At 42.7% G+C, this 288,358-nt stretch overlaps 1 protein-coding gene across 1 annotated transcript; it reads right to left on the bottom strand.

Moving 5' to 3' along the window:
- Positions 1-97,598: 97,598 nt before the first annotated feature.
- On the bottom strand, positions 97,599-245,634 carry LOC139413964 (ATPase phospholipid transporting 10A). The gene is made up of 21 exons (XM_071161883.1): positions 244,988-245,634; positions 222,594-222,798; positions 212,074-212,159; positions 205,453-205,559; positions 204,713-204,844; positions 202,519-202,649; positions 195,369-195,621; positions 194,582-194,805; positions 187,136-187,330; positions 175,236-175,800; positions 163,448-163,551; positions 157,714-157,840; positions 140,624-140,808; positions 134,108-134,459; positions 128,192-128,268; positions 124,177-124,302; positions 118,988-119,188; positions 116,601-116,681; positions 111,963-112,067; positions 110,885-111,072; positions 97,599-99,653 (listed from the first exon to the last, which is right to left on the bottom strand). The coding sequence occupies exons 1-21, from the start codon at positions 245,404-245,406 to the stop codon at positions 98,507-98,509; spliced, it is 5,010 nt and encodes a 1,669-aa protein (XP_071017984.1). The 5' UTR covers positions 245,407-245,634; the 3' UTR covers positions 97,599-98,506.
- Between the last annotated feature and the right edge of the window lie 42,724 nt (positions 245,635-288,358).

Below are 288,358 nucleotides of genomic sequence, written 5' to 3'. Positions count from 1 at the left end.
GAGACAGTAGATCTACCTGCTCTGTCATATTATAATAGAGATAGTAGATCTAGCTGGTCTGTCATATTATAATAGAGACAGTAGATCTAGCTGGTCTGTCATAATATAGTAGAGACAGTAGATCTACCTGGTCTGTCATATTATAATAGAGACAGTATATCTAGCTGGCCTGTCGTATTATAATAGATACAGTAGGTCTAGCTGGTATGTCATAGTACAATAGAGACAGTATATCAAGCTGGTCTGTCATAATACAATAGAGACAGTAGATCTAGCTGGTCTGTCATATAATAGAAACAGTAGATCGAGCTTGTCTGTCATATTATAATACAGACAGTAGATCTACCTGGTCTGTCATATTATAATAGAGACATATATACAGTAGATCTAGCTGGTCTGTCATAATATAATAGAGACAGTAGATATAGCTGGTCTGTCATTGTACAATAGAGACAGTTGATCACTCCAGTTAGGGGGAGTGATGAGCTCTACAGCAGAGTCTCACAACTCAATCGCTGGTTGAAAACTGTTTTCTGCCCCTCCCAAAAGATAGAATTTGTAGATAATTGGCCCTCTTTCTGGGACTCACCCACAAACAGGACCAAGCCTGACCTGCTGAGGAGTGACGGACTCCATCCTAGCTGGAGGGGTGCTCTCATTTTATCTACCAACATAGACAGGGCTCTAACTCCTCTAGCTCCACAATGAAATAGGGTGCAGGCCAGGCAGCAGGCTGTTAGCCAGCCTGCCAGCATAGTGGAGTCTGCCACTAGCACAGTCAGTGTAGTCAGCTCAGCTATCACCATTGAGACCGTGTCTGTGCCTCGACCTGGGTTGGGCAAAACTAAACATGGCGGTGTTCGCCTTAGCAATCTCACTAGGATAAAGACCACCTCCATTCCTGTCATTATTGAAAGAGATCATGATACCTCACATCTCAAAATAGGGCTACTTAATGTTAGATCCCTTACTTCAAAGGCAATTATAGTCAATGAACTAATCACTGATCATAATCTTGATGTGATTGGCCTGACTGAAACATGGCTTAAGCCTGATGAATTTACTGTGTTAAATGAGGCCTCACCTCCTGGCTACACTAGTGACCATATCCCCCGTGCATCCCGCAAAGGCGGAGGTGTTGCTAACATTTACGATAGCAAATTTCAATTTACAAAAAAAAAAATGACGTTTTCGTCTTTTGAGCTTCTAGTCATGAAATCTATGCAGCCTACTCAATCACTTTTTATAGCTACTGTTTACAGGCCTCCTGGGCCATATACAGTGTTCCTCATTGAGTTCCCTGAATTCCTATCGGACCTTGTAGTCATAGCGGATAATATTCTAATCTTTGGTGACTTTAATATTCACATGGAAAAGTCCACAGACCCACTCCAAAAGGCTTTCGGAGCCATCATCGACTCAGTGGGTTTTGTCCAACATGTCTCTGGACCCACTCACTGTCACAGTCATACGCTGGACCTAGTTTTGTCCCATGGAATAAATGTTGTGGATCTTAATGTTTTTCCTCATAATCCTGGACTATCGGACCACCATTTTATTACGTTTGCAATTGCAACAAATAATCTGCTCAGACCCCAACCAAGGATCATCAAAAGTCGTGCTATAAATTCACAGACAACACAAAGATTCCTTGATGTCCTTCCAGATTCCCTCTGTCTACCCAAGGACGCCAGAGGACAAAAATCAGTTAACCACCTAACTGAGGAACTCAACTTAACCTTGCGCAATACCCTTGATGCAGTTGCACCCCTAAAAACTAAAAACATTTCTCATAAGAAACTAGCTCCCTGGTACACAGAAAATACCCGAGCTCTGAAGCAAGCTTCCAGAAAATTGGAACGGAAATGGCGCCACACCAAACTGGAAGTCTTCCGACTAGCTTGGAAAGACAGTACTGTGCAGTACCGAAGAGCCCTTACTGCTGCTCGATCATCCTATTTTTCTAACTTAATTGAGGAAAATAAGAACAATCCGAAATTCCTTTTTGATACTGTCGCAAAGCTAACTAAAAAGCAGCAGTCCCCAAGAGAGGATGACTTTCACTTTAGCAGTGATAAATTCATGAACTTCTTTGAGGAAAAGATTTTGATTATTAGAAAGCAAATTACGGACTCCTCCTTAAATCTGTGTATTCCTTCAAAGCTCAGTTGTCCTGAGTCTGCACAACTCTGCCAGGACCTAGGATCAAGAGAGACGCTCAAGTGTTTTAGTACTATATCTCTTGACACAATGATGAAAATAATCATGGCCTCTAAACCTTCAAGCTGCATACTGGACCCTATTCCAACTAAACTACTGAAAGAGCTGCTTCCTGTGCTTGGCCCTCCTATGTTGAACATAATAAACGGCTCTCTATCCACCGGATGTGTACCAAACTCACTAAAAGTGGCAGTAATAAAGCCTCTCTTGAAAAAGCCAAACCTTGACCCAGAAAATATAAAAAACTATCGGCCTATATCGAATCTTCCATTCCTCTCAAAAATTTTAGAAAAGGCTGTTGCGCAACAACTCACTGCCTTCCTGAAGACAAACAATGTATACGAAATGCTTCAGTCTGGTTTTAGACCCCATCATAGCACTGAGACGGCACTTGTGAAGGTGGTAAATGACATTTTAATGGCATCGGACCGAGGCTCTGCATCTGTCCTCGTGCTCCTAGACCTTAGTGCTGCTTTTGATACCATCGATCACCACATTCTTTTGGAGAGATTGGAAACCCAAATTGGTCTACACGGACAAGTTCTGGCCTGGTTTAGATCTTATCTGTCGGAAAGATATCAGTTTGTCTCTGTGAATGGTTTGTCCTCTGACAAATCAACTGTAAATTTCGGTGTTCCTCAAGGTTCTGTTTTAGGACCACTATTGTTTTCACTATATATTTTACCTCTTGGGGATGTCATTCGAAAACATAATGTTAACTTTCACTGCTATGCGGATGACACACAGCTGTACATTTCAATTAAACATGGTGAAGCCCCAAAATTGCCCTTGCTAGAAGAATGTGTTTCAGACATAAGGAAGTGGATGGCTGCAAACTTTCTACTTTTAAACTCGGACAAAACAGAGATGCTTGTTCTAGGTCCCAAGAAACAAAGAGATCTTCTGTTGAATCTGACAATTAATCTTAATGGTTGTACAGTCGTCTCAAATAAAACTGTGAAGGACCTCGGTGTTACTCTGGACCCTGATCTCTCTTTTGAAGAACATATCAAGACCATTTCAAGGACAGCTTTTTTCCATCTACGTAACATTGCAAAAATCTGAAACTTTCTGTCCAAAAATGATGCAGAAAAATTAATCCATGCTTTTGTCACTTCCAGGTTAGACTACTGCAATGCTCTACTTTCCGGCTACCCGGATAAAGCACTAAATAAACTTCAGTTAGTGCTAAATACGGCTGCTAGAATCCTGACTAGAACCCAAAAATTTGATCATATTACTCCAGTGCTAGCCTCTCTACACTGGCTTCCTGTCAAAGCAAGGGCTGATTTCAAGGTTTTACTGCTAACCTACAAAGCATTACATGGGCTTGCTCCTACCTATCTCTCTGATTTGGTCCTGCCGTACATACCTACACGTACGCTACGGTCACAAGACGCAGGCCTCCTAATTGTCCCTAGAATTTTTAAGCAAACAGCTGGAGGCAGGGCTTTCTCCTATAGAGCTCCATTTTTATGGAACGGTCTGCCTACCCATGTCAGAGACGCAAACTCGGTCTCAACCTTTAAGTCTCTACTGAAGACTCATCTCTTCAGTGGGTCATATGATTGAGTGTAGTCTGGCCCAGGAGTGGGAGGGTGAACGGAAAGGCTCTGGAGCAACGAACCGCCCTTGCTGTCTCTGCCTGGCCGGTTCCCCTCTTTCCACTGGGATTCTCTGCCTCTAACCCTATTACAGGGGCTGAGTCACTGGCTTTACTGGGGCTCTCTCATGCCGTCCCTGGAGGGGGTGCGTCACCTGAGTGGGTTGAGTCACTGATGTGGTCATCCTGTCTGGGTTGGCGCCCCCCCCCCCCCTTGGGTTGTGCCGTGGCGGAGGTCTTTGTGGGCTATACTCAGCCTTGTCTCAGGATGGTAAGTTGGTGGTTGAAGATATCCCTCTAGTGTTGTGGGGGCTGTGCTTTGGCAAAGTGGGTGGGGTTATATCCTTCCTGTTTGGCCCTGTCCGGGGGTGTCCTCGGATGGGGCCACAGTGTCTCCTGACCCCTCCTGTCTCAGCCTCCAGTATTTATGCTGCAGTAGTTTATGTGTCGGGGGGCTAGGGTCAGTTTGTTCTATCTGGAGTACTTCTCCTGTCCTATTCGGTGTCCTGTGTGAATCTAAGTGTGCGTTCTCTAATTCTCTCCTTCTCTCTTTCTCTCTCTCGGAGGACCTGAGCCCTAGGACCATGCCCCAGGACTACCTGACATGATGACTCCTTGCTGTCCCCAGTCCACCTGGCTGTGCTGCTGCTCCAGTTTCAACTGACCTGAGCCATAGGACCATGCCCCAGGAATACCTGACATGATGACTCCTTGCTGTCCCCAGTCCACCTGACTGTGCTGCTGCTCCAGTTTCAACTATTCTGCCTTATTATAATTTGACCACGCTGGTCATTTATGGACATTTGAACATCTTGACCATGTTTTGTTATAATCTCCACCCGGCACAGCCAGAAGAGGACTGGCCACCCCACATAGCCTGGTTCCTCTCTAGGTTTCTTCCTAGGTTTTGGCCTTTCTAGGGAGTTTTTCCTAGCCACCGTGCTTCTACACCTGCATTGCTTGCTGTTTGGGGTTTTAGGCTGGGTTTCTGTACAGCACTTTGAGATATCAGCTGATGTACGAAGGGCTATATAAATAAATTTGAATTGATTTGATTTGATTTTGATTTGATCTAGCTGGTCTGTCATAATACAATAGAGACAGTAGATCTACCTGGTCTGTCATATTATAATAGAGACAGTAGATCTAGCTGGTCTCTCATAATATAGTAGACACATAGAGACAGTAGATCTAGCTGGTGTCATATTATAATAGAGACAGTAGATCTAGCTGGTCTGTCATAATATAATAGAGACAGTAGATCTAGCTGGTCTGTCATATAATAATAGAGAGAGTAGATCTAGCTGGTGTCATATTATAATAGAGACAGTAGATCTAGCTGGTCTGTCATAATATAGTAGAGACAGTAGATCTACCTGGTCTGTCATATTATAATAGAGACAGTATATCTAGCTGGCCTGTCGTATTATAATAGATACAGTAGGTCTAGCTGGTATGTCATAGTACAATAGAGACAGTATATCAAGCTGGTCTGTCATAATACAATAGAGACAGTAGATCTAGCTGGTCTGTCATATAATAGAAACAGTAGATCGAGCTTGTCTGTCATATTATAATAGAGACAGTAGATCTAGCTGGTCTGTCATAATATAATAGAGACAGTAGATCTACCTAGTCTGTCATATTTTAATAGAGACAGTAGATCTACCTGGTCTGCCATAGTATAATAGAGACAGTATATCTAGCTGGCCTGTCGTATTATAATAGAGACAGTAGATCTAGCTGGTCTGTCATATTATAATACAGACAGTAGATCTACCTGGTCTGTCACATTATAATAGAGACAGTAGATCTAGCTGGTGTGTCATAATATAATAGAGACATAGAGACAGTAGATCTAGCTGGTCTGTCATAATATAATAGAGACAATAGATATAGCTGGTCTGTCATAGTACAATAGCGACAGTTGATCTAGCTGGTCTGTCATAATACAATAGAGACAGTAGATCTAGCTGGTCTGTCATATTATAATAGAGACAGAAGATCTACGTGGTCTGTCATATTATAATAGAGACAGTAGATCTAGCTGGTCTCTCATAATATAGTAGACACATAGAAACTGTAGATCTAGCTGGTCTGTCATAATACAATAGAGACATAGAGACAATAGATCTAGCTGGTCTGTCATAATATAATATCAAATAAAATAAAATAAAATGTATTTATATAGCCCTTCGTACATCAGCTGATATCTCAAAGTGCTGTACAGAAACCCAGCCTAAAACCCCAAACAGCAAGCATAGAAAGTAGATTTAGCTGGTCTGTCAAATTATAATAGAGACGGTAGATCTAGCTGGTCTGTCATAGCATAATAGAGACAGTATATCTAGCTGGTCTGTCAAATTATAATAGAGACAGTATATCTAGCTGGTCTGTCAAATTATAATAGAGACAGATCTAGCTGGTCTGTCATAGCATAATAGAGACAGTATATCTAGCTGGCCTGTCATATTATAATTGAGAAAGTAGATCTAGCTGCTCTATCATAATATAATAGAGACAGTTGATCTAGCTGGTCTGTCATATTATAATAGAGACAGCAGATCTAGCTGGTTTTTCGTAATATAATAGAGACAGTAAATCTAGCTGGTCTTTCAAAATATAGTTGAGACAGTAGATCTAGCTGGCCTGTCATATTATAACAGAGACAGCAGATCTAGCTGGTCTGTCAAATTATAATAGAGACAGTATATCTAGCTGGTATGTCATAGTACAATAGAGACAGTAGATCTAGCTGGTCTGTCATAATATAATAGAGACAATAGATATAGCTGGTCTGTCATAGTACAATAGCGACAGTTGATCTAGCTGGTCTGTCATAATACAATAGAGACAGTTGATCTAGCTGGTCTGTCATATTATAATAGAGACAGTAGATCTACCTGGTCTGTCATATTATAATAGAGACAGTAGATCTAGCTGGTCTCTCATAATATAGTAGACACATAGAGACTGTAGATCTAGCTGGTCTGTCATAATATAATGGAGACATAGAGACAGTAGATCTAGCTGGTCTGTCATAATATAATAAAGACAGTAGATCTAGCTGGTCTGTCATAATATAATTGCGACAGTAGATCTAGCTGGTCTGTCATATTATAATAGAGACAGTAGATCTAGCTTGTGTCATATTATAATAGAGACAGTAGATCTAGCTGGTATGTCATATTATAATAGCGACAGTAGATCTAGCTGGTCTGTCATATTATAATAGAGACAGTAGATCTAGCTGGTGTCATATTATAATAGAGACAGTAGATCTTGCTGGTCTGTAAAATTATAATAGAGACAGTAGATCTACCTGCTCTGTCATATTATAATAGAGACAGTAGATCTAGCTGGTCTGTCTTATAATAATAGAGACAGTAGATCTAGCTGGTCTGTCATAATATAATAGAGACAGTAGATCTACCTGGTCTGTCATATTATAATAGAGACAGTAGATCTAGCTGGTCTGTCATAGTATAATAGAGACAGTATATCTAACTGGTCTGTCATATTATAATAGAGACAGTAGATCTAGCTGGTCTCTCATAATATAGTAGACACAGAGACAGTAGATCTAGCTGGTGTCATATTATAATAGAGACAGTAGATATAGCTGGTCTGTCATAATATAATAGAGACAGTAGATCTAGCTGGTCTGTCATATAATAATAGAGACAGTAGATCTACGTGGTCTGTCATATTATAATAGAGACAGTAGATCTAGCTGGTCTCTCATAATATAGTAGACACATAGAAACTGTAGATCTAGCTGGTCTGTCATAATACAATAGAGACATAGAGACAATAGATCTAGCTGGTCTGTCATAATATAATATCAAATAAAATAAAATAAAATGTATTTATATAGCCCTTCGTACATCAGCTGATATCTCAAAGTGCTGTACAGAAACCCAGCCTAAAACCCCAAACAGCAAGCATAGAAAGTAGATTTAGCTGGTCTGTCAAATTATAATAGAGACGGTAGATCTAGCTGGTCTGTCATAGCATAATAGAGACAGTATATCTAGCTGGTCTGTCAAATTATAATAGAGACAGTATATCTAGCTGGTCTGTCAAATTATAATAGAGACAGATCTAGCTGGTCTGTCATAGCATAATAGAGACAGTATATCTAGCTGGCCTGTCATATTATAATTGAGAAAGTAGATCTAGCTGCTCTATCATAATATAATAGAGACAGTTGATCTAGCTGGTCTGTCATATTATAATAGAGACAGCAGATCTAGCTGGTTTTTCGTAATATAATAGAGACAGTAAATCTAGCTGGTCTTTCAAAATATAGTTGAGACAGTAGATCTAGCTGGCCTGTCATATTATAACAGAGACAGCAGATCTAGCTGGTCTGTCAAATTATAATAGAGACAGTATATCTAGCTGGTATGTCATAGTACAATAGAGACAGTAGATCTAGCTGGTCTGTCATAATATAATAGAGACAATAGATATAGCTGGTCTGTCATAGTACAATAGCGACAGTTGATCTAGCTGGTCTGTCATAATACAATAGAGACAGTTGATCTAGCTGGTCTGTCATATTATAATAGAGACAGTAGATCTACCTGGTCTGTCATATTATAATAGAGACAGTAGATCTAGCTGGTCTCTCATAATATAGTAGACACATAGAGACTGTAGATCTAGCTGGTCTGTCATAATATAATGGAGACATAGAGACAGTAGATCTAGCTGGTCTGTCATAATATAATAAAGACAGTAGATCTAGCTGGTCTGTCATAATATAATTGCGACAGTAGATCTAGCTGGTCTGTCATATTATAATAGAGACAGTAGATCTAGCTTGTGTCATATTATAATAGAGACAGTAGATCTAGCTGGTATGTCATATTATAATAGCGACAGTAGATCTAGCTGGTCTGTCATATTATAATAGAGACAGTAGATCTAGCTGGTGTCATATTATAATAGAGACAGTAGATCTTGCTGGTCTGTAAAATTATAATAGAGACAGTAGATCTACCTGCTCTGTCATATTATAATAGAGACAGTAGATCTAGCTGGTCTGTCTTATAATAATAGAGACAGTAGATCTAGCTGGTCTGTCATAATATAATAGAGACAGTAGATCTACCTGGTCTGTCATATTATAATAGAGACAGTAGATCTAGCTGGTCTGTCATAGTATAATAGAGACAGTATATCTAACTGGTCTGTCATATTATAATAGAGACAGTAGATCTAGCTGGTCTCTCATAATATAGTAGACACAGAGACAGTAGATCTAGCTGGTGTCATATTATAATAGAGACAGTAGATATAGCTGGTCTGTCATAATATAATAGAGACAGTAGATCTAGCTGGTCTGTCATATAATAATAGAGACAGTAGATCTAGCTGGTGCCATATTATAATAGAGATAGTAGATCTAGCTGGTCTGTCATAGCATAATAGAGACAGTATATCTAGCTGGTCTGTCAAATTAAAATAGAGACAGTAGATCTAGCTGGTCTGTCACAGCATAATAGAGACAGTATATCGACCTGGCCTGTCATATTATAATAGAGACAGTAGATCTAGCTGCTCTGTCATAATATAATAGAGACAGTAAATCTATCTGGTCTGTCATATTATAATAGAGACAGTAGATCTAGCTGGTCTGTCATAATAGAAAACAGGGAGTAGATCTAGCTGTCCTGTCGTATTATAGTAGAGACAGCAGATCTAGCTGGTGTGTCATAATATAATAGAGACATGGAGACAGTAGATCTAGCTGGTCTGTCATAAGATAATAGAGACAATAGATATAGCTGGTCTGTCATAGTACAATAGCGACAGTTGATCTAGCTGGTCTGTCATAATACAATAGAGACAGTTGATCTAGCTGGTCTGTCATATTATAATAGAGACAGTAGATCTACCTGGTCTGTCATATTATAATAGAGACAGTAGATCTAGCTGGTCTCTCATAATATAGTAGACACATAGAGACTGTAGATCTAGCTGGTCTGTCATAATATAATAGAGACATAGAGACAGTAGATCTAGCTGGTCTCTCATAATATAATAAAGACAGTAGATCTAGCTGGTCTGTCATAATATAATAGCGACAGTAGATCTAGCTGGTATGTCATATTATAATAGAGACAGTAGATCTAGCTGGTGTCATACTATAATAGAGACAGTAGATCTAGCTGGTATGTCATATTATAATAGAGACAGTAGATCTAGCTGGTCTGTCATAATATAGAGACAGTAGATCTAGCTAATCTGTCATAATATAATAGAGACAGTAGATCTAGCTGATCTGTCATATTATAATAGAGACAGTAGATCTAGCTGGTGTCATATTATAATAGAGAAAGTAGATCTAGCTGGTCTGTAAAATTATAATAGAGACCGTGGATCTACATGCTCTGTCATATTATAATAGAGACAGTAGATCTAGCTGGTCTGTCATATTATAATAGAGACAGTAGATCTACCTGGTCTGTCATATTATAATAGAGACAGTAGATCTAGCTGGTCTCTCATAATATAGTAGACACATAGAGACTGTAGATCTAGCTGGTCTGTCATAATATAATAGAGACATAGAGACAGTAGATCTAGCTGGTCTCTCATAATATAATAAAGACAGTAGATCTAGCTGGTCTGTCATAATATAATAGCGACAGTAGATCTAGCTGGTATGTCATATTATAATAGAGACAGTAGATCTAGCTGGTGTCATACTATAATAGAGACAGTAGATCTAGCTGGTATGTCATATTATAATAGAGACAGTAGATCTAGCTGGTCTGTCATAATATAGAGACAGTAGATCTAGCTAATCTGTCATAATATAATAGAGACAGTAGATCTAGCTGATCTGTCATATTATAATAGAGACAGTAGATCTAGCTGGTGTCATATTATAATAGAGAAAGTAGATCTAGCTGGTCTGTAAAATTATAATAGAGACCGTGGATCTACATGCTCTGTCATATTATAATAGAGACAGTAGATCTAGCTGGTCTGTCATATTATAATAGAGACAATAGATCTAGCTGGTCTGTCAGAATATAATAGAGACAGTAGATCTACCTGGTCTGTCATATTATAATAGAGACAGTAGATCTAGCTGGTCTGTCATAGTATAATAAAGACAGTAGATCTAGCTGGCCTGTCGTATTATAATAGAGACAGTAGATCTAGCTGGTACGTAATAGTACAATAGAGACAGTATATCAAGCTGGTCTCTCATAATACAATAGAGACAGTAGATCTAGCTGCTCTGTCATAATATAATAGAGACATTAGATCTAGCTGGTCTGTCATATTATAATATAGACAGTAGATCTAGCTGGTCTGCCATCATAGAAAACAGGGAGTAGATCTAGCTGAATTGTCATATTATAACAGAGACAGTAGATCTAGCTTGTCTGTCAAATTATAATAGAGACAGTAGATCTAGCTGGTCTGTCATAATATAATAGAGACAGCAGATCTAGCTGGTCTGTCATATTATAACAGAGACATTAGATCTACCTGGTATGTCAAATTATAATAGAGACAGTATAATCTAAATGGTCTGTCATAATATAATAGAGACAGTAGATCAAGCTGGTCTGTCATAATACAATAGAGACAGTAGATCTAGCTGCTCTGTCATAATATAATAGAGACATTAGATCTAGCTGGTCTGTCATATTATAATATAGACAGTAGATCTAGCTGGTCTGCCATCATAGAAAACAGGGAGTAGATCTAGCTGAATTGTCATATTATAACAGAGACAGTAGATCTAGCTTGTCTGTCAAATTATAATAGAGACAGTAGATCTAGCTGGTCTGTCATAATATAATAGAGACAGCAGATCTAGCTGGTCTGTCATATTATAACAGAGACATTAGATCTACCTGGTATGTCAAATTATAATAGAGACAGTATAATCTAAATGGTCTGTCATAATATAATAGAGACAGTAGATCTAGCTGGGATGTCATAGTACAATAGAGACAGTAGATCTAGCTGGTCTGTAAAATTATAATAGAGACAGTAGATCTAGCTGGTCTGTCATATTATAATTTAGACAGTAGATCTAGCTGGTCTGTCATATTATAATAGAGACAGTAGATCTAGCTGGTCTGTCATAATATAATAGAGACAGTAGATCTAGCTGGTCTGTCATAGTATAATAGAGACAGTATATCTAGCTGGCCTGTCATATTATAATAGAGACAGTAGATCTAGCTGGTATGTCATAGTACAATAGAGACAGTATATCAAGCTGGTCTGTCATAATACAATAGAGACAGTAGATCTAGCTGGTCTGTCATATTATAATAGAGACAGTAGATATAGCTGGTCTGTCATAGTACAATAGAGACAGTTGATCTAGCTGGTCTGTCATAATACAATAGAGACAGTAGATCTAGCAGGTCTGTCATATTATAATAGAGACAGTAGATCTACCTGGTCTGTCATATTATAATAGAGACAGTAGATCAAGCTGGTCTCTCATAATATAGTAGACACATAGAGACAGTAGATCTAGCTGGTGTCATATTATAATAGAGACAGTAGATCTAGCTGGTCTGTCATAATATAATAGAGACAGTAGATCTAGCTGGTCTGTCATAAAATAATAGAGACAGTAGATCTAGCTGGTGTCATATTATAATAGAGACAGTAGATCTATCTGGTCTGTCATAATACAATAGAGACAGTAGATCTAGCTGGTCTGTCATATTATAATAGAGACAGTAGATCTACCTGGTCTGTCATATTATAATAGAGACAGTAGATCTAGCTGGTCGCTCATAATATAGTAGACACATAGAGACAGTAGATCTAGCTTGTGTCATATTATAATAGAGACAGTAGATATAGCTGGTCTGTCATAATATAATAGAGACAGTAGATCTAGCTGGTCTGTCATATGATAATAGAGAGAGTAGATCTAGCTGGTGTCATATTATAATAGAGACAGTAGATCTAGCTGGTCTGTCATAGCATAATAGAGACAGTATATCTAGCTGGTCTGTCAAATTATAATAGAGACAGTAGATCTAGCTGGTCTGTCACAGCATAATAGAGACAGTATATCGACCTGGCCTGTCATATTATAATACAGACAGTAGATCTAGCTGCTCTGTCATAATATAATAGAGACAGTAGATCTAGCTGGTCTGTCATATTATAATAGAGACAGTAGATCTAGCTGGACTGTCATAATAGAAAACAAGGAGTAGATCTAGCTGGCCTGTCATATTATAACAGAGACAGTAGATCTAGCTGGTCTGTCATATTATAATAGAGCAGGATATCTAGCTGTTATGTCATAGTACAATAGAGACAGTAGATCTAGCTGGTCTGTCATAATATAATAGAGACAGCAGATCTAGCTGGTCTGTCATATTATAACAGAGACATTAGATCTACCTGGTATGTCAAATTATAATAGAGACAGTATAATCTAAATGGTCTGTCATAATATAATAGAGACAGTAGATCTACCTGGTCTGTCATATTATAATAGAGACAGTAAATCTAGCTGGTCTGTCATAGTATAATAGAGACAGTATATCTAGCTGGTCTGTCATATTATAATAGAGACAGTTGATCTAGCTGTTCTGTCATATTATAATAGAGACAGTAGATCTAGCTGGTTTGTCATAATATAATAGAGACATAGCGACAGTAGATCTAGCTGGTCTGTCATAATATAATAGAGACAGTAGATCTAGCTGGTCTGTCATAATACAATAGAGACAGTTGATCTAGCTGTTCTGTCATATTATAATAGAGACAGTAGATCTAGCTGGTCTGTCATAGTACAATAGCGACAGTTGATCTAGCTGGTCTGTCATAATACAATAGAGACAGTTGATCTAGCTGTTCTGTCATATTATAATAGAGACAGTAGATCTACCTGGTCTGTCATATTATAATAGAGACAGTATATCTTGCTGGTCTCTCATAATATAGTAGACACATAGAGACTGTAGATCTAGCTGGTCTGTCATAATATAATAGAGACATAGAGACAGTAGATCTAGCTGGTCTGTCATAATATAATAAAGACAGTAGATCTAGCTGGTCTGTCATAATATAATAGCGACAGTAGATCTAGCTGGTCTGTCATATTATAATAGAGACAGTAGATCTAGCTGGTGTCATATTATTATAGAGACAGTAGATCTAGCTGGTATGTCATATTATAATAGAGACAGTAGATCTAGCTGGTCTGTCATAATATAGAGACAGTTGATCTAGCTAATTTGTCATAATATAATAGAGACAGTAGATCTAGCTGGTCTGTCATATTATAATAGAGACAGTAGATCTAGCTGGTGTCATATTATAATAGAGACAGTAGATCTAGCTGGTCTGTAAAATTATAATAGAGACAGTGGATCTACATGCTCTGTCATATTATAATAGAGACAGCAGATCTAGCTGGTCTGTCATATTATAATAGAGACAGTAGATCTAGCTGGTATGTCATAGTACAATAGAGACAGTATATCAAGCTGGTCTGTCATAATACAATAGAGACAGTAGATCTAGCTGCTCTGTCATAATATAATAGAGACAGTAGATCTAGCTGGTCTGTCATATTATAATAGAGACAGTAGATCTAGCTTGTCTGCCATAATAGAAAACAGGGAGTAGATCTAGCTGAACTGTCATATTATAACAGAGACAGTAGATCTAGCTGGTCTGTCAAATTATAATAGAGACAGTATATCTAGCTGGTCTGTCATAATATAATAGAGACAGCAGATCTAGCTGGTCTGTCATATTATAACAGAGACATTAGATCTACCTGGTATGTCAAATTATAATAGAGATAGTATAATCTAAATGGTCTGTCATAATATAATAGAGACAGTAGATCTAGCTGGGATGTCATAGTACAATAGAGACAGTAGATCTAGCTGGTCTGTCATAATATAATAGAGCCAGTAGATCTACCTGGTCTGTCATATTATAATAGAGACAGTAGATCTAGCTGGTCTGTCATAATATAATAGAGACAGTATATCTAGCTGGTCTGTCATATAATAGAAACAGTAGATCTAGCTGGTCTGTCGAATTATAATACAGACAGTAGATCTACCTGGTCTGTCATATTATAATAGAGACAGTAGATTTAGCTGGTGTGTCATAATATAATTGAGACATAGAGACAGTAGATCTAGCTGGTCTGTCATAATATAATAGAGACATAGAGACAGTAGATCTAGCTGGTCTGTCATAATATAATAGAGACAGTAGATATAGCTGGTCTGTCATAGTACAATAGAGACAGTTGATCTAGCTGGTCTGTCATAATACAATAGAGACAGTTGATCTAGCTGGTCTGTCATAATAGAAAACAGGGAGTAGATCTAGCTGGCCTGTCATATTATAACAGAGACAGTAGATCTAGCTGGTCTGTCAAATTATAATAGAGACCGTATATCTAGCTGGTATGTCATAATAGAAAACAGGGAGTAGATCTAGCTGGCCTGTCATATTATAATAGAGACAGTAGATATAGCTGGTCTGTCATAGTACAATAGAGACAGTTGATCTAGCTGGTCTGTCATAATACAATAGAGACAGTAGATCTAGCTGGTGTCATATTATAATAGAGACAGTAGATCTAGCTGGTCTGTCATAATATAATAGAGACAGTAGATCTAGCTGGTCTGTCATATTATAATAGAGACAGTAGATCTACCTGGTCTGTCATATTATAATAGAGACAGTAGATCTAGCTGGTCTCTCATAATATAGTAGACACTATAGAGACAGTAGATCTAGCTTGTGTCATATTATAATAGAGACAGTAGATATAGCTGGTCTGTCATAATATAATAGAGACAGTAGATCTAGCTGGTCTGTCATATAATAATAGAGACAGTAGATCTAGCTGGTGTCATATTATAATAGAGACAGTAGATCTAGCTGGTCTGTCATAGCATAATAGAGACAGTATATCTAGCTGGTCTGTCAAATTATAATAGAGACAGTAGATCTAGCTGGTCTGTCACAGCACAATAGAGACAGTATATCGACCTGGCCTGTCATATTATAATATAATAATCGATTTAGCTGGTTTGTCATAATATAATAGAGACATAGAGACAGTATATCTAGCTGGTCTGTCATAATATAATAGAGACAGTAGATCTAGCTGGTCTGTCATAATATAACAGAGCCAGTAGATCTACCTGGTCTGTCATATTATAATAGAGACAGCAGATCTAGCTGGTCTGTCATAGTACAATAGCGACAGTTGATCTAGCTGGTCTGTCATAATACAATAGAGACAGTTGATCTAGCTGGTCTGTCATATTATAATAGAGACAGTAGATCTACCTGGTCTGTCATATTATAATAGAGACAGCAGATCTAGCTGGTCTGTCATATTATAACAGAGACATTAGATCTACCTGGTATGTCAAATTATAATAGAGACAGTATAATCTAAATGGTCTGTCATAATATAATAGAGACAGTAGATCTACCTGGTCTGTCATATTATAATAGAGACAGTAAATCTAGCTGGTCTGTCATAGTATAATAGAGACAGTATATCTAGCTGATCTGTCATATTATAATAGAGACAGTAGATTTAGCTGGTTTGTCATAATATAATAGAGACATAGAGACAGTAGATCTAGCTGGTCTGTCATAATATAATAGAGACAGTAGATCTAGCTGGTCTGTCATATTATAATAGAGACAGTAGATCTAGCTGGTCTGTCATAGTACAATAGCGACAGTTGATCTAGCTGGTCTGTCATAATATAATAGAGACAGTAGATCTAGCTGGTCTGTCATAATACAATAGAGACAGTTGATCTAGCTGTTCTGTCATATTATAATAGAGACAGTAGATCTAGCTGGTCTGTCATAGTACAATAGCGACAGTTGATCTAGCTGGTCTGTCATAATACAATAGAGACAGTTGATCTAGCTGTTCTGTCATATTATAATAGAGACAGTAGATCTACCTGGTCTGTCATATTATAATAGAGACAGTATATCTAGCTGGTCTCTCATAATATAGTAGACACATAGAGACTGTAGATCTAGCTGGTCTGTCATAATATAATAGAGACATAGAGACAGTAGATCTAGCTGGTCTGTCATAATATAATAAAGACAGTAGATCTAGCTGGTCTGTCATAGTATAATAGAGACAGTATATCTAGCTGGCCTGTCATATTATAATAGAGACAGTAGATCTAGCTGGTATGTCATAGTACAATAGAGACAGTATATCAAGCTGGTCTGTCATAATACAATAGAGACAGTAGATCTAGCTGGTCTGTCATATTATAATAGAGACAGTAGATATAGCTGGTCTGTCATAGTACAATAGAGACAGTTGATCTAGCTGGTCTGTCATAATACAATAGAGACAGTAGATCTAGCAGGTCTGTCATATTATAATAGAGACAGTAGATCTACCTGGTCTGTCATATTATAATAGAGACAGTAGATCAAGCTGGTCTCTCATAATATAGTAGACACATAGAGACAGTAGATCTAGCTGGTGTCATATTATAATAGAGACAGTAGATCTAGCTGGTCTGTCATAATATAATAGAGACAGTAGATCTAGCTGGTCTGTCATAAAATAATAGAGACAGTAGATCTAGCTGGTGTCATATTATAATAGAGACAGTAGATCTATCTGGTCTGTCATAATACAATAGAGACAGTAGATCTAGCTGGTCTGTCATATTATAATAGAGACAGTAGATCTACCTGGTCTGTCATATTATAATAGAGACAGTAGATCTAGCTGGTCGCTCATAATATAGTAGACACATAGAGACAGTAGATCTAGCTTGTGTCATATTATAATAGAGACAGTAGATATAGCTGGTCTGTCATAATATAATAGAGACAGTAGATCTAGCTGGTCTGTCATATGATAATAGAGAGAGTAGATCTAGCTGGTGTCATATTATAATAGAGACAGTAGATCTAGCTGGTCTGTCATAGCATAATAGAGACAGTATATCTAGCTGGTCTGTCAAATTATAATAGAGACAGTAGATCTAGCTGGTCTGTCACAGCATAATAGAGACAGTATATCGACCTGGCCTGTCATATTATAATACAGACAGTAGATCTAGCTGCTCTGTCATAATATAATAGAGACAGTAGATCTAGCTGGTCTGTCATATTATAATAGAGACAGTAGATCTAGCTGGACTGTCATAATAGAAAACAAGGAGTAGATCTAGCTGGCCTGTCATATTATAACAGAGACAGTAGATCTAGCTGGTCTGTCATATTATAATAGAGCAGGATATCTAGCTGTTATGTCATAGTACAATAGAGACAGTAGATCTAGCTGGTCTGTCATAATATAATAGAGACAGCAGATCTAGCTGGTCTGTCATATTATAACAGAGACATTAGATCTACCTGGTATGTCAAATTATAATAGAGACAGTATAATCTAAATGGTCTGTCATAATATAATAGAGACAGTAGATCTACCTGGTCTGTCATATTATAATAGAGACAGTAAATCTAGCTGGTCTGTCATAGTATAATAGAGACAGTATATCTAGCTGGTCTGTCATATTATAATAGAGACAGTTGATCTAGCTGTTCTGTCATATTATAATAGAGACAGTAGATCTAGCTGGTTTGTCATAATATAATAGAGACATAGCGACAGTAGATCTAGCTGGTCTGTCATAATATAATAGAGACAGTAGATCTAGCTGGTCTGTCATAATACAATAGAGACAGTTGATCTAGCTGTTCTGTCATATTATAATAGAGACAGTAGATCTAGCTGGTCTGTCATAGTACAATAGCGACAGTTGATCTAGCTGGTCTGTCATAATACAATAGAGACAGTTGATCTAGCTGTTCTGTCATATTATAATAGAGACAGTAGATCTACCTGGTCTGTCATATTATAATAGAGACAGTATATCTTGCTGGTCTCTCATAATATAGTAGACACATAGAGACTGTAGATCTAGCTGGTCTGTCATAATATAATAGAGACATAGAGACAGTAGATCTAGCTGGTCTGTCATAATATAATAAAGACAGTAGATCTAGCTGGTCTGTCATAATATAATAGCGACAGTAGATCTAGCTGGTCTGTCATATTATAATAGAGACAGTAGATCTAGCTGGTGTCATATTATTATAGAGACAGTAGATCTAGCTGGTATGTCATATTATAATAGAGACAGTAGATCTAGCTGGTCTGTCATAATATAGAGACAGTTGATCTAGCTAATTTGTCATAATATAATAGAGACAGTAGATCTAGCTGGTCTGTCATATTATAATAGAGACAGTAGATCTAGCTGGTGTCATATTATAATAGAGACAGTAGATCTAGCTGGTCTGTAAAATTATAATAGAGACAGTGGATCTACATGCTCTGTCATATTATAATAGAGACAGCAGATCTAGCTGGTCTGTCATATTATAATAGAGACAGTAGATCTAGCTGGTATGTCATAGTACAATAGAGACAGTATATCAAGCTGGTCTGTCATAATACAATAGAGACAGTAGATCTAGCTGCTCTGTCATAATATAATAGAGACAGTAGATCTAGCTGGTCTGTCATATTATAATAGAGACAGTAGATCTAGCTTGTCTGCCATAATAGAAAACAGGGAGTAGATCTAGCTGAACTGTCATATTATAACAGAGACAGTAGATCTAGCTGGTCTGTCAAATTATAATAGAGACAGTATATCTAGCTGGTCTGTCATAATATAATAGAGACAGCAGATCTAGCTGGTCTGTCATATTATAACAGAGACATTAGATCTACCTGGTATGTCAAATTATAATAGAGATAGTATAATCTAAATGGTCTGTCATAATATAATAGAGACAGTAGATCTAGCTGGGATGTCATAGTACAATAGAGACAGTAGATCTAGCTGGTCTGTCATAATATAATAGAGCCAGTAGATCTACCTGGTCTGTCATATTATAATAGAGACAGTAGATCTAGCTGGTCTGTCATAATATAATAGAGACAGTATATCTAGCTGGTCTGTCATATAATAGAAACAGTAGATCTAGCTGGTCTGTCGAATTATAATACAGACAGTAGATCTACCTGGTCTGTCATATTATAATAGAGACAGTAGATTTAGCTGGTGTGTCATAATATAATTGAGACATAGAGACAGTAGATCTAGCTGGTCTGTCATAATATAATAGAGACATAGAGACAGTAGATCTAGCTGGTCTGTCATAATATAATAGAGACAGTAGATATAGCTGGTCTGTCATAGTACAATAGAGACAGTTGATCTAGCTGGTCTGTCATAATACAATAGAGACAGTTGATCTAGCTGGTCTGTCATAATAGAAAACAGGGAGTAGATCTAGCTGGCCTGTCATATTATAACAGAGACAGTAGATCTAGCTGGTCTGTCAAATTATAATAGAGACCGTATATCTAGCTGGTATGTCATAATAGAAAACAGGGAGTAGATCTAGCTGGCCTGTCATATTATAATAGAGACAGTAGATATAGCTGGTCTGTCATAGTACAATAGAGACAGTTGATCTAGCTGGTCTGTCATAATACAATAGAGACAGTAGATCTAGCTGGTGTCATATTATAATAGAGACAGTAGATCTAGCTGGTCTGTCATAATATAATAGAGACAGTAGATCTAGCTGGTCTGTCATATTATAATAGAGACAGTAGATCTACCTGGTCTGTCATATTATAATAGAGACAGTAGATCTAGCTGGTCTCTCATAATATAGTAGACACTATAGAGACAGTAGATCTAGCTTGTGTCATATTATAATAGAGACAGTAGATATAGCTGGTCTGTCATAATATAATAGAGACAGTAGATCTAGCTGGTCTGTCATATAATAATAGAGACAGTAGATCTAGCTGGTGTCATATTATAATAGAGACAGTAGATCTAGCTGGTCTGTCATAGCATAATAGAGACAGTATATCTAGCTGGTCTGTCAAATTATAATAGAGACAGTAGATCTAGCTGGTCTGTCACAGCACAATAGAGACAGTATATCGACCTGGCCTGTCATATTATAATATAATAATCGATTTAGCTGGTTTGTCATAATATAATAGAGACATAGAGACAGTATATCTAGCTGGTCTGTCATAATATAATAGAGACAGTAGATCTAGCTGGTCTGTCATAATATAACAGAGCCAGTAGATCTACCTGGTCTGTCATATTATAATAGAGACAGCAGATCTAGCTGGTCTGTCATAGTACAATAGCGACAGTTGATCTAGCTGGTCTGTCATAATACAATAGAGACAGTTGATCTAGCTGGTCTGTCATATTATAATAGAGACAGTAGATCTACCTGGTCTGTCATATTATAATAGAGACAGCAGATCTAGCTGGTCTGTCATATTATAACAGAGACATTAGATCTACCTGGTATGTCAAATTATAATAGAGACAGTATAATCTAAATGGTCTGTCATAATATAATAGAGACAGTAGATCTACCTGGTCTGTCATATTATAATAGAGACAGTAAATCTAGCTGGTCTGTCATAGTATAATAGAGACAGTATATCTAGCTGGTCTGTCATATTATAATAGAGACAGTAGATTTAGCTGGTTTGTCATAATATAATAGAGACATAGAGACAGTAGATCTAGCTGGTCTGTCATAATATAATAGAGACAGTAGATCTAGCTGGTCTGTCATATTATAATAGAGACAGTAGATCTAGCTGGTCTGTCATAGTACAATAGCGACAGTTGATCTAGCTGGTCTGTCATAATATAATAGAGACAGTAGATCTAGCTGGTCTGTCATAATACAATAGAGACAGTTGATCTAGCTGTTCTGTCATATTATAATAGAGACAGTAGATCTAGCTGGTCTGTCATAGTACAATAGCGACAGTTGATCTAGCTGGTCTGTCATAATACAATAGAGACAGTTGATCTAGCTGTTCTGTCATATTATAATAGAGACAGTAGATCTACCTGGTCTGTCATATTATAATAGAGACAGTATATCTAGCTGGTCTCTCATAATATAGTAGACACATAGAGACTGTAGATCTAGCTGGTCTGTCATAATATAATAGAGACATAGAGACAGTAGATCTAGCTGGTCTGTCATAATATAATAAAGACAGTAGATCTAGCTGGTCTGTCATAATATAATAGCGACAGTAGATCTAGCTGGTCTGTCATATTATAATAGAGACAGTAGATCTAGCTGGTGTCATATTATTATAGAGACAGTAGATCTAGCTGGTATGTCATATTATAATAGAGACAGTAGATCTAGCTGGTCTGTCATAATATAGAGACAGTTGATCTAGCTAATTTGTCATAATATAATAGAGACAGTAGATCTAGCTGGTCTGTCATATTATAATAGAGACAGTAGATCTAGCTGGTGTCATATTATAATAGAGACAGTAGATCTAGCTGGTCTGTAAAATTATAATAGAGACAGTGGATCTACATGCTCTGTCATATTATAATAGAGACAGCAGATCTAGCTGGTCTGTCATATTATAATAGAGACAGTAGATCTAGCTGGTATGTCATAGTACAATAGAGACAGTATATCAAGCTGGTCTGTCATAATACAATAGAGACAGTAGATCTAGCTGCTCTGTCATAATATAATAGAGACAGTAGATCTAGCTGGTCTGTCATATTATAATAGAGACAGTAGATCTAGCTTGTCTGCCATAATAGAAAACAGGGAGTAGATCTAGCTGAACTGTCATATTATAACAGAGACAGTAGATCTAGCTGGTCTGTCAAATTATAATAGAGACAGTATATCTAGCTGGTCTGTCATAATATAATAGAGACAGCAGATCTAGCTGGTCTGTCATATTATAACAGAGACATTAGATCTACCTGGTATGTCAAATTATAATAGAGATAGTATAATCTAAATGGTCTGTCATAATATAATAGAGACAGTAGATCTAGCTGGGATGTCATAGTACAATAGAGACAGTAGATCTAGCTGGTCTGTCATAATATAATAGAGCCAGTAGATCTACCTGGTCTGTCATATTATAATAGAGACAGTAGATCTAGCTGGTCTGTCATAATATAATAGAGACAGTATATCTAGCTGGTCTGTCATATAATAGAAACAGTAGATCTAGCTGGTCTGTCGAATTATAATACAGACAGTAGATCTACCTGGTCTGTCATATTATAATAGAGACAGTAGATTTAGCTGGTGTGTCATAATATAATTGAGACATAGAGACAGTAGATCTAGCTGGTCTGTCATAATATAATAGAGACATAGAGACAGTAGATCTAGCTGGTCTGTCATAATATAATAGAGACAGTAGATATAGCTGGTCTGTCATAGTACAATAGAGACAGTTGATCTAGCTGGTCTGTCATAATACAATAGAGACAGTTGATCTAGCTGGTCTGTCATAATAGAAAACAGGGAGTAGATCTAGCTGGCCTGTCATATTATAACAGAGACAGTAGATCTAGCTGGTCTGTCAAATTATAATAGAGACCGTATATCTAGCTGGTATGTCATAATAGAAAACAGGGAGTAGATCTAGCTGGCCTGTCATATTATAATAGAGACAGTAGATCTAGCTGCTCTGTCATAATATAATAGAGACAGTAGATCTAGCTGGTCTGTCATATTATAATAGAGACAGTAGATCTAGCTTGTCTGCCATAATAGAAAACAGGGAGTAGATCTAGCTGAACTGTCATATTATAACAGAGACAGTAGATCTAGCTGGTCTGTCAAATTATAATAGAGACAGTATATCTAGCTGGTCTGTCATAATATAATAGAGACAGCAGATCTAGCTGGTCTGTCATATTATAACAGAGACATTAGATCTACCTGGTATGTCAAATTATAATAGAGATAGTATAATCTAAATGGTCTGTCATAATATAATAGAGACAGTAGATCTAGCTGGGATGTCATAGTACAATAGAGACAGTAGATCTAGCTGGTCTGTCATAATATAATAGAGCCAGTAGATCTACCTGGTCTGTCATATTATAATAGAGACAGTAGATCTAGCTGGTCTGTCATAATATAATAGAGACAGTATATCTAGCTGGTCTGTCATATAATAGAAACAGTAGATCTAGCTGGTCTGTCGAATTATAATACAGACAGTAGATCTACCTGGTCTGTCATATTATAATAGAGACAGTAGATTTAGCTGGTGTGTCATAATATAATTGAGACATAGAGACAGTAGATCTAGCTGGTCTGTCATAATATAATAGAGACATAGAGACAGTAGATCTAGCTGGTCTGTCATAATATAATAGAGACAGTAGATATAGCTGGTCTGTCATAGTACAATAGAGACAGTTGATCTAGCTGGTCTGTCATAATACAATAGAGACAGTTGATCTAGCTGGTCTGTCATAATAGAAAACAGGGAGTAGATCTAGCTGGCCTGTCATATTATAACAGAGACAGTAGATCTAGCTGGTCTGTCAAATTATAATAGAGACCGTATATCTAGCTGGTATGTCATAATAGAAAACAGGGAGTAGATCTAGCTGGCCTGTCATATTATAATAGAGACAGTAGATATAGCTGGTATGTCATAGTACAATAGAGACAGTATATCAAGCTGGTCTGTCATAATACAATAGAGACAGTAGATCTAGCTGCTCTGTCATAATATAATAGAGACAGTAGATCTAGCTGGTCTGTCATATTATAATAGAGACAGTAGATCTAGCTTGTCTGCCATAATAGAAAACAGGGAGTAGATCTAGCTGAACTGTCATTTTATAACAGAGACAGTAGATCTAGCTGGTCTGTCAAATTATAATAGAGACAGTATATCTAGCTGGTCTGTCATAATATAATAGAGACAGCAGATCTAGCTGGTCTGTCATATTATAACAGAGACATTAGATCTACCTGGTATGTCAAATTATAATAGAGATAGTATAATCTAAATGGTCTGTCATAATATAATAGAGACAGTAGATCTAGCTGGGATGTCATAGTACAATAGAGACAGTAGATCTAGCTGGTCTGTCATAATATAATAGAGCCAGTAGATCTACCTGGTCTGTCATATTATAATAGAGACAGTAGATCTAGCTGGTCTGTCATAATATAATAGAGACAGTATATCTAGCTGGTCTGTCATATAATAGAAACAGTAGATCTAGCTGGTCTGTCGAATTATAATACAGACAGTAGATCTACCTGGTCTGTCATATTATAATAGAGACAGTAGATTTAGCTGGTGTGTCATAATATAATTGAGACATAGAGACAGTAGATCTAGCTGGTCTGTCATAATATAATAGAGACATAGAGACAGTAGATCTAGCTGGTCTGTCATAATATAATAGAGACAGTAGATATAGCTGGTCTGTCATAGTACAATAGAGACAGTTGATCTAGCTGGTCTGTCATAATACAATAGAGACAGTTGATCTAGCTGGTCTGTCATAATAGAAAACAGGGAGTAGATCTAGCTGGCCTGTCATATTATAACAGAGACAGTAGATCTAGCTGGTCTGTCAAATTATAATAGAGACCGTATATCTAGCTGGTATGTCATAATAGAAAACAGGGAGTAGATCTAGCTGGCCTGTCATATTATAATAGAGACAGTAGATATAGCTGGTCTGTCATAGTACAATAGAGACAGTTGATCTAGCTGGTCTGTCATAATACAATAGAGACAGTAGATCTAGCTGGTGTCATATTATAATAGAGACAGTAGATCTAGCTGGTCTGTCATAATATAATAGAGACAGTAGATCTAGCTGGTCTGTCATATTATAATAGAGACAGTAGATCTACCTGGTCTGTCATATTATAATAGAGACAGTAGATCTAGCTGGTCTCTCATAATATAGTAGACACTATAGAGACAGTAGATCTAGCTTGTGTCATATTATAATAGAGACAGTAGATATAGCTGGTCTGTCATAATATAATAGAGACAGTAGATCTAGCTGGTCTGTCATATAATAATAGAGACAGTAGATCTAGCTGGTGTCATATTATAATAGAGACAGTAGATCTAGCTGGTCTGTCATAGCATAATAGAGACAGTATATCTAGCTGGTCTGTCAAATTATAATAGAGACAGTAGATCTAGCTGGTCTGTCACAGCACAATAGAGACAGTATATCGACCTGGCCTGTCATATTATAATATAATAATCGATTTAGCTGGTTTGTCATAATATAATAGAGACATAGAGACAGTATATCTAGCTGGTCTGTCATAATATAATAGAGACAGTAGATCTAGCTGGTCTGTCATAATATAACAGAGCCAGTAGATCTACCTGGTCTGTCATATTATAATAGAGACAGCAGATCTAGCTGGTCTGTCATAGTACAATAGCGACAGTTGATCTAGCTGGTCTGTCATAATACAATAGAGACAGTTGATCTAGCTGGTCTGTCATATTATAATAGAGACAGTAGATCTACCTGGTCTGTCATATTATAATAGAGACAGCAGATCTAGCTGGTCTGTCATATTATAACAGAGACATTAGATCTACCTGGTATGTCAAATTATAATAGAGACAGTATAATCTAAATGGTCTGTCATAATATAATAGAGACAGTAGATCTACCTGGTCTGTCATATTATAATAGAGACAGTAAATCTAGCTGGTCTGTCATAGTATAATAGAGACAGTATATCTAGCTGGTCTGTCATATTATAATAGAGACAGTAGATTTAGCTGGTTTGTCATAATATAATAGAGACATAGAGACAGTAGATCTAGCTGGTCTGTCATAATATAATAGAGACAGTAGATCTAGCTGGTCTGTCATATTATAATAGAGACAGTAGATCTAGCTGGTCTGTCATAGTACAATAGCGACAGTTGATCTAGCTGGTCTGTCATAATATAATAGAGACAGTAGATCTAGCTGGTCTGTCATAATACAATAGAGACAGTTGATCTAGCTGTTCTGTCATATTATAATAGAGACAGTAGATCTAGCTGGTCTGTCATAGTACAATAGCGACAGTTGATCTAGCTGGTCTGTCATAATACAATAGAGACAGTTGATCTAGCTGTTCTGTCATATTATAATAGAGACAGTAGATCTACCTGGTCTGTCATATTATAATAGAGACAGTATATCTAGCTGGTCTCTCATAATATAGTAGACACATAGAGACTGTAGATCTAGCTGGTCTGTCATAATATAATAGAGACATAGAGACAGTAGATCTAGCTGGTCTGTCATAATATAATAAAGACAGTAGATCTAGCTGGTCTGTCATAATATAATAGCGACAGTAGATCTAGCTGGTCTGTCATATTATAATAGAGACAGTAGATCTAGCTGGTGTCATATTATTATAGAGACAGTAGATCTAGCTGGTATGTCATATTATAATAGAGACAGTAGATCTAGCTGGTCTGTCATAATATAGAGACAGTTGATCTAGCTAATTTGTCATAATATAATAGAGACAGTAGATCTAGCTGGTCTGTCATATTATAATAGAGACAGTAGATCTAGCTGGTGTCATATTATAATAGAGACAGTAGATCTAGCTGGTCTGTAAAATTATAATAGAGACAGTGGATCTACATGCTCTGTCATATTATAATAGAGACAGCAGATCTAGCTGGTCTGTCATATTATAATAGAGACAGTAGATCTAGCTGGTATGTCATAGTACAATAGAGACAGTATATCAAGCTGGTCTGTCATAATACAATAGAGACAGTAGATCTAGCTGCTCTGTCATAATATAATAGAGACAGTAGATCTAGCTGGTCTGTCATATTATAATAGAGACAGTAGATCTAGCTTGTCTGCCATAATAGAAAACAGGGAGTAGATCTAGCTGAACTGTCATATTATAACAGAGACAGTAGATCTAGCTGGTCTGTCAAATTATAATAGAGACAGTATATCTAGCTGGTCTGTCATAATATAATAGAGACAGCAGATCTAGCTGGTCTGTCATATTATAACAGAGACATTAGATCTACCTGGTATGTCAAATTATAATAGAGATAGTATAATCTAAATGGTCTGTCATAATATAATAGAGACAGTAGATCTAGCTGGGATGTCATAGTACAATAGAGACAGTAGATCTAGCTGGTCTGTCATAATATAATAGAGCCAGTAGATCTACCTGGTCTGTCATATTATAATAGAGACAGTAGATCTAGCTGGTCTGTCATAATATAATAGAGACAGTATATCTAGCTGGTCTGTCATATAATAGAAACAGTAGATCTAGCTGGTCTGTCGAATTATAATACAGACAGTAGATCTACCTGGTCTGTCATATTATAATAGAGACAGTAGATTTAGCTGGTGTGTCATAATATAATTGAGACACAGAGACAGTAGATCTAGCTGGTCTGTCATAATATAATAGAGACATAGAGACAGTAGATCTAGCTGGTCTGTCATAATATAATAGAGACAGTAGATATAGCTGGTCTGTCATAGTACAATAGAGACAGTTGATCTAGCTGGTCTGTCATAATACAATAGAGACAGTTGATCTAGCTGGTCTGTCATAATAGAAAACAGGGAGTAGATCTAGCTGGCCTGTCATATTATAACAGAGACAGTAGATCTAGCTGGTCTGTCAAATTATAATAGAGACCGTATATCTAGCTGGTATGTCATAATAGAAAACAGGGAGTAGATCTAGCTGGCCTGTCATATTATAATAGAGACAGTAGATATAGCTGGTCTGTCATAGTACAATAGAGACAGTTGATCTAGCTGGTCTGTCATAATACAATAGAGACAGTAGATCTAGCTGGTGTCATATTATAATAGAGACAGTAGATCTAGCTGGTCTGTCATAATATAATAGAGACAGTAGATCTAGCTGGTCTGTCATATTATAATAGAGACAGTAGATCTACCTGGTCTGTCATATTATAATAGAGACAGTAGATCTAGCTGGTCTCTCATAATATAGTAGACACTATAGAGACAGTAGATCTAGCTTGTGTCATATTATAATAGAGACAGTAGATATAGCTGGTCTGTCATAATATAATAGAGACAGTAGATCTAGCTGGTCTGTCATATAATAATAGAGACAGTAGATCTAGCTGGTGTCATATTATAATAGAGACAGTAGATCTAGCTGGTCTGTCATAGCATAATAGAGACAGTATATCTAGCTGGTCTGTCAAATTATAATAGAGACAGTAGATCTAGCTGGTCTGTCACAGCACAATAGAGACAGTATATCGACCTGGCCTGTCATATTATAATATAATAATCGATTTAGCTGGTTTGTCATAATATAATAGAGACATAGAGACAGTATATCTAGCTGGTCTGTCATAATATAATAGAGACAGTAGATCTAGCTGGTCTGTCATAATATAACAGAGCCAGTAGATCTACCTGGTCTGTCATATTATAATAGAGACAGCAGATCTAGCTGGTCTGTCATAGTACAATAGCGACAGTTGATCTAGCTGGTCTGTCATAATACAATAGAGACAGTTGATCTAGCTGGTCTGTCATATTATAATAGAGACAGTAGATCTACCTGGTCTGTCATATTATAATAGAGACAGCAGATCTAGCTGGTCTGTCATATTATAACAGAGACATTAGATCTACCTGGTATGTCAAATTATAATAGAGACAGTATAATCTAAATGGTCTGTCATAATATAATAGAGACAGTAGATCTACCTGGTCTGTCATATTATAATAGAGACAGTAAATCTAGCTGGTCTGTCATAGTATAATAGAGACAGTATATCTAGCTGGTCTGTCATATTATAATAGAGACAGTAGATTTAGCTGGTTTGTCATAATATAATAGAGACATAGAGACAGTAGATCTAGCTGGTCTGTCATAATATAATAGAGACAGTAGATCTAGCTGGTCTGTCATATTATAATAGAGACAGTAGATCTAGCTGGTCTGTCATAGTACAATAGCGACAGTTGATCTAGCTGGTCTGTCATAATACAATAGAGACAGTTGATCTAGCTGGTCTGTCATATTATAATAGAGACAGTAGATCTAGCTGGTCTGTCATATTATAATAGAGACAGTAGATCTAGCTGGTGTCATATTATAATAGAGACAGTAGATCTAGCTGGTCTGTAAAATTATAATAGAGACAGTGGATCTAGCTGGTATGTCATAGTACAATAGAGACAGTATATCAAGCTGTTCTGTCATAATACAATAGAGACAGTAGATCTAGCTGCTCTGTCATAATATAATAGAGACAGTAGATCTAGCTGGTCTGTCATATTATAATAGAGACAGTATATCTAGCTGGTCTGTCATATAATAGAAACAGTAGATCTAGCTGGTCTGTCGAATTATAATAGAGACAGTAGATATAGCTGGTCTGTCATAGTACAATAGAGACAGTAGATCTAGCTGGTCTGCCATAATAGAAAACAGGGAGTAGATCTAGCTGAACTGTCATATTATAACAGAGACAGTAGATCTAGCTGGTCTGTCAAATTATAATAGAGACAGTAGATCTAGCTGGTCTGTCATAATATAATAGAGACAGCAGATCTAGCTGGTCTGTCATATTATAACAGAGACATTAGATCTACCTGGTATGTCAAATTATAATAGAGATAGTATAATCTAAATGGTCTGTCATAATATAATAGAGACAGTAGATCTAGCTGGGATGTCATAGTACAATAGAGACAGTAGATCTAGCTGGTCTGTCATAATATAATAGAGCCAGTAGATCTACCTGGTCTGTCATATTATAATAGAGACAGTAGATCTAGCTGGTCTGTCATAGTTTAATAGAGACAGTATATCTAGCTGGTCTGTCATATAATAGAAACAGTAGATCTAGCTGGTCTGTCGAATTATAATACAGACAGTAGATCTACCTGGTCTGTCATATTATAATAGAGACAGTAGATTTAGCTGGTGTGTCATAATATAATTGAGACATAGACAGTAGATCTAGCTGGTTTGTCATAATATAATAGAGACATAGAGACAGTAGATCTAGCTGGTCTGTCATAATATAATAGAGACAGTAGATATAGCTGGTCTGTCATAGTACAATAGAGACAGTTGATCTAGCTGGTCTGTCATAATACAATAGAGACAGTTGATCTAGCTGGTCTGTCATAATAGAAAACAGGGAGTAGATCTAGCTGGCCTGTCATATTATAACAGAGACAGTAGATCTAGCTGGTCTGTCAAATTATAATAGAGACCGTATATCTAGCTGGTATGTCATAATAGAAAACAGGGAGTAGATCTAGCTGGTCTGTCATATTATAATAGAGACAGTAGATATAGCTGGTCTGTCATAGTACAATAGAGACAGTTGATCTAGCTGGTCTGTCATATTATAATAGAGACAGTAGATCTAGCTGGTCTGTCGTAGTACAATAGCGACAGTTGATCTAGCTAGTCTGTCATAATACAATAGAGACAGTTGATCTAGCTGGTCTGTCATATTATAATAGAGACAGTAGATCTACCTGGTCTGTCATATTATAATAGAGACAGTAGATCTAGCTGGTCTGTCATATTATAATAGAGACAGTAGATCTAGCTGGTGTCATATTATAATAGAGACAGTAGATCTAGCTGGTCTGTAAAATTATAATAGAGACAGTGGATCTAGCTGGTATGTCATAGTACAATAGAGACAGTATATCAAGCTGTTCTGTCATAATACAATAGAGACAGTAGATCTAGCTGCTCTGTCATAATATAATAGAGACAGTAGATCTAGCTGGTCTGTCATATTATAATAGAGACAGTAGATCTAGCTGGTCTGCCATAATAGAAAACAGGGAGTAGATCTAGCTGAACTGTCATATTATAACAGAGACAGTAGATCTAGCTGGTCTGTCAAATTATAATAGAGACAGTAGATCTAGCTGGTCTGTCATAATATAATAGAGACAGCAGATCTAGCTGGTCTGTCATATTATAACAGAGACATTAGATCTACCTGGTATGTCAAATTATAATAGAGATAGTATAATCTAAATGGTCTGTCATAATATAATAGAGACAGTAGATCTAGCTGGGATGTCATAGTACAATAGAGACAGTAGATCTAGCTGGTCTGTCATAATATAATAGAGCCAGTAGATCTACCTGGTCTGTCATATTATAATAGAGACAGTAGATCTAGCTGGTCTGTCATAGTATAATAGAGACAGTATATCTAGCTGGTCTGTCATATAATAGAAACAGTAGATCTAGCTGGTCTGTCGAATTATAATACAGACAGTAGATCTACCTGGTCTGTCATATTATAATAGAGACAGTAGATTTAGCTGGTGTGTCATAATATAATTGAGACATAGAGACAGTAGATCTAGCTGGTTTGTCATAATATAATAGAGACATAGAGACAGTAGATCTAGCTGGTCTGTCATAATACAATAGAGACAGTTGATCTAGCTGGTCTGTCATATTATAATAGAGACAGTAGATCTACCTGGTCTGTCATATTATAATAGAGACAGTAGATCTAGCTGGTCTGTCATATTATAATAGAGACAGTAGATCTAGCTGGTGTCATATTATAATAGAGACAGTAGATCTAGCTGGTCTGTAAAATTATAATAGAGACAGTGGATCTAGCTGGTATGTCATAGTACAATAGAGACAGTATATCAAGCTGTTCTGTCATAATACAATAGAGACAGTAGATCTAGCTGCTCTGTCATAATATAATAGAGACAGTAGATCTAGCTGGTCTGTCATATTATAATAGAGACAGTAGATCTAGCTGGTCTGCCATAATAGAAAACAGGGAGTAGATCTAGCTGAACTGTCATATTATAACAGAGACAGTAGATCTAGCTGGTCTGTCAAATTATAATAGAGACAGTAGATCTAGCTGGTCTGTCATAATATAATAGAGACAGCAGATCTAGCTGGTCTGTCATATTATAACAGAGACATTAGATCTACCTGGTATGTCAAATTATAATAGAGATAGTATAATCTAAATGGTCTGTCATAATATAATAGAGACAGTAGATCTAGCTGGGATGTCATAGTACAATAGAGACAGTAGATCTAGCTGGTCTGTCATAATATAATAGAGCCAGTAGATCTACCTGGTCTGTCATATTATAATAGAGACAGTAGATCTAGCTGGTCTGTCATAGTATAATAGAGACAGTATATCTAGCTGGTCTGTCATATAATAGAAACAGTAGATCTAGCTGGTCTGTCGAATTATAATACAGACAGTAGATCTACCTGGTCTGTCATATTATAATAGAGACAGTAGATTTAGCTGGTGTGTCATAATATAATTGAGACATAGAGACAGTAGATCTAGCTGGTTTGTCATAATATAATAGAGACATAGAGACAGTAGATCTAGCTGGTCTGTCATAATATAATAGAGACAGTAGATATAGCTGGTCTGTCATAGTACAATAGAGACAGTTGATCTAGCTGGTCTGTCATAATACAATAGAGACAGTTGATCTAGCTGGTCTGTCATAATAGAAAACAGGGAGTAGATCTAGCTGGCCTGTCATATTATAACAGAGACAGTAGATCTAGCTGGTCTGTCAAATTATAATAGAGACCGTATATCTAGCTGGTATGTCATAATAGAAAACAGGGAGTAGATCTAGCTGGCCTGTCATATTATAATAGAGACAGTAGATATAGCTGGTCTGTCATAGTACAATAGAGACAGTTGATCTAGCTTGTCTGTCATATTATAATAGAGACAGTAGATCTAGCTGGTCTGTCGTAGTACAATAGCGACAGTTGATCTAGCTAGTCTGTCATAATACAATAGAGACAGTTGATCTAGCTGGTCTGTCATATTATAATAGAGACAGTAGATCTACCTGGTCTGTCATATTATAATAGAGACAGTAGATCTAGCTGGTCTGTCATATTATAATAGAGACAGTAGATCTAGCTGGTGTCATATTATAATAGAGACAGTAGATCTAGCTGGTCTGTAAAATTATAATAGAGACAGTGGATCTAGCTGGTATGTCATAATAGAAAACAGGGAGTAGATCTAGCTGGCCTGTCATATTATAATAGAGACAGTAGATATAGCTGGTCTGTCATAGTACAATAGAGACAGTTGATCTAGCTGGTCTGTCATATTATAATAGAGACAGTAGCTCTAGCTGGTCTGTCATAATATAATAGAGACAGTAGATCTAGCTGGTCTGTCATATAATAATAGAGACAGTAGATCTAGCTGGTGTCATATTATAATAGAGACAGTAGATCTAGCTGGTCTGTCATAATACAATAGAGACAGTAGATCTAGCTGGTCTGTCATATTATAATAGAGACAGTAGATCTACCTGGTCTGTCATATTATAATAGAGACAGTAGATCTAGCTGGTCTCTCATAATATAGTAGACACATAGAGACAGTAGATCTAGCTTGTGTCATATTATAATAGAGACAGTAGATCTAGCTGGTCTGTCATAATATAATAGAGACAGTAGATCTAGCTGGTCTGTCATATAATAATAGAGACAGTAGATCTAGCTGGTGTCATATTATAATAGAGACAGTAGATCTAGCTGGTCTGTCATAGCATAATAGAGACAGTATATCTAGCTGGTCTGTCAAATTATAATAGAGACAGTATATCGACCTGGCCTGTCATATTATAATAGAGACAGTAGATCTAGCTGCTCTGTCATAATATAATAGAGACAGTAGATCTAGCTGGTCTGTCATAGTATAATAGAGACAGTATATCTAGATGGTCTGTCATATTATAATAGAGACAGTAGATTTAGCTGGTTTGTCATAATATAATAGAGACATAGAGACAGTAGATCTAGCTGGTCTGTCATAATATAATAGAGACAGTAGATCTAGCTGGTCTGTCATAATATAACAGAGCGAGTAGAGCTACCTGGTCTATCATAGTATAATAGACACAGCAGATCTAGCTGGTCTGTCATAGTACAATAGCGACAGTTGATCTAGCTGGTCTGTCATATTATAATAGAGACAGTAGATCTACCTGATCTGTCATATTATAATAGAGACAGTAGATCTAGCTGGTCTCTCATAATATAGTAAACACATAGAGACTGTAGATCTAGCTGGTCTGTCATAATATAATAGAGACATAGAGACAGTAGATCTAGCTGGTCTGTCATAATATAATAAAGACAGTAGATCTAGCTGGTCTGTCATAATATAATAGCGACAGTAGATCTAGCTGGTCTGTCATATTATAATAGAGACAGTAGATCTAGCTGGTGTCATATTATAATAGATACAGTAGATCTAGCTGGTATGTCATTTTATAATAGAGACATTAGATCTAGCTGGTCTGTCATAATATAGAGACAGTAGATCTAGCTAATCTGTCATAATATAATAGAGACAGTAGATCTAGCTGGTCTGTCATATTATAATAGAGACAGTAGATCTAGCTGGTGTCATATTATAATAGAGACAGTAGATCTAGCTGGTCTGTAAAATTATAATAGAGACAGTGGATCTACATGCTCTGTCATATTATAATAGAGACAGTAGATCTACCTGGTCTGTCATATTATAATAGAGACAGTAGATCTAGCTGGTCTGTCATAGTATAATAGAGACAGTATATCTAGCTGGCCTGTCGTATTATATTAGAGACAGTAGATCTAGCTGGTATGTCATAGTACAATAGAGACAGTATATCAAGCTGGTCTGTCATAATACAATAGAGACAGTAGATCTAGCTGCTCTGTCATAATATAATAGAGACAGTAGATCTAGCTGGTCTGTCATATTATAATAGAGACAGTAGATCTAGCTGGTCTGCCATAATAGAAAACAGGGAGTAGATCTAGCTGAACTGTCATATTAAAACAGAGACAGTAGATCTAGCTGGTCTGTCAAATTATAATAGAGACAGTAGATCTAGCTGGTCTGTCATAATATGATAGAGACAGCAGATCTAGCTGGTCTGTCATATTATAACAGAGACATTAGATCTACCTGGTATGTCAAATTATAATAGAGACAGTATAATCTAAATGGTCTGTCATAATATAATAGAGACAGTAGATCTAGCTGGGATGTCATAGTACAATAGAGACAGTAGATCTAGCTGGTCTGTCATAATTTAATAGAGCCAGTAGATCTACCTGGTATGTCATATTATAATAGAGACAGTAGATCTAGCTGGTCTGTCATAGTATAATAGAGACAGTATATCTAGCTGGTCTGTCATATAATAGAAACAGTAGATCTAGCTGGTCTGTCGAATTATAATACAGACAGTAGATCTACCTGGTCTGTCATATTTTAATAGAGACAGTAGATTTAGCTGGTGTGTCATAATATAATAGAGACATAGAGACAGTAGATCTAGCTGGTCTGTCATAATATAATAGAGACAGTAGATATAGCTGGTCTGTCATAGTACAATAGAGACACTTGATCTAGCTGGTCTGTCATAATACAATAGAGACAGTTGATCTAGCTGGTCTGTCATAATAGAAAACAGGGAGTAGATCTAGCTGGCCTGTCATATTATAACAGAGACAGTAGATCTAGCTGGTCTGTCATAATATAATAGAGACAGTAGATCTAGCTAATCTGTCATAACATAATAGAGACAGTAGATCTAGCTGGTCTGTCATATTATAATAGAGACAGTAGATCTAGCTGGTGTCATATTATAATAGAGACAGTAGATCTAGCTGGTCTGTAAAATTATAATAGAGACAGTAGATCTAGCTGGTCTGTCATATTATAATAGAGACAGTAGATCTAGCTGGTCTGTCATATTATAATAGAGACAGTAGATCTAGCTGGTCTGTCATAATATAATAGAGACAGTAGATCTAGCTGGTCTGTCATAGTATAATAGAGACAGTATATCTAGCTGGCCTGTCATATTATAATAGAGACAGTAGATCTAGCTGGTATGTCATAGTACAATAGAGACAGTATATCAAGCTGGTCTGTCATAATACAATAGAGACAGTAGATCTAGCTGGTCTGTCATATTATAATAGATACATAGATACAGTAGATCTAGCTGGTCTGTCATATTATAATAGAGACAGTAGATATAGCTGGTCTGTCATAGTACAATAGAGACAGTTGATCTAGCTGGTCTGTCATAATACAATAGAGACAGTAGATCTAGCTGGTCTGTCATATTATAATAGAGACAGTAGATCTACCTGGTCTGTCATATTATAATAGAGACAGTAGATCTAGCTGGTCTCTCATAATATAGTAGACACATAGAGACAGTAGATCTAGCTGGTGTCATATTATAATAGAGACAGTAGATCTAGCTGGTCTGTCATAATATAATAGAGACAGTAGATCTAGCTGGTCTGTCATATAATAATAGAGACAGTAGATGTAGCTGGTGTCATATTATAATAGAGACAGTAGATCTAGCTGGTCTGTCATAATACAATAGAGACAGTAGATCTACCTGGTCTGTCATATTATAATAGAGACAGTAGATTTAGCTGGTCTGCCATAATAGAAAACAGGGAGTAGATCTAGCTGAACTGTCATATTATAACAGAGACAGTAGATCTAGCTGGTCTGTCAAATTATAATAGAGACAGTAGATCTAGCTGGTCTGTCATAATATAATAGAGACAGCAGATCTAGCTGGTCTGTCATATTATAACAGAGACATTAGATCTACCTGGTATGTCAAATTATAATAGAGATAGTATAATCTAAATGGTCTGTCATAATATAATAGAGACAGTAGATCTAGCTGGTCTGTCATAATATAATAGAGCCAGTAGATCTACCTGGTCTGTCATATTATAATAGAGACAGTAGATCTAGCTGGTCTGTCATAGTATAATAGAGACAGTATATCTAGCTGGTCTGTATTTATAATAGAAACAGTAGATCTAGCTGGTCTGTCGAATTATAATACAGACAGTAGATCTACCTGGTCTGTCATATTATAATAGAGACAGTAGATTTAGCTGGTGTGTCATAATATAATTGAGACATAGAGACAGTAGATCTAGCTGGTTTGTCATAATATAATAGAGACATAGAGACAGTAGATCTAGCTGGTCTGTCATAATATAATAGAGACAGTAGATATAGCTGGTCTGTCATAGTACAATAGAGACAGTTGATCTAGCTGGTCTGTCATAATACAATAGAGACAGTTGATCTAGCTGGTCTGTCATAATAGAAAACAGGGAGTAGATCTAGCTGGCCTGTCATATTATAACAGAGACAGTAGATCTAGCTGGTCTGTCAAATTATAATAGAGACCGTATATCTAGCTGGTATGTCATAATAGAAAACAGGGAGTAGATCTAGCTGGCCTGTCATATTATAATAGAGACAGTAGATATAGCTGGTCTGTCATAGTACAATAGAGACAGTTGATCTAGCTGGTCTGTCATATTATAATAGAGACAGTAGCTCTAGCTGGTCTGTCATAATATAATAGAGACAGTAGATCTAGCTGGTCTGTCATATAATAATAGAGACAGTAGATCTAGCTGGTGTCATATTATAATAGAGACAGTAGATCTAGCTGGTCTGTCATAATACAATAGAGACAGTAGATCTAGCTGGTCTGTCATATTATAATAGAGACAGTAGATCTACCTGGTCTGTCATATTATAATAGAGACAGTAGATCTAGCTGGTCTCTCATAATATAGTAGACACATAGAGACAGTAGATCTAGCTTGTGTCATATTATAATAGAGACAGTAGATCTAGCTGGTCTGTCATAATATAATAGAGACAGTAGATCTAGCTGGTCTGTCATATAATAATAGAGACAGTAGATCTAGCTGGTGTCATATTATAATAGAGACAGTAGATCTAGCTGGTCTGTCATAGCATAATAGAGGCAGTATATCTAGCTGGTCTGTCAAATTATAATAGAGACAGTATATCGACCTGGCCTGTCATATTATAATAGAGACAGTAGATCTAGCTGCTCTGTCATAATATAATAGAGACAGTAGATCTAGCTGGTCTGTCATAGTATAATAGAGACAGTATATCTAGATGGTCTGTCATATTATAATAGAGACAGTAGATTTAGCTGGTTTGTCATAATATAATAGAGACATAGAGACAGTAGATCTAGCTGGTCTGTCATAATATAATAGAGACAGTAGATCTAGCTGGTCTGTCATAATATAACAGAGCGAGTAGAGCTACCTGGTCTATCATAGTATAATAGAGACAGCAGATCTAGCTGGTCTGTCATAGTACAATAGCGACAGTTGATCTAGCTGGTCTGTCATATTATAATAGAGACAGTAGATCTACCTGATCTGTCATATTATAATAGAGACAGTAGATCTAGCTGGTCTCTCATAATATAGTAAACACATAGAGACTGTAGATCTAGCTGGTCTGTCATAATATAATAGAGACATAGAGACAGTAGATCTAGCTGGTCTGTCATAATATAATAAAGACAGTAGATCTAGCTGGTCTGTCATAATATAATAGCGACAGTAGATCTAGCTGGTCTGTCATATTATAATAGAGACAGTAGATCTAGCTGGTGTCATATTATAATAGATACAGTAGATCTAGCTGGTATGTCATATTATAATAGAGACATTAGATCTAGCTGGTCTGTCATAATATAGAGACAGTAGATCTAGCTAATCTGTCATAATATAATAGAGACAGTAGATCTAGCTGGTCTGTCATATTATAATAGAGACAGTAGATCTAGCTGGTGTCATATTATAATAGAGACAGTAGATCTAGCTGGTCTGTAAAATTATAATAGAGACAGTGGATCTACATGCTCTGTCATATTATAATAGAGACAGTAGATCTACCTGGTCTGTCATATTATAATAGAGACAGTAGATCTAGCTGGTCTGTCATAGTATAATAGAGACAGTATATCTAGCTGGCCTGTCGTATTATATTAGAGACAGTAGATCTAGCTGGTATGTCATAGTACAATAGAGACAGTATATCAAGCTGGTCTGTCATAATACAATAGAGACAGTAGATCTAGCTGCTCTGTCATAATATAATAGAGACAGTAGATCTAGCTGGTCTGTCAAATTATAATAGAGACAGTAGATCTAGCTGGTCTGTCATAATATAATAGAGACAGCAGATCTAGCTGGTCTGTCATATTATAACAGAGGCATTAGATCTACCTGGTATGTCAAATTATAATAGAGACAGTATAATCTAAATGGTCTGTCATAATATAATAGAGACAGTAGATCTAGCTGGGATGTCATAGTACAATAGAGACAGTAGATCTAGCTGGTCTGTCATAATTTAATAGAGCCAGTAGATCTACCTGGTATGTCATATTATAATAGAGACAGTAGATCTAGCTGGTCTGTCATAGTATAATATAGACAGTATATCTAGCTGGTCTGTCATATAATAGAAACAGTAGATCTAGCTGGTCTGTCGAATTATAATACAGACAGTAGATCTACCTGGTCTGTCATATTTTAATAGAGACAGTAGATTTAGCTGGTGTGTCATAATATAATAGAGACATAGAGACAGTAGATCTAGCTGGTCTGTCATAATATAATAGAGACAGTAGATATAGCTGGTCTGTCATAGTACAATAGAGACACTTGATCTAGCTGGTCTGTCATAATACAATAGAGACAGTTGATCTAGCTGGTCTGTCATAATAGAAAACAGGGAGTAGATCTAGCTGGCCTGTCATATTATAACAGAGACAGTAGATCTAGCTGGTCTGTCATAATATAATAGAGACAGTAGATCTAGCTAATCTGTCATAACATAATAGAGACAGTAGATCTAGCTGGTCTGTCATATTATAATAGAGACAGTAGATCTAGCTGGTGTCATATTATAATAGAGACAGTAGATCTAGCTGGTCTGTAAAATTATAATAGAGACAGTAGATCTAGCTGGTCTGTCATATTATAATAGAGACAGTAGATCTAGCTGGTCTGTCATATTATAATAGAGACAGTAGATCTAGCTGGTCTGTCATAATATAATAGAGACAGTAGATCTAGCTGGTCTGTCATAGTATAATAGAGACAGTATATCTAGCTGGCCTGTCATATTATAATAGAGACAGTAGATCTAGCTGGTATGTCATAGTACAATAGAGACAGTATATCAAGCTGGTCTGTCATAATACAATAGAGACAGTAGATCTAGCTGGTCTGTCATATTATAATAGATACATAGATACAGTAGATCTAGCTGGTCTGTCATATTATAATAGAGACAGTAGATATAGCTGGTCTGTCATAGTACAATAGAGACAGTTGATCTAGCTGGTCTGTCATAATACAATAGAGACAGTAGATCTAGCTGGTCTGTCATATTATAATAGAGACAGTAGATCTAGCTGGTCTGTCATAGTATAATAGAGACAGTATATCTAGCTGGCCTGTCGTATTATATTAGAGACAGTAGATCTAGCTGGTATGTCATAGTACAATAGAGACAGTATATCAAGCTGGTCTGTCATAATACAATAGAGACAGTAGATCTAGCTGCTCTGTCATAATATAATAGAGACAGTAGATCTAGCTGGTCTGTCAAATTATAATAGAGACAGTAGATCTAGCTGGTCTGTCATAATATAATAGAGACAGCAGATCTAGCTGGTCTGTCATATTATAACAGAGGCATTAGATCTACCTGGTATGTCAAATTATAATAGAGACAGTATAATCTAAATGGTCTGTCATAATATAATAGAGACAGTAGATCTAGCTGGGATGTCATAGTACAATAGAGACAGTAGATCTAGCTGGTCTGTCATAATTTAATAGAGCCAGTAGATCTACCTGGTATGTCATATTATAATAGAGACAGTAGATCTAGCTGGTCTGTCATAGTATAATATAGACAGTATATCTAGCTGGTCTGTCATATAATAGAAACAGTAGATCTAGCTGGTCTGTCGAATTATAATACAGACAGTAGATCTACCTGGTCTGTCATATTTTAATAGAGACAGTAGATTTAGCTGGTGTGTCATAATATAATAGAGACATAGAGACAGTAGATCTAGCTGGTCTGTCATAATATAATAGAGACAGTAGATATAGCTGGTCTGTCATAGTACAATAGAGACACTTGATCTAGCTGGTCTGTCATAATACAATAGAGACAGTTGATCTAGCTGGTCTGTCATAATAGAAAACAGGGAGTAGATCTAGCTGGCCTGTCATATTATAACAGAGACAGTAGATCTAGCTGGTCTGTCATAATATAATAGAGACAGTAGATCTAGCTAATCTGTCATAACATAATAGAGACAGTAGATCTAGCTGGTCTGTCATATTATAATAGAGACAGTAGATCTAGCTGGTGCCATATTATAATAGAGACAGTAGATCTAGCTGGTCTGTAAAATTATAATAGAGACAGTAGATCTAGCTGGTCTGTCATATTATAATAGAGACAGTAGATCTAGCTGGTCTGTCATATTATAATAGAGACAGTAGATCTAGCTGGTCTGTCATAATATAATAGACAGTAGATCTAGCTGGTCTGTCATAGTATAATAGAGACAGTATATCTAGCTGGCCTGTCATATTATAATAGAGACAGTAGATCTAGCTGGTATGTCATAGTACAATAGAGACAGTATATCAAGCTGGTCTGTCATAATACAATAGAGACAGTAGATCTAGCTGGTCTGTCATATTATAATAGATACATAGATACAGTAGATCTAGCTGGTCTGTCATATTATAATAGAGACAGTAGATATAGCTGGTCTGTCATAGTACAATAGAGACAGTTGATCTAGCTGGTCTGTCATAATACAATAGAGACAGTAGATCTAGCTGGTCTGTCATATTATAATAGAGACAGTAGATCTACCTGGTCTGTCATATTATAATAGAGACAGTAGATCTAGCTGGTCTCTCATAATATAGTAGACACATAGAGACAGTAGATCTAGCTGGTGTCATATAATAGAGACAGTAGATCTAGCTGGTCTGTCATAATATAATAGAGACAGTAGATCTAGCTGGTCTGTCATATAATAATAGAGACAGTAGATGTAGCTGGTGTCATATTATAATAGAGACAGTAGATCTAGCTGGTCTGTCATAATACAATAGAGACAGTAGATCTAGCTGGTCTGTCATATTATAATAGAGACAGTAGATATAGCTGGTCTGTCATAGTACAATAGAGACAGTTGATCTAGCTGGTCTGTCATATTATAATAGAGACAGTAGATCTAGCTGGTCTCTCATAATATAGTAGACAGATAGAGACAGTAGATCTAGCTTGTGTCATATTATAATAGAGACAGTAGATATAGCTGGTCTGTCATAATATAATAGAGACAGTAGATCTAGCTGGTCTGTCATATAATAATAGAGACAGTAGATCTAGCTGGTGTCATATTATAATAGAGACAGTAGATCTAGTTGGTCTGTCATAGCATAATAGAGACAGTATATCTAGCTGGTCTGTCAAATTATAATAGAGACAGTAGATCTAGCTGGTCTGTCACAGCATAATAGAGACAGTATATCGACCTGGCCTGTCATATTATAATAGATACAGTAGATCTAGCTGGTATGTCATATTATAATAGAGACATTAGATCTAGCTGCTCTGTCATAATATAATAGAGACAGTAGATCTAGCTGGTCTGTCATATTATAATAGAGACAATAGGTCTAGCTGGACTGTAAAAATAGAAAACAGGGAGTAGATCTAGCTGGCCTGTCATATTATAACAGAGACAGTAGATCTAGCTGGTCTGTCAAATTATAATAGAGCAGGATATCTAGCTGTTATGTCATAGTACAATAGAGACAGTAGATCTAGCTGGTCTGTCATAATATAATAGAGACAGCAGATCTAGCTGGTCTGTCATATTATAACAGAGACATTAGATCTACCTGGTATGTCAAATTATAAGAGAGACAGTATATCTAGCTGGTCTGTCATATTATAATAGAGACAGTAGATTTAGCTGGTTTGTCATAATATAACAGAGCCAGTAGATCTACCTGGTCTGTCATATTATAATAGAGACAGTAGATCTAGCTGGTCTGTCATATTATAATAGAGACAGTATATCTAGCTGGTCTGTCATATAATAGAAACAGTAGATCTAGCTGGTCTGTCATATTATAACAGAGACATTAGATCTACCTGGTATGTCAAATTATAAGAGAGACAGTATATCTAGCTGGTCTGTCATATTATAATAGAGACAGTAGATTTAGCTGGTTTGTCATAATATAATAGAGACATAGAGACAGTAGATCTAGCTGGTCTGTCATAATATAATAGAGACAGTAGATCTAGCTGGTCTGTCATAATATAACAGAGCCAGTAGATCTACCTGGTCTGTCATATTATAATAGAGACAGTAGATCTAGCTGGTCTGTCATATTATAATAGAGACAGTATATCTAGCTGGTCTGTCATATAATAGAAACAGTAGATCTAGCTGGTCTGTCGAATTATAATACAGACAGTAAATCTACCTGGTCTGTCATATTGTAATAGAGACAGTAGATCTAGCTGGTGTGTCATAATATAATAGAGACATAGAGACAGTAGATCTAGCTGGTCTGTCATAATATAATAGAGACAGTAGATCTAGCTGGTCTGTCATAATTTAATAGAGACAGTAGATCTAGCTGGTCTGTCATGATACAATAGAGACAGTTGATCTAGCTGGTCTGTCATAATAGAAAACAGGGAGTAGATCTAGCTGGCCTGTCATATTATAACAGAGACATTAGATCTACCTGGTATGTCAAATTATAATAGAGACAGTATAATCTAAATGGTATGTCATAATATAATAGAGACAGTAGATCTAGCTGGGATGTCATAGTACAATAGAGACAGTAGATCTAGCTGGTCTGTCATAATATAATAGAGCCAGTATATCTAGCTGGTCTGTCATATAACAAAAACAGTAGATCTAGCTGGTCTGTCGAATTATAATACAGACAGTAGATCTACCTGGTCTGTCATATTATAATAGAGACAGTAGATTTAGCTGGTTTTTCATAATATAATAGAGACAAAGAGACAGTAGATCTAGCTGGTCTGTCATAACATAATAGAGGCATAGAGACAGTAGATCTAGCTGTTATGTCATAATATAATAGAGACAGTAGATCTAGCTGGTCTGTGATAATATAATAGAGACAGCAGATCTAGCTGGTCTGTCATATTATAACTGAGACATTAGATCTACCTGGTATGTCAAATTATAAGAGAGACAGTATAATCTAAATGGTCTCTCATATTATAATAGAGACAGTAGATCTACCTGGTCTGTCATATTATAATAGAGACAGTAGATCTAGCTGGTCTGTCATAATAGAAAACAGGGAGTAGATCTAGCTGGCCTGTCATATTATAACAGAGACAGTAGATGTAGCTGGTCTGTCATATTATAATAGAGACAGTAGATCTACCTGGTATGTCATAGTACAATAGAGACAGTAGATCTAGCTGGTCTGTCATAATATAATAGAGACAGCAGATCTAGCTGGTCTGTCATATTATAACAGAGACATTAGATCTACCTGGTATGTCAAATTATAATAGAGACAGTATAATCTAAATGGTCTGTCATAATATAATAGAGACAGTAGATCTAGCTGGGATGTCATAGTACAATAGAGACAGTAGATCTAGCTGGTCTGTCATAATATAATAGAGCCAGTAGATCTACCTGGTCTGTCATATTATAATAGAGACAGTAGATCTAGCTGGTCTGTTATAGTCTAATAGAGACAGTATATCTAGCTGGTCTGTCATACAATAGAAACAGTAGATCTAGCTGGTCTGTCGAATTATGATACAGACAGTAGATCTAGCTGGTCTGTCATAATACAATAGAGACAGTAGATCTAGCAGGTCTGTCATATTATAATAGAGACAGTAGATCTACCTGGTCTGTCATATTATAATAGAGACAGTAGATCTAGCTGGTCTCTCATAATATAGTAGACACATAGAGACAGTAGATCTAGCTTGTGTCATATTATAATAGAGACAGTAGATATAGCTGGTCTGTCATAATATAATAGAGACAGTAGATCTAGCTGGTCTGTCATATAATAATAGAGACAGTAGATCCAGCTGGTGTCATATTATAATAGAGACAGTAGATCCAGCTGGTCTGTCATAGCATAATAGAGACAGTATATCTAGCTGGTCTGTCACAGCATAATAGAGACAGTATATCGACCTGGCCTGTCATATTATAATAGAGACAGTAGATCTAGCTGCTCTGTCATAATATAATAGAGACAGTAGATCAAGCTGGTCTGTCATATTACAATAGAGACAATAGATCTAGCTGGACTGTCATAATAGAAAACAGGGAGTAGATCTAGCTGGCCTATCATATTATAACAGAGACAGTAGTTCTAGCTGGTCTGTCAAATTATAATAGAGCAGGATATCTAGCTGTTATGTCATAGTACAATAGAGACAGTAGATCTAGCTGGTCTGTCATAATATAATAGAGACAGCAGATCTAGCTGGTCTGTCATATTATAACAGAGACATTAGATCTACCTGGTATGTCAAATTATAAGAGAGACAGTATAATCTAAATGGTCTGTCATAATATAATAGAGACAGTATATCTAGCTGGTCTGTCATATTATAATAGAGACAGTAGATTTAGCTGGTTTGTCATAATATAATAGAGACATAGAGACAGTAGATCTAGCTGGTCTGTCATAATATAATAGAGACAGTAGATCTAGCTGGTCTGTCATAATACAACAGAGCCAGTAGATCTACCTGGTCTGTCATATTATAATAGAGACAGTAGATCTAGCTGGTCTGTCATAGTATAATAGAGACAGTATATCTAGCTGGTCTGTCATATAATAGAAACAGTAGATCTAGCTGGTCTGTCGAATTATAATACAGACAGTAGATCTACCTGGTCTGTCATATTATAATAGAGACAGTAGATTTAGCTGGTGTGTCATAATATAATAGAGACATAGAGACAGTAGATCTAGCTGGTCTGTCATAATATAATAGAGACATAGAGACAGTAGATCTAGCTGGTCTGTCATAATTTAATAGAGACAGTAGATCTAGCTGGTCTGTCATAATAGAAAACAGGGAGTAGATCTAGCTGGCCTGTCATATGATAACAGAGTCATTAGATCTACCTGGTATGTCAAATTATAATAGAGACAGTATAATCTAAATGGTCTGTCATAATATAATAGAGACAGTAGATCTAGCTGGGATGTCATAGTACAATAGAGACAGTAGATCTAGCTGGTCTGTCATAATATAATAGAGCCAGTAGATCTACCTGGTCTGTCACATTATAATAGAGACAGTAGATCTAGCTGGTCTGTCATAGTATAATAGAGACAGTAGATCTAGCTGGTCTGTCATATTATAATATAGACAATAGATCTGGCTGGTCTGTCATAATATAATATAGACAGTAGATCTAGCTGGTCTGTCATTATATAATAGCGACAGTAGATCTAGCTGGTCTGTCATATTATAATAGAGACAGTAGATCTAGCTGGTCTGTCATACTATAATAGAGACAGTATATCTAGCTGGTCTGTCATAATATAACAGATACAATAGATCTAGCTGGTCTGTCATATTATAATAGAGACAGTAGATCTAGCTGGTCTGTCATAATATCATAGATACAGTAGATCTAGCTGGTCTGTCATATTATAATAGAGACAGTAGATCTAGCTGGTCTGTCATAATATAACAGAGACAGTAGATCTAACTGGTCTGTCATTTTATAATAGAGACAGTAGATCTAGCTGCTCTGTCATATTATAATAGACAGTAGATCTAGCTTGTCTTTCATTTTATAATAGAGACAGTTGATCTAGCTGGTTTGTCATAATATAATAGCGACAGTAGATGTAGCTGGTCTGTCATATTATAATAGAGACAGTAGATCTAGCTGGTCTGTCATATTATAATAGAGACAGTTGATCTAGCTGATCTGTCATAATATAATAGAGACAGTAGATGTAGCTGATCTGTCATAATATCATAGAGACAGTAGATCTAGCTGGTCCGTCATAATATCATAGAGACAGTAGATCTAGCTGGTCTGTCATAATATAATAAAGACACTAGATCTAGCTGGTCTGTCATATTGTAATAGGAACAGTTGATCTAGCTGGTCTGTCAAAATATAATAGAGGCAGTAGATCTAGCTGGTCTGTCATAATATCATAGAGACTGTTGATCTAGCTGGTCTGTCAAAATATAACAAAGACAGTAGATATAGATGGTCTGTCATAATATCATAGAGACATTCGATCTAGCTGATCTGTCATAATATCATAGAGACAGTAGATCTAGCTGGTCTGTCATAATATCATAGAGACAGTAGATCTAGCTGGTCTGTCATAATATAATAGAGACAGTAGTTCTAGCTGATCTGTCATAATATAATAGAGACAGTAGATCTAGCTGGTCTGTCATATTATAATAGAGACAGTTGATATAGCTGGTCTGTCATATTATAATAGAGACAGTAGATCTAGCTGGTCTGTCATATTATAATAGAGACAGTAGATCTAGCTGGTCTGTCATAATATAACAGAGACAGTAGATCTAGCTGGTCTGTCATATTATAATAGAGCCAGTAGATCTAGCTGGTCTGTCATATTATAATAGGAACAGTTGATCTAGCTGATCTGTCATATTATAATAGAGACAGTAGATCTAGCTGCTCTGTCATATTATAATAAAGACAGTAGATCTAGCTTGTCTGTCATTTTATAATTGAGACAGTTGATCTAGCTGGTCTGTCATATTATAATAGAGACAATAGATCTAGCTGGTATGTCATAATATAATCGAGACAATAGATCTAGCTGGTATGTCATAATATAATAGAGACAGTAGATCTAGCTCGTCTGTCATAATATAATAGCGACAGTAGATCTAGCTGGTCTGTCATATTATAATAGAGACAGTAGATCTAGCTGGTCTGTCATATTATAATAGGAAGAGTTGATCTAGATGATCTGTCATAATATAATAGAGACAGTAGATGTAGCTGGTCTGTCATAATATCATAGAGACAGTAGATCTAGCTGGTCTGTCATATTATAATAGAGACAGTAGATCTAGCTGGTCTGTCATATGATAATAGAGACAGTAGATCTAGCTGCTCTGACATATTATAATAAAGACAGTAGATCTAGCTTGTCTGTCATTTTATAATAGAGACAGTTGATCTAGCTGGTCTGTCATCTTATAATAGAGACAATAGATCTAGCTGGTATGTCATAATATAATAGAGACAGTAGATCTAGCTGGTCTGTCATAATATAATAGCGACAGTAGATCTAGCTGGTCTGTCATATTATAATAGAGACAGTAGATCTAGCTGGTCTGTCATAATACAACAGAGCCAGTAGATCTACCTGGTCTGTCATATTATAATAGAGACAGTAGATCTAGCTGGTCTGTCATAGTATAATAGAGACAGTATATCTAGCTGGTCTGTCATATAATAGAAACAGTAGATCTAGCTGGTCTGTCGAATTATAATACAGACAGTAGATCTACCTGGTCTGTCATATTATAATAGAGACAGTAGATTTAGCTGGTGTGTCATAATATAATAGAGACATAGAGACAGTAGATCTAGCTGGTCTGTCATAATATAATAGAGACATAGAGACAGTAGATCTAGCTGGTCTGTCATAATTTAATAGAGACAGTAGATCTAGCTGGTCTGTCATAATAGAAAACAGGGAGTAGATCTAGCTGGCCTGTCATATGATAACAGAGTCATTAGATCTACCTGGTATGTCAAATTATAATAGAGACAGTATAATCTAAATGGTCTGTCATAATATAATAGAGACAGTAGATCTAGCTGGGATGTCATAGTACAATAGAGACAGTAGATCTAGCTGGTCTGTCATAATATAATAGAGCCAGTAGATCTACCTGGTCTGTCACATTATAATAGAGACAGTAGATCTAGCTGGTCTGTCATAGTATAATAGAGACAGTAGATCTAGCTGGTCTGTCATATTATAATATAGACAATAGATCTGGCTGGTCTGTCATAATATAATATAGACAGTAGATCTAGCTGGTCTGTCATTATATAATAGCGACAGTAGATCTAGCTGGTCTGTCATATTATAATAGAGACAGTAGATCTAGCTGGTCTGTCATACTATAATAGAGACAGTATATCTAGCTGGTCTGTCATAATATAACAGATACAATAGATCTAGCTGGTCTGTCATATTATAATAGAGACAGTAGATCTAGCTGGTCTGTCATAATATCATAGATACAGTAGATCTAGCTGGTCTGTCATATTATAATAGAGACAGTAGATCTAGCTGGTCTGTCATAATATAACAGAGACAGTAGATCTAACTGGTCTGTCATTTTATAATAGAGACAGTAGATCTAGCTGCTCTGTCATATTATAATAGACAGTAGATCTAGCTTGTCTTTCATTTTATAATAGAGACAGTTGATCTAGCTGGTTTGTCATAATATAATAGCGACAGTAGATGTAGCTGGTCTGTCATATTATAATAGAGACAGTAGATCTAGCTGGTCTGTCATATTATAATAGAGACAGTTGATCTAGCTGATCTGTCATAATATAATAGAGACAGTAGATGTAGCTGATCTGTCATAATATCATAGAGACAGTAGATCTAGCTGGTCCGTCATAATATCATAGAGACAGTAGATCTAGCTGGTCTGTCATAATATAATAAAGACACTAGATCTAGCTGGTCTGTCATATTGTAATAGGAACAGTTGATCTAGCTGGTCTGTCAAAATATAATAGAGGCAGTAGATCTAGCTGGTCTGTCATAATATCATAGAGACTGTTGATCTAGCTGGTCTGTCAAAATATAACAAAGACAGTAGATATAGATGGTCTGTCATAATATCATAGAGACATTCGATCTAGCTGATCTGTCATAATATCATAGAGACAGTAGATCTAGCTGGTCTGTCATAATATCATAGAGACAGTAGATCTAGCTGGTCTGTCATAATATAATAGAGACAGTAGTTCTAGCTGATCTGTCATAATATAATAGAGACAGTAGATCTAGCTGGTCTGTCATATTATAATAGAGACAGTTGATATAGCTGGTCTGTCATATTATAATAGAGACAGTAGATCTAGCTGGTCTGTCATATTATAATAGAGACAGTAGATCTAGCTGGTCTGTCATAATATAACAGAGACAGTAGATCTAGCTGGTCTGTCATATTATAATAGAGCCAGTAGATCTAGCTGGTCTGTCATATTATAATAGGAACAGTTGATCTAGCTGATCTGTCATATTATAATAGAGACAGTAGATCTAGCTGCTCTGTCATATTATAATAAAGACAGTAGATCTAGCTTGTCTGTCATTTTATAATTGAGACAGTTGATCTAGCTGGTCTGTCATATTATAATAGAGACAATAGATCTAGCTGGTATGTCATAATATAATCGAGACAATAGATCTAGCTGGTATGTCATAATATAATAGAGACAGTAGATCTAGCTCGTCTGTCATAATATAATAGCGACAGTAGATCTAGCTGGTCTGTCATATTATAATAGAGACAGTAGATCTAGCTGGTCTGTCATATTATAATAGGAAGAGTTGATCTAGATGATCTGTCATAATATAATAGAGACAGTAGATGTAGCTGGTCTGTCATAATATCATAGAGACAGTAGATCTAGCTGGTCTGTCATATTATAATAGAGACAGTAGATCTAGCTGGTCTGTCATATGATAATAGAGACAGTAGATCTAGCTGCTCTGACATATTATAATAAAGACAGTAGATCTAGCTTGTCTGTCATTTTATAATAGAGACAGTTGATCTAGCTGGTCTGTCATCTTATAATAGAGACAATAGATCTAGCTGGTATGTCATAATATAATAGAGACAGTAGATCTAGCTGGTCTGTCATAATATAATAGCGACAGTAGATCTAGCTGGTCTGTCATATTATAATAGAGACAGTAGATCTAGCTGGTCTGTCATATTATAATAGGAACAGTTGATCTAGCTGATCTGTCATAATATAATAAAGACAGTAGATCTAGCTGGTCTGTCATAATATAATAGCGACAGTAGATCTAGCTGGTCTGTCATATTGTAATAGGAACAGTTGATCTAGCTGGTCTGTCAAAATATAATAGAGACAGTAGATCTAGCTGGTCTGTCATAATATCATAGAGAGTGTTGATCTAGATGGTCTGTCAAAATATAACAGAGACAGTAGATATAGCTGGTCTGTCATAATATCATAGAGACAGTTGATCTAGCTGATCTGTCATAATATCATAGAGACAGTAGATCTAGCTGGTCTGTCATAATATCATAGAGACAGTAGATCTAGCTGGTCTGTCATAATATAATAGAGACAGTAGATCTAGCTGGTCTGTCATAATATAATAGAGACAGTAGATCTAGCTGGTCTGTCATAATATCATAGAGACAGTAGATCTAGCTGGTCTGTCATAATATAATAGAGACAGTAGATCTAGCTGGTCTGTCATATTATAATAGGAACAGTTGATCTAGCTGATCTGTCATAATATAATAGAGACAGTAGATGTAGCTGATCTTTCATAACATCATAGAGACAGTAGATCTAGCTGGTCCGTCAAACTATAATAGAGACAGTAGATCTAGCTGGTCTGTCATATTATAATAGAGACAGTAGATCTAGCTGGTCTGTCATAATATAACAGAGACAGTAGATCTAGCTGGTCTGTCATAATATAATAGAGACAGGAGATCTAGCTGGTCTGTCATATTATAATAAAGACACTAGATCTAGCTGGTCTGTCATATTATAATAGAGACAGTAGATCTAGCTGGTCTGTCATATTATATTAGAACAGTAGATCTAGCTGGTCTGTCATAATATAACAGAGACAGTAGATCTAGCTGGTCTGTCATATTATAATATAGACAATAGATCTGGCTGGTCTGTCATAATATAATATAGACAGTAGATCTAGCTGGTCTGTCATAATATAATAGCGACAGTAGATCTAGCTGGTCTGTCATATTATAATAGAGACAGTAGATCTAGCTGGTCTGTCATACTATAATAGAGACAGTATATCTAGCTGGTCTGTCATAATATAACAGATACAGTAGATCTAGCTGGTCTGTCATATTATAATAGAGACAGTAGATCTAGCTGGTCTGTCATATTATAATAGGAACAGTTGATCTAGCTGATCTGTCATAATATAATAGAGACAGTAGATGTAGCTGGTCTGTCATAATATCATAGATACAGTAGATCTAGCTGGTCTGTCATATTATAATAGAGACAGTAGATCTAGCTGGTCTGTCATAATATAACAGAGACAGTAGATCTAACTGGTCTGTCATATTATAATAGAGACAGTAGATCTAGCTGCTCTGTCATATTATAATAGACAGTAGATCTAGCTTGTCTTTCATTTTATAATAGAGACAGTTGATCTAGATGGTCTGTCATATTATAATAGAGACAATAGATCTAGCTGGTATGTCATAATATAATAGAGACAATAGATCTAGCTGGTATGTCATAATATAATAGAGACAGTAGATCTAGCTGGTTTGTCATAATATAATAGCAACAGTAGATGTAGCTGGTCTGTCATATTATAATAAAGACAGTAGATCTAGCTGGTCTGTCATATTATAATAGGAACAGTTGATCTAGCTGATCTGTCATAATATAATAGAGACAGTAGATGTAGCTGATCTGTCATAATATCATAGAGACAGTAGATCTAGCTGGTCCGTCATATTATAATAGAGACAGTAGATCTAGCTGGTATGTCATAATATAATAGAGACAGTAGGTCTAGCTGGTCTGTCATAATATAATAGCGACAGTAGATCTAGCTGATCTGTCATAAAAGAATAAAGACAGTAGATCTAGCTGGTCTGTCATAATAGAATAAAGACAGTAGATCTAGCTGGTCTGTCATATTGTAATAGGAACAGTTGATCTAGCTGGTCTGTCAAAATATAATAGAGGCAGTAGATCTAGCTGGTCTGTCATAATATCATAGAGACTGTTGATCTAGCTGGTCTGTCAAAATATAACAGAGACAGTAGATATAGATGGTCTGTCATAATATCATAGAGACAGTTGATCTAGCTGATCTGTCATAATATCATAGAGACAGAAGATCTAGCTGGTCTGTCATAATATCATAGAGACAGTAGATCTAGCTGGTCTGTCATAATATAATAGAGACAGTAGTTCTAGCTGATCTGTCATAATATAATAGAGACAGTAGATCTAGCTGGTCTGTCATATTATAATAGAGACAGTTGATATAGCTGGTCTGTCATATTATAATAGAGACAGTAGATCTAGCTGGTCTGTCATAATATAACAGAGACAGTAGATCTAGCTGGTCTGTCATATTATAATAGAGACAGTAGATCTAGCTGGTCTGTCATATTATATTAGGAACAGTTGATCTAGCTGATCTGTCATATTATAATAGAGACAGTAGATCTAGCTGCTCTGTCATATTATAATAAAGACAGTAGATCTAGCTTGTCTGTCATTTTATAATTGAGACAGTTGATCTAGCTGGTCTGTCATATTATAATAGAGACAATAGATCTAGCTGGTATGTCATAATATAATCGAGACAATAGATCTAGCTGGTATGTCATAATACAATAGTGACAGTAGATCTAGCTGGTCTGTCATAATATAATAGCGACAGTAGATCTAGCTGGTCTGTCATATTATAATAGAGACAGTAGATCTAGCTGGTCTGTCATATTATAATAGGAACAGTTGATCTAGATGATCTGTCATAATATAATAGAGACAGTAGATGTAGCTGGTCTGTCATAATATCATAGAGACAGTAGATCTAGCTGGTCTGTCATATTATAATAGAGACAGTAGATCTAGCTGGTCTGTCATATGATAATAGAGACAGTAGATCTAGCTGCTCTGACATATTATAATAAAGACAGTAGATCTAGCTTGTCTGTCATTTTATAATAGAGACAGTTGATCTAGCTGGTCTGTCATATTATAATAGAGACAATAGATCTAGCTGGTATGTCATAATATAATAGAGACAGTAGATCTAGCTGGTCTGTCATAATATAATAGCGACAGTAGATCTAGCTGGTCTGTCATATTATAATAGAGACAGTAGATCTAGCTGGTCTGTCATATTATAATAGGAACAGTTGATCTAGCTGATCTGTCATAATATAATAAAGACAGTAGATCTAGCTGGTCTGTCATAATATAATAGCGACAGTAGATCTAGCTGGTCTGTCATATTGTAATAGGAACAGTTGATCTAGCTGGTCTGTCAAAATATAATAGAGACAGTAGATCTAGCTGGTCTGTCATAATATCATAGAGACTGTTGATCTAGATGGTCTGTCAAAATATAACAGAGACAGTAGATATAGCTGGTCTGTCATAATATCATAGAGACAGTTGATCTAGCTGATCTGTCATAATATCATAGAGACAGTAGATCTAGCTGGTCTGTCATAATATCATAGAGACAGTAGATCTAGCTGGTCTGTCATAATATAATAGAGACAGTAGATCTAGCTGGTCTGTCATAATATAATAGAGACAGTAGATCTAGCTGGTCTGTCATAATATCATAGAGACAGTAGATCTAGCTGGTCTGTCATAATATAATAGAGACAGTAGATCTAGCTGGTCTGTCATATTATAATAGGAACAGTTGATCTAGCTGATCTGTCATAATATAATAGAGACAGTAGATGTAGCTGATCTGTCATATTGTAATAGGAACAGTTGATCTAGCTGGTCTGTCAAAATATAATAGAGACAGTAGATCTAGCTGGTCTGTCATAATATCATAGAGACTGTTGATCTAGATGGTCTGTCAAAATATAAAAGAGACAGTAGATATAGCTGGTCTGTCATAATATCATAGAGACAGTTGATCTAGCTGATCTGTCATAATATCATAGAGACAGTAGATCTAGCTGGTCTGTCATAATATAATAGAGACAGTAGATCTAGCTGGTCTGTCATAATATAATAGAGACAGTAGATCTAGCTGGTCTGTCATAATATCATAGAGACAGTAGATCTAGCTGGTCTGTCATAATATAATAGAGACAGTAGATCTAGCTGGTCTGTCATATTATAATAGGAACATTTGATCTAGCTGATCTGTCATAATATAATAGAGACAGTAGATGCAGCTGATCTGTCATAACATCATAGAGACAGTAGATCTAGCTGGTCCGTCAAACTATAATAGAGACAGTAGATCTAGCTGGTCTGTCATATTATAATAGAGACAGTAGATCTAGCTGGTCTGTCATAATATAACAGAGACAGTAGATCTAGCTGGTCTGTCATAATATAATAGAGACAGTAGATCTAGCTGGTCTGTCATATTATAATAAAGACACTAGATCTAGCTGGTCTGTCATATTATAATAGAGACAGTAGATCTAGCTGGTCTGTCATATTATATTAGAACAGTAGATCTAGCTGGTCTGTCATAATATAACAGAGACAGTAGATCTAGCTGCTCTGACATATTATAATAAAGACACTAGATCTAGCTGGTCTGTCATATTGTAATAGGAACAGTTGATCTAGCTGGTCTGTCAAAATATAATAGAGACAGTAGATCTAGCTGGTCTGTCATAATATCATAGAGACAGTTGATCTAGCTGATCTGTCATAATATCATAGAGACAGTAGATCTAGCTGGTCTGTCATAATATCATAGAGACAGTAGATCTAGCTGGTCTGTCATAATATAATAGAGACAGTAGATCTAGCTGGTCTGTCATAATATAATAGAGACAGTAGATCTAGCTGGTCTGTCATAATATCATAGAGACAGTAGATCTAGCTGGTCTGTCATAATATAATAGAGACAGTAGATCTAGCTGGTCTGTCATATTATAATAGGAACAGTTGATCTAGCTGATCTGTCATAATATAATAGAGACAGTAGATGTAGCTGATCTGTCATAACATCATAGAGACAGTAGATCTAGCTGGTCCGTCAAACTATAATAGAGACAGTAGATCTAGCTGGTCTGTCATATTATAATAGAGACAGTAGATCTAGCTGGTCTGTCATAATATAACAGAGACAGTAGATCTAGCTGGTCTGTCATAATATAATAGAGACAGTAGATCTAGCTGGTCTGTCATATTATAATAAAGACACTAGATCTAGCTGGTCTGTCATATTATAATAGAGACAGTAGATCTAGCTGGTCTGTCATATTATATTAGAACAGTAGATCTAGCTGGTCTGTCATAATATAACAGAGACAGTAGATCTAGCTGGTCTGTCATATTATAATAGAGACAGTAGATCTAGCTGCTCTGACATATTATAATAAAGACACTAGATCTAGCTGGTCTGTCATATTGTAATAGGAACAGTTGATCTAGCTGGTCTGTCAAAATATAATAGAGACAGTAGATCTAGCTGGTCTGTAATGATATCATAGAGACTGTTGATCTAGATGGTCTGTCAAAATATAACAGAGACAGTAGATATAGCTGGTCTGTCATAATATCATAGAGACAGTTGATCTAGCTGATCTGTCATAATATAATAGAGACAGTAGATGTAGCTGGGCTGTCATAATATCATAGAGACAGTAGATCTAGCTGGTCTGTCATATTATAATAGAGACAGTAGATCTAGCTGGTCTGTCATATTATAATAGAACAGTAGATCTAGCTGGTCTGTCATATTATAATAGAGACAGTAGATCTAGCTGGTCTGTCATATTATAACAGAGACAGTAGATCTAGCTGGTCTGTCATATTATAATAGAGACAGTAGATCTAGCTGCTCTGACATATTATAATAGAGACAGTAGATCTAGCTGATCTGTCATAATATAATAGAGACAGTAGATGTAGCTGGGCTGTCATAATATCATAGAGACAGTAGATCTAGCTGGTCTGTCATATTATAATAGAGACAGTAGATCTAGCTGGTCTGTCATATTATAATAGAACAGTAGATCTAGCTGGTCTGTCATAATATAATAGAGACAGTAGATCTAGCTGGTCTGTCATATTATAACAGAGACAGTAGATCTAGCTGGTCTGTCATATTATAATAGAGACAGTAGATCTAGCTGGTCTGTCATATTATAATAGAGACAGTTGATATAGCTGGTCTGTCATATTATAATAGAGACAGTAGATCTAGCTGGTCTGTCATATTATAATAGAGACAGTAGATCTAGCTGGTCTGTCATATTATAATAGAGACAGTAGATCTAGCTGGTCTGTCATATTATAATAGGAACAGTTGATCTAGCTGATCTGTCATATTATAATAAAGACAGTAGATCTAGCTTGTCTGTCATTTTACAATAGAGACAGTTGATCTAGCGGGCCTGTCATATTATAATAGAGACAATAGATCTAGCTGGTATGTCATGATATAATAGAGACAGTAGATCTAGCTGGTCTGTCATAATATAATAGCGACAGTAGATCTAGCTGGTCTGTCATATTATAATAGAGACAGTAGTTCTAGCTGGTCTGTCATATTATAATAGAACAGTAGATGTAGCTGGTCTGTCATAATATAATAAAGACAGTAGATCTAGCTGGTCTGTCATAATATAATAGCGACAGTAGATCTAGCTGGTCTGTCATAATATAACAGAGACAGTAGATCTAGCTGGTCTGTCATATTATAACAGAGACATTAGATCTAGATGGTCTGTCATATTATAATAGAGACAGTAGATCTAGCTGCTCTGACATATTATAATAGAGACAGTAGATCTAGCTGGTCTGTCATAATATCATAGATACAGTAGATCTAGCTGGTCTGTCATAGTATAATAGAGACAGTAGATCTAGCTGGTCTGTCATATTATAATAGAGACAGTAGATCTAGCTGGTCTGTCATAATATAACAGAGACAGTAGATCTAACTGGTCTGTCATATTATAATAGAGACAGTAGATCTAGCTGCTCTGTCATATTATAATAGACAGTAGATCTAGCTTGTCTTTCATTTTATAATAGAGACAGTTGATCTAGCTGGTCTGTCATATTATAATAGAGACAATAGATCTAGCTGGTATGTCATAATATAATAGAGACAATAGATCTAGCTGGTATGTCATAATATAATAGAGACAGTAGATCTAGCTGGTCTGTCATAATATAATAGCGACAGTAGATGTAGCTGGTCTGTCATATTATAATAGAGACAGTAGATCTAGCTGGTCTGTCATATTATAATAGGAACAGTTGATCTAGCTGATCTGTCATAATATAATAGAGACAGTAGATGTAGCTGATCTGTCATAATATCATAGAGACAGTATATCTAGCTGGTCCGTCATATTATAATAGAGACAGTAGATCTAGCTGGTATGTCATAATATAATAGAGACAGTAGGTCTAGCTGATCTGTCATAATATAATAGCGACAGTAGATCTAGCTGATCTGTCATAATAGAATAAAGACAGTAGATCTAGCTGGTCTGTCATAATATAATAAAGACACTAGATCTAGCTGGTCTGTCATATTGTAATAGGAACAGTTGATCTAGCTGGTCTGTCAAAATATAATAGAGGCAGTAGATCTAGCTGGTCTGTCATAATATCATAGAGACTGTTGATCTAGCTGGTCTGTCAAAATATAACAAAGACAGTAGATATAGATGGTCTGTCATAATATCATAGAGACAGTTGATCTAGCTGATCTGTCATAATATCATAGAGACAGTAGATCTAGCTGGTCTGTCATAATATCATAGAGACAGTAGATCTAGCTGGTCTGTCATAATATAATAGAGACAGTAGTTCTAGCTGATCTGTCATAATATAATAGAGACAGTAGATCTAGCTGGTCTGTCATATTATAATAGAGACAGTTGATCTAGCTGGTCTGTCATATTATAATAGAGACAGTAGATCTAGCTGGTCTGTCATATTATAAAGGAGACAGTAGATCTAGCTGGTCTGTCATAATATAACAGAGACAGTAGATCTAGCTGGTCTGCATTATTATAATAGAGACAGTAGATCTAGCTGGTCTGTCATATTATAATAGGAACAGTTGATCTAGCTGATCTGTCATATTATAATAGAGACAGTAGATCTAGCTGCTCTGTCATATTATAATAAAGACAGTAGATCTAGCTTGTCTGTCATTTTATAATTGAGACAGTTGATCTAGCTGGTCTGTCATATTATAATAGAGACAATAGATCTAGCTGGTATGTCATAATATAATCGAGACAATAGATCTAGCTGGTATGTCATAATATAATAGAGACAGTAGATCTAGCTGGTCTGTCATAATATAATAGCGACAGTAGATCTAGCTGGTCTGTCATATTATAATAGAGACAGTAGATCTAGCTGGTCTGTCATATTATAATAGGAACAGTTGATCTAGATGATCTGTCATAATATAATAGAGACAGTAGATGTAGCTGGTCTGTCATAATATCATAGAGACAGTAGATCTAGCTGGTCTGTCATATTATAATAGAGACAGTAGATCTAGCTGGTCTGTGATATGATAATAGAGACAGTAGATCTAGCTGCTCTGACATATTATAATAAAGACAGTAGATCTAGCTTGTCTGTCATTTTATAATAGAGACAGTTGATCTAGCTGGTCTGTCATATTATAATAGAGACAATAGATCTAGCTGGTATGTCATAATATAATAGAGACAGTAGATCTAGCTGGTCTGTCATAATATAATAGCGACAGTAGATCTAGCTGGTCTGTCATATTATAATAGAGACAGTAGATCTAGCTGGTCTGTCATATTATAATAGGAACAGTTGATCTAGCTGATCTGTCATAATATAATAAAGACAGTAGATCTAGCTGGTCTGTCATAATATAATAGCGACAGTAGATCTAGCTGGTCTGTCATATTGTAATAGGAACAGTTGATCTAGCTGGTCTGTCAAAATATAATAGAGACAGTAGATCTAGCTGGTCTGTCATAATATCATAGAGACTGTTGATCTAGATGGTCTGTCAAAATATAACAGAGACAGTAGATATAGCTGGTCTGTCATAATATCATAGAGACAGTTGATCTAGCTGATCTGTCATAATATCATAGAGACAGTAGATCTAGCTGGTCTGTCATAATATCATAGAGACAGTAGATCTAGCTGGTCTGTCATAATATAATAGAGACAGTAGATCTAGCTGGTCTGTCATAATATAATAGAGACAGTAGATCTAGCTGGTCTGTCATAATATCATAGAGACAGTAGATCTAGCTGGTCTGTCATAATATAATAGAGACAGTAGATCTAGCTGGTCTGTCATATTATAATAGGAACAGTTGATCTAGCTGATCTGTCATAATATAATAGAGACAGTAGATGTAGCTGATCTGTCATAACATCATAGAGACAGTAGATCTAGCTGGTCCGTCAAACTATAATAGAGACAGTAGATCTAGCTGGTCTGTCATATTATAATAGAGACAGTAGATCTAGCTGGTCTGTCATAATATAACAGAGACAGTAGATCTAGCTGGTCTGTCATAATATAATAGAGACAGTAGATCTAGCTGGTCTGTCATATTATAATAAAGACACTAGATCTAGCTGGTCTGTCATATTATAATAGAGACAGTAGATCTAGCTGGTCTGTCATATTATATTAGAACAGTAGATCTAGCTGGTCTGTCATAATATAACAGAGACAGTAGATCTAGCTGGTCTGTCATATTATAATATAGACAATAGATCTGGCTGGTCTGTCATAATATAATATAGACAGTAGATCTAGCTGGTCTGTCATAATATAATAGCGACAGTAGATCTAGCTGGTCTGTCATATTATAATAGAGACAGTAGATCTAGCTGGTCTGTCATACTATAATAGAGACAGTATATCTAGCTGGTCTGTCATAATATAACAGATACAATAGATCTAGCTGGTCTGTCATATTATAATAGAGACAGTAGATCTAGCTGGTCTGTCATATTATAATAGGAACAGTTGATCTAGCTGATCTGTCATAATATAATAGAGACAGTAGATGTAGCTGGTCTGTCATAATATCATAGATACAGTAGATCTAGCTGGTCTGTCATAGTATAATAGAGACAGTAGATCTAGCTGGTCTGTCATATTATAATAGAGACAGTAGCTCTAGCTGGTCTGTCATAATATAACAGAGACAGTAGATCTAACTGGTCTGTCATATTATAATAGAGACAGTAGATCTAGCTGCTCTGTCATATTATAATAGACAGTAGATCTAGCTTGTCTTTCATTTTATAATAGAGACAGTTGATCTAGCTGGTCTGTCATATTATAATAGAGACAATAGATCTAGCTGGTATGTCATAATATAATAGAGACAATAGATCTAGCTGGTATGTCATAATATAATAGAGACAGTAGATCTAGCTGGTTTGTCATATTATAATAGAGACAGTAGATCTAGCTGGTCTGTCATATTATAATAGGAACAGTTGATCTAGCTGATCTGTCATAATATAATAGAGACAGTAGATGTAGCTGATCTGTCATAATATCATAGAGACAGTAGATCTAGCTGGTCCGTCATATTATAATAGAGACAGTAGATCTTGCTGGTATGTCATAATATAATAGAGACAGTAGGTCTAGCTGGTCTGTCATAATATAATAGCGACAGTAGATCTAGCTGATCTGTCATAATAGAATAAAGACAGTAGATCTAGCTGGTCTGTCATAATATAATAAAGACAGTAGATCTAGCTGGTCTGTCATATTGTAATAGGAACAGTTGATCTAGCTGGTCTGTCAAAATATAATAGAGGCAGTAGATCTAGCTGGTCTGTCATAATATCATAGAGACTGTTGATCTAGCTGGTCTGTCAAAATATAACAGAGACAGTAGATATAGATGGTCTGTCATAATATCATAGAGACAGTTGATCTAGCTGATCTGTCATAATATCATAGAGACAGTAGATCTAGCTGGTCTGTCATAATATCATAGAGACAGTAGATCTAGCTGGTCTGTCATAATATAATAGAGACAGTAGTTCTAGCTGATCTGTCATAATATAATAGAGACAGTAGATCTAGCTGGTCTGTCATATTATAATAGAGACAGTTGATATAGCTGGTCTGTCATATTATAATAGAGACAGTAGATCTAGCTGGTCTGTCATATTATAATAGAGACAGTAGATCTAGCTGGTCTGTCATAATATAACAGAGACAGTAGATCTAGCTGGTCTGTCATATTATAATAGAGACAGTAGATCTAGCTGGTCTGTCATATTATATTAGGAACAGTTGATCTAGCTGATCTGTCATATTATAATAGAGACAGTAGATCTAGCTGCTCTGTCATATTATAATAAAGACAGTAGATCTAGCTTGTCTGTCATTTTATAATTGAGACAGTTGATCTAGCTGGTCTGTCATATTATAATAGAGACAATAGATCTAGCTGGTATGTCATAATATAATCGAGACAATAGATCTAGCTGGTATGTCATAATATAATAGAGACAGTAGATCTAGCTGGTCTGTCATAATATAATAGCGACAGTAGATCTAGCTGGTCTGTCATATTATAATAGAGACAGTAGATCTAGCTGGTCTGTCATATTATAATAGGAACAGTTGATCTAGATGATCTGTCATAATATAATAGAGACAGTAGATGTAGCTGGTCTGTCATAATATCATAGAGACAGTAGATCTAGCTGGTCTGTCATATTATAATAGAGACAGTAGATCTAGCTGGTCTGTCATATGATAATAGAGACAGTAGATCTAGCTGCTCTGACATATTATAATAAAGACAGTAGATCTAGCTTGTCTGTCATTTTATAATAGAGACAGTTGATCTAGCTGGTCTGTCATATTATAATAGAGACAATAGATCTAGCTGGTATGTCATAATATAATAGAGACAGTAGATCTAGCTGGTCTGTCATAATATAATAGCGACAGTAGATCTAGCTGGTCTGTCATATTATAATAGAGACAGTAGATCTAGCTGGTCTGTCATATTATAATAGGAACAGTTGATCTAGCTGATCTGTCATAATATAATAAAGACAGTAGATCTAGCTGGTCTGTCATAATATAATAGCGACAGTAGATCTAGCTGGTCTGTCATATTGTAATAGGAACAGTTGATCTAGCTGGTCTGTCAAAATATAATAGAGACAGTAGATCTAGCTGGTCTGTCATAATATCATAGAGACTGTTGATCTAGATGGTCTGTCAAAATATAACAGAGACAGTAGATATAGCTGGTCTGTCATAATATCATAGAGACAGTTGATCTAGCTGATCTGTCATAATATCATAGAGACAGTAGATCTAGCTGGTCTGTCATAATATCATAGAGACAGTAGATCTAGCTGGTCTGTCATAATATAATAGAGACAGTAGATCTAGCTGGTCTGTCATAATATAATAGAGACAGTAGATCTAGCTGGTCTGTCATAATATCATAGAGACAGTAGATCTAGCTGGTCTGTCATAATATAATAGAGACAGTAGATCTAGCTGGTCTGTCATATTATAATAGGAACAGTTGATCTAGCTGATCTGTCATAATATAATAGAGACAGTAGATGTAGCTGATCTGTCATATTGTAATAGGAACAGTTGATCTAGCTGGTCTGTCAAAATATAATAGAGACAGTAGATCTAGCTGGTCTGTCATAATATCATAGAGACTGTTGATCTAGATGGTCTGTCAAAATATAACAGAGACAGTAGATATAGCTGGTCTGTCATAATATCATAGAGACAGTTGATCTAGCTGATCTGTCATAATATCATAGAGACAGTAGATCTAGCTGGTCTGTCATAATATCATAGAGACAGTAGATCTAGCTGGTCTGTCATAATATAATAGAGACAGTAGATCTAGCTGGTCTGTCATAATATAATAGAGACAGTAGATCTAGCTGGTCTGTCATAATATCATAGAGACAGTAGATCTAGCTGGTCTGTCATAATATAATAGAGACATTAGATCTAGCTGGTCTGTCATATTATAATAGGAACATTTGATCTAGCTGATCTGTCATAATATAATAGAGACAGTAGATGTAGCTGATCTGTCATAACATCATAGAGACAGTAGATCTAGCTGGTCCGTCAAACTATAATAGAGACAGTAGATCTAGCTGGTCTGTCATATTATAATAGAGACAGTAGATCTAGCTGGTCTGTCATAATATAACAGAGACAGTAGATCTAGCTGGTCTGTCATAATATAATAGAGACAGTAGATCTAGCTGGTCTGTCATATTATAATAAAGACACTAGATCTAGCTGGTCTGTCATATTATAATAGAGACAGTAGATCTAGCTGGTCTGTCATATTATATTAGAACAGTAGATCTAGCTGGTCTGTCATAATATCATAGAGACTGTTGATCTAGATGGTCTGTCAAAATATAACAGAGACAGTAGATATAGCTGGTCTGTCATAATATCATAGAGACAGTTGATCTAGCTGATCTGTCATAATATCATAGAGACAGTAGATCTAGCTGGTCTGTCATAATATCATAGAGACAGTAGATCTAGCTGGTCTGTCATAATATAATAGAGACAGTAGATCTAGCTGGTCTGTCATAATATAATAGAGACAGTAGATCTAGCTGGTCTGTCATAATATCATAGAGACAGTAGATCTAGCTGGTCTGTCATAATATAATAGAGACAGTAGATCTAGCTGGTCTGTCATATTATAATAGGAACAGTTGATCTAGCTGATCTGTCATAATATAATAGAGACAGTAGATGTAGCTGATCTGTCATAACATCATAGAGACAGTAGATCTAGCTGGTCCGTCAAACTATAATAGAGACAGTAGATCTAGCTGGTCTGTCATATTATAATAGAGACAGTAGATCTAGCTGGTCTGTCATAATATAACAGAGACAGTAGATCTAGCTGGTCTGTCATAATATAATAGAGACAGTAGATCTAGCTGGTCTGTCATATTATAATAAAGACACTAGATCTAGCTGGTCTGTCATATTATAATAGAGACAGTAGATCTAGCTGGTCTGTCATATTATATTAGAACAGTAGATCTAGCTGGTCTGTCATAATATAACAGAGACAGTAGATCTAGCTGGTCTGTCATATTATAATATAGACAATAGATCTGGCTGGTCTGTCATAATATAATATAGACAGTAGATCTAGCTGGTCTGTCATAATATAATAGCGACAGTAGATCTAGCTGGTCTGTCATATTATAATAGAGACAGTAGATCTAGCTGGTCTGTCATACTATAATAGAGACAGTAGATCTAGCTGGTCTGTCATATTATAATAGGAACAGTTGATCTAGCTGATCTGTCATAATATAATAGAGACAGTAGATGTAGCTGGTCTGTCATAATATCATAGATACAGTAGATCTAGCTGGTCTGTCATAGTATAATAGAGACAGTAGATCTAGCTGGTCTGTCATATTATAATAGAGACAGTAGCTCTAGCTGGTCTGTCATAATATAACAGAGACAGTAGATCTAACTGGTCTGTCATATTATAATAGAGACAGTAGATCTAGCTGCTCTGTCATATTATAATAGACAGTAGATCTAGCTTGTCTTTCATTTTATAATAGAGACAGTTGATCTAGCTGGTCTGTCATATTATAATAGAGACAATAGATCTAGATGGTATGTCATAATATAATAGAGACAATAGATCTAGCTGGTATGTCATAATATAATAGAGACAGTAGATCTAGCTGGTTTGTCATATTATAATAGAGACAGTAGATCTAGCTGGTCTGTCATATTATAATAGGAACAGTTGATCTAGCTGATCTGTCATAATATAATAGAGACAGTAGATGTAGCTGATCTGTCATAATATCATAGAGACAGTAGATCTAGCTGGTCCGTCATATTATAATAGAGACAGTAGATCTTGCTGGTATGTCATAATATAATAGAGACAGTAGGTCTAGCTGGTCTGTCATAATATAATAGCGACAGTAGATCTAGCTGATCTGTCATAATAGAATAAAGACAGTAGATCTAGCTGGTCTGTCATAATATAATAAAGACAGTAGATCTAGCTGGTCTGTCATATTGTAATAGGAACAGTTGATCTAGCTGGTCTGTCAAAATATAATAGAGGCAGTAGATCTAGCTGGTCTGTCATAATATCATAGAGACTGTTGATCTAGCTGGTCTGTCAAAATATAACAGAGACAGTAGATATAGATGGTCTGTCATAATATCATAGAGACAGTTGATCTAGCTGATCTGTCATAATATCATAGAGACAGTAGATCTAGCTGGTCTGTCATAATATCATAGAGACAGTAGATCTAGCTGGTCTGTCATAATATAATAGAGACAGTAGTTCTAGCTGATCTGTCATAATATAATAGAGACAGTAGATCTAGCTGGTCTGTCATATTATAATAGAGACAGTTGATATAGCTGGTCTGTCATATTATAATAGAGACAGTAGATCTAGCTGGTCTGTCATATTATAATAGAGACAGTAGATCTAGCTGGTCTGTCATAATATAACAGAGACAGTAGATCTAGCTGGTCTGTCATATTATAATAGAGACAGTAGATCTAGCTGGTCTGTCATATTATATTAGGAACAGTTGATCTAGCTGATCTGTCATATTATAATAGAGACAGTAGATCTAGCTGCTCTGTCATATTATAATAAAGACAGTAGATCTAGCTTGTCTGTCATTTTATAATTGAGACAGTTGATCTAGCTGGTCTGTCATATTATAATAGAGACAATAGATCTAGCTGGTATGTCATAATATAATCGAGACAATAGATCTAGCGGGTATGTCATAATATAATAGAGACAGTAGATCTAGCTGGTCTGTCATAATATAATAGCGACAGTAGATCTAGCTGGTCTGTCATATTATAATAGAGACAGTAGATCTAGCTGGTCTGTCATATTATAATAGGAACAGTTGATCTAGATGATCTGTCATAATATAATAGAGACAGTAGATGTAGCTGGTCTGTCATAATATCATAGAGACAGTAGATCTAGCTGGTCTGTCATATTATAATAGAGACAGTAGATCTAGCTGGTCTGTCATATGATAATAGAGACAGTAGATCTAGCTGCTCTGACATATTATAATAAAGACAGTAGATCTAGCTTGTCTGTCATTTTATAATAGAGACAGTTGATCTAGCTGGTCTGTCATATTATAATAGAGACAATAGATCTAGCTGGTATGTCATAATATAATAGAGACAGTAGATCTAGCTGGTCTGTCATAATATAATAGCGACAGTAGATCTAGCTGGTCTGTCATATTATAATAGAGACAGTAGATCTAGCTGGTCTGTCATATTATAATAGGAACAGTTGATCTAGCTGATCTGTCATAATATAATAAAGACAGTAGATCTAGCTGGTCTGTCATAATATAATAGCGACAGTAGATCTAGCTGGTCTGTCATATTGTAATAGGAACAGTTGATCTAGCTGGTCTGTCAAAATATAATAGAGACAGTAGATCTAGCTGGTCTGTCATAATATCATAGAGACTGTTGATCTAGATGGTCTGTCAAAATATAACAGAGACAGTAGATATAGCTGGTCTGTCATAATATCATAGAGACAGTTGATCTAGCTGATCTGTCATAATATCATAGAGACAGTAGATCTAGCTGGTCTGTCATAATATCATAGAGACAGTAGATCTAGCTGGTCTGTCATAATATAATAGAGACAGTAGATCTAGCTGGTCTGTCATAATATAATAGAGACAGTAGATCTAGCTGGTCTGTCATAATATCATAGAGACAGTAGATCTAGCTGGTCTGTCATAATATAATAGAGACAGTAGATCTAGCTGGTCTGTCATATTATAATAGGAACAGTTGATCTAGCTGATCTGTCATAATATAATAGAGACAGTAGATGTAGCTGATCTGTCATATTGTAATAGGAACAGTTGATCTAGCTGGTCTGTCAAAATATAATAGAGACAGTAGATCTAGCTGGTCTGTCATAATATCATAGAGACTGTTGATCTAGATGGTCTGTCAAAATATAACAGAGACAGTAGATATAGCTGGTCTGTCATAATATCATAGAGACAGTTGATCTAGCTGGTCTGTCATAATATAATAGAGACAGTAGATCTAGCTGGTCTGTCATAATATAATAGAGACAGTAGATCTAGCTGGTCTGTCATAATATCATAGAGACAGTAGATCTAGCTGGTCTGTCATAATATAATAGAGACAGTAGATCTAGCTGGTCTGTCATAATATAACAGAGACAGTAGATCTAGCTGGTCTGTCATAATATAATAGAGACAGTAGATCTAGCTGGTCTGTCATATTATAATAAAGACACTAGATCTAGCTGGTCTGTCATATTATAATAGAGACAGTAGATCTAGCTGGTCTGTCATATTATATTAGAACAGTAGATCTAGCTGGTCTGTCATAATATAACAGAGACAGTAGATCTAGCTGGTCTGTCATATTATAATAGAGACAGTAGATCTAGCTGCTCTGACATATTATAATAAAGACACTAGATCTAGCTGGTCTGTCATATTGTAATAGGAACAGTTGATCTAGCTGGTCTGTCAAAATATAATAGAGACAGTAGATCTAGCTGGTCTGTCATAATATCATAGAGACTGTTGATCTAGATGGTCTGTCAAAATATAACAGAGACAGTAGATATAGCTGGTCTGTCATAATATCATAGAGACAGTTGATCTAGCTGATCTGTCATAATATCATAGAGACAGTAGATCTAGCTGGTCTGTCATAATATCATAGAGACAGTAGATCTAGCTGGTCTGTCATAATATAATAGAGACAGTAGATCTAGCTGGTCTGTCATAATATAATAGAGACAGTAGATCTAGCTGGTCTGTCATAATATCATAGAGACAGTAGATCTAGCTGGTCTGTCATAATATAATAGAGACAGTAGATCTAGCTGGTCTGTCATATTATAATAAGAACAGTTGATCTAGCTGATCTGTCATAATATAATAGAGACAGTAGATGTAGCTGATCTGTCATAACATCATAGAGACAGTAGATCTAGCTGGTCCGTCAAACTATAATAGAGACAGTAGATCTAGCTGGTCTGTCATATTATAATAGAGACAGTAGATCTAGCTGGTCTGTCATAATATAACAGAGACAGTAGATCTAGCTGGTCTGTCATATTATAATAGAGACAGTAGATCTAGCTGGTCTGTCATAATATAACAGAGACAGTAGATCTAGCTGGTCTGTCATAATATAATAGAGACAGTAGATCTAGCTGGTCTGTCATAATATCATAGAGACAGTAGATCTAGCTGGTCTGTCATAATATAATAGAGACATTAGATCTAGCTGGTCTGTCATATTATAATAGGAACATTTGATCTAGCTGATCTGTCATAATATAATAGAGACAGTAGATGTAGCTGATCTGTCATAACATCATAGAGACAGTAGATCTAGCTGGTCCGTCAAACTATAATAGAGACAGTAGATCTAGCTGGTCTGTCATATTATAATAGAGACAGTAGATCTAGCTGGTCTGTCATAATATAACAGAGACAGTAGATCTAGCTGGTCTGTCATAATATAATAGAGACAGTAGATCTAGCTGGTCTGTCATATTATAATAAAGACACTAGATCTAGCTGGTCTGTCATATTATAATAGAGACAGTAGATCTAGCTGGTCTGTCATATTATATTAGAACAGTAGATCTAGCTGGTCTGTCATAATATAACAGAGACAGTAGATCTAGCTGGTCTGTCATATTATAATAGAGACAGTAGATCTAGCTGCTCTGACATATTATAATAAAGACACTAGATCTAGCTGGTCTGTCATATTGTAATAGGAACAGTTGATCTAGCTGGTCTGTCAACATATAATAGAGACAGTAGATCTAGCTGGTCTGTCATAATATCATAGAGACTGTTGATCTAGATGGTCTGTCAAAATATAACAGAGACAGTAGATATAGCTGGTCTGTCATAATATCATAGAGACAGTTGATCTAGCTGATCTGTCATAATATCATAGAGACAGTAGATCTAGCTGGTCTGTCATAATATCAAAGAGACAGTAGATCTAGCTGGTCTGTCATAATATAATAGAGACAGTAGATCTAGCTGGTCTGTCATAATATAATAGAGACAGTAGATCTAGCTGGTCTGTCATAATATCATAGAGACAGTAGATCTAGCTGGTCTGTCATAATATAATAGAGACAGTAGATCTAGCTGGTCTGTCATATTATAATAGGAACAGTTGATCTAGCTGATCTGTCATAATATAATAGAGACAGTAGATGTAGCTGATCTGTCATAACATCATAGAGACAGTAGATCTAGCTGGTCCGTCAAACTATAATAGAGACAGTAGATCTAGCTGGTCAGTCATATTATAATAGAGACAGTAGATCTAGCTGGTCTGTCATAATATAACAGAGACAGTAGATCTAGCTGGTCTGTCATAATATAATAGAGACAGTAGATCTAGCTGGTCTGTCATATTATAATAGAGACAGTAGATCTAGCTGGTCTGTCATATTATATTAGAACAGTAGATCTAGCTGGTCTGTCATAATATAACAGAGACAGTAGATCTAGCTGGTCTGTCATATTATAATAGAGACAGTAGATCTAGCTGCTCTGACATATTATAATAAAGACACTAGATCTAGCTGGTCTGTCATATTGTAATAGGAACAGTTGATCTAGCTGGTCTGTCAAAATATAATAGAGACAGTAGATCTAGCTGGTCTGTCATGATATCATAGAGACTGTTGATCTAGCTGGTCTGTCAAAATATAACAGAGACAGTAGATATAGCTGGTCTGTCATAATATCATAGAGACAGTTGATCTAGCTGATCTGTCATAATATAATAGAGACAGTAGATGTAGCTGGGCTGTCATAATATCATAGAGACAGTAGATCTAGCTGGTCTGTCATATTATAATAGAGACAGTAGATCTAGCTGGTCTGTCATAATATAACAGAGACAGTAGATCTAGCTGGTCTGTCATAATATAATAGAGACAGTAGATCTAGCTGGTCTGTCATAATATCATAGAGACAGTAGATCTAGCTGGTCTGTCATAATATAATAGAGACATTAGATCTAGCTGGTCTGTCATATTATAATAGGAACATTTGATCTAGCTGATCTGTCATAATATAATAGAGACAGTAGATGTAGCTGATCTGTCATAACATCATAGAGACAGTAGATCTAGCTGGTCCGTCAAACTATAATAGAGACAGTAGATCTAGCTGGTCTGTCATATTATAATAGAGACAGTAGATCTAGCTGGTCTGTCATAATATAACAGAGACAGTAGATCTAGCTGGTCTGTCATAATATAATAGAGACAGTAGATCTAGCTGGTCTGTCATATTATAATAAAGACACTAGATCTAGCTGGTCTGTCATATTATAATAGAGACAGTAGATCTAGCTGGTCTGTCATATTATATTAGAACAGTAGATCTAGCTGGTCTGTCATAATATAACAGAGACAGTAGATCTAGCTGGTCTGTCATATTATAATAGAGACAGTAGATCTAGCTGCTCTGACATATTATAATAAAGACACTAGATCTAGCTGGTCTGTCATATTGTAATAGGAACAGTTGATCTAGCTGGTCTGTCAACATATAATAGAGACAGTAGATCTAGCTGGTCTGTCATAATATCATAGAGACTGTTGATCTAGATGGTCTGTCAAAATATAACAGAGACAGTAGATATAGCTGGTCTGTCATAATATCATAGAGACAGTTGATCTAGCTGATCTGTCATAATATCATAGAGACAGTAGATCTAGCTGGTCTGTCATAATATCAAAGAGACAGTAGATCTAGCTGGTCTGTCATAATATAATAGAGACAGTAGATCTAGCTGGTCTGTCATAATATAATAGAGACAGTAGATCTAGCTGGTCTGTCATATTATAATAGGAACAGTTGATCTAGCTGATCTGTCATAATATAATAGAGACAGTAGATGTAGCTGATCTGTCATAACATCATAGAGACAGTAGATCTAGCTGGTCCGTCAAACTATAATAGAGACAGTAGATCTAGCTGGTCAGTCATATTATAATAGAGACAGTAGATCTAGCTGGTCTGTCATAATATAACAGAGACAGTAGATCTAGCTGGTCTGTCATAATATAATAGAGACAGTAGATCTAGCTGGTCTGTCATATTATAATAGAGACAGTAGATCTAGCTGGTCTGTCATATTATATTAGAACAGTAGATCTAGCTGGTCTGTCATAATATAACAGAGACAGTAGATCTAGCTGGTCTGTCATATTATAATAGAGACAGTAGATCTAGCTGCTCTGACATATTATAATAAAGACACTAGATCTAGCTGGTCTGTCATATTGTAATAGGAACAGTTGATCTAGCTGGTCTGTCAAAATATAATAGAGACAGTAGATCTAGCTGGTCTGTCATGATATCATAGAGACTGTTGATCTAGCTGGTCTGTCAAAATATAACAGAGACAGTAGATATAGCTGGTCTGTCATAATATCATAGAGACAGTTGATCTAGCTGATCTGTCATAATATAATAGAGACAGTAGATGTAGCTGGGCTGTCATAATATCATAGAGACAGTAGATCTAGCTGGTCTGTCATATTATAATAGAGACAGTAGATCTAGCTGGTCTGTCATAATATAACAGAGACAGTAGATCTAGCTGGTCTGTCATAATATAATAGAGACAGTAGATCTAGCTGGTCTGTCATAATATCATAGAGACAGTAGATCTAGCTGGTCTGTCATAATATAATAGAGACATTAGATCTAGCTGGTCTGTCATATTATAATAGGAACATTTGATCTAGCTGATCTGTCATAATATAATAGAGACAGTAGATGTAGCTGATCTGTCATAACATCATAGAGACAGTAGATCTAGCTGGTCCGTCAAACTATAATAGAGACAGTAGATCTAGCTGGTCTGTCATATTATAATAGAGACAGTAGATCTAGCTGGTCTGTCATAATATAACAGAGACAGTAGATCTAGCTGGTCTGTCATAATATAATAGAGACAGTAGATCTAGCTGGTCTGTCATATTATAATAAAGACACTAGATCTAGCTGGTCTGTCATATTATAATAGAGACAGTAGATCTAGCTGGTCTGTCATATTATATTAGAACAGTAGATCTAGCTGGTCTGTCATAATATAACAGAGACAGTAGATCTAGCTGGTCTGTCATATTATAATAGAGACAGTAGATCTAGCTGCTCTGACATATTATAATAAAGACACTAGATCTAGCTGGTCTGTCATATTGTAATAGGAACAGTTGATCTAGCTGGTCTGTCAAAATATAATAGAGACAGTAGATCTAGCTGGTCTGTCATGATATCATAGAGACTGTTGATCTAGCTGGTCTGTCAAAATATAACAGAGACAGTAGATATAGCTGGTCTGTCATAATATCATAGAGACAGTTGATCTAGCTGATCTGTCATAATATAATAGAGACAGTAGATGTAGCTGGGCTGTCATAATATCATAGAGACAGTAGATCTAGCTGGTCTGTCATATTATAATAGAGACAGTAGATCTAGCTGGTCTGTCATAATATAACAGAGACAGTAGATCTAGCTGGTCTGTCATAATATAATAGAGACAGTAGATCTAGCTGGTCTGTCATAATATCATAGAGACAGTAGATCTAGCTGGTCTGTCATAATATAATAGAGACATTAGATCTAGCTGGTATGTCATATTATAATAGGAACATTTGATCTAGCTGATCTGTCATAATATAATAGAGACAGTAGATGTAGCTGATCTGTCATAACATCATAGAGACAGTAGATCTAGCTGGTCCGTCAAACTATAATAGAGACAGTAGATCTAGCTGGTCTGTCATATTATAATAGAGACAGTAGATCTAGCTGGTCTGTCATAATATAACAGAGACAGTAGATCTAGCTGGTCTGTCATAATATAATAGAGACAGTAGATCTAGCTGGTCTGTCATATTATAATAAAGACACTAGATCTAGCTGGTCTGTCATATTATAATAGAGACAGTAGATCTAGCTGGTCTGTCATATTATATTAGAACAGTAGATCTAGCTGGTCTGTCATAATATAACAGAGACAGTAGATCTAGCTGGTCTGTCATATTATAATAGAGACAGTAGATCTAGCTGCTCTGACATATTATAATAAAGACACTAGATCTAGCTGGTCTGTCATATTGTAATAGGAACAGTTGATCTAGCTGGTCTGTCAACATATAATAGAGACAGTAGATCTAGCTGGTCTGTCATAATATCATAGAGACTGTTGATCTAGATGGTCTGTCAAAATATAACAGAGACAGTAGATATAGCTGGTCTGTCATAATATCATAGAGACAGTTGATCTAGCTGATCTGTCATAATATCATAGAGACAGTAGATCTAGCTGGTCTGTCATAATATCAAAGAGACAGTAGATCTAGCTGGTCTGTCATAATATAATAGAGACAGTAGATCTAGCTGGTCTGTCATAATATAATAGAGACAGTAGATCTAGCTGGTCTGTCATAATATCATAGAGACAGTAGATCTAGCTGGTCTGTCATAATATAATAGAGACAGTAGATCTAGCTGGTCTGTCATATTATAATAGGAACAGTTGATCTAGCTGATCTGTCATAATATAATAGAGACAGTAGATGTAGCTGATCTGTCATAACATCATAGAGACAGTAGATCTAGCTGGTCCGTCAAACTATAATAGAGACAGTAGATCTAGCTGGTCAGTCATATTATAATAGAGACAGTAGATCTAGCTGGTCTGTCATAATATAACAGAGACAGTAGATCTAGCTGGTCTGTCATAATATAATAGAGACAGTAGATCTAGCTGGTCTGTCATATTATAATAGAGACAGTAGATCTAGCTGGTCTGTCATATTATATTAGAACAGTAGATCTAGCTGGTCTGTCATAATATAACAGAGACAGTAGATCTAGCTGGTCTGTCATATTATAATAGAGACAGTAGATCTAGCTGCTCTGACATATTATAATAAAGACACTAGATCTAGCTGGTCTGTCATATTGTAATAGGAACAGTTGATCTAGCTGGTCTGTCAAAATATAATAGAGACAGTAGATCTAGCTGGTCTGTCATGATATCATAGAGACTGTTGATCTAGCTGGTCTGTCAAAATATAACAGAGACAGTAGATATAGCTGGTCTGTCATAATATCATAGAGACAGTTGATCTAGCTGATCTGTCATAATATAATAGAGACAGTAGATGTAGCTGGGCTGTCATAATATCATAGAGACAGTAGATCTAGCTGGTCTGTCATATTATAATAGAGACAGTAGATCTAGCTGGTCTGTCATATTATAATAGAACAGTAGATCTAGCTGGTCTGTCATAATATAATAGAGACAGTAGATGTAGCTGATCTGTCATAACATCATAGAGACAGTAGATCTAGCTGGTCCGTCATATTATAATAGAGACAGTAGATCTAGCTGGTCTGTCATATTATAATAGAACAGTAGATCTAGCTGGTCTGTCATAATATAATAGAGACAGTAGATCTAGCTGGTCTGTCATATTATAACAGAGACAGTAGATCTAGCTGGTCTGTCATATTATAATAGAGACAGTAGATCTAGCTGCTCTGACATATTATAATAGAGACAGTAGATCTAGCTGGTCTGTCATATTATAATAGAGACAGTTGATATAGCTGGTCTGTCATATTATAATAGAGACAGTAGATCTAGCTGGTCTGTCATATTATAATAGAGACTGTTGATCTAGCTGGTCTGTCATAATATAACAGAGACAGTAGATCTAGCTGGTCTGTCATATTATAATAGAGACAGTAGATCTAGCTGGTCTGTCATATTATAATAGGAACAGTTGATCTAGCTGATCTGTCATATTATAATAAAGACAGTAGATCTAGCTTGTCTGTCATTTTACAATAGAGACAGTTGATCTAGCGGGCCTGTCATATTATAATAGAGACAATAGATCTAGCTGGTATGTCATGATATAATAGAGACAGTAGATCTAGCTGGTCTGTCATAATATAATAGCGACAGTAGATCTAGCTGGTCTGTCATATTATAATAGAGACAGTAGTTCTAGCTGGTCTGTCATATTATAATAGGAACAGTTGATCTAGCTGATCTGTCATAATATAATAGAGACAGTAGATGTAGCTGGTCTGTCATAATATAATAAAGACAGTAGATCTAGCTGGTCTGTCATAATATAATAGCGACAGTAGATCTAGCTGGTCTGTCATAATATAACAGAGACAGTAGATCTAGCTGGTCTGTCATATTATAACAGAGACATTAGATCTAGCTGGTCTGTCATATTATAATAGAGACAGTAGATCTAGCTGCTCTGACATATTATAATAGAGACAGTAGATCTAGCTGGTCTGTCATATTATAATAGAGACAGTTGATATAGCTGGTCTGTCATATTATAATAAAGACAGTAGATCTAGCTTGTCTGTCATTTTACAATAGAGACAGTTGATCTAGCGGGCCTGTCATATTATAATAGAGACAATAGATCTAGCTGGTATGTCATGATATAATAGAGACAGTAGATCTAGCTGGTCTGTCATAATATAATAGCGACAGTAGATCTAGCTGGTCTGTCATATTATAATAGAGACAGTAGTTCTAGCTGGTCTGTCATATTATAATAGGAACAGTTGATCTAGCTGATCTGTCATAATATAATAGAGACAGTAGATCTAGCTGGTCTGTCATATTATAATAGAGACAGTAGATCTAGCTGGTCTGTCATAATATAACAGAGTCAGTAGATCTAGCTGGTCTGTCATATTATAATAGAGACAGTAGATCTAGCTGGTCTGTCATATTATAATAGGAACAGTTGATCTAGCTGATTTGTCATATTATAATAAAGACAGTAGATCTAGCTTGTCTGTCATTTTATAATAGAGACAGTTGATCCAACGGGTCTGTCATATTATAATAGAGACAATAGATCTAGCTGGTATGTCATGATATAATAGAGACAGTAGATCTAGCTGGTCTGTCATAATATAATAGCGACAGTAGATCTAGCTGGTCTGTCATATTATAATAGAGACAGTAGTTCTAGCTGGTCTGTCATATTATAATAGGAACAGTTGATCTAGCTGATCTGTTATAATATAATAGAGACAGTAGATGTAGCTGGTCTGTCATAATATAATAAAGACAGTAGATCTAGCTGGTCTGTCATAATATAATAGCGACAGTAGATCTAGCTGGTCTGTCATATTGTAATAGGAACAGTTGATCTAGCTGGTCTGTCAAAATATAATAGAGACAGTAGATCTAGCTGGCCTGTCATAATATCATAGATACTGTAGATCTAGCTGGTCTGTCAAAATATAAGAGAGACAGTTGATCTAGCTGATCTGTCATAATATCATAGAGACAGTAGATCTAGCTGGTCTGTCATAATATCATAGAGACAGTAGATCTAGCTGGTCTGTCATAATATCATAGAGACAGTAGATCTAGCTGGTCTGTCATAATATAATAGAGACAGTAGATCTAGCTGGTCTGTCATATTATAATAGAGACAGTTGATCTAGCTGGTCTGTCATATTATAATAGAGACAGTAGATCTAGCTGGTCTGTCATATTATAACAGAGACAGTAGATCTAGCTGGTCTGTCATATTATAATAGAGACAGTAGATCTAGCTGGTCTGTCATATTATAACAGAGACAGTAGATCTAGCTGGTCTGTCATATTATAACAGAGACAGTTGATCTAGCTGGTCTGTCATATTATAATAGAGACAATAGATCTAGCTGGTATGTCATAATATAATAGAGACAGTAGATCTAGATGGTCTGTCATATTATAATAGAGACAGTTGATCTAGCTGGTCTGTCATATTATAATAGAGACAGTTGATCTAGCTGGTCTGTCATATTATAATAGAGACAATAGATCTGGCTGGTCTGTCATAATATAATATAGACAGTAGATCTAGCTGGTCTGTCATAATATAATAGCGACAGTAGATCTAGCTGGTCTGTCATATTATAATAGAGACAGTAGATCTAGCTGGTCTGTCATACTATAATAGAGACAGTAGATCTAGCTGGTCTGTCATAATATAACAGAGACAATAGATCTAGCTGGTCTGTCATATTATAATAGAGACAGTAGATCTAGCTGGTCTGTCATATTATAATAGGAACAGTTGATCTAGCTGATCTGTCATAATATAATAGAGACAGTAGATCTAGCTGGTATGTCATGATATAATAGAGACAGTAGATCTAGCTGGTCTGTCATAATATAATAGCGACAGTAGATCTAGCTGGTCTGTCATATTATAATAGAGACAGTAGTTCTAGCTGGTCTGTCATATTATAATAGGAACAGTTGATCTAGCTGATCTGTTATAATATAATAGAGACAGTAGATGTAGCTGGTCTGTCATAATATAATAAAGACAGTAGATCTAGCTGGTCTGTCATAATATAATAGCGACAGTAGATCTAGCTGGTCTGTCATATTGTAATAGGAACAGTTGATCTAGCTGGTCTGTCAAAATATAATAGAGACAGTAGATCTAGCTGGTCTGTCATAATATCATAGATACTGTAGATCTAGCTGGTCTGTCAAAATATAAGAGAGACAGTTGATCTAGCTGATCTGTCATAATATCATAGAGACAGTAGATCTAGCTGGTCTGTCATAATATCATAGAGACAGTAGATCTAGCTGGTCTGTCATAATATCATAGAGACAGTAGATCTAGCTGGTCTGTCATAATATAATAGAGACAGTAGATCTAGCTGGTCTGTCATATTATAATAGAGACAGTTGATCTAGCTGGTCTGTCATATTATAATAGAGACAGTAGATCTAGCTGGTCTGTCATATTATAACAGAGACAGTAGATCTAGCTGGTCTTTCATATTATAATAGAGACAGTAGATCTAGCTGGTCTGTCATATTATAACAGAGACAGTAGATCTAGCTGGTCTGTCATATTATAACAGAGACAGTTGATCTAGCTGGTCTGTCATATTATAATAGAGACAATAGATCTAGCTGGTATGTCATAATATAATAGAGACAGTAGATCTAGATGGTCTGTCATATTATAATAGAGACAGTTGATCTAGCTGGTCTGTCATATTATAATAGAGACAGTTGATCTAGCTGGTCTGTCATATTATAATAGAGACAATAGATCTGGCTGGTCTGTCATAATATAATATAGACAGTAGATCTAGCTGGTCTGTCATAATATAATAGCGACAGTAGATCTAGCTGGTCTGTCATATTATAATAGAGACAGTAGATCTAGCTGGTCTGTCATACTATAATAGAGACAGTAGATCTAGCTGGTCTGTCATAATATAACAGAGACAATAGATCTAGCTGGTCTGTCATATTATAATAGAGACAGTAGATCTAGCTGGTCTGTCATATTATAATAGGAACAGTTGATCTAGCTGATCTGTCATAATATAATAGAGACAGTAGATGTAGCTGGTCTGTCATAATATAATAAGATCAGTTGATCTAGCTGATCTGTCATAATATAATAGAGACAGTAGATGTAGCTCGTCTGTCATAATATCATAGAGACAGTAGATCTAGCTGGTCTGTCATATTATAATAGAGACAGTAGATCTAGATGGTCTGTCATAATATAATAGAGATAGTTGTCACGTTCTGACCTTAGTTCCTTTGTTTTGTCTTTGTTTTAGTATGGTCAGGGTGTGAGTTGGGTGGGTTGTCTATGTTAGTTTTTCTATGATTTTCTATTTCTGTGTTTGGCCTTGTATGGTTCTCATTCAGAGGCAGCTGTCAATCGTTGTCCCTTATTGAGAACCATATTTAGGTAGCCTGTTTTCAATTGTGTTTGGTGGGTGGTTGTTTTCAGTCTTTGTTTGTTTGCACCAGACAGAACTGTTTCGGTTGTTTCTTTGTTGTTTTTGTTATTCAGTGTTCAGTTTTGAGTATTATTAAAAACCATGAACACTTACCACGCTGCAACTTGGTCCTCACCTTCTTCCACCCACGACAGCTGTTACAGAACCACCCACCAACCAAAAAAGGACCAAGCAGCGTGGTAACAGGCAGCAGCAGCAGGAACAGCGATCACAGGACTCCTGGACATGGGAGCGAGATCTGGACTATGTCACAACTTGGGAGGAGATAGACAGGTGGTAGGTCGACCCAGGGAGAGTGCCGGAGCCCGCCTGGGATTCTCTGGAGCAGTGTGAGGAGGGATACCGGCGAATGGAGTTGGCAAGACGATCAAGGAAGCCCGAGAGGCAGCCCCAAAAATGTATTGATGGCGGCACACAGGGAGGTAGGAGACCTGCGCCAACTTCCCGTGCTTACCGGAGAGAGAGGGAGCTGCCAGAGCCGCCCGCCTGTCCGGTGCTGCCGGAATCTCCCGTCCATTTGGGGCCCGCTGCTAGGGTCCCCAGTCCGAGGTCGGCGGCGAAGGGTCGCCGCTCTAAGGGTGCCACTGAGGCGGGGAAAGAAGCGGGCAAAGACTATGGTGGAGTGGGGTCCACGTCCCGCGCCAGAGCCGCCACCACGGACAGACGCCCACCCAGACCCTCCCCTATAGGTTCAGGTTTTGCGGCCGGAGTCCGCACCTTTGGGCGGGGGGTAGAGGGTAGTGTCAAGTTCTGATCTTAGTTCTTTTGTTATGTCTTTGTTTTAGTATGGTCAGGGCGTGAGTTGGGTGGGTAGTCTATGTTCTTTTTTCTATGTTGTGGTTTTGTGTTTGGCCTGGTATGGTTCTCAATCAGAGGCAGGTGTCGTTCGTTGGCTCTGATTGAGAATCATACTTCGGTAGCCTTTTCCCACCTGTGTGGTGTGGGTGATTATTTTCTGTTTAGTGTGTTTTGCACCTGACGGAGCTGTTTCCGTTGTGCTTTTTGTTTCTTTGTTTGGTAGTGTTCAGTTTAAATAAATACCATGAACAAGTACCACGTGAGCTGGTGGTCCTCACCTTCTTCCACCGACGACCATTACAATAATGCTTTAGCAAATGTACATTATACCAGCGGTGCTGGTAGACACAATGTAAGTAACCTAATTTATGTCCCTCTAACTGCCCTGAATGCCTCTGCTGATTCTACAGATATTGTATGCAGTAATTATGAGCCTATGAACCAGAGTTATACAGTCAGCACTGAGGCAGTGTGTTCTAGTAGGAAGACCACTGTTAACACTGAGGAGGTGTGTCACAGTAGGAAGACCACTGTTAACACTGAGGTGGTGTGCCCTAGTAGGAAGACCACTGTTAACACTGAGGTGGTGTGTCCTAGTAGGAAGACCACTGTTAACACTGAGGAGGTGTGTCCCAGTAGGAAGACCACTGTTAACACTGAGGTGGTGTGCCCTAGTAGGAAGACCACTGTTAACACTGAGGTGGTGTGTCCTAGTAGGAAGACCACTGTTAATACTGAGGTGGTGTGTCCTAGCAGGAAGACCACTGTTAACACTGAGGTGGTGTGTCCTAGTAGGAAGACCACTGTTAACACTGAGGAGGTGTGTCCTAGTAGGAAGACCACTGTTAACACTGAGGTGGTGTGTCCTAGTAGGAAGACCACTGTTAACACTGAGGTGGTGTGTCCTATAGGAAGACCACTGTTAACACTGAGGTGGTGTGTCCTATAGGAAGACCACTGATAACACTGAGGAGGTGTGTCCTAGTAGGAAGACCACTGTTAACACTGAGGTGGTGTGTCCTATAGGAAGACCACTGTTAACACTGCGGTTGTGTGTCCTATAGGAAGACCACTGTTAACACTGAGGTGGTGTGTCCTAGTAGGAAGACCACTGTTAACACTGAGGTGGTGTGTCCTAGTAGGAAGACCACTGTTAACACTGAGGTGGTGTGTCCTAGTAGGAAGACCACTGTTAACACTGAGGTGGTGTGTCCTATAGGAAGACCACTGTTAACACTGAGGTGGTGTGTCCTAGTAGGAAGACCACTGTTAACACTGAGGTGGTGTGTCCTAGTAGGAAGACCACTGTTAACACTGAGGTGGTGTGTCCTAGTAGGAAGACCACTGTTAACACTGAGGTGGTGTGTCCTATAGGAAGACCACTGTTAACACTGAGGTGGTGTGTCCTATAGGAAGACCACTGTTAACACTGAGGAGGTGTGTCCTATAGGAAGACCACTGTTAACACTGAGGAGGTGTGTCCTATAGGAAGACCACTGTTAACACTGAGGTGGTGTGTCCTATAGGAAGACCACTGTTAACACTGAGGTGGTGTGTCCTATAGGAAGACCACTGTTAACACTGAGGTGGTGTGTCCTATAGGAAGACCACTGTTAACACTGAGGTGGTGTGTCCTAGTAGGAAGACCACTGTTAACACTGAGGAGGTGTGTCCCAGTAGGAAGACCACTGTTAACACTGAGGTGGTGTACCCTAGTAGGAAGACCACTGTTAATACTGAGGTGGTGTGTCCTAGCAGGAAGACCACTGTTAACACTGAGGTGGTGTGTCCTAGTAGGAAGACCACTGTTAACACTGAGGTGGTGTGTCCTAGTAGGAAGACCACTGTTAACACTGAGGAGGTGTGTCCTCGTAGGAAGACCACTGTTAACACTGAGGTGGTGTGTCCTAGTAGGAAGACCACTGTTAACACTGAGGTGGTGTGTCCTATAGGAAGACCACTGTTAACACTGAGGTGGTGTGTCCTATAGGAAGACCACTGTTAACACTGAGGAGGTGTGTCCTAGTAGGAAGACCACTGTTAACACTGAGGTGGTGTGTCCTATAGGAAGACCACTGTTAACACTGAGGTGGTGTGTCCTATAGGAAGACCACTGTTAACACTGAGGTGGTGTGTCCTAGTAGGAAGACCACTGTTAACACTAAGGTGGTGTGTCCTAGTAGGAAGACCACTGTTAACACTGAGGTGGTGTGTCCTAGTAGGAAGACCACTGTTAACACTGAGGAGGTGTGTCCTATAGGAAGACCACTGTTAACACTAAGGAGGTGTGTCCCAGTAGGAAGACCACTGTTAACACTGAGGTGGTGTGTCCTATAGGAAGACCACTGTTAACACTGAGGTGGTGTGTCCTAGTAGGAAGATCACTGTTAACACTGAGGTGGTGTGTCCTAGTAGGAAGACCACTGTTAACACTGAGGTGGTGTGTCCTAGTAGGAAGACCACTGTTAACACTGAGGTGGTGTGTCCTATAGGAAGACCACTGTTAACACTGAGGTGGTGTGTCCTAGTAGGAAGACCACTGTTAACACTGAGGTGGTGTGTCCTAGTAGGAAGACCACTGTTAACACTGAGGTGGTGTGTCCTATAGGAAGACCACTGTTAACACTGAGGTGGTGTGTCCTATAGGAAGACCACTGTTAACACTGAGGAGGTGTGTCCTATAGGAAGACCACTGTTAACACTGAGGTGGTGTGTCCTATAGGAAGACCACTGTTAACACTGAGGTGGTGTGTCCTATAGGAAGACCACTGTTAACACTGAGGTGGTGTGTCCTATAGGAAGACCACTGTTAACACTGAGGTGGTGTGTCCTAGTAGGAAGACCACTGTTAACACTGAGGAGGTGTGTCCCAGTCGGAAGACCACTGTTAACACTGAGGTGGTGTGTCCTATAGGAAGACCACTGTTAACACGGAGGTGGTGTGTCCTATAGGAAGACCACTGTTAACACTGAGTTGGTGTGTCCTATAGGAAGACCACTGTTAACACTGAGGTGGTGTGTCCCAGTAGGAAGACCACTGTTAACACTGAGGTGGTGTGTCCTATTAAGAAGACCACTGTTAACACTGAGGTGGTGTGTCCTATAGGAAGACCACTGTTAACACTGAGGTGGTGTGTCCTATAGGAAGACCACTGTTAACACTGAGGTGGTGTGTCCTATAGGAAGACCACTGTTAACACTGAGGTGGTGTGTCCTAGTAGGAAGACCACTGTTAACACTGAGGTGGTGTGTCCTAGTAGGAAGACCACTGTTAACACTGAGGTGGTGTGTCCTAGCAGGAAGACCACTGTTAACACTGAGGTGGTGTGTCCTAGTAGGAAGACCACTGTTAACACTGAGGTGGTGTGTCCTAGCAGGAAGACCACTGTTAACACTGAGGTGGTGTGTCCTAGCAGGAAGACCACTGTTAACACTGAGGTGGTGTGTCCTAGTAGGAAGACCACTGTTAACACTGAGGTGGTGTGTCCTAGTAGGAAGACCACTGTTAACACTGAGGTGGTGTGTCCTAGTAGGAAGACCACTGTTAACACTGAGGTGGTGTGTCCTAGTAGGAAGACCACTGTTAACACTGAGGAGGTGTGTCCCAGTAGGAAGACCACTGTTAACACTAAGGAGGTGTGTCCCAGTAGGAAGACCACTGTTAACACTGAGGTGGTGTGTCCTAGTAGGAAGACCACTGTTAACACTGAGGTGGTGTGTCCTAGTAGGAAGACCACTGTTAACACTAAGGAGGTGTGTCCCAGTAGGAATACCACTGTTAACACTGAGGTGGTGTGTCCTAGTAGGAAGACCACTGTTAACACTGAGGTGGTGTGTCCTATAGGAAGACCACTGTTAACACTGAGGTGGTGTGTCCTAGTAGGAAGACCACTGTTAACACTGAGGTGGTGTGTCCTAGTAGGAAGACCACTGTTAACACTGAGGTGGTGTGTCCCAGTAGGAAGACCACTGTTAACACTGAGGTGGTGTGTCCTAGTAGGAAGACCACTGTTAACACTGAGGTGGTGTGTCCTAGTAGGAAGACCACTGTTAACACTGAGGTGGTGTGTCCTAGTAGGAAGACCACTGTTAACACTGAGGTGGTGTGTCCTAGTAGGAAGACCACTGTTAACACTGAGGTGGTGTGTCCTAGTAGGAAGACCACTGTTAACACTGAGGTGGTGTGTCCTAGTAGGAAGACCACTGTTAACACTGAGGTGGTGTGTCCTAGTAGGAAGACCACTGTTAACACTGAGGTGGTGTGTCCTAGTAGGAAGACCACTGTTAACACTGAGGTGGTGTGTCCTAGTAGGAAGACCACTGTTAACACTGAGGTGGTGTGTCCTATAGGAAGACCACTGTTAACACTGAGGTGGTGTGTCCTATTGGAAGACCACTGTTAACACTGAGGTGGTGTGTCCTATAGGAAGACCACTGTTAACACTGAGGTGGTGTGTCCTATAGGAAGACCACTGTTAACACTGAGGTGGTGTGTTAAATACTGTTGAACCTGTAGCCATATTACTTAATCTGCCTCACCTAAAGCCCATTCTGGTGGGAAGCTGCTATAGACCACCAAGTGCTAACAGTCAGTATCTGGATAACGTGTGAAATGCTTGATAATGTATGTGATATCAACAGAGAGGTATATTTTCTGGGTGATTTAAATATTGACTGGCTTTCATCAAGCTGCCCACTCAAGAAAAAGCTTCAAACTGTAACCTGCTACCTGGTTCAGGTTATCAGTCAACCTACTCAGCACAGTTGCAAGTGTTAATTTAACACCAGGTGTGTTAATTTTAATACTCATCCAGTATTTATATAGGTCCACTCTCAGTGTTAATTTAATTTAATATTGAAACAAAGTGTTAATATATAACACTTCAGGTGTTGTTCAAATGACCAAAGGGAGTGTTTTTTTCAACACTCATCCAATGTTTATATAGGGCCACTCGGTATAAATTTAACAGTTTTGGTAGTGTTCATATTGTTAATATTGAAACACTTGGAGTGTTAAAATATAACACTTCATAAGTTCTTCAAATGACCCATGGGAGTGTTTTTTCAACACCCTCAGTATTAAGCAGCAACACCTTTCAGTGTTGAGGATCAACTCTAGAGAATGCCTCCTGTAGCTGAATTGACACCAGGAAGTGATAAATATTCACACTAGGAAATACCCATTTTTTGTCTGGTTCTCTCACACTCATAAATCATAAATCCCTCATAAATCAAGCCTGCAAGTTGTGAGTTAAATAAATAAAGAATTCCTTACAAGAGTAGTGATTCTGCTTGGTTTCATTTATTTACACCAAAGTTAAATCAGGGCATCACAGCCACATGAAAATTAAATCAGTGCATCAGAATGAAATCAGTGCATCACAGGCTCATCAGAATGAAATCAGTGCATCATAGGCTCATCAGAATGAAATCAGTGCTTCCAACAGGAAGTATTATTAAAGAGATGCTTTACATTGAAATACAGATAGAGATGTAGTAGTTCCAGAGTTAATGATCCAAGGTCAGCATTTCCGCTCCTGATGATTATGATGACTGAAGATATTAGAATAAAAACAAAACACAAGGCTTAATCATGTTCTCGCTCTCCATCTGTCTCTCGTCTGCAGGTATGTTTTGACATGAAATGATGCCAACCCCCAGTCCCGTCATCACTACCTCACCCGCTCTGAAGATAACCTGGGGGCCGACTGGGGGCCCAAGGCTGGTTAGGAGACACCACCAGAGACTTATGTCATTGTGATGAACTGATAGAATATTAGTGTAGCACTGTGATTCATTAATCACATGCTGCCTTCCCTGCTCCTATGTTCTTTATTTTTGTCTTGTATTGTGTATTTATAACACTTGGATGATGAACTTCTTTCAATAAAGTGTTTCACATTCTCTACTGGTTGAAATTAAGTCTCTCATTTGATGAAATACTACACCTCTCATGTGTTTATCAGATCAATGCAGATGAAGGAAACTATATACTGTGATGAACCGGTTTTACAGTATTTAGATGATGCATTGGAAGTGTAGTGTACTGTTTAAAAAATATATATTTCTGTATATATGAACTACAAATCAGCCTCTAACTAGTTAAATCATGTTTCTAGTCTATTGCATAGTTAGTGTAACCACTGATGTCCCAGGACCAAGATTGGTAGACACTGTTGAAGTGCATAATTCTAATACATTCACTGTTTCACAAGATGACAGACTGGTTTGCTGGTTGTTTCAGGAATCCCTAAAACATTAAATAAACAGAATTTCAATTTCATACTCATGTCACAATACCCATAAAGCTAGCCAGCTAGCTGGCTAATGTTAGCTAGTCAGATAGCTTTGTTAAATCGCAATTTTTGGAAATGAACTTTATGACAAAAAAGTATGCCTAATTGTTTGTCTCTTCATTAACATATTCCTGTAAACTATTTTTTTTGCATGATTAGATATGATGTTACATTTGCTTCCATCCTAGTATTTTTGCCAGCCATCTTTGGTGAAAAAAAGTCTCCAGCCTTGGGTCGCACAGCATCAAATTCATCATGGGAACCACCCGATATTATTGGTTATCGCCCAGGGGTCGGCGGCTGGTGATTTAAGTTCATATTTTTCACCGCCTCCCACGCCACCTTCGCACCGCCAAAAGGTCCCCGCCCTCTCCGCTTTCCTTCCATTGAAATTAATAAGAGGTGTCTCACTGCGCGGCCTCTTGTGCAATTGGGCAGTATGTTGTGGCAGTGCTTCTACACCCCCTGCATGTACAAAAAGTATTTCAGTAGATTTTGTGCACGTCTGTGTGCTTTAATTTGTGTGAAAATACACATTTTTGTGCGACTTCATTCATAGGAAAAATAAATTGGGTGGGAAAACTTCAGAGCAATCTTTTGAAAGTTAGTGGAGCAATGCATTTTGGGCAATGGTGTTCTACCCTGCTTTTAATTGTCCCCCACATTTATTTATATAGAAAAACAAACGTGTTAACACAATATTGTTAATCAACCAGGTTGTTACTGAAACACTTATAATATAATAGTAGCCTTATGTTTAATTTTTTATTAATGGCAATTCTGATTCCTATGGTTGTTTTCACTACATACTTTGGGATATTGGTGCTATGTCGGATTTGATGAGGGTTGCCAGATTGGAGCAAAAAATCTGAATTTGTCTTTTTTTTGTGGTATCGATGAAGGTATTTGATTGGGTGAGCTGATATAACTTGTATCATTATTATAGGGCTGTGAAACCCATAGCCGAATGGCTTCAGATGGAGAATTTCTCACCATTTATTTACGGAGAGCATTTTCCATTTTTTAGCAGGCAGTGTTCATTTATTTACAGTAGTGTGTTGATTAGTTATTGCTTTCTTCAGTGGAAATACAGAATATGTATAAAAATGCCAAATATACCAAAAGCTAAAATACTATTTATTTAACCATGTTAAATCTGAAACATGAATGGTGTAATGTACACAAACAAGTTGAGCCTTGTATTAAATGCATCAGGTAGAAAATTGTGTAATGTAGGCTCCACGAAATATGTGTTATTAAGAAAATCGTGTAGGCCGACAGGAAAAGGACCTTTCTGACTACAAGTGCACCAGAATCCCAAAGTATTAAGGGAAAAGAAGCATAGAAAACAGTATTGGGGTGAATAAAAAACAAATCAATGTAAGGCTACTATTATATTATAATTACTTAGGTGACAACCTGGTTGATTAACAATATTGTGTTGTTAACACGTTTGTTTTTTATAAACTCAGCAAAAAAAAGAAACATCCCTTTTTCAGGACCCTGTCTATCAAAGATCATTTGTAAAAATCCAAATAACTTCACAGATCTTCATTGTAAAGGGTTTAAAAACACTGTGTCCCATGCTTGTTCAATGAACATTAAACAATTAATGAACATGCACCTGTGGAACGGTCGTTAAGACACTAACAGCTTACAGACGGTAGGCAATTAAGTTCAGTTGTGAAAACTTAGGACACTAAAGAGGCCTTTCTAATGACTCTGAAAAAACACCAAAAGAAAGATGCCCAGGGTCCCAGCTCATCTGCATGATGAGGCATGCTGTAAGGAGGCATGAGGATTGCAGATGTGGCCAGGGAAATAAATTGCAATGTCCATACTGTGAGACGCCTAAGACAGCGCTACAGGGAGACAGGACGGACAGCAGATCGTCCTCGCAGTGGCAGACCACGTGTAACAACATCTGCACAGGATCGGTACATCCAAACATCACACCTGCGGGACAGGTACAGGATGGCAACAACAACTGCTGAGTTACACCAGGAACGCATAATCCCTCTTTCAGTGCTCAGACTGTCCGCAATAGTCTGAGAGAGGCTGGACTGAGGGCTTGTAGGTCTGTTGTAAGGTCCTCAACAGACATCACTGGCAGCAATGTCACCTATGGCCACAAACCCACCGTCGCTGGACCAGACAGGACTGGCAAAATGTGCTCTTCACTGACGAGTCGAGGTTTTGTCTCACCAGGACTGATGGTTGGATTCGCGTTTATCGTTGAAGGAATGAGCATTACACCGAGGACTGTACTATGGAGCGGGATCGATTTGGAGGTGGAGGGTCCATCATGGTATGGGCCGGTGTGTCACAGGATCATTGGACTGAGCTTGTTGTCATCCTTCCTCATGTGGTACCATTCCTGCGGGCTCATCCTGACAGCATGACAATGCCACCAATCATACTGCTCATTCTGTGCGTGATTTCCTGCAAGACAGGAATGTCAGTGTTCTGCCATTGCCAGCAAAGAGCCCGGCTCTCAATCCCACTGACCACATCTGGGACCTGTTGGATCGGATGGTGAGGGCTAGGGCCATTCCCCCCAGAAATGCCCGGGAACTTGCAGGTGCCTTGGTGGAAGAGTGGGGTAACATCTCACAACAAGAATTGGCAAATCTGGCGCAATCCATGAGGAGGAGACGCACTGCAGTACTTAAAACCTCTTAGCGCACGGATCCCGTCACCGGGATCAAAATTGACAACATCCTGTGATGTTGTCATCCGCGCCAAATTCAAATGACAAAATCGTAATATTAATGCAGCTGGTGGCCACATCAGATACTGACTGTTACAGTGCCTTGCGAAAGTATTCGGCCCCCTTGAACTTTGCAACCTTTTGCCACATTTCAGGCTTCAAACATAAAGATATAAAACTGTATTTTTTTGTGAAGAATCAACAACAAGTGGGACACAATCATGAAGTGGAACGACATTTATTGGATATTTCAAACTTTTTTAACAAATCAAAAACTGAAAAATTGGGCGTGCAAAATTATTCAGCCCCCTTAAGTTAATACTTTGTAGCGCCACCTTTTGCTGCGATTACAGCTGTAAGTCGCTTGGGGTATGTCTCTATCAGTTTTGCACATCGAGAGACTGAATTTTTTTCCCATTCCTCCTTGCAAAACAGCTCGAGCTCAGTGAGGTTGGATGGAGAGCATTTGTGAACAGCAGTTTTCAGTTCTTTCCACAGATTCTCGATTGGATTCAGGTCTGGACTTTGACTTGGCCATTCTAACACCTGGATATGTTTATTTTTGAACCATTCCATTGTAGATTTTGCTTTGTGTTTTGGATCATTCTCTTGTTGGAAGACAAATCTCCGTCCCAGTCTCAGGTCTTTTGCAGACTCCATCAGGTTTTCTTCCAGAATGGTCCTGTATTTGGCTCCATCCATCTTCCCATCAACTTTAACCATCTTCCCTGTCCCTGCTGAAGAAAAGCAGGCCCAAACCATGATGCTGCCACCACCATGTTTGACAGTGGGTATGGTGTGTTCAGGGTGATGAGCTGTGTTGCTTTTACGCCAAACATAACGTTTTGCATTGTTGCCAAAAAGTTCAATTTTGGTTTCATCTGACCATGTTTGGTGTGTCTCCCAGGTGGCTTGTGGCAAACTTTAAACAACACTTTTTATGGATATCTTTAAGAAATGGCTTTCTTCTTGCCACTCTTCCATAAAGGCCAGATTTGTGCAATATACGACTGATTGTTGTCCTATGGACAGAGTCTCCCACCTCAGCTGTAGATCTCTGCAGTTCATCCAGAGTGATCATGGGCCTCTTGGCTGTATCTCTGATCAGTCTTCTCCTTGTATGAGCTGAACGTTTAGAGGGACGGCCAGGTCTTGGTAGATTTGCAGTGGTCTGATACTCCTTCTATTTCAATATTATCGCTTGCACAGTGCTCCTTGGGATGTTTAAAGCTTGGGAAATCTTTTTGTATCCAAATCCGGCTTTAAACTTCTTCACAACAGTATCTCGGACCTGCCTGGTGTGTTCCTTGTTCTTCATGATGCTCTCTGCGCCTTTAACGGACCTCTGAGACTATCACAGTGCAGGTGCATTTATACGGAGACTTGATTACACACAGGTGGATTGTATTTATCATCATTAGTCATTTAGGTCAACATTGGATCATTCAGAGATCCTCACTGAACTTCTGGAGAGAGTTTGCTGCACTGAAAGTAAAGGGGCTGAATAATTTTGCACGCCCAATTTTTCAGTTTTTGATTTGTTAAAAAAGTTTGAAATATCCAATAAATGTCGTTCCACTTCATGATTGTGTCCCACTTGTTGTTGATTCTTCACAGAAAATACAGTTTTATATCTTTATGTTTGAAGCCTGAAATGTGGCAAAAGGTTGCAAAGTTCAAGGGGGCCGAATACTTTCGCAAGGCACTGTACTTTAGATTTTTACCCCCCTTTGTTCAGGGACACATTATTCCATTTCTGTTAGTCACATGTCTGTGGAACTTGTTCAGTTTATGTCTCAGTTGTTGAATCTTGTTATGTTCATACAAATATTTAGTTAGTTTGTAAATAAATGTGGCAAAAAAAAAAAAGGCAGGGTAGAACACCGTTGCCCATCATGCATTGCTCAAATAACTTTCAAAAGATTGTACTGAAGTTTGCCCTCCCCCAAAAAGTAATTTCCTATGAATTCAGTCAAACAAAATTGCACAAAATCTGCCTAAATACTTTTTGTACATATTTGCATGAAAGAAATTGTGTTTAAAAGGGATACAACTTCTCTGCCACTGGAGCACCAGAGACACATCCCAGATGGCACACTATTCCCTTAATAGTGCACTTCTCCAGACCAGGGCCTGTAGGGATGCCCATAGGGCTCTGTTCGACTGTAGTACACCACTATAGGGAATAGGGTGCCATTTGGGATGCTTTTTGTCCCTGGGCTCAACTGGAATATGGATGGTCACATTGTTCCCCAGAGATACAGTGACTTCAGAAAGTATTCACCACTTGACTTATTCCACATTTTCTTGTTACAGCCTGAATTCAAAACTTTTCTTTTGGATTCCCCTCACCCATTTTTACACAACACCCCATAATGACTAAGTGTAAACAAGTTTTTAGAAATGTTTGCACATTTATTGAAAATGAATTAAGATAATATCTAATTCACATAAATATTCACACCCCTGAGTCAATACATGTTACAATCATCTTTGGCAGTGATTACAGCTGTGAGTATTTCTGGGTAAGTCTCGAAGAGCTTTGCCCATTATTCTTTTCAAAATTCTTCTTGACTTTCAAACCGATTTCAGTCAACTGTAGCTGCTCTGCTCAGACTTCAAACGCATCATCGGCATGTCATGTGTTGCTGACATGCTATGTTGTTGTCTTAAGTCTCTCTTTATGTAGTGTTGTCTCTCTTGTCATGATGTGTGTTCTGTCCTATATTTTAATTTATTTTGAATCCCAGGCCCCCGTCCCCACAGGAGGCCTTTTGCCTTTTGGTAGGCCATCATTGTAAATAAGAATTTGTTCTTAACTGACTTGCCTAGTTATAAAATTAAGGTAAAAAAAAAAAATACAAAGTTTGAGCCAAATTATGCCTCATTCAAGGTTCTTCATGGGATGTGTGAAGTGGTATGAATCTGGGAGAACATATGCTACAATCCCACCCCTGAATCAAAATATAAATAAACAATATGACAATCTGCATACACATGTTCTTATTTTGTATCAGTTTTAAACATTTATTTTGAATTATATTGTGACAATTGTTCTTAAAAACAAACAAGGTAATAAGAAATAATCACCAGAAGATCAGACAGACGGACAACGAAACAATAACATGAAAAACAACCCCCACATGAAGGCATGAAAAACAACCCCCACATGAAGGAAAGAGACAACACAGAATGATGCCTTTAAAACAAGACCAGAACGCTTAGAACAGAACAGTAACAACCATGTGAACAAAACAACAGTAACAACCATGTGAACAAGACGACAGTAACAACCATGTGAACAAGACGACAGTAACAACAATGTGAACAAGACGACAGTAACAACCATGTGAACAAGACGACAGTAACAACCATGTGAACAAGACGACAGTAACAACCATGTGAACAAGACGACAGTAACAACCATGTGAACAAGACGACAGTAACAACCATGTGAACAAGACGACAGTAACAACCATGTGAACAAGACGACAGTAACAACCATGTGAACAAGACGACAGTAACAACCATGTGAACAAGACGACAGTAACAACCATGTGAACAAGACGACAGTAACAACCATGTGAACAAGACGACAGTAACAACCATGTGAACAAGACGACAGTAACAACCATGTGAACAAGACGACAGTAACAACCATATGAAATGTAACAGGGAAAGAGTTACAACCATGTATGCATCCTAAATGGCACCCTTTTTCACAGAACTAGAACTACACTTCTATGCCCTATTCCCTATATAATGCACTTCTTTTGATAAGAACTCTGGTTAAAAGTAGTGCACTATATAGACCAGACATATGCAACCTTGGTCCCAGAGGGCATCAGCCACTTCATGTTTTTGATTGAAACAAACTGGAAGACCAGGTGTGATGAATTTAGGTAATCACTGATCAATTAACTCATTAGCTTAGTGTGGTGTCTAGTTGGAATAAAATCCTGCAGTACCTGCAGAACTCCAGCAACAGGGTTGTCTACCCCTGGTGTTTAGGGTCCAGGAACAGGGTTGTCTACCCCTGGTGTGTAGGGTCCAGGAACAGGGTTGGTGACAGAGACAGAGGGAACCTGGCAACAGAGACAGAGGGAACAGAGACAGAGGGAACAGAGACAGACTAACCTGGGAACAGAGACAGAGACAGACTAACCTGGGAATAGAGACAGACTAACCTGGGAACAGAGACAGACTAACCTGGGAACAGAGACAGACTAACCTGGGAACAGAGACAGACTAACCTGGGAACAGAGACAGACTAACCTGGGAACAGTGACAGACTAACCTGGGAACAGAGACAGACTAACCTGGGAACAGAGACAGACTAACCTGGGAACAGAGACAGACTAACCTGGGAACAGAGACAGAGGGAACAGAGACAGAGGGAACAGAGACAGACTAACCTGGGAACAGAGACAGAGGGAACAGAGACAGACTAACCTGGGAACAGAGACAGAGGGAACAGAGACAGACTAACCTGGGAACAGAGACAGACTAACCTGGGAACAGAGACAGACTAACCTGGGAACAGAGACAGACTAACCTGGGAACAGAGACAGACTAACCTGGGAACAGAGACAGACTAACCTGGGAACAGAGACAGACTAACCTGGGAACAGAGACAGACTAACCTGGGAACAGAGACAGAGGGAACAGAGACAGACTAACCTGGGAACAGAGACAGACTAACCTGGGAACAGAGACAGACTAACCTGGGAACAGAGACAGACTAACCTGGGAACAGAGACAGACTAACCTGGGAACAGAGACAGACTAACCTGGGAACAGAGACAGAGGGAACAGAGACAGACTAACCTGGGAACAGAGACAGACTAACCTGGGAACAGAGACAGACTAACCTGGGAACAGAGACAGACTAACCTGGGAACAGAGACAGACTAACCTGGGAACAGAGACAAAGAAATGTACCACTGCATCGTGTCTGTTTAAAAAACATTAAGAAAAACGATTCATTTATTTGTTATCCTTCTCAATTAACTGAACAATATGATGAAAATGTATGAAGAAATATATTGAATTAATCCAGTGTTAAGGCACACTTCCTGGCACATAAAGGAACATTTGATAAAGGCTGGTCTGATTTATGAAAAGACAAAGGCAGCAAACAGTCGTTTTAAAAACATCAAGAAAACCATAGACTGCTTAAAACGTCCCTGCAATTCAGGAACAAGCACTTCCTTTATGTGTATTTGGCTTAAAGAGAGCATCACAATATGGACACTGACAACACTTTTGAGATGGTTTAACTTCATCTAAACTGAATAATATAATAACGTTGAGTAACAAAAGATTTGGCTTTGGTATGGTTGCAATTAACTCTTCCATTTCAATATTCTACAACAAGACAAAGAGCATAGGAACATTTTTTGTTGTTGTAAGAATGTCATACAGAATTACCCATTTTACATCAACTGTGAAAAGGAAAACATCATTCAAAAATAATTCAACATCCACTTCTTGGTGTATTTTATGACTTGTTACAGAGTTCTCTGCATATTGGAATGTGACAGTTGATTACATTGAGGTTAAAGTAGGAAAACTACCGCAGCGATAATCTCAATAGCGCTAACTAAGTAACTTTTAGTTCTCAATGGTACCCTATTCCCAATGAGTCCTGGTCAAATATAGGTCACTATACAGAGAATAGGGTGCCATTTGGGACACAATAACAGGTAACTCATAGGGCCCGGGAAGACACAAGCAAGGAAGCAAAACAACGAAACTAAATCTAACTTCTTTAGGAAAACAACCCTAACAATGTTGGAAACAAACATCATTATGTTTTCATCCAGAGTCACGTTGATTTATTTTCAAGCATACTGTTAAAGGCACATTGCTTCTGAAAAGCAGACTTCTAAACAAGCAGGTAGCATTGGCTGCATCAAGCCCTGCATTAAGCCCTGCATCAAGCCCTGCATCAAGTCCTGCATCAAGTCCTGCTCACAGTACATTAAGGAGGAACACTGAAAGGCAGGAACCCAAGCGGTTAAGCGTGTTGAGCCAGTAACCGAAAGGTCGCTGGCTCGAATTGTTGTCCAGAGTTGTCCAGGGTCGCCATCATTAATGGCTGATATCCCAGGCCTTGACCACACTCTGAGGCTGTGTCTCAGGGGGAGTTGTCCAGGGTCTCCATCATTAATGGCTGATATCCCAGGCCTTGACCACACTCTGAGGCTGTGTCTCAGGGGGAGTTGTCCAGGGTCTCCATCATTAATGGCTGATATCCCAGGCCTTGACCACACTCTGAGGCTGTGTCTCAGGGGGAGTTGTCCAGGGTCTCCATCATTAATGGCTGATATCCCAGGCCTTGACCACACTCTGAGGCTGTGTCTCAGGGGGAGTTGTCCAGGGTCTCCATCATTAATGGCTGATATTCCAGGCCTTGACCACACTCTGAGGATGTGTCTCAGGGGGATGTGCAAAAAATACATTTCCAATTCACATGTGTAATAATACAGTCTTGTACATGTGTGAAATAGAAGAAATAAACCCCCAGCTAATAATAAGATTGAAGAGCAACGGCACTTTGGTACACAGTCAATAGGTTACCAGGCTGAGGGGATGGATACGAAGCAGAACAGCAGCTCTGTGCTTCCCTTCCTATCAGAGACAAGAAATCATTCCAAACACACTGATAACAGAAAGCCTGTGGTCTTGCTCTCTGGTTTCAAACAAACCCCTCCAGTATTCACATAACGGACAGCTTTCTTCCAAAATGATAATACACACAGAAAGTCCAGTTGTATAAACTATACTCTGAATGTTTTGCATTTTTATATAAAGGCCCAGTGCAGTCAAAAACGTGATTTTCCTGTGTTTTACCAGCCAGTTTAATACAACACCATGTTCACAAAAGTGGATCACAACGCCGGATCCAGTATCTCAGAAACGGCTGCCCTCCTGGGCTTTTCACACATGACAGTGTCTAGGGTTTACCAAGAATGGTGCGACTAACAAAAACATCCAGTCAGCGACAGTCCTGTGGGTGGAAACAGCTCGTTGATGATGGTCCTGGTCCGTCGAAACACGATTTCTGTAGCATCATGCTCATGGCAGAGTCAGCATCCTGCCTGGTCTCAATGGTACAAGATGGCACTGTGGGGAATGTTTTGCTTGCACACATTTAGGTCCCTTGATACCAATTGAGCAAGGCTGGAAGGCCACAGCATGTGAACATTGTTGCTGTCCAAACCCAATAGAGTATCTTTGGGATGAGAAGGAGCAGGCCGCTGGCAGCATGAACGTACCGTTGTCCAATCAGCAGCAACTATGCGATGCCATCATCTCAGCATGGGCCAACATCCCTGTGGAATGTTTCCAACACCTTTTAGAATCCATGCCCACAAAGAATTCAGGCTGTTCTGGAGGCAAAGGGGGGTCCGACTCGGTACTAAATGGGTGTACCTAATAAACTGTCCAGTGAGTGTATATTTCCATACTATGATATTGGAATAATACTGTGAAATTGTGAAAATCATAATAATGCCCTTTTAGTGTAAAAGCTGTTTGAAAAGACCGCCTCAAATTTCAGCCTGTTTGGTGGGATGTCGTTTTGACCTGCCTGGTGACATCACCATGCGGTAAATGAGTTAACAGACCAATAAGAAAGAGTTATAGTTTTCCCCTCCCCACTCAAACCACTCCCAGACAGTCCTAGCTAAATTCTTGCTTGAGAAATTAATATGTTTCTTTTTGACCCTTTTAATTGAAAACAATCAGTTACGGTAGTTAATTGTTACCCAGAAATGATTTGATATGGAGATGAAAGCGGCTGCTATTGGACCTATAACATAAAACATCTAAATGTACATGAATAATGATGATAATAACTTTGATAAAATAAATCCTCTTGAAAAATATAATTCAATAGAGCTATCATGTAAATCTGAGAAGAACAATACATAGATATTAAGGCTATAATACATCATAGAGAGGTGGTTTGGAGCCACACGTTTTCTTTAGGACAGGTGGGCGTGGCCTGGGGGTGTTCTGGTCTGTCTGTAGGAGGGAGGAGCCTGTGGTCAGGTGGTCTGTGTGGCGTAGTGTCATGGTTCTCATAGTTCCGTCTGTAGGCTGCAGACTGGGAACCACCAGCAGGGGGCAGAGTCAGTTGGATGGTCTCTGACTGGGTTGTGGTCAGAAGGGGTGTGGAGGTGATAAAGCTGGACAGATTTAGGTCCGAGGGATCAAGAAGAGTAATGTCCTGACAGTCATTGTCCTGGGTGAGAGGAGCCTGAAGGTAATCAGGCCCGTCCCCTGTTCCAGCCATACTCCCAGGCCCTGTTCCAGCCATACTCCTAGCCCCTGCTCCAGCCATACTCCCAGCCCTTGTTCCAGCCATACTCCCAGGCCCTGTTCCAGCCATACTCCCAGCCCCTGTTCCAGCCATACTCCCAGCCCCTGTTCCAGCCATACTCCCAGCCCCTGCTCCAGCCATACTCCCAGCTCCAGCCATACTCCTAGCCCCTGCTCCAGCCATACTCCCAGCCCCTGTTCCAGCCATACTCCCAGCCCCTGTTCCAGCCATACTCCCAGCCCCTGTTCCAGCCATACTCCCAGCCCCTGTTCCAGCCATACTCCCAGCCCCTGCTCCAGCCATACTCCCGGCCCCTGCTCCAGCCATAAACCCTGCCTCAGGCCGAGGAGCTTCTTTGGCTTTGGTATACGGCAGAGTATCAGTCTCTGTGGAGGCCAGTGTGTACTGATCATCATCTTCAAGCCTCCTCTGACTGTCTCCAGGACTGCCAGAGCCCCAGCCCTTCCCCTGATCCTTCCCAGCCTCATCCCCCCGTAAGGACAGGTCCAGACGGCCCTCAGGACTCTTGGCCGGGCCCCTGGTGAAGCTGTACTGGTTCTGGGTGGAAGTGGCCCTGTGGCTGCAGTCTTTAGTCAAGGGTCCAGTGAAGGAAAGTGAAGACAGGAAGGGCGGTCTGAGATGCAGAAGTGACCCGGCCTGGACTTGGCTGAGACTGAGGATGTTTCTACGGGTGTCACTGGGCAGTTTGTCCAGCTGCCTGCCGACCTGGACTGGAGTGGGGAACAGAGAGCTCTGACACGCCCTGTAGAAGTATCTGAATGGAGAGCGAGAGAAAGGAGAGGAGAAATGAGTCAGGGTGAGCCCTAAATGAAACCATACTCTCTATATAGTGCACTACTGAATAGAGCCCTATGGGCTGGCTACTTTTGAATAGAGCCCCATGGGCTGGCTACTTTTGAATAGAGATCTATGGGTTGGCTACTTTTGAATAGAGCCCTATGGGTTGGCTACTTTTGAAGAGCCCAGTCGGCTGGCTACTTTTGAATAGAGCTCTATGGGTTGGCTACTTTTGATGAGCCCTGTTGGCTGGCTACTTTTGAAGAGCCCTGTTGGCTGGCTACTTTTGAAGAGCCCTGTGGGCTGGCTACTTTTGAAGAGCCCTGTGGGCTGGCTACTTTTGAAGAGCCCTGTGGGCTGGCTACTTTTGAAGAGCCCTGTGGGCTGGCTGCCATTAGGGACACAGTCCCAGACCAGACAGACCAGACCAAACAGACCACCATAGTCCCCGTGCCCAAGAACACTAAGGTAACCTGCCTTAGTGTCTGTAGTCATGAAGTGCTTTGAAAAGGCTGGTCATGGCTCACATCAACACCATTTTCCCAGAAACCCTAGACCCACTCCAATTTGCATACCGCCCAAACAGATCCACAGATGATGCAGTCTCTATTGCACTCTACACTGCCCTTTCACACCTGGACAAAAAGAACACATACAGTTGAAGTGGGAAGTTTACATACACTTAGGTTGGAGTCATTAAAACTCGTGTTTCAACCACTCCACAAATTTCTTGTTAACAAACTATAGTTTTGGCAAGTCGGTTAGGACATCTACTTTGTTCATGACACAAAAATTGTTTACAGACATATTATGTCACTTATAATTCACTGTATCACAATGGGCGGGTCAGAAGTTTACATACACTAAGTTGACTGTGCCTTTAAACAGCTTGGAAAATTCCAGAAAATGATGTCATGGCTTTAGAAGCTTCTGATATTTGACATAATTTGAGTCAATTGGAGGTGTACCTGTGAATGTATTTCAAGGCCTACCTTCAAACTCAGTGCATCTTTGCTTTACATCATGGGAAAATCAAAAGAAATCAGCCAAGACCTCAGAAAATAAATTGTAGACTTCCACAAGACTGGTTCATCTGTGGGAGCAATTTCCAAATGCCTGAAGGTACCACATTCATCTGTACAAACAATAGTACACAAGTATAAACACCATGGGACCATGCAGCCTTCATAACACTCAGGAGAGAGACGCGTTCTGTCCCCTCGAGATGAATGTACTTTGGTGCGAAAGGTGCAAATCAATCCCAGAACAACAGCAAAGGACCTTGTGAAGATGCTGGAGGAAACAGGTACAAAATTATCTATATCCACAGTAAAACGAGTCCTATATCGACATAACCTGAAAGGCCACTCAGCAAGGAAGAAGCCACTGCTCCAAAACCGCCATAAAAAAGTCAGACTACGGTTTACAACTGCACATGGGGACAAAGATCGTACTTTTTGGAGAAATTTCCTCTGGTCTGATGAAACAAAAATAGAACGGTTTGTCCATAATTACCATTGTTATGTTTGGAGGAAAAAGGGGGAGGCTTGCAAGCCGAAGAACACCATCCCAAACGTGAAGCACGAGGGTGGCAGCATCATGTTGTGGGGGTGCTTTGCTGCACGGGAGTCTGGTGCACTTCACAAAATAGATGGCATCTTGAGGAAGGAACATTATGTGGATATATTGAAGCAACATCCCAAGACAGTTAGGAAGTTAAAGCTTGGTCGCGAATGGGTCTTCCAAATGGACAATGACCCCAAGCATACTTCCATACTTGGCTTAACGACAATTAAGTCAAGGTATTGGAGTGGCCATCACAAAGCCCAGACCTCAATCCTATAGAACATTTGTGGGCAGAACTGAAAAAGTGTGTGCGAGCAAGGAGGCCTACAAACCTGACTCAGTTACACCAGTTCTGTCAAGAGGAATGGGCCAAAATTCACCCAACTTATTGTGGGGAGCTTGTGGAAGGCTACCCGAAATGTTTGACCCAAGTTAAGCAATTTAAAGGCAATGCTACCAAATACTAATTTAGTTTACATAAACTTCTGACCCACTGGGAATGTGATTAAAGAAATTAAAGCTGAAATAAATAATTCTCTCTACTATTATTCTGACATTTCACATTCTTAAAATAAAGTGGTGATCCTAACTGACCTAGGACCGGGAATTTTTACTAGGATTAAATGTCAGGAATTGTGAAAAACGGAGTTTAAATGTATTTGGCTAAGGTGTATGTAAACATTGACTACAGCTCAGCGTTCAACACCATATTGCCCTCAAAGTTCATCAATAAGCTAAGGTCCATGGGACGAAACACCTCCCTCTGCAACTGGATCCTGGACTTCCTGACGGGCCGCCCCCAGGTGGTGAGGGTAGGTAGCAACACATCTGCCACGCTGATCCTCAACACTGGGGCCCTCGGGTGCATGCTCAGTCCCCTCCTGTACTTCCTGTTCACTCATGACTGCATGGCCGGGCACGACTCCAACACCATCATCAAGTTTGCCAATGACACAACAGTGGTAGGCCTGATCACCAAGAAACTATCATGGTCCAAACACACCAAGACAGACAGTCGTGAAGAGGGCATGAGAACACCTTTTCCCCCTCAGGAGACTGAAAAGATTGGCGTGGGTCACATCCCCAAAAGGTTCTATACATAGAGAGCATGCTGACTGGTTGCCTGGTATGGCAACAGCTCGGCCTCCGACCGCAAGGCACTTCAGAGGGTAGTGCGAACGGCCCAGTACATCACTGGGGCTAAGCTGTTTGCCATCCAGGACCTCTATACCAGGCGGTGTCAGAGGAAGGGCCTAAAAATGTTCAAAGACTCCAGCCAACTTCTCTCTGCTACCGCATATCACTAACTAAAACAAGAGGCTCCCACGCTGAGGTCTGTCCAACGCTGGTCCGACCAAGCTGACTCCACACTCCAAGACTGCTTCCATCACGTGGACTGGGAGATGTTTCGTATTGCGTCAGATAACAACATTGACGAATACGCTGATTCGGTGTGCGAGTTCATTAGAACGTGCGTTGAAGATGTCGTTCCCATAGCAACGATTAAAACATTCCCTAACCAGAAACCGTGGATTGATGGCAGCATTCGTGTGAAACTGAAAGCGCGAACCACTGCTTTTAATCAGGGCAAGGTGTCTGGTAACATGACCGAATACAAACAGTGCAGCTATTCCCTCCGCAAGGCTATCAAACAAGCTAAGCGCCAGTACAGAGACAAAGTAGAATCTCAATTCAACGGCTCAGACACAAGAGGCATGTGGCAGGGTCTACAGTCAATCACGGACTACAGGAAGAAACCCAGCCCAGTCACGGACCAGGATGTCTTGCTCCCAGGCAGACTAAATAACTTTTTTGCCCGCTTTGAGGACAATACAGTGCCACTGTCACGGCCTGCAACGAAAACATGCGGTCTCTCCTTCACTGCAGCCGAGGTGAGTAAGACATTTAAACGTGTTAACCCTCGCAAGGCTGCAGGCCCAGATGGCATCCCCAGCCGCGCCCTCAGAGCATGCGCAGACCAGCTGGCCGGTGTGTTTACGGACATATTCAATCAATCCCTATACCAGTCTGCTGTTCCCACATGCTTCAAGAGGGCCACCATTGTTCCTGTTCCCAAGAAAGCTAAGGTAACTGAGCTAAATGACTACCGCCCCGTAGCACTCACATCCGTCATCATGAAGTGCTTTGAGAGACTAGTCAAGGACCATATCACCTCCACCCTACCTGACACCCTAGACCCACTCCAATTTGCTTACCGCCCTAATAGGTCCACAGACGATGCAATCTCAACCACACTGCACACTGCCCTAACCCATCTGGACAAGAGGAATACCTATGTGAGAATGCTGTTCATCGACTACAGCTCGGCATTCAACACCATAGTACCCTCCAAGCTCGTCATCAAGCTCGAGACCCTGGGTCTCGACCCCGCCCTGTGCAACTGGGTACTGGACTTCCTGACGGGCCGCCCCCAGGTGGTGAGGGTAGGCAACAACATCTCCTCCCCGCTGATCCTCAACACTGGGGCCCCACAAGGTTGCGTTCTGAGCCCTCTCCTGTACTCCCTGTTCACCCACGACTGCGTGGCCACGCACGCCTCCAACTCAATCATCAAGTTTGCGGACGACACAACAGTGGTAGGCTTGATTACCAACAACGATGAGACGGCCTACAGGGAGGAGGTGAGGGCCCTCGGAGTGTGGTGTCAGGAAAACAACCTCACACTCAACGTCAACAAAACTAAGGAGATGATTGTGGACTTCAGGAAACAGCAGAGGGAACACCCCCCTATCCACATCGATGGAACAGTAGTGGAGAGGGTAGCAAGTTTTAAGTTCCTCGGCATACACATCACAGACAAACTGAATTGGTCCACTCACACAGACAGCATCGTGAAGAAGGCGCAGCAGCGCCTCTTCAACCTCAGGAGGCTGAAGAAATTCGGCTTGTCACCAAAAGCACTCACAAACTTCTACAGATGCACAATCGAGAGCATCCTGGCGGGCTGTATCACCGCCTGGTATGGCAACTGCACCGCCCTCAACCGTAAGGCTCTCCAGAGGGTAGTGAGGTCTGCACAACGCATCACCGGGGGCAAACTACCTGCCCTCCAGGACACCTACACCACCCGATGTCACAGGAAGGCCATAAAGATCATCAAGGACATCAACCACCCGAGCCACTGCCTGTTCACCCCGCTATCATCCAGAAGGCGAGGTCAGTACAGGTGCATCAAAGCTGGGACCGAGAGACTGAAAAACAGCTTCTATCTCAAGGCCATCAGACTGTTAAACAGCCACCACTAACACTGAGTGGCTGCTGCCAACACACTGACACTGACTCAACTCCAGCCACTTTAATAATGGGAATTGATGGGAAATGATGTAAATATATCACTAGCCACTTTAAACAATGCTACCTTATATAAATGTTACTTACCCTACATTATTCATCTCATATGCATACGTATATACTGTACTCTATATCATCGACGGTATCCTTATGTAATACATGTATCACTAGCCACTTTATACTATACTATGCCACTTTGTTTACATACTCATCTCATTTGTACATACTGTACCCGATACCATCTACTGTATCTTGCCTATGCTGCTCTGTACCATCACTCATTCATATATCCTTATGTACATATTCTTTATCCCCTTACACTGTGTACAAGACAGTAGTTTTGGAATTGTTAGTTAGATTACTTGTTATTACTGCATTGTCGGAACTAGAAGCACAAGCATTTCGCTACACTCGCATTAACATCTGCTAACCATGTGTATGTGACAAATACAATTTGATTTGATTTGATTTGATTTGATATCAAGCAGTACCGGAGCGCCAAGTCCAGGTTCCATAAGACTCCTGAACAGCCAATCAAATGGCCTCAACCTTTTACTGCAACTCTGTTTTTTTTTCTTCTTTTTTGTTGTTGTTGATTTTTACCCCTTTTTCTCCCCAATTTCGTAGTATCCAATTGTTTTTGGTAGCTACTATCTTGTCTCATCGCTACAACTCCCGTACGGGCTCGGGAGAGACGAAGGTTGAAAGTCATGCGTCCTCCGATACACAACCCAACCAAGCCGCACTGCTTCTTAACACAGCGCGCATCCAACCCGGAAGCCAGCCGCACCAATGTGTCGGAGGAAACACTGTGCACCTGGCAACCTTGGTTAGCGTGCACTGCGCCCGGCCCGCCACAGGAGTCTCTGGTGCGCGATGAGACAAGGATATCCCTACCGGCCAAACCCTCCCTAACCCGGACGACGCTAGGCCAATTGTGCGTCGCCCCACGGACCTCTCGGTCGCGGCCGGTTACAACAGAGCCTGGGCTCTACCTACATTACCTCGACTAACCGGTGACTTTAACTCTACCTACATTACCTCGACTAACCGGTGACTTTAACTCTACCTACATTACCTCGACTAACCGGTGACTTTAACTCTACCTACATTACCTCGACTAACCGGTGACTTTAACTCTACCTACATTACCTCGACTAACCGGCGACTTTAACTCTACCTACATTACCTCGACTAACCGGCGACTTTAACTCTACCTACATTACCTCGACTAACCGGCGACTTTAACTCTACCTACATTACCTCGACTAACCGGCGACTTTAACTCTACCTACATTACCTCGACTAACCGGTGACTTTAACTCTACCTACATTACCTCGACTAACCGGTGACTTTAACTCTACCTACATTACCTCGACTAACCGGTGACTTTAACTCTACCTACATTACCTCGACTAACCGGTGACTTTAACTCTACCTACATTACCTCGACTAACCGGTGACTTTAACTCTACCTACATTACCTCGACTAACCGGTGACTTTAACTCTACCTACATTACCTCGACTAACCGGTGACTTTAACTCTACCTACATTACCTCGACTAACCGGTGACTTTAACTCTACCTACATTACCTCGACTAACCGGTGACTTTAACTCTACCTACATTACCTCGACTAACCGGTGACTTTAACTCTACCTACATTACCTCGACTAACCGGTGACTTTAACTCTACCTACATTACCTCGACTAACCGGTGACTTTAACTCTACCTACATTACCTCGACTAACCGGTGACTTTAACTCTACCTACATTACCTCGACTAACCGGTGACTTTAACTCTACCTACATTACCTCGACTAACCGGTGACTTTAACTCTACCTACATTACCTCGACTAACCGGTGACTTTAACTCTACCTACATTACCTCGACTAACCGGTGACTTTAACTCTACCTACATTACCTCGACTAACCGGTGACTTTAACTCTACCTACATTACCTCGACTAACCGGTGACTTTAACTCTACCTACATTACCTCGACTAACCGGTGACTTTAACTCTACCTACATTACCTCGACTAACCGGTGACTTTAACTCTACCTACATTACCTCGACTAACCGGTGACTTTAACTCTACCTACATTACCTCGACTAACCGGTGACTTTAACTCTACCTACATTACCTCGACTAACCGGTGACTTTAACTCTACCTACATTACCTCGACTAACCGGTGACTTTAACTCTACCTACATTACCTCGACTAACCGGTGACTTTAACTCTACCTACATTACCTCGACTAACCGGTGACTTTAACTCTACCTACATTACCTCGACTAACCGGTGACTTTAACTCTACCTACATTACCTCGACTAACCGGTGACTTTAACTCTACCTACATTACCTCGACTAACCGGTGACTTTAACTCTACCTACATTACCTCGACTAACCGGTGACTTTAACTCTACCTACATTACCTCGACTAACCGGTGACTTTAACTCTACCTACATTACCTCGACTAACCGGTGACTTTAACTCTACCTACATTACCTCGACTAACCGGTGACTTTAACTCTACCTACATTACCTCGACTAACCGGTGACTTTAACTCTACCTACATTACCTCGACTAACCGGTGACTTTAACTCTACCTACATTACCTCGACTAACCGGTGACTTTAACTCTACCTACATTACCTCGACTAACCGGTGACTTTAACTCTACCTACATTACCTCGACTAACCGGTGACTTTAACTCTACCTACATTACCTCGACTAACCGGTGACTTTAACTCTACCTACATTACCTCGACTAACCGGTGACTTTAACTCTACCTACATTACCTCGACTAACCGGTGACTTTAACTCTACCTACATTACCTCGACTAACCGGTGACTTTAACTCTACCTACATTACCTCGACTAACCGGTGACTTTAACTCTACCTACATTACCTCGACTAACCGGTGACTTTAACTCTACCTACATTACCTCGACTAACCGGTGACTTTAACTCTACCTACATTACCTCGACTAACCGGTGACTTTAACTCTACCTACATTACCTCGACTAACCGGTGACTTTAACTCTACCTACATTACCTCGACTAACCGGTGACTTTAACTCTACCTACATTACCTCGACTAACCGGTGACTTTAACTCTACCTACATTACCTCGACTAACCGGCGACTTTAACTCTACCTACATTACCTCGACTAACCGGCGACTTTAACTCTACCTACATTACCTCGACTAACCGGCGACTTTAACTCTACCTACATTACCTCGACTAACCGGCGACTTTAACTCTACCTACATTACCTCGACTAACCGGCGACTTTAACTCTACCTACATTACCTCGACTAACCGGCGACTTTAACTCTACCTACATTACCTCGACTAACCGGCGACTTTAACTCTACCTACATTACCTCGACTAACCGGCGACTTTAACTCTACCTACATTACCTCGACTAACCGGTGACTTTAACTCTACCTACATTACCTCGACTAACCGGTGACTTTAACTCTACCTACATTACCTCGACTAACCGGTGACTTTAACTCTACCTACATTACCTCGACTAACCGGTGACTTTAACTCTACCTACATTACCTCGACTAACCGGTGACTTTAACTCTACCTACATTACCTCGACTAACCGGTGACTTTAACTCTACCTACATTACCTCGACTAACCGGTGACTTTAACTCTACCTACATTACCTCGACTAACCGGTGACTTTAACTCTACCTACATTACCTCGACTAACCGGTGACTTTAACTCTCCCTACATTACCTCGACTAACCGGTGACTTTAACTCTACCTTGTCAATAAGCATTTCACTGTGAGGTCTACTACACCTGTTGTATTCAGCATTTCACTGTAAGGTCTACTACACCTGTTGTATTCAGCATTTCACTGTAAGGTCTACTACACCTGTTGTATTCAGCATTTCACTGTAAGGTCTACTACACCTGTTGTATTCAGCATTTCACTGTGAGGTCTACTACACCTGTTGTATTCAGCATTTCACTGTGAGGTCTACTACACCTGTTGTATTCAGCATTTCACTGTAAGGTCTACTACACCTGTTGTATTCAGCATTTCACTGTGAGGTCTACTACACCTGTTGTATTCAGCATTTCACTGTAAGGTCTACTACACCTGTTGTATTCAGCATTTCACTGTGAGGTCTACTAAACCTGTTGTATTCAGCATTTCACTGTAAGGTCTACTACACCTGTTGTATTCAGCATTTCACTGTGAGGTCTACTACACCTGTTGTATTCAGCATTTCACTGTAAGGTCTACTACACTTGTTGTATTCAGCATTTCACTGTGAGGTCTACTACACCTGTTGTATTCAGCATTTCACTGTGAGGTCTACTACACCTGTTGTATTCAGCATTTCACTGTGAGGTCTACTACACCTGTTGTATTCAGCATTTCACTGTGAGGTCTACTACACCTGTTGTATTAAGCATTTCACTGTAAGGTCTACTACACCTGTTGTATTCAGCATTTCACTGTGAGGTCTACTACACCTGTTGTATTAAGCATTTCACTGTAAGGTCTACTACACCTGTTGTATTCAGCATTTCACTGTAAGGTCTACTACACCTGTTGTATTCAGCATTTCACTGTGAGGTCTACTACACCTGTTGTATTCAGCATTTCACTGTAAGGTCTACTACACCTGTTGTATTCAGCATTTCACTGTAAGGTCTACTACACCTGTTGTATTCAGCATTTCACTGTGAGGTCTACTAAACCTGTTGTATTCAGCATTTCACTGTAAGGTCTACTACACCTGTTGTATTCAGCATTTCACTGTGAGGTCTACTACACCTGTTGTATTCAGCATTTCACTGTGAGGTCTACCTACACCTGTTGTATTCAGCATTTCACTGTAAGGTCTACTACACCTGTTGTATTCAGCATTTCACTGTGAGGTCTACTACACCTGTTGTATTCAGCATTTCACTGTGAGGTCTACTACACCTGTTGTATTCAGCATTTCACTGTAAGGTCTACTACACCTGTTGTATTCAGCATTTCACTGTGAGGTCTACTACACCTGTTGTATTCAGCATTTCACTGTGAGGTCTACTACACCTGTTGTATTCAGCATTTCACTGAGGTCTACTACACCTGTTGTATTCAGCATTTCACTGTGAGGTCTACTACACCTGTTGTATTCAGCATTTCACTGTAAGGTCTACTACACCTGTTGTATTAAGCATTTCACTGTAAGGTCTACTACACCTGTTGTATTCAGCATTTCACTGTAAGGTCTACTACACCTGTTGTATTCAGCATTTCACTGTAAGGTCTACTACACCTGTTGTATTCAGCATTTCACTGTGAGGTCTACTACACCTGTTGTATTCAGCATTTCACTGTGAGGTCTACTACACCTGTTGTATTCAGCATTTCACTGTAAGGTCTACTACAACTGTTGTATTCAGCATTTCACTGTAAGGTCTACTACACCTGTTGTATTCAGCATTTCACTGTGAGGTCTACTACACCTGTTGTATTAAGCATTTCACTGTAAGGTCTACTACACCTGTTGTATTCAGCATTTCACTGTAAGGTCTACTACACCTGTTGTATTCAGCATTTCACTGTAAGGTCTACTACACCTGTTGTATTCAGCATTTCACTGTGAGGTCTACTACACCTGTTGTATTCGGCATTTCACTGTAAGGTCTACTAAACCTGTTGTATTCAGCATTTCACTGTAAGGTCTACTACACCTGTTGTATTCAGCATTTCACTGTGAGGTCTACTACACCTGTTGTATTCAGCATTTCACTGTAAGGTCTACTACACTTGTTGTATTCAGCATTTCACTGTGAGGTCTACTACACCTGTTGTATTCAGCATTTCACTGTAAGGTCTACTACACCTGTTGTATTCAGCATTTCACTGTGAGGTCTACTACAACTGTTGTATTCAGCATTTCACTGTGAGGTCTACTACACCTGTTGTATTCAGCATTTCACTGTGAGGTCTACTACACCTGTTGTATTCAGCATTTCACTGTAAGGTCTACTACACCTGTTGTATTCAGCATTTCACTGTAAGGTCTACTACACCTGTTGTATTCAGCATTTCACTGTAAGGTCTACTACACCTGTTGTATTTGGCACGTGACAAATAACATTTGATTTGACACAGAGACAGACACACCAGACGGCGCACTGCGATAGAAATACCAGCTCCTTGGAATAAACATGAAAGGCTATAATTAATAACAGAGGACTCTTAAACAACAACCTACACATGCACATCCCACACGTTCTCTCTCTCATACACACTCACACACCTCCCCCTTACTAACCTGGGCAGCAGGGCGGCTACAGGAGTGATGACACAGAGCAGGTAGAAGACCGGTTCCCCCAGCAGTCTCTGCATGGTCCAGTAAGGGTTGGAGGGGGAGTAGCATGTGGGACAGGAAGCGTTGTAACACAGAGCCACAGTAAAGAACAGACCCACACTGAAGGTGATGGACACCCAGTTCATCCACGTCTGGAGGGAAAAAGAGGGGAGAGGAGGAAGAGCAGGGAGAGGAGGGAGAGGACATAAGAGGAGGAAGATGAGGGGAGAGGATGAAGAGGAAGAAGATTAGGGGAGAGGAGGAAGAAGAGGGAGAAGAGGGAGAAGACAGGAGAGGAGGAAGAAGACAGGAGAGGAGGGAAAGACAGGAGAGGAGGGAAAGACAGGAGAGGAGGGAAAGACAGGAGAGGAGGGAAAGACAGGAGAGGAGAGAGAAGACAGGAGAGGAGGGAGAAGACAGGAGAGGAGGAAGAAGACAGGAGAGGAGGGAGAAGACAGGAGAGGAGGAAGAAGACAGGAGAGGAGGGAGAAGACAGGAGAGGAGGAAGCGGAGGAATAGAGGAGCGAAAGAACAGAGGAGAGAAAGAGGAGGAAGAGGGGAGAGGAACAAACGGAATTAGAGACTCAAAGCCAGATGAGTACACAGGACGCCAAACCACTGACTGACTAACCACCTACCTAGGATCGGTTCAAAGCGGCACGGAGTGTGACGCGGTGCAGTGTGACGCGGTGCAGAGTGACGCGGTGCAGAGTGACGCGGTGCGGAGTGACCCGGTGCGGAGCGACCCGGTGCGGAGCGACCCGGTGCAGAGCGACCCGGTGCCGAGCGACCCGGTACAGAGCGACCCGGTGCAGAGCGACCCGGTGCAGAGCGACCCGGTGCAGAGCGACCCGGTGCAGAGTGACGCGGTGTAGACAGTTATTTTTTGGGCTGAATAAAAGCCTATGTCCAAAACTCTTAGTTTTCAAATTAATTGATTTACAAAGTAGCCCATATTCAATATTTTGTAATTGAGGCTTTGAAAGTACTTGAAAATAAGTTGATTTAGACAATCAGTAAATTCGTAGGAGTGTCTTCTTACCCAGGTCTTGGTCTCCAAGCCCAGGTGTATCAGTATAGTAAACAGAGCCAGGGTGGTGATGGGGGTTCCCCAGGTCAACAAGTCCACATCAGAGTCAGCATAGGCCTGGAGGAGACGGACAGACAGACAAAGGGATCAGTGGTCTGTGTGTGAGAGAGAGATAGTAGAAGATGTCATGACAGGGTTATTACATTTATTTTAAGTTCATCCATCAAAGTGTTCCAAAAGAAAACAATCCTAACTCACACAGTAGGGTATAAGTAACCAATCCTAACTCACACAGTAGGGTATAAGTAACCAATCCTAACTCACACAGTAGGGTATAAGTAACCAATCCTAACTCACACAGTAGGGTATAAAGTAACCAATCCTAACTCACACAGTAGGGTATAAAGTAACCAATCCTAACTCACACAGTAGGGTATAAGTAACCAATCCTAACTCACACAGTAGGGTATAAGTAACCAATCCTAACTCACACAGTAGGGTATAAGTAACCAATCCTAACTCACACAGTAGGGTATAAAGTAACCAATCCTAACTCACACAGTAGGGTATAAAGTAACCAATCCTAACTCACACAGTAGGGTATAAGTAACCAATCCTAACTCACACAGTAGGGTATAAGTAACCAATCCTAACTCACACAGTAGGGTATAAAGTAACCAATCCTAACTCACACAGTAGGGTATAAGTAACCAATCCTAACTCACACAGTAGGGTATAAGTAACCAATCCTAACTCACACAGTAGGGTATAAGTAACCAATCCTAACTCACACAGTAGGGTATAAAGTAACCAATCCTAACTCACACAGTAGGGTATAAGTAACCAATCCTAACTCACACAGTAGGGTATAAGTAACCAATCCTAACTCACACAGTAGGGTATAAAGTAACCAATCCTAACTCACACAGTAGGGTATAAAGTAACCAATCCTAACTCACACAGTAGGGTATAAAGTAACCAATCCTAACTCACACAGTAGGGTATAAAGTAATCAAGCCTAACTCACACAGTAGGGTATAAAGAAACCAATCCTAACTCACACAGTAGGGTATAAAGTAACCAATCCTAACTCACACAGTAGGGTATAAAGTAACCAATCCTAACTCACACAGTAGGGTATAAGTAACCAATCCTAAGTCACACAGTAGGGTATAAAGTAACCAATCCTAACTCACACAGTAGGGTATAAAGTAACCAATACTAACTCACACAGTAGGGTATAAAGAAACCAATCCTAACTCACACAGTAGGGTAAAGTAACCAATCCTAACTCACACAGTAGGGTATAAAGTAACCAATCCTAACTCACACAGTAGGGTATAAAGAAACCAATCCTAACTCACACAGTAGGGTATAAAGTAACCAATCCTAACTCACACAGTAGGGTATAAAGTAACCAATCCTAACTCACACAGTAGGGTATAAAGTAACCAATCCTAACTCACACAGTAGGGTATAAGTAACCAATCCCAACTCACACAGTAGGGTATAAAGTAACCAATCCTAACTCACACAGTAGGGTATAAAGTAACTAATCCTAACTCACACAGTAGGGTATAAAGAAACCAATCCTAACTCACACAGTAGGGTATAAAGTAACCAATCCTAACTCACACAGTAGGGTAAAGTAACCAATCCTAACTCACACAGTAGGGTATAAAGAAACCAATCCTAACTCACACAGTAGGGTATAAAGTAACCAATCCTAACTCACACAGTAGGGTACAAGTAACCAATCCTAACTCACACAGTAGGGTATAAAGTAACCAATCCTAACTCACACAGTAGGGTATAAGTAACCAATCCTAACTCACACAGTAGGGTATAAGTAACCAATCCCAACTCACACAGTAGGGTATAAAGTAACCAATCCTAACTCACACAGTAGGGTAAAGTAACCAATCCTAACTCACACAGTAGGGTATAAAGAAACCAATCCTAACTCACACAGTAGGGTATAAAGAAACCAATCCTAACTCACACAGTAGGGTATAAAGTAATCAATCCTAACTCACACAGTAGGGTATAAAGTAACCAATCCTAACTCACACAGTAGGGTATAAGTAACCAATCCTAACTCACAAAGTAGGGTATAAAGTAACCAATCCTAACTCACACAGTAGGGTATAAGTAACCAATCCTAACTCACACAGTAGGGTATAAAGTAACCAATCCTAACTCACAAAGTAGGGTATAAAGTAATCAATCCTAACTCACACAGTAGGGTATAAGTAACCAATCCTAACTCACACAGTAGGGTATAAAGTAACCAATCCTAACTCACAAAGTAGGGTATAAAGTAATCAATCCTAACTCACACAGTAGGGTATAAGTAACCAATCCTAACTCACACAGTAGGGTATAAAGTAACCAATCCTAACTCACACAGTAGGGTATAAGTAACCAATCCTAACTCACACAGTAGGGTATAAAGTAACCAATCCTAACTCACACAGTAGGGTAAAGTAACCAATCCTAACTCACACAGTAGGGTATAAAGTAACCAATCCTAACTCACACAGTAGGGTATAAAGTAACCAATCCTAACTCACACAGTAGGGTATAAAGTAACCAAACCTAACTCACACAGTAGGGTAAAGTAACCAATCCTAACTCACACAGTAGGGTAAAGTAACCAATCCTAACTCACACAGTAGGGTATAAGTAACCAATCCTAACTCACACAGTAGGGTAAAGTAACCAATCCTAACTCACACAGTAGGGTATAAGTAACCAATCCTAACTCACACAGTAGGGTATAAGTAACCAATCCTAACTCACACAGTAGGGTAAAGTAACCAATCCTAACTCACACAGTAGGGTATAAAGTAACCAATCCTAACTCACACAGTAGGGTAAAGTAATCAATCCTAACTCACACAGTAGGGTATAAGTAACCAATCCTAACTCACAGAGTAGGGTATAAAGTAACCAATCCTAACTCACACAGTAGGGTATAAAGTAACCAATCCTAACTCACACAGTAGGGTAAAGTAATCAATCCTAACTCACACAGTAGGGTATAAGTAACCAATCCTAACTCACACAGTAGGGTATAAAGTAACCAATCCTAACTCACACAGTAGGGTATAAAGTAACCAATCCTAACTCACACAGTAGGGTATAAGTAACCAATCCTAACTCACACAGTAGGGTATAAAGTAACCAATCCTAACTCACACAGTAGGGTATAAGTAACCAATCCTAACTCACACAGTAGGGTATAAAGTAACCAATCCTAACTCACACAATAGGGTATAAAGTAACCAATCCTAACTCACACAGTAGGGTATAAAGTAACCAATCCTAACTCACACAGTAGGGTATAAGTAACCAATCCTAACTCACACAGGAGGGTATAAGTAACCAATCCTAACTCACACAGTAGGGTATAAGTAACCAATCCTAACTCACACAGTAGGGTATAAGTAACCAATCCTAACTCACACAGTAGGGTATAAGTAACCAATCCTAACTCACACAGTAGGGTATAAGTAACCAATCCTAACTCACACAGTAGGGTATAAAGTAACCAATCCTAACTCACACAGTAGGGTATAAGTAACCAATCCTAACTCACACAGTAGGGTATAAGTAACCAATCCTAACTCACACAGTAGGGTATAAGTAACCAATCCTAACTCACACAGTAGGGTATAAGTAACCAATCCTAACTCACACAGTAGGGTAAAGTAATCAATCCTAACTCACACAGTAGGGTATAAAGTCATCAAGCCTAACTCACACAGTAGGGTATAAAGTAATCAAACCTAACTCACACAGTAGGGTATAAAGTAACCAATCCTAACTCACACAGTAGGGTATAAAGTAATCAAACCTAACTCACACAGTAGGGTATAAAGTAACCAATCCTAACTCACACAGTAGGGTATAAAGTAACCAATCCTAACTCACACAGTAGGGTATAAAGTAATCAATCCCAACTCACACAATAGGGTATAAAGTAATCAATCCTAACTCACACAGTAGGGTATAAAGTAACAAATCCTAACTCAGAGAGTAGGGTATAAAGTAACCAATCCTAACTCACACAGTAGGGTATAAAGTAACCAATCCTAACTCACACAGTAGGGTATAAAGAAACCAATACTAACTCACACAGTAGGGTATAAAGAAACCAATCCTAACTCACACAGTAGGGTATAAAGTAATCAATCCCAACTCACACAATAGGGTATAAAGTAATCAATCCTAACTCACACAGTAGGGTATAAAGTAACCAATCCTAACTCACAGAGTAGGGTATAAAGTAACCAATCCTAACTCACACAGTAGGGTATAAAGTAACCAATCCTAACTCACACAGTAGGGTATAAAGAAACCAATCCTAACTCACACAGTAGGGTATAAAGAAACCAATTCTAACTCACACAGTAGGGTATAAAGTAACCAATCCTAACTCACACAGTAGGGTATAAAGAAACCAATCCTAACTCACACAGTAGGGTATAAAGTAACCAATCCTAACTCACAAAGTAGGGTATAAAGTAACCAATCCTAACTCACACAGTAGGGTATGAAGTAACCAATCCTAACTCACACAGTAGGGTATAAAGTAACCAATCATAACTCACACAGTAGGGTATAAAGTAACCAATCCTAACTCACACAGTAGGGTATAAAGAAGCAGACCAGGCTTTGGTAGAAGGCATCTATCATGGTCATCCAGAACATATATGGCTTGTATTCCTGAAACACAAACACATGAGCATTTCACATCATCAACAACACCCTCAGAGCAGCAGCCACCAAGCAGGTGTGTTCTAAAACAGAACCAGTTGGGTATGATGTCCCTGTTGGACCACAGCCAGCTGGGTATGATGTCCCTGTTGGACCACAGCCAGCTGGGTATGATGTCCCTGTTGGACCATAGCCAGCTGGGTATGATGTCCCTGTTGGACCACAGCCAGCTGGGTATGATGTCCCTGTTGGACCGTAGCCAGCTGGGTATGATGTCCCTGTTGAACCGCAGCCAGCTGGGTATGATGTCCCTGTTGGACCGTAGCCAGCTGGGTATGGTGTCCCTGTTGGACCGTAGCCAGCTGGGTATTGTGTCCCTGTTGGACCACAGCCAGCTGGGTATGATGTCCCTGTTGGACCACAGCCAGCTGGGTATGATGTCCCTGTTGGACCACAGCCAGCTGGGTATGATGTCCCTGTTGGACCACAGCCAGCTGGGTATGATGTCCCTGTTGGACCACAGCCAGCTGGGTATGATGTCCCTGTTGGACCACAGCCAGCTGGGTATGATGTCCCTGTTGGACCACAGCCAGCTGGGTATGATGTCCCTGTTGAACCGCAGCCAGCTGGGTATGATGTCCCTGTTGAACCGCAGCCAGCTGGGTATGATGTCCCTGTTGAACCGCAGCCAGCTGGGTATGATGTCCCTGTTGGACCACAGCCAGCTGGGTATGATGTCCCTGATGGACCACAGCCAGCTGGGTATGATGTCCCTGTTGGACCACAGCCAGCTGGGTATGATGTCCCTGTTGGACCACAGCCAGCTGGGTATGATGTCCCTGTTGGACCACAGCCAGCTGGGTATGGTGTCCCTGTTGGACCACAGCCAGCTGGGTATGATGTCCCTGTTGGACCACAGCCAGCTGGGTATGATGTCCCTGTTGGACTGTAGCCAGCTGGGTATGATGTCCCTGTTGGACCACAGCCAGCTGGGTATGATGTCCCTGTTGGACCGTAGCCAGCTGGGTATGATGTCCCTGTTGGACCACAGCCAGCTGGGTATGATGTCCCTGTTGGACCGTAGCCAGCTGGGTATGATGTCCCTGTTGGACCACAGCCAGCTGGGTATGGTGTCCCTGTTGAACCGTAGCCAGCTGGGTATGATGTCCCTGTTGGACCACAGCCAGCTGGGTATGATGTCCCTGTTGGACCACAGCCAGCTGGGTATGATGTCCCTGTTGGACTGTAGCCAGCTGGGTATGATGTCCCTGTTGGACCACAGCCAGCTGGGTATGATGTCCCTGTTGGACCACAGCCAGCTGGGTATGATGTCCCTGTTGGACCACAGCCAGCTGGGTATGATGTCCCTGTTGGACCGCAGCCAGCTGGGTATGATGTCCCTGTTGGACCGTAGCCAGCTGGGTATGATGTCCCTGTTGGACTGTAGCCAGCTGGGTATGATGTCCCTGTTGGACCGTAGCCAGCTGGGTATGATGTCCCTGTTGGACCACAGCCAGCTGGGTATGATGTCCCTGTTGGACCACAGCCAGCTGGGTATGATGTCCCTGTTGGACTGTAGCCAGCTGGGTATGATGTCCCTGTTGGACCGCAGCCAGCTGGGTATGATGTCCCTGTTGGACCACAGCCAGCTGGGTATGATGTCCCTGTTGGACCGCAGCCAGCTGGGTATGATGTCCCTGTTGGACCACAGCCAGCTGGGTATGATGTCCCTGTTGGACCACAGCCAGCTGGGTATGATGTCCCTGTTGGACTGTACCCAGCGCTATGAGTTCTATCATAGACTTTCATAAAGATGTCCTTCAGTTGAAACTATTGTCCCTGGAGACTCCCCCCCCCCCCCCCCACAATGGATTACAACTACAACTTAGTGGGGGACACACATGCTGCTGTCCAGAGGAACAAAAGCACAGAATTATAACTTCCTCATCTTTGAAGTGTGTTATCTTGATCCAATGGTTATCTTGTCTGGTATATATATATATATATATATATATATATTTAATAGATACCAGACAGGATAACCACAATATCATTAAATATCTAAATTATATATCCATGTTATCTAGTCACCAGTTATATATTTACTTTACACATCAACGTGGCTGTTCGAACCTCTGAGTTCTGCTCGTTCATGTAGAGCTAACGTAGTTCTGATCTGTCACTAGTCATTAACACCATATCATCTATCAATAGTGATTAACACCTCTGAGTTCTGCTCGTTCATGTAGAGCTAACGTAGTTCTAATCTATCACTCGTCATTAACACCATATCATCTATCAATAGTCATTAACACCTCTGAGTTCTGTCCGTTCATGTAGAGCTGAGGCAGTTCTTGGAGGGTCTCTGAGGATACATCTTTATCCAGGGTACCGGTGATGAGTTGAGGGAAGGCAGAGAACATGAGGTTGAAGAAGATCAGATACCACTGGTCTATCATGGCTGACCCAGAGAAACCACAGTAGAACTGGTACCAGAAGATCAGCGCTACGAACATCTGGGGTGGACAGAGAGGGAGATGGGGAGACAAAGAGAGGGAAGGAGATGAGTCGACTGACAGAGGTTCTACAGCTGTTCAGTCTGTGGGCTAGAAATAAATGTACAGCTCTTTCAGGATACCACTGCAGTCTCGGCCCGGCCCAGTCTCGGCCCGGCCCAGTCTCGGCCCAGTCTCGGCCCGGCCCAGTCTCGGCCCAGTCTCGGCCCGGCCCAGTCTCGGCCCAGTCTCGGCCCGGCCCAGTCTCGGCCCAGTCCCGGCCCGGCCCAGTCTCGGCCCAGTCTCGGCCCGGCCCAGTCTCGGCCCGGCCCAGTCTCGGCCCAGTCTCGGCCCGGCCCAGTCTCGGCCCAGTCTCGGCCCAGTCTCGACCCAGTCTCGACCCAGTCTCGGCCCAGTCTCGGCCCAGTCCCGGCCCAGTCTCGGCCCAGTCTCGGCCCAGTCTCGGCCCGGCCCAGTCTCGGCCCAGTCTCGACCCAGTCCCGGCCCAGTCTCGGCCCAGTCTCGACCCAGTCCCGGCCCAGTCTCGACCCAGTCTCGGCCCAGTCTCGACCCAGTCCCGGCCCAGTCTCGACCCAGTCTCGACCCAGTCTCGACCCAGTCCCGACCCAGTCCCGGCCCAGTCCCGGCCCAGTCTCGGCCCAGTCTCGACCCAGTCTCGGCCCAGTCTCGACCCAGTCCCGGCCCAGTCTCGACCCAGTCTCGACCCAGTCTCGACCCAGTCCCGGCCCAGTCTCGGCCCGGCCCAGTCTCGGCCCGGCCCAGTCTCGGCCCACTCACAAATTCAGAACTATATTTCTAATGCTGATTGATTTGTAGATTTGGGCCTTTTTTTGTGACCAACTTTCGATTTAGTTTGTCATTTTACAGAAGCGGGTAACAGGAATAACACTCAGAATCATTCAGATATATTCATACATTCATATCTCATACATTCCTGTACCTGTATCAGGCTGGCACTCAAAATAATAATACAACGAAATATCAGAGAAAAACAAAGACCAGAATTAACCGTTTTGTAAAATTCTGTATGCAAGGAAAAGAAAAACAAATACTGACACTAAGACGGCACTCAACGAGCTGTATAGGGCCGCAACACAACTAATTGGCTCAAACACATTAAGGAGGAAAGAAATTCCACAATTTAAGAAGGCATGTTAATTGAAATGCATTCCAGGTGACTACCTCATGAAGCTGGTTGAGAGAATGCCAAGAGTGTGCAAAGCTGGCATCAAGGCAAAGAGTGGCTACTTTGAAGAACCTCAAATAGAAAATATATTTTGATTTGTTTAACACTTTTTTTTGGTTACTATATGATTCCATATGTGTTATTTCATAGTTTTGATGTCTTCACTATTATTGTACAATGTAGAAAAACCCTGGAATGATTATCTGTGTCCAAACGGTTGACTGGTACTGTATGTCTCTGCCTTATATTTCTGAGCTTCTCTTCTGAACATAAAACCAGTTTGATCAACATGATGATGAAGCCTCTGCCTTATATTTCTGAGCTTCTCTTCTGAACATAAAACCAGTTTGATCAACATGATGATGAAGCCTCTGCCTTATATTTCTGAACAGCTGAAATCAAATAAAACCTTGGTGGAGATTTGAAACAACACCCCCCCCCCCCCCCCATATATGCAAACTGTATGAAGGCTGTCTGTTTTAATGGATATTGCTGTAGTACAAGCAAGACGCAGTCTACACATTGGAGCAAAACTAACAGTGTTTTGTGTGACGTCATCTTCATTAGTTACGCTGCCATTAGCCAGTTGCTAATTTTGTTGCTGAAAAAAAATAACTGCCTCCCAATAGCCAATGTTTGCCCATTAAATCGCTACTGACTGGCTGTATCTTGCTTGATGACATACTGTGTATGTATAGCTTGTCTAAATAGCTGCATGCAGGCTAACTCCCCTCCTGTCGTGCTTACGTTTGCTTCGATTACTGTTCAAGACAAAGAACTACAAAACGGCAGCAGAGTCACGCAGTCAATGAGCAGCAATGGAAAGGACTCGGAGAGGGGGGAAGAGGCCAGCGGATCCTGCACATGCGCAAAAATAATATCTTAATAGAGAAAATGACAGAAGAGCAGCTCATTTAGCCTGATGATGTTGGCTGTTTCATGTCTTTATAGAGAAAATGACAGAAGAGCAGCTCATTTAGCCTGATGATGTTGGCTGTTTCATGTCTTTATAGAGAAAATGACAGAAGAGCAGCTCATTTAGCCTGATGATGTTGGCTGTTTCTTGTCTTTATAGAGAAAAGGACAGAAGAGCAGCTCATTTAGCCTGATGATGTTGGCTGTTTCATGACTTTATAGAGAAAATGACAGAAGAGCAGCTCATTTAGCCTGATGATGTTGGCTGTTTCATGTCTTTATAGAGAACATGACAGAAGAGCAGCTCATTTAGCCTGATGATGTTGGCTGTTTCATGTCTTTATAGAGAACATGACAGAAGAGCAGCTCATTTAGCCTGATGATGTTGGCTGTTTCATGTCTTTATAGAGAACATGACAGAAGAGCAGCTCATTTAGCCTGATGATGTTGGCTGTTTCATGTCTTTATAGAGAACATGACAGAAGAGCAGCTCATTTAGCCTGATGATGTTGGCTGTTTCATGTCTTTATAGAGAACATGACAGAAGAGCAGCTCATTTAGCCTGATGATGTTGGCTGTTTCATGTCTTTATAGAGAACATGACAGAAGAGCAGCTCATTTAGCCTGATGATGTTGGCTGTTTCATGTCTTTATAGAGAACATGACAGAAGAGCAGCTCATTTAGCCTGATGATGTTGGCTGTTTCATGTCTTTATAGAGAACATGACAGAAGAGCAGCTCATTTAGCCTGATGATGTTGGCTGTTTCATGTCTTTATAGAGAACATGACAGAAGAGCAGCTCATTTAGCCTGATGATGTTGGCTGTTTCATGTCTTTATAGAGAACATGACAGAAGAGCAGCTCATTTAGCCTGATGATGTTGGCTGTTTCATGTCTTTATAGAGAACATGACAGAAGAGCAGCTCATTTAGCCTGATGATGTTGGCTGTTTCATGTCTTTATAGAGAACATGACAGAAGAGCAGCTCATTTAGCCTGATGATGTTGGCTGTTTCATGTCTTTATAGAGAACATGACAGAAGAGCAGCTCATTTAGCCTGATGATGTTGGCTGTTTCATGTCTTTATAGAGAACATGACAGAAGAGCAGCTCATTTAGCCTGATGATGTTGGCTGTTTCATGTCTTTATAGAGAACATGACAGAAGAGCAGCTCATTTAGCCTGATGATGTTGGCTGTTTCATGTCTTTATAGAGAACATGACAGAAGAGCAGCTCATTTAGCCTGATGATGTTGGCTGTTTCATGTCTTTATAGAGAACATGACAGAAGAGCAGCTCATTTAGCCTGATGATGTTGGCTGTTTCATGTCTTTATAGAGAACATGACAGAAGAGCAGCTCATTTAGCCTGATGATGTTGGCTGTATCATGTCTGTTTATGCAATGTTCTTTATGACGAGGATCTGTTCTGTATGTGAACCTGTATAACTACGTACAGTTGAACATTCAATACCTGATCGCCATATCAAGCCAAGTTGATTTAGTGTAGGTTGTTAAAAACAGGGCCAAAAATACACATACAGTTGAAGTTTGAAGTTTACATACACCATAGCCAAATACATTTAAACTCAGTTTTTCCACAGTTTTTCCTGACATTCAATCCTAGTAAAAATTGCCTGTCTTAAGTCAGTTAGGATCACCACTTTAGTTTAAGAATGTGAAATGTCAGAATAATAGTAGAGAGAATGATTTATTTCAGCTTTTATTTTCTTTCATCACATTCCCAGTGGGTCAGAAGTTTACATACACTCAATTAGTATTTGGTAGCATTGCCTTTAAATTGTTAAACTTGGGTCAAACATTTTGGGTAGCCTTCCACAAGCTTCCCACAGTAGTTGGGTAAATTTTGGCCCATTCCTCCTGACAGAACTGGTGATTTTCCTGCCTCATAATGCCGTCTATTTTGTGAAATGCACCAGTCCCTCCTGCAGCAAAGCACCCCCACAACATGATGCTGCCACCCCCGTGCTTCACGGTTGGGATTTTGTTCTTCAGCTTGCAGCATTCCTCCAAACATAACGATGGTCATTATGGCCAAACAGTTCTATTTTTGTTTCATCAGACCAGAGGACATTTAAGTATCTTTGTCCCCATGTGAAGTTGCAAACCGTAGTCTGGCTTTTTTATGGTGGTTTTGGAGCAGTGGCTTCTTCCTTGTTGAGCGGCCTTTCAAGTTATGTCGATATCGGACTTGTTTTACTGTGGCTATAGATACTTTTGTACCCGTTTCCTCCAGCATCTTCACAAGGTCCTTTGCTGTTGTTCTGGGATTGATATGAACTTTTGTCACAAAAGTACGTTCATCTCTAGGAGACAGAACGTGTCTCCTTCCTGAGCGGAATGACGGCTGCGTGGTCCCATGGTGTTTATACTTGTGTACCATTGTTTGTACAGATGAACGTGGTACTTCAGGCGTTTGGAAATTGCACCCACGGATGAACCAGACTTGTGGAGGTCTACAATTTGTTTCTTACGTCTTCACTGATTTATTTAGATTTTCCCATGATGTCAAGCAAAGAGGCATTGAGTTTAAAGGTAGACCTTGAAATACAGCCACAGGTACACCTCCACTTGACTCAAATGATGCCAATTAGCCTATCAGAAGCTTCTAAAGCCATGACATCATTTTCTAGAATTTCCCAAGCTGTTTAAAGGCACAGTCAACTTAGTGTATGTAAATTCTGACCCGCTGGAATTGTGATACAATCCACCAAACATCAGCAGTCATTTCCTGTTCATTTCCTGACTGTTCTCAATGTTGAATCCCCACTGTTTGAACCCCAGCAGACGATCGCAAGTCCAACCATTACTTTTAGCTGTGTGAGTGAGTGAGTGAGTGAGTGAGTGAGTGAGAGAGATAGACTCACAGCGTTCTTGTAGAAGAAGTACAGTATCATGTTGGCCAGTCTGGAGTAACACCAGTGACCATGGACCAGCAGGAGCTTCTGAAGGTTCCGGAAACGCGGTAGGGCAAAGTCGCTAGCCATCACAGCCTGTAGAGAGAGAGGCACACAAAATACTCAGAGAGAGAGAGACACACACACAAAATACTCAGAGAGAGAGACACACACACACAAAATACTCAGAGGGAGAGAGAGAGAGAGAGAGAGAGAGAGAGACAAAATACTCAGCGAGAGAGAGAGACACACACACACAGAATACTCAGAGAGAGAGAGAGAGAGAGAGAGAGAGAGAGAGAGGGAGAGACACACACAAAATACTCAGAGAGAGAGAGAGAGAAAGACACACAAAATACTCAGAGAGAGAGAGAGAGAAAGACACACACAAAATACTCATAGAGAGAGAGAGAGAGACACACACACACAAAATACTCAGAGAGAGACACAAAATACTCAGAGAGAGAGAGAGAGACACAAAATACTCAGAGAGAGAGACACAAAATACTCAGAGAGAGAGAGAGAGAGAGAGAGAGAGAGAGAGAGAGAGACGCAGAATACTCAGAGAGAGAGAGAGAGAGAGAGACACACAACATACTCAGAGAGAGAGAGCAGACAGACGTGGATGTAAGGACATCTCCATAGATAACGGCTGTTTCCTGCTGTTTGGGATGTTTTAGTGTGTGTGTGGGGGGTGGTCACGAGCTCTGAAACACTGCTTTTTGGGGGTTGTGAACACATTGCTGATTTTAGGATCTAGTTTCAACCTCCTGCCAAATGTATGACCATATTAGAGACACATATTTCTCTCAGATTACACAGACCCCCCCCCCCCCAAATAATTTGAAAACAAATCCAAATTTGGTAACCTCCCATACAGTTGAAGTCGGCAGTTTACATACACCTTCGCCAAATACATTTAATCCTAGTAAAAATTCTCTGTCTTAGGTCAGTTAGGATCACCACGTTATTTTACAAATGTGAAATGTAGAGAGAGAATGATTATTCTGTTCCTACAGAAACCACCTTCTATCCGTTGTGATGGGCCTGAATGTGTCTGAACCGCTTCTCCCTTCCGATAGGGCGCTTCCCCCTTCCCTATTAAATAGCCAGCATCAGCTGCACAAAAAATGGGGTTAGTGATGGTGGTGCGAACGAGGAAGTGTTCAACCCTCAGCTCCGAAGCTTCTTCACTCTGTTTGTTTTGTTGTATTTGAAAGTGCTGCTTTGTAGCCTTGTCTCAAGTTTAACCAGGATCGGATCCACTCATTGCTTCCTTTGGACTTCACATCTCAGTTGGTCTCTCTCTGCTGATTCTTCGTGGCCTTTCTCCGCTGGAGATCTGTTGGCGGATCGGATTGTCCGACTGACTACAACCTTTTTGCATACGGTATTTCATTTGTTTGAGTGTTGATTTATGCCGTATTGACTTGTGCTCAGTTGTAATTGAAGACTACTGAGATATGATACTTTATGGTTGTGTGGTAAAAGAGTTTGACATGTTGATTGTATGATTAATACTGGGTTTATGCTAAACTTGTATGAACGGACAAACATGGCGTGACTAAGGTCACTTGAGTTCCCTGAACTCCTTTACCGGGCTGGGCTCTTTTAGGCCCGAGGTACGGGACATTTCTGGAGGAACCAGAACTCATTGTGATATTATTATATGTTTGTGATCATTTATGTTGCTAATACAACCCACACAAAATAATAGTTGTTTTGAAGTGATTTCCAATGTTTTAAGGGTTTATGAAAAGTATATTTCCATCCTGACTTTTACATGAGTCCTTTGTATTGGTGTAGACTTCAAGGACCAGATGGGACTCATTCCCTCACAAACAAAAAGGAAAAATCTATATTCTCTCTGGTAAGCACCACCCATCGGCCCAGCACCACCCATCTGTCACCTCTAACAAACAATAACCTCAAGTCACACCGTTCCACCATGTTCCCTCCCTCCTGTCCTTCCTCCTGTCCTTCCTCATCCCTCATTCCTTTACATATTTTATCATCCTCTCGACTCCTCCTCCTCCTCTGTGGTTTTCCTCCTTCGTCCTCTCTCTTCCTCTGTGGTTCTCCTCCTCTGTGGTTCTCCTCCTCTGTGGATCTCCTCCTCTCTGGATCTCCTCCTCTCTGGATCTCCTCCTCTCTGTCCTCTCTTCCTCTGTGGTTCTCCTCCGCTGTGGTTCTCCTCCTCTCTGGATCTCCTCCTCTGTCCTCTCTTCCTCTCTGTCCTCTCTTCCTCTGTGGTTCTCCTCCTCTCTGTCCTCTCCTCCTCTCTGTCCTCTCTTCATCTGTGATTCTCCTCTTAGGATCTCCTCCTCTCTGGATCTCCTCCTCTCTGGTTCTCCTCCTCTCTGGTTCTCCTCCTCTCTGGTTCTCCTCCTCTCTGTCCTCTCTTCATCTGTGGTTCTCCTCCTCTCTGTCCTCTCTCCTCTCTGGTTCTCCTCCTCTCTGTCCTTTCTTTCTCTGTGGTTCTCCTCCTCTCTGGTTCTCCTCCACTCTGTCCTCTCTCCTCTGTGGTTCTCCTCCTCTCTGGATCTCCTCCTCTCTGTCCTCTCCTCCTCTCTGTCCTCTCCTCCTCTCTGTCCTCTCTTCATCTGTGGTTCTCCTCTCAGGATCTCCTCCTCTCTGGATCTCCTCCTCTCTGTCCTCTCCTCCTCTCTGTCCTCTCCTCCTCTCTGTCCTCTCTTCATCTGTGGTTCTCCTCTCAGGATCTCCTCCTCTCTGGATCTCCTCCTCTCTGGTTCTCCTCCTCTCTGGTTCTCCTCCTCTCTGGTTCTCCTCCTCTCTGTCCTCTCTCCTCTCTGGTTCTCCTCCTCTCTGTCCTCTCTTCATCTGTGGTTCTCCTCCACTCTGGTTCTCCTCCTCTCTGTCCTCTCTCCTCTCTGGTTCTCCTCCTCTCTGTCCTCTCTTCATCTGTGGTTCTCCTCCTCTCTGTCCTCTCTTTCTCTGTGGTTCTCCTCCTCTCTGGATCTCCTCCTCTCTGTCCTCTCCTCCTCTGTGGTTCTCCTCCTCTCTGGTTCTCCTCCTCTCTGGTTCTCCTCCTCTCTGGCATCTCTTTCTCTGTGGTTCTCCTCCTCTCTGGTTCTCCTCCTCTCTGTCCTCTCTCCTCTGTGGTTCTCCTCCTCTCTGTCCTCTCCTCCTCTCTGTCCTCTCCTCCTCTCTGTCCTCTCCTCCTCTCTGTCCTCTCTTCCTCTGTGGTTCTCCTCTCTGGATCTCCTCCTCTCTGGATCTCCTCCTCTCTGGTTCTCCTCCTCTCTCTTCCTCTGTGGTTCTCCTCCTCTCTGGATCTCCTCCTCTCCTCCTCTCTGTCCTCTCACCTCTGTGGTTCTCCTCCTCTCTGGTTCTCCTCCTCTCTTCTTCTGTGGTTCTCCTCCTCTGTAGTTCTCCTCCTCTGTGGATCTCCTCCTCTGTGGATCTCCTCCTCTCTGGATCTCCTCCTCTCTGGATCTCCTCCTCTCTGGTTCTCCTCCTCTCTGGTTCTCCTCCTCTCTGGTTCTCTTCCTCTGTGGTTCTCCTCCTCTGTGGTTCTCTTCCTCTGTGGATCTCCTCCTCTCTACATCTCCTTATCTCTGGATCTCCTCCTCTCTGGATCTCCTCCTCTCTGGATCTCCTCCTCTCTGTCCTCTCTTCCTCTGTGGTTCTCCTCCTCTGTGGTTCTCCTCCTCTCTGTCCTCTCTTCCTCTGTGGTTCTCCTCCTCTGTGGTTCTCCTCCTCTCTGGTTCTCCTCCTCTCTGGTTCTCCTCCTCTCTGGATCTCCTCCTCTGTCCTCTCCCCTCCTGTGGTTTTCCTCCGTCCTCTCTCTTCCTCCTTGTCTCCCCATCTCTCCTCCTCCCTCGGCTCCCCCCTCTTTTCCCACTCATCCCCTCCTCGTGCTCTCACTGTCTCTATCAGTCTCTCCTTTCTGTCTCCACCTCCCCCTCTCCACCCTCCCTTCGTCCTCTCCCTGCATCAAGGCCCAGCTCATGTTTCTCTTTACCTGCATGCCCTCCTGTCCTGAGATGCCGACGCCCACATCAGCCACCTGAATCATGCTGACATCATTAGCCCCATCACCTGAGATGAATGAGATGGGGGGAGAGAGAGAGAGAGGGGAGAGAGAGGAGGGGGGAGGAGGGAGTGAGAGGGGGATGGGAAGGGGGATGGTAGGAGGGAGAGGGATAGGGGAGAGAGAGGAGGAGAGGGGAGAGAGAAGAGGGGGGAGAAGGGAGGGAGAGGGGAGAGGAGGGAGGGAGAGGGGGAGGAGGGAGGGAGAGAGGGAGAGAGAGGAGGGGGAGGAGGGGGAGGAGGGAGGGAGAGGGGGAGGAGGGAGGGAGACACACTCAGTAAGAGGAGCTAGTAGCTCCCAACCCCTTGTCCTCTGTACGCCAACTTAGTGCTAAAACAGCAAAACAGGGGAAGACCACCACTACCAGTAACAGTCAGTAAACAGGGGAAGACCCCCACCAGCACCACCACCAGTAACAGTCAGTAAACAGGGGAAGACCCCCACCAGCACCACCACCAGTAACAGTCAGTAAACAGGGGAAGACCCCCACCACCACCACCAGTAACAGTCAGTAAACAGGGGAAGACCCCCACAACCACCACCACCAGTAACAGTCAGTAAACAGTGGAAGACCCCCACCAGCACCACCACCAGTAACAGTCAGTAAACAGGAGAAGACCCCCACCAGCACCACCACCAGTAACAGTCAGTAAACAGGGGAAGACCCCCACCACCACCACCACCAGTAACAGTCAGTAAACAGGGGAAGACCCCCACCAGCACCACCACCAGTAACAGTCAGTAAACAGGGGAAGACCCCCACCACCACCACCACCAGTAACAGTCAATAAACAGGGGAAGACCCCACCACCAGTAACAGTCAGTAAACAGGGGAAGACCAGCAGTAACAACAGTCAGTAAACAGGGGAAGACCAGCAGTAACAACAGTCAGTAAACAGGGGAAGACCAGCAGTAACAACAGTCAGTAAACAGGGGAAGACCAGCAGTAACAACAGTCAGTAAACAGGGGAAGACCAGCAGTAAGTCAGTAAACAGGGGAAGACCTCAGTAACAACAGTCAGTAAACAGGGGAAGACCTCCGTAACAACAGTCAGTAAACAGGGGAAGAGCCCAAGCAGCAGTAACAGTCAGTAAACAGGGGAAGACCCCACCACCACCACCAGTAACAGTCAGTAAACAGGAGAAGACCCCCACCAGCACCACCACCAGTAACAGTCAGTAAACAGGGGAAGACCCCCCACCAACACCACCACCAGTAACAGTCAGTAAACAGGGGAAGACCCCCACCAGCACCACCACCAGTAACAGTCAGTAAACAGGGGAAGACCCCCACAACCAACACCACCAGTAACAGTCAGTAAACAGGGGAAGACCCCCACCAGCACCACCACCAGTAACAGTCAGTAAACAGGGGAAGACCCCTACCACCACCACCAGTAACAGTCAGTAAACAGGGGAAGACCTCCACCACCACCAGTAACAGTCAGTAAACAGGGGAAGACCCCCAGCAGCAGTAACAGTCAGTAAACAGGGGAAGACCCCCACCAGCACCACCACCAGTAACAGTCAGTAAACAGGGGAAGACCAGCAGTAACAATAGTCAGTAAGCAGGGGAAGACCCCCAGCAGCACCAGTAACAGTCAGTAAACAAGGGAAGACCCCCACCACCAGTAACAGTCAGTAAACAAGGGAAGACCAGCAGTAACAACAGTCAGTAAACAGGGGAAGACCAGCAGTAACAACAGTCAGTAAACAGGGGAAGACCAGCAGTAACAGTCAGTAAACAGGGGAAGACCTCAGTAACAACAGTCAGTAAACAGGGGAAGACCTCCGTAACAACAGTCAGTAAACAGGGGAAGACCCCAAGCAGCAGTAACAGTCAGTAAACAGGGGAAGACCTCAGTAACAACAGTCAGTAAACAGGGGAAGACCTCAGTAACAACAGTCACTAAACAGGGGAAGACCTCAGTAACAGTCAGTAAACAGGGGAAGACCTCAGTAACAGTCAAAAAACAGGGGAAGACCTCAGTAACAGTCAGTAAACAGGGGAAGACCTCAGTAACAGTCAGTAAACAGGGGAAGACCTCAGTAACAGTCAGTAAACGGTGGAAGACCTCAGTAACAGTCAGTAAACAGGGGAAGACCTCAGTAACAGTCAGTAAACAGGGGAAGACCTCAGTAACAGTCAGTAAACAGGGGAAGACCTCAGTAACAGTCAGTATACAGGGGAAGACCTCAGTAACAGTCAGTAAACAGGGGAAGACCTCAGTAACAGTCAATAAACAGGGGAAGACCTCAGTAACAGTCAGTAAACAGGGGAAGACCTCAGTAACAGTCAGTAAACAGGGGAAGACCTCAGTAAGGCCCAGTTTCCACGGTCAGCTCTAATACACTACAGCTTCATAGAGGAAACAGTTCCCACTTTTACTTTTATGACTTTTATAGCTGAGTGTGAATGTGGTGGGTGAAGTATGACTTGTATATCTGTGTATGTGGTGGGTGAAGTATGACATATATCTGTGTATGTGGTGGGTGAAGTATGACTTTTATAGCTGAGTGTGTATGTGGTTGGTGAAGTATGACTTACATATCTGTGTATGTGGTGGGTGAAGTATGACTTTTATGGTTGAGTGTGTATGTGGTTGGTGAAGTATGACTTATATATCTGTCTATGTGGTATGTGAAGTATGACTTATATCTGTGCATGTGGTGGGTGAAGTATGACTTTTATAGCTGAGTATGTATGTGGTTGATGAAGTATGACTTTTATAGCTGAGTGTGTATGTGGTTGGTGAAGTATGACTTTTATAGCTGAGTGTGTGTATGTGGTGGGTGAAGTATGACTTTTATAGCTGAGTGTGTATGTGGTTGGTGAAGTATGACTTTTATAGCTGAGTGTGTATGTGGTTGGTAAGTATGACTTTTATAGCTGAGTGTGTATGTGGTGGGTGAAGTATGACTTACATATCTGTGTATGTGGTTGGTGAAGTATGACTTTTATAGTTGAGTGTGTATGTGGTTGGTGAAGTATGACTTGTATAGCTGTGTATGTGGTGGGTGAAGTATGACTTTTATAGCTGAGTGTGTATGTGGTTGGTGAAGTATGACTTAAATATCTGTGTATGTGGTTGGTGAAGTATGACTTTTATAGTTGAGTGTGTATGTGGTTGGTGAAGTATGACTTTTATAGCTGTGTATGTGGTGGGTGAAGTATGACTTTTATAGCTGAGTGTGAATGTGGTGGGTGAAGTATGACTTTTATAGCTGCGTGTGTATGTGGCTGGTGAAGTATGACTTTTATAGCTGAGTGTGTATGTGGTTGGTGAAGTATGACTTTTATAGCTGAGTGTGTATGTGGTTGGTGAAGTATGACTTATATATCTGTGCATGTGGTGGGTGAAGTATGACTTTTATATCCGTGTATGTGGGGGGTGAAGTATGACTTTTATATCTGTGTATGTGCTTGGTGAAGTATGACTTATATATGTGTATGTGGGGGGGTGAAGTATGACTTTTATATCTGTGTATGTAGTTGGTGAAGTATGACTTATATCTGTGTATGTGGGGTGTGAATTATGACTTTTAGCTGAGTATGTGGTTGGTGAAGTATGACTTTTATAGCTGTGTATGTGATGGGTGAAGTATGACTTTTATAGCTGAGTGTGTATGTGGTTGGTGAAGTATGACTTTTATAGCTGAGTGTGAATGTGGTTGGTGAAGTATGACTTATATATCTGTGTGTGGTGGGTGAAGTATGACTTGTATATCTGTGTATGTGGTGGGTGAAGTATGACTTATATATCTGTGTATGTGAAGTATGACTTTTATAGCTGAGTGTGAATGTGGTGGGTGAAGTATGACTTATATAGCTGTGTATGTGGTGGGTGAAGTATGACTTATATAGCTGTGTATGTGAAGTATGACTTATTTAGTTGTGAGAGAATTGCGAGAATGCCAAGATTGTGAAAAGCTGTCATCAAGGTAAAGGATGGCTACTTTGAAGAATCTCAAATATATGTTGATTTGTTTAACACTTTTCTGGTTACTACATGATTCCATATGTGTTATTACATAGTGTTGATGTCTTCACTACTATTCTACAATGTTGAAAATAGTAAAAATACAGAAAAACCCTTGAATGAGTAGGTGTGTCTCTGTAACCGTTAAAAGATTCAATATATATATATATATATATTTTTTTTTAATTTGTTGAACTAGACTGGTACATACCTATGGCCAGTGTTGAGGAACTAGACTGGTACATACCTATGGCCAGTGTTGAGGAACTAGACTGGTAAATACCTATGGCCAGCGTTGAGGAACTAGACTGGTAAATACCTATGGCCAGTGTTGAGGAACTAGACTGGTACATACCTATGGCCAGCGTTGAGGAACTAGACTGGTACATACCTATGGCCAGCGTTGAGGAACTAGACTGGTACATAACTATGGCCAGCGTTGAGGAACTAGACTGGTACATACCTATGGCCAGCGTTGAGGAACTAGACTGGTACATACCTATGGCCAGCGTTGAGGAACTAGACTGGTACATAACTATGGCCAGTGTTTAGGAACTAGACTGGTACATACCTATGGCCAGCGTTGAGGAACTAGACTGGCACATACCTATGGCCAGCGTTGAGGAACTAGACTGGTACATAACTATGGCCAGTGTTTAGGAACTAGACTGGTACATACCTATGGCCAGCGTTGAGGAACTAGACTGGTACATAACTATGGCCAGCGTTGAGGAACTAGACTGGCACATACCTATGGCCAGCGTTGAGGAACTAGACTGGTACATACCTATGGCCAGCGTTGAGGAACTAGACTGGCACATACCTATGGCCAGCGTTGAGGAACTAGACTGGCACATACCTATGGCCAGCGTTGAGGAACTAGACTGGCACATAACTATGGCCAGTGTTTAGGAACTAGACTGGTACATACCTATGGCCAGCGTTGAGGAACTAGACTGGTACATACCTATGGCCAGCGTTGAGGAACTAGACTGGTACATACCTATGGCCAGCGTTGAGGAACTAGACTGGTACATACCTATGGCCAGCGTTGAGGAACTAGACTGGTACATACCTATGGCCAGCGTTGAGGAACTAGACTGGCACATACCTATGGCCAGCGTTGAGGAACTAGACTGGCACATACCTATGGCCAGCGTCGAGGAACTAGACTGGTAAATACCTATGGCCAGTGTTGAGGAACTAGACTGGTACATACCTATGGCCAGCGTTGAGGAACTAGACTGGTACATACCTATGGCCAGCGTTGAGGAACTAGACTGGTACATAACTATGGCCAGCGTTGAGGAACTAGACTGGTACATACCTATGGCCAGCGTTGAGGAACTAGACTGGTACATACCTATGGCCAGCGTTGAGGAACTAGACTGGTACATAACTATGGCCAGTGTTTAGGAACTAGACTGGTACATACCTATGGCCAGCGTTGAGGAACTAGACTGGCACATACCTATGGCCAGCGTTGAGGAACTAGACTGGCACATAACTATGGCCAGTGTTTAGGAACTAGACTGGTACATACCTATGGCCAGCGTTGAGGAACTAGACTGGTACATAACTATGGCCAGCGTTGAGGAACTAGACTGGCACATACCTATGGCCAGCGTTGAGGAACTAGACTGGCACATACCTATGGCCAGCGTTGAGGAACTAGACTGGTACATACCTATGGCCAGCGTTGAGGAACTAGACTGGCACATACCTATGGCCAGCGTTGAGGAACTAGACTGGCACATAACTATGGCCAGTGTTTAGGAACTAGACTGGTACATACCTATGGCCAGCGTTGAGGAACTAGACTGGCACATAACTATGGCCAGCGTTAAGGAACTAGACTGGTACATACCTATGGCCAGTGTCATGACCTTCAGTTTGTTCCGGACCAGTTTAACCACCATACTCTTCTGCAGTGGTGTGGAGCGACAGCAGAGGACTGACCGACAGCTCCTCGCCACCGCCAGGAACTTCTCATCTAGGCTGCTGTCCAGCACGTAGGCCAGCGTCCGCCCGTCAATCACCAAACCCAGCCGGTGCACCAGGAAGGACTGGGTCTGGGAGGAGGAGGGGGAGGGAGGAGGAGGAGGGGGGAAGGAGTAGGCTGGAGCGTAGTCTTTCTGAAAGGATCTGGAAGGATCCGAGGACAGGAACTTAGCCTGGATGTAGTGTAGACTCTCCTCTAGAAGGACTGCCATCGCCTCCTGTTGCAGAGACCGACAGGCAGAGAGGGAGAGAGACAGGCAGAGAGGGAGAGAGACAGGCAGAGAGGGGGAGAGACAGGCAGAGAGGGGGAGAGAGAGAGACAGGCAGAGAGAGAGAGACAGGCAGAGAGGGGGAGAGACAGGCAGAGAGGGGGAGAGACAGGCAGAGAGGGGGAGAGAGAGAGACAGGCAGAGAGAGAGAGACAGGCAGAGAGGGGGAGAGACAGGCAGAGAGGGGGAGAGACAGGCAGAGAGGGGGGGAGACAGGCAGATAGGGAGAGAGACAGGCAGATAGGGAGAGAGACAGGCAGAGAGGGAGAGAGACAGGCAGAGAGGGAGAGAGACAGGCAGAGAGAGAGAGAGACAGGCAGAGAGAGAGAGAGACAGGCAGAGAGAGAGAGACAGGCAGAGAGAGAGAGAGAGAGAGACAGGCAGGCAGAGAGGGAGAGAGAGAGAGACAGGCAGAGAGGCAGAGAGAGAGAGAGAGACAGGCAGAGAGGGAGAGAGAGACAGGCAGAGAGGGAGAGAGAGACAGGCATAGAGGGAGAGAGAGAGACAGGCAGAGAGGGAGAGAGAGAGACAGGCAGAGAGAGAGAGAGAGACAGGCAGAGAGAGAGAGAGAGAGGGAAAGCGAGAGAGACAGGCAGAGAGGGAAAGAGAGAGAGACAGGCATAGGATCAGAGAGAGACAGACAGGGAGAGAGAGAGGCATAGGGTCAGAGAGACAGACAGAGGGAGAGACAGGCATAGGGTCATAGAAACAGACAGAGGGAGAGAGAGGCATAGGGTCAGAGACACAGACAGAGGGAGAGAGACAGACATAGCAGTAGTAGAAACTCCCCTCCAGTTAGATGGTGCTGCAGTGGATACAAGCCGTTTTACAGGCTCCTGATCAATTCAGTTTATTTTAGACTGATCTTAATTATTTTGGTACATAATGTCTCTGCCATAATTTCCTATGTATGAAAACAACTTCTGGACATTAGAACATCGATCACTAACCACAATTTGGATGTACATTTCTACTTTACGGAGTAGGCAGGACATTCTTCTAACTCTGAAACAGGCCCTAATACCCGGGACTAGAAAGAGGAAGTGACGGAGCAAGAGAGGGAAAATGAGCCAGCATCCTGAAGACACTACGTTGGCGAGTAAATAAACTGCCTCTACCTGATTGTCCGTTCGCTAATGGAATGTACAATCACTAGAGAATAACCTGGATGAGCTCCGCTCAAGAATATCCTATCAACAGGACCTGAAGAATTGCAATATTCTGTTTCACGCAGGACATGGATAGAATTATAGTGAAGACATAAACTATGAAATAACACATATGGAATCTTGTAGTAACCAAAAAAGTGTTCAACAAATCCAAATATATTTTATATGAGTTTCTTCAAAGTAGCCACCCTTTGCCTTAATGACAGCTTTGCACACTCTTGGCATTCTCTCAACCAGCTTCATGAGGAAGTCACCTGGAATGCATTTCAATTAAAAGCTGTGCCTTGTTAAAAGTTCATTTGTGAAATGAATTTCCTTCTTGATGTGTTTGAGCCAATCAGTTATGTTCTGACAAGGTAGGGGGGTATACAGAACACGGTATTTTACCAAATAAGGCTAAGTCCATATTATGGCAAGAACAGCTCAAATAAGCAAAGAGAAATGACAGTCCATCATTACTTATCCCAGTCTGCTGTCCCCACATGCTTCAAGATGGCCACCATTGTTCCTGCACCCAAGAAGGCAAAGATAACTCAACTAAATCACTATCCCCCCGTAGCACTCACTTCTGTCATTATGAAGTGCTTTGAGAGTCTAGTCAAGGATCATATAACCTCCACCTTACCGGCCACCTTAGACCCACTTCAGTTTGCATACCGCCCCAACAGGTCCACAGACAAAGTTTTAAGTTCCTCAACGTTGAGCAACAGCGCCTCTTCAAACTCAGGAGGTTGAAGAAATATGACTTGTCACCCAAAACCCTGACACACTTTTACAGACGCACAACTGAGAGCATTCTGTCGGGCTGTATCACAACCTGGTACGGCAACTGCACCGCCCACAACCGCAGGGCTCTCCAGAGGGTAGTGAGGTCTGCACAATGCATCACCGGGGGCAAACTAACTGCCCTCCAGGACACCTACACCACCCGATGTCACAGGAAGGCCATAAAGATCATCAAGGACAACAACCACCCGAGCCACTGCCTGTTCACCCCGTTATCATCCAGAAGGCGAGGTCAGTACAGGTGCATCAAAGCAGGGACCGAGAGACTGAAAAACAGCTTCTATCTCAAGGCCATCAGACTGTTAAACAGCCACCACTAACACGGAGTGGCTGCTGCCAACACACAGCTTCTATCTCAAGGCCATCAGACTGGTAAACAGCCACCACTAACTCAGAGGCTGCTGCCACTTTAATAAAAGGTATCATTAGTCACTTTAAATAATGTTTACATATCTTACATTACTCATATCACATGTATTTTATATATATCTACTGCACCTTGCCGATGCCGCTCGGCCATCGCTCATCCATATATTTATATGTACATATTCTTATTCCATCCCTTTAGATTTGTGTATATAAGGTAGTTGTTGTGGAATTGTTAGATTACTTGTTAAATATTACTGCACTGTCAGAACTAGAAGCACAAGCATTTCGCTACCCTCGCATTGACATCTGCTAACCATGTGACCAATAACATCTGCTAACCATGTGACCAATAACATCTGCTAACCATGTGACCAATAACATCTGCTAACCACGTGACCAATAACATCTGCTAACCACGTGACCAATAACATCTGCTAACCACGTGACCAATAACACCTGCTAACCACATGACCAATAACACCTGCTAACCATGTGACCAATAACATCTGCTAACCATGTGACCATTAACATCTGCTAACCACGTGACCAATAACATCTGCTAACCATGTGACCAATAACATCTGCTAACTATGTGACCATTAACATCTGCTAACCATGTGACCATTAACATCTGCTAACCATGTGACCATTAACATCTGCTAACCATGTGGCCATTAACATCTGCTAACCACGTGACCATTAACATCTGCTAACCACGTGACCAATAACATCTGCTAACCACGTGACCAATAACATCTGCTAACCATGTGACCAATAACATCTGCTAACCATGTAACCATTAACTGATCTGGAGGACTCACTAAACAGAGAACATCCCCGGTCATCCTTACTGCCTCTGATCTGGAGGACTCGCTAAACAGAGAACATCCCTGGTCATCCCTACTGTCTCTGATCTGGAGGACTCACTAAACAGAGAACATCCCTGGTCATCTGCTGCCTCTGATCTGGAGGACTCACTAAACAGAGAACATCCCTGGTCATCCCTACTGCCTCTGATCTGGAAGACTCACTAAACAGAGAACATCCCTGGTCATCTCTACTGCCTCTGATCTGGAGGACTCACTAAACAGAGAACATCCCCGGTCATCCCTACTGACTCTGATCTGGAGGACTCACTAAACAGAGAACATCCCCGGTCATCCCTACTGTCTCTGATCTGGAGGACTCACTAAACAGAGAATATCCCCGGTCATCCCTACTGGCGGACTCACTAAACACACATGCTTCATTTGTAAATGATGTCTGAGTGTTGGGAGTGTGCCCCTGGCTATCTGTCAATTAACTTCTTCGAGATAGGGGGCGCTCTTTTAACTTTTGGATAAAAAACGTTCCCGTTTTAAACAAGATATTTTGTCACGAAAAGATGCTCGACTATGCATGTAATTGACAGCTTTGGAAAGAAAAAACTCTGACGTTTCCAAAACTGCAAAGATATTATCTGTGAGTGCCCCAGAACTAATGCTACAGGCGAAACCAAGATTAAATTTCATACAGGAAATGGTCCAGATTTTGAATGCCCTGTGTTCCAATGTCTCCTTATTTGGCTGTGAATGCGCCAGGAATGAGCCTGCACTTTCTGTCGTTTCCCCAAGGTGTCTGCAGCATTGTGAAGTATTTGTAGGCATATCATTGGAAGATTGACAATCGTACTCGATAAAACTCAAACTTCCATTAAAACACACATGCAGAGTACTCAATTAAAGCTACACTCGCTGTGAATCTAGCCGACATGTCAGATTTTTAAAATGCTTTTCGGCGAAAGCATGAGAAGCTATTATCTGATAGCATGCAACACCCCGAAATACCTGAAGGGAACGTAAACAAAATAATTAGCGTAGCCGGCGCTACACAAAACGCAGAAATAAAATATAAAACATTCATTACCTTTGACGAGCTTCTTTGTTGGCACTCCCTTTATGTCCCATAAACATCACAATTGGGTATTTTTCCCGATTAAATCCGTCCATGTATACCCAAAATGTCAATTTATATAGCCCGTCTGATCCATGGCAAAACTTCGTTCCAAAACGCAACGTAATTTTTTAAAATTAAAAAAGTTGCCTATAAACTTTTACAAAACACTTCAAACTACGTTTGTAACCGTTAATAATCGATCAAATTAATCACTGGGCGATCTGTATTCAATAGCAGCTACTCTTGAAATCAGCGTGCATTGTCTCTCTCCCATAAGCCTCTTCCTGTTCCTGAAGGACAGGAAGGGCCTATTTCTTATTCCACCAAGGATTTAAACCAATGAAAATGCCAGTAATGGCGACATCGTGTGGAAGCTGTAGGTACTGCAACATCACCGTTATCTATTTTCTCTTGCGATAGACAATTCAGAGACTGGCGGATGAATACTTTTTTGTGGTTTTTGTGACCAGGTTTTTCTTGGGATTTCGCTTGCTGTTCACGTTCTGTTATAGTCACAGACATTATTTAACCAGTTTTAGAAACTTCAGAGTGTTTTCTATCCACACATACTAATCCTATGCATATACTATATTCCTGGCATGAGTAGCAGGACGTTGAAATGTTGCGCGATTTTTAACAAAATGTTGAAATAATTCAGGGGAGCCCTAAGAGGTTTTTAAGTATCAAAAGTAAAAATGCCATTAATAAAAAAATCCTCATATTAAGCAAACCAGGAGGCACAATATTCTTGTTTTTTAAAACCAAATACTTTTAGACTTTTACTCAAATAGAATTTGACTGGGTGACTTTCACTTAACTCATTTTCTATTAGCCTATTTAATCCCATCAGTCACAATTGTGACCGACCAATAAACACACATTTTCACCTACTCTTCCAAGAAAATGTTAAAGAATTATGATAGATTATTTCAAAGGCTAACTAATGACACAAGATTGGGATATTTTCATGCCTGGGGGGGGGGGGGATAGGGATTAAATGGGTTAAGGTATCTTTACTTTTACTCAAGTATAGCGTTGAGTGTGATGATCTCACCTGAGAGTCAGCGTTGAGCGTGATGATCTCACCTGAGAGTCAGAGTTGAGTGTGATGATCTCACCTGAGAGTCAGAGTTGAGTGTAATGATCTCACCTGAGAGTCAGCGTTGAGTGTAATGATCTCACCTGAGAGTCAGCGTTGAGTGTAATGATCTCACCTGAGAGTCAGCGTTGAGTGTAATGATCTCACCTGAGAGTCAGCGTTGAGTGTGATGATCTCACCTGAGAGTCAGCGTTGAGTGTGATGATCTCACCTGAGAGTCAGCGTTGAGTGTGATGATCTCACCTGAGAGTCAGCGTTGAGTGTGATGATCTCACCTGAGAGTCAGCGTTGAGTGTAATGATCTCACCTGAGAGTCAGCGTTGAGTGTGATGATCTCACCTGAGAGTCAGCGTTGAGTGTGATGATCTCACCTGAGAGTCAGCGTTGAGTGTGATGATCTCACCTGAGAGTCAGCGTTGAGTGTGATGATCTCACCTGAGAGTCAGCGTTGAGTGTGATGATCTCACCTGAGAGTCAGCGTTGAGTGTAATGATCTCACCTGAGAGTCAGCGTTGAGTGTGATGATCTCACCTGAGAGTCAGCGTTGAGTGTGATGATCTCACCTGAGAGTCAGCGTTGAGTGTGATGATCTCACCTGAGAGTCAGCGTTGAGTGTGATGATCTCACCTGAGAGTCAGCGTTGAGTGTGATGATCTCACCTGAGAGTCAGCGTTGAGTGTGATGATCTCACCTGAGAGTCAGCGTTGAGTGTGATGATCTCACCTGAGAGTCAGAGTTGAGTGTGATGATCTCACCTGAGAGTCAGCGTTGAGTGTGATGATCTCGTCGTCAGGTTCCAGCAGCTTGCAAGCATAGGCGATGTTGATGGCTGTCTCCTGTTTGTCCCCCGTCAGAACCCAGATCTGGAGCCCTGCCTTCCGCAGCGACGCAATGGTCTCTGGGACACCATCTTGTAGACGGTCCTCTACACCCGTTGCTCCTAGAAAACCATACAAATATCAACAGCTGTTGCATTAAAACATTATCTTTGACGAGGTCTTCAGGGGACATCAGTGTTGAAGGGATGCAGTACCAGTATGAACCTCCCTGGGGCCTCATTCAACACCAACGTTTGGTATTTCTCCATTTTGAATTTGACGGGATAGTGTGCTGTGCGTATCTTCACACAAATCTCAAATCATGTGTACGCACAACTTCTAGTGGTTGATGAACTGTATTGCAAGCCAACATTGTTATTTTGGGGGAATTATGCAGTATAATTATTATTATTATTATTATTATTAATTATTGGAGTATAATAATGGTAGGCAAATGAAAACATTAAAACGTAGGCCTGAGGCCTCCCGAGTGGAGCAGTGGCCTAATGAAAACATTAAAACGTAGGCCTGAGGCCTCCCGAGTGGAGCAGTGGCCTAATGAAAACATTAAAACGTAGGCCTGAGGCCTCCCGAGTGGAGCTGTGGCCTAATGAAAACATTAAAACGTAGGCCTGAGGCCTCCCGAGTGTAGCAGTGGCCTAATGAAAACATTAAAACGTAGGCCTGAGGTCTCCCGAGTGGAGCAGTGGCCTAATGAAAATATTAAAATGTAGGCCTGAGGCCTCCCAAGTGGAGCAGTGGCCTAATGAAAACATTAAAACGTAGGCCTGAGGCCTCCCGAGTGGAGCAGTGGCCTAATGAAAACATTAAAACGTAATGTAGGCCTGAGGCCTCCCGAGTGGAGCAGTGGCCTAATGAAAACATTAAAACGTAGGCCTGAGGCCTCCCGAGTGGAGCAGTGGCCTAATGAAAACATTAAAACGTAGGCCTGAGGCCTCCCGAGTGGAGCAGTGGCCTAATGAAAACATTAAAAAGTAGGCCTGAGGCCTCCCGAGTGGAGCAGTGGCCTAATGAAAACATTAAAACGTAGGCCTGAGGCCTCCCGAGTGGAGCAGTGGCCTAATGAAAACATTAAAATGTAATGTAGGCCTGAGGCCTCCCGAGTGGAGCAGTGGCCTAATGAAAACATTAAAACGTAGGCCTGAGGCCTCCCGAGTGGAGCAGTGGCCTAATGAAAACATTAAAATGTAGGCCTGAGGCCTCCCGAGTGGAGCAGTGGCCTAATGAAAACATTAAAACGTAGGCCTGTGGCCTCCCGAGTGGAGCAGTGGCCTAATGAAAACATTAAAACGTAGGCCTGAGGCCTCCCGAGTGGAGCAGTGGCCTAATGAAAACATTAAAACGTAGGCCTGAGGCCTCCCGAGTGGAGCAGTGGCCTAATGAAAACATTAAAACGTAGGCCTGAGGCCTCCCGAGTGGAGCAGTGGCCTAATGAAAATATTAAAATGTAGGCCTGAGGCCTCCCAAGTGGAGCAGTGGCCTAATGAAAACATTAAAACATAGGCCTGGGTCCTCCCGAGTGGAGCAGTGGCCTAATGAAAACATTAAAACGTAATGTAGGCCTGAGGCCTCCCGAGTGGAGCAGTGGCCTAATGAAAACATTAAAACGTAGGCCTGAGGCCTCCCGAGTGGAGCAGTGGCCTAATGAAAACATTAAAACGTAGGCCTGAGGCCTCCCGAGTGGAGCAGTGGCCTAATGAAAACATTAAAACGTAGGCCTGAGGCCTCCCGAGTGGAGCAGTGGCCTAATGAAAACATTAAAACGTAGGCCTGAGGCCTCCCGAGTGGAGCAGTGGCCTAATGAAAACATTAAAATGTAATGTAGGCCTGAGGCCTCCCGAGTGGAGCAGTGGCCTAATGAAAACATTAAAACGTAGGCCTGAGGCCTCCCGAGTGGAGCAGTGGCCTAATGAAAACATTAAAATGTAGGCCTGAGGCCTCCCGAGTGGAGCAGTGGCCTAATGAAAACATTAAAACGTAGGCCTGAGGCCTCCCGAGTGGAGCAGTGGCCTAATGAAAACATTAAAACATAGGCCTGGGTCCTCCCGAGTGGAGCAGTGGCCTAATGAAAACATTAAAACGTAATGTAGGCCTGAGGCCTCCCGAGTGGAGCAGTGGCCTAATGAAAACATTAAAACGTAGGCCTGAGGCCTCCCGAGTGGAGCAGTGGCCTAATGAAAACATTAAAACGTAGGCCTGAGGCCTCCCGAGTGGAGCAGTGGCCTAATGAAAACATTAAAACGTAGGCCTGAGGCCTCCCGAGTGGAGCAGTGGCCTAATGAAAACATTAAAACGTAGGCCTGAGGCCTCCCGAGTGGAGCAGTGGCCTAATGAAAACATTAAAATGTAATGTAGGCCTGAGGCCTCCCGAGTGGAGCAGTGGCCTAATGAAAACATTAAAACGTAGGCCTGAGGCCTCCCGAGTGGAGCAGTGGCCTAATGAAAACATTAAAACGTAGGCCTGAGGCCTCCCGAGTGGAGCAGTGGCCTAATGAAAACATTAAAATGTAATGTAGGCCTGAGGCCTCCCGAGTGGAGCAGTGGCCTAATGAAAACATTAAAACGTAGGCCTGAGGCCTCCCGAGTGGAGCAGTGGCCTAATGAAAACATTAAAATGTAGGCCTGAGGCCTCCCGAGTGGAGCAGTGGCCTAATGAAAACATTAAAACGTAGGCCTGAGGCCTCCCGAGTGGAGCAGTGGCCTAATGAAAACATTAAAACATAGGCCTGGGCCTCCCGAGTGGAGCAGTGGCCTAATGAAAACATTAAAACGTAATGTAGGCCTGAGGCCTCCCGAGTGGAGCAGTGGCCTAATGAAAACATTAAAACGTAGGCCTGAGGCCTCCCGAGTGGAGCAGTGGCCTAATGAAAACATTAAAACGTAGGCCTGAGGCCTCCCGAGTGGAGCAGTGGCCTAATGAAAACATTAAAACGTAGGCCTGAGGCCTCCCGAGTGGAGCAGTGGCCTAATGAAAACATTAAAACGTAGGCCTGAGGCCTCCCGAGTGGAGCAGTGGCCTAATGAAAACATTAAAATGTAATGTAGGCCTGAGGCCTCCCGAGTGGAGCAGTGGCCTAATGAAAACATTAAAACGTAGGCCTGAGGCCTCCCGAGTGGAGCAGTGGCCTAATGAAAACATTAAAATGTAGGCCTGAGGCCTCCCGAGTGGAGCAGTGGCCTAATGAAAACATTAAAACGTAGGCCTGAGGCCTCCCGAGTGGAGCAGTGGCCTAATGAAAACATTAAAACGTAGGCCTGAGGCCTCCCGAGTGGAGCAGTGGCCTAATGAAAACATTAAAACGTAGGCCTGAGGCCTCCCGAGTGGAGCAGTGGCCTAATGAAAACATTAAAATGTAGGCCTGAGGCCTCCCGAGTGGAGCAGTGGCCTAATGAAAACATTAAAACGTAGGCCTGAGGCCTCCCGAGTGGAGCAGTGGCCTAATGAAAACATTAAAATGTAGGCCTGAGGCCTCCCGAGTGGAGCAGTGGCCTAATGAAAACATTAAAATGTAGGCCTGAGGCCTCCCGAGTGGAGCAGTGGCCTAATGAAAACATTAAAATGTAGGCCTGAGGCCTCCCGAGTGGAGCAGTGGCCTAATGAAAACATTAAAACGTAGGCCTGAGGCCTCCCGAGTGGAGCAGTGGCCTAATGAAAACATTAAAACGTAGGCCTGAGGCCTCCCGAGTGGAGCAGTGGCCTAATGAAAACATTAAAACGTAGGCCTGAGGCCTCCCGAGTGGAGCAGTGGCCTAATGAAAACATTAAAACGTAGGCCTGAGGCCTCCCGAGTGGAGCAGTGGCCTAATGAAAACATTAAAACGTAGGCCTGAGGCCTCCCGAGTGGAGCAGTGGCCTAATGAAAACATTGAGGCCTCCCGAGTGGAAGTGGCCTAATGAAAACATTAAAATGTAGGCCTGAGGCCTCCCGAGTGGAGCAGTGGCCTAATGAAAACATTAAAACGTAGGCCTGAGGCCTCCCGAGTGGAGCAGTGGCCTAATGAAAACATTAAAATGTAGGCCTGAGGCCTCCCGAGTGGAGCAGTGGCCTAATGAAAACATTAAAACGTAGGCCTGAGGCCTCCCGAGTGGAGCAGTGGCCTAATGAAAACATTAAAATGTAGGCCTGAGGCCTCCCGAGTGGAGCAGTGGCCTAATGAAAACATTAAAACGTAGGCCTGAGGCCTCCCGAGTGGAGCAGTGGCCTAATGAAAACATTAAAATGTAGGCCTGAGGCCTCCCGAGTGGAGCAGTGGCCTAATGAAAACATTAAAACGTAGGCCTGAGGCCTCCCGAGTGGAGCAGTGGCCTAATGAAAACATTAAAATGTAGGCCTGAGGCCTCCCGAGTGGAGCAGTGGCCTAATGAAAACATTAAAATGTAGGCCTGAGGCCTCCCGAGTGGAGCAGTGGCCTAATGAAAACATTAAAATGTAGGCCTGAGGCCTCCCGAGTGGAGCAGTGGCCTAATGAAAACATTAAAACGTAGGCCTGAGGCCTCCCGAGTGGAGCAGTGGCCTAATGAAAACATTAAAATGTAGGCCTGAGGCCTCCCGAGTGGAGCAGTGGCCTAATGAAAACATTAAAACGTAGGCCTGAGGCCTCCCGAGTGGAGCAGTGGCCTAATGAAAACATTAAAACATAGGCCTGAGGCCTCCCGAGTGGAGCAGTGGCCTAATGAAAACATTAAAACGTAGGCCTGAGGCCTCCCGAGTGGAGCAGTGGCCTAATGAAAACATTAAAACGTAATGTAGGCCTGAGGCCTCCCGAGTGGAGCAGTGGCCTAATGAAAACATTAAAACGTAGGCCTGAGGCCTCCCGAGTGGAGCAGTGGCCTAATGAAAACATTAAAACGTAGGCCTGAGGCCTCCCGAGTGGAGCAGTGGCCTAATGAAAACATTAAAACGTAGGCCTGAGGCCTCCCGAGTGGAGCAGTGGCCTAATGAAAACATTAAAATGTAGGCCTGAGGCCTCCCAAGTGGAGCAGTGGCCTAATGAAAACATTAAAACGTAACGTAGGCCTGAGGCCTCCCGAGTGGAGCAGTGGCCTAATGAAAACATTAAAACGTAATGTAGGCCTGAGGCCTCCCGAGTGGAGCAGTGGCCTAATGAAAACATTAAAACGTAATGTAGCCCTGAGGCCTCCCGAGTGGAGCAGTGGCCTAATGAAAACATTAAAACGTAACGTAGGCCTGAGGCCTCCCGAGTGGAGCAGTGGCCTAATGAAAACATTAAAACGTAGGCCTGAGGCCTCCCGAGTGGAGCAGTGGCCTAATGAAAACATTAAAACGTAGGCCTGAGGCCTCCCGAGTGGAGCAGTGGCCTAATGAAAACATTAAAACGTAATGTAGGCCTGAGGCCTCCCGAGTGGAGCAGTGGCCTAATGAAAACATTAAAACGTAGGCCTGAGGCCTCCCGAGTGGAGCAGTGGCCTAATGAAAACATTAAAACGTAGGCCTGAGGCCTCCCGAGTGGAGCTGTGGCCTAATGAAAACATTAAAACGTAGGCCTGAGGCCTCCCGAGTGGAGCAGTGGCCTAATGAAAACATTAAAACGTAGGCCTGAGGCCTCCCGAGTGGAGCAGTGGCCTAATGAAAACATTAAAACGTAGGCCTGAGGCCTCCCGAGTGGAGCAGTGGCCTAATGAAAACATTGTAGGCCTGAGGCCTCCCGAGTGGAGCAGTGGCCTAATGAAAACATTAAAACGTAGGCCTGAGGCCTCCCGAGTGGAGCAGTGGCCTAATGAAAACATTAAAACGTAGGCCTGAGGCCTCCCGAGTGGAGCAGTGGCTTAATGAAAACATTAAAACGTAGGCCTGAGGCCTCCCGAGTGGAGCAGTGGCCTAATGAAAACATTAAAACGTAGGCCTGAGGCCTCCCGAGTGGAGCAGTGGCCTAATGAAAACATTAAAACGTAGGCCTGAGGCCTCCCGAGTGGAGCAGTGGCCTAATGAAAACATTAAAATGTAATGTAGGCCTGAGGCCTCCCGAGTGGAGCAGTGGCCTAATGAAAACATTAAAACGTAGGCCTGAGGCCTCCCGAGTGGAGCAGTGGCCTAATGAAAACATTAAAATGTAGGCCTGAGGCCTCCCGAGTGGAGCAGTGGCCTAATGAAAACATTAAAACGTAGGCCTGAGGCCTCCCGAGTGGAGCAGTGGCCTAATGAAAACATTAAAACGTAGGCCTGAGGCCTCCCGAGTGGAGCAGTGGCCTAATGAAAACATTAAAACGTAGGCCTGAGGCCTCCCGAGTGGAGCAGTGGCCTAATGAAAACATTAAAATGTAGGCCTGAGGCCTCCCGAGTGGAGCAGTGGCCTAATGAAAACATTAAAACGTAGGCCTGAGGCCTCCCGAGTGGAGCAGTGGCCTAATGAAAACATTAAAATGTAGGCCTGAGGCCTCCCGATTGGAGCAGTGGCCTAATGAAAACATTAAAATGTAGGCCTGAGGCCTCCCGAGTGGAGCAGTGGCTTAATGAAAACATTAAAATGTAGGCCTGAGGCCTCCCGAGTGGAGCAGTGGCCTAATGAAAACATTAAAACGTAGGCCTGAGGCCTCCCGAGTGGAGCAGTGGCCTAATGAAAACATTAAAATGTAGGCCTGAGGCCTCCCGAGTGGAGCAGTGGCCTAATGAAAACATTAAAACGTAGGCCTGAGGCCTCCCGAGTGGAGCAGTGGCCTAATGAAAACATTAAAACGTAGGCCTGAGGCCTCCCGAGTGGAGCAGTGGCCTAATGAAAACATTAAAACGTAGGCCTGAGGCCTCCCGAGTGGAGCAGTGGCCTAATGAAAACATTAAAACGTAATGTAGGCCTGAGGCCTCCCGAGTGGAGCAGTGGCCTAATGAAAACATTAAAACGTAGGCCTGAGGCCTCCCGAGTGGAGCAGTGGCCTAATGAAAACATTAAAATGTAGGCCTGAGGCCTCCCGAGTGGAGCAGTGGCCTAATGAAAACATTAAAACGTAGGCCTGAGGCCTCCCGAGTGGAGCAGTGGCCTAATGAAAATATTAAAATGTAGGCCTGAGGCCTCCCAAGTGGAGCAGTGGCCTAATGAAAACATTAAAACGTAGGCCTGAGGCCTCCCGAGTGGAGCAGTGGCCTAATGAAAACATTAAAATGTAGGCCTGAGGCCTCCCGAGTGGAGCAGTGGCCTAATGAAAACATTAAAACGTAGGCCTGAGGCCTCCCGAGTGGAGCAGTGGCCTAATGAAAACATTAAAATGTAGGCCTGAGGCCTCCCGATTGGAGCAGTGGCCTAATGAAAACATTAAAATGTAGGCCTGAGGCCTCCCGAGTGGAGCAGTGGCTTAATGAAAACATTAAAATGTAGGCCTGAGGCCTCCCGAGTGGAGCAGTGGCCTAATGAAAACATTAAAACGTAGGCCTGAGGCCTCCCGAGTGGAGCAGTGGCCTAATGAAAACATTAAAATGTAGGCCTGAGGCCTCCCGAGTGGAGCAGTGGCCTAATGAAAACATTAAAACGTAGGCCTGAGGCCTCCCGAGTGGAGCAGTGGCCTAATGAAAACATTAAAACGTAGGCCTGAGGCCTCCCGAGTGGAGCAGTGGCCTAATGAAAACATTAAAACGTAGGCCTGAGGCCTCCCGAGTGGAGCAGTGGCCTAATGAAAACATTAAAACGTAATGTAGGCCTGAGGCCTCCCGAGTGGAGCAGTGGCCTAATGAAAACATTAAAACGTAGGCCTGAGGCCTCCCGAGTGGAGCTGTGGCCTAATGAAAACATTAAAACGTAGGCCTGAGGCCTCCCGAGTGGAGCAGTGGCCTAATGAAAACATTAAAATGTAGGCCTGAGGCCTCCCAAGTGGAGCAGTGGCCTAATGAAAACATTAAAACGTAACGTAGGCCTGAGGCCTCCCGAGTGGAGCAGTGGCCTAATGAAAACATTAAAACGTAATGTAGGCCTGAGGCCTCCCGAGTGGAGCAGTGGCCTAATGAAAACATTAAAACGTAATGTAGCCCTGAGGCCTCCCGAGTGGAGCAGTGGCCTAATGAAAACATTAAAACGTAACGTAGGCCTGAGGCCTCCCGAGTGGAGCAGTGGCCTAATGAAAACATTAAAACGTAGGCCTGAGGCCTCCCGAGTGGAGCAGTGGCCTAATGAAAACATTAAAACGTAGGCCTGAGGCCTCCCGAGTGGAGCAGTGGCCTAATGAAAACATTAAAACGTAATGTAGGCCTGAGGCCTCCCGAGTGGAGCAGTGGCCTAATGAAAACATTAAAACGTAGGCCTGAGGCCTCCCGAGTGGAGCAGTGGCCTAATGAAAACATTAAAACGTAGGCCTGAGGCCTCCCGAGTGGAGCTGTGGCCTAATGAAAACATTAAAACGTAGGCCTGAGGCCTCCCGAGTGTAGCAGTGGCCTAATGAAAACATTAAAACGTAGGCCTGAGGCCTCCCGAGTGGAGCAGTGGCCTAATGAAAATATTAAAATGTAGGCCTGAGGCCTCCCAAGTGGAGCAGTGGCCTAATGAAAACATTAAAACGTAGGCCTGAGGCCTCCCGAGTGGAGCAGTGGCCTAATGAAAACATTAAAACGTAGGCCTGAGGCCTCCCGAGTGGAGCAGTGGCTTAATGAAAACATTAAAACGTAGGCCTGAGGCCTCCCGAGTGGAGCAGTGGCCTAATGAAAACATTAAAACGTAATGTAGGCCTGAGGCCTCCCGAGTAGAGCAGTGGCCTAATGAAAACATTAAAACGTAGGCCTGAGGCCTCCCGAGTGGAGCAGTGGCTTAATGAAAACATTAAAACGTAGGCCTGAGGCCTCCCGAGTGGAGCAGTGGCCTAATGAAAACATTAAAATGTAGGCCTGAGGCCTCCCGAGTGGAGCAGTGGCCTAATGAAAACATTAAAACGTAACGTAGGCCTGAGGCCTCCCGAGTGGAGCAGTGGCCTAATGAAAACATTAAAACGTAATGTAGGCCTGAGGCCTCCCGAGTGGAGCAGTGGCCTAATGAAAACATTAAAACGTAATGTAGGCCTGAGGCCTCCCAAGTGGAGCAGTGGCTTAATGAAAACGTTAAAACGTAATGTAGGCCTGAGGCCTCCCGAGTGGAGCAGTGGCATAATGAAAACATTAAAACGTAACGTAGGCCTGAGGCCTCCCGAGTGGAGCAGTGGCCTAATGAAAACATTAAAACGTAACGTAGGCCTGAGGCCTCCCGAGTGGAGCAGTGGCCTAATGAAAACATTAAAACGTAGGCCTGAGGCATCCGAGTGGAGCAGTGGCATAATGAAAACATTAAAACGTAACGTAGGCCTGAGGCCTCCCGAGTGGAGCAGTGGCCTAATGAAAACATTAAAACGTAATGTAGGCCTGAGGCCTCCCAAGTGGAGCAGTGGCTTAATGAAAACATTAAAACGTAACGTAGGCCTGAGGCCTCCCGAGTGGAGCAGTGGCCTAATGAAAACATTAAAACGTAACGTAGGCCTGAGGACTCCCGAGTGGAGCAGTGGCCTAATGAAAACATTAAAACATAGGCCTGAGGCCTCCCGAGTGGAGCAGTGGCCTAATGAAAACATTAAAACGTAGGCCTGAGGCCTCCCGAGTGGAGCAGTGGCCTAATGAAAACATTAAAACGTAACGTAGGCCTGAGGCCTCCCGAGTGGAGCAGTGGCCTAATGAAAACATTAAAACGTAGGCCTGAGGCATCCGAGTGGAGCAGTGGCATAATGAAAACATTAAAACGTAACGTAGGCCTGAGGCCTCCCGAGTGGAGCAGTGGCCTAATGAAAACATTAAAACGTAATGTAGGCCTGAGGCCTCCCAAGTGGAGCAGTGGCTTAATGAAAACATTAAAACGTAACGTAGGCCTGAGGCCTCCCGAGTGGAGCAGTGGCCTAATGAAAACATTAAAACGTAACGTAGGCCTGAGGACTCCCGAGTGGAGCAGTGGCCTAATGAAAACATTAAAACATAGGCCTGAGGCCTCCCGAGTGGAGCAGTGGCCTAATGAAAACATTAAAATGTAGGCCTGAGGCCTCCCGAGTGGAGCAGTGGCCTAATGGAAACATTAAAACGTAGGCCTGAGGCCTCCGAGTGGAGCAGTGGCCTAATGAAAACATTAAAAAGTAGGCCTGAGGCCTCCCAAGTGGAGCAGTGGCCTAATGAAAACATTAAAACGTAACGTAGGCCTGAGGCCTCCCGAGTGGAGCAGTGGCCTAATGAAAACTTTAAAACGTAACGTAGGCCTGAGGCCTCCCGAGTGGAGCAGTGGCCTAATGGAAACATTAAAACGTAGGCCTGAGGCCTCCGAGTGGAGCAGTGGCCTAATGAAAACATTAAAACGTAGGCCTGAGGCCTCCCAAGTCGAGCAGTGGCCTAATGAAAACATTAAAACGTAACGTAGGCCTGAGGCCTCCCGAGTGGAGCAGTGGCCTAACGAAAACATTAAAACGTAACGTAGGACTGAGGCCTCCCGAGTGGAGCAGTGGCTTAATGAAAACATTAAAACGTAACGTAGGCCTGAGGCCTCCCGAGTGGAGCAGTGGCTTAATGAAAACATTAAAACGTAGGCCTGAGGCCTCCCAAGTGGAGCAGTGGCCTAATGAAAACATTCAAACGTAGGCCTGAGGCCTCCCGAGTGGAGCAGTGGCCTAATGAAAACATTAAAACGTAGGCCTGAGGCCTCCCGAGTGGAGCAGTGGCCTAATGAAAACATTAAAACGTAACGTAGGCCTGAGGCCTCCCGAGTGGAGCAGTGGCCTAATGAAAACATTAAAACGTAGGCCTGAGGCCTCCCGAGTGGAGCACTGGCCTAATGAAAACATTAAAATGTAATGTAGGCCTGAGGCCTCCCGAGTGGAGCAGTGGCCTAATGAAAACATTAAAACGTAGGCCTGAGGCCTCCCGAGTGGAGCAGTGGCCTAATGAAAACATTAAAATGTAATGTAGGCCTGAGGCCTACCGAGTGGAGCAGTGGCCTAATGAAAACATTAAAACGTAGGCCTGAGGCCTCCGAGTGGAGCAGTGGCCTAATGAAAACATTAAAACGTAGGCCTGAGGCCTCCGGAGTGGAGCAGTGGCTTAATGGAAGTATTAAAACGTAATGTAGGCCTGAGGCCTCCCGAGTGGAGCAGTGGCTTAATGAAAACATTAAAACATAACGTAGGCCTGAGGCCTCCCGAGTGGAGCAGTGGCTTAATGAAAACATTAAAACATAACGTAGGCCTTAGGCCTCCCGAGTGGAGCAGTGGCTTAATGAAAACATTAAAACATAGGCCTGAGGTCTCCCGAGTGGAGCAGTGGCCTAATGAAAACATTAAAACGTAGGCCTGAGGCCTCCCGAGTGGAGCAGTGGCCTAATGAAAACATTAAAACGTAACGTAGGCCTGAGGCCTCCCGAGTGGAGCAGTGGCCTAATGAAAACATTAAAACGTAACGTAGGCCTGAGGCCTCCCGAGTGGAGCAGTGGCCTAATGAAAACATTAAAACGTAGGCCTGAGGCCTCCCGAGTGGAGCAGTGGCCTAATGAAAACATTAAAATGTAGGCCTGAGGCCTCCCGAGTGGAGCAGTGGCCTAATGGAAACATTAAAACGTAGGCCTGAGGCCTCCGAGTGGAGCAGTGGCCTAATGGAAACATTAAAAAGTAGGCCTGAGGCCTCCCAAGTGGAGCAGTGGCCTAATGAAAACATTAAAACGTAACGTAGGCCTGAGGCCTCCCGAGTGGAGCAGTGGCCTAATGAAAACTTTAAAACGTAACGTAGGCCTGAGGCCTCCCGAGTGGAGCAGTGGCTTAATGAAAACATTAAAACGTAACGTAGGCCTGAGGCCTCCCGAGTGGAGCAGTGGCCTAATGAAAACATTAAAACGTAGGCCTGAGGCCTCCCGAGTGGAGCAGTGGCCTAATGGAAACATTAAAACGTAGGCCTGAGGCCTCCGAGTGGAGCAGTGGCCTAATGAAAACATTAAAACATAATGTAGGCCTGAGGCCTCCGAGTGGAGCAGTGGCCTAATGAAAACATTAAAACGTAGGCCTGAGGCCTCCCGAGTGGAGCAGTGGCCTAATGAAAACATTAAAACGTAACGTAGGCCTGAGGCCTCCCGAGTGGAGCAGTGGCCTAATGAAAACATTAAAACGTAACGTAGGCCTGAGGCCTCCCGAGTGGAGCAGTGGCCTAATGAAAACATTAAAACGTAGGCCTGAGGCCTCCCGAGTGGAGCAGTGGCCTAATGAAAACATTAAAACGTAGGCCTGAGGCCTCCCGAGTGGAGCAGTGGCCTAATGAAAACATTAAAATGTAATGTAGGCCTGAGGCCTATCGAGTGGAGCAGTGGCCTAATGAAAACATTAAAACGTAGGCCTGAGGCCTCCGAGTGGAGCAGTGGCCTAATGAAAACATTAAAACGTAGGCCTGAGGCCTCCGGAGTGGAGCAGTGGCCTCATGAATACATTAAAACGTAATGTAGGCCTGAGGCCTCCCGAGTGGAGCAGTGGCTTAATGAAAACATTAAAACGTAATGTAGGCCTGAGGCCTCCCAAGTGGAGCAGTGGCTTAATGAAAACATTAAAACATAACGTAGGCCTGAGGCCTCCCGAGTGGAGCAGTGGCCTAATGAAAACATTAAAACGTAGGCCTGAGGCCTCCCGAGTGGAGCAGTGGCCTAATGAAAACTTTAAAACGTAACGTAGGCCTGAGGCCTCCCAAGTGGAGCAGTGGCCTAATGAAAACATTAAAACGTAGGCCTGAGGCCTCCTGAGTGGAGCAGTGGCCTAATGAAAACATTAAAACGTAGGCCTGAGGCCTCCCGAGTGGAGCAGTGGCCTAATGAAAACATTAAAACGTAACGTAGGCCTGAGGCCTCCCGAGTGGAGCACTGGCCTAATGAAAACATTAAAACGTAGGCCTGAGGCCTCCCGAGTGGAGCAGTGGCCTAATGAAAACATTAAAACGTAGGCCTGAGGCCTCCCGAGTGGAGCAGTGGCCTAATGAAAACATTAAAACGTAGGCCTGAGGCCTCCGAGTGGAGCAGTGGCCTAATGGAAACATTAAAACGTAGGCCTGAGGCCTCCGAGTGGAGCAGTGGCCTAATGAAAACATTAAAACGTAATGTAGGCCTGAGGCCTCCGAGTGGAGCAGTGGCCTAATGAAAACATTAAAACGTAGGCCTGAGGCCTCCCGAGTGAAGCAGTGGCCTAATGAAAACATTAAAATGTAGGCCTGAGGCCTCCCGAGTGGAGCAGTGGCCTAATGAAAACATTAAAACGTAGGCCTGAGGCCTCCCAAGTGGAGCAGTGGCCTAATGAAAACATTAAAACGCAGGCCTGAGGCTTCCCAAGTGGAGCAGTGGCCTAATGAAAACATTAAAACGTAATGTAGGCCTGAGGCCTCCTGAGTGGAGCAGTGGCCTAATGAAAACATTAAAACGTAGGCCTGAGGCCTCCCGAGTGGAGCAGTGGCCTAATGAAAACATTAAAACGTAGGCCTGAGGCCTCCCGAGTGGAGCAGTGGCCTAATGAAAACATTAAAACGTAACGTAGGCCTGAGGCCTCCCGAGTGGAGCAGTGGCCTAATGAAAACATTAAAACGTAACGTAGGCCTGAGGCCTCCCGAGTGGAGCAATGGCCTAATGAAAACATTAAAACATAACGTAGGCCTGAGGCCTCCCAAGTGGAGCAGTGGCTTAATGAAAACATTAAAACGTAACGTAGGCCTGAGGCCTCCCAAGTGGAGCAGTGGCCTAATGAAAACATTAAAACGTAACGTAGGCCTGAGGCCTCCCGAGTGGAGCAGTGGCCTAATGAAAACATTAAAACGTAGGCCTGAGGCCTCCCGAGTGGAGCAGTGGCCTAATGAAAACATTAAAACGTAGGCCTTTTTTTGTGTTGCTAATGTATGATGGGGGTCCCTGGTTTTCCTGTGAGGGGGTCCCTGGGCATAAGAGTTTGACGACCCCCTGGTCTAAATCATAATCATATTGCTGGACATGTTTCTTTTTCTGACTGGTTTATTATCAGGCTACTACCATTTATCCAATCAACCGTCAACTATGTACTATTTATCCAATCAACAGCCAACCATGAACCATTTATCCATTCAACAGCCAACCATGAACCAGCAGTCCCTACCGTGCCCACCACTCCACCCTGGACTTGAATATCCCCCTCTACAAGGCAGCAGTCCCTACCTGGCCCACCACTCCACCCTGGACTTGAATATCCCATGTAGGACGTCCCCCTCACACAGGAGCAACAGAACGAACACCCCGTCCCGACCGTATTGATGGGGTTCTGAGTGATGGTTTACCACAGCTGTGGTATGTGTGTGGCAATGGCGGAATAACATTAAAACTCGTTAACTATGATCGATGGTGCTGGTTGTCTTTGCTCGCTGTAACTAACAAAGTTATACAGGAGTTACAGGAGTGGAAATCGTGTTTTTTCTGTGAATGTTGGAGTTGATGTGCAATGGATGTAATTAAGCCCCCAGAGGTTTTGAGCCTGGATGTAATCAAGCCCCCAGAGGTTTTAAGCCTGGATGTAATCAATCCCCCAGAGGCTTTGAGCCTGGATGTAATCAAGCCCCCAATGGCTTTGAGCCTGGATGTAATCAAGCCCCCAGAGGCTTTGAGCCTGGATGTAATCAAGCCCCCAGAGGCTTTGAGCCTGGATGTAATCAAGCCCCCAATGGCTTTGAGCCTGGATGTTGTTATCAAGCCCCCAGAGGCTTTGAGCCTGGATGTTGTTATCAAGCCCCCAGAGGCTTTGAGCCTGGATGTTGTTATCAAGCCCCCAGAGGCTTTGAGCCTGGATGTTGTTATCAAGCCCCCAATGGCTTTGAGCCTGGATGTTGTTATCAAGCCCCCAGAGGCTTTGAGCCTGGATGTTGTTATCAAGCCCCCAGAGGCTTTGAGCTTGGATGTTGTTATCAAGCCCCCAGAGGCTTTGAGCCTGGATGTTGTTATCAAGCCCCCAGAGGTTTTGAGCCTGGATGTTGTTATCAAGCCCCCAGAGGCTTTGAGCCTGGATGTTGTTATCAAGCCCCCAGAGGCTTTGAGCCTGGATGTTGTTATCAAGCCCCCAGAGGATTTGAGCCTGGATGTTGTTATCAAGCCCCCAATGGCTTTGAGCCTGGATGTTGTTATCAAGCCCCCAGAGGCTTTGAGCCTGGATGTTGTTATCAAGCCCCCAATGGCTTTGAGCCTGGATGTTGTTATCAAGCCCCCAGAGGCTTTGAGCCTGGATGTTGTTATCAAGCCCCCAGAGGCTTTCAGCCTGGATGTTGTTATCAAGCCCCCAGAGGCTTTGAGCCTGGATGTTGTTATCAAGCCCCCAGAGGTTTTGAGCCTGGATGTTGTTATCAAGCCCCCAGAGGCTTTGAGCCTGGATGTTGTTATCAAGCCCCCAGAGGCTTTGAGCCTGGATGTTGTTATCAAGCCCCCAGAGGATTTGAGCCTGGATGTTGTTATCAAGCCCCCAATGGCTTTGAGCCTGGATGTTGTTATCAAGCCCCCAGAGGCTTTGAGCCTGGATGTTGTTATCAAGCCCCCAATGGCTTTGAGCCTGGATGTTGTTATCAAGCCCCCAGAGGCTTTGAGCCTGGATGTTGTTATCAAGCCCCCAATGGCTTTGAGCCTGGATGTTGTTATCAAGCCCCCAGAGGCTTTGAGCCTGGATGTTGTTATCAAGCCCCCAGAGGTTTTGAGCCTGGATGTTGTTATCAAGCCCCCAGAGGTTTTGAGCCTGGATGTTGTTATCAAGCCCCCAGAGGTTTTATGTACAGGAGGACTTTGGTCAGGCCGTCATCGTAAAAAAATATTTGTTCTTAACTGAATTACCTTGTTAAATAAAGGTAAAAACTTTTTTTTAAACAACCTTCATGAACACAACCAAATTATTATTTTAGCAATAGCATATGAAATGAATTAATTACACTGTTAGAATATTGCAGTCAGAGTGACTGCCTTTGAGGCCCAGTGGTCCTAGTGTTAAGGGTGGGGGATCTGTGGAGGCCCAGCGGTCCTAGTGTTAAGGGTGGGGGTCCGTGGAGGCCCAGCGGTCCTAGTGTTAAGGGTGGGGGATCTGTGGAGGCCCAGCGGTCCTAGTGTTAAGGGTGGGGGTCCGTGGAGGCCCAGTGGTCCTAGTGTTAAGGGTGGGGGGTCTGTGGAGGCCCAGCTGTCCTAGTGTTAATTGTGGGGGGTCCGTGGAGGCCCAGCGGTCCTAGTGTTAAGGGTGGGGGATCTGTGGAGGCCCAGCGGTCCTAGTGTTAAGGGTGGGGGTCCATGGAGGCCCAGTGGTCCTAGTGTTAAGGGTGGGGTGTCCTTTGAGGCCCAGTGGTACTAGTGTTAAGGGTGGGGGGTCTGTGGAGGCCCAGCGGTCCTAGTGTTAAGGGTGGGGGGTCCGTGGAGGCCCAGCGGTCCTAGTGTTAAGGGTGGGGGGTCCTTTGAGGCCCAGCGGTCCTAGTGTTAAGGGTGGGGGGTCTGTGGAGGCCCAGCGGTCCTAGTGTTAAGGGTGGGGGGTCCTTTGAGGCCCAGCGGCCTCCTAGTGTTAAGGGTGGGGGGTCCGTAGAGGACCAGCGGTCCTAGTGTTAAGGGTGGGGGGTCTGTGGAGGCCCAGCGGTCCTAGTGTTAAGGGTGGGGGGTCCGTGGAGGCCCAGCGGTCCTAGTGTTAAGGGTAAGGGGGGTCCGTGGAGGCCCAGCGGTCCTAGTGTTAAGGGTGGGGGGTCCGTGGAGGCCCAGCGGTCCTAGTGTTAAGGGTGGGGGGTCCTTTGAGGCCCAGCGGCCTCCTAGTGTTAAGGGTGGGGGGTCCGTGGAGGACCAGCTGTCCTAGTGTTAAGGGTGGGGGGTCTGTGGAGGCCCAGCGGTCCTAGTGTTAAGGGTGGGGGGTCCGTGGAGGCCCAGCGGTCCTAGTGTTAAGGGTAAGGGGGGTCCGTGGAGGCCCAGCGGTCCTAGTGTTAAGGGTGGGGGGTCCGTGGAGGCCCAGCGGTCCTAGTGTTAAGGGTGGGGGGTCCGTGGAGGCCCAGCGGTCCTAGTGTTAAGGGTAACAACTTTACCTAATAGATGCAGGTTAATCTCCAGTCTCAGAGCAGACTGAAACAGCAGCTCTTCTCTTCCCTGTATGGCCGTCTCTGCCTCCAGATGATGTCGCAACCAGACAGCATACTCCTCCTTAGTCATAACCTGCCACAGACAGACACAGACAAACAGACAGACAGAGACACAGACAGACAGAGACACAGACAGACAGACAGAGACACAGACAGACAGAGACACAGGCAGACAGAGACACAGGCAGACAGAGACACAGACAGACAGAGACACAGACAGACAGAGACAAAGACAGACAGAGACACAGACAGACAGAGACACAGACAGACAGAGACAGACACAAAAAAACAGACAGAGAGACACAGACAAACATACATACACAGAGACACAGACAGACAGAGACACAGACAGACAGAGACAGACACAAAAAAACTAGTCGATTATTAGAGTAGATTATTTTTTATATTTATTTATCAGGGAGTCATACTGAGACCAAGGTGTATTTTACATAAATGACAGAAAACACACACATCAAAATATAGAAACCAAATGCAAGCAGCAAGAAAAACACGGTCATAGAAAAACACACATTCATCAGTAATAAAGTCCTCAAAATCAGCTTTCTGAATTGACCTAGAGGCATCAGAACATTCCATTTAAGAATATTTTGAAGATTGTTCCACAACTAAGGTGCAGGAAAACTACAAGCTGATTTACCAGGAATTTCCAGAGTTAGCCAGCCCTGAGACCTGGGTTGGTAACTTGTATGTCTATAGTTTAGTAATGATGTTAGTTACAGTGGGACTTTTACAAAAAGGGCTTTATAAATGAAAACATAGCAACGTATCAACCTAGGTGACATCACAGAGGACCAACCAACTGTCTGATAGAGAATGTGGTGATTACATCACAGAGGGTCAACCAACTGTCTGATAGAGAATGTGGTGATGACATCACAGAGGACCAAACAACTGTCTGATAGAGAATGTGGTGATGACATCACAGAGGGCCAACCAACTGTCTGATAGAGAATGTGGTGATGACATCACAGAAGGCCAACCAACTGTCTGATAGAGAATGTGGTGATGACATCACAGAGGGCCAACCAACTGTCTGATAGAGAATGTGGTGATGACATCACAGAGGGCCAACCAACTGTCTGATAGAGAATGTGGTGATGACATCACAGAGAACCAACCAACTGTCTGATAGAGAATGTGGTGATGACATATAATCATCAGGTTAGGAGGAGTACATGGGCCTCCTTCCAGACCCTGGGGATAGTACCAGATATAATCATCAGGTTAGGAGGAGTACATGGGCCTCCTTCAAGACCCTGGGGATAGTACCAGATATAATCATCAGGTTAGGAGGAGTACATGGGCCTACTTCCAGACCCTGGGGATAGTACCAGATATAATCATCGGGTTAGGAGGAGTACATGGGCCTCCTTCCAGACCCTGGGGATAGTACCAGATATAATCATCAGGTTAGGAGGAGTACATGGGCCTCCTTCCATACCCTGGGGATAGTACCAGGTATAATCATCAGGTTAGGAGGACTACATTGGCCTCCTTCCAGACCCTGGGGATAGTACCAGATATGATCATCAGGTTAGGAGGAGTACATGGGCCTCCTTCCAGACCCTGGGGATAGTACCAGGTATAATCATCAGGTTAGGAGGAGTACATGGGCCTCCTTCCAGACCCTGGGGATAGTTCCAGGTATAATCATCAGGTTGGGAGGAGTACATGGGCCTCCTTCCAGACCCTGGGGATAGTACCAGGTATAATCATCAGGTTAGGGGGAGTACATGGACCTCCTTCCAGACCTTGGGGATAGTACCAGGTATAATCATCAGGTTAGGAGGAGTACATGGGCCTCCTTCCAGACCCTGGGGATAGTACCAGGTATAATCATCAGGTTAGGAGGAGTACATGGGCCTCCTTCCAGACCCTGGGGATAGTACCAGGTATAATCATTGGGTTAGGAGGAGTACATGTACCTCCTTCCAGACCCTGGGGATAGTACCAGGTATAATCATCAGGTTAGGAGGAGTACATGGGCCTCCTTCCAGACCCTGGGGATAGTACCAGGTATAATCATTGGGTTAGGAGTACATGGACCTCCTTCCAGACCCTGGGGATAGTACCAGGTATAATCATCAGGTTAGGAGGAGTACATGGGCCTCCTTCCAGACCCTGGGGATAGTACCAGGTATAATCATTGGGTTAGGAGGAGTACATGGACCTCCTTCCAGACCCTGGGGATAGTACCAGATATAATCATCAGGTTAGGAGGAGTACATGGGCCTCCTTCCAGACCCTGGGGATAGTACCAGGTATAATCATCAGGTTAGGAGGAGTACATGGGCCTCCTTCCAGACCCTGGGGATAGTACCAGGTATAATCATCAGGTTAGGTGGAGTACATGGGCCTCCTTCCAGACCCTGGGGATAGTTCCAAGTATAATCATCAGGTTAGGAGGAGTACATGGGCCTCCTTCCAGACCCTGGGGATAGTACCAGGTACAATCATCAGGTTAGGAGGAGTACATGGGCCTCCTTCAAGACCTTGGGGATAGTACCAGATATAATCATCAGGTTAGGTAGAGTACATGGGCCTCCTTCCAGACCCTGGGGATAGTACCAGGTATAATCATCAGGTTAGGAGGAGTACATGGGCCTCCTTCCATACCCTGAGGATAGTACCAGGTATAATCATCAGGTTAGGAGGAGTACATGGGCCTCCTTCCAGACCTTGGGGATAGTACCAAGTATAATCATCAGGTTAGGAGGAGTACATGGGCCTGCAGCAGAAATTAATCAAGCATATCAGCCCGAGTGGATTAATTGTTTATGTCAATCTTAAGCAAGGCATCTAGCACATCACAGACAGGAAATTGTTGAAATCTAAAAAAAAGATTCACTAAAATGTTGACGGGTTAACTATCGAGTCAGCTGGAGGCTGGCCGAGGGAAGAGCAGTCGATTGACTGTCCAGGGTCAATTAAACTACTGTTTCTCTCAAGCATGTCGTGATAAAATTATGATTAAAAGGTTCACTTATCCCATTCTTCTCAGTTATGTTGCCAGAGTCAGACAGAACTTGCTTAGGCAGGGGATGTGTAAGCTTGGACGCATTCAATTGACTTACTAGGGTCAATTAAAACCAACGTTTCTGTCAAAGGAAAAGCCGAGATGAAATGATTAAAAGCATCACTTATCCCATTTTTCTTCGTTAAGATACCAGAGGCGAGAGGGTACATCTGTTTCTCAATTGTCTGAATGCTTTCCAGTCCACTACAGAATGTTTTCCAGTCCACTACTGAATGTTTTCCAGTCCACTACTGAATGTTTTCCAGTCCACTACTGAATGTTCTCCAGTCCACTACTGAATGTTTTCCAGTCCACTACTGAATGTTTTCCAGTCCACTACTGAATGTTTTCCAGTCCACTACTGAATGTTTTCCAGTCCACTACACTACTGAATGTTTTCCAGTCCACTACACTACAGAATGTTTTCCAGTCCACTACTGAATGTTTTCCAGTCCACTACTGAATGTTTTCCAGTCCACTACTGAATGTTTTCCAGTCCACTAAACTACTGAATGTTTTCCAGTCCACTACTGAATGTTTTCCAGTCCACTACACTACAGAATGTTTTCCAGTCCACTACAGAATGTTTTCCAGTCCACTACATAATGTTGTCCAGTCCACTACACTACAGAATGTTTTCCAGTCCACTACAGAATGTTTTCCAGTCCACTACACTACAGAATGTTTTCCAGTCCACTACTGAATGTTTTCCAGTCCACTACAGAATGTTGTCCAGTCCACTACACTACTGAATGTTTTCCAGTCCACTACAGAATGTTGTCCAGTCCACTACACTACTGAATGTTTTCCAGTCCACTACTGAATGTTTTCCAGTCCACTACTGAATGTTGTCCAGTCCACTACACTACTGAATGTTTTCCAGTCCACTACACTACTGAATGTTTTCCAGTCCACTACTGAATGTTTTCCAGTCCACTACACTACAGAATGTTTTCAAGTCCACTACACTACTGAATGTTTTCCAGTCCACTATACTACAGAATGTTTTCCAGTCCACTACAGAATGTTTTCCAGTCCACTACAGAATGTTTTCCAGTCCACTACTGAATGTTTTCCAGTCCACTACTGAATGTTTTCCAGTCCACTACAGAATGTTTTCCAGTCCACTACACTACAGAATGTTTTCCAGTCCACTACTGAATGTTTTCCAGTCCACTACACTACTGAATGTTTTCCAGTCCACTACTGAATGTTTTCTAGTCCACTACTGAATGTTTTCCAGTCCACTACTGAATGTTTTCCAGTCCACTACAGAATGTTTTCCAGTCCACTACTGAATGTTTTCCAGTCCACTACACTACTGAATGTTTTCCAGTCCACTACTGAATGTTTTCCAGTCCACTACACTACTGAATGTTTTCCAGTCCACTACTGAATGTTTTCCAGTCCACTACAGAATGTTGTCCAGTCCACTACACTACTGAATGTTTTCCAGTCCACTACAGAATGTTTTCCAGTCCACTACACTACTGAATGTTTTCCAGTCCACTACTGAATGTTTTCCAGTCCACTACACTACAGAATGTTTTCCAGTCCACTACACTACTGAATGTTTTCCAGTCCACTACACTACAGAATGTTTTCCAGTCCACTACACTACAGAATGTTTTCCAGTCCACTACACTACAGAATGTTTTCCAGTCCACTACACTACAGAATGTTTTCCAGTCCACTACAGAATGTTTTCCAGTCCACTACTGAATGTTTTCCAGTCCACTACTGAATGTTTTCCAGTCCACTACTGAATGTTTTCCAGTCCACTACTGAATGTTTTCCAGTCCACTACTGAATGTTTTCCAGTCCACTACTGAATGTTTTCCAGTCCACTACTGAATGTTTTCCAGTCCACTACTGAATGTTTTCCAGTCCACTACTGAATGTTTTCCAGTCCACTACTGAATGTTTTCCAGTCCACTACAGAATGTTGTCCAGTCCACTACTGAATGTTGTCCAGTCCACTACTGAATGTTTTCCAGTCCACTACAGAATGTTGTCCAGTCCACTACTGAATGTTTTCCAGTCCACTACTGAATGTTTTCCAGTCCACTACTGAATGTTTTCCAGTCCACTACTGAATGTTTTCCAGTCCACTACAGAATGTTGTCCAGTCCACTACTGAATGTTTTCCAGTCCACTACTGAATGTTTTCCAGTCCACTACTGAATGTTTTCCAGTCCACTACTGAATGTTTTCCAGTCCACTACAGAATGTTTTCCAGTCCACTACTGAATGTTTTCCAGTCCACTACTGAATGTTTTCCAGTCCACTACTGAATGTTTTCCAGTCCACTACTGAATGTTTTCCAGTCCACTACACTACTGAATGTTTTCCAGTCCACTACTGAATGTTTTCCAGTCCACTACTGAATGTTTTCCAGTCCACTACACTACTGAATGTTTTCCAGTCCACTACTGAATGTTTTCCAGTCCACTACAGAATGTTTTCCAGTCCACTACAGAATGTTTTCCAGTCCACTACAAGACGTTAGGATAGTCAGTTCTCCTTGCTCTAGGCCCAGGCCCTGATTTCTCATGTGTTTGAGTTTAATGATGGAAATAGTTTAAAAATAAAAGTCCTATTAGTTGTTGAAGATGTATTGTTGTATTGCTGAAGCTGTGTTACCTTTTTTGCGATGCAGAGAGTACGAAGACCATCAGCAGCATAGAGGTTCAGGTAATTCTGGGTCTTGTATAGGATCTTTCTTTGGCGTTTCCCTTTGGAATCATCTGAAAAGTGAAAGATGAATGAATTAAACAAATGGAAGTTTGCATTAACATCAACTCCCTTTAATGTATCTGGCAGGAAAGTTACTTCACACATCATCACCAAACATTTAGGAAACTTCTAAAGTGCTATTCAGTAACAGTTTCCTCTATAACGTCACCACAACCAGTCCACATGCTGCTTCTGACTCAGCTCTGAGAGTCGGGTTTCAACTGAGACTATTCATTTCGCTGTAATTAGAGTCATTCCCTCCCTGTTCAATCGAGGCTCTGGCATCCAGAAGTTTCAGTGGTATGACAACATTTCTTCTTGTCCATTTGGTCAAGTCAAAATATGATAGCTTTGCTACAATGAACCTATTGTCGACTTAGCTTGGTCCCATATCTGTTTGTGCTGTCTATAGTGCTTTCTGTAAGTAAGTAAATATAAAAGTAGCCAGCCAGGGAGTTCTGGGATGTGGGAGTCCGGGGGGGACATGCCCCTGAAATAGTTTGTGCAGAACGACCTCCTCTGGTACATTCTAACGCCTTGATTTCATCTGAAATACACAGCTAAATGATTGAACACTTTAACGACTTTATCAGATTGGTAAAATGAGTAAGAAGACAATTTAAATAAGTGAAAAGGTACGAATTCAGTGTGTTAGTTGTTTTGGATATTGTCTTGGCGATTATGATCAGGACTACTTTCTGAGTTAAAGAACATTAAAAGCTATTTTTAACATTAAATCTCAAGATTAAATTCATATTTACAGTGTTACTGCAAGGAATTAATTACCAAGTATGACATTAGCATTTATAACATTAAATCGGTTTTCTTTTATAATATTTTGGACCAGAATGAGGCTCTCTCTCTACTACCTTATTGTTCCTGCAGTGAGGATTCAAAATCTTCATCGAATGTTTCCATATTTATCTGCAGATAATAGTCAAAAACTCTGTCTGGAGGCCTCACGGGAGGCTCACGGGAGCCTCATGGGAGGCTGCCAACTTCACCTTGTTCTGATTTAATGATCCAATGGTTTTTTTCAGCACTGACCAAATTTCAGGTCTGCTGAGCAGAAACGTGAACGTTCTCTGCAACTTCCGGCGCGAGGCAGTTAAAACTAACAGTGGCCAACTAGGCTTCTGTGGTTATCTGATCATAATGTAGACCTATAAGAGTGGCTTACCATCATACCACCTTCACATGGAAATAGCTATTCTATGAAACAGCCAATAGTTATTCTATGAAACAGCCAATAGTTATTTTATGAAACAGCCAATAGTTATTCTATGAAACAGCCAATAGCTATTCTACAGTAGCAGCCAATGTGTGCTGTTCAATGTAAGCCTACATTCCATGACTTGACATTAAAATGTTTTGCTAATTGTCCTTCAGGCAAGTAGTGACTGAATTTTAGTTTTTTTGTAAGATTTTATTTTTTATTTTCAAACAGAAAACGTAGTGTCAGAAAACGTAGTATTCACGTTCAGAGAGTATTCACATTCAGAGACTATTCACATTCAGAGAGTATTCACATTCAGAGAGTATTCACGTTCAGAGTGTATTCACGTTCAGAGTGTATTCACGTTCAGAGTGTATTCACGTTCAGAGTGTATTCACGTTCAGAGTATTCACGTTCAGAGAGTATTCACACTCAGAGAGTATTCACATTCAGAGAGTATTCACGTTCAGAGAGTATTCACGTTCAGAGTGTATTCATGTTCAGAGTATTCACATTCAGGGAGTATTCACGTTCAGAGAGTATTCACGTTCAGAGTGTATTCACGTTCAGAGTATTCACCTTCAGAGAGTATTCACCTTCAGAGAGTATTCACGTTCAGAGTATTCACGTTCAGAGTATTCACGTTCAGAGTGTATTCACCTTCAGAGAGTATTCACCTTCAGAGAGTATTCACCTTCAGAGAGTATTCACCTTCAGAGAGTATTCACCTTCAGAGAGTATTCACCTTCAGAGAGTATTCACGTTCAGAGAGTATTCACCTTCAGAGAGTATTCACGTTCAGAGAGTATTCACGCCACATTGTTGTGTTACTGCCTGAATTTAAAATGTATTCAATTGAGATGTGTCACTGACCCCCCCACACACACACAGTACCTTATAAAGCCAAAGTGGAATTATATTTGTCAAAATTTTTACAAATTAATAAAACATTTAAAGCTGAAATATCTTGAGTCAAAAAGTATTCAACCCCGTTGTTATGTCAAGCCTAAATAACTTCAGGAGTAAAAATGTGCTTAACGAGTCACATAATAAGTTGCATGGACTCACTCTGTGCAATAATGCTGTTTAACATGATTTTTCAATGACTACCTCATCTCTGTACCCCAGTCAGGCAGTGAATTTCAAACACAGATTCAACCAAAGACCAGGGAGGTTTTCCAATGCCTCAAAGAAGGGCACCGATTGGTAGGTGGGTGAAAAAAAGTAAGGCTCCTATGCTGTGAGGCAGTATAGGCCTCTCCAACCCAGCTCCTCTTTAAATGTTCAAGACCTCCTTTCGGTAATTTAATTCTAGCAGGAAACATCTCTTCAAAGCTGCAATATGTCACTTGTTGGCCGACCCGACCAAATGCACGTAGAAATGTGAGTTGTAGATCTGTCATTCTCATTGACAGCAAGTCTAAGAAGATGTGGATCTGTTCTGAGTGTTCTATGCTTGCCGTTCTTAAGTTTCATCTTTGCGTCTTTTCCTTTGGGTTTTGTACACCAGCTTCAAACAGATGAAAATACTATATTATTGGTTATTGAAAATGATTATTCACAGCTGTTTAGATTGTACAATGAAATTCTCTACAGTATACTTGCTTGTGTTGTTACATAAACTGAAATTAGGCAAACTATTAGAACTTTAGCAACCAGGAAATGACCTATTTCTCCATAGTGCATTTTTAAATGTTCAAGAACATTAAGCTTTTTGTTTTTTTTGGGCCAACATGGAGCCTGTGCACATTCCATGTAATACGTTGGATTTTGTTTGGTCTTTACTTGTATAGAATATAAATTAACTTTGTCTGTTCCGTCCATCATTGAAGAACCAGATAAAAAAAAACCTTTAGCATACATGACATATGAGGGTGGTTGACATTACATTGATTGGGAGACTCATAGTATGAATGCATAGGTATTGTATACATTATATATATATAATATATACAGTGCCTTGCGAAAGTATTCGGCCCCCTTGAACTTTGCGACCTTTTGCCACATTTCAGGCTTCAAACATAAAGATATAAAACTGTATTTTTTTGTGAAGAATCAACAACAAGTGGGACACAATAATGAAGTGGAACGACATTTATTGGATATTTCAAACTTTTTTAACAAATCAAAAACTGAAAAATTGGGCGTGCAAAATTATTCAGCCCCTTTACTTTCAGTGCAGCAAAGTCTCTCCAGAAGTTCGGTGAGGATCTCTGAATGATCCAATGTTGACCTAAATGACTAATGATGATAAATACAATCCACCTGTGTGTAATCAAGTCTCCGTATAAATGCACCTGCACTGTGATAGTCTCAGAGGTCCGTTAAAATCGCAGAGAGCATCATGAAGAACAAGGAACACACCAGGCAGGTCCGAGATACTGTTGTGAAGAAGTTTAAAGCCGGATTTGGATACAAAAATATTTCCCAAGCTTTAAACATCCCAAGGAGCACTGTGCAAGCGATAATATTGAAATGGAAGGAGTATCAGACCACTGCAAATCTACCAAGACCTGGCCGTCCCTCTAAACTTTCAGCTCATACAAGGAGAAGACTGATCAGAGATGCAGCCAAGAGGCCCATGATCACTCTGGATGAACTGCAGAGATCTACAGCTGAGGTGGGAGACTCTGTCCATAGGACAACAATCAGTCGTATATTGCACAAATCTGGCCTTTATGGAAGAGTGGCAAGAAGAAAGCCATTTCTTAAAGATATCCATAAAAAGTGTCGTTTAAAGTTTGCCACAAACCACCTGAGAGACACACCAAACATGTGGAAGAAGGTGCTCTGGTCAGATGAAACCAAAATTGAACTTTTTGGCAACAATGCAAAACGTTATGTTTGGCGTAAAAGCAACACAGCTGAACACACCATCCCCACTGTCAAACATGGTGGTGGCAGCATCATGGTTTTGGCCTGCTTTTCTTCAGCAGGGACAGGGAAGATGGTTAAAATTGATGGGAAGATGGATGGAGCCAAATACAGGACCATTCTGGAAGAAAACCTGATGGAGTCTGCAAAAGACCTGAGACTGGGACGGAGATTTGTCTTCCAACAAGACAATGATCCAAAACATAAAGCAAAATCTACAATGGAATGGTTCAAAAATAAACATATCCAGGTGTTAGAATGGCCAAGTCAAAGTCCAGACCTGAATCCAATCGAGAATCTGTGGAAAGAACTGAAAACTGCTGTTCACAAATGCTCTCCATCCAACCTCACTGAGCTTGAGCTGTTTTGCAAGGAGGAATGGGAAAAAATTCCAGTCTCTCGATGTGCAAAACTGATAGAGACATACCCCAAGCGACTTACAGCTGTAATCGCAGCAAAAGGTGGCGCTGCAAAGTATTAACTTAAGGGGGCTGAATAATTTTGCACGCCCAATTTTTCAGTTTTTGATTTGTTAAAAAAGTTTAAAATATCCAATAAATGTCGTTCCACTTCATGATTGTGTCCCACTTGTTGTTGATTCTTCACAAAAAAAATACAGTTTTATATCTTTATGTTTGAAGCCTGAAATGTGGCAAAAGGTCACAAAGTTCAAGGGGGCCGAATACTTTCGCAAGGCACTGTTTGTTTTGTTTTGTATGGCCTCTGCTTATTGGCTGCTTATTCAAGCCAGACAGTTTTTACTGGGGGGGGGGGGGGGGCTCAGTAGCTCAGTCTTGGTCTCTACTTACTGTTGAGAGTTATATTGAAATAAATGACACAAGGTGGAATTTCTAAATTTGGTTATGTATCAACAGTCCCTTAATAAGCCCATGTCAGCCACAAAGGTTTAGATTGGTAAGTCAGTCTAATGGCCAGCTATCTAAACATAGTAGTTTAGCATGGTCAAACGAATGATCCCATTGACCATTAGTTATATACTGAACAAAAAACAAAAAATATAGAAACGCAAGTGGCTGAGGCACAGACTATTCAGAGCTGGGCTGGGAGCTGAGGCACAGGGTAGACCCATTCAGAGCTGGGCTGAGATGGGCCTATTCAGTGCTCTGAGGGGCTGAGCTGGGTTCAGAACTGGGGAGCCTATTCAGAGCTGGGTTTGGAGCCTATTCAGAGCTGGGTTGGGGGCCTATTCAGAGCTGGGCTGAGGGGCCAATTCAGAGCTGGGTTTGGAGCCTATTCAGAGCTGGGTTGGGGGCCTATTCAGAGCTGGGCTGAGGGGCCTAAGAGGTGATGGGGCGAGGGCTGAGAGGCCTATTCAGAGCTGGATTAGGGGCTGAGGAACAGGGTTCAGAGCTGGGTTGGGGGCTGAGGCACAGGGTTCAGAGCTGGGCTGGGGGGCCTATTCAGAGCTGGGCTGGGGGCTGAGGGTCCTATTCAGAGCTGGGTTGGGGGCTGGGGGGCCTATTCAGAGCTGGGCTGGGTGCTGGGGGGGCCTATTCAGAGCTGAGTTGGGGGGTCAGAGCGGGGCTGGGTTCAGAGGGGCTGGGGGGGGCACCTATTCAGAGCTGGGCTGGGCTGGGTCAGAGCTGGGCTGGGGACCTATTCAGAGCTGGACTGGGGGTTGAGGGGCCTATTCAGAGCTGGGCTGAGGGGCCTATTCAGAGCTGGGCTGGGGGCTGAGGGGCCTATTCAGAGCTGGGCTGGGGGCTGAGGGGCCTATTCAGAGCTGGGCTGAGGGACCTATTCAGAGCTGGGCTGGGGGCTGCACAGGTTGGCCTATTCAGAGCTGGGCTGGGGGCTGGGGGGCCTATTCAGAGCTGGGTTGGGGGCTGAGGCACAGGGTTGGCCTATTCAGAGCTGGGTTGGGGGCTGAGGCACAGGGTTGGCCTATTCAGAGCTGGGTTGGGGGCTGAGGCACAGGGTTGGCCTATTCAGAGCTGGGTTGGGGGATCAGTAAAAATCCTTGGACCGAGATGGCATATGAATGTGAAGCATCTCGTTGGCATTTCCAGTCACCCCCAAATATGGTGATGTGAGGAAGCCAAGTGGCTGGCCATTGGGAAAGATGGATTTTGGCCGACATTCTGCAAATGTTCTCATCTATCAAACATTTAATCTCAACACAGTTCTCTCTTACCAAATCTTGAATCGGTTACGACCAGAGTGAACTAAGTTTTGTAGAGTGCAAGGGGCAAATTGAGTTATTGCACACGGGCACTTCGGGGGAGTACGCATTCCCTAACGGAAATATGTGAATACGTGCCATAACGAGCCAATAGGATCTCGCCAGCTCCTCTCTGCCCACCTCCTGGTTTATTCTGCTCCCATTGGAAACAACAGGCTGTAGTTCATCTTGGGTTAGATATAAAAAAAATATTTGACACTATTCAGAGAAACTGGGCTAGGGGTGAGATTGAGAACTCTGTCCCCAAAGACTTGCCTCACTCTATAAACTAAACTACAAAATGGTCCCACACATCCTGAATTTTCACTTAGTAAAAAGCCTGTGAGATTGGCTACAGAGGACCGTTCAAATAATGGACGTTCAGTACTCTCTAACACCTAGGTTGTGTCCCAAATGGCAACCCCTTATGGGCCCTGGTCAAAAGTAAAGAACTATTTAGGGAATAGGGTGCCATTTGGTACTGGAAAAATCAATATCATCGTTCACAAATTAATCCAGGATTGTTTCAGAGTAACTGAGTAAAGATGCCAGAATAAAAAAGCACCACTTTCTCTTGATTTACGGGGGTTACCAAGGTCCTTTATTCAAGGTGATACAATGATAACTTTCTACTACAGTTCAACCTGCCTTCATTAATGAAGAGCATTCACACAGGTCCAATACTGAATACATTATTGCAGGGTAAGGACAAAGTTTTTGATTCATCACAGAAACCCTGTTGCATTTACTGGCAGGGTCACACTGAATGGGGTACCATGTCTTAAAAAGCCTGTCACAACTGCTCACAGAATACTGACTTGCTAAGCAATCATGGACAGGTGTCTAGTGACGGTGTGTACACAGAATTAGTGAAAAAGTGCCTCTGTAGCTCTTTGCGATCCTGGCTGACTAACAACGTGTGTGTGTGTGTGTGTGTGTGTGTGTGTGTGTGTGTGTGTAGACCTTCGCCCTTAAGGATTTTTAGACCTACTCTACTATATATTTCCCTCCTACAACAGCCAGGAATAAACCTGTTGGGCCTCATTCTCTATATCGGGAATAAACCTGTTGGGCCTCATTCTCTATATCAGGAATAAACCTGTTGGGCCTCATTCTCTATATCAGGAATAAACCTGCTGGGCCTCATCCCCTATATCAGGAATAAACCTGCTGGGCCTCATCCCCTATATCAGAAATAAACCTGCTGGGCCTCATTCCATATATCGGGAATAAACCTGCTGGGCCTCATCCCCTATATCAGGAATAAACCTGCTGGGCCTCATCCCCTATATCAGAAATAAACCTACTGGGCCTCATTCCCTATATCAGGAAGGAACCAGACGGGCCTCATCCCCTATATCTGCAAGGAACCAGGCGGGCCTCATCCCCTATATCTGGAAGGAACCAGGAGGGCCTCATCCCCTATATCTGGAAGGAACCAGGCGGGCCTCATCCCCTATATCAGGAATAAACCTGCTGGGCCTCATCCCCTATATCAGGAATAAACCTGTTGGTTCATTGAATATCCCTTTGAGCATGGTGAAGTTATTAATTACACTTTGGATGGTGTATCAATAAACCCAGTCAGTACAAAAATACAGGTGTCCTTCCTAACTCAGTTGCCGGAGAGGAAGGAAACTGCTCAGGGATTTCACCATTTGGCCAATGGTGACTTTTAAAACGGTCACAGAGTTTAATGGTTGTGATAAGAGAAAACTGAGGATGGATCAACAACATTGTAGTTACTCCACAATACTCCACTCTGTCAATAACCTAATTGACAGAGTGAAAAGTAGTAAGCCTGTACAGAATAAAAATATTCCAAAACATGCATCCTGTTTGCAACAAGGCACTAAAGTAATAATGCAAAATACAGTTGAAGTCGGAAGTTTACATACATCTTAGCCAAATACATTTGAACTCAGTTTTTCACAATTCCTGACATTTAATCCTAGCAAAAATGTTCTGTCTTAGGTCCGTTAAGATCACCACTTTATTTTAAGAATGTGAAAGGTCAGAATAATAGTAGAAAGAATGATTTATTTAGTCTTTTATTTCTTTCATCACATTCCCAGTGGGTCAGAAGTTTACATACACTCAAGTAGCATTGACTTTAAATTGTTTAACTTGGGTCAAACATGTCGGGTAGCCTTCCACAAGCTTCCCACAATAAGTTGGGTGAATTTTGGCCCATTCCTCCTGACAGCACTGGTGTAACTGAGTCAGGTTTGTAGGCCTCCTTCTGCCCACAAATGTTCAATAGGATGGAGGTCAGGGATATGTGATGGCCACTCCAATACCTTGACTTTTTTGTCCTTTAGCCATTTTGCCACAACTTTGGAAGTATGCTTGGGGTCAGTGTCCATTTGGAAGACCCATTTGCAACCAAGCTTTAACTTCTTGACTGATGTCTTGAGATGTTGCTTCAATATATCCACATAACTTTCCTTCCTCAAGATGCCATCTATTTTGTGAAGTGTAACAGTCCCTGCTGCAGTAGAGGACCCCCACAACATGATGCTGCCACCCTCGTGCTTCAAGGTTGGGATGGTGTTCTTCAGCTTGCAAGCCTCTCCCTTTTTCCTCCAAACATAACGATGGTCATTATGGCCAAACAGTTCTATTTTTGTTTCATCTGACCAGAGGGCAATTCTCCAAAAAGTATGATCTTTGTCCCCATGTGCAGTTTGCAAACCGTAGTCTGGCTTTTTTATGGCGGTTTTGGAGCAGTGGCTTCCTTGCTGTGCAGCCTTTCAGGTTATGTCGATATAGGACTCGTTTTACTGTGGATATAGATACTTTTGTACCTGTTTCCTCCAGCATCTTCACAAGGTCCTTTGCTGTTGTTCTGGGATTGATTTGCACTTTTCGCACCAAAGTACGTTAATCTCTAGGAGACAGAACGCGTCTCCTTCCTGAGCAGTATGACGGCTCCGTGTTTATACTTGTGTACTATTGTTTGTACAGATGAACGTGGCGTTTGGATATTGCTCTCAAGGATGAACCACACCTGTGGAGGTCTACAATTTTTTCCTGAGGTCTTGGCTGATTTCTTTTGATTTCCCCATGATGTCAAGCAAAGAGGCACTGAGTTTGAAGGTAGGCCTTGAAATACATCCACAGGTACACCTCCAATTGACTCAAATTATGTAAATTAGCCTATCAGAAGCTACTAAAGCCATGCCAATTTTTTCTGGAATTTTCCAAGCTATTTAAAGGCACAGTCAACATAGGTTATGTAAACTTCTGACCCACTGGAATTGTGATAGATTATTTCCCTTATAATTCACTGTCTGTAAACAATTGTTGGAAAAATTACTTGTGTAAAGTAGATGTCCTAACCGACTTGCCAAAACTATAGTTTGTTAACTTATTGGTGACATGGGGGCAGTATTGAGTAGCTTGGATGAATAAGGTGCCCAGTGTAAACTGCCTGCTACTCTGTTCCAGATGCTAATATATGCATACTATTAGTAGTATTGGATAGAGAACACTCTGAAGTTTCTAAAACTGTTTGAATGATGTCTGTGAGTATAACAGAACTCATATGGCAGGCAAAAACCTGAGAAAAATCCAACCAGGAAGTGGGAAATCTGAGGCTTGTAGTTTTTTTTTTAAACCCAGCCCCTATTGTAGATACAGTGGGATATTGCTTATGTTGCACTTCCTAAGGCTTCCACTAGATGTCAACCGTCTTTAGAAACTTGTTTGAGGAGTCTACTATAAAGGAGGGGCTCATGAGAGCTGTTTGAGACAGTGGTCTGGCAGAGTGCCTTGGGCCCATGACGCGCGGTCACGAGAGAGTTAGCTCTCGTTCCATTGCTTTTCTACAGACAATGGAATTCTCCGGTTGGAACATTATTGAAGATTTATGTTAAAAACATCCTAAAGATTGATTCTATACTTAGTTTGGCATGTTTCTACGACCTGTAATATAACTTTTTGAACTTTTCGTTGGCTGGACATGAACGCGCATTTGGATTTATTTACCAAACGCCCTAACAAGAGAGGCTATTTGGACATAATGATGGACATTATCGAACAAATCAAACATTTATGGTGGAATTGGGATTCCTGGAAGTGCATTCTGATGAAGATCATCAAAGGTAAGTGAATATTTATAATGCTATTTCTGAGTAATGTTGACCACCCAATATGGCAGGTATCTTTTTGTCTGCTTGTTGTCTGAAAGCTGTACTCAGATTATTGCATGGTTTGCTTTTTCTGTAACTTGATGTAGCTCTCTGCAAAATCAATGTTTTAGAACTACTGAACGTAACAGGCCAATGTAAAAATATGCACTTTAGCGAACAAAACATACATGTATTGTGTAACATGAAGTCCTATGAGTGTCATCCGGTGAAGATCATTAAAGGTTAGTGATTAATTTTATCTCTATTTGTGCTTTTTGTGACTCCTCTCTTTGGCTGGAAAAATGGCTGGATTTTTCTGTGACTTGGTGGTGACCTAACAATCATTTGTGGTGCTTTCGCTGTAAATCCTTTTTGAAATCAGACACTGTGGTTGGATTAACGAGAATTGTATCTTTAAAATGGTGTAAGATACTTGTATGCTTGAGGAATTGTAATTATGAGATTTTTGCTGTTTTGAATTTGGCGCCCTGCACTTTCACTGGCTGTTGGCGAGGTGGGACGCTAGCATCGCACATATCGCAGAGAGGTTGACAAGAAATTTGTGGAGTGGTTGAAAAACGAGTTTTAATGACTCCAACCTAAGTGCATATAAACTTCTGACTTCAACTGTATCTCCTCAGTACCACCCCTGGACAGAATGGAGGTAAGCACAGGCAAAATCCTAGAGGAAAACCTTTTTCAGTCTGCTTTCCAGCAGACACTGGGAGATGAATTCACCTTTCAGCAGGACAAAAACCTAAAACACAAGGCCAAATCTACACTGGAGTTGCTAAACAAGAAGACAGTGAATATTCCTGAGTGGCCGAGCTACAGTTTTGATTTAAATCTACGGCAAGACTTTACAATGGTTGCCTAGCAATGATCGGCAACCAATATGACAGAGCAAGAATACGTTTTGGAAAGAATAATGATCAAATATTGTACAATCCAGGTGTGCAAAACTCTTAAGTGACTTACCCAGAAAGACAGCTGTAATCGCTACCAAAGGTGCTTCTACAAAGTATTGACCCAGGTGCGTGAATACTTAAATATTCTATTCTATATAATATAATATTCTAAAAACATGTTTAAACTTTGTCATTATGAGGTGTGCAGATGGTGACAAGTTGTTTTCAATTCAGGCTGTATAACAACAAAATGTGGAATAGGTCAAGGGGTATGATTACTTTCTGAAGGCACTGTAGGTGAGATTCTACCTAATAAAGTCATGCATCATAGTGACCAGTCCCCCTACCACCCATCCCCTGGCCTGCTGTGAGGTCCTCCTACCTGTAGATGGCAGTGTGATGAGGTCCATGATGACAGAGTCAGCTCCTTTAGTGTAGACGGTGATCTGATCTGTTAGCGGGTGTCTCACCACCACAGACATCCTCTTTCTGGTGGAGTCAAACCCCAGAGTGTGGAGCAGCTCAAAGCTTAGCTTCCCCAGGTCAGGTAGCTCCACCGTCACCTGATCAGGTAGCCGGCCAACCAGAGAACACTTGTAGGCACGCGCCGCATACACCAGGGCAGCCTCGTCAGGTGACTCTGCCTCGTAGCGGAGCTCTCCTTCCTCTAGGGCCCCGGGCTCTCCCTCGGTAGTGTGAGGAGGGACGGTGGAGAAGGCATGTTCCAAACCCACCGAACCTCCAAGGTGATGCTCCTCATCTAATTTAGTCAGGGTGCTCTCGGCTGAGGGGGAGGAGAGGACACTGGAACATTCACGGTGGGAGGAGCGGTTGAGGCTGGAAGAGCTGCTACTGTTGGAGTTGGAGGTGAGACGGCTAGAGGTAAAGCGCTTGATGAAGTCCTCGATAGTCTTCACTGGGGACTTCAGCCCAAACCTCATCCGCACCTGAGAGAGAGAGGGACAGAGGGTTGGAAACATTAGCCCAAACCTCATCTGCACCTGAGACAGAGGGACCGCAAACCTCATCCGCACCTGAGAGAGAGGGACAGAGGGTTGGAAACATTAGCCCAAACCTCATCTGCACCTGAGACAGAGGGACAGAGGGTTGGAAACATTAGACCAAACCTCATCCGCACCTGAGAGAGAGGGACAGAGGGTTGGAAACATTAGCTCAAATCTCATCCACACCGGAGGGAGAGAGACATGTCTCCCTCTCGCTAATCCGTCACCCTCGGGTGCTGAGGGACAGCACCAGGCATCTGGCCACAGATACGGCCTACTCTTAGGTATACAGTCTGGCATAAAACCCTGATGGCCTGGCTGAGGCACAAGAGCATTGTGTGAATAAGACCGTTACTAAAGGACAAGGGAAACAAACGAGAAACAGTAGGAAAGTGAAATGGCTCTCGATCTAAGATGTGACCATTCGATATCTCCATGACTAGATGTGACTATTCTACTGATTTACATCTCCATGACTAGATGTGACTATTCTACATCTCCATGACTAGATGTGACTATTCTACATCTCCATGACTAGATGTGACTATTCTACATCTCCATGACTAGATGTGACTAATCTACATCTCCATGTCTAGATGTGACTATTCTACTGATTTACATCTCCATGACTAGATGTGACTATTCTACTGATTTACATCTCCATGACTAGATGTGACTATTCTACTGATTTACATCTCCATGACTAGATGTGACTATTCTACTGATTTACATCTCCATGACTAGATGTGACTATTCTACATCTCCATGTCTAGATGTGACTATTCTACATCTCCATGTCTAGATGTGACTATTCTACATCTCCATGACTAGATGTGACTATTCTACATCTCCATGACTAGATGTGACTATTCTACATCTCCATGACTAGATGTGACTATTCTACTGATTTACATCTCCATGTCTAGATGTGACTATTCTACATCTCCATGTCTAGATGTGACTATTCTACTGATTTACATCCCCATGACTAGATGTGACTATTCTACATCTCCATGTCTAGATGTGACTATTCTATATCTCCATGTCTAGATGTGACTATTCTACATCTCCATGTCTAGATGTGACTATTCTACTGATTTACATCTCCATGACTAGATGTGACTATTCTACATCTCCATGTCTAGATGTGACTATTCTATATCTCCATGTCTAGATGTGACTATTCTACTGATTTACATCTCCATGTCTAGATGTGACTATTCTACATCTCCATGTCTAGATGTGACTATTCTACATCTCCATGACTAGATGTGACTATTCTACTGATTTACATCTCCATGACTAGATGTGACTATTCTACAGCTCCATGACTAGATGTGACTATTCTACATCTCCATGTCTAGATGTGACTATTCTACATCTCCATGACTAGATGTGCCTATTCTACATCTCCATGACTAGATGTGACTATTCTACATCTCCATGACTAGATGTGACTATTCTACATCTCTATGACTAGATGTGACTATTCTACATCTCCATGTCTAGATGTGACTATTCTACATCTCCATGTCTAGATGTGACTATTCTACATCTCCATGTCTAGATGTGACTATTCTACATCTCCATGTCTAGATGTGACTATTCTACATCTCCATGTCTAGATGTGACTATTCTACATCTCCATGACTAGATGTGACTATTCTACATCTCCATGACTAGATGTGACTATTCTACATCTCCATGACTAGATGTGACTATTCTACTGATTTACATCTCCATGTCTAGATGTGAATATTCTACATCTCCATGTCTAGATGTGACTATTCTACTGATTTACATCTCCATGACTAGATGTGACTATTCTACATCTCCATGTCTAGATGTGACTATTCTATATCTCCATGTCTAGATGTGACTATTCTACATCTCCATGTCTAGATGTGACTATTCTACTGATTTACATCTCCATGACTAGATGTGACTATTCTACATCTCCATGTCTAGATGTGACTATTCTATATCTCCATGTCTAGATGTGACTATTCTACTGATTTACATCTCCATGTCTAGATGTGACTATTCTACATCTCCATATCTAGATGTGACTATTCTACATCTCCATGACTAGATGTGACTATTCTACTGATTTACATCTCCATGACTAGATGTGACTATTCTACATCTCCATGACTAGATGTGACTATTCTACAGCTCCATGACTAGATGTGACTATTCTACATCTCCATGTCTAGATGTGACTATTCTACATCTCCATGACTAGATGTGCCTATTCTACATCTCCATGACTAGATGTGACTATTCTACATCTCCATGACTAGATGTGACTATTCTACATCTCTATGACTAGATGTGACTATTCTACATCTCCATGTCTAGATGTGACTATTCTACATCTCCATGTCTAGATGTGACTATTCTACATCTCCATGACTAGATGTGACTATTCTATATCTCCATGTCTAGATGTGACTATTCTACATCTCCATGACTAGATGTGACTATTCTACATCTCCATGACTAGATGTGACTATTCTACTGATTTACATCTCCATGACTAGATGTGACTATTCTACATCTCCATGACTAGATGTGACTATTCTACATCTCGATGACTAGATGTGACTATTCTACATCTCCATGACTAGATGTGACTATTCTACATCTCCATGACTAGATGTGACTATTCTACTGATTTACATCTCCATGTCTAGATGTGAATATTCTACATCTCCATGTCTAGATGTGACTATTCTACTGATTTACATCTCCATGACTAGATGTGACTATTCTACATCTCCATGTCTAGATGTGACTATTCTATATCTCCATGTCTAGATGTGACTATTCTACATCTCCATGTCTAGATGTGACTATTCTACTGATTTACATCTCCATGACTAGATGTGACTATTCTACATCTCCATGTCTAGATGTGACTATTCTATATCTCCATGTCTAGATGTGACTATTCTACTGATTTACATCTCCATGTCTAGATGTGACTATTCTACATCTCCATATCTAGATGTGACTATTCTACATCTCCATGACTAGATGTGACTATTCTACTGATTTACATCTCCATGACTAGATGTGACTATTCTACATCTCCATGACTAGATGTGACTATTCTACAGCTCCATGACTAGATGTGACTATTCTACATCTCCATGTCTAGATGTGACTATTCTACATCTCCATGACTAGATGTGCCTATTCTACATCTCCATGACTAGATGTGACTATTCTACATCTCCATGACTAGATGTGACTATTCTACATCTCTATGACTAGATGTGACTATTCTACATCTCCATGTCTAGATGTGACTATTCTACATCTCCATGTCTAGATGTGACTATTCTACATCTCCATGACTAGATGTGACTATTCTATATCTCCATGTCTAGATGTGACTATTCTACATCTCCATGACTAGATGTGACTATTCTACATCTCCATGACTAGATGTGACTATTCTACTGATTTACATCTCCATGACTAGATGTGACTATTCTACATCTCCATGACTAGATGTGACTATTCTACATCTCGATGACTAGATGTGACTATTCTACATCTCCATGACTAGATGTGACTATTCTACATCTCCATGACTAGATGTGACTATTCTACTGATTTACATCTCCATGTCTAGATGTGACTATTCTACATCTCCATGTCTAGATGTGACTATTCTACTGATTTACATCTCCATGACTAGATGTGACTATTCTACATCTCCATGTCTAGATGTGACTATTCTATATCTCCATGTCTAGATGTGACTATTCTACATCTCCATGTCTAGATGTGACTATTCTACTGATTTACATCTCCATGACTAGATGTGACTATTCTACATCTCCATGTCTAGATGTGACTATTCTATATCTCCATGTCTAGATGTGACTATTCTACATCTCCATGACTAGATGTGACTATTCTACTGATTTACATCTCCATGTCTAGATGTGACTATTCTACATCTCCATGTCTAGATGTGACTATTCTACTGATTTACATCTCCATGTCTAGATGTGACTATTCTACATATCCATGTCTAGATGTGACTATTCTACTGATTTACATCTCCATGTCTAGATGTGACTATTCTACATATCCATGTCTAGATGTGACTATTCTACTGATTTACATCTCCATGACTAGATGTGACTATTCTACATCTCCATGTCTAGATGTGACTATTCTACATCTCCATGTCTAGATGTGACTATTCTACTGATTTACATCTCCATGACTAGATGTGACTATTCTACATCTCCATGACTAGATGTGACTATTCTACATCTCCATGACTAGATGTGACTATTCTACATCTCCATGACTAGATGTGACTATTCTACATCTCCATGACTAGATGTGACTATTCTACATCTCCATGACTAGATGTGACTATTCTACTGATTTACATCTCCATGTCTAGATGTGACTATTCTACATCTCCATGTCTAGATGTGACTATTCTACTGATTTACATCTCCATGACTAGATTTGACTATTCTACTGATTTACATCTCCATGACTAGATGTGACTATTCTACATTTCCATGACTAGATGTGACTATTCTACATCTCCATGACTAGATGTGACTATTTTACATCTCCATGACTAGATGTGACTATTCTACATCTCCATGACTAGATGTGACTATTCTACATCTCCATGACTAGATGTGACTATTCTACATCTCCATGTCTAGATGTGACTATTCTACATTTCCATGTCTAGATGTGACTATTCTACATCTCCATGTCTAGATGTGACTATTCTACATCTCCATGTCTAGATGTGACTATTCTACATCTCCATGACTAGATGTGACTATTCTACTGATTTACATCTCCATGACTAGATGTGACTATTCTACATCTCCATGACTAGATGTGACTATTCTACATCTCCATGACTAGATGTGACTATTCTACTGATTTACATCTCCATGTCTAGATGTGACTATTCTACATCTCCATGTCTAGATGTGACTATTCTACTGATTTACATCTCCATGACTAGATGTGACTATTCTACTGATTTACATCTCCATGACTAGATGTGACTATTCTACATCTCCATGTCTAGATGTGACTATTCTACATCTCCATGACTAGATGTGACTATTCTACATCTCCATGTCTAGATGTGACTATTCTACATCTCCATGACTAGATGTGACTATTCTACATCGCCATGACTAGATGTGACTATTCTACTGATTTACATCTCCATGACTAGATGTGACTATTCTACATCTCCATGACTAGATGTGACTATTCTACATCTCCATGACTAGATGTGACTATTTTACATCTCCATGACTAGATGTGACTATTCTACATCTCCATGACTAGATGTGACTATTCTACATCTCCATGACTAGATGTGACTATTCTACATCTCCATGACTAGATGTGACTATTCTACATCTCCATGTCTAGATGTGACTATTCTACATTTCCATGTCTAGATGTGACTATTCTACATTTCCATGTCTAGATGTGACTATTCTACATCTCCATGTCTAGATGTGACTATTCTACATCTCCATGACTAGATGTGACTATTCTACATCTCCATGACTAGATGTGACTATTCTACTGATTTACATCTCCATGACTAGATGTGACTATTCTACATCTCCATGACTAGATGTGACTATTTTACATCTCCATGACTAGATGTGACTATTCTACATCTCCATGACTAGATGTGACTATTCTACATCTCCATGTCTAGATGTGACTATTCTACATTTCCATGTCTAGATGTGACTATTCTACATCTCCATGTCTAGATGTGACTATTCTACATCTCCATGTCTAGATGTGACTATTCTACATCTCCATGACTAGATGTGACTATTCTACTGATTTACATCTCCATGACTAGATGTGACTATTCTACATCTCCATGACTAGATGTGACTATTCTACTGATTTACATCTCCATGTCTAGATGTGACTATTCTACATCTCCATGTCTAGATGTGACTATTCTACTGATTTACATCTCCATGACTAGATGTGACTATTCTACTGATTTACATCTCCATGACTAGATGTGACTATTCTACATCTCCATGTCTAGATGTGACTATTCTACATCTCCATGACTAGATGTGACTATTCTACATCTCCATGTCTAGATGTGACTATTCTACATCTCCATGACTAGATGTGACTATTCTACATCGCCATGACTAGATGTGACTATTCTACTGATTTACATCTCCATGACTAGATGTGACTATTCTACATTTCCATGACTAGATGTGACTATTCTACATCTCCATGACTAGATGTGACTATTTTACATCTCCATGACTAGATGTGACTATTCTACATCTCCATGACTAGATGTGACTATTCTACATCTCCATGACTAGATGTGACTATTCTACATCTCCATGACTAGATGTGACTATTCTACATCTCCATGTCAAGATGTGACTATTCTACATTTCCATGTCTAGATGTGACTATTCTACATCTCCATGTCTAGATGTGACTATTCTACATCTCCATGACTAGATGTGACTATTCTACATCTCCATGACTAGATGTGACTATTCTACTGATTTACATCTCCATGACTAGATGTGACTATTCTACATTTCCATGACTAGATGTGACTATTCTACATTTCCATGACTAGATGTGACTATTCTACATCTCCATGACTAGATGTGACTATTCTACTGATTTACATGTCCATGACTAGATGTGACTATTCTACATTTCCATGACTAGATGTGACTATTCTACATCTCCATGACTAGATGTGACTATTTTACATCTCCATGACTAGATGTGACTATTCTACATCTCCATGACTAGATGTGACTATTCTACATCTCCATGTCTAGATGTGACTATTCTACATCTCCATGTCTAGATGTGACTATTCTACATCTCCATGTCTAGATGTGACTATTCTACATCTCCATGACTAGATGTGACTATTCTACTGATTTACATCTCCATGACTAGATGTGACTATTCTACATTTCCATGACTAGATGTGACTATTCTACATTTCCATGACTAGATGTGACTATTCTACATCTCCATGTCTAGATGTGACTATTGTACTGATTTACATCTCCATGACTAGATGTGACTATTCTACATCTCCATGTCTGGATGTGACTATTCTACTGATTTACATTTCCATGTCTAGATGTGACTATTCTACATATCCATGTCTAGATGTGACGGGAAGGGAGCAGTGTGTGTGTTTGTGGGGGGAATGAAGAGAGATGTGTGTGTGTGGGGGGGAATGAAGAGAGAGGTGTGTGTGTGGGGGGGAATGAAGAGAGAGGTGTGTGTGTGGGGGGGAATGAAGAGAGAGGTGTGTGTGTGGGGGGGAATGAAGAGAGAGGTGTGTGTGTGGGGGGGAATGAAGAGAGAGGTGTGTGTGTGGGGGGGAATGAAGAGAGAGGTGTGTGTGTGGGGGGGAATGAAGAGAGAGGTGTGTGTGTGGGGGGGAATGAAGAGAGAGGTGTGTGTGGGGGGGGGATGAAGAGAGAGGTGTGTGTGTGGGGGGGAATGAAGAGAGAGGTTTGTGTGTGGGGGGGAATGAAGAGAGAGGTGTGTGTGTGGGGGGGAATGAAGAGAGAGGTGTGTGTGTGGGGGGGAATGAAGAGAGAGGTGTGTGTGTGGGGGGGAATGAAGAGAGAAGGGTGTGTGTGGGGGGGAATGAAGAGAGAGTTGTGTGTGTGGGGGGGAATGAAGAGGGAGGTGTGTGTGTGGGGGGGGAATGAAGAGAGAGGTGTGTGTGGGGGGGAATGAAGAGGGAGGTGTGTGTGGGGGGGGGGGATGAAGAGAGAGGTGTGTGTGTGTGGGGGGGGGAATGAAGAGAGAGGTGTGTGTGTGTGGGGGGAATGAAGAGAGAGGTGTGTGTGTGTGGGGGGAATGAAGAGAGAGGTGTGTGTGTGTGGGGGGAATGAAGAGAGAGGTGTGTGTGTGTGGGGGGAATGAAGAGAGAGGCATGTGTGTTTTTGTGGGATAGACAGAGTGGTGTGTGTTAACTGAAGAGTAAATGTTTCATTCATCATGAAATACAGATCATTATGTAGTGTTGTCCCCTGACTGACATACAGATCATTTTGTAGTGTTGTCCCCTGACTGACATACAGATCATTATGTAGTGTTGTCTCCTGACTGACATACAGATCATTTTGTAGTGTTGTCTCCTGACTGACATACAGATCCTTATGTAGTGTTGTCCCCTGACTGACATACAGATCCTTATGTAGTGTTGTCCCCTGACTGACATACAGATCCTTATGTAGTGTTGTCCCCTGACTGACATACAGATCCTTATGTAGTGTTGTCCCCTGACTGACACAATGACATACAGATCATTATGTAGTGTTGTCTCCTGACTGACATACAGATCATTATGTAGTGTTGTCTCCTGACTGACATACAGATCATTATGTAGTGTTGTCTGTCCCCTGACTGACCCAATGACATACAGATCATTATGTAGTGTTGTCTGTCCCCTGACTGACCCAATGACATACAGATCATTATGTAGTGTTGTCTGTCCCCTGACTGACCCAATGACATACAGATCATTATGTAGTGTTGTCTGTCCCCTGACTGACCCAATGACATACAGATCATTATGTAGTGTTGTCTGTCCCCTGACTGACCCAATGACATACAGATCATTATGTAGTGTTGTCTGTCCCCTGACTGACCCAATGACATACAGATCATTATGTAGTGTTGTCTGTCCCCTGACTGACACAACGACATACAGATCATTATGTAGTGTTGTCCCCTGACTGACACAATGACATACAGATCATCACGTAGTGGATTTCATCATGTATTAATAAGTAGTAATGTGGAATACTGCTGGATTTCATTATGTATTATTAATAAGTAGTAATGTGGAATACTGCTGGATTTCATTATGTATTATTAATAAGTAGTAATGTGGAATACTGCTGGATTTCATCATGTATTATTAATAAGTAGTATTGTGGAATACTGCTGGATTTCATTATGTATTATTAATAAGTAGTATTGTGGAATACTGCTGGATTTCATCATGTATTATTAATAAGTAGTATTGTGGAATACTGCTGGATTTCATCATGTATTATTAATAAGTAGTATTGTGGAATACTGCTGGATTTCATCATGTATTAATAATAAGTAGTAATGTGGAATACTGCTGGATTTCATTATGTATTATTAATAAGTAGTAATGTGGAATACTGCTGGATTTCATCATGTATTATTAATAAGTAGTAATGTGGAATACTGCTGGATTTCATTATGTATTATTAATAAGTAGTATTGTGGAATACTGCTGGATTTCATCATGTATTAATAATAAGTAGCAATGTGGAATACTGCTGGATTTCATTATGTATTATTAATAAGTAGTAATGTGGAATACTGCTGGATTTCATCATGTATTATTAATAAGTAGTAATGTGGAATACTGCTGGATTTCATTATGTATTATTAATAAGTAGTAATGTGGAATACTGCTGGATTTCATTATGTATTATTAATAAGTAGTATTGTGGAATACTGCTGGATTTCATTATGTATTATTAATAAGTAGTATTGTGGAATACTGCTGGATTTCATTATGTATTATTAATAAGTAGTAATGTGGAATACTGCTGGATTTCATCATGTATTAATAAGTAGTATTGTGGAATACTGCTGGATTTCATCATGTATTAATAAGTAGTATTGTGGAATACTGCTGGATTTCATCATGTATTAATAAGTAGTAATGTGGAATACTGCTGGATTTCATTATGTATTATTAATAAGTAGTAATGTGGAATACTGCTGGATTTCATCATGTATTAATAAGTAGTAATGTGGAATACTGCTGGATTTCATCATGTATTATTAATAAGTAGTAATGTGGAATACTGCTGGATTTCATCATGTATTATTAATAAGTAGTAATGTGGAATACTGCTGGATTTCATCATGCATTAATAAGTAGTAATGTGGAATACTGCTGGATTTCATCATGTATTAATAAGTAGTAATGTGGAATACTGCTGGATTTCATCATGTATTAATAAGTAGTATTGTGGAATACTGCTTATGCCTGTTGCCAGCGCCTCCAAACATGGATCTATCAGTGCAAAGCTGTTGCTGTGTATTCCTTTGTGCGATTAGCAGCTATGAAACAAAACAGAAATAAAGCATAAAACTCGCTCATATGCTCATACTTTACTTTTGACAACTTTTTTGTAGAGCCCTGCAGACGTGGATCTATAGTACTGTAGAGCCCTGCAGACGTGGATCTATAGTACTGTAGAGCCCTGCAGACGTGGATCTATAGTACTGTAGAGCCCTGCAGACGTGGATCTATAGTACTGTAGAGCCCTGCAGACGTGGATCTATAGTACTGTAGAGCCCTGCAAACGTGGATCTATAGTACTGTAGAGCCCTGCAGACGTGGATCTATAGTACTGTAGAGCCCTGCAGACGTGGATCTATAGTACTGTAGAGCCCTGCAGACGTGGATCTATAGTACTGTAGAGCCCTGCAGACGTGGATCTATAGTACTGTAGAGCCCTGCAAACGTGGATCTATAGTACTGTAGAGCCCTGCAGACGTGGATCTATAGTACTGTAGAGCCCTGCAAACGTGGATCTATAGTACTGTAGAGCCCTGCAAACGTGGATCTATAGTACTGTAGAGCCCTGCAGACGTGGATCTATAGTACTGTAGAGCCCTGCAAACGTGGATCTATAGTACTGTAGAGCCCTGCAGACGTGGATCTATAGTACTGTAGAGCCCTGCAAACGTGGATCTATAGTACTGTAGAGCCCTGCAGACGTGGATCTATAGTACTGTAGAGCCCTGCAGATGTGGATCTATAGTACTGTAGAGCCCTGCAGACGTGGATCTATAGTACTGTAGAGCCCTGCAAACGTGGATCTATAGTACTGTAGAGCCCTGCAGACGTGGATCTATAGTACTGTAGAGCCCTGCAAACGTGGATCTATAGTACTGTAGAGCCCTGCAAACGTGGATCTATAGTACTGTAGAGCCCTGCAAACGTGGATCTATAGTACTGTAGAGCCCTGCAAACGTGGCTGGTGAAAGACATTCTTACCCACCAATACCTAAATCTACCCGCGGGTGGCGCTATGGAACGCTTTCTACACCTTGTAGAGTCTTATGCCCTGTCGAATTGAGGCTGTTCTGAGGGCAAAAGGGGGATACACTCTATATCAGCAAGGTGTTCCTAATGTTTTGTACACTCAGTGCCTACCTTCTGCCGTGGCTGATTGGGTGATGACACCACCACTGTGTTACAGATGGTGAGGGCGATGAAGAAGTCGATGATGTCCGTGAGGTCAGAGGGCAGCTGAGAGAGGGACTGGCTGTGGAACCTCTTGAAGGTCATCTGGCTGCTGCAGTGGTTGACCTTCTCCAGGAGCTGAGGGTCAGGGGTGATGTCCTTCTCCTGTTGAAGAGAGAGAGTAGGTTCAGAAGAATGTTTTTTGTCATTTTCAGGTCATGGAAATTTGTATTTTTTTTGCATTTAAACCACCACGAGAAACCTACACACAGAAGCATAGCCCAGGATCAGCTATGCCTTCTTCAAGGGAACAACGGAAGAAAAAGGCATCTAGGATAATTAGATTCCCACCAGATTTGACTCGTCTGACTTGTAACAAACAACCCTCTCCAACATGCTGCCGCCCTCTCCAACATGCTGCCGCCCTCTCCAACATGCTGCCGCCCTCTCCAACATGCTGCCGCCCTCTCCAACATGCTGCCGCCCTCTCCAACATGCTGCCGCCCTCTCCATCATGCTGCCGCCCTCTCCAACATGCAGCCGCCCTCTCCAACATGCTGCCGCCCTCTCCAACATGCTGCCGCCCTCTCCAACATGCTGCCGCCCTCTCCAACATGCTGCCGCCCTCTCCAACATGCTGCCGCCCTCTCCAACATGCTGCCGCCCTCTCCAACATGCTGCCGCCCTCTCCAACATGCTGCCGCCCTCTCCAACATGCTGCCGCCCTCTCCAACATGCTGCCGCCCTCTCCAACATGCTGCCGCCCTCTCCAAAAGGCTGCCGCCCTCTCCAACATGCTGCCGCCCTCTCCAACATGCTGCCGCCCTCTCCAACATGCTGCCGCCCTCTCCAACATGCTGCCGCCCTCTCCAACATGCTGCCGCCCTCTCCAACATGCTGCCGCCCTCTCCAACATGCTGCCGCCCTCTCCATCATGCTGCCGCCCTCTCCAACATGCTGCCGCCCTCTCCAACATGCTGCCGCCCTCTCCAACATGCTGCCGCCCTCTCCAACATGCTGCCGCCCTCTCCAACATGCCGCCCTCTCCAACATGCTGCCGCCCTCTCCAACATGCTGCCGCCCTCTCCAACATGCTGCCGCCCTCTCCAACATGCCGCCCTCTCCAACATGCTGCTGCCCTCTCCAACATGCTGCTGCCCTCTCCAACATGCTGCCCTCTCCAACATGCTGCCGCCCTCTCCAACACGCTGCCGCCCTCTCCAACATGCTGCTGCCCTCTCCAACATGCCGCCCTCTCCAACATGCTGCTGCCCTCTCCAACATGCCGCCCTCTCCAACATGCTGCTGCCCTCTCCAACATGCCGCCCTCTCCAACATGCCGCCCTCTCCAACATGCCGCCCTCTCCAACATGCCGCCCTCTCCAACATGCTGCTGCCCTCTCCAACATGCCGCCGTCTCCAACATGCTGCTGCCCTCTCCAACATGCTGCCGCCCTCTCCAACATGCTGCCGCCCTCTCCAACATGCTGCCGCCCTCTCCAACATGCTGCCGCCCTCTCCAACATGCTGCCGCCCTCTCCAACATGCTGCCGCCCTCTCCAACATGCTGCCGCCCTCTCCAACATGCTGCCGCCCTCTCCAACATGCTGCCGCCCTCTCCAACATGCTGCCGCCCTCTCCAACATGCTGCTGCCCTCTCCAACATGCTGCTGCCCTCTCCAACATGCCGCCCTCTCCAACATGCCGCCCTCTCCAACATGCTGCTGCCCTCTCCAACATGCTGCCGCCCTCTCCAACATGCTGCCCTCTCCAACATGCTGCTGCCCTCTCCAACACGCTGCCGCCCTCTCCAACATGCCGCCCTCTCCAACATGCTGCCCTCTCCAACATGCTGCTGCCCTCTCCAACATGCTGCTGCCCTCTCCAACATGCTGCTGCCCTCTCCAACATGCTGCTGCCCTCTCCAACATGCTGCTGCCCTCTCCAACATGCTGCTGCCCTCTCCAACATGCTGCCGCCCTCTCCAACATGCTGCCGCCCTCTCCAACATGCTGCCGCCCTCTCCAACATGCTGCCGCCCTCTCCAACATGCTGCCGCCCTCTCCATCATGCTGCCGCCCTCTCCATCATGCTGCCCTCTCCATCATGCTGCCCTCTCCATCATGCTGCCCTCTCCATCATGCTGCCCTCTCCATCATGCTGCCCTCTCCAACATGCTGCCCTCTCCAACCTCTTGGCTACCTGCTGCCCTACGTTCAAACTGTAGATCCCCTCAAACTCAACTATGGACCTTCCAAGCCAGTTCTACTGCTTCTCACCCCCCCCCCCCCCCATTCTTCCCTCTATTCAGGGACTGATTTAGACCTGGGACACCAGGTGAGTGCAATAAATGGTCAGGTAAAAAAAAGAACAGCAGTACTCTGAACCTCGTAGAGTAAGATTGGAATTCCCCTGCAATAGCTGATAGACACAGCTCTGAGCAGTGTGTTTTAGTAAGTACCATGAGGCTGCTGAATGCAGTGTGTTGTAGTAATAATGGAGAGGTAAGTACCATGGGGCTGCTGAATGCAGTGTGTTGTAGTAAGTACCATGGGGCTGCTGAATGCAGTGTGTTGAGTAATAATGGAGTAGTAAGTACCATGGGGCTGCTGAATGCAGTGTGTTGTAGTAAGTACCATGGGGCTACTGAATGCAGTGTGTTGAGTAATAATGGAGTAGTAAGTACCATGGGGCTGCTGAATGCAGTGTGTTGAGTAATAATGGAGTAGTAAGTACCATGGGGCTACTGAATGCAGTGTGTTGTAGTAAGTACCATGGGGCTGCTGAATGCAGTGTGTTGTAGTAATAATGGAGTAGTAAGAACCATGGGGCTGCTGAATGCAGTGTGTTGTAGTAAGTACCATGGGGCTGCTGAATGCAGTGTGTTGAGTAATAATGGAGTAGTAAGTACCATGGGGCTACTGAATGCAGTGTGTTGTAGTAAGTACCATGGGGCTGCTGAATGCAGTGTGTTGTAGTAATAATGGAGTAGTAAGGACCATGGGGCTGCTGAATGCAGTGTGTTGGGTAATAATGGAGTAGTAAGTACCATGGGACTGCTGAATGCAGTGTGTTGAGTAATAATGGAGTAGTAAGTACCATGGGGCTGCTGAATGCAGTGTGTTGTAGTAAGTACCATGGGGCTGCTGAATGCAGTGTGTTGTAGTAAGTACCATGGGGCTGCTGAATGCAGTGTGTTATAGTAAGTACCATGGGGCTGCTGAATGCAGTGTGTTGTAGTAAGTACCATGGGGCTGCTGAATGCAGTGTGTTGAGTAATAATGGAGAGGTAAGTACCATGGGGCTGCTGAATGCAGTGTGTTGAGTAATAATGGAGTGGTAAGTACCATGGGGCTGCTGAATGCAGTGTGTTGAGTAATAATGGATAGGTAGGTACCATGGGGCTGCTGAATGCAGTGTGTTGAGTAATAATGGAGTGGTAAGTACCATGGGGCTGCTGAATGCAGTGTGTTGAGTAATAATGGAGAGGTAAGTACCATGGGGCTGCTGAATGCAGTGTGTTGAGTAATAATGGAGTAGTAAGTACCATGGGGCTGCTGAATGCAGTGTGTTGTAGTAAGTACCATGGGGCTGCTGAATGCAGTGTGTTGAGTAATAATGGAGTAGTAAGTACCATGGGGCTGCTGAATGCAGTGTGTTGTAGTAAGTACCGTGGGGCTGCTGAATGCAGTGTGTTGTCATAATGGAGTAGTAAGGACCATGGGGCTGCTGAATGCAGTGTGTTGAGTAATAATGGAGTAGTAAGTACCATGGGGCTGCTGAATGCAGTGTGTTGTAGTAAGTACCATGGGGCTGCTGAATGCAGTGTGTTGAGTAATAATGGAGTAGTAAGTACCATGGGGCTGCTGAATGCAGTGTGTTGGGTAATAATGGAGAGGTAAGTACCATGGGGCTGCTGAATGCTGTGTGTTGAGTAATAATGGAGTAGTAAGTACCATGGGGCTGCTGAATGCAGTGTGTTGAGTAATAATGGAGAGGTAAGTACCATGGGGCTGCTGAATGCAGTGTGTTGAGTAATAATGGAGAGGTAAGTACCATGGGGCTGCTGAATGCAGTGTGTTGAGTAATAATGGAGTAGTAAGTACCATGGGGCTGCTGAATGCAGTGTGTTGAGTAATAATGGAGTAGTAAGTACCACAGGGCTGCTGAATGCAGTGTGTTGAGTAATAATGGAGTAGTAAGTACCATGGGGCTGCTGAATGCAGTGTGTTGAGTGATAATGGAGTAGTAAGTACCACGGGGCTGCTGAATGCAGTGTGTTGAGTAATAATGGAGTAGTAAGTACCACGGGGCTGCTGAATGCAGTGTGTTGAGTAATAATGGAGTAGTAAGTACCACAGGGCTGCTGAATGCAGTGTGTTGAGTAATAATGGAGTAGTAAGTACCATGGGGCTGCTGAATGCAGTGTGTTGAGTAATAACGGAGAGGTAAGTACCATGTGGCTGCTGAATGCAGTGTGTGGAGTAATAATGGAGTAGTAAGTACCATGGGGCTGCTGAATGCAGTGTGTTGTAGTAAGTACCATGGGGCTACTGAATGCAGTGTGTTGTAGTAAGTACCATGGGGCTGCTGAATGCAGTGTGTTGTAGTAAGTACCATGGGGCTGCTGAATGCAGTGTGTTGAGTAATAATGGAGTAGTAAGTACCATGGGGCTGCTGAATGCAGTGTGTTGTAGTAAGTACCATGGGGCTGCTGAATGCAGTGTGTTGATTAATAATGGAGAGGTAAGTACCATGGGGCTGCTGAATGCAGTGTGTTGTAGTAAGTACCATGGGGCTGCTGAATGCAGTGTGTTGAGTAATAATGGAGTAGTAAGTACCATGGGGCTGCTGAATGCAGTGTGTTGTAGTAAGTACCATGGGGCTGCTGAATGCAGTGTGTTGGGTAATAATGGAGTAGTAAGTACCATGGGGCTGCTGAATGCAGTGTGTTGTAGTAAGTACCATGGGGCTGCTGAATGCAGTGTGTTGATTAATAATGGAGAGGTAAGTACCATAGGGCTGCTGAATGCAGTGTGTTGAGTAATAATGGAGAGGTAAGTACCATGGGGCTGCTGAATGCAGTGTGTTGAGTAATAATGGAGTAGTAAGTACCATGGGGCTGCTGAATGCAGTGTGTTGTAGTAAGTACCGTGGGGCTGCTGAATGCAGTGTGTTGTCATAATGGAGTAGTAAGGACCATGGGGCTGCTGAATGCAGTGTGTTGAGTAATAATGGAGTAGTAAGTACCATGGGGCTGCTGAATGCAGTGTGTTGTAGTAAGTACCATGGGGCTGCTGAATGCAGTGTGTTGAGTAATAATGGAGTAGTAAGTACCATGGGGCTGCTGAATGCAGTGTGTTGGGTAATAATGGAGAGGTAAGTACCATGGGGCTGCTGAATGCTGTGTGTTTAGTAATAATGGAGTAGTAAGTACCATGGGGCTGCTGAATGCAGTGTGTTGAGTAATAATGGAGAGGTAAGTACCATGGGGCTGCTGAATGCAGTGTGTTGAGTAATAATGGAGAGGTAAGTACCATGGGGCTGCTGAATGCAGTGTGTTGAGTAATAATGGAGTAGTAAGTACCATGGGGCTGCTGAATGCAGTGTGTTGAGTAATAATGGAGTAGTAAGTACCACAGGGCTGCTGAATGCAGTGTGTTGAGTAATAATGGAGTAGTAAGTACCATGGGGCTGCTGAATGCAGTGTGTTGAGTGATAATGGAGTAGTAAGTACCACGGGGCTGCTGAATGCAGTGTGTTGAGTAATAATGGAGTAGTAAGTACCACGGGGCTGCTGAATGCAGTGTGTTGAGTAATAATGGAGTAGTAAGTACCACAGGGCTGCTGAATGCAGTGTGTTGAGTAATAATGGAGTAGTAAGTACCATGGGGCTGCTGAATGCAGTGTGTTGAGTAATAACGGAGAGGTAAGTACCATGTGGCTGCTGAATGCAGTGTGTGGAGTAATAATGGAGTAGTAAGTACCATGGGGCTGCTGAATGCAGTGTGTTGTAGTAAGTACCATGGGGCTACTGAATGCAGTGTGTTGTAGTAAGTACCATGGGGCTGCTGAATGCAGTGTGTTGTAGTAAGTACCATGGGGCTGCTGAATGCAGTGTGTTGAGTAATAATGGAGTAGTAAGTACCATGGGGCTGCTGAATGCAGTGTGTTGTAGTAAGTACCATGGGGCTGCTGAATGCAGTGTGTTGATTAATAATGGAGAGGTAAGTACCATGGGGCTGCTGAATGCAGTGTGTTGTAGTAAGTACCATGGGGCTGCTGAATGCAGTGTGTTGAGTAATAATGGAGTAGTAAGTACCATGGGGCTGCTGAATGCAGTGTGTTGTAGTAAGTACCATGGGGCTGCTGAATGCAGTGTGTTGGGTAATAATGGAGTAGTAAGTACCATGGGGCTGCTGAATGCAGTGTGTTGTAGTAAGTACCATGGGGCTGCTGAATGCAGTGTGTTGATTAATAATGGAGAGGTAAGTACCATAGGGCTGCTGAATGCAGTGTGTTGAGTAATAATGGAGTAGTAAGTACCATGGGGCTGCTGAATGCAGTGTGTTGTAGTAAGTACCATGGGGCTGCTGAATGCAGTGTGTTGTAGTAAAAATGGAGTGATAAGTACCATGGGGCTGCTGAATGCAGTGTGTTGGGTAATAATGGAGTAGTAAGTACCATGGGGCTGCTGAATGCAGTGTGTTGTAGTAAGTACCATGGGGCTGCTGAATGCAGTGTGTTGTAGTAATAATGGCGTGATAAGTACCATGGGGCTGCTGAATGCAGTGTGTTGGGTAATAATGGAGTGATAAGTACCATGGGCTGCTGAATGCAGTATTGAGTAATAATGGAGAGGTAAGTACCATGGGGCTGCTGAATGCAGTGTGTTGAGTAATAATGGAGTAGTAAGTACCATGGGGCTGCTGAATGCAGTGTGTTGTAGTAAGTACCATGGGGCTGCTGAATGCAGTATTGAGTAATAATGGAGTAGTAAGTGCCATGGGGCTGCTGAATGCAGTGTGTTGAGTAATAACGGAGTAGTAAGTACCATGAGGCTGCTGAATGCAGTGTGTTGTAGTAAGTACCATGGGGCTGCTGAATGCAGTGTGTTGTAGTAATAATGGCGTGATAAGTACCATGAGGCTGCTGAATGCAGTGTGTTGGGTAATAATGGAGTAGTAAGTACCATGGGGCTGCTGAATGCAGTGTGTTGGGTAATAATGGAGTAGTAAGTACCATGAGGCTGCTGAATGCAGTGTGTTGTAGTAAGTACCATGGGGCTGCTGAATGCAGTGTGTTGGGTAATAATGGAGTAGTAAGTACCATGGGGCTGCTGAATGCAGTGTGTTGGGTAATAATGGAGTAGTAAGTACCATGAGGCTGCTGAATGCAGTGTGTTGTAGTAAGTACCATGGGGCTGCTGAATGCAGTGTGTTTGGACAGGATGCTGGCCCTCTTGGCTTCGGCCCGGCTGCCAGTCCTGCGGTGGGATTTGGTGCTCTGGGAGCGCAGCACCACCTTGGCCGCACTCTGGTTGCTGGTGACGCTGTCCCGTCTGGGCAAGGTGCCACTGTGGGACGTACAGTCCTCCTCCTCTGAGTCCACCAGGTCCTGGTACATGGCCAGACGCCTCGCTGGGGAGAACAGACAACACAGAATATTATAATACAAAGCTGCTACTAGAATCCAAACTTCCTCAATCCTAGATAAACAACAACAGTGTGATCTAGCAGACTGCAGTGTGAGATGGGTTATATTCATTAGGTCACGCAACGTAACACACTTAATTTTTTTTGCAGTTAGTCCCACCCTGTTTCATTCTGTTTAGTGTCTAATGAATACACCCCAGGCCTCCCTCACTGTTCACGTCTTGGGAGTACTATCTTCTAACCCAACAGTAAGGTCTCACCATAACCCTACAGTACTATCTTCTAACCCTACAGTACAGTCTCACCGTAACCCTACAGTACAGTCTCACCGTAACCCTACAGTACAGTCTCACCGTAAGCCTACAGTCTCACCGTAAGCCTACAGTCTCACCGTAAGCCTACAGTCTCACCGTAAGCCTACAGTCTCACCGTAAGCCTACAGTCTCACCGTAACCCCACAGTCTCACCGTAACCCCACAGTCTCACCGTAACCCCACAGTCTCACCGTAACCCCACAGTCTCACCGTAACCCCACAGTATGGTCTCACCGTTGGCATCGTGACTATACTCCACCCCGGCCACCGTACATCTCCTGAACACCATCTTGTTCTCTGTGAGTGTTCCGGTCTTGTCAGAGAAGATGTACTGCATCTGCCCAAGGTCTTCGGTGATGTTCAGAGCTCTACACTGCAGATGAGAGTCAGTCTCCTCATCGTACAGGTCTTGGTCCTGATGGATGAAATACACCTGACAGATCTTCACAATCTCTATGGACACGAACAGCGAGACGGGGATCAGGACCTAAAGACGGAAGAGATTCTGTTACAGACAAAGACGTCTTTTGGAGGGAGACAACAACAAGAGCAGGACAGATTACAGAGTCTGAGGATGTGTTCCAAATGGAACCCTATTCCCTATATAGTGCACTATTTAGGACCAGAGCACTATTCCTTACATAGTGCACTACTTAGGACCAGAGCCCTATTCCCTATATAGTGCACTACTTTAGACCAGAGCCCTATTCCCTATATAGTGCACTACTTTAGACCAGAGCCCTATTCCCTATATAGTGCACTACTTAGGACCAGAGCCCTATTCCCTATATAGTGCACTACTTAGGACCAGAGCCCTTTTCCCTATATAGTGCACTACTTAGGACCAGCGCCCTATTTCCTATATAGTGCACTACTTTAGACCAGAGCCCTATTCCCTATGTAGTGCACTACTTTAGACCAGAGCCCTATTCCCTACATAGTGCACTACTTTAGACCAGAGCCCTATTCCCTATATAGTGCACTACTTTAGACCAGGGCCCTATTCCCTATATAGTGCACTACTTTAGACCAGAGCCCTATTCCCTATATAGTGCACTACTTCAGACCAGAGCCCTATTCCCTATATAGTGCACTACTTTAGACCAGAGCCCTATTCCCTATATAGTGCACTACTTTAGACCAGAGCCCTATTCCCTATATAGTGCACTACTTTAGACTAGAGCCCTATTCCCTATATAGTGCACTACTTTAGACCAGAGCCCTATTCCCTATATAGTGCACTACTTTAGACCAGAGCCCTATTCCCTATATAGTGCACTACTTTAGACCAGAGCCCTATTCCCTATATAGTGCACTACTTTAGACTAGAGCCCTATTCCCTATATAGTGCACTACTTTAGACCAGAGCCCTATTCCCTATATAGTGCACTACTTTAGACCAGAGCCCTATTCCCTATATAGTGCACTACTTTAGACCAGAGCCCTATTCCCTATATAGTGCACTACTTTAGACCAGAGCCTTATTCCCTATATAGTGCGCTACTTAAGACCAGCACCCTATGGACCATTTGAACAACATCCTGTGTCTTTGGCAGAAACATTGTAAAAATCATTGTGGTGACTTGTAACTGACAGGGATGTGAAGGGAGACATCTACATTGGAAGAAAAGTATGTGAACCATTTGGAAGAACCTGGATTTCTGCATACATTTGACATAAAATGTGATCTGACCATCTAAGTCACAACAGACACACAGTGTGCTTAAACTAATAACACACAAATTGTATTTCTCGTCTATATTGAATACATAATTTAAACATTCACAGTGTAGGTTGGGAAAAGTATGTGAACCCCCCTAGGCTAATGACTTCTCCAAAAGCTAATTGGAGTCAGGAGTCCGCTAACCTGGAGTCCAGTCATTGAGACGAGATTGGAGATGTTGGTTAGAGCTGACCTGAGTTGGCTATTCACAAGAAGCACTGCCTGATGTGAGCCATCCATCAAACAAAAAGAGATCTAAGATTAAGAAGGAGGGTCAACCAGTTATTAAATCCAAGGGTTCACATACTTCTCCCACCCTGCACTGTGAATGTTTACACGGTGTGTTCAGTAAAGACATGAACATATAATTGTTGGTGTGTTATTAGCTTAAGCACACTGTGTTTGTCTATTGTTCTGACCTAGATGAAGATCAGATCAAATGTTAAGACCAATTTCAGCAGAAATTGATTAATTATTAAATCCAAGGGTTCACATACCTTTTCTTGCCGCTGTATCTGATCAACACATTTAGGAACAGGAGAGAAAATACCACAGATTCCATTTCACACAAAAACAGAGCTTTGTGGGAGACTAAGCTTGAGGTGGCTTGTGACTGACAAGGTTGTAGACGGAGACATTTACGTGACTAACACCTTAAGACATAGACAACATCGTCATATGTAACTCCGATAGAAGACGTACATTTATCTGGAGACATTTATTGAACTTTGTGCTGCTGGTACATGGGGACATTAAGGGTTCTACCATACTAAGGGGACATTAAGGGTTCTACCATACTAAGGGGACATTAAGGGTTCTACCATACTAAGGGGACACTTAGGGTTCTACCATACTAAGGGGACATTAAGGGTTCTACCATACTAAGGGGGCATTAAGGGTTCTACCATACTAAGGGGGCATTAAGGGTTCTACCATACTAAGGGGACATTAAGGGTTCTACCATACTAAGGGGACATTAAGGGTTCTACCATACTAAGGGGACATTAAGGGTTCTACCATACTAAGGGGGCATTAAGGGTTCTACCATACTAAGGGGACATTAAGGGTTCTACCATACTAAGGGGACATTAAGGGTTCTACCATACTAAGGGGACATTAAGGGTTCTACCATACTAAGGGGACATTAAGGGTTCTACCATACTAAGGGGACATTAAGGGTTCTACCATACTAAGGGGACACTTAGGGTTCTACCATACTAAGGGGACATTAAGGGTTCTACCATACTAAGGGGGAATTTAGGGTTCTACCATACTAAGGGGGCATTAAGGGTTCTACCATACTAAGGGGACATTAAGGGTTCTACCATACTAAGGGGACATTAAGGGTTCTACCATACTAAGGGGACATTAAGGGTTCTACCATACCAAGGGGACATTAAGGGTTCTACCATACTAAGGGGGCATTAAGGGTTCTACCATACTAAGGGGACATTAAGGGTTCTACCATACTAAGGGGACATTAAGGGTTCTACCATACTAAGGGGACATTAAGGGTTCTACCATACTAAGGGGACATTAAGGGTTCTACCATACTAAGGGGACATTAAGGGTTCTACCATACTAAGGGGACATTAAGGGTTCTACCATACTAAGGGGGCATTAAGGGTTCTACCATACTAAGGGGACATTAAGGGTTCTACCATACTAAGGGGACATTAAGGGTTCTACCATACTAAGGGGACATTAAGGGTTCTACCATACTAAGGGGACATTAAGGGTTCTACCATACTAAGGGGACATTAAGGGTTCTACCATACTAAGGGGACATTAAGGGTTCTACCATACTAAGGGGACATTAAGGGTTCTACCATACTAAGGGGACATTAAGGGTTCTACCATACTAAGGGGGCACAATTTATAGGTAGAAACTGAGCTGCACTTTGTTGGCGACCCCTCCCACTCTCTACACCCTCAGTTGCAGAGGCGTCCCTCTGGCCGGCGCTTCAGAATGCCCGTGGCCAAGAAGAAACATTCACTGTAGCCAGAATTTTTAGCACCCTAACAACCGCTCATTCGGATTACAAATGCAATATATATTTATGCATAGATGTCTTTCTCTGTAGTCTCTGTTGAAACCACTCAATCTGTCTATGGGGAGTAGTTTGGTGTAATTCTCTGGTTGTCCACCAGGGGTCACAGTGTCCTTAGTTATAGGCTTTTTTGTCTTGGAGTGTTCTTAGAATGGATACTTAGAATGGATACCACACGGTGGTGAGGGGGAAATTATCTACACTCTCGTCTTTGGTTGAATGTCCTAGACTACTGTACATACCCAGTTGCAGACTGAATGTTTGGTCTAGTGTCTTTACCTTCTTCAATCGTCGAGAGTTTCAGAGGGTCTTAGCCACCACGCTGTCTGATCTTGTAGTTTTGACCATTTCAGCGTGTGGACCACATCCTCACGTTCTCTGTGTCAATGGTTGATTATTCAGGGTACAGCTAACACTACTTTACATGCCGGCATGTTTTGGTCTAATGTAAATGTCGTTAGCGAGTCCTTTTAAGCACTCTGGTTGGAAAGGCGGTTCCATCATGTTGACATGAACTCTGAGCTCACGTGGTCGTCGCTACTGACTGGGCACAAGTTTCCATGTAACACAATTCTCATTTAGAAGGCTAAGAGTGGCTACTTTGAAGAATCTCAAATATATTTTGATTTGTTGAACAATGTTTTTGGTTACTACATGATTCCATATGTGTTATTTCAGAGTTTTGATGTCTTCATTATTATTCTACAATGTAGAAAATAGGAAAAATAAAGAAAAACCCTTGAGTAGGTGTGTCCAAACTGTTGACTGCTACTGTATGACCTTCTCTATCTAATGCAGTTGGAACAGTGGTCGGTTGTGAGTGAATACATCAATGTCCTCTATGTTGTTCGTTTATACGTTGGGACTGAATTTAAATGTGGATGGGATCCTTTTAATGGAAGGTGATGCAAAAGGATAAATGTCCAACCTGGATGGACAATAAAGTTCTATTCTATCCCTAACCTACTGCCAAATGTATGATCATACTAGAGAGACATATTTCCCTCAGATTACCCAGACCCACTCAGACCTTAGAAAACAAATCCAATTTTGATAAACTCCCATATTTATTGGGTGAATCACAGCAGCAAGATGTGCCCTGTTGCCACAAGAAAAGGTCAACCAGTGAAGAACAAATATTTGCACGCACAATTTTTCCGTTTTTGATTTGTTAAAAAAGTTTGAAATATCCAATAAATGTCGTTCCACTTCATGATTGTGTCCCACTTGTTGTTGATTCTTCTCAAAAAAAATACAGTTTTATATCTTTATGTTTGAAGCCTGAAATGTGGCAAAAGGTCGCAAAGTTCAAGGGGGCCGAATACTTTCGCAAGGCATTGTATGCATAGTCACTTTAACCATATCTACATGTACATACTACCTCAATCAGCCTGACTAACCGATGTCTGTATATAGCCTCTCTACTGTATATAGCCTCTCTACTGTATGTAGCCTCTCTACTGTATGTAGCCTCTCTACTGTATGTAGCCTCTCTACTGTATGTAGCCTCTCTACTGTATATAGCATCTCTACTGTATATAGCCTCGCTACTGTATATAGCCTCTCTACTGTATATAGCCTCGCTACTGTATACAGCCTCTCTACTGTATATAGCCTCGCTACTGTATATAGCCTCGCTACTGTATATAGCCTCTCTACTGTATATAGCCTCTCTACTGTATATAGCCTCTCTACTGTATATGTCTCTACTGTATATAGCCTCTCTACAGTATATAGTCTCTACTGTATATAGCCTCTACTGTATATAGCCTCTCTACTGTATATAGCCTCGCTACTGTATATAGCCTCGCTACTGTATATAACCTCGCTACTGTATATAACCTCTCTACTGTATATAGCCTCTCTACTGTATGAAGCCTCGCTACTGCATATAGCCTCTACTGTATATAGCCTCTCTACTGTATATAGCCTCTCTACTGTATATAGCCTCTCTACTGTATATAGCCTCTCTACTGTATATAGCCTCTCTACTGTATATAGCCTCTCTTTTTACTGTTGTTTTATTTCTTTACCTACTTATTGTTCACCTAATACCTTTTTTGCACTATTGGTTAGAGCCTGTAAGGAAGCGTTTCACTGTAAGGTCTACTACACCTGTTGTATTCAGCATTTCACTGTAAGGTCTACTACACCTGTTGTATTCAGCATTTCACTGTAAGGTCTACTACACCTGTTGTATTCAGCATTTCACTGTAAGGTCTACTACACCTGTTGTATTCAGCATTTCACTGTGAGGTCTACTACACCTGTTGTATTCAGCATTTCACTGTAAGGTCTACTACACCTGTTGTGTTCAGCATTTCACTGTAAGGTCTACTACACCTGTTGTATTCAGCATTTCACTGTAAGGTCTACTACACCTGTTGTGTGCAGCATTTCACTGTAAGGTCTACTACACCTGTTGTATTCAGCATTTCACTGTGAGGTCTACTACACCTGTTGTATTCGGCATTTCACTGTAAGGTCTACTACACCTGTTGTGTTCAGCATTTCACTGTAAGGTCTACTACACCTGTTGTATTCAGCATTTCACTGTGAGGTCTACTACACCTGTTGTATTCAGCATTTCACTGTGAGGTCTACTACACCTGTTGTATTCAGCATTTCACTGTAAGGTCTACTACACCTGTTGTATTCAGCATTTCACTGTAAGGTCTACTACACCTGTTGTATTCAGCATTTCACTGTAAGGTCTACTACACCTGTTGTATTCAGCATTTCACTGTAGGGTCTACTACACCTGTTGTATTCAGCATTTCACTGTGAGGTCTACTACACCTGTTGTATTCAGCATTTCACTGTAAGGTCTACTACACCTGTTGTATTCAGCATTTCACTGTGAGGTCTACTACACCTGTTGTATTCAGCATTTCACTGTAGGGTCTACTACACCTGTTGTATTCAGCATTTCACTGTGAGGTCTACTACACCTGTTGTATTCAGCATTTCACTGTGAGGTCTACTACACCTGTTATATTCAGCATTTCACTGTGAGGTCTACTACACCTGTTGTATTCAGCATTTCACTGTAAGGTCTATTACACCTGTTGTATTCAGCATTTCACTGTAAGGTCTACTACACCTGTTGTATTCAGCATTTCACTGTGAGGTCTACTACACCTGTTGTATTAAGCATTTCACTGTAAGGTCTACTACACCTGTTGTATTCAGCATTTCACTGTAAGGTCTACTACACCTGTTGTATTCAGCATTTCACTGTGAGGTCTACTACACCTGTTGTATTCAGCATTTCACTGTAAGGTCTACTACAACTGTTGTATTCAGCATTTCACTGTGAGGTCTACTACACCTGTTGTATTAAGCATTTCACTGTGAGGTCTACTACACCTGTTGTATTCAGCATTTCACTGTGAGGTCTACTACACCTGTTGTATTCAGCATTTCACTGTGAGGTCTACTACACCTGTTATATTCAGCATTTCACTGTATATTCAGCGCACGTGACAAATAAACATTGATTTGATTTATTCTTAATGTGTTGTACACTCAGTGTATGTTTTCCATGCCAATTAAAGCCCATTGGTCGAGAGGGAGTGAGAGCGAATTGAATAGAATAGAGAGGGCGTACCTGAAAGACGATGATCATGGTGAGGAAGAGATAGACGGCAGACAGGACAGGTGACAGCTCGGCTCCTTCAGGACTAAGGACATCAAACACGGGTCTCTTATCTCCGTACTGATACATCCACAAGCCATGACCTAACACAACAAGGTCAAAGGTCATTATAGACTAACTACATCCACAACCCTGGAGAATCAACAGGTTAATTAGGTCAAATCAATTAAATCAAATTCAGGTCAGGTCATGACAGCTAGAAAAGAAGTGGCCTTGTTACAGGCTGTTATGTATATATTCTACGTCCATGTTTGTGGCCTTGTTACAGGCTGTTATGTATATATTCTACGTCCATGTTTGTGGCCTTGTTACAGGCTGTTATGTATATATTCTACGTCCATGTTTGTGGCCTTGTTACAGGCTGTTATGTATATATTCTACGTCCATGTTTGTGGCCTTGTTACAGGCTGTTATGTATATATTCTACGTCCATGTTTGTGGCCTTGTTACAGGCTGTTATGTATATATTCTACGTCCATGTTTGTGGCCTTGTTACAGGCTGTTATGTATATATTCTACGTCCATGTTTGTGGCCTTGTTACAGGCTGTTATGTATATATTCTACGTCCATGTTTGTGGCCTTGTTACAGGCTGTTATGTATATATTCTACGTCCATGTTTGTGGCCTTGTTACAGGCTGTTATGTATATATTCTACGTCCATGTTTGTTGATTGAGTTTAAACACTGTTTCCCAGGCTTGTTCAATGAACATTAAACAATTAATGAACATGCACCTGTGGAACCGTCGTTAACACACTAACAGCTTACAGACGGTAGGCAATTAGGGTCACAGTTATGAAAACTTAGGACACTAAAGAGGCCTTTCTCCTGACTCTAAAAAAGACCAAAAGAAAGATGCCCAGGAGCCCAGCTCATCTGTGTGAACATGCCTTAGGCATGCTGCAAGGAGGCATGAGGACTGCAGATGTGGCGAGGGCAATAAATTGCAATGTCCGTACTGTGAGACGCCTAAGACAGCGCTACAGGGAGACAGGACGGACAGCTGATCGCCCTCGCAATGGCAGACCACGTGTAACAACACCTGCACAGGGTCAGTACATCCAAACATCACACCTGCGGGACAGGTACAGGATGGCACCAACAACTGCCCGAGTTACACCAGGAATGCACAATCCCTCCATCAGTGCTCAGACTGTCCACAATACGCTGAGAGAGGCTGGACTGAGGGCTTGTAGGCCTGCTGTAAGGCAGGTATTTATCAGACATCATCGGCATCAACGTCGCCTATCAGTGCTCAGACAGAGAGGCTGGACTGAGGGCTTGTAGCCATGTTGTAAGGCAGGTCCTCACCAGACATCACCGGCAACAACGTCACCTATGGGCACAAACCCACCATTGCTGGACCAGACAGGACTGGCAAAAAGTGCTCTTCACTGACGAGTCACGGTTTTGTCTCACCAGGGGTGATGGTCGGATTTGCGTTTATCGTCAAAGGAATGAGCGTTACACCGAGGCCTGTACTCTGGAGCGGGATCTATTTGGAGGTGGAGGGTCCGTCATGGTCTGGGGCGGTGTGTCACAGCATCATCGGACTGAGCTTGTCATTGCAGGAAATCTCAACGCTGTGTGTTACAGGGAAGAAATCCTCCTCCCTCATGTGGTACACTTCCTGCAGGCTCATGTTACTTTGGATTTTGACCCCCCCCCATTGTTCAGGGACAAAATCAATCACTTGCTCAGTTTAGGTCTCAGTTATTTGAAAGTCAGTTAAGAACATTCTTATTTTCAATGACGGCCTAGAAACAGTGTGTCAACTGCCTTGTTCAGGGGCAGAACGACAGATTTGAACCTTGTCTGCTCGGGGATTTGAACTTGCAACCTTTTGGTTCCTAGTCCAACGCTCTAACCACTGCCGCTGTTGTACCCTGCCGCTGTTGTTGAATCTTGTTATGTTCATGGAAATATTTACACGTGTTAAGTTTGCTGAAAATAAACGCAGTTGACAGTGAGAGGACGTTTCTTTTTGTTGTTTGTATGTTGGAACTCTTTCAAAAACAGGAGTCCGTTTTGTAGAGGACATCCTCTACGTGCCAATAGATTTCCACAGGACTGTCTGACTTAAATCCCTTCAGCTCTTTGGGGAACGTAGTTTACCTCACAGCAGTACTATATTGAGATACGTACCGATAGCAGAGAGCAGGCACATGACCAATAGGATGATGACGCACCAGCCCACGTCCACGTTCATCTGTTTCTCCAGTTTACTGCGTTTGTAGCGAGGGCCGTTGTTGTTCAGCATGGCTTTAGTCTCGTGACCTACAACACAACTGGCTGTTAACATACAGTTCATACAGTACAGGGCCAGAATCCACAAAGCAGCTCAGAGTAGGTGCTGGTCTCAGATCAGTTTTCCTTCTAGATCATAATGAATAGGATTATATGGACAGATCTTAGATCAGTTTTTCTTCTAGATCATAATGAATAGGATTATATGGACAGATCTTAGATCAGTTTTCCTTCTAGAGCATAATCAATAGGATTATATGGACAGATCTTAGATCAGTTTTCCTTCTAGATCATAATGAATAGGATTATAGGGACAGATCTCAGATCAGCACTCCGCCTCAGACACTATGGATATGGAGCCAGACAGGGTGCGAAACAGAGGCTCCTCCTCTCCTTGCTCGCTTCTAAACCCCATTGGAGGAGATGATCGGTCAAGGTCGCGCCTCTCAAACCTTTTCCTCCAATGCGTTTTGAGAAGGAGGTGAGAGGATGAGAGGAACTGAGGAAAGACTCATTTGAGAGAGAGCCAGGGTGTATATCGGGCTGCCTTACCTCCTTGACCGTGTCCTCCAATGCATTGTGATTGGGAGGTAAGGAGGTAAGGAGGTAAGGAGAAAGGAAAGAGCCGGGGTGTTTACCTGCGTAGATGACGATCCCCACACACTCCTCTGTATTGCGGATGGTACAGCCCCTCAGCAGCAAGTTGTCTTTGTACAGGCCATCTCTCCTTCCACTGCGATGGGTACTGTTCACAGACAAGATACAGAGCATTCAATATCACTGGATGACTAGGAGACACAAAATGTACATATGATCAATTCCTCTAGAATAATCTGCATATTATAAAAAAGACCTTTGACTGCAAAGGTCCCATCAACACGTAACATTCCTCTGAACTCAGACCACCTGTGTGTGTGTGTTGCACTGAACAGCTCGATAGATCTTCATGCTGCAATGCATTGTGGTCTTTCCTTAGAAGGCACTTAACACTGTAGAGGCTGTAGTAGTCAGTAACACCGTAGAGGCTGTAGTAGTCAGTAACACTATAGAGGCTGAAGTAGTCAGTAACACTGTAGAGGCTGTAGTAGTCAGTAACACTCTATAGAGGCTGTAGTAGTCAGTAACACTATAGAGGCTGTAGTAGTCAGTAACACTATAGAGGCTGTAGTAGTCAGTAACACTATAGAGGCTGAAGTAGTCAGTAACACTATAGAGGCTGTAGTAGTCAGTAACACTATAGAGGCTGTAGTAGTCAGTAACACTATAGAGGCTGTAGTAGTCAGTAACACTATAGAGGCTGAAGTAGTCAGTAACACTATAGAGGCTGCAGTAGTCAGTAACACTATAGAGGCTGTAATAGTCAGTAACACTGTTCTCTACAGTAACTCTATAGAGGCTGTAGTAGTCTATCACTATAGAGGCTGTAGTAGTAAGTAACACTATAGAAGCTGTAGTAGTCAGTAACACTGTTCTCTACAGTAACTCTATAGAAGCTGTATTAGTCAATAACACTGTAGAGCCTGTAGTAGTCAGTAACTCTATAGAGGATGTAGTAGCCAGTAACACTAGTGGCTGTAGTAGTCAGTAACACTATAGAGGCTGTAGTAGTCAGTAACACTATAGAGGCTGTAATAGTCAGTAACACTGTAGAGACTGTCGTAGTCAGTAACACTATAGAGGCTATAGTAGTCAGTAACACTATAGAGGCTGCAGTAGTCAGTAACACTATAGAGGCTGTCGTAGTCAGTAACACTATAGAGGCTATAGTAGTCAGTAACACTATAGAGGCTGCAGTAGTCAGTAACACTATAGAGGCTGTAATAGTCAGTAACACTATAGAGGCTATAGTAGTCAGTAACACTATAGAGGCTATAGTAGTCAGTAACACTATAGAGACTATAGTAGTCAGTAACACTATAGAGGCTATAGTAGTCAGTAACACTATAGAGGCTGTAGTAGTCAGTAACACTATAGAGGCTGCAGTAGTCAGTAACACTATAGAGGCTGTAATAGTCAGTAACACTGTTCTCTACAGTAACTCTATAGAGGCTGTAGTAGTCTATCACTATAGAGGCTGTAGTAGTAAGTAACACTATAGAAGCTGTAGTAGTCAGTAACACTGTTCTCTACAGTAACTCTATAGAAGCTGTATTAGTCAATAACACTGTAGAGCCTGTAGTAGTCAGTAACTCTATAGAGGATGTAGTAGCCAGTAACACTAGTGGCTGTAGTAGTCAGTAACACTATAGAGGCTGTAGTAGTCAGTAACACTATAGAGGCTGTAATAGTCAGTAACACTGTAGAGACTGTCGTAGTCAGTAACACTATAGAGGCTGTAGTAGTCAGTAACACTATAGAGGCTGCAGTAGTCAGTAACACTATAGAGGCTGCAGTAGTCAGTAACACTATAGAGGCTGCAGTAGTCAGTAACACTATAGAGGCTGTAGTAGTCAGTAACACTGTTCTCTACAGTAACTCTATAGAGGCTGTAGTAGTGGTGGTAGTAATGGTAGTGGTAATGGTGGAAATGGAAATAGTAATGGTAGTAATGGAAGTATTGGTGGTAATGTTAGTGGTAGTAGTAATGGAAGTAATGGTGGTGGTAATGGTAGTAGTAATGGTAGTAATGGTGGTGGTAATGGTAGTGGTGGTGATGGCAATGTAGTATTAATGGTAGTAGTGGTGGTGGTGATAGTGGTGGTAGTGATAGTGATAGTGGTGGTAGTGGTAGTGAGATAGTAGTGGTGGTAGTGATAGTGGTGGTGGTGATGGTGGTGATAGTGATAGTGGTGATAGAGGTGGTGATGGTAGTGGTGGTGGTAGTGATCGTGGTGATAGTGGTGGTGGTAGTGATAGTGATAGTGGTGATAGTGATAGCGGTGGTGATAGTGATAGTGGTGATAGTGATAGTGGTGGTGATGGTAGTGGTGGTGGTAGTGATAGTGGTGATAATGGTGGTGGTAGTGATAGTGATGGTGGCAGTGATAGTGATGGTGGTAGTGATAGTGGTGATAGTGATAGTGGTGGTGATAGTGATAGCGGTGGTGATAGTGGCGGTGGTTGTGATAGTGATAGTGGTGGTGATAGTGATAGCGGTGGTGATAGTGATAGTGGTGGTAGTGATAGTGGTGATAATGGTGGTGGTAGTGATAGTGATGGTGGTAGTGATAGTGATGGTGGTAGTGATAGTGATGGTGGTAGTGATAGTGGTGGTGATAGTGATAGCGGTGGTGATAGTGATAGTGGTGATAGTGATAGTGGTGGTGATAGTGATAGTGGTGATAGTGATAGTGGTGATAGTGATAGTGGTGATTGTGGTAGGGGTGGTGGTGGTGGTAGTGGTGGTAGTGATAGTGGTAGTGGTGATAGTGATAGTGGTGGTGATGATAGTGAGAGTGGTGGTGATGATAGTGATAGTGGTGATAGTGGTGGTGATAGTGATAGTGGTGGTGTTGATAGTGATAGTGGTGGTGGTGATAGTGATAGTGTTGATAGTGATAGTGGTGGTAGTGGTGGTGGTGATAGTAATAGTGGTGATGGTAGTGATAGTGGTAGTGATAGTGGTAGTAGTGATAGTGGTGGTGGTAGTTGTGGTAGTGATAGTGGTGGTAGTGATAGTGGTGGTAGGGGTGGTAGTGGTAGGGGTGGTGGTGGTGGTAGTAGTGGTAGTGGTGGTAGTGATAGTGGTAGTGGTGATAGTGGTGGTAGTGATAGTGGTGGTGATGATAGTGATAGTGGTGGTGATAGTGGTGGTGGTGATAGTGATAGTGGTGGTGGTGATAGTGGTGATAGTGTTAGTGGTGGTGATAGTGGTGGTGGTAGTGATAGTGATGGTGGTAGTGATAGTGGTGATAGTGATAGCGGCGGTGATAGTGATAGCGGTGGTGATAGTGATAGCGGTGGTGATAGTGATAGCGGTGGTGATAGTGATAGTGGTGGTGATAGTGATAGTGGTGATAGTGATAGTGGTGATCGTGATAGTGGTGGTGGTGATAGTGGTGATAGTGATAGGGGTGGTAGTGGTAGGGGTGGTGGTGGTGGTAGTGGTGGTAGTGATAGTGGTAGTGGTGATAGTGATGATAGTGATAGTGGTGGTGATGATAGTGATAGTGGTGGTGGTGATAGTGGTGGTGTTGATAGTGATAGTGGTGGTGGTGATAGTGGTGGTGTTGATAGTGATAGTGGTGGTAGTGGTGGTGGTAGTGGTGGTAGTGATAGTGGTAGTAGTGATAGTGGTGGTGGTAGTGGTGGTGGTAGTTGTGGTAGTGATAGTGGTGGTAGTGATAGTGGTGGTAGGGGTGGTAGTGGTAGGGGTGGTGGTGGTGGTAGTGGTAGTGGTGGTGGTGATAGTGATAGTGGTGGTGGTGATAGTGATGGTGGTGATAGTGTTAGTGGTGGTGATAGTGGTGGTGGTAGTGATAGTGATGGTGGTAGTGATAGCGGTGGTGATAGTGATAGCGGTGGTGATAGTGATAGCGGTGGCGATAGTGATAGCGGTGGTGATAGTGATAGTGGTGGTGATAGTGATAGTGGTGATAGTGATAGTGGTGATCGTGATAGTGGTGGTGGTGATAGTGGTGATAGTGATAGGGGTGGTAGTGGTAGGGGTGGTGGTGGTGGTAGTGGTGGTAGTGATAGTGGTAGTGGTGATAGTGATGATAGTGATAGTGGTGGTGATGATAGTGATAGTGGTGGTGGTGATAGTGGTGGTGTTGATAGTGATAGTGGTGGTGGTGATAGTGGTGGTGTTGATAGTGATAGTGGTGGTAGTGGTGGTGGTAGTGGTGGTAGTGATAGTGGTAGTAGTGATAGTGGTGGTGGTAGTGGTGGTGGTAGTTGTGGTAGTGATAGTGGTGGTAGTGATAGTGGTGGTAGGGGTGGTAGTGGTAGGGGTGGTGGTGGTGGTAGTGGTAGGGGTGGTAGTGATAGTGGTAGTGGTGATAGTGGTGGTAGTGATAGTGGTGGTGATGATAGTGATAGTGGTGGTGATAGTGGTGGTGGTGATAGTGATAGTGGTGATAGTGGTAGCAGTGGTGGTGGTGGTGATAGTGGTGGTGATAGTGATAGTGGTGGTGGCGAAAGTGATAGTGGTGGTGGTGATAGTGATAGTGGTGGTGATGATAGTGATAGTGGTGGTGGTGATAGTGATAGTGATAGTGGTGGTGATAGTGATAGTGGTGGTGGTGATAGTGGTAGTGGTGGTGATGATAGTGATAGTGGTGGTGGTGATAGTGATAGTGGTGGTGTTGATAGTGATAGTGGTGGTAGTGGTGGTGGTGATAGTAATAGTGGTGATGGTAGTGATAGTGATAGTGGTAGTAGTGATAGTGGTGGTGGTAGTGGTGGTGGTAGTTGTGGTAGTGATAGTGGTGGTAGTGATAGTGGTGGTAGGGGTGGTAGTGGTAGGGGTGGTGGTGGTGGTAGTGGTGATAGTGGTAGTGGTGGTGATGATAGTGATAGTGGTGGTGGTGATAGTGATAGTGGTGGTGATGATAGTGGTAGTTGTGGTAGTGGTGGTGATAGTAATAGTGGTGATGGTAGTAGTGATAGTGGTAGTAGTGATAGTGGTGGTGGTAGTGGTGGGGGTGGTAGTGATAGTGGTGGTGGTGGTGGTAGTGATAGTGGTGGTAGTGGTGGTAGTGGTGGTAGTGATAGTGGTGGTAGTGGTGGTAGTGATAGTGGTGGTAGTGGTAGTGGTGATAGTGGTAGGGGTGGTGGTGGTGATAGTGATAGTGGTGGTGGTGATAGTGATAGTGGTGGTGATGATAGTGGTAGTGGTGGTGGTAGTGGTGGTGGTGGTAGTGATAGTGGTGGGAGTGGTAGTGATAGTAGTGGTAGTGATAGTGGTGGTAGTGGTAGGGGTGGTAGTAATAGTGGTGGTGGTAGTGGTGGTAGTGATAGTGGTGGTAGTGGTAGTAGTGGTGGTGATAGTGGTGGTGATAGTGATAGTGGTGGTGGCGATAGTGATAGTGGTGGTGGTGGTGGTGATAGTAATAGTGGTGGTGATGATAGTGATAGTGGTGGTGGTGATAGTGATAGTGGTGGTGGTGATAGTGATAGTGGTGATAGTGATGATAGTGATAGTGGTGGTGATGATAGTGGTAGTTGTGGTAGTGGTGGTGGTAGTGGTGGGGGTGATAGTGGTAGTAGTGATAGTGGTGGTGGTAGTGGTGGGGGTGGTAGTGATGGTGGTGGTGGTAGTGATAGTGGTGGTAGTAATAGTGATGGTGGTAGTGGTGGTAGTGATAGTGGTGGTAGTGATAGTGGTGGTAGTGGTAGGGGTGGTGGTGGTAGTGGTAGTGGTGATAGTGGTAGGGGTGGTGGTGATAGTGATAGTGGTGGTGATGATAGTGGTAGTGGTGGTAGTGATAGTGGTAGTAGTGATAATGGTGGTGGTAGTGGTGGTAGTGATAGTGGTGGGAGTGGTAGTGATAGTGGTGGTGGTGGTAGTGATAGTAGTGGTAGGGGTGGTGGTAGCGGTGGTAGTGATAGTGGTGGTAGTGGTAGTGGTGGTAGTGGTAGTGGTGGTGGTGGTAGTGGTAGTGGTGATAGTGGTGGTAGTGGTGGTGGTAGTGATAGTGGTGGTAGTGGTAGTGGTGTTGGTGGTGATAGTGGTGGTAGGGGTGGTAGTGATAGTGGTGGTGGTAGTGGTGGTGGTGGTAGTGGTGGTAGTGGTAGTGATAGTGGTGGTGGTAGTAGGGGTGGTAGTGATAGTGGTGGTGGTAGCGGTGGTAGTGATAGTGGTGGTGGTAGTGGTGGTAGTGGTAGTGGTGGTGGTAGTAGTGGTGGTGGTGGTAGTAGTGGTGGTGGTAGTAGTGGTAGTAATTGTGGTAATGGTATTGGTAATGGTGGTAATGGTAGTGGTAATGGTGGTAATGGTAGTGGCACCCTATTGCCTATATAGTGCACAGGGTCTAAAGTAGTGCACTACTGTATATAGGGAATAGGGTGCCACTTGAGACATAGCTCGTGTGCGGGTCAGAAACATCCATTCCTCCAGTTAGTTTGATTCCAGTTCCTAATCAACTTTTACCCACCATCATCTCTGCACAATGCAGAAAGAGCAACTGGAACGGATAACCAGATGTAATTTATTATGATTAAATGCAGCTCACTGAAGTAGTTTTTATCCATATGATGTCTATCAATATTAAAATAACCTCTCTCTGTAATAAAAAGACAAGACACGATGAAGAAGAAGAGTAGGAGAAGAGTATAAGTTGAGTAGTATAAACGTAAGAGAATGAAGGCGTACTCACATGTAGCCACGGAACCTGGCCAGGTCATTGTTAGGCTTCTCACATTCTATGACGCTGTTGTATTTGGACGGGTCAAAATCACAATCCTGTAGAACAATACACATTTTACTTAGTAATTCTGTCCTTTATTAAAAACAACTAACCTCTGATATATGCACGTCTATTCATCAATAAACCACATCTCTTCTGTAGGTCATTTCATTTTCATTGATTTCTAAAAGGAATCCAAAATGTGTACAAGTGAGAGTGAAATCGAGGCAGAGTCGTCAGAACCAGAGAAAACAGGCCTGTATTCACAGTCCTAGAGAAGGAGTGCTGATCTAGGATCAGGTACTCCCTGTCCATATAATCATATTTATTATGATCCCAGATAAAACTGATCCTGAATCAGCACTCATACTCCGACTGTGAATACAGCCCCTGGTCTCTCAGATGGTAAAGGTTATATAGGGTAGAAGAGGAATCGAAAAGCATTCTTATCAAATCGGTGTGAGACCTGAGTAAACAATAAAGCTAGTGTCAGTGTACCGAGAAGCTTGTCAAAATGCAACGCTAGTCTGTGTGGAATGTTGGTTCACATGGACAGCATCATTAGGTTCTAGAATCTTCATGTCAGAGGTCGACTCTATGGTTACGTCTTAAAATGCCCAGTTTAGTCAAAAATGTGATTTGCCTGTGTCTTACTGTGAAAATGACAATGCCCTTGTTTAGTGTAAGAGCTGTTTGAAAGGACTACCTGAATTGTCAGCCTGTTTTGATTGGAGGGAGTTTTCGCTTGCCTGGTGACATCACCATGCGGTAAATTTGTAATAGACCAATAAGAAAGAGTTGTAAAACTGTGCCAATAACAGCTAGTTTTCATTATTTCCCCTTCCCACTCAGACCACTTCCAGACAGTCCTAGCAACAACAAAAAAAAAACTCTTGCTTGAGAAATCGCTCTTTGCTAAGAAGCGATTTGTTTATTTTTTTACATTTTAATTGAAAAACAAAGTTACTTAATTGTTACCCAGAAATGATTTGATATTAAGATAAAAACGTCTGCAACTTTAAAATGGTACCCTATTCCATATAGTGTGGGGGGGGGGGGGTAGAAGTAGTCTCTTCATCACATTGGAGTGAGCTACAGTCAACTCCCAAACAAATAATATTTTAGTTATGGCGAGACAATACAGGTGGATGTGACTTTTTCACACCTTTGTAGGACTGTAACAGACATGTAATTTTGGATGACGGTAATCGGCCAGCCAAATGACCACGGGCATCGTAATACCCATTCAGACTGCATGTAAAATGGGATTGAAACCAAATGAATAGAACGGGAATTCCCTTTCAAGTCATTGATGTCATAATGGGTGGACAGGCGGCCATCGTGAGTGTACCGAAGCAGGAAGTCAAATCCATGCTGTGATTTGTTGATTCAACTCAACTAACATTACATTGGACGAGCCACATCAGTTTGTTTTTTTTAAATCACTTGAATGAACATTCTACATTACCATGGAAATTATTGCATCACAATACCAGGCAGCCATTGAGCGTGTACCCATGAGTTTACAAGGCAAATTTCCAAGGTTAGAGGTTACAACTTTCAAGCCCATTCTATTCATTCTAATTCTGTGTGTGTTGCAGCTACTGCTGCATTGTGGGGCACATTGCCTATGCCGCGGAAGACGTGTTTTCTTGTTTCAGCAAGGAGAAACAAAGTTTCATCAAGGTGTTAAAATCCACTCCAATTTAATTTGTCACATGCTTGATAAACAACAGGTGTAGAGTAACAATGAAATGGTACTGACGGGCCCTTCTCAACACTGCAGAGAGAAATAATATAGAAAAATAATAATAAACAAGTATAACTCATAATAATAAATACACAGTGAGTAACGATAACATGGTAATATACACAGAGTACCAGGTAATAACATGGCTCTATACAGGGACTACCAGGTAATAGCATGGCTCTATACAGGGAGTACCAGGTAATAACATGGCTATATACAGGGAGTACCAGGTAATAACATGGCTATATACAGGGAGTACCAGGTAATAACATGGTTATATACAGGGAGTACCAGGTAATAACATGGTTATATACAGGGAGTACCAGGTAATAACATGGTTATATACAGGGAGTACCAGGTAATAACATGGTTATATACCGGGAGTAGCAGGTAATAACATGGTTATATACCGGGAGTACCAGGTAATAACATGGTTATATACAGGGAGTACCAGGTAATAACATGGTTATATACAGGGAGTACCAGGTAATAACATGGTTAGATACAGGGAGTACCAGGTAATAACATGGCTATATACAGGGAGTACCAGGTAATAACATGGCTATATATACAGGAAGTACCATACCAGGTAACAATAACATGGCTATATACACAGAGTACCAGGTATATAACATGGTGATATACACAGTACTGGCTAATCGATGTAATAACATGGCTATATACAGGAAGGGTAATAACATGGTACACAGAGAGGTAATAACAGCTCTATAGAGTACATATACTGTAACTAGGAATTAAGTAACATGGCTATATACAGGGAGTAACAGGTAATAACATGGCTATATACAGGAAGTACCAGGTAATAACAATACAGGAAGTACAGTAGCAGCAGTGTGTGCAGGAAGTACCAGGTAATAACATGGCTATTTACAGGAAGTACCATGTAATAACATGGCTATATACACAGAGTACCAGGTAATAACATGGTGATATACACAGTACTGAATCGATGTGAAGGGGAGTGAGGTAGATATGTACATATACTGTAATAGGAATTAAGTGACTAAGCAACATGATAGATAATACACAGTAACAGTATGTGAGGAGTCAACAGGATAGATAATACACAGCAGCAGCAGTGTGTGATGAGTCAACAGGATAGATAATAATACAGCAGCGTGTGATAGCATATGTAACAGCAGCGTGTGATGAGTCAACAGGATAGATAATACACAGTAGCATATGTGAGGAGTCAACAGGATAGATAATACACACCAGCAGCAGTGTGTGATGAGTCAACAGGATAGATAATACACAGTAGCAGTGTATGTGAGGAGTCAACAGGATAGATAATACACAGTAGCATATGTGATGAGTCAACAGGATAGATAATACACAGCAGCAGCAGCGTATGTGATGAGTCAACAGGATAGATAATACACAGTAGCAGCAGCGTGTGATGAGTCAACAGGATAGATAATACACAGTAGCAGCAGTGTGTGATGAGTCAACAGGATAGATAATACACAGTAGCAGCAGCAGCGTATGTGATGAGTCAACAGGATAGATAATACACAGTAGCAGCAGTGTGTGATGAGTCAACAGGATAGATAATACACAGTAGCAGCAGCAGCGTATGTGATGAGTCAACAGGATAGATAATACACAGTAGCAGTAGCATATGTGATGAGTCAACAGGATAGATAATACACAGTAGTAGCAGCGTGTGGTGAGTCAACAGGATAGATAATACACAGTAGCATATGTGATGAGTCAACAGGATAGATAATACACAGCAACAACAGCGTGTGATGAGTCAACAGGATAGATAATACACAGTAGCAGCAGCGTGTGGTGAGTCAACAGGATAGATAATACACAGTAGCATATGTGATGAGTCAACAGGATAGATAATACACAGTAGCATATGTGATGAGTCAACAGGATAGATAATACACAGTAGCAGCAGCGTGTGGTGAGTCAACAGGATAGATAATACACAGTAGCATATGTGATGAGTCAACAGGATAGATAATACACAGTAGCAGCAGCGTGTGGTGAGTCAACAGGATAGATAATACACAGTAGCATATGTGATGAGTCAACATGATAGATAATACATAGTAGCAGCAGCGTGTGATGAGTCAATAGGATAGATAATACACAGTAGCAGCAGCGTGTGATGAGTCAACAGGATAGATAATACACAGCAACAACAGCGTGTGATTAACTTTTTTGAGTTTGTGTTGCAGGAAGCAAATGTCTGCTTAAAAAAGCTAGCCTTGGCTTTTCTAACTGCCTGTGTATATTGATTTCTAGCTTCCCTGAAAAGTTGCATATCACGGGGGCTGTTCGATGCTAATGCAGAACGCCATAGGATGTTTTTGTGTTGGTTAAGAGCACTCAGGTCTGGAGAGAACCAAGGGCTATATCTGTTCCTGGTTCTACATTTCTTGAATGGGGCATGCTTATTTAAGATGGTGAGGAAGGCATTGTTTTTAAATAACCAGGCATCCTCTACTGACGGGATGAGGTCAATATCCTTCCAGGATACCCCGGCCAGGTCGATTAGAAAGGCCTGCTCGCTGAAGTGTTTCAGGGAGCGTTTGACAGTGATGAGTGGAGGTCGTTTGACCGCTGACCCATTACGGATGCAGGCAATGAGGCAGTGATCGCTGAGATCTTGGTTGAAGACAGCAGAGGTGTATTTGGAGGGCAGGTTGGTTAGGATGAGATATATGAGGGTGCCTGTGATTTGGGGTTGTACCTGGTAGGTTCATTGATAATTTGTGTGAGATTGAGGGCATCAAGCTTAGATTGTAGGATGGCCGGGGTGTTAAGCATGTCCCAGTTTAGGTCACCTAACAGTACGAGCTCTGAAGATAGATGGGGGGTGGGAATCAATTCACATATCAGGTGTCCAGCGCACAGCTGGGGGCTGAAGGTGGTCTATAGAAAGCGGCAATGGTGAGAGACTTGTTTCTGGAAAGGTGGATTTTTAAAAGTACAAGCTCAAGTTGTTTGGGCACAGACCTGGATAGTAAAGACAGAACTCTGCAGGCTAACTCCGCACCCTTTGGCAGTTCTATCTGGTCGGAAAATGTTATAGTTAGGGATGGACATTTCAGGGTTTTTGGTGGTCTTCCTAAACCAGGATTCAGACATGGCTAAGACATCCGGGTTGGCAAAGTGTGCTAAGGCAGTGAATAAAACAAACTTAGGGAGGAGGCTTCTAATGTTAACATGCATGAAACCAAGGCTTTTTACAGAAGTCAACAAATGAGAGCGCCTGGGGAATGGGAGTGGAGCTAGGCACTGCAGGGCCGGATTCACCTCTACATCACCAGAGGAGGAGTAGGACGAGGGTACGGCTAAAGGCTATAAGAACAGGTTCTTACAAGTCCTGAATTACGTCCAGCATAGATCCAGGATTCCCTTCCTGGGAAAACAGTTCGACACGTTTCTTATCCCACTTTCTACTCTGAAAGGCACATTGTCAATAATCTATAGTCAAATTTGATCTCATTAAACAATATTAAATCCTCATGGGAGGAGGAACTGGGTGAGGAAATATCTGATGAACTATGGGAAGGGGCACTCAAAAGGGTATAGAGCTCTTCTATATACGCGCTTGACACGGTCTCATTCAATGCAAAATTTACAAGGATGTGAACCCTAATTGTGTACAATGTAATCCTGCTAATCACGTACACATGTTTTGGTGTTGCCCATCTCTTGTTGGTTTCTGGAAAGACATCTTTAACACACTCTCAGAATTAAGCGGCACACAGATCGAGCCAGACCCTTTTATTGCACTATTTGGGGTTTCCTTACCCACAATACAACTGACCAAAATGAACAAGGATGTAATTGACTTTGTCACTATGATAGCGAGACGATTCATTTGACTTAGATGGGAATTCTCTATACATGCAATTGGATTAAATCCGTTTTGAATTTCATAGTTGGAAAAAATTCAACACACTCAATGGGTCTGAAGACAAATTCTATGCAATGTGGGCTCCCTTCTTTTCTAATGTTAAACGGCTACATTTCCCTGCAGTTCCAGAGTGATGTACAGTATATGTATATATTGGTGATGTAAGAAGCCTGGTATGTGTATAAATCAAATCACATTTTATTGGTCATTTACACATGGTTAGCAGATGTTAATGCGAGTCTAGCGAAATGCTTGTGCTTCTAGTTCCGACCATGCAGTAAAATCTAACAAGTAATCTAACAATTTCCCAACAACCACCTAATACACACAAGTGTAAAGGAATGAATAAGAATATGTCAATATAAATATATGGATGAGCGATGGCCGAACGGCATAGGCAAGATGCAGTAGATGGTATATAGTACAGTATATACATATGAGATGAGTAATGTAGGGTATGTAAACATTATATAAAGTAGCATTGTTTAAAGTGGCTAGTGATACATGTAATACATAAAGATGGCAAGATGCAGTAGATGGTATAGAATGCAGTATATACGTATGAGATGAGTAATGTAGGGTATGTAAACATTATATAAAGTGGCATTGTTTAAAGTGGCTAGTGATACATGTAATACATAAAGATGGCAAGATACAGTAGATGGTATAGAATGCAGTATATACATATGAGATGAGTAATGTAGGGTATGTAAACATTATATTAAGTAGCATTGTTTAAAGTGATGCATTTATTAGAGCCAATTTTTATTATTAAAGAGGCTAGAGATTTGAGTCAGTATGTTGGCAGCAGCCACTCAATGTTAGTGATGGCTGTTAAACAGTCTGATGGCCTTGAGATTGAAAAACAGCTTCTGTCTCTCAGTTCCTGCTTTGATGCACCTGTACTGACCTCGCCTTCTGGATGATAGCGGTGTGAACAGGCAGTGGCTCGGGTGGTTGTGGTCCTTGATTATCTTTTTTTTTATATTTTTGGCCTTCCTGTGACATCGGGTGGTGTAGGTGTCCTGGTGGGCAGGTAGTTTGCCCCCGGTGATGCGTTGTGCAGACCTCACTACCCTCTGGAGAGCCTTACGGTTGTGGGAGGAGCAGTTGCCGTACCAGGCAGTGATACAGCCCGACAGGATGTTCTCAATTGTGCACCTGTAAATGTTTGTGAGTGTTTTTGGTCACAAGACAAATTTCTTCAGCCTCCTGAGGTTGAAGAGGCGCTACTGCGCCTTCTTCACCACGCTGTCTGTGTGGGTAGACCATTTCAGTTTGTCCGTAATGTGTACGTCGAGGAACTTAAAACTTTCCACCTTCTCCACTACTGACCCACCGATGTGGATAGGGGGGTGCTCAGATTGGTCGGACCAGCGTTGAACAGACCTGAGCACAGGCGTTTCCTGTTTTAGTTTCTGTCTATAGGCTGGGAGCAACAAAATGGAGTCGTGGTCAGATTTGCCGAAAGGAGGGAGAGTGAGGGCTTTGTATGCGTCGCGCAAGTTAGAGTAACAATGATCCAGGATATTGCCAGCCCGGGTCACGCATTCGAAATGCTGTTAAATGATGAAGTCTTGTTTTCAGATTAGCCTTGTTAAAATCCCCAGCTACAATAAATGCAGCCTCAGGATATATATGTGGTTTCCAGTTTACATAGAGTCCAATGAAGGTCTTTCAGGGCCGTCGAGGTGTCTGCTTGGGGGATGTACACAACTGATTATAATCGAAGAGAATTCTCTTGGTAGATAATGCGGTCGGCATTTGATTGTAAGGAATTCTAGGTCAGGTGAACAAAAGGACTTGAGTTCCTGTATGTTGTTATGATCACACCACGGCTCGTTAAACATAAGGCATACACCCCCGCCCTTCTTCTTACCAGAGAGATGCTTGTTTCTGTCGGTGCGATGGCTGAAGAAACCAGGTGGCTGTACCGACTCTGATAACGTATCCCAAGTGAGCCATGTTTCCGTGAAACAGAGAATGTTACAATCTCTGATGTCTCTCTGGAAGGCAACCCTTGCCCGGATTTCGTCTACCTTGTTGTCAAGAGACTGGACATTGGCGAGTAGTATACTCGGGAGCGGTGAGCAATGTGCCCGTCTACGGAACCTGACCAGAAGACTGCTCCGTCTGCCCCCTCTGCGGAGCCGTTGTTTTGGGTCGCCTACTGGGATCAGATCCATTGTCCAAGGCAAGCCTCATACTATTGTGGAGGACTTAATTCTCCCTACTGCCACAGATATGGCTGGGACAATGCTGGGGGAAAAGGCCCAAGAAACTATACAGACAATGACTTCATCAAACAACACTTTCACGGCGCATCAGTGACATGACAGGAGATGTTTTGAAACAGTTACTGCTTCACATACAAGCCAGTGAATTCTATGCGTTACAGCAGGATGAGTCAACAAACATGGCGGGCCTGGCACAGCTCCTGGTATATGTCCGTACCGTTTACGGGGGTCAATTAAGGATGACATCCTCTTCTGCAAACCACTGGATACCAGGACAACAGGAGAGGATGTTTTTTAAAGTTTTGTGACATCAAATGGACTTTGGTGGTCAAAATGTGTTGGTATCTGTACTGACGGAGCAAAAGCCATGACAGGGAGACATAGTGGAGTGGTAACGCACGTGCAAGCAGTTGCTCCCGACACCACTTGGGTACACTGCAGCATCCACCTAGAGGCTCTTGGGTACACTGCAGCATCCACCTAGAGGCTCTTGGGTACACTGCAGCATCCACCTAGAGGCTCTTGGGTACACTGCAGCATCCACCGAGAGGCTCTTGGGTACACTGCAGCATCCACCGAGAGGCTCTTACTGCCAAGGGAAAACCTGACAGCTTGAAAGATGTTTTGGACACTACAGTGAAAATGGTTAACTTTGTTAAAGCAAGGCCCCTGAACTCTTGTGTATTTTCTGCACTATGCACTGATATGGGCAGCGACCATATCAACATACAGAAGTGCGCTGGTTATCAAGGGGCAAAGCATCAACACGTATTTTTAATTGAGAGACGAGCTTAAAGTTCTTTACTGAACATAAATTTCACTTGTCTGACCGTTTATATGATGACGAGTTTCTCACAAGAATGGCCTATCTGGGTGATGTTTTTTCTCACCTGAATGATCTGAATCTGGGATTACAGTAACTATTTTTTTTTCTTTTTACCTTTATTTAACTAGGCAAGTCAGTTAAGAACAAATTCTTTTTTTTTTTTCATATTTTCAATGACGGCCTAGGAACAGTGGGTTAACTGCCTGTTCAGGGGCAGAACGACAGATTTGTACCTCGTCAGGTCGGGGATTTGAACTTGCAACCTTCCGGTTACTAGCCCAACGCTCTAACCACTAGGCTACCCTGCCGCCCCAGGTCGGCAGAACTAAATTCGATGTGCGGGACAAAATTGAGGCTATGATTAAGAAGTTGAAGCTCTTCTCTGTCTGCATTAAAACTTGTTAGGACTAAGGAGAACTATATTCAGAATTTCTGCCTGACTGACATGCCCAAAGTAAACCTCCTGTTCCTCAGGCTCAGAAGCTAGGATATGCATATAGTTGGTACCATTGGAAGTTTGAAGTTTGTAGAAATGTTAAAATACAGTATGAGACTATAACACAATTGATATGGTAAGAGAGAATCCAAAGAAAAACCAAACAATATTTTTTTTTTGAGATCCCATGCTCTTACAATGGAAAGCTATGGGTCCTATGCAATTCCAGCTCCCAGATTGCAATTCCTATGGCTTCCACTAGATGTCAACAGTCTGTTCAAAGTTTTAGGCTTATTTCTTCCAAAACAAGGAATCATTTGGAGTTTTGGTACAGGGACTCACAGTTGGAAATCAGTCTCTGGGCGCGTGACGAAGAGGACGCTCACTTGCTAATTTTACTTTTTTATTTAACAATTTTTTTCCGTATGAAATACATTCACATTTTAGGGTACGTGAGGATTGACTAGAAACGTAGTTTGACTGGTCCGCAGTTCTAGGAAGCTGGGGACCACCAGGTCTGAGGTTGATTGTTAAATGTATAGTCTCACCAGGTCTAGGAAGCTGGGGACCACCAGGTCTAGGAAGCTGGGGACCACCAGGTCTGAGGTTGATTGTTAAATGTATAGTCTCACCAGGTCTAGGAAGCTGGGGACCACCAGGTCTAGGAAGCTGGGGACCACCAGGTCTGAGGTTGATTGTTAAATGTATAGTCTCACCAGGTCTAGGAAGCTGGGGACCACCAGGTCTAGGAAGCTGGGGACCACCAGGTCTGAGGTTGATTGTTAAATGTGTAGTCTCACCAGGTCTAGGAAGCTGGGGACCACCAGGTCTAGGAAGCTGGGGACCACCAGGTCTGAGGTTGATTGTTAAATGTGTAGTCTCACCAGGTCTAGGAAGCTGGGGACCACCAGGTCTAGGAAGCTGGGGACCACCAGGTCTGAGGTTGATTGTTAAATGTATAGTCTCACCAGTTCTAGGAAGCTGGGGACCACCAGGTCTAGGAAGCTGGGGACCACCAGGTCTGAGGTTGATTGTTAAATGTATAGTCTCACCAGGTCTAGGAAGCTGGGGACCACCAGGTCTAGGAAGCTGGGGACCACCAGGTCTGAGGTTGATTGTTAAATGTATAGTCTCACCAGTTCTAGGAAGCTGGTGACCACCAGGTCTGAGGTTGATTGTTAAATGTATAGTCTCACCAGGTCTAGGAAGCTGGGGACCACCAGGTCTAGGAAGCTGGGGACCACCAGGTCTGAGGTTGATTGTTAAATGTGTAGTCTCACCAGGTCTAGGAAGCTGGGGACCACCAGGTCTGAGGTTGATTGTTAAATGTATAGTCTCACCAGGTCTAGGAAGCTGCAGACAACCCGTCTCTGTTTGAGGTTGGTCTCTCCATCCAGGGTAGCTGTCTCGATGTGGACCAGGCGGTCCGGGTCGCTGGAACTGAGCAGTAGAACATCTGCAGGCAGGATCTCATTACAGCGCAGTCTAATGAAATCCCCAACACGCGCCTCCTTCCAGAACCGCTCCATGTACTGGTGCTCTGGCCTAGAGGAAGAAGACAGGGGACAGTTATCAATATGGCTTGAAAACCGGTCAAGGTGTGGAGAAATTCTGGATACAAATAAGACAAACTTCAATTCGTATTAAACAATGTTTAAGAGAGGGAGACCAAAACGACTCTTCAGCAAGGTTCATAATAATCAAATCAAACTTTGTCACATGCGCCAAAAACAACAAGTGTCGATTTTACCGTGAAATGCTGACTTACAAGCCCTTAACCAACAGTGCAGTTCAAGAAGAAAATATTTACCAAGCAGACTAAAATAAAGTAATAAGAAAAAGTAACACAATAAGAAAAACAAGGCTCTATACAGGGGGCACCGGCACAGAGTCAATGTGGGGGCTATATACAGGGTGTTACGGTACAGAGTCAATGTGGAGGCTATATACAGGGTGTTACGGTACAGAGTCAATGTGGAGGCTATATACAGGGGGCACCGATACCGAGTCAGTGTGGAGGCTATATACAGGGGGCACCGGTACCGAGTCAGTGTGTGGGGGTACAGGCTAGTTGAGGTAATCTGTACATGTCGGTGGGGGTGAAGTGACTCTGCACAGGTAACAAATAAACAGTGAGTAGCAGCAGTGTACAAGGCGGGGGGGGGGGGGGGGGGTCGATATAAATTGTCTAATGGCTTGGGGGTAGAAACTGTTGAGGAGCCTTTTGGTCTTAGACTTGGCGCTCCGGTACCGCTTGCCGTGCGGTAGTAGAGAAAACAGTCTATAACTTGGGTGACTGGAGTCTATGACAATTTTCTGGGCTTTCCTCTGACACCGGCTATTATATAGGTCCTGGATAGCAGGAAGCTCGGCCCCAGTGATGTACTGGGCCGTTCGCACTACCCTCTGTAGTGCCTTACGGTCAGATGCCGAGCAGTTGCCATACCAGGCGGTGATGCAAAGGGTCAGGATGCTCTCGATGGTGCAGCTGTATAACTTTTTGTGGATCTGGGGGCCTGTGACAAATATTTTCAGTCTCCTGAGGGGGAAACGGTTTTGTTGTGCCCTCTTCACGACTGTCTTGGTGTGTTTGGACTATGATAGGTCGTTGGTGATATGGACACCAAGGAACTCAAAACTCCCGACTCGCTCCACTACAGCCCCGTTGATGTTAATGGGGGGCCTGTTCGGACCGCCTTTTCCTGTAGTCCACGATCAGCTCCTTTGTCTTGATCACGTTGAGGGAGAGGTTGTTGTCCTGGCACCACCAGGCCAGGTCTCTGACCTCATCCCTATAAGCCGTCTCATCATTGTCAGTGATCAGGCCTACCACTGTTGTGTTATCAGCAAACTTAATGATGGTGTTGGAGTCGTGCTTGGCCATGCAGTCGTGGGTGAACAGGGAGTACAGGAGGGGAGGGGACTAAGCACTCGCCCCTGAGGGGCCCCCGTGTTGAGGATCAGTCATGCAGTTATGGGTGAACAATCTGCCCCACTCCAGAGGGAAGGGCCTAAATAGTCTTCCTTGTCTGGTCGTGAATAGAACAGAATCTCCTACTCAGTCCAATTTCCCAACATCTATTCCTGGTAAAGAAAACAAACTATTACAATCATGCCTTCAGTAGTTATTCACACCCCTTTACTTTTAACACATTTTGTTATTTTACAAAGAAGGATTATAATGGATTTAACTTATATATATGTATATGGGGTGTGAATACTTTTCTAATCAAGATTTTAAAAACTAATTTTCCATATACATTACCAGTCAAAAGTTGACACACCTAGTCATTCAAGGGTTTTTCATTATTTTTACTATTTTCAGAATAATAATGAAGACATCAAAACTATGAAATAACACATATGGAATAATGTAGTAACCAAAAAAAAGTGTTAAATAAAATAGTAAACGTATTTTAAATATTTTAAATTCTTCAAAGTAGCCACCCTTTGCCTTGATGACATCTTTGCACACAAGGCACTCAGCTTCATGAGGTAGTCACCTGGAATGCTTTTCCAGCAGTCTTGAAGGAGTTCCCACATATGCTGAGCACTTGTTGGCTGCTTTTCCTTCACTCTGTGATCCAACTCATCCCAAACCATCTCAATTGGGATGAGGTCAGGTGATTGTGGAAGCCAGGTCATCTGATGCAGCACTCCAGCACTCTCCTTATTGGTCAAATAACCCTTACACAGCCTGGAGGTGTGTTGGGTCATTGTCCTGTTGAAAAACAAATGATAGTCCCACTAAACCCAAACCAGATGGGATGGCGTATCGCTGCAGAATGCTGTGGTAGCCATGGTGGTTAAGTGTGCCTTAAATTCTAAATAAATCACTGTCAGTGCCACCCAGCAAAGAACCATCACAACACCTCCTCCATGCTTCACGGTGGGAACCACACATGCTCAAATTTGGACTCATCAGACCAAAGGACAGATGTCCATTGCTCGTGTTTCTTGGCCCAAGCAAATCTCTTCTTATTATTATTCTTGGTTGGTATCTCTAATGAAGTTATCCAGAGGATAAGCATATCCCATCTGATTCACGAAGTCTCCTCTGAACAGTTGATGTTGACATGTGTCTGTTACTTGAACTCTGTGAATCATCTATTGGGCTGCAATTTCTGAGGCTGGTAACTCTAATGAACTTATCCTCTGCAGCAGAGGTAACTTCCTCTGAAGGCAGAAGGCAGGGTCGACTTGACTGACAGATTCCTTGTTCCTCTGAAGGCAGGGTCGATTTGACTGACAGATTCCTTGTTCCTCTGAAGGCAGGGTCGATATGACTGACAGATTCCATGTTCCTCTGAAGGCAGGGTCGATATGACTGACAGATTCCATGTTCCTCTGAAGGCAGGGTCGATATGACTGACAGATTCCTTGTTCCTCTGAAGGCAGGGTCGATTTGACTGACAGATTACTTGTTCCTCTGAAGGCAGGGTCGATTTGACTGACAGATTCCATGTTCCTCTGAAGGCAGGGTCGATTTGACTGACAGATTCCTTGTTCCTCTGAAGGCAGGGTCGATTTGACTGACAGATTCCTTGTTCCTCTGAAGGCAGGGTCGATATGACTGACAGATTCCTTGTTCCTCTGAAGGCAGGGTCGATTTGACTGCCCGGAGTCCTTGTCTGCAGGACAGAAAACCCTCCCTCTCGTTCGTTCTTCCCACCTTCCCTCCTCAACCGACCCTGGTAACCTTCCCTCCTAACAGCGGAGGGGTGAGGAGGGGGATTTACCCCTCCCCTGGTAACTCCCCCTCCTCAGTTAACTCCCCCTCCTCACCCCTACCATGGTAACTCCCCCTCCTCACCCCTCTCCCGGTAACTCCCCCTCCTCACCCCTCTCCCGGTAACTCCCCCTCCTCACCCCTCTCCCGGTAACTCCCCCTCCTCACCCCTCTCCCGGTAACTCCCCCTCCTCACCCCTCTCCCGGTAACTCCCCCTCCTCACCCCTCTCCCGGTAACTCCCCCTCCTCACCCCTCTCCCGGTAACTCCCCCTCCTCACCCCTCTCCCGGTAACTCCCCCGGTAACTCCCCCTCCTCACCCCTCCCCCGGTAACTCCCCCTCCTCACCCCTCCCCTGGTAACTCCCCCTCCTCACCCCTCCCCTGGTAACTCCCCCTCCTCACCCCTCCCCTGGTAACTCCCCCTCCTCACCCCTCCCCTGGTAACTCCCCCACCTCAAATCAGAGTTATTTTTATGTGCTCTGGAGAGCATATACTTAGTTTAGTTTTTCCTGCATTCAATACTAATTTCAGGTCAATAACATTTTTCTGTAATACATTGAAGGCAGGAAAGTTCAGATAGAGCCTGGTCAACCTTGGGGTCAAACACAACAGTATCATCAGCATACAAGTGGAGATAAAACATTTTTTTATTTTTTACAGACAAGTCGATATTGTTAATGTAAACAGTAAAAAGTACAGGACCCAGAATGGCATCCTTCAGGACACCTTTCGCAAAATCCAGAAAACCTGGTTTAACACCATCAGTAGATAAACATCGAGTTGTACATCTGTCATTTTTAAACCAGTTTAAACCAACTCAACATAAAAGAGTGGTTCAAGTCATAAAATTTGTGTTTTATAAATTGTACAACCCCTGATGAAACTAACACTGTAAAAGTATGATTCTTTTGGAATCAGTGTTATTTCCTAATAGTTGCGGTTTCAAAATACAATTTACATAGGACCTTCTAATCAGCAGTTTTTGTATGTGCGGGAGTTGTTTGTTTATGGTGACATCACCACGCTGTAAATTGATTAATAGACCAATAACAAACAGCGTTCCAAACCACACTGACAATAGCAGACAGTTTTTGGTTTTCCCCAGCCCACTCAGACCACTCCCATGCAGTACTAGTCTTGCTAAAAAAAAAGAAGCTATTTTTCCCCCCCATTTTAATGGAAATCTATTACAATAAGATACTTGATTGTTACCCAAAATTGATTTTGATACGGATATTTAACATTTAAAAAAAACACTGCATTTTGGCATTTTAAAGAAAACTGGGCAAATACGCAGAAAATATTCAGCATTCTTGTTCCTCTGGAACTTGCAACTGTCTCTGAACTCCAGCCAAGGCTGCAATATCAAAACAGGAAATGATATCAAAACAGGAAATTATATCAAACCAGGAAATGATATCAAACCAGGAAATGATATCAAACCAGGAAATGATATCAAACCAAATCAAAACAGCTGTGATCGTTTATATAAACGGATCTAAAAGCCACACAAAGCACAGGATTGGGTAACAATGTCATGCATCAACACCTGCTTGAGTCTGGACCTCAACAGGAAATGAGAGGTATTTCTATTGTCACGGGAAAGCTACTAGGTATCCTGATTAAGTCTTTCTAAACTCAGCTGAGGAGAATTCATTCAGTGTGTTACTCAATAAATAAATCAGGAGTGAAAATGTGCTTAACAAGTCACATAATGAGTTGCATAATAGTGTTGAACAACTACCTCATCTCTGTACCCCACACATACATAGAATTGTAAGGTCCCTCAGTCAAGCAGTGAATTTCAAACACAGATTCAACACAGTTGCCAGAGAAGAAGGAACCCGCTCAGGGAGTTCACCATGAGGCCAATGGTGACTTTAAAACATTTACAGAGTTCAATGGCTGTGATAGAACACTGAGGATGGATCAACAACATTGTAGTTGTTTACAAAACTAACCTTCTTGACAGAGTGAAGATAAGAACATCTATACAGAATAAAATTATTCCAAAACATGCTTCGTGTTTGCAGTAAGGCACTAAAGTAATACCGTAAAACATTTGTCAAAGCAATTCACTATTTGTCTTGAATACAAAGTGTTGTGTTATATTGGATTTGCCCCAAACATGTCACTGAGTACCACTCTCTCCATAATTTCAAGCATAGTGGTGGCTGCATCATGTTATGGGTATGCTTGTAATCATTAAGAACTGGGGAGTTTTTCAGGATAAAAATAAATGGAATGGAGCTAAGCTCAGGGCAAATCCTAGAGGAAAACCTGGTTCGGTCTGCTTTCCACCAGACACTAGGAGAATAATTCACCTTTCAGCAGGACAATAACCTAAAACACAAGGCCAAATCTACACTGGAGTTGCTTACCAAGAAGACAGTGAATGTTTCTGAGAGGCCTAGTTACAGTTGACTTAAATCTGCTTGAAAATCTATGGCAAAACTTCATAATGGTTGGATAGCAATGACCAACTTGACAGAGCGTGAAGAACTTAGAAAATAATACAAATGGGCAAATGTTGCACAATACAGGCTCTCACAATACGTACCCAGAAACACTCACAGCTGTAATCACTGCCAAAAGGTGATTCTGACATGTAAACAGTCAGGTGGTTGAACACTTATCTGATCAAGATGTGTTTATACATTTTTTTTTAAATGTTAGAATTTATATCTGAGTATTTTGTTGTTAACAACAAAAAAAATGACCATGAAATCCATTTGAATCCCATTTTGTAAACATCAAAATCAACGACGTAAACAATTATAACAAATACAGTGCATTTTGAAAGTATTCAGACCCCTTGACTTTTTCCACGTTTTCTTACGTTACAACCTTATTCTAAAAAATAAATAAAACAATTGTTTTAACTCAATCTACACACAAAACCCTGTAATTACAAAGCAAAAACAGGGTTAGAAATAATTGCATTTACATAAAATAAAAAAATATAATATATATCTGTATTCAGACCCTTTACTCAGTACTTTGTTGAAGCACCTCTGCCACCACCATGCTTCACCGTAGTGATGCTGCCACCACCCTGCTTCACCGTAGTGATGCTGCCACCACCATGCTTCAGCGTAGGGATGCTGCCACCACCCTGCTTCACCGTAGGGATGCTGCCACCACCCTGCTTCACCGTAGGGATGGTGCCACCACCCTGCTTCACCGTAGGGATGGTGCCACCACCCTGCTTCACCGTAGGGATGGTGCCAGGTTTCTTCCAGACGTGACACTTGGCATTCAGGCCAAAGAGTTCAATCTTGGTTTCATCAGATCAAGAATCTTGTTTCTCATGGTCTGAGAGTTCTTTAGGTGCCTTTTGACAAACTCCAAGTGGGCTTCTCATGTGGCTTTTACTGAGGAGTGGCTTCCGTCTGGCCACCCTACCATAAAGGCCTGATTGGTGGAGTGCTGCAGAGGTGGTTGTCATTCTGGGAGGTTCTCCCATCTCCCACAGAGGAACTCTGGAGCTCTGTCAGAGAGACCATTGGGGTTCTTGCTCACCTCATCTGACCAAGACCCTTCTCCCCCGATTGCTCAGTTTGGCCGAGCAGCCAGCTCTAGGAAGAGTCTTGGTGGTTCAAACTTCTTCCATTTAAGAATGATGGAGGCCACTGTGTTCTTGGGGACCTTCAATGCTCCAGAAATGTTTTGGTACCCTTACCCAGATCTGTGCCTCGACACAATCCTGTCTCTGGGGTTCTACGGAGAATTTCTTCAACCTCATGGCTTGGTTTTTGCTCTGACATGCACTGTCAACTTTGGGATCTTATATAGACAGGTGTGTGCCTTTTCATGTCCAATCAATTTGAGGTTCCACAGGTGGACTCCAATCAAGTTGGAGAAACATCAAGGATGATCAATGGAAACAGGATGCACAGAGCTCAATTTCGAGTCTCATTGCAAATGGTCTGAATACTTATGTAAATAAGGTATTTTGGTTTTATATTCTTTATACAAAAAGGTAATCGTATTTTGCCTTCTCATTATGGGGTATTGTGTGTAGATTGATGAGGGGAAAAATTATTTTATACATTTTATAATAAGGCTGTAACGTAACAAAATGTGGAAAAAGTTAAGAGGTCTGAATACTTTCTGAATGCACTGTAAATACTGTAGGTTACTAAACATTAAGAACACCTTCTCTCTCCATGACAGACTGACCAGGTGAATCCAGGTGAAAGCTATGATCCCTTATTGACGTCACTTGTTAAATCCACTTCAATCAGTGTAGATGAAGGGGAGGAGACGGGTTAAATAAGGATTTTTAATCCTTGAGACAATTGAGACATGGATTGTGAATGTGTGCCATTCAGAGGGTGAATGGGCAAAACAAAAGATTTAAGTGTCTTTGAACGGGGTATGGTAGTAGGTGCCAGGCGCACCGGTTTGTGTGTGTCAAGAACTGCAACGCTGCTGGGTTTTTCCACACTCAACAGTTTCCTGTGTGTATAAAGAATGGTCCACCACCCAAAGGACATCCAGACAACTTGACAACTGTGGGAAGCATTGGAGTCAACATGGACCAGCATCCCTGTGGAACGCTTTCACACCTTGCAGATTCCATGCCACGACGAATTGAGGCTGTTCTGACGTCAAACGGGGGGGGCAACTCAATATTAGGAAGGTCTAAATCAAAACCTGTTGGCTTAATCTGTGTCTGGGAAACCGACGATGTTTTGATATATGATCAAGTCTAAGCCAAGTCCGTGACTGGCTCCTAGCATCTCTAGTTTCCACTGGCTTTTATCAAGAACCAGGTGTCTGACAACAAAAACACTAAACCAGGTCAGAGAGGCCACAAACCTCAGCCAGGTCAATCTGAAGTTATGAGGGAAGAAACCTATAAATACATCACAGCAGTAAGGGAAGAGGAGAAACATCCCGGCAGTAAGGGAAGAGGAGAAACATCCCGGCAGTAAGGGAAGAGGAGAAACATCCCGGCAGTAAGGGAAGGGGAGAAACATCCCGGCAGTAAGGGAAGGGGAGAAACATCCCGGCAGTAAGGGAAGAGGAGAAACATCCCGGCAGTAAGGGAAGGGGAGAAACATCCCGGCAGTAAGGGAAGGGGAGAAACATCCCGGCAGTAAGGGAAGAGGAGAAACATCCCGGCAGTAAGGGAAGGGGAGAAACATCCCGGCAGTAAGGGAAGAGGAGAAACATCCCGGCAGTAAGGGAAGGGGAGAAACATCCCGGCAGTATGGGAAGGGGAGAAACATCCCGGCAGTAAGGGAAGAGGAGAAACGTTCCGGCAGTAAGGGAAGAGGAGAAACATCCCGGCAGTAAGGGAAGGGGAGAAACATCCCGGCAGTAAGGGAAGAGGAGAAACATCCCGGCAGTAAGGGAAGAGGAGAAACATCCCGGCAGTAAGGGAAGAGGAGAAACATCCCGGCAGTAAGGGAAGGGGAGAAACATCCCGGCAGTATGGGAAGGGGAGAAACATCCCGGCAGTAAGGGAAGAGGAGAAACGTTCCGGCAGTAAGGGAAGAGGAGAAACATCCCGGCAGTAAGGGAAGAGGAGAAACATCCCGGCAGTAAGGGAAGGGGAGAAACATCCCGGCAGTAAGGGAAGAGGAGAAACATCCCGGCAGTAAGGGAAGAGGAGAAACATCCCGGCAGTAAGGGAAGGGGAGAAACATCCCGGCAGTATGGGAAGGGGAGAAACATCCCGGCAGTAAGGGAAGAGGAGAAACGTTCCGGCAGTAAGGGAAGAGGAGAAACATCCCGGCAGTAAGGGAAGGGGAGAAACATCCCGGCAGTAAGGGAAGAGGGGAAACATCCCGGCAGTAAGGGAAGAGGAGAAACATCCCGGCAGTAAGGGAAGGGGAGAAACATCCCGGCAGTAAGGGAAGAGGAGAAACATCCCGGCAGTAAGGGAAGAGGAGAAACATCCCGGCAGTAAGGGAAGGGGAGAAACATCCCGGCAGTATGGGAAGGGGAGAAACATCCCGGCAGTAAGGGAAGAGGAGAAACGTTCCGGCAGTAAGGGAAGAGGAGAAACATCCCGGCAGTAAGGGAAGGGGAGAAACATCCCGGCAGTAAGGGAAGAGGGGAAACATCCCGGCAGTAAGGGAAGAGGAGAAACATCCCGGCAGTAAGGGAAGAGGAGAAACATCCCGGCAGTAAGGGAAGAGGAGAAACATCCCGGCAGTAAGGGAAGGGGAGAAACATCCCGGCAGTATGGGAAGGGGAGAAACATCCCGGCAGTAAGGGAAGAGGAGAAACGTTCCGGCAGTAAGGGAAGAGGAGAAACATCCCGGCAGTAAGGGAAGGGGAGAAACATCCCGGCAGTAAGGGGAGAAACATCCCGGCAGTAAGGGGAGAAACATCCCGGCAGTAAGGGGAGAAACATCCCGGCAGTAAGGGAAGGGGAGAAACGTCCCGGCAGTAAGGGAAGAGGAGAAACGTCCCGGCAGTAAGGGAAGAGGAGAAACGTCCCGGCAGTAAGGGAAGAGGAGAAACATCCCGGCAGTAAGGGAAGAGGAGAAACATCCCGGCAGTAAGGGAAGGGGAGAAACATCCCGGCAGTAAGGGAAGAGGAGAAACGTCTTGGCAGTAAGGGAAGGGGAGAAACGTCCCGGCAGTAAGGGCAGGGGAGAAACATCCCGGAAGTAAGGGAAGGGGAGAAACATCCCGGCAGTAAGGGAAGAGGAGAAACATCCCGGCAGTAAGGGAAGGGGAGAAACATCCCGGCAGTAAGGGAAGGGGAGAAACATCCCGGCAGTAAGGGAAGGGGAGAAACATTCTCTGTTTGACAGGTGCACTGTCCAGTCCTCCATCCTTTGTATATGATCCTATGTTTGATCATTCTGGACTCGTGGCTACACTGTAAAGTTAATGGAACTGAGTATTTTAACATACACCCACATTGTCTGACAAGCGACCACTGTCATAAATTCATAGAATGTTTGGGAATGACGTATAGTAAAGCATTTGTGAAAATCGCAATACAGAGTGGTCTTGTCCAGGACCAGCGTCTACACAGACCAATACAGAGTGGTCTTGTCCAGGACCAGAGTCTACACAGACCAATACAGAGTGGTCTTGTCCAGGACCAGAGTCTACACAGACCAATACAGAGTGGTCTTGTCCAGGACCAGAGTCTACACAGACCAATACAGAGTGGTCTTGTCCAGGACCAGAGTCTACACAGACCAATACAGAGTGGTCTTGTCCAGGACCAGAGTCTACACAGACCAATACAGAGTGGTCTTGTCCAGGACCAGAGTCTACACAGACCAATACAGAGTGGTCTTGTCCAGGACCAGAGTCTACACAGACCAATACAGAGTGGTCTTGTCCAGGACCAGAGTCTACACAGACCAATACAGAGTGGTCTTGTCCAGGACCAGAGTCTACACAGACCAATACAGAGTGGTCTTGTCCAGGACCAGAGTCTACACAGACCAATACAGAGTGGGAAAGATTCACTTTGAACTGGACTGTGTGTTTACAGGCAGTAGGGCCTGTCATCATTCACTATGTACTGGACTGTGTGTTTACAGGCAGTAGGGCCTGTCATCATTCACTTTGAACTGGACTGTGTGTTTACAGGCAATAGGGCCTGTCCTCATTCACTATGAACTGGACTGTGTGTTTACAGGCAGTAGGGCCTGTCATCATTCACTGTGAACTGGACTGTATGTTTACAGGCAGTAGGGTCTGTCATGATTCACTATGAACTGGACTGTGTGTTTACAGGCAGTAGAGCCTGTCATCATTCACTTTGAACTGGACTGTGTGTTTACAGGCAGTAGGGCCTGTCATCAATCACTATGAACTGGACTGTGTGTTTACAGGCAGTAGGGCCTGTCATCATTCACTATGAACTGGACTGTGTGTTTACAGGCAGTAGGGCCTGTCATCATTCACTGTGAACTGGACTGTGTGTTTACAGGCAGTAGGGTCTGTCATGATTCACTATGAACTGGACTGTGTGTTTACAGGCAGTAGAGCCTGTCATCATTCACTTTGAACTGGACTGTGTGTTTACAGGCAGTAGGTCCTGCCATCATTCACTATGAACTGGACTGTGTGTTTACAGGCAGTAGGGCCTGTCATCATTCACTATGAACTGGACTGTGTGTTTACAGGCACTATGAACTGGACTGTGTGTTTATAGGCAGTAGGGCCTGTCATCATTCACTTTGAACTGGACTGTGTGTTTACAGGCAGTAGGACCTGTCATCATTCACTATGAACTGGACTGTGTGTTTACAGGCAGTAGGACCTGTCATCATTCACTATGAACTGGACTGTGTGTTTACAGGCAGTAGGACCTGTCATCATTCACTATGAACTGGACTGTGTGTTTACAGGCAGTAGAGCCTGTCATCATTCACTATGAACTGGACTGTGTGTTTACAGGCAGTAGGGCCTGTCATCATTCACTATGAACTGGACTGTGTGTTTACAGGCAGTAGGGCCTGTCATCATTCACTATGAACTGGACTGTGTGTTTACAGGCAGTAGGGCCTGTCATCATTCACTATGAACTGGACTGTGTGTTTACAGGCAGTAGAGCCTGTCATCATTCACTTTGAACTGGACTGTGTGTTTACAGGCAGTAGGGCCTGTCATCATTCACTTTGAACTGGACTGTGTGTTTACAGGCAGTAGGGCCTGTCATCATTCACTATGAACTGGACTGTGTGTTTACAGGCAGTAGGTCCTGCCATCATTCACTATGAACTGGACTGTGTGTTTACAGGCAGTAGGGCCTGTCATCATTCACTATGAACTGGACTGTGTGTTTACAGGCAGTAGGGTCTGTCATGATTCACTATGAACTGGACTGTGTGTTTACAGGCAGTAACAACAGCGAGACTTTAGATCATTAGAACACTTTGGCAAAAGACACAAAATACACCTGAATGTATTTCTGTAAATATGTAAATACCAAGGGAGTCCTCTTACATTTGGGAACTTCACAGTCCTATTGATCAAACAACCATGAAAAGGTCGGCTCTCTCTCCCTCAGTTATACACATCAACAACAACAAGATAAACAACTAATGTTAGCCAGAGCAAGACGAGCTAAAACCTAACGAGGGAACATTCACTTTTTAAGCTCAACTCAGCAAAAAAAAAAGGAACGTCCCTTTTTCAGGACCCCGTCTTTCAAATATAATTCGTAAAAATCCAAATAACTTCACAGATCTTCATTGTATTTCAACACTGTTTCCCATGCTTCTTCAAAGAGCCACAAACAATTAATGGACATGCACCTGTGGAACGGTCGTTAAGACACTAACAGCTTACAGACGGTAGGCAATTAAGGTCACAGAAAACTTAGGACACTAAAGAGGCCTTTCTACTGACTCTGAAAAACACCAAAAGAACGATTCCCAGGGTCCCTGCCCATCTGCGTGAACGTGCCTTAGGCATGCTGCAAGGAGGCATGAGGACTGCAGATGTGGCCAGGGCAGTAAACTGCAATGTCCGTACTGTGAGACGCATAAGACAGCGCTACAGGGAGACAGGACGGACAGCTGATCGTCCTCGCAGTGACAGACCACGTGTAACAACACCTGCACAGGATCAGTACATCCAAACATCACACCTGCAGGACAGGTACAGGAAGGCAACAACAACTGCTGAGTTACACCAGGAACGCACAGTCCCTCCATCAGTGCTCAGACTGTCTGAAATAGTCTGAGAGAGGCTGGACCAGGGCCTGTAGGCCTGTTGTAAGGCAGGTCCTCACCAGACATCACCGGCAAAAACGTTGCCTATTGGCACAAACCCACCGTCGCTGGACCAGACAGGACTGGCAAAAAGTGCTCTTCACTGACGAATCGCGGTTTTGTCTCACCAGGTGTGATGGTTGGATTCACGTTTATCGTCGAAGGAATGAGCGTTACACCGAGGCCTGTACTTTGAGGCGGGATCGATTTGGAGGTGGAGGGTCCGTCATGGTCTGGGGCTGGGTGTCACAGCATCATCGGACTGAGCTTGTTGTCATTGCAGGCAATCTCAACGCTGTGTGTTACGGGGAAGACATCCTCCTCCCTCATATGGTACCCTTCCTGCAGGCTCATCCTGACATGACCCTCCAGCATGACAATGCCACCAGCCATACTGCTCATTCTGTGCATGATTTCCTGCAAGACAGGAATGTCAGTGTTCTGCCATGGCCAGCGAAGAGCCCGGATCTCAATCCCATTGAGCACGTCTGGGACCTGTTGGATCGGAGGGTGAGGGATAGAGCCATTCCTCACAGAAATGTCCGGGAACATGCAGGTGCCTTGGTGGAAGAGTGGGGTAACATCTCACAGCAAGAACTGGCAAATCTGGTGCAGTCCATGAAGAGGAGATGCACTGCAGTACCAGATACTGACTGTTACTTTTGATTTTGAACCCCCCTTTGTTCAGGGACACATTATTCCCTTTCTGTTAGACACATGTCTGTGGAACTTGTTCAGTTTATGTCTCAGTTGTTGAATCTTGTTATGTTCATACAAATATTTACACATGTTAAGTTTTCTGAAAATGTAACGCAGTTGACAGTGAGAGGACATTCTTTTTTTGCTGAGTTTAGTAGATGACTCAAGTGTTGAGTCATTTATGTTCTCGTGTGTCCTATTAGGCCCACGGGCTTTGTTTGACACGTGCGCTAGACTATTAGTCGCGTTATGACTGACTTGTGATCATTTCCCTTGCTAGTTCGATTGCATTGACATTCCCAGCCATAGTTACAGTCATCTGTTTTTGTTCAAAATATTGAGTCATTGAAACTGAAACAGTGCATCCTGAATGAAGGCAGCAAACAATGTACCAGGCCAGCTGTGATTTACAACCTGACAGCAATATGTTTTAGACTACCAAGTATTGGTGAATTATATTAATCATGCATTGAACTACATCCATCTATTCTGCCAACAATGTCTCTGTGTCCTGTCCTGTTGAGCCAAATAGAACGTATTTTCAAAGCCTCCTATGAAGTTGGTTTTGTAGCATAAATAGGGAATTTGATATTTTTGACTGATATTATGATTGTCTTTTTGTTTCACCTCTGCAAAGTAGTTAAAACGCTGTCAGTTCCACTTGAAATGAGACCGGCCTAGTGTATAATGACAGTCATTATCAGGGTGGGTTCTGGGTGGTGCGGATTTACAGTTAAAGAACTCACTTCATTTCTCGCAAAAAGATAAATATGATCATTTAGGTAATGCTTTTTTATCCTTTTAGACTTCCAGTTATGTCATACAGGAATCAAAAGTACCATGATCCAACCACCTGCTACTGAAATCACCATCAATCTTATTTCCTTAAATATGGGCCTGTTAAAAGACTTTGAATGGAGATTTTCCATTAAGAAATAGTGATAATCCAGGGCTATAGGCATATATTATTTAAACAGTATTTTAGCAGGGAGTCCCATTGAGATCTGGGCCTGGGAAATCATCCCTAGATGATCTCCAATATCACAATAAGTGTCGCCTGGTTTAGACAGGGGAAATCTTGCACATTATTGAATGTTTTCCATTAAGACCGATATTCCTGGTCGTAGATGAACAATGTTTAACCAGGGCCCGGGAGGCCGTCCCTAAAACGATCCACAATCTCACAGTGAGATGTTTAGAATCAAATCTTTAGTACCAAAGTAACAGGAGTCACAGAGCAAAACCCAATTATGTCCAAGGTTGAGAACAGGTCTAGCTCAAATAGAGGCCTTAAACACTGCTCCTTTTGATTCCTGTGGACCATGGCCTATACCAGCCAGACCCACAGTGATGCTTTTCATCCGGGAAATGCAGGCCCTCTAGACAGCACAGGGAGTCAGGAAATGCAGGCCCTCTAGACAGCACAGGGAGTCAGGAAATACAGGCCCTCTAGACAGCACAGGGAGTCAGGAAATACAGGCCCTCTAGACAGCACAGGGAGTCAGGAAATACAGGCCCTCTAGACAGCACAGGGAGTCAGGAAATACAGGCCCTCTAGACAGCACAGGGAGTCAGGAAATACAGGCCCTCTAGACAGCACAGGGAGTCAGGAAATACAGGCCCTCTAGACAGCACAGGGAGTCAGGAAATACAGGCCCTCTAGACAGCACAGGGAGTCAGGAAATACAGGCCCTCTAGACAGCACAGGGAGTCAGGAAATACATGCCCTCTAGACAGCACAGGGAGTCAGGAAATACAGGCCCTCTAGACAGCACAGGGAGTCAGGAAATACAGGCCCTCTAGACAGCACAGGGAGTCAGGAAATACAGGCCCTCTAGACAGCACAGGGAGTCAGGAAATACAGGCCCTCTAGACAGCACAGGGAGTCAGGAAATACAGGCCCTCTAGACAGCACAGGGAGTCAGGAAATACATGCCCTCTAGACAGCACAGGGAGTCAGGAAATACAGGCCCTCTAGACAGCACAGGGAGTCAGGAAATACAGGCCCTCTAGACAGCACAGGGAGTCAGGAAATACAGGCCCTCTAGACAGCACAGGGAGTCAGGAAATACAGGCCCTCTAGACAGCACAGGGAGTCAGGAAATACACGCCCTCTAGACAGCACAGGGAGTCAGGAAATACAGGCCCTCTAGACAGCACAGGGAGTCAGGAAATACAGGCCCTCTAGACAGCACAGGGAGTCAGGAAATACAGGCCCTCTAGACAGCACAGGGAGTCAGGAAATACAGGCCCTCTAGACAGCACAGGGAGTCAGGAAATACAGGCCCTCTAGACAGCACAGGGAGTCAGGAAATACAGGCCCTCTAGACAGCACAGGGAGTCAGGAAATACAGGCCCTCTAGACAGCACAGGGAGTCAGGAAATACAGGCCCTCTAGACAGCACAGGGAGTCAGGAAATACAGGCCCTCTAGACAGCACAGGGAGTCAGGAAATACAGGCCCTCTAGACAGCACAGGGAGTCAGGAAATACAGGCCCTCTAGACAGCACAGGGAGTCAGGAAATACAGGCCCTCTAGACAGCACAGGGAGTCAGGAAATACAGGCCCTCTAGACAGCACAGGGAGTCAGGAAATACAGGCCCTCTAGACAGCACAGGGAGTCAGGAAATACAGGCCCTCTAGACAGCACAGGGAGTCAGGAAATACAGGCCCTCTAGACAGCACAGGGAGTCAGGAAATACAGGCCCTCTAGACAGCACAGGGAGTCAGGAAATACAGGCCCTCTAGACAGCACAGGGAGTCAGGAAATACATGCCCTCTAGACAGCACAGGGAGTCAGGAAATACAGGCCCTCTAGACAGCACAGGGAGTCAGGAAATACAGGCCCTCTAGACAGCACAGGGAGTCAGGAAATACAGGCCCTCTAGACAGCACAGGGAGTCAGGAAATACAGGCCCTCTAGACAGCACAGGGAGTCAGGAAATACAGGCCCTCTAGACAGCACAGGGAGTCAGGAAATACATGCCCTCTAGACAGCACAGGGAGTCAGGAAATACAGGCCCTCTAGACAGCACAGGGAGTCAGGAAATACAGGCCCTCTAGACAGCACAGGGAGTCAGGAAATACAGGCCCTCTAGACAGCACAGGGAGTCAGGAAATACAGGCCCTCTAGACAGCACAGGGAGTCAGGAAATACAGGCCCTCTAGACAGCACAGGGAGTCAGGAAATACATGCCCTCTAGACAGCACAGGGAGTCAGGAAATACAGGCCCTCTAGACAGCACAGGGAGTCAGGAAATACATGCCCTCTAGACAGCACAGGGAGTCAGGAAATACAGGCCCTCTAGACAGCACAGGGAGTCAGGAAATACAGGCCCTCTAGACAGCACAGGGAGTCAGGAAATACAGGCCCTCTAGACAGCACAGGGAGTCAGGAAATACAGGCCCTCTAGACAGCACAGGGAGTCAGGAAATACAGGCCCTCTAGACAGCACAGGGAGTCAGGAAATACAGGCCCTCTAGACAGCACAGGGAGTCAGGAAATACATGCCCTCTAGACAGCACAGGGAGTCAGGAAATACAGGCCCTCTAGACAGCACAGGGAGTCAGGAAATACAGGCCCTCTAGACAGCACAGGGAGTCAGGAAATACAGGCCCTCTAGACAGCACAGGGAGTCAGGAAATACAGGCCCTCTAGACAGCACAGGGAGTCAGGAAATACAGGCCCTCTAGACAGCACAGGGAGTCAGGAAATACAGGCCCTCTAGACAGCACAGGGAGTCAGGAAATACAGGCCCTCTAGACAGCACAGGGAGTCAGGAAATACAGGCCCTCTAGACAGCACAGGGAGTCAGGAAATACAGGCCCTCTAGACAGCACAGGGAGTCAGGAAATACAGGCCCTCTAGACAGCACAGGGAGTCAGGAAATACAGGCCCTCTAGACAGCACAGGGAGTCAGGAAATACAGGCCCTCTAGACAGCACAGGGAGTCAGGAAATACAGGCCCTCTAGACAGCACAGGGAGTCAGGAAATACAGGCCCTCTAGACAGCACAGGGAGTCAGGAAATACAGGCCCTCTAGACAGCACAGGGAGTCAGGAAATACAGGCCCTCTAGACAGCACAGGGAGTCAGGAAATACAGGCCCTCTAGACAGCACAGGGAGTCAGGAAATACAGGCCCTCTAGACAGCACAGGGAGTCAGGAAATACAGGCCCTCTAGACAGCACAGGGAGTCAGGAAATACAGGCCCTCTAGACAGCACAGGGAGTCAGGAAATACAGGCCCTCTAGACAGCACAGGGAGTCAGGAAATACAGGCCCTCTAGACAGCACAGGGAGTCAGGAAATACAGGCCCTCTAGACAGCACAGGGAGTCAGGAAATACAGGCCCTCTAGACAGCACAGGGAGTCAGGAAATACAGGCCCTCTAGACAGCACAGGGAGTCAGGAAATACAGGCCCTCTAGACAGCACAGGGAGTCAGGAAATACAGGCCCTCTAGACAGCACAGGGAGTCAGGAAATACAGGCCCTCTAGACAGCACAGGGAGTCAGGAAATACAGGCCCTCTAGACAGCACAGGGAGTCAGAGTCAGGAAATACAGGCCCTCTAGACAGCACAGGGAGTCAGGAAATACAGGCCCTCTAGACAGCACAGGGAGTCAGGAAATACAGGCCCTCTAGACAGCACAGGGAGTCAGGAAATACAGGCCCTCTAGACAGCACAGGGAGTCAGGAAATACAGGCCCTCTAGACAGCACAGGGAGTCAGGAAATACAGGCCCTCTAGACAGCACAGGGAGTCAGGAAATACAGGCCCTCTAGACAGCACAGGGAGTCAGGAAATACAGGCCCTCTAGACAGCACAGGGAGTCAGGAAATACAGGCCCTCTAGACAGCACAGGGAGTCAGGAAATACAGGCCCTCTAGACAGCACAGGGAGTCAGGAAATACAGGCCCTCTAGACAGCACAGGGAGTCAGGAAATACAGGCCCTCTAGACAGCACAGGGAGTCAGGAAATACAGGCCCTCTAGACAGCACAGGGAGTCAGGAAATACAGGCCCTCTAGACAGCACAGGGAGTCAGGAAATACAGGCCCTCTAGACAGCACAGGGAGTCAGGAAATACAGGCCCTCTAGACAGCACAGGGAGTCAGGAAAATAAATATGAAGACATCCGCATATGAAACCTTTCAAGGAAATCAATGGTTGAATGACTAACTTCCCAGTGATCGTGTTGAGAGATAGATATCAGATATCAGACCTAGATTGGGTCCCTGGTCAAAAGTAATGCCATTTGGGCTGTAACCCTACAGTCCACAGGGGTCGTAACCCTACAGTCCACAGGGGTCGTAACCCTACAGTCCACAGGGGTCGTAACCCTACAGTCCACAGGGGTCGTAACCCTACAGTCCACAGGGGTCGTAACCCTACAGTCCACAGGGGTCGTAACCCTACAGTCCACAGGGGTCGTAACCCTACAGTCCACAGGGGTCAACCCTAATGTCCACAGGGCTGTAACCCTACAGTCCACAGGGGTCAACCCTACAGTCCACAGGGGTCAACCCTACAGTCCACAGGGCCGTAACCCTACAGTCCACAGGGGTCAACCCTACAGTCCACAGGGCCGTAACCCTACAGTCCACAGGGGTCAACCCTACAGTAAATTGTTTATGTCAAGGGTAGTTCAACAGAAAAAAGTGTGATTGGCATTACAGTAACATAATTGTGTCCCCCATGATGAAATCAGGAGGGGAATGTAGATCGGTCTCCGTCTGTTCGACTTTTGTACGTTAGTCACACTCGATCTCAGATAGCGCTGGCCTGATTTTGACAAACCTTGGGTGAATGATGCTTCCCGCTATACAGATTTTGTGAGTCACACCACAGAGGAAGAGGCAAAGCGAGAGGGATAACTGGGCCCAAAATCTGTCTTCTCCAGCAGGTGGCTCACCAAGCAGGGAGTTGTGTGAAGATCAATAAGAGAGGATCGAATTCAGTTAACAAAAAAAGGTAATAGTTTATTGGCTACATGTGGTTTATTTGATCTAATATAAAAGTTTTGCCTAGGTTGTTATGAGTGTATTGGTAAGTAGGACAGGGAGTGGATTAGCTAGAGACTGGCAGTAGGACAGGGAGTGGATTAGCTAGAGACTGGCAGTAGGACAGGGCGTGGATTAGCTAAAGAGACTGGCAGTAGGACAGGGAGTGGATTAGCTAGAGACTGGCAGTAGGACAGGGAGTGGATTAGATAAAGAGACTGGCAGTAGGATAGGGACAGTCTTACTTACTTACTGATTTTATTGTCCCCATGATGAAATGTTGTTGAAGTGTCATGTACACATTTAAATACAAAACCAAATTGACAATATTACATTCATAACAGTTAAATACCAATATAACATTTTTTTTTTAAAGACTAGCCTGCTGGCCTTATTGAGTCGATAGGAACATTAGCCCGAGCTATATAGGAGGGATATCACACCTGGCACAAATGATTGTCTAGTTGTGTTTTTCCTGCTGAGGGGTACCCGCGTCCAGAGGGAAGTAGTTCAATGTCCGGGTACAGGGGGTGGCTTGGGTCTAAAATTATTTTGTGAGCCTTGCGGAGGGCCTTGACCTTAAAGATCTCATCCAGGCCTGTGTGTTTGACTCCAAGTACCTTGGGGAGGGCCCTGACCTTAAAGATCTCATCCAGGCCTGTGTGTTTGACTCCAAGTACCTTGGGGAGGGCCCTGACCTTAAAGATCTCATCCAGGCCTGTCTGTTTGACTCCAAGTACCTTGGGGAGGGCCCTGACCTTAAAGATCTCATCCAGGCCTGTGTGTTTGACTCCAAGTACCTTGGGGAGGGCCCTGACCTTAAAGATCTCCTCCAGGCCTGTCTGTTTGACTCCAAGTACCTTGGGGCTCTTTGTGGTTGAATCTGTGTTTGAAATTCACTGTTTGACTGAGGGACCTTACAGTTAATTGTATGTGTGGGATACAGAGATGAGGTAGTCATTCAAAAATAATGTTAAACACTATTATTGAACACAGAGTGAGTCCATGCAAATTATTATGTGACTTATTCATCACATTTTTACTCCTGAACCTATTTAGGCTTGACATAAACAAAGGGGTTGAATACTTATTGACTCAAGACATTTCAGCTTTTCGTTTTCTGATTCATTTGTAAACTAAATGAAAAACATAATACCACTGTGACATTATGGAGTGTTGTAGAGGCCAGTGACAACAATTGAATTGAATCATTTTTTTTACATTCAGGCTGTAACACAACATGTGGAAAAGGTCAAGGGGTGTGAATGCTTTCTGAAGGCGCTGTAGTTTCTACAAGTAGACAATGAAAGCACATCAAATGTATGCTGTACCCTAGACATCAAATGTTGCCATTAGACATGTCTATGTCGTGCATTGTGGACACAACAGCCATGAAACCGTCAACTCCCCTCACCCAGCTAACACAGTGGATCTGGCCCAATTCCTCATTGCTAGCTGGGATGGGTCCCAAGAGCACTAATTTCCCTGTATGCTTGAAAACCTGAGGGTAGTTCAACACCATTATGCTTATTTAGGGAATACAATTATAACATGGGTTTAGGTATAAAGTTAGCTACATAGTGTTGAAGGTCCTGTAGTGATGAAGACTCTGTCATGGGCCTTAAAACGGCTGTAAAATGATATAAAATATATAGAAATGTAGAGAAGAAAGGTGGAACTGGCAACAGTAGCAGTAATTGTATCCGTTTGATTGAAATATACTTTTTTACTCAACAGAACACCACCAGTACATCTTCTGTGGCAGCCTTGTACCCTAAAGAAGGCTACTTATTGAACACATAGGCTACTTATTGAACACCATGTATAGGCTACTTATTGAACGCAGCGTATAAGGCTACTTATTGAACGCAGCGTATAGGCTACTTATTGAACACAGCACGCATAGGCTACTTATTGAACACAGCACGCATAGGCTACTTATTGAACACAGCACGCATAGACTACTTATTGAACACAGCGCATAGGCTACTTATTGAACCCAGCGCATAGGCTACTTATTGAACCCAGCGCATAGGCTACTTATTGAACCCAGCGCATAGGCTACTTATTGAACCCAGCGCATAGGCTACTTATTGAACCCAGCGCATAGGCTACTTATTGAACCCAGCACATAGGCTACTTATTGAACCCAGCGCATAGGCTACTTATTGAACCCAGCGCATAGGCTACTTATTGAACCCAGCGCATAGGCTACTTATTGAACCCAGCGCATAGGCTACTTATTGAACACATAGGCTACTTATTGAACACAGCATATAGGCTACTTATTGAACCCAGCGCATAGGCTACTTATTGAACCCAGCGCATAGGCTACTTATTGAACCCAGCGCATAGGCTACTTATTGAACCCAGCGCATAGGCTACTTATTGAACACATAGGCTACTTATTGAACACAGCATATAGGCTACTTATTGAACACAGCATATAGGCTACTTATTGAACACAGCGTATAAGCTATTTATTGAACACAGAGTATAAGCTACTAATTGAACACCACGTATAGGCTACTTATTGAAGACAGCGTATAAACTACTAATTGAACACAGTTTATATAATCCGTAGGATAACTACTGTACCTGCTATAGACCAAACAATCCATGTGGTTGATTTCTTTATCGGATCTGTGTCTTCTGTAATCCTCCCAAAGGTCTTTGATGGCAGTGACAGACAAGATGAAGACCACTGGTGCCAGGGCCAGCTGTGGTTGGAAAGCATTACAAACTGGAACAAAATTCAGCAGGGCGATGAACACGAAGTATACGTTGGCAAACCTATGGAACTGCTCGAACAGATTCTTCGGCAGAAAAGAGAGAAGAGTATATTTTGTGGTTTTAATCTCATTGTCTGAATAGTGTCTATTTGGGTTGTCCTCGCCTTTGGTTCGATCATATAAAATGTTAGAATGAACAGTCCGTGTTTTGTGCTCTTTCTTGGTCTTTTTCCTCTGTTTCTTCACGTTCACCACTTCGGTTTCTCCAATCTTCTCTCGCGCCATACTTTGCCTCAAACTCTCCCAAACTTTTCCTTTTCTTTTTTTTAACGTTTTTTAAACATAGAAATGTCCTATGTAATTATGGAGCTCCATACCTTCAGAATGACATTGTATTATTCTCTGTTTTCACGCTAATCTCTTCTTTACTATCATCTACCTCGATTTCCCGTATTCAGACGAAAGCATTATAATATTAACATGTTTTCATTTTTGCCGTTTAGAGATGCTTCGGAAAGCTAGAGGGCATAGTTGTGAAGAACAGAACTTTTGCCGTTCAGTCGGTGAGTTGTAGAACACATGGATAGACTTTGACTTTGGGATGTCGTGGCAAAGTCCGGGGCCATGTGTTTAAAAAGCATGGGATCTGTGCAGATTGTGCGCAGAGAGAGAGAGGAGGGGACACAGGGCCGTCACTACTGACACGGTCTGACCCCCACGCTCCTCCCTCTCCCCAAACAGCACTTTTTTACATCGTCTGGGTGGAAGTGCCACGCGGCCCGACGCGGTATTATTTGAGTTCAAACTGTCCTACCTGGAAGTTAAAGTACTATCCGTCTCTGCCCAAACACAAAGTCCTCATGTTGGATGATCTATGGATGATGAGATTGTGTCAAGAGATAAACTATTTCATAATTAAACGTTACCAACTGGCCACAGAGTTCAGTCTAGTTTTGATTTACATTTGATTGAGTAATAATATATTAATTACATCAACAAAACATTTCACCATCTCATTGGATTTAGGTTAAAAAAACGAAATGTCCTTATGTTGACGAGTTTTTTTTACAAAATCCAATTATTCAATGTCATTACATATATTTTTTGGGGGGTTGAAATGATATAGAAACAACATTGATTCAACCAGCTTTTGTGTCGTGGGTTATATATATATTTTTAAGTTTTGTTTTGTTTATTAGGCATAGATCAGGGATGGAAAACTCAAGGTAAAAAAGTAGAATACCCAGGGTGCAATTTTGAAATATGGTTGTGCATTAACAGTTTTCCTCTTATGACATCAGTCACTGATTGTCACTCAAGTAGCCCATTTCAGCTAGAATTAGTTAGATTAGTAAATTAGTCTAGTGGCCAGCTATCTAAACCTGTAGTAATTAAGGCCAAATTAGAGCCTGGGGGGCTCCCATTGATTTTTGTTGGTCAGTCTCACTTAGATATCATATTAAAAACTGCAAACATTTCACTCCAACCTATTGAGAAATGTGTAGAAATGCAAGAAATTAGCTATTGTACTATTAACCCCATGACAAAATGAGTAGAATTGCACAAAAATAACACAAAAAGTTGTTTTTAAATGCAACTGTGGCACTATGATGAGTTCAGATATGTTGTGGCCTCCAACCCTATCAAAGTTGCCCATCCCTGGCCTACAGAAACCCACTCTGGGGACTTACAAAGTAGGCAGAAGCTAAATGGTATTTGTTTCGTCATGTTGTTTTGAAATACAGTATTTCAACCAAAATTCAAGGACCATTAAGGATTAATTTCGCTGCATTTTGGGGGGGGGGGGGGCATCATCTCCTTTGTTTTGCTTCCTGACAGTGGATTTACATGGCCAATTTGAAAAGGCCACAAATAATCAGGCAAGAATTCTACACCAATTGATCTCAGGCCATTATGGAACTCCTACCTGTTGATGATCATTGTACGAGACGGCCGGTGCCAGGTGTCAACCACGGGTTACAGTGTATTGTAATTACTCTGCAATGTGAGGCCAATTTCCTTTTTTGCAGGCCTGTCAGTTTCAAGTTTTAATGTCACTGTAATGGCAGATCTATTCGTCTGAGGAGGAGTAAGGATCGGACCAAGATGCAGTGTGGTAAGTGTTCATGATGATTTATTCAAGACAAATGAACACTCGAACAAAAACAATAAACGATAACGTGAAATCTACAAAAACCGAGACAGTACCGTGTGGCGACAAACACCCACACACCAACAGTGAAACCCAGGCTACCTAAGTATGATTCTCAATCAGAGACAACTAACGACACCTGCCTCTGATTGAGAACCATACTAGGCCGAAACAGAAACCAAACATAGAAAAACAAACAGACTGCCCACCACAACTCACGCCCTGACCATACTAAATAAAGACAAAACAAAGGAAATAAAGGTCAGACTGTGACAGTCACATGCACAATTACAGTGAAATTACTTTCTTGAAAACTCATAACCCCAAAATTCAATAATCGATACATTTATTATTGTTTAAAAAAATAGAGAAATAGGAATAAGATATATGAAAAACAAAGTAAAGTAAGTAAATAAAAGTAAGCATACTATATACAGGAAATATTTTAAAAGTCAGTTCAGTACCATATTAACATGCACAGGGATACTGGAGTGATGGAGGGATACTGGAGTGATGGAGGTAGATATGTATAGGGGGAAGGTGACTATATACAGGGTCAGTACCATATTAACAATGTACAGGGATACTGGAGTGATGGAGGGATACTAGAGTGATGGAGGTAGATATGTATAGGGGGAAGGTGACTATAGACAGGGTCAGTACCATATTAACAATGTACAGGGATACTGGAGTGATGGAGGTAGATATGTATAGGGGGAAGGAGACAGGGATACTGGAGTGATGGAGGTAGGTATGTATAGGGGGAAGGAGACAGTGATACTGTAGTGATGGAGGTAGATATGTATAGGGGGAAGGAGACAGGGATACTGGAGTGATGGAGGTAGATATGAATAGGGGGAAGGAGACAGGGATACTGGAGTGATGGAGGTAGATATGTATAGGGGGAAGGAGACAGGGATACTGTAGTGATGGAGGTAGGTATGTATAGGAGGAAGGAGACAGGGATACTGTAGTGATGGAGGTAGATATGTATAAGGGGAAGGTGACAGGGATACTGGAGTGATGGAGGTATACATATATAGGAGGAAGGAGACAGGGATACTGGAGTGATGGAGGTAGATATGTATAGGGGGAAGGAGACAGGGATACTGGAGTGATGGAGGTAGATATGTATAGGGGGAAGGAGACAGGGATACTGGAGTGATGGAGGTAGATATGTATAGGGGGAAGGAGACAGGGATACTGGAGTGATGGAGGTAGATATGTATAGGGGGAAGGTGATACTGGAGTGATGGAGGTAGATATGTATATGGGGAAAGAGACAGGGATACTGGAGTGATGGAGGTAGATATGTATAGGGGAAGGAGACAGGGATACTGGAGTGTGGAGGTAGATACAGTGGGGAGAACAAGTATTTGATACACTGCCGATTTTGCAGGTTTTCCTACTTAAAAAGCAGAGTGGGCATTCAGCCAGGACGGATTGTGCCGGCTCAGCGTTCCTGGCCTCCGGTGTGTCTCTTCGGCCCAGGTTATCCTGCGCCAGCTCTACGCACGGTGTCCCCGGTTTGCCAGCACAGCCCAGTGCGGCCTGCTTCAGCTCCCAGCACATTCCGGGCTACGGGGGGTATCCAACCAGGACGAGTTGTGCCAGCTCTGCATTCAGGACCTCCGGTGCCCCTCCACGGTCCGGTGTGTCCTGCGCTGGCTCTACGCACTATGCCTCCAGTGCACCGTCATAGCCCAGTGTGTCCTGCGCTGGCTCTACGCACTATGCCTCCAGTGCACCGTCATAGCCCAGTGCGTCCTGTGCCAGCTCTCCACACTCACCGAGCTAAAGTGAGTATTCGGCCAGGACGTGTTGTGTCAGCTCCACTCACTAGGCTGCCAGTACGTCTCCTCAGTCCAGTGAGACCTGTTCCGGCTCCACGCACGAAGCCTCCAGTGGTGATCCTTGGCACGAAGCCTCCAGTGATGATCCATGGCCCGGAGTCTCCAGTGATGATCCATGGCCCGGAGCCTGTATTGATGATCCCTGGCACTAAGCCTCCAGTGATAATCCATGGCAAGAAGCCTCCAGTGATGATCCATGGCACGAAGCCTCCAGTGATAATCCATGGCACGAAGCCTCCAGTGATGATCCATGGCCCGGAGGCACCAGTGATGATCCATGGCACGAAGCCTCCAGTGATGATCCATGGCCCGGAGCCTGTAGTGATGATCCATGGCACGAAGCCTCCAGTGATCATCCATGGCCCGGAGCCTGTAGTGATGATCCATGGCACGAAGCCTCCAGTGATGATCCATGGCCCGGAGCCTGTAGTGGTAATCCATGGCACAAAGCCTCCAGTGATGATCCATGGCAAGGAGCCTGCAGCGATGGTCCGCAGTCCGGAGTATTCAGCGACGAGCTGCAGTCCGGAGTCTTCAGCGACGAGCTGCAGTCCAGAGCCTCCACGGAAGTTCCCAGTCCAGAGCCTCCGGCGATGATCCACGGTCCGGTTCCTCCGGCAACGATTCACGGTCCGGAGTTCCCGGAGACGAGCCACGGTCCGGTTCCACAGAAGTGGAGGGATCATCGTAGGGAGTGGGGGATACGTCCCGAACCGGAGCCGCCACCGAGGGTAGATGCCCACCTTGACCCTCCCCTATAGGTTCAGGTTTAGGCCGGGATTCTGCACCTTTGGGGGGAGGTACTGTCACGCCCTGACTTTAGAGAGCGTTTTATTTCTCTATTTGGTTAGGTCAGGCTGTGATTTGGGGTGGGCATTCTATGTGATCTATTTCTTGGTTTTGGCCGAGTATGGTTCCCAATCAGAGGCAGCTGTCTATCGTTGTCTCTGATTGGGAATCATACTTAGGCAGCCTTTTTCCCACCTGTGTTTGTGGGTAGTTATTTTCTGTTTAGTCTCTGTTACCTGACAGAACTGTTCGCTTTCGTTTTGTTACTTTGTTCGAGTGTTTTTTTGATAATAAAAGAAATCATGAACACTTTTCACGCTGCGCTTTGGTCCACTCCTTCCGATGACAGGCGACAGACGACAGACGACACTTATGAGTCATCTAATCACTTATGAGACACTGTTTACCAGGGAGGGAGGCTAGGACACTGTTTACTAGGGAGGGAGGCCAGGACACTGTTTACTAGGGAGAGGCCAGGACACTGTTTACCAGGGAGGGAGGCCTGTACACTGTTTACTAGGGAGAGGCCAGGACACTGTTTACCAGGGAGAGAGGCCAGGACACTGTTTACCAGGGAGGGAGGCCAGGACACTGTTTACCAGGGAGGGAGGCCAGGACACTGTTTACCAGGGAGGGAGGCCTGTACGCTGTTTACCAGGGAGGGAGGCCTGTACGCTGTTTACCAGGGAGGGAGGCCTGGACACTGTTTACCAGGGGGGAGGCCAGGACACTGTTTACCAGGGAGGGAGGCCTGTACGCTGTTTACCAGGGAGGGAGGCCTGGACACTGTTTACCAGGGAGGGAGGCCAGGACACTGTTTACCAGGGAGGGAGGCCAGGACACTGTTTACCAGGGAGGGAGGCCTGTACGCTGTTTACCAGGGAGGGAGGCCTGGACACTGTTTACCAGGGAGGGAGGCCAGGACACTGTTTACCAGGGAGGGAGGCCAGGACACTGTTTACCAGGGAGGGATGCCAGGACACTGTTTACCAGGGAGGGAGGCCTGGACACAGTTTACCAGTGAGGGAGGCCAGGATACTGTTTACCAGGGAGGGAGGCCAGGACACTGTTTACCAGGAGGGAGGCCAGGACACTGTTTACCAGGGAGGGAGGCCTGGATACTGTTTACCAGGGAGGGAGGCCTGGATACTGTTTACCAGGGAGGGAGGCCTGGACACAGTTTACCAGTGAGGGAGGCCTGGACACTGTTTACCAGGGAGGGAGGCCTGGATACTGTTTACCAGGGAGGGAGGCCTGGACACAGTTTACCAGTGAGGGAGGCCTGGACACTGTTTACCAGGGAGGGAGGCCTGGATACTGTTTACCAGGGAGGGAGGCCTGGACACAGTTTACCAGTGAGGGAGGCCTGGACACTGTTTACCAGGGAGGGAGGCCTGGATACTGTTTACCAGGGAGGGAGGCCTGGACACAGTTTACCAGGGAGGGAGGCCTGGACACAGTTTACCAGGGAGGGAGGCCTGGACACTGTTTACCAGGGAGGGAGGCCTGGATACTGTTTACCAGGGAGGGAGGCCTGGACACAGTTTACCAGTGAGGGAGGCCTGGACACTGTTTACCAGGGAGGGAGGCCTGGATACTGTTTACCAGGGAGGGAGGCCTGGACACAGTTTACCAGTGAGGGAGGCCTGGACACTGTTTACCAGGGAGGGAGGCCTGGATACTGTTTACCAGGGAGGGAGGCCTGGACACTGTTTACCAGGGAGGGAGGCAGGACACTGTTTACCAGGGAGGGAGGCCTGGAAGCTCCATGTCTCTCTGTCCTCTCTCTCTGTCCTCTCTCTGTCCTCTCTCTGTCCTCTCTCTCTGTCCTCTCTCTGTCCTCTCTCTCTGTCCTCTCTCTGTCCTCTCTCTCTGTCCTCTCTCTGTCCTCTCTCTGTCCTCTCTCTCTGTCCTCTCTCTCTGTCCTCTCTCTCTGTCCTCTCTCTGTCCTCTATCTGTCCTCTCTCTCTGTCCTCTCTCTCTGTCCTCTCTCTGTCCTCTCTCTCTGTCCTCTCTCTCTGTCCTCTCTCTGTCCTCTCTCTGTCCTCTCTCTGTCTCTCTCTGTCCTCTCTCTGTCTCTCTCTCTGTCTCTCTCTCTGTCCTCTCTCTCTGTCCTCTCTCTCTGTCCTCTCTCTGTCCTCTCTCTCTGTCCTCTCCCTCTGTCCTCTCTCTCTGTCCTCTCTCTGTCCTCTCTCTGTCCTCTCTCTGTCCTCTTTCTCTGTCCTCTCTCTGTCCTCTCTCTCTGTCCTCTCTCTGTCCTCTCTCTCTGTCCTCTCTCTCTCCCTCTCTCTATCCTCTCTCTCGCTCTCTCTGTCCTCTCTCTGTCCTCTCTCTCTGTCCTCTCTCTGTCCTCTCTCCCTCTATCTGTCCTTTCTCTCTGTCCTCTCTCTCTGTCCTCTCTCTGTCCTCTCTCTCTGTCCTCTCTCTGTCTCTCTCTGTCCTCTCTCTGTCCTCTCTCTGTCCTCTCTCTGTCCTCTCTCTCTGTCCTCTCTCTGTCCTCTCTCTGTCCTCTCTCTGTCCTCTCTCTCTGTCCTCTCTCTGTCCTCTCTCTCTGTCCTCTCTCTCTCCCTCTCTCTGTCCTCTCTCTCTGTCCTCTCTCTCTGTCCTCTCTCTCTGTCCTCTCTCTCTGTCCCCTCTCTGTCCTCTCTCTGTCCTCTCTCTGTCCTCTCTCTCTCCTCTCTCTGTCCTCTCTCTCTGTCCTCTCTCTCTCCCTCTCTCTGTCCTCTCTCTGTCCTCTCTCTGTCCTCTCTCTCTGTCCTCTCTCTCTGTCCTCTCTCTCTGTCCTCTCTCTCTGTCCTCTCTCTGTCCTCTCTCTCTCATGTTGCTTTATGACACTGAACTTCAATAATAATTAATATTATTAACTGATCACTGTATCAGCTGTGAAACTGCCTAATAAACTGCCTTAATTTTGCTGGACCCCAGGATCCATAATAAATACAAATACAAATGGTTGGGAATAGGCTATCAAGGCCTATAACTTCCAGACAAATTACCCCGAGAGAAATTGAGGAAGTTGAATAATGATCCCATTCATTAAGATCTAACTGATAAAGAAAACCATTTACTCTTGATTAACTCCCGATAAATTCACCTGATTCTCAGAAAACCATTAACTCTGGATTAACTCCCGATAATTCATCTGATTCTCCAGTCCAAAGCATGTCGGCAACCGCTTTAGATGACCTCTCATCACTGTGCCGCTAAGGCTGCTTTATTTGATATTTGATATGATATTATTATTTGATATTTTGACATCAGATCCTTTTCAGAGCTGATCTGATTGACCGAAAGATCCAAATTGGACTGCGTGGGGCCTCCCGAGTGGCGCAGCGTTGTAAGGCACTGCATCACAGTGTTGAGCATCACTACAGCCTGGGGTTCAATCCCAGGCTGTGTCATTACCGGTCGTGACCGTGAGTCCCATAGGGCGGTGCACAATTGGGCCAGCGTCGCCTGGATTAGGGGAGGGTTTGGCTGGGGGGCTTTACTTGGCTCATCACGCTCTAGCATCTCCTTTTGGCGGTTCGGCTGGCTTCCAGGTTTAGCCAGCAGGTGTTAAGAAGCGCGGTTTGGCGGGTCATGTTTCGGGGGACACATGGCTCGACCTTCGCCTCTCCCGAGCCCGTTGGGGAATTGCAGCGATGTGACAAGATCGTAATCAAGATCAAAAAAATACAAAATTAATAAATGATGAATTGGGCTGCGTGTCTAAACGCAATCAGAGTGTATGCTATGAATTCCTGCAGCTGTGTGAGAGGGTGATATATATTACCATTCAATTTATACACTACTTTTAGTATTGTAGTACATAGCAGTGTTGTTCATAAATAACATGGTCAAATAATAATAATCACATGCAGAACAGTTGAAACTGGAGCAGCAGCACGGCCAGGTGGACTGGGGACATGGTCCTAGGGCTCAGGTCCTCCGAGAGAGAGAAAGAAAAAAAAGAGAGAGAATTAGAGAGGGGCATACTTAAATTCACACAGGACACCGGATAGGACAGGAGAAGTACTCCAGATATAACAAACTGACCCTAGCCCCCCGACACAAACTACTGCAGCATAAATACTGGAGGCTGAGACAGGAGGGGTCAGGAGACACTGCGGCCCCATCCGATGACACCCCCGGACAGGGCCAAACAGGAAGGATATAACCCCACCCACTTTGCCAAAGCACAGCCCCCACACCACTAGAGGGATATCTTCAACCACCAACTTACCATCCTGAGACAAGGCCGAGTATAGCCCACAAAGATCACCGCCACGGCACAACCCAAGGGGGGACGCCAACCCAGACAGGATGATCACATCAGTGACTCAACCCACTCAAGTGACGCGCACCTCCTAGGGACGGTATGAAAGAGCCCTAGTAAGCCAGTGACTCAGCCCCTGTAATAGGGTTAGAGGCAGACAATCCCAGTGGAAAGAGGGGAACCGGCCAGGCAGAGACAGCAAGGGCGCTTCTCTTGCTCCAGAGCCTTTCCGTTCACCTTCACACTCCTGGGCCAGACTACACTCAATCATATGACCCACTGAAGAGATGAGTCTTCAGTAAAGACTTAAAGGTTGAGACCGAGTTTGCGTCTCTCACATGGGTAGGCAGACCATTCCATAAAAATTGAGCTCTATAGGAGAAAGCCCTGCCTTCAGCTGTTTGCTTGGAAATTCTAGGGACAATTAGGAGGCCTGCGTCTTGTGACTGTAGCGTACGTGTAGGTATGTACGGCAGGACCAAATCAGAGAGATAGGTAGGAGCAAGCCCATGTAATGCTTACTCCCAGGGGAGCCCCCAGGACTGAGAAAGCTTTCTCCCAGGGGGACCCCCAGGACTGAGAAAGACTACTCCCAGGGGGGCCCCCAGGACCAGGGCTGAGAAAGACTACTCCCAGGGAGGCCCCCAGGACTGAGAAAGATTTCTCTCAGGGGGGCCCCCAGGACTGAGAAAGACTACAACCAGGGTGGCCCCCAGGACTGAGAAAGACTAATCCTAGGGGTGGCCCCAGGACCAGGACTGAGAAAGACTACTCCCAGGGGGGCCCCCAGGACAGAGAAAGACTACTCCCAGGGGCCCCCCAGGGCTGAGCAAGACAACTCCCAGGGGGGCCCCCAGGACTGAGAAAGACTACTCCCAGGGGGGCCCCCAGGACTGAGAAAGATTTCTCCCAGGGGGGCCCCCAGGACTGAGAAAGACTACAACCAGGGTGGCCCCCAGGACTGAGAAAGATTAATCCCAGGGGGGGGCCCCAGGACCAGGACTGAGAAAGACTACTCCCAGGGGGGCCCCCAGGACTGAGAAAGACTACTCCCAGGGGGCCCCCCAGGACTGAGCAAGACATCTCCCAGGGGGGCCCCCAGGACTGAGAAAGACTACTCCCAGGGGGGCCCCCAGGACTGAGAAAGATTTCTCCCAGGGGGGCCCCCAGGACTGAGAAAGACTACTCCAAGGGGACACCCCAGGACTGAGAAAGATTTCTCCCAGGGTGGCCCACATGACTGGGTTAGAAAATATGACTGGGGGTTAAATAAGGGTTGGTAACATCACCAGGGTCAAAATAAGGGTTGGTAATATCATCAGGGTCAAAATAAGGATTGGTGACATCACCAGGGTCAAAATAAGGGTTGGTAACATCACCAGGGTCAAAATAAGGGTTGTAACATCATCAGGGTCAAAATAAGGTTTGGTAACATCATCGGGAGTTAAATAAGGGTTGGTAACATCATCAGGGTCAAAATAAGGGTTGGTAACATCACAAGGGTCAAAATAAGGGTTGGTGACATCATCAGTGTCAAAATAAGGGTTGGTAATGTCATCAGGGTCAAAATAAGGGTTGTAACATCATCAGGGTCAAAATAAGGGTTGTAACATCGTCAGGGTCAAAGTATGGGTTGTAACATCATCAGGGTCAAAATAAGGGTCGGTAATATCATCAGGGTCAAAATAAGGGTTGGTAATATCATCAGGGTCAAAATAAGGGTTGTAACATCATCAGGATCAAAATAAGGGTTGTAACATCATCAGGGTCAAAATAAGGGTTGGTAATATCACTGGGGGTTAAATAAGGGTTGGTAAGATCATCAGAGTCAAAATAAGGGTTTGTAACATCATCAGTGTCAAAATAAGTGTTGGTAATGTCATCAGGGTCAAAATAAGGGTTGGTAACCTCACCAGGGTAAAAATAAGGGTTGGTAACATCATAAGGGTCAAACTAAGGGTTGGTAACATCACCAGGGTAAAAATAAGAGTTGGTAACATCATAGGGTCAAACTAAGGGTTGGTAACATCACCAGGGTCAAAATAAGGGTTGGTGACATCATCAGTGTCAAAATAAGGGTTGTAACATCATCAGGATCAAAATAAGGGTTGTAACATCATCAGGGTCAAAATAAGGGTTTGTAACATCACCAGAGTCAAAATAAGGGTTGGTAATATCACCAGGGTCAAAATAAGGGTTGGTAACATCACCAGGGTAAAAATAAGGGTTGGTAACATCATTGGGTCAAACTAAGGGTTGGTAACATCACCAGGGTAAAAATAAGGGTTGGTAACATCATAGGGTCAAAATAAGGGTTGGTAGCATCACAAGGGTCAAAATAAGGGTTGGTGACATCATCAGTGTCAAAATAAGGGTTGGTAATGTCATCAGGGTCAAAATAAGGGTTGTAACATCATCAGGGTCAAAATAAGGGTTGTAACATCGTCAGGGTCAAAGTAAGGGTTGTAACATCATCAGGGTCAAAATAAGGGTTGGTAATATCATCAGGGTCAAAATAAGGGTTGTAACATCATCAGGATCAAAATAAGGGTTGTAACATCATCAGGGTCAAAATAAGGGTTGGTAATATCACTGGGGGTTAAATAAGGGTTGGTAAGATCATCAGAGTCAAAATAAGGGTTTGTAACATCATCAGTGTAAAAATAAGTGTTGGTAATGTCATCAGGGTCAAAATAAGGGTTGGTAACCTCACCAGGGTAAAAATAAGGGTTGGTAACATCATAAGGGTCAAACTAAGGGTTGGTAACATCACCAGGGTAAAAATAAGAGTTGGTAACATCATAGGGTCAAACTAAGGGTTGGTAACATCACCAGGGTCAAAATAAGGGTTGGTGACATCATCAGTGTCAAAATAAGTGTTGGTAATGTCATCAGGGTCAAAATAAGGGTCGTAACATCATCAGGGTCAAAATAAGGGTTGGTAATATCACTGGGGGTTAAATAAGGGTTGTTAAGATCAGAGTCAAAATAAGGGTTTGTAACATCAACAGAGTCAAAATAAGGGTTGGTAATATCACCAGGGTCAAAATAAGGGTTGGTAACCTCACCAGGGTAAAAATAAGGGTTGGTAACATCATAAGGGTCAAACTAAGGGTTGGTAACATCACCAGGGTAAAAATAAGGGTTGGTAACATCATTGGGTCAAACTAAGGGTTGGTAACATCACCAGGGTAAAAATAAGGGTTGGTAACATCATAGGGTCAAAATAAGGGTTGTAACATCATCAGGGTCAAAATAAGGGTTGGTGACATCATCAGTGTCAAAATAAGGGTTGGTAATGTCATCAGGGTCAAAATAAGGGTTGTAACATCATCAGGGTCAAAATAAGGGTTGTAACATCGTCAGGGTCAAAGTAAGGGTTGTAACATCATCAGGGTCAAAATAAGGGTCGGTAATATCATCAGGGTCAAAATAAGGGTTGGTAATATCATCAGGGTCAAAATAAGGGTTGTAACATCATCAGGATCAAAATAAGGGTTGTAACATCATCAGGGTCAAAATAAGGGTTGGTAATATCACTGGGGGTTAAATAAGGGTTGGTAAGATCATCAGAGTCAAAATAAGGGTTTGTAACATCATCAGTGTAAAAATAAGTGTTGGTAATGTCATCAGGGTCAAAATAAGGGTTGGTAACCTCACCAGGGTAAAAATAAGGGTTGGTAACATCATAAGGGTCAAACTAAGGGTTGGTAACATCACCAGGGTAAAAATAAGAGTTGGTAACATCATAGGGTCAAACTAAGGGTTGGTAACATCACCAGGGTCAAAATAAGGGTTGGTGACATCATCAGTGTCAAAATAAGTGTTGGTAATGTCATCAGGGTCAAAATAAGGGTCGTAACATCATCAGGGTCAAAATAAGGGTTGGTAATATCACTGGGGGTTAAATAAGGGTTGTTAAGATCAGAGTCAAAATAAGGGTTTGTAACATCAACAGAGTCAAAATAAGGGTTGGTAATATCACCAGGGTCAAAATAAGGGTTGGTAACCTCACCAGGGTAAAAATAAGGGTTGGTAACATCATAAGGGTCAAACTAAGGGTTGGTAACATCACCAGGGTAAAAATAAGGGTTGGTAACATCATTGGGTCAAACTAAGGGTTGGTAACATCACCAGGGTAAAAATAAGGGTTGGTAACATCATAGGGTCAAAATAAGGGTTGGTAACATCACAAGGGTCAAAATAAGGGTTGGTGACATCATCAGTGTCAAAATAAGGGTTGGTAATGTCATCAGGGTCAAAATAAGGGTTGTAACATCATCAGGGTCAAAATAAGGGTTGTAACATCGTCAGGGTCAAAGTAAGGGTTGTAACATCATCAGGGTCAAAATAAGGGTCGGTAATATCATCAGGGTCAAAATAAGGGTTGGTAATATCATCAGGGTCAAAATAAGGGTTGTAACATCATCAGGATCAAAATAAGGGTTGTAACATCATCAGGGTCAAAATAAGGGTTGGTAATATCACTGGGGGTTAAATAAGGGTTGGTAAGATCATCAGAGTCAAAATAAGGGTTTGTAACATCATCAGTGTCAAAATAAGTGTTGGTAATGTCATCAGGGTCAAAATAAGGGTTGGTAACCTCACCAGGGTAAAAATAAGGGTTGGTAACATCATAAGGGTCAAACTAAGGGTTGGTAACATCACCAGGGTAAAAATAAGAGTTGGTAACATCATAGGGTCAAACTAAGGGTTGGTAACATCACCAGGGTCAAAATAAGGGTTTGTGACATCATCAGTGTCAAAATAAGTGTTGGTAATGTCATCAGGGTCAAAATAAGGGTCGGTAATATCATTAGGGTCAAAATAAGGGTTGTAACATCATCAGGATCAAAATAAGGGTTGTAACATCATCAGGGTCAAAATAAGGGTTGGTAATATCACTGGGGGTTAAATAAGGGTTGTTAAGATCATCAGAGTCAAAATAAGGGTTTGTAACATCACCAGAGTCAAAATAAGGGTTGGTAATATCACCAGGGTCAAAATAAGGGTTGGTAACCTCACCAGGGTAAAAATAAGGGTTGGTAACATCATAAGGGTCAAACTAAGGGTTGGTAACATCACCAGGGTAAAAATAAGGGTTGGTAACATCATTGGGTCAAACTAAGGGTTGGTAACATCACCAGGGTAAAAATAAGGGTTGGTAACATCATAGGGTCAAAATAAGGGTTGGTGACATCATCAGTGTCAAAATAAGGGTTGGTGACATCATCAGTGTCAAAATAAGTGTTGGTAATGTCATCGGGGTCAAAATAAGGGTTGGTAATATCATCAGGGTCAAACTAAGGGTTGGTAATATCACTGGGGGTAAAATAAGGGTTGTAACATCATCAGGGTCGAAATCAGGTTTGGTAACATCATCGGGAGTTAAATAAGGGTTGGTAACATCATCAGGGTCTAAATAAGGGTTGGTAACATCACCAGGGTCAAAATAAGGGTTGGTGACATCATCAGTGTCAAAATAAGTGTTGGTAATGTCATCAGGGTCAAAATAAGGGTTGTAACATCATCAGGGTCAAAATAAGGGTTGTAACATCGTCAGGGTCAAAGTATGGGTTGTAACATCATCAGGGTCAAAATAAGGGTCGGTAATATCATCAGGGTCAAAATAAGGGTTGGTAATATCATCAGGGTCAAAATAAGGGTTGTAACATCATCAGGATCAAAATAAGGGTTGTACATCATCAGGGTCAAAATAAGGGTCAATAATAAGGGTTGGTAATATCACTGGGGGTTGGTAAAAGGGTAATAAGGGTTGGTAACATCATAAGTGTCAAACTAAGGGTTGGTAACATCACCAGGGTAAAAATAAGGGTTGGTGACATCATCAGTGTCAAAATAAGGGTGTTGGTAATGTCATCATCAGTGTAATATCAGGGTCAAAATAAGTGTTGGTAATGTCATCAGGGTCAAAATAAGGGTTGGTAACCTCACCAGGGTAAAAATAAGGGTTGGTAACATCATAAGTGTCAAACTAAGGGTTGGTAACATCACCAGGGTAAAAATAAGGGTTGGTGACATCATCAGTGTCAAAATAAGTGTTGGTAATGTCATCAGGGTCAAAATAAGGGTCGGTAATATCATTAGGGTCAAAATAAGGGTTGTAACATCATCAGGATCAAAATAAGGGTTGTAACATCATCAGGGTCAAAATAAGGGTTTGTAACATCACCAGAGTCAAAATAAGGGTTGGTAATATCACCAGGGTCAAAATAAGGGTTGGTAACATCACCAGGGTAAAAATAAGGGTTGGTAACATCATTGGGTCAAACTAAGGGTTGGTAACATCACCAGGGTAAAAATAAGGGTTGGTAACATCATAGGGTCAAAATAAGGGTTGGTAGCATCACAAGGGTCAAAATAAGGGTTGGTGACATCATCAGTGTCAAAATAAGGGTTGGTAATGTCATCAGGGTCAAAATAAGGGTTGTAACATCATCAGGGTCAAAATAAGGGTTGTAACATCGTCAGGGTCAAAGTAAGGGTTGTAACATCATCAGGGTCAAAATAAGGGTTGGTAATATCATCAGGGTCAAAATAAGGGTTGGTAATATCATCAGGGTCAAAATAAGGGTTGTAACATCATCAGGATCAAAATAAGGGTTGTAACATCATCAGGGTCAAAATAAGGGTTGGTAATATCACTGGGGGTTAAATAAGGGTTGGTAAGATCATCAGAGTCAAAATAAGGGTTTGTAACATCATCAGTGTAAAAATAAGTGTTGGTAATGTCATCAGGGTCAAAATAAGGGTTGGTAACCTCACCAGGGTAAAAATAAGGGTTGGTAACATCATAAGGGTCAAACTAAGGGTTGGTAACATCACCAGGGTAAAAATAAGAGTTGGTAACATCATAGGGTCAAACTAAGGGTTGGTAACATCACCAGGGTCAAAATAAGGGTTGGTGACATCATCAGTGTCAAAATAAGTGTTGGTAATGTCATCAGGGTCAAAATAAGGGTCGGTAATATCATTAGGGTCAAAATAAGGGTTGTAACATCATCAGGATCAAAATAAGGGTTGTAACATCATCAGGGTCAAAATAAGGGTTGGTAATATCACTGGGGGTTAAATAAGGGTTGTTAAGATCAGAGTCAAAATAAGGGTAAGGGTTGTAACACTGGGGGTTAAATAATCAAAATAAGGGTTTGTAACATCAACAGAGTCAAAATAAGGGTTGGTAATATCACCAGGGTCAAAATAAGGGTTGGTAACCTCACCAGGTTAAAAATAAGGGTTGGTAACATCATAAGGGTCAAACTAAGGGTTGGTAACATCACCAGGGCAAAAATAAGGGTTGGTAACATCATTGGGTCAAACTAAGGGTTGGTAACATCACCAGGGTAAAAATAAGGGTTGGTAACATCATAGGGTCAAAATAAGGGTTGGTAATGTCATCAGGGTCAAAATAAGGGTTGTAACATCATCAGGGTCAAAATAAGGGTTGTAACATCGTCAGGGTCAAAGTAAGGGTTGTAACATCATCAGGGTCAAAATAAGGGTTGGTAATATCATCAGGGTCAAAATAAGGGTTGGTAATATCATCAGGGTCAAAATAAGGGTTGTAACATCATCAGGATCAAAATAAGGGTTGTAACATCATCAGGGTCAAAATAAGGGTTGGTAATATCACTGGGGGTTAAATAAGGGTTGGTAAGATCATCAGAGTCAAAATAAGGGTTTGTAACATCATCAGTGTAAAAATAAGTGTTGGTAATGTCATCAGGGTCAAAATAAGGGTTGGTAACCTCACCAGGGTAAAAATAAGGGTTGGTAACATCATAAGGGTCAAACTAAGGGTTGGTAACATCACCAGGGTAAAAATAAGGGTTGGTAACATCATAGAGTTGGTAACATCATAGGGTCAAACTAAGGGTTGGTAACATCACCAGGGTCAAAATAAGGGTTGGTGACATCATCAGTGTCAAAATAAGTGTTGGTAATGTCATCAGGGTCAAAATAAGGGTCGGTAATATCATTAGGGTCAAAATAAGGGTTGTAACATCATCAGGATCAAAATAAGGGTTGTAACATCATCAGGGTCAAAATAAGGGTTGGTAATATCACTGGGGGTTAAATAAGGGTTGTTAAGATCAGAGTCAAAATAAGGGTTTGTAACATCAACAGAGTCAAAATAAGGGTTGGTAATATCACCAGGGTCAAAATAAGGGTTGGTAACCTCACCAGGGTAAAAATAAGTAACATCATAAGGGTCAAACTAAGGGTTGGTAACATCACCAGGGCAAAAATAAGGGTTGGTAACATCATTGGGTCAAACTAAGGGTTGGTAACATCACCAGGGTAAAAATAAGGGTTGGTAACATCATAGGGTCAAAATAAGGGTTGGTAACATCACAAGGGTCAAAATAAGGGTTGGTGACATCATCAGTGTCAAAATAAGGGTTGGTAATGTCATCAGGGTCAAAATAAGGGTTGTAACATCATCAGGGTCAAAATAAGGGTTGTAACATCGTCAGGGTCAAAGTAAGGGTTGTAACATCATCAGGGTCAAAATAAGGGTCGGTAATATCATCAGGGTCAAAATAAGGGTTGGTAATATCATCAGGGTCAAAATAAGGGTTGTAACATCATCAGGATCAAAATAAGGGTTGTAACATCATCAGGGTCAAAATAAGGGTTGGTAATATCACTGGGGGTTAAATAAGGGTTGGTAAGATCATCAGAGTCAAAATAAGGGTTTGTAACATCATCAGTGTCAAAATAAGTGTTGGTAATGTCATCAGGGTCAAAATAAGGGTTGGTAACCTCACCAGGGTAAAAATAAGGGTTGGTAACATCATAAGGGTCAAACTAAGGGTTGGTAACATCACCAGGGTAAAAATAAGAGTTGGTAACATCATAGGGTCAAACTAAGGGTTGGTAACATCACCAGGGTAAAAATAAGGGTTTGTGACATCATCAGTGTCAAAATAAGTGTTGGTAATGTCATCAGGGTCAAAATAAGGGTCGGTAATATCATTAGGGTCAAAATAAGGGTTGTAACATCATCAGGATCAAAATAAGGGTTGTAACATCATCAGGGTCAAAATAAGGGTTGGTAATATCACTGGGGGTTAAATAAGGGTTGTTAAGATCATCAGAGTCAAAATAAGGGTTTGTAACATCACCAGAGTCAAAATAAGGGTTGGTAATATCACCAGGGTCAAAATAAGGGTTGGTAACCTCACCAGGGTAAAAATAAGGGTTGGTAACATCATAAGGGTCAAACTAAGGGTTGGTAACATCACCAGGGTAAAAATAAGGGTTGGTAACATCATTGGGTCAAACTAAGGGTTGGTAACATCACCAGGGTAAAAATAAGGGTTGGTAACATCATAGGGTCAAAATAAGGGTTGGTGACATCATCAGTGTCAAAATAAGGGTTGGTGACATCATCAGTGTCAAAATAAGTGTTGGTAATGTCATCGGGGTCAAAATAAGGGTCGGTAATATCATCAGGGTCAAACTAAGGGTTGGTAATATCACTGGGGGTTAAATAAGGGTTGGTAACATCATCAGAGTCAAAATAAGGGTTGTAACATCATCAGGGTCGAAATCAGGTTTGGTAACATCATCGGGAGTTAAATAAGGGTTGGTAACATCATCAGGGTCTAAATAAGGGTTGGTAACATCACCAGGGTCAAAATAAGGGTTGGTGACATCATCAGTGTCAAAATAAGTGTTGGTAATGTCATCAGGGTCAAAATAAGGGTCGGTAATATCATTAGGGTCAAAATAAGGGTTGTAACATCATCAGGATCAAAATAAGGGTTGTGACATCATCAGGGTCAAAATAAGGGTTGGTAATATCACTGGGGGTTAAATAAGGGTTGGTAACCTCACCAGGGTAAAAATAAGGGTTGGTAATGTCATCAGGGTCAAAATAAGGGTTGTAACATCATCAGGGTCAAAATAAGGGTTGTAACATCGTCGGGGTCAAAGTAAGGGTTGTAACATCATCAGGGCCAAAATAAGGGTTGGTAATATCATCTTCCGGTCAAAATAAGGGTTGGTAACATCATCAGAGTCAAAATAAGGGTTGTAACATCATCAGGGTCAAAATAAGGGTTGGTAACATCATCAGAGTCAAAATAAGGGTTGTAACATCATAGGGTCAAAATAAGGGTTGGTAACATCACCAGGGTCAAAATAAGGGTTGGTGACATCATCAGGGTCAAAATAAGGGTTGGTAACATCATCAGGGTCAAAATAAGGGTTGGTATTATCACCAGGGTTCAAAATAAGGGTTGGTAACATCATCAGAGTCAAAGTAAGGGTTGGTATTATCACCAGGGTCAAAATAAGGGTTGGTAACATCATCAGGGTCAAAAAAGGGTTGGTAATATCACCAGGGTCAAGATAAGAGTGGTAACATCACCAGGGTCAAAATAAGGGTTGGTAACATCATCAGGGTCAAAATAAGGGTTGGTAATATCACCAGAGTCAAAATAAGGGTTGGTAATATCACCAGGGTCAAAATAAGGGTTGGTAACATCATCAGAGTCAAAATAAGGGTTTGTATTATCACCAGGGTCAAAATAAGGGTTGGTAACATCATCAGGGTCAAAATAGGGTTGGTAATATCACTGGGGGTTAAATAAGGGTTGGTAACATCACTGGGGGTATAACGGTTGGTATATCATCAGGGTAAAAATAAGGGTTGGTAGCATCATCAGAGTCAAAATAAGGGTTGGTAACATCATAAGGGTCAAAATAAGGGTGGGTAACATCAGTGGGGGTATAAGGGTTGGTAACATCACTGGGAGTATAATGGTTGGTAACATCACTGGGGGTATAAGGGTTGGTAACATCACTGGGGTTAAATAAGGGTGGGTAACATCAAATTGGGGTATAAGGGTTGGTAACATCATAGGGTCAAAATAAGGGTTGGTGACATCATCAGTGTCAAAATAAGTGTTGGTAATGTCATCGGGGTCAAAATAAGGGTCGGTAATATCATCAGGGTCAAACTAAGGGTTGGTAATATCACTGGGGGTTAAATAAGGGTTGGTAACATCATCAGAGTCAAAATAAGGGTTGTAACATCATCAGGGTCGAAATCAGGTTTGGTAACATCATCGGGAGTTAAATAAGGGTTGGTAACATCATCAGGGTCTAAATAAGGGTTGGTAACATCACAAGGGTCAAAATAAGGGTTGGTGACATCATCAGTGTCAAAATAAGGGTTGGTAATGTCATCAGGGTCAAAATAAGGGTTGTAACATCATCAGGGTCAAAATAAGGGTTGTAACATCGTCAGGGTCAAAGTAAGGGTTGTAACATCATCAGGGTCAAAATAAGGGTCGGTAATATCATCAGGGTCAAAATAAGGGTTGGTAATATCATCAGGGTCAAAATAAGGGTTGTAACATCATCAGGATCAAAATAAGGGTTGTAACATCATCAGGGTCAAAATAAGGGTTGGTAATATCACTGGGGGTTAAATAAGGGTTGGTAAGATCATCAGAGTCAAAATAAGGGTTTGTAACATCATCAGTGTCAAAATAAGTGTTGGTAATGTCATCAGGGTCAAAATAAGGGTTGGTAACCTCACCAGGGTAAAAATAAGGGTTGGTAACATCATAAGGGTCAAACTAAGGGTTGGTAACATCACCAGGGTAAAAATAAGAGTTGGTAACATCATAGGGTCAAACTAAGGGTTGGTAACATCACCAGGGTAAAAATAAGGGTTTGTGACATCATCAGTGTCAAAATAAGTGTTGGTAATGTCATCAGGGTCAAAATAAGGGTCGGTAATATCATTAGGGTCAAAATAAGGGTTGTAACATCATCAGGATCAAAATAAGGGTTGTAACATCATCAGGGTCAAAATAAGGGTTGGTAATATCACTGGGGGTTAAATAAGGGTTGTTAAGATCATCAGAGTCAAAATAAGGGTTTGTAACATCACCAGAGTCAAAATAAGGGTTGGTAATATCACCAGGGTCAAAATAAGGGTTGGTAACCTCACCAGGGTAAAAATAAGGGTTGGTAACATCATAAGGGTCAAACTAAGGGTTGGTAACATCACCAGGGTAAAAATAAGGGTTGGTAACATCATTGGGTCAAACTAAGGGTTGGTAACATCACCAGGGTAAAAATAAGGGTTGGTAACATCATAGGGTCAAAATAAGGGTTGGTGACATCATCAGTGTCAAAATAAGGGTTGGTGACATCATCAGTGTCAAAATAAGTGTTGGTAATGTCATCGGGGTCAAAATAAGGGTCGGTAATATCATCAGGGTCAAACTAAGGGTTGGTAATATCACTGGGGGTTAAATAAGGGTTGGTAACATCATCAGAGTCAAAATAAGGGTTGTAACATCATCAGGGTCGAAATCAGGTTTGGTAACATCATCGGGAGTTAAATAAGGGTTGGTAACATCATCAGGGTCTAAATAAGGGTTGGTAACATCACCAGGGTCAAAATAAGGGTTGGTGACATCATCAGTGTCAAAATAAGTGTTGGTAATGTCATCAGGGTCAAAATAAGGGTCGGTAATATCATTAGGGTCAAAATAAGGGTTGTAACATCATCAGGATCAAAATAAGGGTTGTGACATCATCAGGGTCAAAATAAGGGTTGGTAATATCACTGGGGGTTAAATAAGGGTTGGTAACCTCACCAGGGTAAAAATAAGGGTTGGTAATGTCATCAGGGTCAAAATAAGGGTTGTAACATCATCAGGGTCAAAATAAGGGTTGTAACATCGTCGGGGTCAAAGTAAGGGTTGTAACATCATCAGGGCCAAAATAAGGGTTGGTAATATCATCTTCCGGTCAAAATAAGGGTTGGTAACATCATCAGAGTCAAAATAAGGGTTGTAACATCATCAGGGTCAAAATAAGGGTTGGTAACATCATCAGAGTCAAAATAAGGGTTGTAACATCATAGGGTCAAAATAAGGGTTGGTAACATCACCAGGGTCAAAATAAGGGTTGGTGACATCATCAGGGTCAAAATAAGGGTTGGTAACATCATCAGGGTCAAAATAAGGGTTGGTATTATCACCAGGGTTCAAAATAAGGGTTGGTAACATCATCAGAGTCAAAGTAAGGGTTGGTATTATCACCAGGGTCAAAATAAGGGTTGGTAACATCATCAGGGTCAAAAAAGGGTTGGTAATATCACCAGGGTCAAGATAAGAGTGGTAACATCACCAGGGTCAAAATAAGGGTTGGTAACATCATCAGGGTCAAAATAAGGGTTGGTAATATCACCAGAGTCAAAATAAGGGTTGGTAATATCACCAGGGTCAAAATAAGGGTTGGTAACATCATCAGAGTCAAAATAAGGGTTTGTATTATCACCAGGGTCAAAATAAGGGTTGGTAACATCATCAGGGTCAAAATAGGGTTGGTAATATCACTGGGGGTTAAATAAGGGTTGGTAACATCACTGGGGGTATAACGGTTGGTATATCATCAGGGTAAAAATAAGGGTTGGTAGCATCATCAGAGTCAAAATAAGGGTTGGTAACATCATAAGGGTCAAAATAAGGGTGGGTAACATCAGTGGGGGTATAAGGGTTGGTAACATCACTGGGAGTATAATGGTTGGTAACATCACTGGGGGTATAAGGGTTGGTAACATCACTGGGGTTAAATAAGGGTGGGTAACATCAAATTGGGGTATAAGGGTTGGTAACATCATAGGGTCAAAATAAGGGTTGGTGACATCATCAGTGTCAAAATAAGTGTTGGTAATGTCATCGGGGTCAAAATAAGGGTCGGTAATATCATCAGGGTCAAACTAAGGGTTGGTAATATCACTGGGGGTTAAATAAGGGTTGGTAACATCATCAGAGTCAAAATAAGGGTTGTAACATCATCAGGGTCGAAATCAGGTTTGGTAACATCATCGGGAGTTAAATAAGGGTTGGTAACATCATCAGGGTCTAAATAAGGGTTGGTAACATCACAAGGGTCAAAATAAGGGTTGGTGACATCATCAGTGTCAAAATAAGGGTTGGTAATGTCATCAGGGTCAAAATAAGGGTTGTAACATCATCAGGGTCAAAATAAGGGTTGTAACATCGTCAGGGTCAAAGTAAGGGTTGTAACATCATCAGGGTCAAAATAAGGGTCGGTAATATCATCAGGGTCAAAATAAGGGTTGGTAATATCATCAGGGTCAAAATAAGGGTTGTAACATCATCAGGATCAAAATAAGGGTTGTAACATCATCAGGGTCAAAATAAGGGTTGGTAATATCACTGGGGGTTAAATAAGGGTTGGTAAGATCATCAGAGTCAAAATAAGGGTTTGTAACATCATCAGTGTCAAAATAAGTGTTGGTAATGTCATCAGGGTCAAAATAAGGGTTGGTAACCTCACCAGGGTAAAAATAAGGGTTGGTAACATCATAAGGGTCAAACTAAGGGTTGGTAACATCACCAGGGTAAAAATAAGAGTTGGTAACATCATAGGGTCAAACTAAGGGTTGGTAACATCACCAGGGTCAAAATAAGGGTTTGTGACATCATCAGTGTCAAAATAAGTGTTGGTAATGTCATCAGGGTCAAAATAAGGGTCGGTAATATCATTAGGGTCAAAATAAGGGTTGTAACATCATCAGGATCAAAATAAGGGTTGTAACATCATCAGGGTCAAAATAAGGGTTGGTAATATCACTGGGGGTTAAATAAGGGTTGTTAAGATCATCAGAGTCAAAATAAGGGTTTGTAACATCACCAGAGTCAAAATAAGGGTTGGTAATATCACCAGGGTCAAAATAAGGGTTGGTAACCTCACCAGGGTAAAAATAAGGGTTGGTAACATCATAAGGGTCAAACTAAGGGTTGGTAACATCACCAGGGTAAAAATAAGGGTTGGTAACATCATTGGGTCAAACTAAGGGTTGGTAACATCACCAGGGTAAAAATAAGGGTTGGTAACATCATAGGGTCAAAATAAGGGTTGGTGACATCATCAGTGTCAAAATAAGGGTTGGTGACATCATCAGTGTCAAAATAAGTGTTGGTAATGTCATCGGGGTCAAAATAAGGGTCGGTAATATCATCAGGGTCAAACTAAGGGTTGGTAATATCACTGGGGGTTAAATAAGGGTTGGTAACATCATCAGAGTCAAAATAAGGGTTGTAACATCATCAGGGTCGAAATCAGGTTTGGTAACATCATCGGGAGTTAAATAAGGGTTGGTAACATCATCAGGGTCTAAATAAGGGTTGGTAACATCACCAGGGTCAAAATAAGGGTTGGTGACATCATCAGTGTCAAAATAAGTGTTGGTAATGTCATCAGGGTCAAAATAAGGGTCGGTAATATCATTAGGGTCAAAATAAGGGTTGTAACATCATCAGGATCAAAATAAGGGTTGTGACATCATCAGGGTCAAAATAAGGGTTGGTAATATCACTGGGGGTTAAATAAGGGTTGGTAACCTCACCAGGGTAAAAATAAGGGTTGGTAATGTCATCAGGGTCAAAATAAGGGTTGTAACATCATCAGGGTCAAAATAAGGGTTGTAACATCGTCGGGGTCAAAGTAAGGGTTGTAACATCATCAGGGCCAAAATAAGGGTTGGTAATATCATCTTCCGGTCAAAATAAGGGTTGGTAACATCATCAGAGTCAAAATAAGGGTTGTAACATCATCAGGGTCAAAATAAGGGTTGGTAACATCATCAGAGTCAAAATAAGGGTTGTAACATCATAGGGTCAAAATAAGGGTTGGTAACATCACCAGGGTCAAAATAAGGGTTGGTGACATCATCAGGGTCAAAATAAGGGTTGGTAACATCATCAGGGTCAAAATAAGGGTTGGTATTATCACCAGGGTTCAAAATAAGGGTTGGTAACATCATCAGAGTCAAAGTAAGGGTTGGTATTATCACCAGGGTCAAAATAAGGGTTGGTAACATCATCAGGGTCAAAAAAGGGTTGGTAATATCACCAGGGTCAAGATAAGAGTGGTAACATCACCAGGGTCAAAATAAGGGTTGGTAACATCATCAGGGTCAAAATAAGGGTTGGTAATATCACCAGAGTCAAAATAAGGGTTGGTAATATCACCAGGGTCAAAATAAGGGTTGGTAACATCATCAGAGTCAAAATAAGGGTTTGTATTATCACCAGGGTCAAAATAAGGGTTGGTAACATCATCAGGGTCAAAATAGGGTTGGTAATATCACTGGGGGTTAAATAAGGGTTGGTAACATCACTGGGGGTATAACGGTTGGTATATCATCAGGGTAAAAATAAGGGTTGGTAGCATCATCAGAGTCAAAATAAGGGTTGGTAACATCATAAGGGTCAAAATAAGGGTGGGTAACATCAGTGGGGGTATAAGGGTTGGTAACATCACTGGGAGTATAATGGTTGGTAACATCACTGGGGGTATAAGGGTTGGTAACATCACTGGGGTTAAATAAGGGTGGGTAACATCAAATTGGGGTATAAGGGTTGGTAACATCACCAGAGTCAAAATAAGGGTTGGTAATATCACCAGGGTAAAAATAAGGGTTGGTAATATCACTGGGGGATAAAAAAGGGTTGGCTAATATCATCAGAGTCAAAATAAGGGTTGGTAAGTAACATCATCAGGGTCAAAATAAGGGTTGGTAATATCACTGGGGGTTAAAACAAGGGTTGGTAATATCAATGGGGGTTAAATAAGGGTTGGTAACATCATCAGGGTCAAAATAAGGGTTGGTAATACCACCAGGGTCAAAATAAGAGTTGGTAACATCACCAGGGTCAAAATAAGGGTTGGTATTATCACCAGAGTCAAAATAAGGGTTGGTAATATCACCAGGGTCAAAATAAGGGTTGGTAACATCATCAGAGTCAAAATAAGGGTTTGTATTATCACCAGGGTCAAAATAAGGGTTGGTAACATCATCAGGGTCAAAATAGGGTTGGTATTATCACCAGAGTCAAAATAAGGGTTGGTAATATCACCAGGAACACAATAAGGGTTGGTAACATCATCAGAGTCAAAATAAGGGTCGGTAATATCACCAGGGTCAAAATAAGGGTTGGTAACATCATCAGAGTCAAAATAAGGGTTGGTAATATCACCAGGGTCAAAATAAGGGTTGGTAACATCATCAGAGTCAAAATAAGGGTTAGTATTATCACCAGGGTCAAAATAAGGGTTGGTAACATCATCAGCTTCAAAATAATGGTTGGTAACATCATCAGGGTCAAAATAGGGTTGGTAATATCACTGGGGGTTAAATAAGGTTTGGTAACATCACTGGGGGTATAAGGGTTGGTATATTATCAGGGTCAAAATAGGGTTGGTATTATCACCAGAGTCAAAATAAGGGTTGGTAATATCACCAGGAACACAATAAGGGTTGGTAACATCATCAGAGTCAAAATAAGGGTCGGTAATATCACCAGGGTCAAAATAAGGGTTGGTAACATCACCAGAGTCAAAATAAGGGTTGGTAATATCACCAGGAACACAATAAGGGTTGGTAACATCATCAGAGTCAAAATAAGGGTTGGTAATATCACCAGGGTCAAAATAAGGGTTGGTAACATCATAAGGGTCAAAATAAGGGTGGGTAACATCAGTGGGGGTATAAGGGTTGGTAACATCACTGGGAGTATAATGGTTGGTAACATCACTGGGGGTATAAGGGTTGGTAACATCACTGGGGTTAAATAAGGGTGGGTAACATCAAATTGGGGTATAAGGGTTGGTAACATCACCAGAGTCAAAATAAGGGTTGGTAATATCACCAGGGTAAAAATAAGGGTTGGTAATATCACTGGGGGATAAAAAAGGGTTGGCTAATATCATCAGAGTCAAAATAAGGGTTGGTAAGTAACATCATCAGGGTCAAAATAAGGGTTGGTAATATCACTGGGGGTTAAAACAAGGGTTGGTAATATCAATGGGGGTTAAATAAGGGTTGGTAACATCATCAGGGTCAAAATAAGGGTTGGTAATACCACCAGGGTCAAAATAAGAGTTGGTAACATCACCAGGGTCAAAATAAGGGTTGGTATTATCACCAGAGTCAAAATAAGGGTTGGTAATATCACCAGGGTCAAAATAAGGGTTGGTAACATCATCAGAGTCAAAATAAGGGTTTGTATTATCACCAGGGTCAAAATAAGGGTTGGTAACATCATCAGGGTCAAAATAGGGTTGGTATTATCACCAGAGTCAAAATAAGGGTTGGTAATATCACCAGGAACACAATAAGGGTTGGTAACATCATCAGAGTCAAAATAAGGGTCGGTAATATCACCAGGGTCAAAATAAGGGTTGGTAACATCATCAGAGTCAAAATAAGGGTTGGTAATATCACCAGGGTCAAAATAAGGGTTGGTAACATCATCAGAGTCAAAATAAGGGTTGGTATTATCACCAGGGTCAAAATAAGGGTTGGTAACATCATCAGCTTCAAAATAATGGTTGGTAACATCATCAGGGTCAAAATAGGGTTGGTAATATCACTGGGGGTTAAATAAGGTTTGGTAACATCACTGGGGGTATAAGGGTTGGTATATCATCAGGGTCAAAATAGGGTTGGTATTATCACCAGAGTCAAAATAAGGGTTGGTAATATCACCAGGAACACAATAAGGGTTGGTAACATCATCAGAGTCAAAATAAGGGTCGGTAATATCACCAGGGTCAAAATAAGGGTTGGTAACATCACCAGAGTCAAAATAAGGGTTGGTAATATCACCAGGAACACAATAAGGGTTGGTAACATCATCAGAGTCAAAATAAGGGTCGGTAATATCACCAGGGTCAAAATAAGGGTTGGTAACATCATCAGAGTCAAAATAAGGGTTGGTAATATCACCAGGGTCAAAATAAGGGTTGGTAGCATCATCAGAGTCAAAATAAGGGTTGGTAACATCATCAGGGTCAAAATACGTGTTTATAACTTCACCAGAGTCAAAATAAGGGTTGGTAATATCACCAGGGTCAAAATAAGGGTTGGTAGCATCATCAGAGTCAAAATAAGGGTTGGTCACATCATCAGGGTCAAAATAAGGGTTGGTAATATCACTGGGGGTTAAATAAGGGTTGGTAACATCATCAGAGTCAAAATACGTGTTTATAACTTCACCAGAGTCAACATAAGGGTTGGTAATATCACCAGGGTCAAAATAAGGATTGGTAACATCATCAGAGTCAAAATAAGGGTTGGTAACATTATCAGGGTCAAAATAGGGTTGGTAATATCACTGGGGGTTAAATAAGGGTTGTTAACATCACTGGAGGTATAAGAGTTGGTATATCATCAGGGTAAAAATAAGGGTTGGTAACATCAGAGTCAAAATAAGGGTTGGTATTATCACCAGGGTCAAAGTAAGGGTTGGTAACATCATCAGCTTCAAAATAATGGTTGGAAAACATCATCAGGGTCAAAATAGGGTTGGTAATATCACTGGGGGTTAAATAAGGGTTGGTAACATAACTGGGGGTATAAGGGTTGGTATATCATCAGGGTATAAATAAGGGTTGGTAGCATCATCAGAGTCAAAATAAGGGTTGGTATTATCACCAGGGTCAAAATAAGGGTTGGTAACATCATCAGCTTCAAAATAATGGTTGGTAACATCATCAGGGTCAAAATAGGGTTGGTAATATCACTGGGGGTTAAATAAGGGTTGGTAACATCACTGGGGGTATAAGGGTTGGTATATCATCAGGGTAAAAATAAGGGTTGGTAGCATCATCAGAGTCAAAATAAGGGATGGTAATATCACCAGGGTCAAAATAAGGGTTGGTAACATCATCAGCTTCAAAATAATGGTTGGTAACATCACCAGAGTCAAAATAAGGGTTGGTAATATCACCAGGGTCAAAATAAGGGTTGGTAACATCATCAGAGTCAAAATAAGGGTTGGTATTATCACCAGGGTCCAAATAAGGGTTGGTAACATCATCAGCTTCAAAATAATGGTTGGTAACATCATCAGGGTTAAAATAAGGGTTGGTAATATTTCTGGGGGTTAAATAAGGGTTAGTAACATCATCAGAGTCAAAATACGGGTTGGTAACATCACCAGAGTCAAAATAAGGGTTGGTAATATCACCAGGGTCAAAATAAGGGTTGGTAACATCATCAGAGTCAAAATAAGGGTTGGTATTATCACCAGGGTCAAAATAAGGGTTGGTAACATCATCAGCTTCAAAATAATGGTTGGTAACATCATCAGGGTCAAAATAAGGGTTGGTATTATCACTGGGGGTTAAATAAGGGGAAATGCAACCCAAGTCATCATCCAAAAGCAAAATTTTGAAAAAATGATTTTTTTTTCAAAAACGTATCACCCCTTAAAAAATTGCTTTCTGGACCTTTTTTCGAAATTCTTTCGATTTTTTTTGTCAATTACACATGTGTAAGAACTGTATGAATATACTTTTGTCCAATTTTGTTATCATAATTTTTTTTTTTTTAATTACATGCGCATAAGGCATATGTTTTGTCCATTTGCAATATGATTTCATAGGAAGTCAAAAGTCAAAAGTCAAAAATGTCAAAATTTGGTAAAAAACTTCACACATCCTTAAAAAAGTGCTTTCTGGACCGTTTTTCAAAATTCTTTAGATTTTTGTGTCAATTACACATGTATAAGAACTGTATCAACATACTTTTATTATCATAGTTTTTTTTTTAAACTTGTGCATAAGGAATATGTTTTCTCCATTTGGAATATGATTTCATAGGAAGTCAAAAGTCAAAAATGTCAAAATTTTATAAAAAACTTCACACACCCTTAAAAAAGTGCTTTCTGGACCGTTTTTCGAAATTCTTTCGAATATTGTGTCAATTACACACGTATAAGAACTGTATCAACATACTTTATTCGTATTTTATTATCATATATATATATATTTTTTTTTTACTTGTGCTTAAGGCATATGTTTTGTCCATTTGCAATATGATTTAATAGGAAGTCAAAAGTCGAAAATGTGATTTTTTTAAAAAAACTTCACCCTCGTAAAAAAAGTGCTTTCTGGACCGTTTTTCGAAATTGTTTTGATTTTAAATCAATTAATCATGTGTAAGAACTGTATGAATATACTTTTGTAAAATGTTATTATCATATTTTTTTTTTTACTTGTGCATAAGGAATATGATTTGTCCATTTGCAATATGATTTCATAGGAAGTCAAAAGTCAAAAGTAAAAAGTAAATTTTTTGGGGGCCAAAATTGACTGAACTGATGAACTCGGGATGGCCGGGCAGTGATAGTTGTTCATTTCCATGACTCGTTGTGTTGATTTCATCATGTCCATTTGGTGATGTTTTTTCACTATAGAATCATATTGCAAATGCACGTGCAACTGGTGATCTGAAATGTGCAACTGGAAACCCCCCCCAAATTTTTTTTATTTTTTTTGTTTATGTTTATGTTTTTTAAGTCAAAAGTAACAATTTTCCTCCGTGCAACTGGTGATCTGAAATGTGCAACTGGTGATCTGAAATGTGCAACTGGTGATCTGAAATGTGCAACTGGTAACCCCCCCCCCAAAAAAATGATTTTTTTTGTTTACGTTTCCTTACTTTTTCAAAGTCACTGTGCATTTGCAATATATTTTAATGGGCAGGTACCATCACGAATTTGTCATGCTCAAAATTCAAACTATACTTTGCTCAAACTATACCTTTGTCAACTTGTATTATCATAATTTTTGGGGGTTTTACTTGTGCATAAGGCATATGTTTTGTCCATTTGCAATATGATGTCATAGGAAGTCAAAAGTCAAAGTCAAAAGTAACGATTTTCCTCCGTGCAACTGGTGATCTGAAATGTGCAACTGGTGATCTGAAATGTGCAACTGGTGATCTGAAATGTGCAACTGGTAACCCCCCCCAAAAAAATGATTTTTTTTGTTTATGTTTCCTTACTTTTTCAAAGTCACTGTGCATTTGCAATATGTTTTAATGGGCAGGTACCATCACGAATTTGTCATGCTATAAAAATCCTGCAGGAATGTGAAATTGACTGGCCCGATGAACTCGGGATGGCTTTGCAGTGATTCTGGTTCATCTCAATCGTTCGTTAGGGTTGATTTCAGAATGTCACTTTGGTGATGTTTTTTCACTATAGAATCATATTGCAAATGCACGTGCATTGTTGTGCAACTGGTAACCCAAAAATAAAAAATATGGTTGTAAATGCATTTGCCGAGACTCCTATTGTCCATGCCCGCTATGGGAGTACCCTACTACGGCCCTCTATCAGTGGGGGCCATCCTTGAGTGCTTTATGGACAGTTTAAAATATGACGATGGATGCAGATTGTGATTTTCCTCCGTGCAACTGGTGATCTGAAATGTGCAACTGGTAACCCGAAAATTAAAATACTGTTTTAAATGCATTTACCGGGACTACTATTGTCCATGCCCGCTATGGGAGTACCCTACTACGGCCCTCTATCAGTGGGGGCCATCCTTGAGTGCTTTATGGACAGTTTAAAATATGACGCTGGATACGCATTGTTTTCATGATTTCATTATGTCCATTTGTTTATGTTTTCTTACTTTTTCGAAGTCACTGTGCATTTGCAATATGTTTCAATGGGCAGGTACCATCACGAATTTGTCATGCTATAAAAATCCTGCAGGAATGTGAAATTGACTGGCCCGATGAACTCGGGATGGCTTTGCAGTGATTCTGGTTCATCTCAATCGCTCGTTAGGGTAGATTTCAGAATGTCGCTTTTGGTGATGGTACCTCACTGTTTAAACATATTGCAAATGGACAAGAGTTAAGTGGACAAGAGTCCATCAGTCAATTAGATATCATTCTGACACCAAACTGATACAAACTGACACCAAACCCACTTTTTCCAACTCGTTTAGTAGCCAACTATTACATACTTCAGAGCTGGCCCAAAATTCACAACGCCTTCGGTTCAAACCATAAAAAAACCATAAAACACGTAGTTACGTTCTAGCTGCGGGTCCATTTCTTATGTTATGTGTTGGCCTAGCTGAGGCGACCCCGAATCCCAAGTTTCGGCTCGATAGGTCATTTGGTGTCCGAGAAAAACCCTAATTGGTGATGAAAATCCACTATTTTCCATGACTTGCTACGGGGTCCTTGAATGAGCTATCGGACAGAAACGTTGGGGTCTGTCTATATGGGCCGAGACGTTCGCAATGCACCTAGTCTTGCGACTCTGGGACATTTCTAAATGTCGCAATTTTCGTAATGGTCAAAATGAATTGAAGGTATTGCAAATGTACGAGGCTGTTTCTCGGTCCGAGAACCTTCTAGAGCCACGTAACTCACCACGCACCATCGACCGGAGGTCTAGAACAGGTTTCTAAAGTTTCGGAACTCTAGGTCTGACGGTTCTTTTTTAGCTCGAACAAAGCTAACAATTGCAGCCACTGTCTGTCTCTACGCACCCCAATACGTCCCTCCTTCCAAGTTGTGTTTTAGCGTGATTTATTTTTCCTTTGATTTTTTGGGGGAAAAATGCCTGATTTACAGTTCATGGGGGTTGCCTAATCACATATATGAAGTTTTGGACAGATCTGACTTTTTTAACCCTTCGAAACAGCCCCTGACACACCAATTATGGCACTTCCGGTTGGCACAGGAAGCTATAAATCAACACATATCCTCATTGGGGTATGCTGTTACAGAATCCTGATTTTTAAGTCCTTACGTTAAGAACTGACTGATTTACACAGGCTTGAATGCACGATGTCTGTCAAACTGCAGGCAGGGTATGGGTAAACACTTTTAGGGTGATTTTAACCACTTCCGGTTGGTCCAGGAAGCTTAGAATCAACACAGGCAGACCTCATAGTGGCCTGATGGACTGGTACCGAAGACAGGTTCATACGGCATTCATAACCCATATAGGCTTCAGGTTGAATTTAGGGATGCAGGCAATGTATTCCTATGGGGAGAGATGTCACTGTAATCTGTGAGATCAAAAAACCCTGTTTTACTGTTAAGGGTAAATGCCACACGGTCAAGGTTAGGCTTGCACGGATCGGGAGGACCTTAGGAACATTCCTGTGGTGGAAGTTTTCTTCTCACCCTAACGGTTCTCTCACTGTCACACAAAAGCAAATGACATTGAGGGGCAGGCTTCATTTTGGGCCTACTATTCTAATGGTCGCTGCACCTAGACCGAGCGAGCTACGGTCAAGCGGGATATCTCGTTGAACTCGGCATGGCCTAGGGATTATGGTAATGCATTGCATTGCCTGCTCTCTGTGTCTTTAAGCACCGCACTTTGTCACTCCATCCTTGCGGTGTGTGTGAGAGCTTTTCTTTGACATCTGTTGGGAGAAATGACTGACTTACAGTTTATGGGGGTTGCCTAATCACACATATGAAGTTTTGAAAAGATCTGACCTTTTTAACCCTTGGAAACAGCCACTATGACACCATTTAAGGCACTTCTGGTTGGCACAGGAAGCTATAAATAAACTCATATCGTGATTGGGGTATGCCTTCACATAATCCTGAGTTTTAAGTCTTTACGTTAAGAACTGAGTTATTTACGGAGGGTTTAGTATGTGTGTGTTATTTCAGAAAATCATAGAAAATCACAGAAATCTCGCAGAGCTCCGCAGCACACTTTAAAAAGATTCGTATGAACACCCTGCAACTGGATCTGTAACCGTTGAAGAAAAAAAAACGCCTATTTGTGAACATCACCAATTTGTCATTGTTCCGTTTCTCTTAAATGACGATAGATAAATGGCTGGTCCTTTTTTTATTGACACCGGAGGCTCCTTGACTTTGACCTGAAGGGGAAAAATAATTTCTCTATTTCCATTTTGGACCTTTAATCCCAGAAAAATGGCCATAACTCAAAAACCGTTGAGGCCTAGACGCCATCTTGTTCGGGGCCAACTGCCCATTATGCCAAACCTACGCTCACCAAGTTTCAGCTTCGAAATATTTTCCGTTTTCGAGATAAGGCCCCGTCGTGATTCGTGATGTTTTGCCAAATTGCCATATGATTCCGTATGCCCTCTTGTGGGAATTTCCGGGATAGCGGAAAAATGGTCCAAAAATTGTTTATTTTATAAAACGGAAACCGAATGTCCGACAAAGTTCATTCGATGACTTCCCGGTAGGTCCGGACCTACCGCACGGCCCGACGCCGACCGCGAATTTTACAAACGTTTTCGGACGTCTAGTAAGGGACCGTACATTTGCAATATGGACTTTCTCACTAACCATACACGAAATGTCAAAATGTTCCCTTAAGGTATGGCCAGTCAGGGAGGAGGCATGTCAAGTCCGGATTAAAGATGGCCAGTCAGGGAGGAGGCATGTCAAGTCCGGTGTAAAGATGGCCAGTCAGGGAGGAGGCATGTCAAGTCCGGATTAAAGATGGCCAGTCAGGGAGGAGGCATGTCAAGTCCGGTGTAAAGATGGCCAGTCAGGGAGGAGGCATGTCAAGTCCGGTGTAAAGATGCCAGTCAGGGAGGAAGCATGTTAAGTCCGGTGTAAAGATGCCAGTCAGGGAGGAGGCATGTCAAGTCCGGTGTAAAGATGGCCAGTCAGGGAGGAGGCATGTCAGGTCCGGTGTAAAGATGGCCAGTCAGGGAGGATGCATGTCAAGTCCGGTGTAAAGATGCCAGTCAGGGAGGAGGCATGTCAAGTCCGGTGTAAAGATGGCCAGTCAGGGAGGAGGCATGTCAGGTCTGGTGTAAAGATGGCAAGTCAGGGAGGAGGCATGTCAAGTCCGGTGTAAAGATGGCCAGTCAAGGAGGAGGCATGTCAAGTCCGGTGTAAAGATGGCCAGTCAGGGAGGAGGCATGTCAAGTCCGGTGTAAAGATGGCCAGTCAGGGAGGAAGCATGTCAGGTCTGGTGTAAAGATGGCCAGTCAGGGAGGAGGCATGTCAAGTCCGGTGTAAAGATGCCAGTCAGGGAGGAGGCATGTCAAGTCCGGTGTAAAGATGGCCAGTCAGGGAGGAGGCATGTCAAGTCCGGTGTAAAGATGGCCAGTCAGGGAGGAGGCATGTTAAGTCCGGTGTAAAGATGCCAGTCAGGGAGGAGGCATGTCAAGTCCGGTGTAAAGATGCCAGTCAGGGAGGAGGCATGTCAAGTCCGGTGTAAAGATGGCCAGTCAGGGAGGAGGCATGTCAGGTCCGGTGAAAAGATGGCCAGTCAGGGAGGATGCATGTCAAGTCCGGTGTAAAGATGCCAGTCAGGGAGGAGGCATGTCAAGTCTGGTGTAAAGATGGCCAGTCAGGGAGGAGGCATGTCAGGTCTGGTGTAAAGATGTCAAATCAGGGAGGAGGCATGTCAAGTCCGGTGAAAAGATGCCAGTCAGGGAGGAGGCATGTCAAGTTCGGTGTAAAGATGGCCAGTCAGGGGGGAGGCATGTCAAGTCCGGTGTAAAGATGGCCAGTCAGGGAGGAGGCATGTCAAGTCCAGTGTAAAGATGGCCAGTCAGGGAGGAAGCATGTCAGGTCTGGTGTAAAGATGCCAGTCAGGGAGGAAGCATGTCAAGTCCGGTGTAAAGATGCCAGTCAGGGAGGAGGCATGTCAAGTCCGGTGTAAAGATGGCCAGTCAGGGAGGAGGCATGTCAAGTCCGGTGTAAAGATGGCCAGTCAGGGAGGAGGCATGTCAAGTCCAGGGTAGAGATGCCAGTCAGGGAGGAGGCATGTCAAGTCCGGTGTAAAGATGGCCAGTCAGGGAGGAGGCATGTCAGGTCTGGTGTAAAGATGGCCAGTCAGGGAGGAGGCATGTCAGGTCTGGTGTAAAGATGGCCAGTCAGGGAGGAAGCATGTCAGGTCTGGTGTAAAGATGGCCAGTCAGGGAGGAGGCATGTCAAGTCCGGTGTAAAGATGGCCAGTCAGGGAGGAGGCATGTCAAGTCCGGTGTAAAGATGCCAGTCAGGGAGGAGGCATGTCAAGTCCGGTGTAAAGATGCCAGTCAGGGAGGAGGCATGTCAAGTCCGGTGTAAAGATGGCCAGTCAGGGAGGAGGCATGTCAGGTCCGGTGTAAAGATGGCCAGTCAGGGAGGATGCATGTCAAGTCCGGTGTAAAGATGCCAGTCAGGGAGGAGGCATGTGAAGTCCGGTGTAAAGATGGCCAGTCAGGGAGGAGGCATGTCAGGTCTGGTGTAAAGATGGCAAGTCAGGGAGGAGGCATGTCAAGTCCGGTGTAAAGATGGCCAGTCAAGGAGGAGGCATGTCAAGTCCGGTGTAAAGATAGCCAGTCAGGGAGGAGGCATGTCAAGTCCAGTGTAAAGATGGCCAGTCAGGGAGGAAGCATGTCAGGTCCGGTGTAAAGATGGCCAGTCAGGGAGGAGGCATGTCAAGTCCGGTGTAAAGATGCCAGTCAGGGAGGAAGCATGTCAAGTCCGGTGTAAAGATGCCAGTCAGGGAGGAGGCATGTCAAGTCCGGTGTAAAGATGGCCAGTCAGGGAGGAGGCATGTTAAGTCCGGTGTAAAGATGCCAGTCAGGGAGGAGGCATGTCAAGTCCGGTGTAAAGATGCCAGTCAGGGAGGAGGCATGTCAAGTCCGGTGTAAAGATGGCCAGTCAGGGAGGAGGCATGTCAGGTCCGGTGTAAAGATGGCCAGTCAGGGAGGATGCATGTCAAGTCCGGTGTAAAGATGCCAGTCAGGGAGGAGGCATGTCAGGTCTGGTGTAAAGATGGCCAGTCAGGGAGGAGGCATGTCAAGTTCGGTGTAAAGATGGCCAGTCAGGGAGGAGGCATGTCAAGTCCGGTGTAAAGATGCCAGTCAGGGAGGAGGCATGTCAAGTCCGGTGTAAAGATGGCCAGTCAGGGAGGAGGCATGTCAAGTCCGGTGTAAAGATGGCCAGTCAGGGAGGAGGCATGTCAGGTCTGGTGTAAAGATGGCAAGTCAGGGAGGAGGCATGTCAAGTCCGGTGTAAAGATGGCCAGTCAAGGAGGAGGCATGTCAAGTCCGGTTTAAAGATGGCCAGTCAGGGAGGAGGCATGTCAAGTCCAGTGTAAAGATTTCCAGTCAGGGAGGAAGCATGTCAGGTCTGGTGTAAAGATGGCCAGTCAGGGAGGAGGCATGTCAAGTCCGGTGTAAAGATGCCAGTCAGGGAGGAGGCATGTCAAGTCCGGTGTAAAGATGGCCAGTCAGGGAGGAGGCATGTCAAGTCCGGTGTAAAGATGGCCAGTCAGGGAGGAGGCATGTCAAGTCCGGATTAAAGATGGCCAGTCAGGGAGGAGGCATGTCAAGTCCGGTGTAAAGATGGCCAGTCAGGGAGGAGGCATGTCAAGTCCGGTGTAAAGATGCCAGTCAGGGAGGAAGCATGTTAAGTCCGGTGTAAAGATGCCAGTCAGGGAGGAGGCATGTCAAGTCCGGTGTAAAGATGGCCAGTCAGGGAGGAGGCATGTCAGGTCCGGTGTAAAGATGGCCAGTCAGGGAGGATGCATGTCAAGTCCGGTGTAAAGATGCCAGTCAGGGAGGAGGCATGTCAAGTCCGGTGTAAAGATGGCCAGTCAGGGAGGAGGCATGTCAGGTCTGGTGTAAAGATGGCAAGTCAGGGAGGAGGCATGTCAAGTCCGGTGTAAAGATGGCCAGTCAAGGAGGAGGCATGTCAAGTCCGGTGTAAAGATGGCCAGTCAGGGAGGAGGCATGTCAAGTCCGGTGTAAAGATGGCCAGTCAGGGAGGAAGCATGTCAGGTCTGGTGTAAAGATGGCCAGTCAGGGAGGAGGCATGTCAAGTCCGGTGTAAAGATGCCAGTCAGGGAGGAGGCATGTCAAGTCCGGTGTAAAGATGGCCAGTCAGGGAGGAGGCATGTCAAGTCCGGTGTAAAGATGGCCAGTCAGGGAGGAGGCATGTTAAGTCCGGTGTAAAGATGCCAGTCAGGGAGGAGGCATGTCAAGTCCGGTGTAAAGATGCCAGTCAGGGAGGAGGCATGTCAAGTCCGGTGTAAAGATGGCCAGTCAGGGAGGAGGCATGTCAGGTCCGGTGAAAAGATGGCCAGTCAGGGAGGATGCATGTCAAGTCCGGTGTAAAGATGCCAGTCAGGGAGGAGGCATGTCAAGTCTGGTGTAAAGATGGCCAGTCAGGGAGGAGGCATGTCAGGTCTGGTGTAAAGATGTCAAATCAGGGAGGAGGCATGTCAAGTCCGGTGAAAAGATGCCAGTCAGGGAGGAGGCATGTCAAGTTCGGTGTAAAGATGGCCAGTCAGGGGGGAGGCATGTCAAGTCCGGTGTAAAGATGGCCAGTCAGGGAGGAGGCATGTCAAGTCCAGTGTAAAGATGGCCAGTCAGGGAGGAAGCATGTCAGGTCTGGTGTAAAGATGCCAGTCAGGGAGGAAGCATGTCAAGTCCGGTGTAAAGATGCCAGTCAGGGAGGAGGCATGTCAAGTCCGGTGTAAAGATGGCCAGTCAGGGAGGAGGCATGTCAAGTCCGGTGTAAAGATGGCCAGTCAGGGAGGAGGCATGTCAAGTCCAGGGTAGAGATGCCAGTCAGGGAGGAGGCATGTCAAGTCCGGTGTAAAGATGGCCAGTCAGGGAGGAGGCATGTCAGGTCTGGTGTAAAGATGGCCAGTCAGGGAGGAGGCATGTCAGGTCTGGTGTAAAGATGGCCAGTCAGGGAGGAAGCATGTCAGGTCTGGTGTAAAGATGGCCAGTCAGGGAGGAGGCATGTCAAGTCCGGTGTAAAGATGGCCAGTCAGGGAGGAGGCATGTCAAGTCCGGTGTAAAGATGCCAGTCAGGGAGGAGGCATGTCAAGTCCGGTGTAAAGATGCCAGTCAGGGAGGAGGCATGTCAAGTCCGGTGTAAAGATGGCCAGTCAGGGAGGAGGCATGTCAGGTCCGGTGTAAAGATGGCCAGTCAGGGAGGATGCATGTCAAGTCCGGTGTAAAGATGCCAGTCAGGGAGGAGGCATGTGAAGTCCGGTGTAAAGATGGCCAGTCAGGGAGGAGGCATGTCAGGTCTGGTGTAAAGATGGCAAGTCAGGGAGGAGGCATGTCAAGTCCGGTGTAAAGATGGCCAGTCAAGGAGGAGGCATGTCAAGTCCGGTGTAAAGATAGCCAGTCAGGGAGGAGGCATGTCAAGTCCAGTGTAAAGATGGCCAGTCAGGGAGGAAGCATGTCAGGTCTGGTGTAAAGATGGCCAGTCAGGGAGGAGGCATGTCAAGTCCGGTGTAAAGATGCCAGTCAGGGAGGAAGCATGTCAAGTCCGGTGTAAAGATGCCAGTCAGGGAGGAGGCATGTCAAGTCCGGTGTAAAGATGGCCAGTCAGGGAGGAGGCATGTTAAGTCCGGTGTAAAGATGCCAGTCAGGGAGGAGGCATGTCAAGTCCGGTGTAAAGATGCCAGTCAGGGAGGAGGCATGTCAAGTCCGGTGTAAAGATGGCCAGTCAGGGAGGAGGCATGTCAGGTCCGGTGTAAAGATGGCCAGTCAGGGAGGATGCATGTCAAGTCCGGTGTAAAGATGCCAGTCAGGGAGGAGGCATGTCAGGTCTGGTGTAAAGATGGCCAGTCAGGGAGGAGGCATGTCAAGTTCGGTGTAAAGATGGCCAGTCAGGGAGGAGGCATGTCAAGTCCGGTGTAAAGATGCCAGTCAGGGAGGAGGCATGTCAAGTCCGGTGTAAAGATGGCCAGTCAGGGAGGAGGCATGTCAAGTCCGGTGTAAAGATGGCCAGTCAGGGAGGAGGCATGTCAGGTCTGGTGTAAAGATGGCAAGTCAGGGAGGAGGCATGTCAAGTCCGGTGTAAAGATGGCCAGTCAAGGAGGAGGCATGTCAAGTCCGGTTTAAAGATGGCCAGTCAGGGAGGAGGCATGTCAAGTCCAGTGTAAAGATTTCCAGTCAGGGAGGAAGCATGTCAGGTCTGGTGTAAAGATGGCCAGTCAGGGAGGAGGCATGTCAAGTCCGGTGTAAAGATGCCAGTCAGGGAGGAGGCATGTCAAGTCCGGTGTAAAGATGGCCAGTCAGGGAGGAGGCATGTCAAGTCCGGTGTAAAGATGCCAGTCAGGGAGGAGGCATGTCAAGTCCGGTGTAAAGATGGCCAGTCAGGGAGGAGGCATGTTAAGTCCGGTGTAAAGATGCCAGTCAGGGAGGAGGCATGTCAAGTCCGGTGTAAAGATGCCAGTCAGGGAGGAGGCATGTCAGGTCTGGTGTAAAGATGCCAGTCAGGGAGGAGGCATGTCAAGTCCGGTGTAAAGATGGCCAGTCAGGGAGGAGGCATGTCAAGTCCGGTGTAAAGATGCCAGTCAGGGAGGAGGCATGTCAAGACCGGTGTAAAGATGGCCAGTCAGGGAGGAGGCATGTCAAGTCCGGTGTAAAGATGGCCAGTCAGGGAGGAGGCATGTCAAGTCCAGTGTAAAGATGGCCAGTCAGGGAGGAAGCGTGTCAGGTCTGGTGTAAAGATGGCCAGTCAGGGAGGAGGCATGTCAAGTCTGGTGTAAAGATGCCAGTCAGGGAGGAAGCATGTCAAGTCCGGTGTAAAGATGGCCAGTCAGGGAGGAGGCATGTCAAGTCCGTTGTAAAGATGGCCAGTCAGGGAGGAGGCATGTCAAGTCCGGTGTAAAGATGCCAGTCAGGGAGGAGGCATGTCAAGTCCGGTGTAAAGATGGCCAGTCAGGGAGGAGGCATGTCAAGTCCGGTGTAAAGATGGCCAGTCAGGGAGGAAGCATGTCAGGTCTGGTGTAAAGATGGCCAGTCAGGGAGGAGGCATGTCAAGTCCGGTGTAAAGATGCCAGTCAGGGAGGAAGCATGTCAAGTCCGGTGTAAAGATGGCCAGTCAGGGAGGAGGCATGTCAAGTCCGGTGTAAAGATGGCCAGTCAGGGAGGAAGCATGTCAGGTCTGGTGTAAAGATGGCCAGTCAGGGAGGAGGCATGTCAAGTCCGGTGTAAAGATGCCAGTCAGGGAGGAGGCATGTCAAGTCCGGTGTAAAGATGCCAGTCAGGGAGGAGGCATGTCAGGTCTGGTGTAAAGATGGCAAGTCAGGGAGGAGGCATGTCAGGTCTGGTGTAAAGATGGCAAGTCAGGGAGGAGGCATGTCAAGTCCGGTGTAAAGATGCCAGTCAGGGAGGAAGCATGTCAAGTCCGGTGTAAAGATGGCCAGTCAGGGAGGAGGCATGTCAAGTCCGGTGTAAAGATGGCCAGTCAGGGAGGAAGCATGTCAGGTCTGGTGTAAAGATGGCCAGTCAGGGAGGAGGCATGTCAAGTCCGGTGTAAAGATGGCCAGTCAGGGAGGAAGCATGTCAAGTCCGGTGTAAAGATGCCAGTCAGGGAGGAGGCATGTCAAGTCCGGTGTAAAGATGGCCAGTCAGGGAGGAGGCATGTTAAGTCCGGTGTAAAGATGCCAGTCAGGGAGGAGGCATGTCAAGTCCGGTGTAAAGATGCCAGTCAGGGAGGAGGCATGTCAAGTCCGGTGTAAAGATGGCCAGTCAGGGAGGAGGCATGTCAGGTCCGGTGTAAAGATGGCCAGTCAGGGAGGATGCATGTCAAGTCCGGTGTAAAGATGCCAGTCAGGGAGGAGGCATGTCAGGTCTGGTGTAAAGATGGCCAGTCAGGGAGGAGGCATGTCAAGTTCGGTGTAAAGATGGCCAGTCAGGGAGGAGGCATGTCAAGTCCGGTGTAAAGATGCCAGTCAGGGAGGAGGCATGTCAAGTCCGGTGTAAAGATGGCCAGTCAGGGAGGAGGCATGTCAAGTCCGGTGTAAAGATGGCCAGTCAGGGAGGAGGCATGTCAGGTCTGGTGTAAAGATGGCAAGTCAGGGAGGAGGCATGTCAAGTCCGGTGTAAAGATGGCCAGTCAAGGAGGAGGCATGTCAAGTCCGGTTTAAAGATGGCCAGTCAGGGAGGAGGCATGTCAAGTCCAGTGTAAAGATTTCCAGTCAGGGAGGAAGCATGTCAGGTCTGGTGTAAAGATGGCCAGTCAGGGAGGAGGCATGTCAAGTCCGGTGTAAAGATGCCAGTCAGGGAGGAGGCATGTCAAGTCCGGTGTAAAGATGGCCAGTCAGGGAGGAGGCATGTCAAGTCCGGTGTAAAGATGCCAGTCAGGGAGGAGGCATGTCAAGTCCGGTGTAAAGATGGCCAGTCAGGGAGGAGGCATGTTAAGTCCGGTGTAAAGATGCCAGTCAGGGAGGAGGCATGTCAAGTCCGGTGTAAAGATGCCAGTCAGGGAGGAGGCATGTCAGGTCTGGTGTAAAGATGCCAGTCAGGGAGGAGGCATGTCAAGTCCGGTGTAAAGATGGCCAGTCAGGGAGGAGGCATGTCAAGTCCGGTGTAAAGATGCCAGTCAGGGAGGAGGCATGTCAAGTCCGGTGTAAAGATGGCCAGTCAGGGAGGAGGCATGTCAAGTCCGGTGTAAAGATGGCCAGTCAGGGAGGAGGCATGTCAAGTCCAGTGTAAAGATGGCCAGTCAGGGAGGAAGCGTGTCAGGTCTGGTGTAAAGATGGCCAGTCAGGGAGGAGGCATGTCAAGTCTGGTGTAAAGATGCCAGTCAGGGAGGAAGCATGTCAAGTCCGGTGTAAAGATGGCCAGTCAGGGAGGAGGCATGTCAAGTCCGTTGTAAAGATGGCCAGTCAGGGAGGAGGCATGTCAAGTCCGGTGTAAAGATGCCAGTCAGGGAGGAGGCATGTCAAGTCCGGTGTAAAGATGGCCAGTCAGGGAGGAGGCATGTCAAGTCCGGTGTAAAGATGGCCAGTCAGGGAGGAAGCATGTCAGGTCTGGTGTAAAGATGGCCAGTCAGGGAGGAGGCATGTCAAGTCCGGTGTAAAGATGCCAGTCAGGGAGGAAGCATGTCAAGTCCGGTGTAAAGATGGCCAGTCAGGGAGGAGGCATGTCAAGTCCGGTGTAAAGATGGCCAGTCAGGGAGGAAGCATGTCAGGTCTGGTGTAAAGATGGCCAGTCAGGGAGGAGGCATGTCAAGTCCGGTGTAAAGATGCCAGTCAGGGAGGAGGCATGTCAAGTCCGGTGTAAAGATGCCAGTCAGGGAGGAGGCATGTCAGGTCTGGTGTAAAGATGGCAAGTCAGGGAGGAGGCATGTCAGGTCTGGTGTAAAGATGGCAAGTCAGGGAGGAGGCATGTCAAGTCCAGTGTAAAGATGGCCAGTCAAGGAGGAGGCATGTCAAGTCCGGTGTAAAGATGGCCAGTCAGGGAGGAGGCATGTCAAGTCCAGTGTAAAGATGGCCAGTCAGGGAGGAAGCGTGTCAGGTCTGGTGTAAAGATGGCCAGTCAGGGAGGAGGCATGTCAAGTCTGGTGTAAAGATGCCAGTCAGGGAGGAA

This window comes from Oncorhynchus clarkii, chromosome 1 (assembly GCF_045791955.1).
Source record: "Oncorhynchus clarkii lewisi isolate Uvic-CL-2024 chromosome 1, UVic_Ocla_1.0, whole genome shotgun sequence".
Taxonomy (NCBI): Eukaryota; Metazoa; Chordata; class Actinopteri; order Salmoniformes; family Salmonidae; genus Oncorhynchus; species Oncorhynchus clarkii.
The sequence above is the reverse complement of the archived record's forward strand: the minus strand, read 5'-3'. Positions and strand labels throughout refer to the sequence as shown.

Coding starts and splice junctions, on each gene's coding strand:
- LOC139413964 (XM_071161883.1), bottom strand. CDS start 245,406: ATGGCGCGAGAGAAGATTGGAGAAACCGAAGTGGTGAACGTGAAGAAA. Junction 134,460..140,623: donor CACTCAACGCTGACTCTCAG/GTGAGATCATCA, acceptor TCTCTGCAACAG/GAGGCGATGGCAGTCCTTCT. Junction 99,654..110,884: donor GTAGCCGCCCTGCTGCCCAG/GTTAGTAAGGGG, acceptor CTCTCCATTCAG/ATACTTCTACAGGGCGTGTC.